Here is a 285,689-nt window from a genome sequence, read left to right on the forward strand (position 1 = left end):
AGTACTTACAAGTGTGATGAAATGATAAAGTATTTCTAAACTACTTAGAACTAAATTGGTAAGAACAAAAAACAATACAATGCATGAAAATCTTGGTCTATTCTCTAACAAGGCAAGTCTGACTGTTATGCAAGTTCTCTGATCACTTTAACAACTTTTGTATTAAAGTTTATGAACATGAATTGGCTTATGCCCCCTTCAGCCATGTGCAATACAATGTTTTTGCGGCTTTATCTGGCACTTAAAATTTTATTCTGTGTAAGCACAGCCTTTGATATCATCTGGCTCTGTTAATGCAGTAGAAGTGGATTTCAAACAGTGCTATGATTTTTGGAGAGCTATGACAGACGCTCTATGGCATAAGGACAGAGGAACCTCACAGATGGCTTCTAATGGCACTTACTCAGGAAGCGAGAAGCTTCTGCTTTCACCGTTATGGCGAGACCGTTAACTAATTATGACAATGGTGAATCACAGGTGCAGTATATGACCTCTTGTCAGTGTAAATCTCTGAAATGGCACTACACTAACCGAAATAGTGGAAAGTAGTCAGGGAAATATTGGCAATATGAAGCTTTGTGCTAATGGTAAAAACAAACATTACAGATTATATTATGGGATGGGATTTTTGTTGTTTTTATGACAGATTAAAGTCTCTTTGTGTGCTTAAAGAAACGGTTCACCTAATAAAGACAATTATGTCATCAATTACTTTCATTTACCCAGATGTTGTTGTAAACCCATAGGACTCTCTGTCTTCCATGGAACACAAAATTACTTTTAATGATTCACTCTTTTCCATGTAATTACAACGAATCACAAAGAATTCAAGCACCATAAAAGTAATACAAGTATTCCATATGATTCAGATAAATTAAAGCCATTATTCACTGAAAATCTTTTCTGCACTAAACTGAAAACTTGAACACTTTACGAAACTTGAGAGAGTTTAAATGAATAGGAGATTAATCTGTTCATTAAAAGTATTCAAATTATTCACAATGGCTCAGATATACAGTAGATGTCAATATTTTCAGTACAAAACAACTAAATCATAATCATTTTGTCTTCCTTACATTGTGATGACAAGTGCAAGAATGATTTATATGACATATAAAATCAATTACATTCGTTTCAAAGGATTCTGAAAACCACAGAAAAATCATAGCTTTATTTTCTTTCTCATCAGATAAACAGTGAGTTACAAACTGGCAACTTTTCAAAAGCTTATTGCTTTCTTCTAGACAGGTTCAGAGAGCCAAGTTGGTGGCAGGACTGTGTGCAATATTAGTTTTTATTATTTCCAGCTGTCTGAATGATGACTGAATATCAGAGATGCGCATATCTGGGAGAGTTTGACATAAATTGCATGGCTCAGAAATCATCTCCGCTTATAAACTTCAACAGCAGACTACTGCCTGCATTGCCACTCCTGGGATTTTAATTAAATTTCATTCACACCCAGTTGAAGAACCCTGTTACTGTAGACACACCCTTCTGCCTCATCCTTACACCATTGTGGATTTGAGCCCTCTTTGTGAATTAACATTATCTCTGAATGTGACTTCCTCATAACTTATGAGTAGTAGTGTGTGTGAATGGAGTCTTTCCTGCCCAGCTGGGTCCACCTGGAACAGTGTAACAGTGCCCTGTGAGGCGGCGTGTTAGAGAACGCTCAGGAGGCGTGCACACTGCAGAGCACAGATTTCAAAACCGCAAGAGCAACAATTCAAGGTTGGTGCCCATCTGTCAGATGACCTCTACTGTAAACGCTGGAGGAGAACAAAGGTGTGTGTGATGGCAAAAGGAGAGGATTGTTATTGTGTAAAGTTCAATATAAAAACATGACCTAATTTTAGGCTTTAATGACCCTGCTATCTGGTTGTGTCAACATCCAAGGGTGACCCTTATCTGCCATGCCAATTCCATGACAGCCATGCCAACCAGACCAGCATCACCTGCAGTGTTAATTTCAATTAAGCACATTTTAATACAATGAGATTTTAATTAAAAGCCTGACCTCACCACTACAAAGGACCGAAGGACATAGGCCTACTTAAAACATGCAAGAACTTAAGACTGATGAAAGATGTAGACTAACGGTGGACATACTGGTGAGTTGAAGACAGGGCAGATAAATTAGGTCAAGCCTTTGTGGTGAGCAGCCAGCACGAGTGACAGCTCCATTACCCAGAGGTGGGCAGATGCCCGCAGCATGCAGCTGGGGCAGGTGGGGGAGGGCGAGAAAGAGTAGGGCAGGGTAAGCAGGTGTTCTCCCTGTGGGCGTCGCCCTCCCCATCCTCAACCACCACCACCACCAGCCCCCCAGCTAGGCACACTCCACACCCATGACTCCCACATATGGGCTCCCCACCTGGACACTCAACCTACCACCAGGGGAGGAAAACTTCACAGTGCACACTTAACAAAAGACATGTAAAGCATTCAAAGTTTACAGTGGCGGAGACCATTAAAAAGCATGAGGATTATAATGCAAAAGTTTTGTTGAATTGTTAATATGTGTTCAGACAATGCTCCAGTTTCTTTGAGGGGAAGCCCAAAAGGCCTGAGGGGCAACCGGTGCCACATGAGTGCCTGCTTGTGCATTGGAGGTCAGAGCTGGTACAGAAAGACATTGTAGCTGCATCACAGATCCATCGCCTACGGTGAATACCACAACTATACATTATATTCTTTACTAACAGTCAGGTGTGACCTCCTCCCGTAAGTGTGAAAGTGTATTTCCACATGAGGCTCATATGACATGTATTTTAAGCTTACTGAGACCGGTCTGAGGTCAGTTCAGATGTAGTATCTAAACATTTTCTTCAACCATCCCTCCGACTCCCACCTTTGATGTTTTGGTAGTGTTCTGGGGCAGATGTGCAAACAGCACCTGTCCTGTGAAGTCACGCCTGAGGCATCTCTCAGACTAGTAGGAGTATGCAAGCGAGTGCATCCTTAGGGCATCACCATTGGCTCGATTTGATGTGGTCGATGTATAAACATGAACTCTTGCTTCTATGTAGCTAGTGCATTCTTAGACAGCAATGTGAATGTGGATAGGGGTAAACATAGATCCCAGAAGAAATCATTTATTATAACTGAGCTCTCTGAATAATAAACTGCACATAGCCGGATAAATCTGTCCAAAATTTTGACACCAATACGATATCGTCCAAACACACAAACACACTGCAGAGCCAAAATGTGAGGCCACGAGTTGATGGGAAATGCACATTTCTCTTAATACACCGGCTACAAACTGGCAAAACTGCAGGAGAACTCTGGATTGAGAAAACATGTTCTTCTGCTTACATTTCCCCGAAACAGCTGAGAAAAGAATATTATCCTGAAACTCTATTCCACTTGGCTTGTATACTTCAGTAAGAGACACAGGGAGAGCCGGGAAAGGCAAGATCTCAGTTGTGTGTGACGCTTCGAGGGATGCCGTGCCGTACATGAAGTTAGGACACATTCCTTTGTGTTGCACCAGTGTTGGTCTCTGTAGGAAAAGGTCAAAAAAGATTCGCTGCTGTGTATTTTTAAGGTATATTGTGATGGCTCACAGACGTTTCCTTTGCGTAATAAATCTGGTAAACATTTCCCACTCTACAAATATTGGAATATGTCATTTTTTACCGTAGGCTTAAAGTTGTTTTAAAGACTGCACTGCTAAAACAATGGTCGCATGTTTAGTGTCAGGCAGGGGTGACCCAGAGACTAGACAAAGTCTGCTGATCCTGCTTTATCAGGATTGTATTCCTAAGCAATGCACTTGACCCAGTGGCTTGAGCAGGGCTGGACCTGCGAAGTGTCAATTACTTTGTATGAATAGTATCTGCTAAGTAAACTTACTGATTTGTATGAGGTGACACTTAACAAAGGAACAGAGACCTAGATGGAAAAACAGGCTGCAAATGCGCACAGGCAGGAACATCGATGGAAAAGTAACAATTGTAGTTTTTAACTGGAGCAGCGCATTAGAATCTTTACATGCACATATGTCTATGGAGGTAAGCGGCCGCGCAGCGTCTGAAGTACAAGTAGGGTGGCCATACATCCGGCTTTTGGCCGGACAGTCCGGATTTTAAGAAACGTCCGACATCATTTAATCCGGAATGGACAAAAGAGCACGAATTCATATCAAAAAGCAGTAGAGATGCTTTCCATGGATTTTGTACACTATGTCGCTGTGTGAGGTATACGTTAGTAGTAAAGGGAAAGCCGCCATTGACCGACATGCCAGCACTGAAAACATCAAGTTAACCGACCAGCTGCTGGTACGTCTTCCCTTAGGTCTTAATTTCGAGAGGCAACATCACCTCAGGATGACAAAATCTCAGCTGCAGAGCTTTGTAAAGTCTATCATGCAGTCAAGCATCACCAGTCATACAGGAAGTGTCTTGAATAAATACAAATACTGTGAACAAACACTTTTTTGCCTCTTCTGTTACACATAGGTCTACATCAAGATATGTTGTTGATCAAATTGTCTGGCAATGAATAGAGTAGGCTATTTCAGAATCACCGTATCATGATACCATAGATATGATAGACAAAATTGTATTATATTTGCGATTACACCAGATGCAGTTATTCTTGCCTCACTAAATGCCGCAAAGTGTCCTCCTTTTTGGTGTTATGGAAATGCCCACCCCTAAGTACAAGCTCCGAGAGTTGCTACGATTAGATGACGTCGTGAACCTGGCGCCAGAGAGTCGCGATCTTCATCCAGGAGAGCTCGCGGTCACTTCATTATATCACTTTTTGTTTCTACGTTTGGTTTGTTGTTAGCAAAGTGCATACTAGCACGCAATCGGTATTGAAAAGCACCCAATACAATGACTTTATAAGGTCAGTTGCCATTTGAATCGGCAAACATGAGGTTATGTGTCATTTGTCTTTGCGCGCAGCTGCTCAGATTCTCCCGTGCACGAGGAAAGCAAAGGATGTGGGAGGTTCCTCACGTGCGGAAAGTTTGGCCAATGGCGATGCCCCTCTTCACAGAGTGACGTCGCTTCGTTGACCAATCCGCTTAATTCTTTATCCCTTGCAACAAACCCAGCTCGGTTGCTATATAAACGCGTTGACAACAAGCTTCAGCACACAGAGCTGTGGAGGAACTGCGTGCGGCACAATTATATGTAACATTATAGCATCCACTATGAAGGCAGTCAATCCAGTGCGGTCCATAAGGAAACCGGCTTTTCATTTAACGGAGCATGTTGCCATCTCACGGAGCAAGACCTCACTGGACGATCCTCTCAGTCTGCTGTACAACATGAATGACTGCTACAGCAGGTTGAAAGAGCTCGTGCCGAGTTTACCGCAGAACAGGAGCGTGAGTAAGATGGAGATCCTGCAGCATGTCATAGATTATATTTTGGATCTTCAGATCACACTGGACCAGAACCCGCAACAACAGCTCCGGATGGGACAGAGCACTCCAAAAAAGACGGTCAAATCACTTGGCGCCGATATCAGCATCATCTCTTTACAGGTAACGTTAACGCAAAGTTTGTGTCACGCTGTTATGCCAGGGTTACATTTTTATATTATTATTAAATAAGAATGAAAAACGTGTGAAATGCTATAACTAAAAAAAAAGTTAAAATATGTATATCATATCTCACCAAAAATGAACAATAATTGTTTTCCTTCGTTAATTAACAGCCCAGTAACCCTCAAAGAGAGATCAACTCGGATGAACTCATAGCCCTGTCTCGTTGACATGGTAAGTCGGATGCGTATACCACATGAAACCTATGGTTAAACGTAAAGTAAACAAATTTAAACTTTTGCACGTGGGACATCTGGGCTGTTTGCCAGTCGCGCGCACCTGTACATTATGAATGCTGATGCTGTACTATACCATCAAAAGATGTGCATAATTTTATAGAATTCCTAATAGAATTATCAAATACGTATTTTTAATAGAAAATCTTTTTATTAACAATACATATAGAACACGTATGTAATATAATGTTTGTTAACCTATTAATAAACGTTACAATTGCTATAATCAGATGCAGCGTACAGCAGTCCATCTGGAGCTGTATGGGGTTGCCTGGTATTTCACAAGTGTTGGAGTGTTTGGTTAAAAGTCCGAAAAAAGTGCTGCGGCTTCCTCTCTGGCGCCAGTCTGTCCGGATCTCTGTCCTTTTGCCTTCTTTAAACACGCCCCCCTCTCTCTCCCAATCTTTCGCAGGTGTTTCGGTCATGGAGCAAAAACAGGACCTTTTTGTGTTTTGTTTCCCGTGTCATTCGCCTGGACTTCGTCTTAAATGACAAGGATCTCCGACAAATGGACATGAAAATATTTAGAGTTAACTACGGACTTTCCCATTCTTTCTTCCAAAGGAAGATAAAAAAAGACTGGATAATGTAAATGAAAAGTGAACGAGAAATCTCAAAGCAGGATTTTTTGCTTATGTGTTGTCAAAATGCGCAAAATGAAGGCGCATTTTACTAATACGGTTCGTAAAGGACTGAGAACACTGTTAAAATGTATTATTGTTATATGCTGTAATTGTGATGTTTATAATATTACAGACGTTTTATAATTATGACGTTAATTGCACTTTTATAATTAAATGGAATGGCAATAGTGCTTTTTTGCAAATACATAAAGCGTATTAACTCCCTATAATGGCTGTAGAGCTGCTTGTTATGAAGTTTGTATTATAAAAAGTTCAGGGTGTGGGATCACATATAATTGTAATGCACGAGCTACTGGTGCCACCCATCTGTAATTCACGGTACTAAAATAAGTTTGTTCACAACAGTCTCTCGGGAACACATTGCTTTCCGTCTGTACAAACAGTAAAATGTTTATTTCGATCACGTTTTTTCCTTTCAAACAAAGATACAAGAAGCAGACTGTCAATGGGTTTATTTCATGCTGCAAGCAAAGGTCACAAACACGTTTCCCCTGTGCAGACAATTGTCAACAATACAGTAAACTGCTAAAGACTAATGTCACCACATGGCATGCAGTACATATTAATTCAATACTCACTGCAATCTGACCCATGCTTGTCACATACTTACTACTGTCACTACTGCACAATAAAAGTGCACGCGTGCAATAAACAATTCAATACAGCACATTTCCAAGACAAATGATTGCTGAATGAAAAATGCTAATACTTGAAATGGTCTTACACAAAGTTTTGTACTGTTTGATTTAATTATGCGTTTTTTGTTTGTGACAAAGGTACTGTGATCTTATCCTTTGGGAGATGCTATTGAAACTTTTCTCACAGCTGCGATTGCACAACACTTAATAGCAATTGTTAAGTTGGTTCATACATCTATATTTAGAAAGGCTGGCATGCATATTTAATTGAGCATTCTGGAAACAGCTCTATAAGAAACTAGTGTATAAGCTGCTGGATTGTAGAAGAAAAGTGAATGACTTACCATTTATAAGAGTCACAATTAATCACCATTACACATATTTAAGCATTCCACAAAACATGCGTAAACACCACAATAGATTATATTAACCATCTAAGACCAAACACAAACAGATCAGGACGTTGCCTACAGGATGCTCTCTCGCTCCTCTCCAAAAGTGACAGTGTCAGAGGACACTTGGAGGATCTCAGGTGGATCTCCAGGGTTGAGGCCCCTCTTCAGGTGCACCACACGGACATTCTCATTCTGGGCAGTGGTGCTGGAACCAGGAGCTATGATGACATCACTGCTGGTGGTCGTGCAGGTGGTATGGGAGCTATCTGTGGGCTGCCGAAGGATGTTTCCTTGTTGGGCGTTTGTGTTGTTATTGAGGGTGGTGTTGCTGGGTGTCCGGTTGAGGTTGTAGCTCTTGGAGGAAGGCCAGCTCTCCTCGGGGCTGCTGGCCAGAAGACTGCACTGGTCCTCGGAGCAGATGGACATGCGGGCGATAGCTGGGTCTTGGAGGCCGCTCAGACTATTAGGCAGTCCTCTCTTTGGGGCCGAATTCTCCTCATCCAACTCGATTAGGTTAGCCCTCTCAGACTGCGACAGGTCAGCCTCTTCGTCTTGCAGAGAATGGTTGGGTGAACTTTCGTTGGAACGTACACCCGAGTCAGAGGAATCCTTCTTATCTGAAAGGTAATCCTTACCCTTGCCCAACGATCGATCTCCAGCATCAGATGCTTTAGTTTCAAGTTTCTTTCCATTCTTGAGAAGTGGAGCATTGTCAGACTCCTCTGACTCTTCGTCATCACTGGTCAGTTTCTGGTAGCGTAAACCACCAGCCGCCTTGAGTTTCAGGTCAGCACTTTGGAAGAGACCCACCTTCTCACTAGACGTCTTGCGTCCCAGTAGGGACTTTGATATTCCATGATCAACCTTCTCATCCTCTTCTGTTATGGGATCTAAAGTGGCCGTGTCTACTGCAGTGTAGTCGGTGTTATCCGTTGCAGACTTGCCACTTCCTCGCTTCAAAGCGGTTTTGCGCGCATCCTGGTCGCCTCCATCTTTCCGCTTGTCTTCAGAATGAGCATTCTTGTCCATTCCACTGCCTAATTCAATTTGAGCCATTGAGGCAATGTATTCCTGGTAGGCGTTGCGATACTCAGCCTGCTGCTTGTCAGTTAGCTTGCAAATGTCATTAGAGGATTCTTGAGAGTTGAGGCTGGACATGCTAGGTGTACGGTGGGTGGTGGGCTACAAAGGGCAGGAGATATCAGATTACCTGTTCTTATAACCAAATAACTAAAATAATAAAATAAAATAAAAAAGGACGCTTGGAAAATCATCCTTACCATCCAGGGGGGGTTGGGGTACCTAGGAGGCTCATCCAAGCCCACGTTACTGAGATCCTCAAAGCTGATGTTAAAGTTGTACACGGGTGAGGTGTCCGTGTTAACGACTCCTCCGTTGGCAGGCGCTCCAGCATGCCTACTAGTCTCCACGTGCCCAACCATACTGCTGCCCGGCTCACTGGGAGCCTCCTCATGCAGGACTTGGCCCTCAATATGACGGAGCTCCATCACCTGCACATCATCATCTCCATTACACCAGTATCTGGCAGTTTGTGTTTAGCACTAGAATTATTGGAACGCTAATATAAGAAATAATATTTTGGAAGTGTGTGCAAATAGCCACTGCCAAATTATGACATCTGTTAGAAGATTCAAGTTTCAGTGGAATTCAATTTTGAAATCGAAAAGCACAAACAGCATTTTTGAACTAAATCCAAAAGCTGTGGTCCTGTAATGTCAGCTTTTTTTTCAATTTACTAAGTTACGTGAACAACTAAAAAGCTTAGAAAAGGAAAAAGTATGTGCTGACATTACTCTTGGATAAACACTTACTGTTGTTCTGAAAAGCTGCCAATCTCCAAAATTCATGTTCATTTCTTTCTTCAGCTCATCAAGGACGCATTGAGACAGAACTCGTCCGTTTATGTTAGCCTGAGAAATCACAAAATAGGAATTTAGTGCACACAATATACTTTAATAAGTTCTTTCTTGACAAACACATATGCATGTACAAATCTTACCTTCTTAATAGTGGCCGTATACTGAGGCAGCAAGCTTTGGTCAATGCCATCGATAAGTCTGACACGTTCACATACAACGTCGGTGCTCAGTGAGCTGAGAAGAATGGATGGGGTGCCTGACACCACCGAGGCAGAGCCCTGATACAAACAAGACAAAAAACTATTATGGCCACTAAACTATTATAATATAAAATTTAATAAATAAAATCAGCCTTGAGTGTGCCATCATACGGGATTTCAATTACCATGCGGATTGTTAGAAGAGAAAAACTACCCAAGATGTTGGAAAAGGCTTTGAATTAAAATTAAGGATGAACTTAATTTCATCCTTAATTTTGAACAGGAGAAGCAATTTATAGGATGAACAGGAGAAGCAATTTAGCAGCAGAAGCGTACAGAACTGTGTAAGTGTATTTAAATTGTGTCTTGTTGAGTTTTAGTACTGTGTTAAACTGAGAAATCGCTTTGTATTTGCTTCCGCTCTGTCACGTGGTGAAACCGCATGTAGTATCGTTCCTTCGTTCGTTCTTGGGCTAGTTTAATTTCTTTGCTTTGTGTGCGTGTGTCATCTGAGGGCGGGGCCTGTTGAATTTAAGTAATTAGACGCGTATTTAAAAAGGGTCTACCCACCGCGGCAGCGGTCGCGTGCAGCCCTCATCGCGTGAAGACCGAAGAGAGTAAAGACATCGACTCCACCTCCCAGGGCACTTGAGTATTGCACTTCTTTTGTACCTTTTTTGTTTTGTATCAACACTTGCACTTTTTGTCTCACTTGTTTGCAATACTTATTCCTTTATTGTTATCTTTAATGTTTCTCCCTATTTTCTTTCTGCTTCTCTTAAATATGTGTTTTAAAATCCTTTCTGTTATCACAACACGTAAATCATCTTCCGCATGCCGAAGGCGACGCAATGCTAATAATCTTCACAATGTATCACTGCTAGCAACTGCCCCTTCTACTTTCCCAATTGGATTGTGGAACTGCCAATCTGCTGTGAACAAAGCTGATTTCATTACAGCTTTTGTTAAACAATCTGGTCTTTCCATTGTAGCACTTACAGAAACATGGATCAAACCAGAGGACTCCCGCTGCCCTCTCCCATAACCACACTTTCTCCCACAGCCCTCGCATCACAGGAAGGGGTGGAGGCACCGGTCTACTCATCCCCAAAGACTGGAAATTCAATCAGCTTACACCCATGTGTGACAACAGCTCCTTCGAGTTTCATGCTGTTACTATCACCCACCCTGTTAAAAGTCATTTTGAAGTTATATATCGTCCCCCAGGTCAGCTTGGACATTTCTTGGAGGAGCTGGATGTGCTTCTTTCATCCTTCCCTGAGGATGGTCCTCCCCTGGTGGTACTAGGTGACTTCAACATCCACATTGGAAAGCCACAGGCTGCTGACTTCGTCAACCTGACTGCATCATTTCTCCTCGAGCAGGTTTCCACATCAGCAACCCACAAGTCTGGAAACCATCTAGATCTGATCTTCACAAGGTACTGCTCCACTCATCACTCTCAGGTCACCCCGCTGCACACGTCTGATCACTTCTTCATCACCCTCGACCTCACTGCTCCGGATATCGCAGATGTCTTACCGATGGTCACCTTCCGGCTCAACCTGCGGTCTCTCCCTCCCTCCTTTTTTTCCTCTGCTGCCTTCTCTGCACTCCCCCTCTCGGATGAGCTCTCTTTTGAATACAGACAATGCCACAGACACTCTGTGTTCCACGCTTTCATCCTGCTTGGACAACCTATGCCCTCTTGCATCTGGACCAGCCCGTGCATCCCCGTCGACTCCCTGGTTATCGGATGTACTGCGTGAGCATCGCGCCAGCCTCCGGTCAGCTGAGGGAAAATGGCGCAAGTCAAAAGACCCTGCAGACCTCTCTCTCTACCAATCTCTTCTCTCTTCTTTCTCTGTAGATGTCACCTCTGCAAAAACAGATTACTACCACTCGAGGATCTGCAACTCTCCGGACTCTCGAACGCTCTTCAAAACCTTCTCTGCTTTCCTCTGTCCGCCTGCTCCCGCACCTTCATCGGAGTTAACAGCTGCTGATTTTGCATCGTTCTTCGTAAAGAAAACTACTGCCATCAGCAGCCAGTTCTCTACGCCACCACCTGTCGAACCCGCCCACATCCCTGACACGTGTGTGCTCCCCACCTTTTCTCCTCTGTCTGAAGCTGATGTCTCCAAGGTCATTGGCTCCAACCACCCTACCACCTGCCCACTGGATCCCCACCCATCTCCTCCAGGCCATCTCTCCAACGGTTGTGCCTGCTCTGACCCACATCATCAGCTCTTCGCTCACCACTGGGACATTTCCTACAGCGTTCAAAGAGGCCTGCATCACAGCGCTTCTAAAGAAACCCACCCTGGACCCTACACTGCTAGAAAACTACAGGCCTGTCTCCCTTCTTCCCTTCATCGCCAAAGCCCTGGAGCGAGTTGTGTTCAACCAGCTCTTCTCCTTTCTCATGCAAAACAACCTCCTGGACCGCAATCAGTCTGGGTTCAAGACCGGTCATTCCACAGAGACTGCACTGCTCTCAGTCATCGAAGCCCTGAGACTGGCAAAAGCATCATCCATGTCATCTGTGCTCATCCTGCTGGGTCTGTCTGCTGCCTTTGACACTGTCAATCATCACATCCTCCTGGTTTCTCTCAGTGCTATGGGTGTCTCTGGAATGGCGTTGCAATGGTTTGAGTCCTACCTCTCGGGTAGGTCATTCAGAGTATCCTGGAGAGATGAGGTCTCCGCGTCCCAACAGCTCAACACGGGGGTGCCACACGGTCATTCAGAAGCATGGCTTCTCCTATCACTGCTATGCCGACGACACACAACTCTACTTGTCATTTCAACCGGACGATCCGACGGTCGCTGCTCGCATCGTGGCATGCCTAAGTGACATCTCGCTTTGGATGAAGGATCATCACCTGCAGCTAAACCTTGCAAAAACGGAACTGCTTGTGATCCCAGCCAACCCAAAGATTCACCACAACCTTGACATTCAACTAGGCTCATCAACGATTACACCGTCCAGCACAGCCAGAAACCTGGAAGTGGTAATTGATGATCGGCTTAACCTCACAAGTCATGTTGCCAGCACCACCCGGTCCTGTAGATTCATCCTCTACAACATTAGGAAAATTAGACCTTTCCTATCGGAGCACTCTACGCAAGTCCTAGTCCAGGCTCTTGTCCTGTCCAAACTGGATTATTGCAATGCGCTTCTGGCTGGACTTCCTGCTTGCACAATCAAACCTCTCTAGATGATCCAGAATGCGGCGGCTAGAGTGGTCTTCAATGAACCGAAGAGAGTGCATGTAACTCCGCTCTTCATCAGGTTACACTGGTCTCTGTTGCCGCCCGCATAAAGTTCAAAGCTCTGCTCCTGGCCTACAAGACCAACACCGGATCTGCACCATCGTATCTCCACTCGCTAATGCAGATCTATGTTCCTGCCAGATCACTGCGGTCTGCAAAGGAACAACGACTATTGGTACCATCCCAAAAAGGAAAAAAGTCACTCTCGCGTACCCTCTCTGGATCTGTTCCATCATTTGGTGGAATGATCTTCCAGCTGCTACAAGATCAGCAGACTCGGTTGTCATCTTTAAAAAAACGCCTAAAAACGCATCTCTTCCGTCAACACGTCGCTGATTGATTTTTCCTAATTCTCTTCCCTTTCCTTCTTAATAAAAAAAAAACCACTTACTAACCTCACTATTCTTAGCTTTTTATACTGTGCTGGGCTTTAATGGACTAGTTTGATGCACTTATGTATTTTGTTGCCTATGTTGTTATAATTGCTTCCAATGTTTCCTCATCTGTAAGTCGCTTTGGATAAAAGCGTCTGCTAAATGACTAAATGTAAATGTAACTCAAAGAAAGCCATGACTGCAGAAGAAAGTATGCAGTGTATTGCTACGATTTCAAAGAGGCCTATATTAGTGCAGTATCATGACATATGACTACACACTGCTAAGAAACAGTAATAAAACAGTTTGTTAGTGCTGGGGTGTTGTATCCACAACGGTTAACAAGTAACATTAAGTGTTACGTTACTAACAGACAGCTACATCTAATTATAACAAAACCAAAAATGATGACCTACACTACATGGACTATATATACAGTCCTCTATTAAGCAAAAGTGGCACCTGGGTTCTATACTTTTTAAAGTTTCTATCAGGTCTGATAGAATCTTCACAAAGTTTAGCATCCAGGCGACACTGTGTGAAAGGCTCATTATTTCAATGGATTTGCTTAAATAGGCATCATTGAAACATCGGCATCGCAACTAGGCTATAGAAACAAAGAGAAGAATCTGTAGTAGATCATAAGAAGAGAGGGGGAGGGGACAGAAATAATTCTGGGGAAGGAGCAGAAGTCAAGTTTGAGTTGTGAAATATAAATATTATTTAAAAAAATGGTAATCAATATAATAATTATTATAATATACAACTAGGTACATGATTAATAATGATTACTACATTATGCTTCATGTATGCAGATATACTTGTCTGTGCACACATAAAAGATGAAGCACACATACAAATTATAATTTATCTTCAATTAAGTAAATTTCAGCTGTAAGTACAAATCCACACAGTTAACTGGCACATATTTACCACATAACATTTACTGTTGACTTCAAAACTCCTTCCCCACAGCGTGTGTGGAAATATTTTGTCCCACTATGCATGCTCGAGTGTGAGTGTTAGGGCTTCAGATTATGTTATTGTGGGCGAAGGCGTGGAGGGGGCAGCATCAGCAGAACTTAAGCGGACTCTGAAGGATTTAGTACCTGCTTCTTTTTCAAAGACGGTACTTTACCCTGCTTGAGGAGAGAGAGGATAGGAGACAAAGGAGGTGGAAATCGTGAGGGAACCACAATTCAAGTCATGTTGATGAAAGATGGAGAAAGAGTTTATACAAGGAGCAGATGAGTCTTTCTCTGTGGCATTCGGGAACAGGTGGAAAAGCATGTATGGAAGCTGGTGACTGCAAGTTTGCTAAGTTGTCACTGTTCTCATACAAAAGGAGTTTTCAGTAAACGAACCAGAAGATGTCACATATTACACGTTACACGAAGAGAAGCATTCCATCATTAGAATGTTGATCTCTTCCAAATCCTAGTGAGCTGCCTACAGAGGAAGCATTTGGAAGGCATTGCAGGAACATTCGCAATGTTAAGACTGTTGTACCTATGGTTCTAAAGCAGCATTGGATAAAACAAGAGAAAGCAATCCCAGAATGCAATGAACCAATTTTATCCTAAAAACATTTCCTCACCCTCAGATTGTTCCAAAACTGTATAAATGTCTTTGTTTTGACAAACACAAAGAAAGATATTTGGAAAAATGTCAGTAGTCAATCAGATTTCATCCCTCGTTTACTGCCATAGCAGGGAAAATAAATATTATGGGAGTCAATGGGGGATCAAATCTGTTTGGCTATTGACATAAATGATGAATGATGACATTTAAGTGAGTAAATTATGACATAATTTTTGGGTGAACTATCCCTTTAACAAAAAACGACTTGTTTTTGTAATATGTAATACTAATATGTAATATGGATTTACTAAGTATGTTGCTGCTATCTGTGTGACAGATTTGTGATCTACTGTATGTAGAAGGTTCCCAGTCAGTCATTGTTCATAGTTAAGATGCTGACTTAGAAGACAGCTGCTTATGTAGGCAGAGAGGCAGCTCACTAGGTTGTATGTGGACCAACAATAAATAAGTAAAAACATTGGAAACATCTGCAGGGCAAAAACACAGATACATTAAGCATGAGACAAAATTGGTTCATCAGCTGAAACCTTAACAAGAATATCTAACACTAACACTAATTCTAAAACCACAGTCTAAAAACTACTACTACTACTACTACTACTACTACAACATGGCTAGTACTTACAAGTCCACTGCTAGGATCCCTGGGATAGCCGGGTTTAATGAAAGGACGTGGAAGAGCATGAGCAGCAATGGAGCTGCCAGGGTAGTGCCGTGGCAGCTGGTAAAGATGTTGGGGGAAATATGGCTGGCAGACCACGTGTGAAGGAAACAAAAATGTAAGAAACGAAAAATATGAACAAAAGCACAAACACTTAAATGCAAATCTGTGAAATAATGAGGTGTCATTCATTCACTCCTCCTTCTCTCTCTCCTTCTCTCTCTCTCTCTCTCTCACACACACACACACACACACACACACACATACGGATGCATGCTCTCTTTAACATGCAAAAAAAACTCTGAATAAATGTTCATTAGGTGGGATACAGCATGCATTGTGTAGTAATCCCACACTAACACCTTCTTTTGTTACATCAGGGGGTTTAACGCGAGAAACTAAGGCTGAACACAAATCATTAAATATGACAATAAAATTAAGAAAAACAATAACTGGAACACAAGCACAGGGAGATGAATAAAAAATAGAATGGGTGGGCATATGGAAAATGTTCGGCACCGGGGCTGGAATACTTTGGGGGGGTGTGATCAGGGGAATTCCCTCATATAATAAACAAGTCGACTTGCCTGGTAAAGCTCCCTGAGGAAAGTTCAGTCTAAACCACAGCCGAGCCATCAATCTATACTTGACACCATTTATCAGTTTAAAATGGGCCCATGTGTACCATGAGCTGCTAAATAAAGCTCTGAATAATAGAACACTGGATTAAAACAAAAACATAATTTCTGATTCTTCTTCAACCGGACAAAGAGAATTTAATAAAAATTTACAATCTAGCTATATTTTGTGCATTATTACTCACTCTGTTATAGAACGGGTGTTGCGGCCCAGCCATGCCGCTGAAATAGGCACTGTGGGGCTGAGGAGAGACGCCCGGCAGGTTATACGGGCCGTTGTAGGAGGCAGTTGGGGAGCAGGCCGATGACTGCTGGCTGTATACTGATACTGGCCGGCCCTCTTGCAAGGGCAGTGTGGGATAGGTGACACCAGCCATGTTCACCTGCTCCCTAGCAGCACGCACATCTGAGAGAGAATACAAAGAACAAAAATCGTCAAATAAATCTATGTTTTATTACAAATTACTTTGGCATTTTCAACACAAATCATTTAAAACATATAAAAATACAGACCTGCAATAATCTCTCGGAGTTTGGGATCTATATTAACAGTACAGGGGAGGAACATGCGGATGTCTCGAGCTGTTAGCACTGGTGTACGGGATGAGATGAAGACCTCAAAGCTCCGAACATCTCCATCTATCTCCAGCAATGGCTCCACATCTTTCGTAGTTGGAATATTCTTGGAGATTCTGTCAGGCAATACATGAAAGGTACAATATGAGCAACAAGAGACATTACTATATCATATTTTAAGGTTGGTGAAGGTTACAAATCTTGCAAATGTGAAGCAGACATTTTTACTCAAACAATGCATGTTTTGTGAAAATGGCTTATTTTTTACATATCCTGGCATAAAATACACTAAGCTTTGCCAGATGAAACAAAGACATAGTTTTATTCAAACTGAAAATGATGCTGATATATCTCAGCATGAGCAGCACAATATCTTCATTTCGTTTTGTGTTACTGGGCTACGGACAGCTTTAAGAGTGGACGGAACATGTGGACAGCCAGTGTCAACAAAATCCAGCAATATTACTGATGTTTTGGAGAACGAACCTCTTCATAAAACCACAAACTTCATATGTTTCCACTTAATCAGACCAGAGGGTTTTCAAAAACGCTCTATAAACCATGCTGTGAACACATTTAATCTTGATGTTTGGGAACGACAAGGACCTCACAATGAAATTGTACACGAGATGGTTCTTTACATGTGTAAAGAAGTAAACAACTTTTCTAATTGAGCTCTGATGAAATGACTATATTGAAGCAATGAGAATGTCTTGCATGAATAGCATAATCTGACTAATCACCATTGGGAAGCCTTTATAATGATCTCGGCCTGCTTTCTTTGGCTTCATTTGAAATTCTGTGGCCTCCCATTATTAGTTTCCAGGAAGTTTCCCAAAAGACGAATTTTTCTGTCCGACCCTAATGGGCTATCTAACGAACTTCACACAAAGAAATTTAACAATAAAACCAAAAAAAGTGTTTACATAACAGTTTATATTGACAAAACATTAAAAAAAAGAATCAGAAGTTTTATTTGAGATACACAATAATCTAGCAACTTAATAAACAAAACAACCGTGTAATGTTTTGCCATGGTCGAAAACTATTTATTTATTATAGAATAATATTGCATTCTCTACATTTCTAATCCACAGCATCATGTGACAGATAGCTTACCTTTCATAAATTGTTTTAAGAGTGGTCTGATCTGGGATGCCGTCGGTCTCTTCTAAATACAGTATGAGCCAGGATGTGCGATACGGCCACTGCTCAGTCAGGTTGATCCAGGATGCGAGACGGTCCCAGTTAAAACTTATCTGATTGGCCCTTAACAAGCGACCTAAACAACAGGGTGCCATTGAATGACGTTATATCTGAAACACCATATTTCATTATACTGATGAACTAATTTTGAGCACCCTTAATGATATAATGCTGACCTGTGACGGACACAATGTTAAGCAGTCGCCTCATTGTCTGGGGGCTGATGTCACTGAACCAGTCCTCAGTGACGAGAAGTTTGGTAAGGTCGAATGACATCTGACGCGTGACTGATCTCTGCATCTGTCTGCGCCGGTAAGTATCCTGAGAGGAGATGAGCTAGGTTAGATTTAAATCCAGTTTATTACTGACTGAATCAATGCCATTACCTTAATAAAAGGAAGGAAAATGTCACTGGAGAAATGTTGTGATATTACCACATCATATGGTAGAACAATATATTACATTACTGTAATATTGGGTTACAGTCAGACAAAATGAAATCCAAGATGTCTAAACTTAAGACTGAATCAAATTGGAGAATAGGATGGCCTGATAGCAGCTACATTAGAAAAAGTTGAAACTGCAGTCAGACTAAATCTTTTATTATGTTATTATAAACATGACAAATGCAGCACACTGTGTGCGATCAAATGCTTGGATTTATTGTCCTTCAGCAGACATTTGGATTTAACAGGTTCATTCAAACAAAGCAGTATTTTTTATAAGCTTACCCTGCGGTTAAGAGTAGTCTTACTGCCAAACTTAGTCTGTTCACCCAAGCTGTTCTGGGACAATTTTCTGTCCAACTCTTCATGCCAGCCTAGAACAAAAAAATGATAAGAAATGCATTTTATGTTTATCTGAAATTTTAAACATGGCACATGAAATTTGGTTGGTATTATCGCACTTATTGTGATTTTTTTCTATTAACAATGTTATCCAAAAGTGTTATTCCGAATGTGACTGACCACAATTAACTGAGGTATCTGTAAAGCCCTAAATAAGAGTTATTCTCGGTTTAACTGTCTACCAGATGGAACCTGAGCCGATCACAAATAGCACACTTATCATCAACACTGTAATATTTCCTTTTTTAGACTGCCAGACTGTGCGGTGTACTGTAGATTTCACAAACCCTCAGAGTTGCCCGTTTCTCCGTTAGCTGGAGCTAGCGCACACATTTTCTTTGCACTGCTTAGGCCACGGCTGTTGAGAAACACGGGCAGGTGGACGATGTTGCGCATGTAGTCGTGGCCGTTGATGTTGGAGTCACGCAACACACTGTTGAGGTTCTGGTTTATAGCTTTGATGATGATGTGAGGGTCACTTGCAAAGATGGAGATGAAGGGACCTTTGGAAAACAGCACCCTCACCTGATTGAAAGGGCAATTACAACAGAATTTGCATTCTAAACATCTCTTAAAGGAGACAGACACTTTCATTCATTTGTGATGTTATATAAAATGTAAATTTAGTGGACTAAAAGCAACTGAAATGGTAGACATGGGCGTCCGAAGCACATACAATATGGGTGGGTCCATCCCCATAAAAAACTTGAGTAAAAACAGCTTCAGTGGTATAGTGAAAAACCGTGTTAGTAGTAGTTTTGATGCTATTATTGAAGCGGGTTCGAATCCACCTTTTGCCAAACTCACTCTTCTTTATATTTTCACATCACATATTTAAAAAAAACAGGTGTTTAATAATAATGTGTGTGGAAAGGTTAGGGGTAGTATGGAGGTCTTTATTGTCCCAATTAGTTGGCATCCATCTTATAATCTGTAATACATTTTTATAATTTGCACTCTATTATTATTGTATGTATAATGAGGATGCAGAAGCGTAGAAGTCAAGGCTGTAGCTAAAACGTGAAATAGAGTTTCATTTATTAAGCATTCCTCAAGTGGAATGGATCTGACTGATGGTGCTCTGTCAGCGCTAAATGAGAGTGAGTGGGTCAAATATCATTGGTCTTAAAAAGAGGGTGGGTCCTGTCACACCCACATTAATTGGTTCCGATGCCCATGATGATAGATACAGGACTGTGTGTCCACTAGTGCTCACCGTGTCTAACATCTGTAACACTTTGTCCTGTTCACAAGAGTCCAGACCATCGATGATGACGACCAGACGTGTCTGATTCTGGGTGAAGCCATCTATAGCCTTTGCCATCTTAGCCATGAGCTCCACTTCGTTCTTTAAGACCTGACCAATAAATTATATGAATACTTTTATAAGTAAGTGGACTCCGAAAGTCTAAAACCACTTGTGAAAATGTGTGTACCAAAGAACATCTTCTGTTTTTCAACAAAGCCTTTCATACATAAGTTAAAATGATCAATATCTCAAATTGTATTTGTGTATTTGATAAGTATCTTAGAAATGACATAGAATTGTTTATGCATTGGGCAGACCCTTTCAAAGTTACATTCAAAATACATTTTATGTATTTTTCCCCACAATGCTTTATCAATTACGGCAACAAAATTTGACTTTAATTTTGAATCTCAGATTTTTAATCCAGACTTTTGAAACCCACTGGGGTCACCAAAAGAACGAACAAAAGTGTGAAACTAACCTTCATAAATCCTTCGCTCTTCAGTTTGTGCATCTTGTTGGCAGCACTGTGCAGCCTCTTCCTCTGAGAATTAAGCACCGAGTCTGTTACCTGCCACCAGGTTCGGCAGTTCAGCAACAGCGCTAACCCAACCACACTCGCCATGGAAATCAACACAGCGTTCACTGTCTGATTTTGCCCATCCACCTTGAAAACTGCCAGGAGGCCCAAGCCCATGATCAAGCAGGTCAGGATAAAGAGGAAGATGACAAAGGATGGGATGCAACAAGTCTTCTTCCACTTCTTTTTACCTGGAGGAAGAGTGGACCACATCATTAATGTAAATACAGGCTTATTAGCAGCCTGACTTCTAGAAAAACACACGATCAATCTAGCAACTACACTTTCTAGCTTTGGTGGCCAAGAATCGCCCACTTAGACAAAAAGAGATGCATGATGCATGAAGGAAGAGTCTTTTACCTTGACTGTCCTCAGTTTTGAAGACTCTGAAAAGTCTGGTGGCCAAGAAACCAAACTCTCTCTCACAAGCATCTGAGAGAGTAGCAATCATTTCAGCCATGGATGTCTCGCCACCCACGCTGGACAACCTGTTGTAGTCTGTGAACAGAAACCTGACGACAGAACATTTAAGATGAGAGACAGAATTGGTAACATTCAAATGAGGTCTAATATTTTTTATTTGTTTTAATAAGAAAACTAACTAGAATATAAAAACAATTTTTTTAAATAAATGGTGCCTGGATACCTGACAGGCAGAGCTCTGGTGGTCTGTTCAGGCAGTTCTGGTGGGTTGACGAACATAAGTTTAAGTAGAAGCTCAAGGTATCCAATATGTCGGGCCAGACGGGTGCTAATGACCCATGCCCAGTTCCAGTTCTCACCCTCACGCCTGCTCCCGAAGTACACAACCACTGCATGGAAATGTTTTATTATACCTTGACATGTGCAATGTTGTCTTATCTAAAGATTTATCTTTACTATAACTATAGATGCATATGCAACATTTATTTAACCGACATGAAGGAGAACGGAATATCAGGTCAGTTTCTTACCAAAGAACACATAAAGCAGCGCTAGGATGCTAAGCGACGTGGCGATAGCCAGCTTGGGATCCACAGTGAAGCCCAGCACCAGAGCTACAGAGCTGCACAGCATGAGTGATAACAACACTACCAACCAGGAAAACTGGAACAGAGGCTCCACCTGCTGCCCTGCAAATGTCTTCATCTCATCTGAGAAAGAAATATGAAGATTCGTCAAATAATGAATATTTACATTTACATTTATTCATTTGGCAGACGCTTTTATCCAAAGCGACTTACAAGTAGTTTTTACAGTGGCACATTACTGCAGAGCAATCAGGGGTAAGGTGCCTTGCTCAAGGGCACTTCAGTCATGACCTGCTGGCACTGAGATTCAAACCAGCAACCTTCTGATCACAAGCCCAACTCTCTAACCAACAGGCCACAGCTGGCCGAATATACGGTAGATGCACCGAATGGAGCTGTATTAAACATATCACGCTCCAAAATAGTTAGCTTCCTGTAAATGAGGAAACTTTAAAATAAATCTTTAAAATATCCTTTTGAGGTCACTTTCCTAGTTTAAGCTCTGTGACTCGAAATAACACTCACCCTCCAGTTTCTTGAGCAGAAAGGACTTGCCGCTGCCCCACTGTGCGTACAGACCCACGCAGATGGGCGGCTGCATGGTGGGCTCGCTCAGAATGTCTGCAAGAGCGCTGCTGTACAGGTCATAGCCAAGCATGTCCCCATCTGACTCTGTGGGGGACAGATGTCCTAAAGGGGACAATGCAGATATGGGTAAAATTACAAGGGTCATAAATTATATTAACCTAGTTAGAAGGTGTGGAAGGTGTGATGTGAGTATGTTAAAAAGTCCAAGGATTCTAAAACATATGCTTACTTATTAGGAGCAAACTTCTGATAACTTAAGATCAATGATGCAGAATTAGTAAAAAAAACTTACGGGCGCCAAAAATCTGGGTAAGGATGCTCTTTTGGTGGCTGCAGTCGATGTTGTAGGGGGTCTCACCAGCCTTATTGGGCCGGTAGAGAAGGCGGCCATCTTTAGGATTACGTAGAAGAAGCTCAGCCAGTCTGCGGCTCCGCCCACGTATGGCGATATGAAGAGGTGTGTCCCCTTTCTGGAGTCAGACAAAGTTTTCAGGTTTAATATGCAGCAGATATGCTATTCATGTGATTCCTTACATCCATGACACTACCAACTGACTAAAGACTTACTTTGTCCACTGCAGACACTTTGGCACCTTTGTCCAATAGAAGCTCCACTATTTCTATATTCCTATTCTTGGTGGCTTTGATTAGTGGAGTCTCAGAATCCTAAACACAAAAAAGTACAATAAAAGGATTGTATGTATCATAAAGTGTAAAGCCTAATATATCGTGCTGTGTTTCACAGAATAAAGGCATTCAAGTATGCAGCAACATAAAAGGCAAGTTTTTTTATTTGAACTACCCCTTTAAGTTTTGCTTTCTTTTACCTTAGTGGTGGTCTCTGTATCGGGGTTACACTGCAGTATGTCTCGAACCATAGTTGCATTGCCTTTCTCTACAGCCCAATATAGAGCAGTCTTATTTTCCTGTAACAAACAAACAGAATAGTTGAAACTTTTACACACCTCCAAGATGCTCAATATCAGCTGCTTGTCTAAAACATCTCATTTATTGATATATCATGTATGTGTTTTTGCAAGCATATTACCTGTCCTCTGATGTCGATGTCTGCATACTTATGCAGCAAGGCTCTCACAATCTCAACATGCCCCCCTCTCACAGCTCCGATCAGCACTGTATCACCACTCTACAGGTTGAAAACACACACACAAACACAGTGAAAATACTACAGAACTACTAATTTACAGGCGATTCTGAATGACCACATTTAACAAATGACACATACAGCAAACCAAAGCAAATACCAAAAGGAATGAAGACTAAGTGAGTGATGTTCATATATATGATTTCATTTAAATTGGATCACAAATGTAAATGTTTGGACACCCATGTCAGAAATGTATTATTATGCATTATAGACATCCTATGATTATCAACAAATGACCTACAGTACAGTGACATGTGTGACAGGGCTTTATACGTTGGTTTTCAGACTCAATCCTTCATTGTTTGTAATTCAACCCACCCTATCTGGGATGTTGACGTATGTGCCGGCATCCAGCAGGTCCTGTACGATCTCTGTGTAGCCCTCTTTAGCTGCGATCATCAGGGCTGTGTTGCCATCCTTATCGGTCATGTTTACATTGGGGTTTCGCTTCAGAAGCTCTTTAACCACTTCTGTATAACCTCCTCTCACAGCCACGATTAGTGCCGTCATGGAGTTCTGAGTGAGACAAATCAATAAAACAACTATTCCTGGAGCATCTGATTCGATGCTGCTAAATGATGAGTACATACCGCCCCCTCCTGGTCAACATCAGCTCCATTTTCCAACAGGTGCATCACAGACTCATAATGACCCTTTCTAGCAGCCCAGATCAGTGGAGTGGTGCCATACTAAAGATACAGAAAGACAAATTAAATATTCAAATCATTATTTCTACTATGATTTGTTATTAAATGGAAATGTATAAAAACTGAATATAAAAACATGCTCCTACTTCAGAAATCTAGCTGTCAATACATCTTATATTTAACACAAATTCAAGTAGGCACAGTTAGACAGAGTTAGTTAAGCAACAGCTGGCTCACCTTATCAGAGCAGTTGACTTTGGTTCCATGTTCCAGTAAGAGTTTGACAATCTCTGCATGGCCTCTACCGGCTGCCCAAATAATGGGGTAGACGCTGTACTGCTATGACACAAAGAAAATACATTACAATAGTTGAATATGTATTAACTCTGTATCATTTTAACAAAGTGATTATTTAATTTAGTTGTATTACTATTTTCTGCACTTTACCTGTCCAGTGGTGTTTGGGTTTGCCCCATTCTCCAGCAGGATCATGGCAACTTCAACTCTGCCTTTATATGAAGCCCATGTGAGGGCAGTCCAACCCCCCTGCATGATACAAAGGATATACAGTATAACTATGTATATATATATATATATATATATATATATATGGCCACAGAAAGATTTAACGAGACCATTCTGAATTTAAATTTATTCAGCATTACTACGTATATTGTGACCATTCCAGTGAAGTGTATGTTTAATTTCGTAATAAAAACCAAGGCTTTCACATAAAACATTTTTTTTACTTTTCCTGAATACATATGTTTTAATATTTAAGGTCTGAATATTAGAAATATATGTATTATTTGGACCTGTTTCACCTATTTTAGTTTTCAGAAAATTAATGCATATATAAACTTTTTTTGTGTGTAAGATAAATTGGTAGTAGTTCACAGAATAAAACCAAAACAATAATTTGACCAAAAACACATACGTATCAATAGTGAATTCTGAAAAACTGAGAATGGTCATTTATTTTTTCTGTGGCTGTATAGACTGTATGGATAAGGTACAAAATAATAAACAAATGGGTTTTGACACAAAAAAATTGCTTTTGTATTAATCATTGTAGACTAACTGGTGCATTGTCAGTCTCACCATGTCTCTGTGCTCAATATAAGCACTGTTTTCCAGAAGCTCTTTCACCACATCCACATGCCCCTCCTTGGCTGCAGAGATCAGAGCAGACCAGCAGTCCTATCAGGGAAAAGCACAGAGAGACAGGTCGCTATGGAAACATATTCGCTATGATGAACCACTGGCTTATGTCGCCATGGGAACAGTGATGGATCGTGCAGTAGCTGTACTGGATGAAAAACCCTAAGGCACAGCTATATTGTAGGACAGGATATTAATATTTTACAAAAATTTCTGATTAAAAATACAGTGGAATTTAAATGTCTGACCCCACACTGACTCCAAGTGCTATTTATTCACTTTTCTAGGTCACTAATTGAATGAGATTACCCACATTAAGCACCTCTGGAACATCTGCAGTGCTTGAATGGAAACCAGAGCTACTGAAAAAGATGCTTTCTCACCACATCATCCAAGTTGACATCAGCTCCCCTTCGGATGAGCTCTTGAACAATCTCAAGACTGCCCTGCTCAGAAGCCAACATCAGAGGAGTCTGTCCATTCTGTCAATAAGCATAATAGAGATTCATTTGATATGAGAAAAACATTTCAGCTGACCCTTTTAAATTTGAACATTTTATGGATGTACGTTAAATCAAACTTACATCACTTCGACCATCCACCTCTTTGAACTTGTCGAGGTGGGCTTTAACAGCAGCCAGGTTCTCTTCTTCAACATAGCTGAAGAGATTCTGGATGGCCAGAGTGGTCATCTTGATGGAGGTTGTGGTGTCCATGATTGACACTCAACACTCGGACACCCTGAGTAGAGAGGCAACAGAGTTATTAAAAGCCTGTTGGATGAAAGTTTGAATTGTATCTTTGTTGCCTGATATAAACGTTAAGAAGCACTGCAGAAATAAATTATCATATCGTTGAGTGACAGGTGATATCAGAACATTTCTTCCCAGCACAAGACGAGAAGGCACACAGCCAATGGACTTTAAATGTCAGAGATACGGTAGCTTTCAATCCCTGATAACATATCCATTCTTTTCAAGCCTTTTCACAGACACACCTAACAGCCAACTCTTACCATTCCCCCACATTCAATATAGCGAAATTCCAGAACAGTTTTATTTACGAGAACAATACACCTGCACCGCCCTGAATGGCCAAAGACAATGCATAAATCAATGCAAATTCCTTTTGAAGAGGAATACATTAAAACATTTGACCTTGCACCGGTATGTGCCATTTTATTTACCATTTAATTAAGGCCGTATAAACAAGGCTTGCCGAGAAACTGCAACAGACAAACAGACAACCACAAAGAAAATATGGCAGCTCAGTCAGTCCAAGCAGCTCTTTACTGGCCTGCCTATGATACAAAACACCAAATGTATTTTTCTAAAGAATCTGCTGTGTATTATGCTTTTCTCTTAATGCTTATAAATGCAGACTGTGATATGCTGCCTTCTCGAGACTGACATTAAATAATATTTATGGGAACCGACTGATAATTTGGTCTAATAAAAGCCACACAAATTTTGAACATTAATATATGGCAACCCAGATATACAGGTGTCTGTATGTTGTTTTAACGGTGCGTGTGATACATGTACGTTACATTATTCCTAACAACAGCAACTAGAAATAATTAAATTAGTCAGTGGAAATTCAACGTGGATAATTATAACGCACACTGATAAATGTAAAAATCGTTATTAAATGAATTTACATTATTTTAAGTTGATATTGAAGAATGTATCGCTGTAAATAAACAGAGGACAGTTTGTGTCTCATCTGCAAGGTCGACATGTCTGCGCGTCGATGTACGGACTTACTCCCATTGGAGACAAGCCAAGTAATCGCTATAAAAGCAACAACGGACAGCGTATTATCGGCATTTAATACTGTTACATTACAAGCCAAACATAATTCGCGGTAAAGGTTTACATCAACTGAGGGGTAATTACAGCTTGATGCTCGTTACTGCCGTTTAAACGGAAGTGATAAATATCGTATGAACTGTCAATCAGACGCGGCATCAACCGACATACGCGATTTAGACCCATAATACAAGCCGTACCTCTTAAATGAGAAACGTCGAAATGTTCCGTGACCTGGGGGTCCGGTTAAAGAGTCGTATTTATTTTCAGATCTCGATGTATGGCGATACTTTCTTCCTATTCACAATCTTTAACAACAGCCATTTTGAAGTGAGCTCGAGCTGTTTGCTTCTTCCCGGTGTGTCCCTGACAACACACTGCGTGACGTCACGCACATTTCTCGGGCCTCACCATTTACTTTTATTTTTCACTCTGGGCTTATTATTTTAATGTGCAGCCACCTGACTTATTATAAAGTTGAAAATAAAGATTACGATCTCCTTATAAATGGTAAATACATTTTTGATAAAAAATGTAGGCCTACTAACAAAGATATAAAACAAGTATTTAACGAACAAAAGAGAGTTACTCCAGGAGGGAAATTTTACTGGAATTCCATTTTAAGAGATGTTAATTGGAGAAAAGCATGGCTACTCCCTTACAAATTTTGTATTTCTAATAAATTAAGAGAAATTCATCTGAAGATCTTACACGAAATATATCCAACTAATATGTGGCTTTCTAATTTTATGTATATTTGGTAAGAATGTTCCTTTTGTAACAACTGTGAGGAATCTTTAAATCATTTGTTTGCTGATTGCCTAAGTGTAAAGTCATTTTGGAAAGATTGTTTTTTTACTTTTTCAGTTAAAAATAATCTAACGATGTCACTGAATGTGAAATAAATTATTTGCTACTTTGAGAATGATGATAAAAATATTCAAAATGTTGTAAATTTTATCATCTTGAATGGCAAATTTTTTATTCATAAATGTAGATTATCAAAATCTCCTCCTTTACACAAGGTTTTCTCTAACGATTCTGTTAATGAAGTCTCTTAAAATTGTTAAAAACTCAAAAGCTATGTCTATTGTAAGATATTATGAATCTGTATTTGGCGTCTTATGAATGTCTCTTTTTATTTTAATTTATTTATTTTATTATTATTTATTTTTTTCTTTAATCATCTTTGGAGTTTATGTTACTCATGCCTGTTTTTTTCTGTAATGTTATTTACATGTTATAAATAAAAAAATAAATAAAAGTAAAATAAAAAATAAAAAAATAATAATTTACTTTTATTTACTGGTAAATTTTATATTCAGAAATGTACATTTACAAAAAGTAGACCCCACTTAAACATATTTAAACGAGGATTTAATGTATATTGAAATACAATTTCAATGTCTATAAATAAGAAACGCGGTAAAAAAAATCTTTAATTTGTACTATCGACAATTATCATATTTTCCCAATTTAATTGATGTGCGGGTTTGAAGAAACGTACTTGCAAAAACCTTAAATTTCAACCTTAATTTTTACGTCACAATAAAGAACCACAGATGCAATCACAGATAGACGGTATATCTAAAGTTATTCAAAGAAAACAAATAGCATACAGTAGATAAAAAGTGTAAAAGTAACAACTCACACAGATATATTTTATGAAGTCGACTAAATTTATTGCGTAGGGCCTTGGGACGCCATGTTTTTTGTGTGGTACAATTGTAGTAACCATGATTTTTTTGTGTATTTATTTATCTATGGTTCTTAAAAAGCCATGGTTTTCATTACATGGTTATTTTGTGGTAACTATGGCTTTACTACAGCATGTTTATTTTTTGTTTTTTTTACTTGTAAAACCATAGTTAATTTTATACAGTGCACATGATCAGTAATAGGCCACCACTAAACAAATACACAAAGTACTAAAAGACCTCTTTTATTCACATAATTTGCAGGAAAAATCTTTCAGGTCCACACAGACAGAGGACCTCCAACACAATTTCAACTGATTTTAACACAGACATCAGCTTTACTTCTAACCCTTAGCAACCGAACCATGAAGCCAAAGTGTGCAATACTATACATACAGAATCACTGTCTGGTTGATTTTCAATGGTCACACAATTAACAGTACTATCAGGTATTTTTCCCAAGACTCGGCGCTCCAGTACAGGTCAAACATTATTTTCAACACTCCCTATGGAGACGACGTAATACTTTCATTTATGGGAAAATAATCGCTGGCCTTAAAGTGGAATGTATAACATATAACTTTCTTTATTTGAAGACTACATGGACAAGACGTTAATACAGACCATAACAAACATAACATGACAAAAACTCCAATGGCCCTATTTTACAGGCACCACCAAGAGAACAAAACTCGGCTTTGTGTCATTTTGTGGACAACTTAAAATTTATTTTGTTTACTCCTTTCGTATGAAAACTGTATTGTTTTCAAATTTGTTTTCAATTGGTACAGGTTTTTTCCCCTGAAAATCCTATTTACAGCCCAATACTAGACCACTAGGACACTAATACCTGCTGTGGCAAATTGGATCACAAAGGCAAGGTCAAGTAATTTTATATAACCGTATTCACTTGGCAACTCCACCTTATGCCAGTCTGATTCGATTCCATTATCTCAAATCGGGCAAAAATCCCGGTGCCACTATACTGAGCCAAGGGGCGACTCTTTTCATGTGTGGCTGGAGAATAGGTACATTTGCCCAGTCTGTGTGTATGTAGAAATGTGGTAAGATGTTGCACGACTCATGTAGTTTTTTGTTTCTGGTTGCTGTTGCTGTCTGTGGTCTCCTGGCTTGGTTGGAGGGCAGACTGTTGCTCTTTTAGCCGCAGGTGACGTGGTTTTACAGGCAGAGCGATGGCCAACAATATACAGCCTATGTGGAGGCTGAAGTACAATGACCTACAGGGTTATATAAAGAAGTAAATTAATGAATTCTGAATCACTTCATCAGAATTGTCCTCATGAGAACACAGTGGCTAAAAAGCTAGAGCAACACAGCAACAGTATATCAGCAAATGCATAATGCTAAAGGTATTATTAGAGGTCTTTCTTCCTGTTCCACCCACCTGTAAAATTTGAGGGAGGGACCCACAGAAAGCAGCACAAACGGTACCACTGTGTAACAAATGGCAATCTGTGTAGCTGCCCACGTAATGATGTCATATACAAACTTGTGCGTTGGCGAGCCCAAAAAGTGTGGTCTTACATTGTGCCTTACCTGAGGAAACAAGAGATTCGATTAAATAAACACAGAGCAGCATTTCTTATGAAAATTTATTTAGCTTAACCTGTAAGAACACAGATACACATTAAACACACCAAATCCACAAGGACTTTGATTCCTACTACAACATTGGCATTTGGATTTAAAGTCACATTGTGTATTTTCATGTTTCTCCTGTAAAAAATTATAAATAAAATTGAATTGAGGTACAGTGTGATGTTACTCACAGCTCTGGCTGCAAGTGTGATGACGATGCCGGTGAGGAAAGTGAGGTAGTAGCCTGGATAAGCCCCGTGCCACATGGCTGACAGCAGGAAGGTGGCAGCAGTGGGGTTATAAGGACAGCGTTCATAACACACCCTACACGAGACAATACACAGTTCGTGTCACACCTAATTCAACACGCTTGTGTCATTTGCATCATGTTGCACAATTTACAAAACATATTGATTTATTAGGATGGGGAAATGAATGTGTAAAATGAATCTGATATTTGAGTTCACTAATGCTTTAAAACTTTATACCATTATACTTACATCTGCTGTTAGCATTCCTTTTTGATAGATATGAATGGCCATGCATTATTTTATTAAAGCACAGAATTTGTGTATTTGTGATTGTGGGCAGATGACAGGTATTTACAAGTTGTAACACAATGATGACACAATCCACATGCTTTTGCTGTTCATACCTTTTAAGCCAATGTGCTGTTTGGATATTCCAGTTATCTAGGAAAACCTTAAAACTGGTCGCGCACTGCAAAAGAAACGGGTTGATTAAAAAATCTGATTTGTTCTGACAAAGCTCTAAAAAATTAATAGTAGCTTGACTGACCTCAATATTCATGATCCTGAGGTTGGAAATTAGATCCCACCGCGGCAGACCATCACTGTCATAACCATTAAAGCCAAATCCTGCTGCGTTGTTAATGGCATCAGCTATTCAAAATGACAGCATGATCACAGACATATTAAAAGAGATCAATGTTATGGATTTTTTATTAAAACAATCTAGGTCAGCTGAGTTTAAATGAGAAGAAATACAATTACTATAACTATTTTTATGATTATTTTAATTTTATGACTATTGGAATCCTGCTTCAAGTGATACTTTGAAGCAGGTATACTTATGCAAAGTTAAACAGGGCCGGTGACTTTCATTTTTAAAAAGGCATTGCTGAATATGATTGATATCGTTTTTAACATTAAAAATGTGTGTTTTAAGTATTACTGATTTAGAAACCATATTTTTCTTCTACGTCATAATTCATCACATGAATCAATTTCTTGCAGTTCCATCTTTAGCCTGATGGGAGCACTGCAAGACAAGTCACTAGGATGAAATCTGTGTTGTGTAACATGTTGATCCCAATTCAGATGGGTCACAACACAACCAGTCCTCAGAACATGATGATGGATGCGTCCTAATATGTAATTATTCATACCCCCGTTAAAGTATAGATGATAATGACAGAATTTGAGAGAGAAGCTATTGCTTGCCCTTAAATAAATCATTCGTATCAGAATGGTTTGTCAGACACACACAACACATTATGGGAATTAAAAAGGACATTCTGGTAATAGATAAATGATCATAGGACATGAGGGGAAAATGTTATTCAATGCAAGAACAGAGATGAAGAAGCGAGAGGAGTTGATACAAATTTTTTTTATAAAGATAAAAATGAAGGATAGAGAAGGTGAGATGGAAGGAGAGGCAGGAAGTCCACGCACCAAGAGTCCAAACAAAGTAGTATTTAGGCCGGGTGGTCAGCATGGACAAATACAGGTAGACCACCTGAGCATAGAAGGGCGTGGTGGCGATAAAATCATCATCAACATTACGCTCCACAGGAAAGACTTTGCAGACAGAAAGGAAGACCAATAAAGAGATGAAGCAGGTGGCCAGCTTTTGAATGACCGCTGTCTGTGAACAAAAACAGATAGAAAGTCACAAACTGATGTGAAGAAATCACTGACAGCAAAATCAGTTTACAGTCCTATAGAACATGATCTTCAAATCTGATTGGTTCCTTGCATCACTGCTTGAGAAAATGCTGCGGGGCAGAACAATGTTTAGATACTGGCTGTTTTATCCATTGAGATTGGACAAAGTATTTTTACAAATTTCCGATTCATCGATTGTTGTTATTTTATAGAGTCTGTTGTTGAGGTCAAGACCCCAAGTGTCATTTGAAAAGGCATTTGCGATTGCTCCAAGTGAAAAATAGTGGCAGTCTATAAAAAAATTCACATATTCAACCAAATGTAACCACATGTTTAGCACTATATGTGCTAGCAAAGCACTGGTAATTTACTGCAATTTTTACAGACTGGGGTTGTATGTTCTATTTTTTCCCCATTTGTAAAATACAGTAGTGCTTGCAATTTCCTACTATATAAAATATAGTATACTAGAATACTATACTAGAAATAATGTAACCTATAGTTTGAAGACCATATGGAAAGGAGAATTATATTCAGACTAGAGAATAAGAGAATATGACTTTGAATAAAATACAAATAATGAGTGACAGCCTTTGTTCAGCCCTTGTAGTGATTTGTGACATGACACCTAAACTGTTGTACAGTATAGATAAAAAATCCAAAAGCTGTAAAATATACACACGTTTGGTGAAGGGTCGTTCAGCCTGCTCTTTCCATTCACTTTTCCTTTGGTCTCTTGGTCTCTATGGCGACAGGGGGAGCCCTCAATGAAGGCAATGTAATCATTATAGGAGCAGGTGGGTCCAGCCAAAATACCCATGAAATTACAGTTATAACTGAAGTACTCCAATAAACTGGGCATCCGCCTGGGTAAAAAAAAACAAACAGAAAGGAAAAGATTAAATGATTTTACAGTTCTATTAGAAAAACTATAACTGACTCAAAGGTCCAGTGTATGAAACTTAGCAGCATATAGCTGTGAGGCTTCGAATAGCAAACAACGGCTCACTTCAGCCCTCCATTTCGTAGCATTATGGTGGCTCACACAAAACTAAGATGTTGTCACATTTTCACTTTTTTGCCGAAGGAGATAACGCATTTACGAAACGCGCTCTGTAGAGCAGTAGAAACAAAATGGGCGAATCCATGCAAGGGGATCTGCGGTGTATGTAGATATAAATAGCTCATTCTAAGGTGAGAAAAACATAACGCTTCATTATGTGAGGTCTTTATCTGCCTCTGAATACATAGTATATTCTATTGCATCAATAGATCTTCCAAACAAATGATACATTGGACCTTTAAGATATGTATTTGATACATTTTCTCACCATTTATAATTACCTTACAACAATATAGTGTATAAAGAGAATATATGAAGAGTTTGAATATCCAGTAAACAATGGCACTGGCTTCAATACCGTGTTATTGTTTACCATGTTGACGTAAAACAACTTAGCAAATAACAAGTTAACATATAACCTTATCGCCAGCAGTTTTTGACCTCGATTAAGCTGATCTTCCTTCCTTGCCATTCCTGCAAACAATGAAGAAAAACGAATCAATCCCACTTTTCCAACATTCAATCCAAAACCTTAATCTCTCCATCATATCTTCCCACCCCTGATGAAACAGTGGTAGATGATTTCTGGATGGTAAATGTATCATTTGTTTTCTCTTCCGTAACAGTTATGTTAAATGTAAAAACATTGTAGAAGGTCATGCAATATTTTCATCCAGGGCTTCAGAAGACTTTAAATACAGCACAGACATATGTTATATGGACCACTTTTTCATCCTTTTTGTACCTCAAAGCACAAAAAAGTACACATACACTTTTGAAATGAGTTATTATTCTGTTGTCGTTTACTCAATGACACTTTGGACCTTTAATGTGTGCACTTGGAGGAACTGTACACACTAGACTGTGCGGCCTGTGAGAAGTGCTTTGTCTAACGCTCTCAGTCCTCTGTCTGATTTACAGAGGTAATTATAGTGAGAAAGAAGGTGTTGTAAATTGACTTGGCTCAGGGTTCACGTGGTCGACTTATGAGTCTTGTCTGCTTCTGCTGTTTGTCTTCCTGCACGATAAGGCGACCCAGGGTAAGTGGCTTGAATAATTTCTTGTTGTTTCACTGCCACCCTTATGTACACAACAATACAAGGCAGTTAATATGTTTCCATTGAAGTTATGACTGACCCAGTCAGAAGTGAAGAGAATGAGCTAGTCACAAACAGAAACACAAACAAGTCCCAGAGCTAGTGATGGAGGTCATAGGAGGACTTCTTGTACTATTAGAGTCCGCAGGGAATATCAATTGCAGTTTATTCAGGGCAAAGAACGAAACCACATTTTGATTTTGATCCCCTATGAGGTGACGTGGTGCATGTAAAATCCCTCATATCACATGTAAACAGCCTTTCCACTGAGAGCTGCACAAATTAATCAAAGATGGCAAACATGACAAAAGCATACTGAAATCAACCCTGTTCAAAAGCATCTACAATCCCGTTTGCAGAACAGCAGCAGAACTCGGCAGACGAGAAAGAAATGAAATGGAGATAATGGTAATATTATGAATGCAATATGGGGTCCCACACATTATCAGAGTCATTTGTAACCCGGTGGAACAATAGCGAGGAAGAGGACGAGGCGGGGCTTGTTTTAATTTCCTTTCATTGCATCTCTCTGCCTTCCATTTCTTTAATTAGTTTCTCAAGGCCTTTGGCAGCACAATTGACAATCGTTTGAACGCCACCCCCCTGCATCGTTTCTGCATATTCTAACTCAACAAACGCACACGCTTGCATCTTACCGTCATGGATCTCAAAAGCGACACTGGTTATCTTTTGTGTGATGACCATCATGGGCCTGTTGGGGAGAAATAAAGAGACGTATTGGTTAAAGAGCAATGACAATGCAGCTCATAATGTTGAGGAACACTATACTTGTATAATCGTACCCTGTGAAATCTGCAGAGTACATTCCGTAATCGAAGACGTAAACCCGGGTGATTTGGCAGAAGCTAAGATATCCCAGTGCGACCACTAAACAGTATCTGCAATATGGACCAAAGAAAGAAATTGACATTTGTAATCATTTTAAAGACAAGCTGACCCACATATAAAAATGGTCATCATTTATTCACCCTCATGTCAGTCAAAACTTCTTTCTTCTGTGTAACAACAATAGAAGTCAATAGACAGAACATAATATCTTTGTTCATCTCACATACTGTATTTGAACGAAACAGAAGTCTTATTTGCTTTTTATACACACACTCTTGTACGGTAGTGATGACACATTCAGCCCAGGTCCCCAATGACTGCAGGTGTGAGAACAAAGATAGATCAGGTGTGTGTGTACTGCCAGTGTTTTCCATTCAGCACAACTGCGCAACTGTCTTTTGCAGATCTGCATAACTGTTTGTCCCATCGCCCCTAAAATAGCCCCAAAATATTCTCAAGCACCCCATGTTCTCCAAAACAACACAACCAATCACGTCAGTCCTGTCTACTGAACCCACCAATAGAAAACAGCTGAAAGGCAGGAAGAACTACAGCCTTAACAACTGCCCCTGAATCTTCTGAAGACTAATATCGCCTTATTTGAAACAAAATGTCCCAAAGGGCCGTTTGGCAAGAGTCTGACACAGAGACAGTTTTATATTTACAACCTAGTAAAAAGTTTTTGGCAGCTGGCAGGAGATAGCAGCAGGAAAATAATGGCTGATTTTATTACACCCGTGAGGAGAAGAGTGCCTTGTTGTCAGCAGGTGAAGGGAATGATCTCTGATGATTTCTCATTATAATTATCTCTTGGTCAGTTTTCCACTCTTTCAAAAAAAGAGTCCGCCTCTGTGAGTGGGGACAACTTCTGACAAAATATTTAGAGAAGATAAAATGGACAATTCAAGTGAAAACAGTACAATTGTAATCATGAAAAGACCAAATTAACCCTTTTATTGCAATAATTTTAAGAGATTGTTCAAAGGATAGTTCACCCAAAAATGAAAATTCTGTCACCATTTACTCACCTCAGGTTGTTTCTAGCCTGTATAAATTTATTTGTTCTAATGAACAGAAAAGAATATATGTCAGTAACATATCTCATCCACTATGTATTGCCATAGTAGGGAAAATAAATCCTATGGGATTTAGTGGGGGATGAGATCTATGTGGTGTAACAACTACAACGCCCCCCACATCTGCACCTTCTCCCGACAAATCCTGTTGCCCTTCACTTGACTTTTAAACTCACGGACTACACTTCCCATAATCCCTTGCACCCGATTATCACCATGATTTCCCAGACACTATTTATACTATGTGTTGTGCTGCTTTGTGTAGTTGTATTATTCTGTGCACTAGGTATCAAACAGTCTGTGTAGGTTACCTGTTGAATTGTTATTACCCGTGGATTTTACCTGTTATTTATACTTACCCGTGGATGTTGCCTGTCATTTAAACTTACCTGTGGATGTTTCCTGCTACCTGGATAGTATTACCTGTCTTCTTTTCATCTGTTAACCCTGCAATAAACCTAAGTCAACATCAGCTCTCCGTGTGGCATTGTCCCTCTTACTGCAACAGTTCATTTGGTTACCGACGTTCTTCTAAATATCATCCTTTGTGTTGAGCAGAACAAAGAAATTGATACAGGTTTGGAACAATCAGAGTAAATGATAATGCAGTTTTCATTTTTGCGTGAACCATCCCTTTGAGTTTTAAAAGAAAGATGTTCAACATGTACTTCCATAATGTTTATAAATGTTCCTTTTGGTGAAAATTATGAATTACAGATCTTGTACTCCGGGGTAAGTAAATGGTATTTTATGTCTGATGTAAAAAACTACTTGTTCAAACCCTCTATAGCTTTCTTTTATCTTTGGAAGCACATATTTCAGAAGTACATTACGATTTTATTGTTCTAAACCAAACCAGTTTGTATGCCTTCAAGTTACAAGTATATTGCATATGACAGTATCGTGTCCTATTTAAGCGTGAAACATCCCCCATTATATTCTCAAAACCCATAACACACACTTTTTAAAAACGCTTTGGTAATGGAAACCCATCAAGGGTTTGAACAACACAGAGTTGAGTAAATAATGACAAATGTTTCATTTTTTTGTTGAATGTAGGGTATTTTTTAACTTAAGGTTGACTATAATGCTACACAATACAATAACTAAAAGCTCTTCAGTAAAGCTCGCAATACTTGAGAAAAATACTTGACTGACTTGTGCATGTGCTCAACTCCAGTCACAATCATGATGCCATATGTAATGCCGCTCTGAAGCAGAAAATGAAGAGCATACCTACAGAAGAGAGTAAAAAAATATGCATATACTTTATATAGGAAAACTACATCACATGCTACAAATGTTATTTCATAATAAGCATTTCTGTTTCAGGATGACTACACAAGAACAACAGCATAGTGATGTCACAGTATTTTACAGCTCTGGAATTACAGTTACTCTATAAAAATATACATCACTAGACTAAATTAGTGACATCAGTGCTAATAACAAAGCTAAATCTGACATTCAGTGCATCCGGAAAGTATTCACAGTGCTTCACTTTTTTTCATGTTACAGCCTTATTCCAAAATGGATTCAATTCATTATTTTCCTCAAAATTGTTTAGTATACAAAACATTTCGAATTATGTTTCGTAAGATATTATTTGGTATGTGTATATTGTCCTCATCTGGACCGTTTCAGCATCTGTTTTAGTGTACATTTGTCCCCACGCAAACAGAAACCGAGTTACTCTAACAAGGCTTTGAAAATAGCATCTAATTAACCACGACAACAACGCAGCCAAAAATCTATCCATCCTTTATCATCATGAGTGTGGCCTATTGATCTGTTGGTCTTATTAAATGAGATGTTAATGACTTTGAGATTTTAGCCACCGCTGAGACGTCGATACTAGAGTGGAGCTAAAAATGCACACACTAATGTATCTGAAACTATGTTAATATCGAAAGAGCTTTCTCTAATGCGTTTCTATTAATAACGTCAGAATAACATTAGAATAATGGTTCTTTCCGGCAAGTTTTTTCAAAGTATACTGGAATTGAGGATCTGTTTCCCAATGATGCAAAAGCAAAAAATTGATTTAAGTGGAATAAAAAAGGGACGTTTTGCAACATAATTGCGACTGAAACTGCAGCATCAGTTTCAATCTTTCCTGCATGGTTTTAGTGGCGTCGTTTATCCTCCACAGTTTCCTCATCTGTCCCTTGATGTTTTGGAGGGAGTCCTAAAGGTATTTGTGTATTTACAACTGAAAAATACCACATAACTTAATACCTGACAGTGTACAGCAGAAATCAGCTTAACCTCCCTGTATTGGTCCACTAAACGTTTGTTTATTCTGTATCAAATGTCAATCGTCACAGATGGCTACATTTTCTATCGATCGCAGTGTTTCTTCTGTCTAGAATGTCCCTCCAGCACATATCATGCAGTCCAGAACTGGTTTTGAGAATAGAGCGAGTTACATATCAGTGTGAAGACAAAGACTCACCAGCCAAAGCAGAAGAGAGCAAAGTAGATGCCCAGCAGTGTGGCCACCACATGGCGCACAAAAGGACTGGTCTTGCTGGGGTGCAGATAGAGTCTGAACCAAACTGCCGTGAGCAGAGCACAGAGCTGACATACTACAAAGTTCACCTAAAAGAGAAAGATGGATACAAAAAGGAGGAATTAAACGATTAAATAGTGCACTTTGTGGCCAATAGGCAGATATGGTATTATGATCAAACATTCAGTGACAAAATATGTGATGCTGTCAATACAATGAACAAATTTATGTTTTTATTCAAATTTTGTAATGCTGCTAGTATCATTTTGCAATATATTCTATGTGTATATATATATATATATATATATATATATATATATAATATGCTGCATATTCAACTTAAATACTATCCTTCCATAGGCAGATAGAAAAGTTATTTTGCCCCACACTGTGTAAAGCACATTGTCCATTCAAAAAAATAAACGGCAAGATAAATACAAAACAAAACAGAACCAGAGAGTTGTTTTCCAGCGGTAAATGAACAAGTCTGAATATGGTTCCTGCGGTATCTCAGAACTCTGCATGCCTTGTGACCTACTTTGAAGAAAATGCATTGAGCTCTATTCTGACATGCTTCTCATGAACACCAAACACAGCAACAGCATGACTCCTAAAGTTGTTTCCAAACTGGACACAGCTGCGGAATTTCAGCTGAAAGCAGATTATTTATCTTCAACTTTGTTTAAAGGCCCAGCGCCTGTAAATAGCTTTTAAAGCTTTATACAAACAGCATCCAAATACATATTAAAATACAAAGGTTAGAACAAAGCAAGCCACTCCAACAGTAATAAAAGCATTCATATCCACACCATATATATAGAGAACAATTCTAACAGGGCCAAAGCCCGCATAGACATTGAGAGAGATCTGCCAACTCCCTCTGGTCAGATGCAATCCAGAAAATTGATGCGAGACAGAATTCACACGCTGTGTAAGGATGCTACAGTCACCGCTTTTATTGTCCACGTCTGCTTTCAATGCTTGCAGAGCACCACTTACTAACACCACCACAACAAGGAAGCCACTTGTTTTTGTGTCACCCAATACATTCGTCATGCAATACAGTGTGGTCTGCAGACTAGACCGGGGGATTATGAGAGATAATTGGCAGTACGCAACTGTATATTACCCACAAATTCACAGCCCCTTCATCCGAGGCTGGAAAAAAACTGAAAACAAAACAAACATGCCAAATAAAATTAGGTTTTAATAAGTGACCATTCTGATTCATCATGTTTGCAAACAATGACTTATTCTGGAACGGTATATCTGAAATCACTGATATAAAAAAGTTTGCAAAAAATATGTCCAATCATTTAGTGGTGCAGAAGTCTTTACAAACGTAGAAAATAAATAAAAAATTGCTATTTGAGGCGAAGACGCTGGGAAGCATGGAATTTTGAAGGCTAAATTCATTTTTCTCTAATTTACACCACTTTTAACAGATGACGGATGATCTGTTTGCAAGCCTCTATCAACTTCTCTGCAGACTTCCTGTTGCTGCTCTAAAAAGCATCCACATTCAGCATCAGTCCTGCACACTGGTAGCGAGCAGGAAATGCCACCACATGGTGAATCAACGAAACTGTATCATGCACATCAACATGTCATATATCTGCTGTGGTCTATGAATCTACTTAAAATATTTTGGCTACATTTATGAATTGTGAAATTAGAAAACATCAATAATTGATCCTCTGAAGAGGAAACACAAGATAAATATATCAATAGTTCATAATATTTATTATGCAATCAAAACCATTTGTTCTTAAAGGGATAGTTCAACCCTATCGGTTGACCTTGGTATCGCAGTCTAAATTCAAAATATTTGAGAGACAAGTTTAGCCAAGTAACGGTTCTTCCCGGTTTCATTTGATTGTTATCAGAAATAATCTACAGGCACCCGCAGTAACGTTTGTTTATGTTGTTAAGATACAACCGTCTTTATCCAATATCCGAGTGCCATAAGGAACTCAGATAACAGCCATGAACCTTTTCACCTCACATCAATTACTCAGCATGTCTGTTTTGTTACATGTGGACGTGCTGCTGCTTCTATGATGCAAGCTGGCCAAAAAAGTTGGATCTATTTTGCCTTCTCCCTTCTTCTTTAATTAATGATCCTTGGTGTGTCTCATTACATTCGCAGTCTCCTTGATGTCTCATCTCCTGTGTCACTGTGGCACTTGAGAAGTCGTCTTACAGTAGCCACAACAGTGCTCAGGTTGTGCAGGTAGCACCCAGCTGGAGATAAAACATGTGAGAATTTGCCAAGCCTACAGATTCTGAGAAGCAGCAGATAAATCTGATGTTTTCTAAATGGGTGACAGGAGGCAGAGCACCGTGTCTGGGGATAGGGAGTGATTAGGCCTGGCTGGAATTTCCCTGAAGATACATCAAGGTCGGCTGAGTCAGGGAAAGTAAAAGGCCGGTTCACTACATCAGGTGGTGAATGTCACCATTGAAATGTTTAATGGGGCAATTGTCAAGACAGCTAAAATACAGGAAGGGTAACACAACTTTTCACTGGGGTTCAATTCATCAACATCGTAAAACTGTATTGTCAATTTTAACTTGAAATGTTAAAAAATATTATATTTGTTGAAATGGACATGAACCATGAATAATAAATGCTGCTAAAGTTTTGATCAGTAATATATGTCACCAATAAAACACACATGATAAAACCAGAAGTCTTGAAGAAAGCAAAAGGGTGAATTTTGACTTGCTAAAATGCATTTTTAAAGATTATTTAATAGTGGTGTAACGATACACAAAATCCATGGTCCAGTACGACCGTCAGTTTTTAAGTCACGGTTCGGTTAAAGTTAGTTATTATTAACGTTTCGCAACATTAACCGTTTTTAAACAAGTTAAAATAAAATGCCTGGTTGGTTTTAATAAATATAAAATGGAAAATAAAATTAAGGTTCTCCAAAGAAAGTTATTATCAAATAAATGTAACAAAATATCAAATGTAGTAAAAAAATAAAAATGTATAAATAACTATCAATTAAAGTGCAGTATTTACATTCTTAGCTTACAGCCTGCACAGGTTTCTTTCATTCATTCATCAGTCATGAATGCGAAGGCAGATGCATTGAAAAAAGTCTTGGAGAACAGTAGCTTATACTTTTTCATAAACGGCTGTAAGAGTCTCTGACTGATATTAGGACGAGAAGGAACTTCATAACGGGGCTCAATCACCATCTTGTGTTTTCAACAACTGAATTTGGTCGTAGATCTGCCCATAAAAATACTGCAATGGCATTTGTTACTGCTTTGGCTTGATCTGAAATACCAGCGAGGGGCTGTTTAACTGAGGTAGGGAGCAGCATTTGAAATAAACTCTTTTTTTATTTTGGGAACTGCAATTTGAAATAAGTTCCACATGTGAAACCTGAAATGCACTTGGTCCTGTACAGAAACGATTACACCCCCATTATTTAATACAACCAGCATTCGTAAAAAGATGTTGTGCACTGCGCTGAACAATCTGGATGTGACGTCAAACTAACGCAAGAGTGTGCCTTTTCAGTTTGAAGATATTTGTGAATTATCAAAAAGATTAAAGGTATAGTTCAGCCAACAATGAAAATGCTGTCATGAATTATTCACCCTCAAGTTGTTCCAAACCTGTATACATTTTTGTTTGGTTGAACACAAAGATAGATATTTAGAAGAATGTTAGTGACAAAGATGTCTGGGGCACCATTGACTACCATAGTAGAAATAATTATAACATTTTTGTCATGGTGAACACAAACAGAAATATTTTGAAGAATTTAGGAAAACAAACAACAGTTATAGGGCACCTTTGATAACCATTTTACCATTTGGAACAACTTCTCCAACTTGAGGTTGAGAAATACATGACAGAATTGAAAATATTCTGTGAACTATCCAAGTACCTCTTTGTAAATTTGGCTTCGTCCAGGGGATTGTCAGTTTAAAATAATTGAAATTTTCAAGGGTTTTCCAGACATTTGCTTTTCAATGCCACTGGGAAATCCTGGAAATTTGCTTTTAATGATTTTCCATACCTGGAAACTCATTTTCAAGGGTTTTTCAGGCCTAGAAAGTTGCTTTGAATGGCCCTGGAAAGTTGCAAAAGTGTGGAAAATATTATATAAACAAGTTATGCAAGTGATTCTTAAAATGTCAGTCGTTGTAATAAATCACTTGACGATAGCAAAGAAGGCCAAACATCTCCTCACTGCATTTCCCTGCTAAATTAGAGCGTCCTTGTAACAGATTCACAGTAGGTCACAGTATGATCTTACAGCAACCATGGCATTATAATTTTTTAAATTAAAATGCATTTTCCTTTAATACTAAAAGGCATGTCCGGCAGAAGGGTTGTTTTGTATTCAACTTCTAGAGACCCTCCACTTCTAGATAACATTCCACAAGATATTTATGAACTGTATCTACAGTCAGCCCAATTTTGCAAATACCACATCATAATTATTAGGGGTGGGACAAAATCCATGGTTCGGTTCGTATTACGGTTCTGTGGTGACGGTTTTCAGTTTGATTCGGTTTACATAGTTAATGTTTTTCTAAACCAGAACAATGGCAAAGAGGTTTACTAGAACAGAAACTTTTTGAGTTTATTGTCACAAACAAACGATTACTCTGTCTCCCATTTTCTCTCTTTCTTAAGGGATGGTCAAATTTGTTTGTAAGTATATTTTGGCATACACGTGCTTGCGTGTTTGACCTCCTGTGACGCCACGCAGACCACGTGACAGTGCTGCGAGAGTGATTTATGAGTAGACGGCTCTAGGTGGCTCCCGGTGCTGTGATGTTGCAGGCCAATCGGTCTGCGCAGTGCCGCATCAAGTCCAAAAAGCCTAACTGTGAGCACAGAGTGTTCACAGAGTGCAATGTAGAAAACTGCAACCATGGATGTCAGTGTTTCCCACAAGATTTTGAGAGACTTGTGGCGCTGATGATGTCACAAACTAATTCACATATTTATGACTTCATCACGCTGTGTTTGCGATTGGACTTGAAATCTGTTCCTCTTCTACTCACTGATCTGTCAAATTATACTACAATTTAATACAACAGAATGCCATTCTCACATATTTTCTTTTCTGTCGTCAGAAATGAAACGATTAGAAAATAGTGACTGAACGCGACACAATAATGTTTAATAAAGCCAGCAGTCTCTTTAACTGCTGCTAAAATCCTGATTTATAAACTTGACATCGTTTGTCACTTATTTTTCTCATGGAGCGCACAGCCTATACTGCGGTTGCTCTTTTTCCTCAATGTGCTGCTGCATTATTATGAGTGCTTCTTTGAAAATTTGATCGCAGATACAGTCATTATTACGGATTGATAAAAAATTACCAAATGTGATGCCAAATATAGGGTGGCCATTACTATACCTGCCCAAATGAAGTCAATGTGTGGGGAACACTGCTATCCTTTCGTTAAGTCCTGATAAACTCGGTCAGCTATCTTCTCTGTCAGTAACTCTGTGACTATTGATGTTTACGTGGAAAAATGCAAGTTCGCGCAGTAACGCATATTGAAAACCGCGCCACCTTTTAATTCGTACACTGTCATGTGAGAGAGAGCGGTGTCGAGGCGCTGCACGCAACATGAGAGAAAGAGAGGCGCTGAGCATCAACACGCTGCGTGCAACTCTACAATAAATTAAGCTGTTTAAAATAAAAAATGTAAGGGGAATTGAGTCAAATCTATTCGTGGTGGCCAGCGTTGATATTGTGTCACCCGGTTAGCCCGGTTCTGTCAACCTTGCACTGGTTACCTATAAAGCATCGCATAAATTTTAAAATCTTGCTTATTACCTATAAAGCCTTGCATGGTTTAGCTCCTCACTACTTGAGAGAACTTCTTACGTATTACAGTCCATCACGTGCACTACGCTCTCAGGCGTCAGGTCAGTTGGTAATACCTAGAATTTCAAAATCAAGTGCAGGCGGCAGATCCTTTTCCTATCTAGCGCCTAAACTTTGGAACAGTCTTCCCTGCAATGTCCGGGAGGCGGACACACTCTGTCAGTTTAAATCTAGACTAAAGACGCATCTTTTTAATCTTGCATACACTAGATTATCATAATATATGTATTTCAAAGATCTAGGCTGCACTAGTTAGATCAACCGGAACCAGGGACACTTCCAATAACAACTGATGCATTTGTTGCATCAAAGAGTGCAGAACAGTACTCTACTCTCAGCCAGTCTTGTCTCATTGTTCCAAGGTTACAAGAGCGGAGCGGGCAGGGCGCAATCCATTCCTAGACCTGACAAATGCTGGACGAAGGAAGTGACGTCCCTACAAAACTTCAGCCACTATTAGATTATTAATGATAATTTTAAATCTAATTTTTTTTTATTTTCGCCTTGTTGTGCAAGCACTGTTGAGCTTGTGCAGAGGCTGCAGTTTTTGCCAGAGGGGAACTGGAATCCCCTGGTTAGGCCTGGTTTCCCTCCGAGGTTTTTTTTCTCCTCCAATGGAGTTTTGGGTTCCTCGCCACCGTTTGCATACTGTTTTGCACTGTTTTGCCTGGCCGGGGGGGCTGCTAGAATTTGATAGTCTTATTTAATTAACTCTGCATATAGTAATTTATTGTGTGTCTGATATTTGACCTGTGTTTTGAATTCCATAACCTTTTATGTTTTACTTATAGTCATTTTTTCTTGTACAGCTGCTTTGTAACAATGAAAATTGTAAAAAGCGCTATATAAATAAAGCTGACTTGACTTGACTTGACTTGACAAATAAATCAATGTATGGGAAACACTGGATGTAAAGAAACAAGGTTGCTTGTCAGATTCTCCCAAAAAGCGACCATTGTTTTAATAAGCGCTACAACCCGCAACCCGATTTTTTAATGCAACATGACAGAAAAAGAAGCCCAAAGTTGCATATTATAAAGCGGACATGGCAACAATGCTGCTTACTTTTGCCTCTGTGCCAAATGCACATGACAGGACCGAACAATACATGTGACAATTGTACACTCGAAACCATGAAAAAATTGAATTGAACGGCACCAATTTTTTCATGAAACGTTCCATACCCAAAAATAATATATCTTGTACCACATGTATGTAGGCTATGTGGATGTGGTAACGTTAATACAAATACACTATGCAATGTTCACTGTAATAATGTAATCATATTCTCAAAATCAAAAGCAACATCTTTCCTGGCATCTCATAGAGAATCACTTGAATTCACCAATGAAAAAACTGGATTCCCAGAACTATGGCTACTATGTTTTTTAATCGATAAAACGACAGTTCATCTGCTTTTTTTTGCAATCTTTGACAAGCCTGTTGCTAGGACACAGAGCACCTAAAAATAAAAGAGGACATGGAGGTGAAGAATGAAAGCTGCCTGCTGCAGCCATCAGTCTTTTCAGCTGTCACAGGCCACACGCTCGGCCTGATTGATTTTCCTTCTAGTCTGAGCACTTCTAAGCAAAGCAACCTTTATCATATACCAAGCAGTGACTGCCGCTGAAACATAATTACCTTTTAACACTCTATAAGCTATAATGTTACCTCAAGTAGTGTTTCTTAAACTGGGGGCCGAGATGGTTTCAGGGGGAGCCACGGATTTTGAGGCATTTAAAAAAATATACAGAAATTTTATATACATTTTATGCAATCTAACAATAGAAACATAAGGCCACAAACCAAAATAATTAATGTTCCAGGACTGTATACCTGAATATGTTTTTGGTGTAATTAACATTTACAGAAGTTTAAGATTATAGATCTTTATTTGGGGGACCGCAAAGTGATGCACTCTACACAAAGGGGGCCTTACAACAAAAGAGTTTGAGAACCACTGACCAAGAGAAGCATATTTTACCTTTTCAGATAGAGGCTCACGTCTTCCTCAAGGAATAGTTCGCCTTAATTTATTCACATTCAAGTCCTTGAAAAGCTGCACATAACTCAAAAGAAGATATTTTGAGAAATGTTTTGTGTGCATGCACTGGAAGTCAAGAGGCCAATGCTGTTTGGTTACCAACGTTCTTCAAAATTTTTAGTTTTGTGTTCTGCAGAAGTAAGAAAGTCACACAGGTTTGCAATGACATGGGGGTAAGTAAATATTAAATAATTTTAATTTCTGAGCTATCCCTTTAAAACGAATGTTGAAATCTACTTATTGGTTTATTATCGGTGTTTGATTCTCAGAGAACGCGTAAACTGATAAAATGTTCTGTTAACTAGAATAATTGGATAACAGTATCTGCTAAAAGTTTCATCTCTCAGCTGCCAATAACTCACCACACTGAACACATTATGGTCAACACAAACCATATAATTCCTCATTTCAAATGAACATACATTTAATGTACTCTGGAGTCATTTACTGGATCCTTTACCTTCAGTAGATTTGGTTAAAGTTAATGAGTTAATGAGGAGCATGTAATACAACCATGTCTTAAATGTAATCTATCATAACAAATTAAACATGAATTATTAAAAAATCACCTCAAAATTCAAATGGATCTTTAACATCAACAGGAAATGCTATCGCCGGTTTCATTTATAAGTTGATGTCAGGCGACCCTAAGAAAGGGCCTGAGTTTATTTGGTCACAACATGCCACTGACATGTATGAGATTTTTAAACAGAAGCTAAGCTGATGCATTAGTGAATCATGAGCCTAAATTCTACCAACATGGCTAAAGTATAAATAAATAACGAATGACTAATGTTTGACTATTCTAGCTAAGCAGGAGTCATCTGTGGCAGGGTCAGCTCTACTGTTAACCCATTAATCTCACTAACCAAACGGATTACCTTGAATATAGCATTAGAATAACATGACGAGCAGTTAGCAGATGATTAAATCGTTCTTGAACACTAGGTACTCCCTGCAAACACTGCATAAGATACTCAATTATTTATCTGTGGCGCTAATGCATGTGGTGCACTCATGCACCTGTCAACGGAGCAGGTAAAGATAAGAATTACATAAGACTAAAGCACTTGAAGTAGATGGACCACACAAATAAGAGAATAAAAACTGGAGTATGAGGGTGGAATTGGATGAGCAGAAACTGGCAAGCGGTTCTCTATGTTGTACTTAGGATCATGTAGATTGTGTTATCTTCTTATAACATGTAGACGGATTATGCAGGGCTCAATGCCGAGATCAGCAATAAAATCTTTCAGGTGAAAGAAACGCCGATAAATATTTTCACAAAATACTTCGTTCATTTTCAAAAGATTGAGATTGAAAATGAAAAAGATGAAACTGAGCCAACACCATCTCACAGCAATTCGTAACTATTTTGTGATGTGACTAAATCGATTTCATTCGTATATTTTAGTAAGATTTGCATTCGCACCAGTGACATTATGCTTATGGGTGGGGTAATGGGAGAGGCTTAAGTATCACATTTTTCTAATAAGCATACTTTTTTTGTATGATTCTCATCATACAAAATAATACAAATCAGCCACCTCGGAAAATACTTAGGAATTCCTGTGAGATCATGCTGGACAGTGGGGTTAGTGGCCCTTTTAAATATATGTTCACATGACCAACATTATATAGTTTACTAGATTAAAGAATTAGTTTACTAGAATATAAAAATGATTTGATCATTTACTCTCTGTACATGCTACGACAAAATCGGTCTGTGCTAAGAATAAATTTAATAGTGTAGTATGCATGCGTGATGCGATACAGTTTGGCAGGTGCATTACACAGAGGCTTGTTTGTTTGAAGTGTGTTTGTGGTTGTGCTTGTTAGTGTGTGAGGTTAACTAATGGTGCACCACTTTTTTATTTTTGTTATTATTTGACTTTTGCAGATATATCTTGTTTTCCGGCTGCATCGAGTCCATTGATCTAGAGCCCAAAGATCTAGAGCCCAATGATCTGCGCGATGTTGGAAAACATGGAAGGATTCATGAAAATATAATTCTACTATTTAAATGTGTCCTCTGCTTGTTCTGTGTTTCTGACTGAATGAGATACACACTTTATGACACTCATGGATTGGTCTGTATCTTACTATTCGCGGACATGAATGCAGGAACATCGTTCCAAGTTTATTTTACGATCATCTCACTGTTTGAGTGAAGCTACTGTCAAACACACTGAAACTCAAGCATCTTGAACCTGGGTTTTGGCGTGCAAGTCAACGCTCGACACACCAATGGAGATGCCAATCATTTCTGTGTTACTGTAAAATCTTTTAAATAAAAACATTCACAACTGAAAGGCTACAAATACCAATCCTTATCGCAACTGAAATTGTTATTACACTTATATTTGCCACAGTGACACAGTGGCAGTTCTCTACCATCATTTACCATCTCGGTGGTGCGGCTGGAACGGCCACCATCACAGCCCTAGTAAACACTATAGTATAATTTTATATTAACTATAGGACAGTTAAAATATACTATGGTACACAATAATTTTACTGCAGTATACTATAGTATTTTTATGGACAAAATGTATTTACTACTGTAAAGTAAAACAATTAAAATGACAGAACTCAGAAAGACTAAAAAGGAAAAAACGTACAGCCCTGTCCCATCCCACATGTATACGACTTTTTACAGGTCCAAACAACACAATAGAATAAATTTCAATTAAAATGCAACATCATATTCTGTTCTATTAATGTCTTCTAAATTGAAATGATAGTATAGTAATAAGACTACAGGCCATCATTAGGTTGCACACATAATTCTTAGATGGCCCTAATTTGTTATGTTATCTACGTGCACATTTGTTTTCCTTTAGCACATGAGCAAAACTGCTGAGTAGTCGGGTAAACCACAGCCTCTAAATACAGAACCTCACTAGGATTCCTATTGCCTGTTCCCTGGAGACGTGTGTTAAATTAATCTGCATCTTCTTGTGAGAGACTTGGCCCACAGAGAGCCCATTGTTCCACATGACTCAATAACAAAAGATGATCAAGCAGTTTCCAAATCTAGTGAGTCATTTTAGTCTTAAGAGAAACATCTGACTCACCGAACATCCCACATGCAAAATATCTGTGAATTGGTGTTTTACCTAGCAAAACCAATCGAATCTGACTATAAATCATTCCATTCATTGGTTTAAATCAATTTGAGACCCAGGGGAGTAATATTTTTTCTTGGGAAATTAGCATATAGCCCTGAGACTGCCTTCTCCTGTGAGAATCCAAAAGGTGGCCTCTCATCCCATAAAAGCTGTATTGTTTGTAAAGAATCCTGTCAGGGCTTTGAGAGTGGTCCCCCATAAAGCCATCTGTTTGAAGTAGTGCCATGAAGCATGGGAAATGAGACACAATTTAAATTGACTACCTGTTTTACTTTAGCTTTTCAGTAAACAGACCTACATGTAGCCAGCAATGGTCTGTGATCAGCACTTCATATGATTTATGAGTTTAAGCACAAAGAGGCTATAGTACCACACATGAGGTAGTATAAAATAGCTTACTAATGCATTTTTAGATCCACACAACAATACATATTGGTGAAATGTGCAGTAAGAGGAGTCTTTGTTTAGGGGTATTGTATTGTACCATATAGTAAAGTAGCAATACACATCACTCCACTTCTCTCTTACATTCAGCACAAAAACACCACAACTCACAGCCAAATGGTTAAACAGAGCATCAAATATTAAAGGGTAGGGGTGTGATAAGACCCTTATCCCATGAGACGAGACACAAGGCTGGGTTCACGAGAACAAGACAAGATTTTTTTATTTTTTAAAGAAATCCTCAACGATTAAATATATAGTGGAAAATAGTATTTTATTCGTCTTAACACAAAAAGCAAAAAAAGTATACTTTATGAAACGCATTATAAAATCAACTTGTACTTCATAAAATCAACTTCTATTTGAATTCATTATATTATGCAGTTAAAAACAATATGTAAACACTGCAAAATGTTTTGCCACAAACTCAAATTACAGGCAGTAATTGCACAAAATGCATGCTTTGTTTTCTTGACAGGCGTAGCTTTTAGTAAAGAGCTGTTTTTTGTCTATATGATTTGCATAGTGCTCGGTTTAGCAGAGTTTTATGTTTTATGCTTACATTGCACATATGTAAGAGACGGATGATCCGTTTTTGAAGAGGTTTGCCTGTGAATGTATTTAAATAACGTAATGTGAAATTGCAATTGCTATACTGTACTTGTGGTACAGTCAGCTCAGCTGCTGTTCAGCCGTGTGGTTCTCACCTTCGAGTGGTTCCAAATACATTTCTTTGTTCTGTTGAAAAGAAGACATTTTGAAGAATGTAGGACAGCAAACAGTTCTTGGGCACTTTTGACTACCACTGTAAGCTTTCCTACTATGGTTGTCAATGGAGGGCAAAATCTGTTTGGCTATAAGCATTCTTCCAAATATCATTCTCTGTGTTCATAAGAACAAAGACATTTATACAGATCTGGAACATCTCGAGGGTGACTAAATAATGACAGAATTTTCACATATTAATTTAACTAAAGGTATCAGCAAAATTCTTGATTTCTTAATCCAATAACAATGTAAGGTTTAGTCCTTTTTACAAGTTTTCTTCATACAATTTAAAGAGTATGAAAGTGTTTTTAAACCTTGTATGTACGTAAACCTTTTGTTGGACACTCAATAAACCAAAGTAGAACCTTAAAAATCACAAAATAATTCATAGGTCATTTCTGTGGTTTCAGCATGACTGAGCCGAGTTAAAAAATAACAACAGGTGTCCCAAAGACTTCGTTTATCTACCATTGGTTAAACAAATAAATAGTCCCACCCCCAAACTAAAATCATTGGTTGCCATTGGTTATATTACAGTTATCGCTGCATAATGTGCATATGAAATTAAGAAATGAGACATTATATTGAGCAATAATCAGCCTGAAGAAAAGCAACCTCATAGTGTGCATATATAATGCAATAAAACACGTTTAAAATATAAATTCTTCAAGAAAAAATCCTGTTTGAAAGCAAACCAAAATACAAACTTTAATCTATATATTCTCCTCTGTCTTGTAAGTGTATGGCGCATGTTCACGAGAGCACTTCTTCATCCTTTCTTGGAAGAGATCACTTTGACACATGGGTATTAAGTTTATGCACCGAACGGGGCTTGCCCCATTGGACGCCGAACCAAGAAGAAGTGCTCTCATGAACGAGCACCATTCAAGACAGAGGAGAAAATATCAATTAAAGTCGGTATATTGGTTTGTTTTTCGCACATAAAGCATTCTTGTTGCTTCAAAAAAATCAACTTAGCCACTATGCGCGGATGGACCAATTTAACGATGTCTTAAGTACTTTTATGGACCTTGGCAAAAACTGACCCCATGATGTCTATGAGGAGGCCTGGGAATCTCTCGTATGTCGTCTTTGAATGTCATATCTGCATTTGTGCTCCGAAGACGCCGGAAGTTCTCTAAACATGTTCAACGTCATGTGAATGAGTAAAAACTAAATCACACAAAGTTGATTGACCCTTTAAGAATGTGATAGAATGTGTACAAAACAAGACAGAAAGAGCAGAATATTTTTTCACAGAAGAAGGAAGCTGCCTTATCCACACCAACTACAAAAAGTAAAACAGAAAATAGGCATAAGAGACTTTCTCTCTTAGGTCAAAGTGTAACAGGAGTCCAGCGTCTGCCAGAGGGAGAGCAACGATAGTCGAGAACTGCTCACATTACAGTCTGTTCTCACCTAGACTTATTCTCCATCACCACAGAACACTTTAGAGGAGTTAACTGTTCTACTAACCTACCTTAGGAGTGTTTTAGGGTTCACCTGTTGACAGTTTCTTTGGTTAGTAATACTGACTGAATAATACAAATAATTAAAGGCATTTGTTTTGTCCTCTGTCTGAACAATTTTATGCTACGTTATGCCCAGTTATCGCCTTCCAAAAATATGCAAATTTAAGGCTTTAGTAAAAATACAGGCTAAGCAATAAATTATATCATAATAGATCAAAATACAAAAACCTTAAATATAACACATTACATATTATTTATGTATATTAATCAAATCCATTGTTGATTATCGTGTGTGTGTGTTTTAATAAATCGTATTATACATTAGTCGATATATATACATAGAAATTGATCACTCACTATTCTTGTTCATTTTGACATGGCTTTTATGGATTCATGTCATTAATACACGTTTATTAAACAACAAAATGTTAAATATTTGAACGAATCTCTGTAGCATAATGCCACCCTCAAATTTTCCCAGTACTATACTATATTATATTATATTCTCGATATGTGACAGCCTTCTAGTAGAGCCGGCCTAGTTCAGGCCTGGCTCTAGATACTTCGAACAATAACAGACATTTCAATTTACAGCCATCTTGATAATTCATTAATTAACCTGAAATTTGACACAGGACTTGCAAATACATAAAAACACAGAATAAAAGCACGACAATCAGAATCACTCAAGATAGCATCCTCTGTTGCAGCACCATTCAGGCCAGATGAGCAGTCAATCCAGACAGCATTTCAAGATGCCAAAAATGCTGTCTAGGTGTCGAGCTCGCTAGATTCGCAGGGGCGTCATTCGACATACATACAATATGTCCGAGATGGTGTTAACTTTACATCGAACAGTAACAACCACAACGTATCTTAAAGGCAAACACCACACAGTCAACACCACCAGTCGTTTCCTCAAGTGCATGGTGGTATTTCTCAAACACTGTAAATTCATGGTAATCTAGGCCGTGTGTGAATTTAAAATTACGTGCATAAACCTCGAAAAATCCCTCGCCGGTTTCATTATAAAAATAATTAAATATATGAGCACAACGTTAAATCGAAAATATGGCATTGCACATCACGGCAGCATCAGTTGCGAGGCAAAATGTGAATTCGGCGTCTTCACTATGATCTTACCAAATATTTTTAGGCATAGCCTGCAAAGGATTTGCAGAAGGACCTGGATGCCAATGAGAGATGTGGCGAGGGTTTTGTGCCTCCAGTACTCATTTTACAAAATGAAAAATAACAAAGAATACAGTACGTTCACATGCATGTACCTGATCTAACGGGAGGTTGGTTATCTCGCTTATGGGTTGTAGTAAACTGGATCCGGTGCACGCTGATAGCGCCTCAGTAGCCATGTTTCGCTATTGTATTAGTTCTGTGCTTTTCCCTGTGGCAGACCAATTCGCCTTGATTCAATCCCACACACATACATCCACATCCACCTCTGGAGAGACTGTTGCTGCTTGCTGCTGTCCACTGCTGGTAAAAAACGGAACAACACACCCACACCGCGCGGTCCATCAATGGGATTTACAAATCCTACTATGGGTTAACTTGGCTCATGAATATTAAGCACGTAACGTGACGTAAGGCCAATACGTTGAGCCGAATGTCTGAAATGTATATGGCTAGAAAACGTTCCTTTGGACATTTTTAACATTATATACTTGCATACACATGTACACTACTCGCATATACATGGATCGAATTGCTCAAATAAGAATATGAAATGTTATTACACAGCAATGTAGGATTTTTTTAGCAAAGCACAAGTACACTACACATTCATACATGTATATGAATATGAAATATTATTATTCAGAAATGTAGCGAAACCCATACAAATGAATGTTCACCGGTTTATATCATACAATCTTGTGTCGGTTGAACAGAATTACGATCTCGTTTGTTCTCCGATCCACTAGGTGGCAATAAAGAGCGCCCGATCAGAACTAAAACGCAACATTTTCTTATGTTTGGTCACATGACACGGCTCCTCGTTTCCTGTCGTGATGTGTGTAAACAATGCAGATGGTATAATTGAATGTAGCGATATAATCTGACAGCGTGTCGAAACGATGGTGAAGTGTATCGTCCAGAGCTGCAGAAACTACAGTGACGTGAAACCAGGAGAGCCGCCGAACCGTCCGCGCAAGAGGTTCTTCAGCTTCCCCAATGACAAGGCCCGAGTAAAAGTGTGGCTGGCCGCTTTACGCGAGTCTGGGCGCGAAATCCCAGAGCACCTTCGGATATGTGAGGATCATTTCTTGACCCATCACATTACGCCCAACGGCATCAGCTCGGACGCGATTCCCATCACGCCCCCTTTAGACGGACTGTTGCTCGACTGGAGCTCTTCCGATGTGCGCGACAAGCAGTCGACGACAACTGACGAGGTTGAAATGCTTTTGATCAAAAGTAATGTGGAGTCATTGGTGTACGCAAAATCATGGTTAGTTTAACTTCATTTGGTCTTTCAAGAGTGGTGCTGTCCCAGATGATGACGTTGATGAGGAAGACTATGACGAAGAGGAAGACGACGACGATGAGGAAGAACACACCTCTGCATATGGTGGTGCATTTACTATAAATAATGCCCAGAGAACATATCGAAAAATGTAAGCTACACAACTTTTTTTTAATAAAAAGTTTTAATTGTTGATTCGTGTTTGTCCAACAATTGCCTTCATTGTATGTAATGCTTCCTTTTAGCCTACCTCACAATGACAATATAAACGACTTACTGCAACCAACAGGTACATTCAGCAAGCAAGGTACACGATGACCGATAATCAGCACTTTTATTTGTAAATGGTGCATGGTTAATAAACAGACAACACGCATTATTCATTAAAAACGTTTCAATTGTTGCTTATTTCTGTTCCAGTCAATAATCGTGCCGGCGTCGCTCTTGGACCTCTGACCAAGCGCTTCATGCAGTTACTCATTACAGCACCTGGTGGGATTTTGGATCTCAATGAGGCTACCAAAAAACTGGGCGCAAGAAAGAGGCGGGTCTATGACATCACTAGTGTGCTTAATGGTATCCATCTGATCAAAAAGATGTCCAAAAACAAGATCCAGCTGGTGTAAGGACATTAAGATTTGATCAAATTAATTACTTGTTTAGTTACTTGTTTTATCAATTGACCTATCTTGAATTTTCAAGATGTCCAGCACCAGTCAGCTCCTCCGGTAGCAACCGGTCGTCCGATCTGAATCCTGTCTTACTTAAACTGAAGTCTACTGAGGAAGCCCTCGACTGGCTCATCAAAGACTGCGCCCAACAACTCTTTGCCCTGACCGACCTCAAGGATAATGCTGAATATCCTTCCTATTTCTAACCTTTTTTGCATTTAACAGGTGGAATTAAATGGAAGGACATTATATTTAGGTTGAAGCAAAGAACAGATGATGAAATGATTTATAAAATCAGAAATTAAACATAAGTATAATTAAATGTTGAGAATGTCTGTGATGACAATACATCATTTAAATAATGGAATCAAATGGTATGCTGGTATTAAATAGCTCATATCCATTCTGTTTCGTTTTGGCCTTAACTGACATTGAACCTCCGCTTATGTGACATATGAGGACATCTGTAAGATTGGTGTATTCCAAGATCAGACTATTATAGCCATCAGAGCCCCTGAAGAGACCAAGCTAGAGGTGCCCACTCCCACTGAGGTAAGACACAAGTCGCAAGCTATACAATTTGGATTACTGATATAATCAGATTTTTGTTTATTCTGGCAAAATGTGAGCTAATGTTTGTGTACGTATGTCATGGTCTAGAGCTCTATTCAGATTCACTTGAAGGGTTGCCGGGGCCCCATTCATATACGTACCTGTGAGACTGACGGAAAAAGTGATGCAGTGGATCCAGCAAAAAAAGAATCAAAGCTTGTGAAACCAGGTTGCTTTCTATCACTAGAGGACAGCCGGATACACACAAAACCACTTATATCAGGTAAGCCGTATGACTTTGTTTTGCTCACTTAAATGGTAATTATCAGTAATTAAACGTGATGTTATTATTTAAATCATGAAGATCTACAACACTCTTTTTTTCAGATGTTTCAAGCAGTGTAGCAGCTGTACAGAGTGCATAAGGACCACAAACACTACAAAAATCGAGACTTTGGTTTACCTCGTCTCAACAGACTTTGTTGCCCGTATTGCTGGGCACACATATTGATTTCAGATTCCATTGTTTTGTAAATACACGAGTATTTTTTATATTTTGACAGTTTTCCCTGTGAGCATTATGCTGATTCAGCCCAACCTGAAGGTCGTTTCCAAATTGGTAAATTCATGGGCCTAATGGTATTAAATCATGGCTGTGATGGTCAGAAAATATAGAAATTCTGGCACTTTTTGGACCTTATGTCCAAAGATGTCTTTGTTTATAGAAGAGTGGTTTATTCATGTAACTATTTGATGTGTAACATTACTGTGAACTGTTTCAGAACCACTGCTTTGACATATTTGTCTTAATTATTTTGTAAAATCAAATTATTTAGTGCTTGAAATAAAACCACAACATTTAAAATGTGTATATATAGACTAAAAGGTTTAATGGCTTTTTTCAGTAACAGCACTAAGAAGAAATACTTGGATGCATGTTTTTATAGTGAAGCATGTCACGTAACTTTGCGCTGCTAACTGAGTGTGATCATAAAAAAAACGGTACAGTAAGGATCCAACAATATCCATATTTATAAAATAAAAATCCCCATATAATGCATAGCATACATCACAGCTCACACACAATTTCTGTATTAAGAAAGAGGTAATTGCTCTTAAAAGAACGTTTGGATAAGAAAAATCAGAACGTTCATCTTGGTAATAGCATACAGTACAATAGCGGTCCTGAGATTATTTATCTTGTACCCTCAAGATTGTGGCCAATACACTACATCCATGTTCACCTATATAATCCATATTGCCAGCTGTAGAATACAGTTCAGTTGTAAATGGCAAGATCAGAAGGCTCTGTCACACAGGACATCAGAGCCTGTGGCTGTAGCAGGACAGTGGTGTATGACATCAATCAGTGATGAAGTGTACAAATGAGACTGGGAAAACCCCCTTCCTGTTTGGATCCCCGTCAATGTGGCCCACCTGGAAGAGTCATTAAAGGCTTACTTCTAGATCACACGTGATGTAATCCATGCGAGCGTGTGTTTGAGACTGACTGTGAACTCACCCACCAGTCCTTGTCCTCCTCTCCATCCACTATTATTACCTCTCCCTCAGTGAAGGTCAGTTCATCCAGATTATCTGCCTGACAGTTGTAAAGGGTCTTTACCCGCTTTGGTTTCTGCTTCTAAAAGGATACAATACAACGGCACCAGAAGTATAAGGATACTTAAATCAAACTGGTGATGTTTCTTAACTTTTATCTAAATACAGAGCACAACGTCATTGCATTTCCTGTCCTCTTTTGATTGACAGGGTATATCGGACCTGATCATCAGCTGTTTTAATTGGCGCTAGTGTCACAAATTGCTACAGATTGTTGAGCGATATATTAGTGCATCTCTTATTTTAAGTGTATAAATGTCAATGGATCAGAGAATGTTGACTTTTGTTTTAGAAAAATAGGTTTAGGACTTACAGGAAGGCCTGTTCTGGGTTTTGGAGCTGGAGCCGGGACTGGAGCAGCAGCACCAGATGGGCCCGAATCTGGAGAAAAAGTTATTAATAGAAACCTTTAGATTAATATCTATTTAACATTTTTAAATTAGTGGATCTATTATCTATAATATATTGCTGCCGTCTTTCCAGAATCTCCTCTTGTCAAATTCAGTGTTTTTCAGGAAACTGAAAAAACACTGCACGTTTTAAATGATTAAATAATGCGTTGTCAAAGTTTTGATACGTTTTCTTGGTTAGATATTTGCAAACAAAAAAAGACTACTAATAATAGTGATGTAAGGAAAAAGATCAAATCAGAAAATATGGATATACAAGGTTTCAGAAGGACAGCAGCGATATTTGCAAGATTGACCTGTTTTATCAATGGGCCGGGGTCTGGTGAGTGCAGCCTTATTTGCGTTTTCATCTTTACTAAATGGACCAACTGGATCTCTGTGAACAAACAAGGTACACGTGAACGCAAAAGTCTATAAACTCATTGAAATGTTAATGAATGAAGCTGAATGTTACCTCGATGGGCATTTCGTTGGCTTTGATGCAGGGGTTTTTGGCTGAGGGTCTTTTGGCGGCGTGGGCCGAGGTGGGGGTTTATATGCAAATGAAGGGGGCAACACTGGAGCAGGTGGCACTATGGGCACCGGTCTACCTGGGGGAGGTGGAATAAACGAGGGTGGAGCTGGGACCGGAGGCACCTGGGGAAGGGTGGCTTTAGGATCGGGGGGCGGTGGTCTCTTGGGTGTTGGAGGAGGCGGAGGAACAGGAGGGAGCACTAGAGGAGATACAAGACGTGTTATGCCAGTGACAAACAACTTGTGCAGTAAAATTCAGTTTGAGGTGTCACTCACCGTACACAGAGCTGTTCCTCTCTGGACTCTGAGGGTTTAAAGGGTCCGAAGATGATCTCTGCCTTCCAACCACTTCCATTGGAGGACTCCAGCCTGTGATAGAAAACACACACAAGAGTATGTTTAGTGCATGCCTTGTGTGTAAATTAATGCTTTCAGGATTCACACCCAGACAATTATTAATTCTTCTGTACAAGCATCCTCCTCATACAGTTATCAATACCCTACTCACCCCTTCCCAGAGTACGAGGGGGCAAAGAGAACCCAGGTGCTCCCGGTAACCCAAGCGACGGAAGGTTAACATCAAGCATGGTGCCGTAAGTCTCATTGCAAATCATGCTGGGCACAAAAGCCCTCTGCCTGTCTTTGACGGCGTTCACCACATCCCGTGCCAGCGCGCTCATGTTGGGCATCATAGGGCCGCTGACTGGAACAAAACAGCTAACTGGACGCTCCTCTCGTCTGATGGGAATGGGCTGAAATGCAAAATCAAAGATATGAGCAAGACTATGTATGATATTAACAAGATTCATACAGTTCTAGACTTATGAGAAAATGTATATAGTGTTCCATAACTGCTTTCATGCTTTTCAGCAACACAGCGAGACATTATGATAGACATCTCGTTCTCTCTTTCTACACTGACAGCTATTTTCAGTCGTTATGGACGGTTTCATCAGATGGATTCTGTGTTTGGTTATAATATAACAATTTATATTCAATTAATATTAATTCGTGTTCATATTTTATTGTCATACGGTCATATGAAAATATCTCTGGCCGTTGTTAAAATAGCAAACTATATAAATAGACAAAATTTGACTATGCTTCCTGAACAAATGGGTCACATTTCATTTCTTGTAAATTGACAGTGTCAAGTCAGTCTCAAAGTCTCAAAGACCGGATTTGCCAAACAAATCGAATTTGCGTGCAATGTAAACAAAGCCTGGGAAACACAATGCTTGTCTATATGAGGGTTGGTGGCTGGCTGCACAAAGGGGGTGAGTTATGTCACTTGGCTTTTGCAGTGAATGACACAAAAAACTGTTATAGTCCAATGAATGACTACCAATGACAACAGTTTTGATACCTTGCCATAAGGTATTGGTTTTACAATAAACGTATAATTCATTTATACAATGAAAAGGTAAATAAAAACTATTGTCCACTAAAAAAGACAAGGTGTATATGTGGGTCTTGAAATATATTTACATTGTCATTTAGCAGACGGTTTTATCCAAAGCGACTTACCAATGAGGTAAACAATATAAGCAATATAATACCTGTCTGGTGGGTCTCGAAAGGAAAAAGTTTGAAAACCCTGCCTTATTATTTCACCAATGCAGAAATACTGTAACTGATTTAAAACAGTACATAATAGGTGATTTTGTGTGCATGATTAAAAAAGCAGGTACCTACCTTGTCCTCCATCTCATCCTCACTCTCATCCAGATCTTCGTTGTGAAGACGCCAGTCATACTCCACATGCACATGGACGTTAAACTTTCCTGTTTGTGCTTGGGTCAACTGTCAATCACACAACACACATGATAAGGCAAATTCTAGTACAAAATATCAAACAAATTTGCAAGCTGCAACACTTCAGAACATTAAAGGGTAAGTTCATCCCAAAATCTAATTCGCAATAAATTTTATTTTGGGATGAATTTACCCTTTAAACACTGAGATGAAAACAACACTGACCAACTCTTCACACTTTGAGTGCCGGAGACGTCGGGCCAGATCCAGGGGAGTTTCTCCAGCATCATTGGCTGCAAGGAAAGAGGACACAAAAGATATACACAATGTTCATTATACACTCACAACTCAAAGCAACTGTCTCCTCAAGTTTGTATATTAATAATATATATATTGCATAATTTAATCGCTTTAACTACAGTAAAACAGCCTATTTTATGTAGCTTTTATCAGTTGCCACAAACTGTCTATCCGAGAATATGTCTTACTAATGGTTGAAGACGCCTTTCCACGCAGAAGCAGCTTCATGCATTCACTGTTGTCAGTCAAGCAGCAGTAGTGCAGGGCTGTGCTTCCTTTGGAAGTCTGCTTGTCTAAATTCCCACTGCTCGCACAAACACATTCGGAAACAAATTCCAGAGAACATGCATTTAAAAATGTCTTAAATATACATTACAGTCATCATGTTCTAACCACATAAAAAACGTTCTCACACCTGTTCTGTACTAGAAAATCTACAATATGGAGGGAGTTTCGGTCCACCATTCGTACTGCGAGGTGAAGCGCCGTCTCTCCCGGTTCCTGTCAGCAAAGGGCAGGATTATAAAAGTGTTATCGGAAATTTTCATGAACGTGATTTGAAGCATAACTAATTCACACTAGAGCTCACGTGTTCATTGGGCAGCTGAATGGTCTCCATCAGGTCCACTCCTTCGGCGTACACCTGGATCACAGAGAAAATGTCCCGGGTCTTCACCGCATCACAGAGCGCATGTAGACGGGCTGCGTTGTCTGCAAACTTCCTCTGAGCGAACCACTTCTCTGTGTATTTGGCCGTGATGAAGTCTTTCCGTACCTGCCTAAGTAGCAATTGAGAAAAAGAATGCTAAATTCAGCTTGATTCTTTTCAAAACTTTTTATATTCTTTTCAACAGTCACTCACATGTCACTAGATGGGTTGGGTTTGGGGATCTCTGCTAACATATTTGCCTCCATGATCTCATTGAAGCCTGCATTGCCCACACTGTTAGCAAGCTGGGAGAAATTTAACAGTCTTAATCTGTATGTTTGCATCTTCTCTTAAACAAGAGAAACCTAGCTTCCACAAGAGTTTACCAAGAGCTCAGACGTGCCCAAAACATCCAGTGTCAGTGACTGTATTCTGGAGAAGTGAACACCCATTTCCCGATGGATTCCAGAGCATTCGATACAAATCAACACACCAAGGTTTGTGGAGAGCCATGTTGGATCTGGAGCGATAACACATGAAAATCCATTGACATGTAATCTGAATTCCACATCCTTGATCTCAGCCATTATTCATGGATAACAATGAAACAAGTTCAGGTGGAATGACTAAATCTCATAGAATGTGCAAAGAGAAGTTGAAAGGCCAGATTAGAAACAGGAAGTGTGGGGTGTAAACATCTGAAACTGAACAATACTTGAGGGTCTCACTTGTAATTTTGTTTTAATGCTACAGGCTAATTTTGTCAAGAACATTTTGACATTTATGCAAATTCTGGTTGCATGTTCAACAAAAGTGTACTATATAATTTGCCAAACATATTCGATAAACAAATACAAAAAAGGGCAGGTCATTTGTGGAATTGAATGAATGATTTCAGTTCTGCAGTTCTGTGGGCATAGATTCTGTGTGTACTAAAATAGAATAGAAACTGTCATTCTATTTATCACACAACCTGTGCAAGCAGTTTGAAAACTGTGGTTTTTTTTTACCTTAATGTGACACAATGTCTTGTCTGATTTGAACATGCAACCTTTCAACCACCACACCACTGTCATATCGCTTACTAGAAGCTCCGCAGTCACAGCACACGTCATTGCCGCTCATTTTCTTCACTTCTCCCACGATAGCCTTGGTCAACTCCCGTACGATGTTGTTCTCGTCCTCGTTCTGGTCATCTTTAAAGGCGTTGTTCAATGCCTCCTCTTTACTGTTCTGGAGTACAGACACCCAGCTGAGAAACAGAAAAATACAGGAAATAATGAACGAGTGAGTTGATGACATAACTTAAGTTATGTAATATTCCCTCATCATATGAGCACATACTCACATCTGACATTCTGGTTCATCCTCTGCCTGGAAGTGATATGTTCGGTCATCTACAATATGTAAAAGAAAAGTAAGCAAATAAACATAATCGAACAATGGGCCATATTCTGAGAAACTCTTAGTAGTCAAAGTATATTACGAGATACGAGATCAAAGCATTTCTTCTCGTCGGGGCTTCGCTTCACTTGGCAGGTTAAGAGGTTGAGGTTCACTGGAGGTGCATTAGCCTACAAAGATAAGAGGTGGTGCAGCGAGACAGTACATAAGAGAAATGTTCTTAAGATATTCTTGATGTTTATTGCCTAGTTATGGCAGATTCCTTCAAAATAAGCTTGAATACATTGTAATACATTCTTTTTTATTAATATATAAAAAACTGAAAGTAAACAATAATTGTAATACAATAATTATAGTATTAATACAGTACAGTATAATATTATTTTCAATCAAGCACAGATCTTACAATATGAGCACATTTTGCAATTGGCAGACGCTTCTACACAACGCCACCCAAACATTTCAGGAATATGTTGTGTTTCACTTACCGTTCCATGCGAAATGGTCAATAATCCATTTTTTACAGAGCACTTCCTTTTCTGCCAGACCTTCCTTAACCTGTAAACATAAAGTGACGAAGAACCTTAAAAGGAATAGTTCACCTCCAAAATGAAAATTCAGTCGTTATTTAAATTCATTTCAAACCTGTTTGACTTTCTTTCTTCTGCAGAACACAAAAGAAGATATTTTGAAAATGTTAGTAACAGAAAACATTTGGTACCCATTGACTTGCATTGGTTTAATGTCCATACAGTAGAAGTCAATGGGAACCAACCGTATTTGGTAACCAACATTTGACAAAATATCTTCTTTTGTGTTTTGCACAGGACATCAAATCACACAGGTTTAAATGATGAAAAAAAACCTATTCCTTACTTCTCACAAACTACAACATTCATCATCTAACTTTGCACACACGTAACACTTGTGTGGTGTATGTTTTTGTTACTCAGCCAATGTTCGCGGGTTACTGGAACCATAGTGTTACTCGGCAACAGCCATTAAAATCCCAATTACAAGCAACATAGATAGCATATATGGGTATTATTTGTAATTGAATTATGTTAAATAACCTTTATTTAGTTTGTACTGAACAGAAAACCCTAATATGGGTGAACATGTTAATCTTGAATAAATACTGTAAATGTCTGAAGATGGACAAAAAATAAGACTTATGAAATATGTGCTAGATTTCATATTATTGCCCATGCAAACTCACCCCTCACTGCGTTTGAGGAGAAATCCCGAGCGTTCGGTACCGTGAGCTTTATTACCCTGCAGCTGGTGGAGACTGTAGCCTGCATTCTGCTTCGACTGACCGTCCTGTCACCACACAAAAAACACACATAATACATTTAGTTAGAATTTAATTATTTCACTGCTGCCAGAACTGAAATGTTTTTTGTAAATGAATTAACAAAGACCAAGATTACAAATTGTGGTATTGTTTATCATTAACTAGTGCTGTAAATACTTAAGTGCACCAGATTTGTAACTGTTTTGTCATACCAACATGAGCAAACAGTTGATTTTATCTGCACTTAGCCAAGTTTGAAATGAGGTTTTAATAAAGCAATTGAAATGCTTGGAGAGCATTGTCATTTTTGGCATTGGAGCATCAGAGCTTCAGAGCAGGATGACTCACGTCCTTAGACTCTGACTGCAGGGCAGATTTCAGAACATCCTTCAACTGCATCAGCTGTTTTCGCTCTGCATCTTGTGTTTGTTTGCTCTACCATTCACACACACATACATAAGATATAAGATGTAAAAACAAATACACTAATACTATGTGAGAATATGTAGATGAATGTTTAAAGTTTAAAAAAGTGGCCAGTGAAACTCACTGCTGTCAATTCTGTTGCAAGTTTTTCCATGAAGGGTTTCAGGTTGTCCACAACCTTTATCCCATCTTGAAAGAAACTGTAAAGAAAATTCCCTTTTAATGTGAAGAAAAAGTATTTTCAAAAGGTATTGTGAAAAAGTACTGTTTGTTACTGGGAGAATTTCGTAAAAAAACATACTTGCATTGAGCGTGAAAGTATTTGATGAGGTTTTGGAGAAGGTCAACCCCTTTCTTGACTTTTATTTCGTTCACTTTAATTTGATACTGGGAAACAATAGAAACCGTATAAAATACAAAAAGATTTATCACATTTTATATTTCATATAAAACTATAATACTACACCACTGACACACTGACTGCAGAGACATATAGCACATTCCTCACCTCACACATCTGAAGCTGAAAGAGACGTCTCTCCTTCTCCATCTCTTCTGCAATCTCACCTCCGCTGATCTCTGTCCTGATCAGACCATGTTGTTTGGCATGTTCACGCTTTTCTTTCTCAATCTTATTTCTGTCAAAGAATAAAAATTACTTTGACCAGAAACAATCGTTAAGCTTTTATTAAGGCCTTAGAATGCTCTGAATGCACAAATAAACTGTAAATGCCAGTGTTTATTTAAGGTAAAGCTCCCAGGAATTAGCTTAAAACATCTGAAATAACATAATTAGAGCCTCCACTTATATAGTACAACTTCTACTCCCTTATATACTTAATCCAAATGAACAAGTTTATACTGTAACTGTATGTGACAACATATTTGTATTTCAGTAATGGACAAACTTGACTTAGATTTTTCAGACAGACAGATATGACAGGGGACAATAAAACAGGTTGCATTATGTGAAGTAAATAAAGTATAAAAAGAAAATAAAGGGTGCTTACAGTTTGGTCTCATAATCCTTCCATGCTTTTTCGAAAGGCTTTTTCAAATCCTGCAAACAAACGATAGCATTAACCATCTGAGGGACATAAAGGTCAAACGTTTCAATAAACACTCACGCAAACCAACTTACAATCATTGTGTTTATAAGAAAGCACAGCTCAAAGATAACAAAGGTAACTAAAGGCAAATATTTTGTAATGAATGACTTTGTACAAAGCCATACATACAACAGTGGTGCCTGATTTACTTTTAAAATAAAAATATCGGCAGCATTCATACAGTATCTCAAAAAATGCATCACAGTGTTCCATGACACTTTAAAGGTCCAGTGTATGAAATTTAGCAGTGAGGTTGCAAATAAATGTGGAGTTGATCACTCCGCCCCTCCCTTTCAGAGCACTACGGTGGCTAATGGTGCGTTCCCACCAGACACGAATGAAGCATTAAGCGCGAGTGATTTATATGTTAAGTCAATACAAAGACAGATAATGGAGAACAAAGTCATCCTCGCTGTATGTGGATACCAGGAGCTGTACGATACATTTTCTTACTTTTATCGAAACAGGAATAAAATTGATCTTGCTTGGAAGAAAGTAAGTGAGGAGGTCGGACAATCTGGGAAGTTGTAAAAAACGCTCTTTACTCAATTTGAGCTATACACAGTATATATATAAACATATTGAAGCGCCCCCCTTGACACGAATTTGCGTCTGTTTTGTAGTGAATTTTACGTGCGAATGAACCGAATGAAGCGCGCGAATGAACAAAGTAAATTTAAAATGTTCAAGCGTCGAACTACGCATGAATAGCGTGATTTACCGCGTTTGGTGTGAACGTGTGAAGATTTCGTCTTTGCTGAAGGAGATAACATATGTACAGAGGTGGATAGTAATGCACTACATTTACTTGAGTAACATTTTGAAAAAGTGGGAACTTTTACTCTTACTTGAGTATATTTCTAATAGAACATCTGTACTTTCACTTCGTTACACTGCGTTTAAAATCAAATGCGTTGTTTATTTCAAGGTTGTCATCTCTTTTTACGGCCATTCCCGAGTGATTGATTCTTTTGAGAGCATTAATTGAACAATGGGCAAAACCGTCTGAATAGGTTCACGAATCAGTCCAAATGATTTGTCCAGTTCGCAGCGCGATCTGAATCATCTGGAGCGGCGGATTACTCACTCCTCGTAGCACGAAACTTAAGAACACGCAGAACACAAAGAGCGGATATGAAGTGGATATTAATCTATATCTATCCAATCAAAACTGCAAATGTGTCTTATTGTTTTCCAGCAATGATAACTGCTCGCCATATACCTGCTCGACCTGTTCGTCAGACGCAGCAACATGTAAGAGCTTTTCATAACACACACATGTGTGACACAAGATGAGAAAACAGGAGTTAGGTCTAAAATCAGTTTGCATTTCATATAAAAGAGCACTGCAGATGTTCTAGATCATCGTAGGAACTGCTTTGAGTGTAGTTCACTCAGCAGGTTCACTTTAGTTTGACATGGTCTATTATTCTAAATTAGTGGAAGTTGTGTAAATTTACATTGGGACTAGATTACATTTACAGAAATGCTTGTGTACATTGCAAAGATATAACATGGCGAACTAAATGCAAGGGGACCCGCAGTGTATGTAGATAGAAACAGCTCATTCTAAGGTAATAATTATGTAATAAAATGGCTTCATTATGTAAGATCTTTACACATCTCCGAAGAAAAATAGTTATATACTGTATATTATATTGCATTTCTGTCAATAGATCCTCCAAAAAATGAAACAATGGATGTTTAAGACTTCCTTTAACAGTAATAAGAATAATGTATTTCATTTCGTACCCCTTTCACTCCTTTGAGGTCACCTTTCAACAGACTGTCTAGTGGAAAAGTGATGATATTATTCATGTTCTGAAGCTGTGAAAACAAAAGGAGACACGTGTAAATAAACACTCAACATAACAGAGATAAACACAGGCCCCTGATATTCAGATATATGATAGATTGATAGCAGAGAGGTTTTACCAGGTTCTTAAAGAGACCAGTGAGCTCCTTGGTCAAACCTGCAAATTTGAGGAAGCAACTGGACATCTCAGGGTCGTCTTTGTACACAGTGTTATCTGTAAACCTCTCCAGTGCCTGAATATACTGCTCCTCATTCTCAACGTGAGCTGGAAGCACACAGAAACCATCTGTTCAATTACCCACTACAATATTATTCCGCATAAGCTTAGTATGGGGTTGATTCATTCAGACGGTGACAAAAGCTTGTTTGATGATCAAGGATATTTGTGCATTTTCCAAAAGAAAGATCATTTGTGCTTTGTGCTCCATTGAACTGTAAAAACACTTGATCTTTTTTAAGTTTACAAGGGCATAAGTCAATGGCTATCATGTGTCGCTCTGCCCTTGCAAAAGAACATACTTCTTAACAAAGTGTGCTGTAGAATCGAGCTCACTCGTCCCAAGCACCGCGCAGAAAAAAAAGCAAACAGAATGTGTAAGAGCTGGTCTACTGTAATGCAGTAACTCCAAACTGGTTTTGCCTCAGGAGGACCCACATTTCAGACTGGGTCTTCATTTTGTAGAAAGTGCCAAGTTTGCTTAGCAACATTGAATGTCCATAAGGCAACAGATAATATACAATAATAAAAGAATTGCCTTATAAGAATATTTGTCTTGAAGATTTGAATCATGCTGAGTGAGATTTAAAGAAAAAACATATGTTGATCTGCCTCTAAACACACACACATGGAGTAAAGGCTTTAGAACTTAAGAAAGAGGGAGCGGAAAATACACAAGTCCTGCTGCAACAGGAATATGTGTTGTTGGAAGAAATGAGAGGAATGTGTGAGGTTGTAAAATAAATAGTGCTTGCTACTTGAGTATCAGTGACCTTAATCCACTGGTATGTTGTTTTATATGATTAATAAATGGTGTTAATCGAAGAAATGTAGGTTTTAATTTGTTTCAAGTTATAGTTTGGATCCTATTTAGAGAAAACAAGCTTTATTCTAAACTGAGCTGTGAGCTCGATTCCTATTCGTAAAACTTACATAAGCCAGAGCTGTTTATGGCTTTGACTGACTTCTTTATTTTGTGCAATACACTGCGGTCAAGATCCAATGCCTGCAAAACATAACAAAAAATTTCAGTTGAGCATGATAAATCATTTAGTTCTACAGTCACACAACTGAAGTATATACATATATCAACATTTTCTTTGGTGTGAATTTTTGGTTTCCTCTCACACAATAAAACAGTTCAGACCCAGACAGTCTGTAATTCAGATGGCATCGCTCATGCTGAATCATGATCTGGGATTATTATACAGAAAGAACCAGGAGATGCAGACAGTCTTGTGTTCATGCAGAAGTAATGTCAAGACATCATAATATCTTAAACAAAATTTGCATTAGTGTGTATTAAACATGTTATTTGAATAAAGGCCTATGTACAAACGGATTTAAAAAACAATGTAGCTTTTTTGTATATCTAACTAATGTGTTCCAAGACATTGACAAAATTCCCATTTTGAAGATAAGCGCTCTCTCTCTCTCTTCCACAAATATGGATCAGTGATTCTTATATCATTCTGCACTTGAGCTTCTCATCAGACTTTTATGACAGATCAAATGTGAGGTGAACTTAACACAGTTGGATATTTCTGAAGGGGGAGGTCTCCGTATGTTTTGCCCCTAACTTTCTGTTGAAGTTGAAATCACATCAACAGATTGAACAAAGCTGCATATTTCAATACACTTTAGTGGTCTTAAGAAGTGAATTTGAGTTCTTAAATGTTTTGACCACTGTTCTATGTACCAGAAACAATCATTTTCTTCTAAAGGCAGTCACCCCAAAAAAACTTGCAGTGTATCTGTGTCCTATGCGGTAACATCTCAAAACAAAGACGAAGAGTGACCAAACAGGTGTGTACACAAAAAGTACACAAAATTACCATTGTTTTTTGTGATATATTCACAACCCACATCCATTTTCTCACATAGGGCTGTACCCGATGTTTTTTTGTGGTGTTTGTCAAAATTTGTTAGATTACTGACTAAACGCAACATTGCAATATAAAAATAAGTTACGTGGCCAATCAAATGAAAGGAGGCGGGAGTTACTGGTTGCAGAGCAGAGTAGTGATCAATCAAATCAAAGAAGACGGAGCTACTGTCACATCTTCAGCTGTTCAGCAAGACACTTCAGTTTAAAAGTTGGCGTGCTACACACTTAAAACATACAATATTTGACAACTGTTTAGTGTTTAACGATAGAAATGTTGAACATCCGACAGTATTCACTGATGCAAGCGACAAAATGCTGATTTAGATGAAAAATATGTGACCCTGGACAACAAAACCAGTCTTATGGGTCAATTTTTCGAAATTTTGATTTTTACATCAACTGAAGCTGTTTGTGTCAGTTTTGTCAGAAAGATTAGGAGAGACAAGTTAAGACAAGAACTGTGGCAGTCATTCCGCCTTAGCCTAGAGGAACGAGAATAGATCAAGGAAGAGAGAGAGAGAGAGAGAGAGAGAGAGAGAGAGAGAGAGAGAGAGAGAGAGAGTCGGCTGGACTCCCAGCATGGAATAAACCGGAAAGAGGGTGTACTACGTGTCAAACCCAGTGACAGTATACTTACAAACATCTTTATGGTATCTGTGGGTGTCTGAGTCCTATGTTGAAGTGATCATTTCCTGTTATGATAAAATATTTGATGGGTTGGACAATAATAACCCAATGATGTGACATCATTGAATCGCTCTTTACGTTTTCTTTTATAGATGAGAAGACCAGTTTTCACATAAACCATGACCATCTGTTTACCTCAGTTGCTATATTTAATAAGGCTAAATGCAAACAGGTCAGTGCCAAAGGGGAACTCATAAAGAGAGTTTCCCTCTGCATGTCTCTGGCTAGGGCAATGGATATGACTCAAGCCTGGTTTAAAAATCACCTTGAAAGACTCATTTAAATGGTGTTCCAGCAAACAACAAACATAACATCTTCCCTTTTGATCAACATCTTTAATGCAGGCAGAGTGAAGTTCAGGATTGCTTGCAGAAGTGAAAGTGCTATTTTTTTCAGCGATCAGTCAAGCTCAATCTTTTTGTAATAGTGGAACAAGGTCACACTTAAACTAAAATCTTTCAATTTCAGTTTAAATCCTGTAACAACAGTGTCATGCAGGTTTTAATCCCTTACAAAAATAGTATGGCAGTAAACTAAAGAAATGGTAACACTGTGGTAATATCATGGTACAGAATATGACATCTATACATTATGATATTTACGAATACCAGGTCATGTTGATACTTTTTGTATGGCACCACCATCTTTTCTTATGTCAGCTTTGTTTTTCACTGTCACACGCAATAGACAAACACTATTACGCTTATAATAGACAGGGACTGACCTATATATATCTGCCACATGCATTCATTGTTAGTGTTACATTTCACTATGGTGTTTTTTAACGTTTGTTATTGTTTTATTCAGCAGGGAAGTTACACAATATCCCTGAGAAAGTGTCTTAATCCTGAACATGGGCGAGGTTCACTTCTAACACACTTTAGGATACAGAGCCTTTAGTGCAACAAGAAGGAAGTAATTTTCCAGTCTTCGTTCGTAAAACAAACACATACTAGCATGTACTAAAAGAAACCAATATTCTCAGGCTAGACAGCGGACTAGTAGTCAAGTTTGTCTTTGGTAAAAGGTGTTTAATAATTCGTCTAATCTCTCACCTCTTCCAAAGCGGCCACTGTATTGCGACAGTGAGTCATCCGCGTGCAGAACACCGATGTCGTTGGTGCTTTATAGTCCTCATTAGTAATGTCCATAAACTCCGATACAGTTAACTGATCAGGCATGGTTATTCCCTTTAAACACAGACAAGTTCCAAGGCAAGAAACATAAAGTTTTTGATTGACGTTTTAAGACTGAACTGCACAAACACCAGACCAGACTCACTCCATGTCAGTCATTACTTTAACTATTGATCTTAAATGATGGCGCTCGAAGTCCAAACAGATCGAACTGAAAAAGAGCAAATGAAGAGTAGAATCTTTGATCAGCAGATGAGTTGGGTTAAATAACTCCATCACATGGGCCTCTGACCGGTGTAATGTACAGTACGGCCGATCGTTGCGTTCGCTCTAAACTTCTGGATTCCGCCCATCGTAACTTACCTGTCCGCTGGAACTTCACTTACATGGAATGGTTTCACACGTCAATCATTTCCAGTCCACCAATGAGAGCGAGGATTCGAACTTGCCGGCCAATGGGAAGCGAGGTAGGGTAAGGCGCAACGTAATCTTTTTAAACTTGGTGAGTTCATGTTTTTAAATACCGGATGACCTCACATATATATGTATATGTCATCCGTTTCATGTGTTTTATAGTTTTATTTTGATATTGTTTGAGAATATATTGACTTCGTTAAGCTATCCACTAAGGTGGTGTAATTTCTCAAAAGCATGTCCCGGGTTCGGTACATAATAGTTTGTTATACATAATAACTAATCAGGCAAAATTACTTAAATAATTACTTAAAAAAATAAGTAATATCAAAAAATATGACTCTACTTTATTTTTCACACCACACGGACTTTTATTTTGATGCGTGGTCACACCGGAAGTTGTTATTTCATGCTCGTAGTCCAGCACGTTGATTTTTATTATCAGAGGAATCAACTGGTATGATAAACGTTTTTCTGTATTACGTGTAAAAGGCACAACAAACATGGCTGCGAAACGTAAAGCGGATGTACCAGTGCCTGCAGAAGAGAGTGATCAACTTCTCATAAGACCCCTGTGAGTTAATTCATTATCCCGGAGATGTTTTGTTTATCTGTATTACTTAGGCCTTTATTTCTTTATTTATGTGTGCAAACACATTAACTTTACGTTACTCAGTAGCACTTAAATTACTCAAGTAATATGTTCATACGTGTTCAGTTTTTCTATAGAATTATGAAATATAATATCATTTTGTATTAACTCTGTAATTGTCTAACAGAGGAGCTGGTCAGGAGGTGGGCAGGTCATGCATTATCCTGGAGTTCAAGGGACGTAAAATTATGGTGAGCATCGTTTGGTTGGCCTTTTCTCCTTGTGTTGAACATCTTGGATGTTTTCTAACATGCTATATCTTGTAGCTCGACTGTGGCATCCACCCCGGATTGGAGGGCATGGATGCATTGCCCTACATTGATTTGATAGACCCAGCTGAGATCGACCTGCTCCTCATCAGCCAGTGAGTTCCCATTCTCTGAATGACTGATAGATTCTTGAAGCCTTTTAAAGTCTGCTCACACTTCTCTCCCCTTGTCAGTTTTCACTTGGATCATTGTGGAGCGTTACCTTGGTTTTTACAAAAGACAAGTTTCAAAGGGAGGACTTTTATGACCCATGCCACCAAAGCCATCTACCGCTGGTTACTTTCAGATTACGTGAAAGTTAGGTACGTCTAATATATGCTTCCAACCCCTTTCAAATAACATCTTGCATATGTCAGAAAGAGCCAGCAAAGTAACTATTTTCCTGTTGTTTTCTCTTTCTAAAGCAACATCTCAGCAGATGATATGCTGTATACAGAGACCGATCTAGAAGAAAGCATGGATAAGATTGAGACAATCAACTTCCATGAAGTGAAAGAGGTGGCTGGCATTAAGTTTTGGTGCTACCATGCAGGTCATGTTTTGGGTGCTGCCATGTTTATGATCGAGATTGCTGGAGTGAAGGTGGGTGTAGTTCAGAGGTCTTCAATGAAGAATATTTTAATGTCTTTGCCACGTAAGCATCACATGTCCGCACAATAATATTGTTATATACGCGCATCCTTCAGCTTCTGTATACAGGAGATTTCTCACGTCAGGAAGACAGACATCTAATGGCAGCTGAGATTCCCAGCGTCAAACCAGACATTCTCATCACAGTGAGTCTGAGCGCATGATTTCATTTATACTCCAGCTTAGTAAAAATATAAAAATCCCGCTTTCACAGATTATGTACACCTTCATATTTCTCCCTCTCTGTAGGAGTCAACGTATGGCACACACATCCATGAGAAAAGAGAAGAGAGAGAAGCTCGTTTCTGTAACACGGTCCATGACATAGTGAACCGAGAGGGACGCTGTCTGATCCCCGTGTTCGCTTTGGGTCGAGCCCAAGAGCTGCTGCTCATTCTTGGTAAAGTCCACGAGTATCAACCATGAGGAGATTGTCTGTTGGCATCATTAAACTTTAACTAATCTGAAGACCTTTTTCTGTATTTGTTTTAGATGAATATTGGCAGAATCACCCTGAACTCCATGACATTCCCATTTATTATGCCTCCTCCCTGGCGAAGAAGTGCATGGCTGTATACCAGACTTACGTGAATGCCATGAATGACAAGATTCGCAAGGCCATCAACATTAACAACCCTTTTGTCTTCAAGCATATCAGCAATCTAAAGGTGGGCATCTTTAAATTTGTAAGAACTAGTGATGTAGAAAATACATAAATCTAACACAATCTAACGTTGTGTCCTCTTTCAGAGCATGGACCATTTTGATGACATCGGCCCGAGTGTGGTGATGGCATCTCCAGGTATGATGCAGAGCGGGCTCTCCAGAGAACTTTTCGAGAGCTGGTGCACCGATAAGAGGAATGGTGTCATCATAGCAGGTTACTGTGTGGAAGGAACACTCGCCAAGGTAGGCCTAAAGCTCTACATCATACATTTTAAATGGCCAATAAATGGAATTTATGGGCACAGTTGACCTGTCTTCTTCGAATGTGTAGCATATTATGTCTGAACCAGAGGAAATCACCACTATGTCCGGCCAGAAGCTTCCACTGAAAATGTCTGTGGACTACATCTCGTTCTCCGCTCACACTGACTACCAGCAGACCAGCGAGTTCATCCGAGCTCTGAAACCCCCTCATGTGGTATTTAGTCTTATGCGAAATGCATTTTGTGCTAGTATTTATTTCAGCCATTTTTAACTTTAAAGCAGAGCATTATTGGATTTGCTCAAGATAAGGTGTTCTGGTTAAGGGCCTGATATGACTGGTGTTACTGGTGTTTAGATTTTAGTTCATGGAGAGCAGAATGAGATGGCTCGTCTGAAAGCTGCGCTGATCAGAGAGTACGAGGATAACGACGAGGTTCACATCGAGGTCCACAACCCTCGTAACACAGAGGCCGTCACACTAAACTTCCGAGGAGAGAAACTGGCAAAGGTGAGAAATAAAACGTACTTTATTTGAATGCATATGAAGAATATCTCTCGGTAGGGATGTAACGATTCGCCGTGAGCCGGTTGAAAATCAACTGTACTATATGACGATTCAAGTCAGTTGAGATGTTAAATTAATCGCTAAACATGTTTTGAAAAGCAGGGGCCGCTGTGTTTACTGCTAGCTTGGTAAACGTGGATATGCTGATACTTCTTAAGTGAAAAAAATCTAATTTAGGAAAAGCACAGACAAAATCTTAGTTTGTTTATATTAAAAATACTTTTGTATAATCATTTTTTAAATTGATTTGGAATTTGTTTTAAAATTGCAATTTAGTTTTGTTGTTTGGCATAAAATATATTTTGTTTACAAAAAATGTGCAGCATTTGAGAAACAATAATAAAATCTAATTTGTCTAAATTTATTTTGTAATAAATAAATTATTCTTGTGTGGTCTTTTAAGGTGATGGGTTCTCTTGCGGACAAGAAGTGTGCCCAGGGTCAGAGGGTCTCTGGCATTCTGGTCAAGAAGAACTTCAGTTATCACATCCTCTCCCCATCTGACCTTTCCAGTAAGTTAGTGTTTGTTGAAAACAGCTTTGATCTTTTGTGTAATTTATGCTTCTGTGTTAATAGCTTCCTTTAATTCACTTGAGGATTAAAGGTCATGCACTGAAAGATTCTATATCTTGAATTTACTGTAAGTCGCTTTGGATAAAGCGTCTGTCAAATGTATAAATGCAAGTGTAACGTGAGACCCGTTTCTTGACTCTGATCATCCAGATTACACAGATCTTGCTATGAGCACTATTAAACAGACTCAAGCCATCCCCTTCACCGGCCCTTTTCCACTGCTTTTGAGTCAGCTACGTCACTTGACAGGTGGGTGTACATGTGCATATGGGCGTTTTATATTTATTTGTGTAAAAATATATATACTGTATGTGTGCGTTATAGGTGATGTGGAGGAGATTGAGACTGCAGAGAAAAACACACTGAGGGTGTTTAACAACATCACACTGGTTTATGATTCAAACATGGTCATGCTGGAGGTAAGGCCTTTTTAGCATTGATTCATTCATGTACCATTTTAACTATACGGCAAATTCGGTGCCTTCATTTGGTTGTGCATCTCTGTGCTTTCACCAGTGGCTTGCCAACCCCTTAAATGACATGTATGCTGATGCAGTCACCACAGTGGTCTTGGAGGTCCAATCAAATCCTAAAGCACAGAAAGGTAACGCCCATTCCATTCTGACGACATACTTATGGCCAGAGGTCACCTGGTTGCTGTACTTTTGGTTGATAAATTAGTCTTCTAGAGCAAGCAAATATTAAAACTCTTTCATTTATATTAGATGTTCAGCCTCAAGAAAAGAAGGTGGATGTGAATGTTTTCCTGACCAGAATACTGAAAATGTTCCAGTAAGTCGAGCCTCGCTGCACTGTTCTGACCATAGCAGAACTGTAATGATTTTTACATTTAATTCAAAATGTTCTCCTGTGATCTGCAGAGACATGTTTGGAGAGGAATGTGTCAACATGAGCGATGATAACAATCTGTCTATAACCGTGGATGGGAAGACTGCCTGCGTTAACCTGGAAACCAGAGTAAGTATCACACTTTGAGATATTCCAGCACATCTATGTTTTAACAGTTGTGTAAAAAGTGATTCTGTTGTATTTACCATTTAGACTGTGGAGTATGACGAGACCAACGGTGAAGATGATTCTCTAAGGGAAATGGTGGAGCTGGCTGTGCAGAGACTGTATGAAGCGATGAACCCTGCAATGTGAGATGAGCTGAAGTCTACAGAAACATTTTCTGTTTAGAAGCTCCAGAAATCTCATCTGAACCACACTTACCCACACTGAAGACACCAGCAGTTGGAATATCTGAAGCACTTCAATGTATTTGGTTGATCTCTAAAATTAATCGAAAGGCAAACGGTGCAGATTTATTTTTAGATGTAACACAGATACAGATCTGGAATCATTGTCACACACATGATTGTCTTTTTATTTCACAATTTCTGTGTTTAGCATAACATCTTAAAATATGTTTATGATCGGTGTTGATTTAATAAAATGTTTTTGAGCCTGTTGAACTTGATTTTAAATACACAATCTCATATTAAGGACAATGCTTTTATTTAGAAATAAAACGTTCAACAAAAATACGATAAAAAATCTTTTCCCTTAAGTTAAGCAACTTGCTTCAACAATGAATTTATAAACTTCCTCATGTACCAACCAATACTTACAATACCTGCTGGTACAACACATAAGTAACAGTTCATATTACACTCAAACACAGTAATAAAAGTGCTCATATGCTGAACTAGACTACTTCAGAGCCTAAATATCAAATCCCCCTCAAACTAAAGTGATTGTCCTTGGCAGAGAATAAAAAGAGCACCAGATCATGGTCTATAGAGCAGTGGTTCTCAAACTTTTTTGTGAAGACCTCCAAATAAAGACTTATAATCTTATATTTAGAATTTGAATTAAAACAAATACATATTCGGTTTTACAACATCAATGCTTTTGTTGAAATCTATCAAAAATTTCTATATTTCATAAAATGCCACAAAATCTGTGGCCCCCCTGGATCCATCTTGGGGACTCCCAGTATGAGAACCACTGCTATAGAGGATACAAAACATGTGAATGTCAGAACATACAGTATCACATAACATTATGGTTTTCTGAGGAAAAACAGATCTGTAAACATCGCAGTACTGGGTTGTTCAAATCAGCATAAAATATTAAACTGTATTCAACGATGAATTTTTGACAAAACTCCACGAATTTCTACTTGTTTCTTAGATTGTGAAAAGTGGGTGTGGTATACTGTTAGGTTAAATTGGCTTAAAGAAACAAACAAATACATTTGTGAATATTTGCTAGATGTGTGTTTTTGTGAATTGGACTGGCCCACAAAACACTACAACTCTCGTAGCCAAACAGCAATAGAGGTGTATATGGGTAGTTCACAAATTAACCGTACATGTGTCTTTCGGTGTGACATAGCAAAATTAAGATTAAATCTCTCTAATGCTTTTTTATATTATAAAAATGAATAATATCAAATAATATATTATGTGTTACAAGTGTTAAGAGTGCCTCTTTTGGGTGGTGCTGTGTATTTGTATCAATTTTAAATTTCAGCAGCATTTCTCAGAAATCGCTTACTTCACCTTTAACTGCACAAAGGTCAAACTAATTTTATAATAAATAATAGGACCAGTTACATGCATTTAGAAAATAAATGGGGTAAATTTAATTTCATGCCAATCTTAAGCCTTTAACAATAAAGCTGGTATAATAACCCTGTGTGAGTGTAAAATGAACAAAATCCCACATAATAACTAGTCACTGAATAATTTGTGTTTTTTGTTGCTTCCAGCGCTCTAAAAACATTGCATTCAGAGTAGTTTCAATACTGGAACTGTTAGCATTAAACTCCCTGCTTGTTCTGCTCAGCTTTGAGCATTCCCAATAAAATAACTCTTGAGTCCATTTTCCTTTACTTCTATTTCCCTTCCTTGAGTCCATTTCCTTCTATACAATCAAGTGCTCAACATACAGTCTCCTTACTGTTAGTCTGTGGATATCTCATACCCCTGAAAGACATGGCATTCTCTCGGTTGTCAGTCAGGTCATCAAATGAGCGTGATGCAGAGCCGGAGGTAGGGAAGTCCTCTCCCAGGGTTTGTTCATACAGGTGGGAATCGTAACTGGGATCTTCTTGGATGGTGGCCATGCACTGGGTCTCTGTTGTGGGAAGAGGACACAGGAATGGCGCGGGAGCCATCTGGGAGAGTGAAACGGGTGGAGTGCTGGTCTGCAAAGGAACGGATGCAAGGAATCTTGGCGCGGTGGAGATGGCTGAAGCAGAAGGTGGTTTGAAGATCCTCACCGAAGCTGATTCAAGACTGCTCAGTAGCTCAGCGTTCTGTGCCAACATATACACAATATATCCGTTTTTCAACATAAAATGAATTTTCTTTACATTTAGTCTTTATTGATTGGTACTTACACTGGGGAAGAAGAGTGACTTGGTGTTTAATTCATACTGCTGGTCGAGCTTCTTATCCTAAAAACAAATCATTATTGGGTTTGGTTTCTTTCACTTTTTCATTTTGTTCCTGTATATACAGGAAAATACATTTCTTTATAGTTGTAAGTGCAAGATCACTGTAAGTTACTGGCAATGACTCACCACACAGTGGACCAGAATGCTGAGAGGAATCCAGAAAAGAAGTGAGAAGACCACAACTGAGCCAACAATGTTATCTGCCAAGAACTTGCCTAAGAACAGACACACACACACATTTAATATTCTAATTCTTAGACTGGATTTCAATTGAGCTGAAATATTCGTGTTCATCAATAACTCACCAAAGGTATTAATGTTCAGCTTGTCAATGAAATCCCACAATCTTTCAATAACATCCTGAACCTGTTTCATGCATTTCCCCTGGATGTAAAAATACATTTAGAATAATTCACAACAGTTGTGATGTACACAAGCAAAAAAATCATGTATATGAACACAGTATAGAACTCACAGCTCCGTCACAAAAGCCCACAGTGCAGGGTTTGCCTTTCCGCAGAAACAACAGGTTACCTCTCTTATCAACATACGGAGAACACACAGCGTTCCTATCCCTGCAGCACACCTGACAAGAGCTGATCGTCTCTGAAGAATGAGATGAAGACCACATGTCAGCGCAAGACAGTGTTTATAAGCTGTAATAACAACAGCATTTGCATGGTCTGAAATCACCAATGACACCAGGAGGTCGGTTTACCATTGCAAGCACAAGACTGCAGGTTCTTAACAGCCTCACAGAATGGGATACATTCCCCGTTCAGACATCGTCCGTTGTCAACACAGATGGTCTTATCAGTGAGGTTCTCTGGAGGAGGGCACTCGCTACTGATTCCTGTTATAGCCAGAGAAGAAAAGACTTCCAGTGAGGACAAAGAACTAGAGAGTTAAGATCACCAAAACAGCCCCAAACTTAAATTAAAATGAAACGTATAGCTAGTAGTATCTGTAATATGTCAGCTTATGACCCACCTGTACAGTTAGATCTGCCCTTACATGTGGCATCCATTGGCTCTTGGCACACCTTGCCAGGCTTCTCGAACTGGCAGCCTTTGCAGCAGGCGCTGTTTCTGTCACTAGTACCAAGAACAAAATAGAGAAAGCAGTTACCTAAATCTAAGAGGTACTTGAAAGAAATTTGAGCTTTTCCCAATTTGAAGCTAAACACCATTTCAACAATCAAAACACATAATGTATGTTATTTGTGTAGTTGTAAGCCAAGAAGTATTAAAGTATACTTATAAATTATAAATTATTCTGTCATCATTTACTCACCCTCGAGTTGATCAAAATCTGTATACATTTATTTGTTTTGGTAAACACAGAGATAGATATTTGGAAGAAAGCTTGTAACCAAACAATTCTTGGACCCCATTGACTACCACAGTAACTTTATAATTATTTTGTTTTGTTGAACACAAAAGAAGATATTTTGAAGAATGTAGGTCGGCAAACGGTTCTGGTGCACTTTTGACTACCATTGTCATATTTTCCCACTATGGTAGGAAATGGGGTCTCAACTAGAGATTGAGTAATTCATGACAGAAGTCTCATTTTTGGGTGAACTATCCCTTCAATTCAGCATGTTTGATCATGCCATTTTTCGTTAAGTCCTAAAGGAGGCGCTCTACCTGCACACTGCACCGGGCTTAAGCTTGCAGGTTGCTGTGCAGCAGTTGTCATCGTTTAGGTGCAGAAGTCCAGGATCGCATTCCTCTCCTTCCTCCACCCTTGAGTTTCCGCACACATTGCTGTTCCTCTCTCTGAAGCAGGTGGAGGCCTTGGACCTCAGTCGATTTGCTATAGAGATCTTACTGCAGTTTGAAAACAACTACAGGGAAGCGCAGAAAACAACGATTGTGACAAATGATACTGAGGTGAATTCTAACCACAGACACATCACAGAAGGACGTACTTTATTGTTAGAGTGGTCGCCGCTCACTGCAATGGGGTACATTACGTATTTTCCTCCCTCTTCCTCTCTTGGCGCGCAGTAGGGCACGTCATCCGGGTCGTGCACGGCACCAAAGTTGTGACCGAGCTCGTGAGTGGTTACCAGATCAGCTTCCTGTGTAAGCAAATCAGCTTATCACATAAAATTGATCACGAGCACACAGATAGACACGTTGTGACCTCATGAGAAATTACGGTAGCACCTTTGTTACATGATGTAACATACATTTCTAAATTCAAACCCAGGCGAACATAACAACAAAGCAACACTCTCTGGGATTTAAAAAAGAATAAAAACATGACACTTTACCTTGGTTAGAATGGTTTTTCCATAGTTTTGGGTGCTGGTTAGTCCAGTGTTCAGGTATATAGCTCGGCTGTCATTTCCTGAAGGGGACTCTTTAGAAAACATACAACCAAAAAACATCACAAGTATGATCTTTTAGAAATTTTAAGGACTAAGTTACCCATCTGGATGTGACACTCATAAAATATGGCGTTTCACTCACTCTCAGAGCAAAGACCTCCAGGAAATCCAGGCTTGGATGGAGCCACGTACGCCAGGCCTAATGTGCCTTCATCAAAATCCTGGTATGTGAAGAGATGAGCCAAGCAAACCTTTGATGCGTCCTCTGCGATGTCGATGCTGAATTGCTGCAGGGAAAAGACAAACACGACATTTTACTACATTTACATGCAAAAGCTATTCCTAAATAATACATCTCCGGAGGCTCTCTGCCAAGTAGGTCATGGGCTGAAATGGATACAGAATACCAATTTTTCAATATTGTTTGCTCTGTAAGTGTAAGTAAGCAATTTTATTTTAACAGCAAGCAGGCCACAGGCAGCACAAGTTCTCACCTACCTCCAGCAATTTCTTGACATCCCAAACATCTTTGTTCTTCACAGGAGTACCTTTCATGTTGAAGTGGGCTTCTCCCGGCTTTACTTTTGTGGGTGACTTATTAATTATTATCTAAAAAAAATAATGTTGTTGGGTATCAAACTGCATCCTCTTGGAATTCCTTAGTGTTCTTAAAGTGATAGTTCATCCAAACATGTAACTTCCGTCATCATTTACTCAACCTCTTGTCATTTCAAACATCTAAGACTTTCTCTCGGAGAACACAAAAAAATATATCTCCAAGACTGTTGGTAACCGAACAGTGCCGGCACCAATTCACTTCTATTGTATGGACAAAAATGCAATGCAAGTCAATGGTTGCGGGTTAACAACATTACTCAAAATATCTTTCTTTGTGTTTTGCGGAAGAAAGACATACAATCATAAAGATGGAATGATAAGAGGGTGAGTGAATGATGACAGAACTTTCATTTTTGGTTGAACTAACACTTTAAGGCACCAAAGAACCAAAATTACCTGTTGAATCTGAACTCCATAACCTTTATATTTCTCATCCCATGATGTGTTGCGGTAAATGTCGTCTACACGATCAATCAGCTCAATCTAAAACCCAAAAATGAATTTACTAAATGGAAAACCATTAAGTCATTAAAACAATTTTTCCTTTCCTATTTGTCAAGGCAAGCAAATTTCTGAATAATGCCTAGTGTGAATACCAGGTAGTTAAGGGTGGTACTCTCCTCCTCACGGCCAATGTGGCTGAAAAAGCGATAGTCTGCCACAAGCAGCAGAGGACAAGTATTTTTGCTGTGGTCCTGGGTTTGCCTTCTCTCTCTCATGTGCTCTGTAAAGGGGATATAACAACAAAACAGACTAAGTGTGAGAATGCGAGAGACAGACATTACACATTGGTTACTAAATAAAGCAGTGTCTCACAGTGCACCAGCTTAAAGTTTGGAAAGTGTTTACTGTAGACCAAATACAGTACATCCTTTCAAGGGCTCAAAATGGGGTGTCACTCATAAGACTACCATATGCATCATAAAATCATTTCCTAATAAGACTTACCATCCTCATCATCTTCATCTAATGCTGTGGCTCCCCGCACACTCTCTGGCATCATCTCGTTGGCTTCTGTGTTGATGTAACCACATACTTTAGGAGCTGCCAGCCGGGTCACGTTCCTAATGTCCTTTGAACGATAAACAAGCAGCCGCCCATCCCGAGGGTCTTCAGTGAACCTCCACAGTGGCTGTGAATAGGTACACAATGATTGTAGTTTTATTATTGAGTGGCATAATGTATATCAGTAGATATAGCAGATTGTGGTGATTTATATTACCTCAATGTTGTATTCAGCTTCGTCAGTGAGAATATGAGCAGAGAAATCATTGGCACTGATATGTGCCTGTACGCGAGAATTCAGCTCTCCTAGAAATGGAGGACAAACCATGTGAATAAGTGTCATTTTATCAATGGTTCATTATTAGTAATATACGCTTATATACATTTATTCTGTATATAAACGTGTTGTTCACTTTTATTAACCCACTAAATCATTCAGATTACTACAATGATGGATGTATGTGCTTTTGGACCTTATAAGAAGAAAGAATGACAGCATTTTTTATATAAAATTATTCATTTGTGTTCAACAGAGGAAGGAAGCCTTATATACATGTTTCATTTTTGGGGTGAACTAATTCTTTAATTTGTTAATGGCCCATTGGTTAATTGTTTATTTTTTTAAATAACAATATTTTATACTGGCATTAATTTGTAATGTATGTAATATTTAGTTATCCTGAACTAAAAAACAATAACACCAAAAACTATTTCCATAATAACCTTTTTTCAACTTTAAAAGAAGTACAGGTGTAGTTACCGACGACGTGACCAGTGAAGAAGTTTTCTCTTTGGACCTCATACATCTCCTTTGCGCCATCCTCTCCTATCACCACGGCATTAAAGTCGTGGGTGAAAAGGTCTGTGTTGGTTGTCAGATACAATTTGAAATGCCTGCAAAATAAATAGCCAGGTTTATTAAATGACTGACCGGTAATCTTGCTGAGGACCGGGCGCTTTGACAACTGTAGACTGTAATGGACTCCTTTGCAGGATATCACAATGACACATTAAATCAGGTTATGAGTATTCACCTGTGTAATGCAGTAAAACTAAGAAGCCTCTCTGCGTGTGTGTGGGACTGGACGTCTCTCTTGCGAACTGGATGTTTTTGAAGACTGGACAGCTGAAGAACATCGAAATCTGACAGCATTGAGCTGAGCTGGTCTGAAAAATGGAAAGCCAACAACTGAAAATTCTGTCATCATTTACACGCGATGCTTCAAATGATGTTATCCAAAGTGACAGACATATGTATGCATTTAACACATTTATTATTCTGTTATTTTCATTTTGTAGTGAACTCCTTAAAGTGACAGTTCACCCAAAAATGAAAATTTCGTCATAATTTACTCACCCTCTTGTTTTTTCAAACCTGTATGACTTTCTTTCGTCTGTAGAGCACAAAAAATGATATTTTGAAGAATGTTTGTAACCAAACAACAGTGGTACCCATTCACTTCTATTGTATGGACACAAAAGCAATGGGTTCCGTCGCTGTTCAGTTATCAACATTCTTCAAAATTTCTTCTTTTGTGTTCTCCAGAAGGTCATGCAGGTCTGAAATGACAAGAAAGCGAGTAAATGATGACAGAACTTTTATATTTTTGTTTGAACTATCCCAACAAGCTTGTGACCATAAGTTAAACACTAGCACAGTAAATAGTTGTCACCCAAAAAATCATATAATTAAACTGTGGTGACTTAGTTTTTGGCCACCACAAAAAACTAGATGAAGATCTTAAAACTTATTAAAGAAGTATCTTTTTAACTTCAAAACAAACAACTATGAATAACTGCAAATAGTACTGTAACTGTCAGCAATAGTAATGTTGCTTGAGGTTGAGCTTGGCTCATCTCTACTGTACATCAACAAGGGAAACTTTCGATAGCTGAAATACAGTAACGTGTTTAAAAAGCAGACATCGGTTCTGGTGATTTCATTGAAACGATATAATGGTTTTATTTAAACGTCCCTTTAATGTTTTCTAAGTATTCCCATTACTGTACAGTGACTGCAGAATAACTCACCGTACTCGTCGTCCAGGACATCCCTAATGTTTCTCCTTGAACACTCCGTCAAAAGTAAAGACGCCAAAAAGAAAAAAATGCGTTTCATGGCGAACACTATACAGTACTTCATACGACACACAGTGTAATCCTATGGATTACCAATCTGATTGAGATCAACATCTGGACGTGACCGACCAAATCTACACGCGCACAGCTGGCTGGATAAAACAAAGCGATGACGTTTCAATGAAGTGAATAAATAGGAATAAAATACGAGTACTTTATACGAGCTTTAAGGAACTCAAAAACAATCCATGTCGAAATCTTATTGTAGTCAAACACCCGGAAGTGTTTAATGTATGTTCAGATTCACTGCGCGCGAGTCGACGAAACCCGGGGAATTCCATTTAACGTAACTATCTACGGATCATGTTTAGGGCGAAATCAAACCAATTCTCGCGTGTGGATTTAGGCTTGTCCGCGGTATCTGTTGCCTCAAATGATGAACTTTCGAGGTATGACCCAAAAGATACTGAGCTGACTGTGGAAATAGTATTTTGAACTTCAAAAGGGGCGCGAGCGCATGACTACGTAGGTTGCTGACTAGGTTTTGAAACGCAGCCTCGGTCTTATCCGGACTCTATTTATAAACTCTTACCTCAAACTTCAGCCCGGCGTTTTAAGGTTTATTTACATAAATGAACAAGCAAATTTGTATTTTTATTTATGGCGTTGTAACTAACCAAAGTTGATCTAGTTATGTTAATGTTTATATATATATATATATATATAGTATTCATTTTTGCCAAATATGGTTAATGGGTGCCGCAAACGCCCTAATCGTTAAAAAAATATATGCGATTTCTATTAATAGTTTGTTGCGTTGTGTTATTTGCCTTTACAGAACAAAACAATCACATCACAAAATCAAAAATTTGTAATAAAAATATTTGTAACATTCAGAGAAAACAATGAAATTACACACAAAGATGTATGACTTATAAAATGATCATTTTAATTCAGGTTACATAGCTGGTATGTAAGGTTAACACATTTTCACAAGGCTTGGGGGGATTAAGGTGACAACAGTCAATGCTTTGCAAAAACACAACAGTATAACTACTGACATCGCTTGACAAATCAAACATCCTCTCAACATGTGCATAAACCTGCAACGAAAGGTACTAAACCAAAGGTATGTAATATTAGTTCATATTCCAGTGTATTTTAAAATATGGGCATGCATGGTTTTAAATATTTTGTCTTTGAGCCTTTGCAAGGTACCTGAAAACCACAACCAGGCAGGGTGGTTTTGTGACCTTAAAGACATGATTCTATAGTCTATGAAAAGTGCATACTTGGCCGTGCAATGCGTGCTGACTTGGTGCATCAGAGAACAGCGTTCCTGCAATCAATAGTAAAGCGAAAAAGGCGTTTCAAGCCAAAACTATGACAATTCCACAAGACATTATCTCTGTCAGGTGTATGTCGATCTCCCTAGAGAGATGGCAGGTGATATAGCAAGCAAAGATCTAGCCATGCTTGAGGTGAAATGCTTTGCATTTTATGACTGACACTTCCAATGCTTATACTTACTGGAATAACACGCTAGTGGCTTTGTCACAATCAAAGGACAATTGATTTTATGTAAGGCTAATACTTTTCTACAGCAGACACTGCACATAAAGAAGGCTTAAGGAGAAACCACATAACCAAGGAACTTAATATTCACTTTCATTGCAACCACAATCCAGGTGGTAAAAAAAGTAACCGAATTTCCACATTCACAGCTCATTGGTATGATCATGGGCTTACATGGCTAGAATAATCATGAGTGACACAATAAGGAATGAAGAAGTGTAAAAAGTTGTCGTTTTCCAGGATTGTTTTACTTTAATATGTTAGGAGAATATGTAGGCTTAGTTTTCACCTCCATCTCCACCTTCACCCTCATCTGCGGTGTTTTCAGAGGTCCATAACTAATGGGAAAAATGAGAAAAGGTGGCATGCTTCAACTTTGGTTATTTTAAACATAAATGTTAAATCATAAAGGTTGCAAGTAATCTTTTGTAGTCGAGTATGGCTCTGTTTGAAACTCACTGTGAGGTTATCTCGAAGCAGCTGCATGATAAGTGTGCTGTCTTTGTATGAGTCTTCATTCAATGTATCTAGCTCTGCAATGGCTTCATCAAAGGCCTACAAGAAAATGCGCACAATGAGTTAAAGGCACGTGAAGATGTGCGAGGAAACCACAACACTGAACCTTCTGGCAAGCAAACTTTAAAGCTCGAGGTGCAAATTTTCAAAGATGTTTGAGCCTAAAATTTATCAAGGTAACAACATGATTTAAAGGGATAGTTCACCCAAAAATAAAAATTCTGTGATCATTTACACACCTTCGAGTTACAAATCTGTATGAATTTGGTCTAATTGAGTCTAATGAACCCAGAGAAATATATTTGGAAGAATGCTTATAACCAAACAGATCTCGGACCAATACTAATAACCATAGTAGGAAAAATTACTTCAAAATATCTTTGTGTTCAACAGAAAAAAATATTAAATTAAAGATTGTAGGACTGTAACAAACAGTTCTGGAGCAATTTTGTCTACCATTGCAATGTTTCCTACTATGGGGTCCAAGAGCTGTTTGGTTACAAGCATTCTTCCAAATATCCTTCTATGTGTACAACCAAAAAAAAAGAAATGTATACAGGCTTGGAACAAATGGAGAGTGACTAATTCATGACATCATCTTTGGGTGATCTATCCCTTTAATTAGATTTAAAAATTAAACCAAAACCAGCTTCAATTTCCCCAAAAAATATGATTTCCCTTTACCATATCTTCCATTTTTCAGACTGCAAGTGAATTCTCTAATAAGGAGCATATTACACAAGCAAAACTCATGTTGAATGAGAAAATGGCATAAGGTTTAATATCAAACATAGAAATGTTTACAGTAATTAAAGTAATGAACTCTGTGAGCACCAATGATCCGCAACACAGTGGAAGTGTCATCTAGAAAACCCACATTTTTGGCCAGAGAACAAGCCTGCTCAGGAGTGTTGAGGATCTCATAGTAGAAGACAGAAAAGTTGAGAGCCAGTCCCAGACGGATGGGGTGCGTGGGCTGCATCTCCTTCTTACTGATGTCAAACGCATCTTGATAAGCACTTTGAGAGTTGGCTATCGTTTCTGTGCGTGGACACAAAACGTTTTTGAAGTCATATCATGATGCAATATTTTTAAGATAAGACATGTATTAAGAGAGCACAATGCAGAAATGATAACTAGCAACAATAAGTTGTGATGGATTTGGATATTAGACCTATAATAACGAAGTGGCACTTAAATGTAATAAATAAGGCAAGTAAGATGTAACTTGGACATTACATTTTTTTTGTGTGCATAACAGCAGACATTTAGATTAAGACATAAATTAAATTAAGAATTTTTGACTAAATGTCAAGTGTTAGTCCCTCGCACTTGACTTTTGTGAACACTGCACCAAGCCATAAAATACACTGGGCCTTCCTGTTTTATTCTAAGCAAGCAGCCAGAGGGGGAATAAGGCCCCATAAGATCATCACCCAGAAAGACAGGCTGCAAACTCAATAAAGGGTTAAAGACGCCCAGGCCATCTAAATACTCTCTTTGAGTTTGAGTTCCTTAAATCTAAATAATGCAACCAAATTCAGACTCCAAAATCATTCGTGCTGAATCTGTTTTAACTCCACAGACATAAGCAAAGAACAAAATGTGACACTGACATGGTCTTACAAACAAGTGCAAACATAATTCACATCGCATGCCTGGGATGGCAAATTTCTGGGGAAAATATGTGAAGTAACAAAGACAACATTACTGAGAAAAGAAACGAACATGTGCGCACACACACATACACGTCACACACACATAACCCTTTACCCGAAACAGATATGCAGTAAGACACTTACCCTTCCAGGCATCTCCTGAGGCAACCTCTGCAAGATATCTGAAGTAGTCACCCTTCATCTTTAAATAGAAGACTTTGCTCTCTGCGTTTGTAGAGTTCTCAATCAAATATTTGCCCAGAAGTCCCTTAAGGTGGAGAAGAGTGCAAAAAAGAGAGAGTGAAAGAGCTAGTTGTATTAATCTTCTTTAAACAATCCTTGTATAACACAAGCAATTTATAAAGGTTGTAAAGGCACCAGCATAGGATTGTAAAAATAATCTATTGTACATGTGTAAAACTGTAAACTGACATTCTGCATTATCACCCGTTGACCACATTTTGGTCGTTGGTGGATGAATGGGGCTCTATTAGACTAACAATGCAAATGCACATAAACAAGCGAAACCCAGAGAAGAGTGCAGACTTCCTGTGTGACAACCCAGCCCTTTAGATGTTTCTCTACGGTGTAAAAAGACAGAGAAAAGGAGAAAGAGAAGACCAGGGCTGACATAACTTGGTTTAATCCAAAGAGGGCAGCCAGGGCACTCCTGGCCACAGATAACCCTGCAAGTGCACATCACATGTGCTTCACCTGACGCCTGAATTTAACAGATCCACCAGGATAGAGAAACAGACAACAAGCCTGTGTACTGCATGATACAGACAAGGATATGTGGCTAAATATTAAAAGAACAAGATACTCAGCATAAGCTATAAACATATGTTACAACATCAATGGAGAAGAAACCATATATTTCTGGACTACAAAGCACTTTGAAACTGTGACATGAGAAGTAAAAGGAAGTTGATCAGCTTAATGGTTGGCGGCTGTGACAAAAACACATGCATGCAATCAAACAGACCACAGCAACACAACAGTGCATGCCACTGAAATCTCAATGAGAAACGGTCTCATTTACTATTCTCCAAATCATTTTAGATAAACGAAGGGCTTGTGCCATCTCATAAGGTTCCCATTTACTTAATGCACAGTTTTATGCAGAAAACCATATTATCAGATGTTATGCAATCATCTCAGCATTTATGGGAATGTTCTACAGGGCCTCCAAAGAAACGAATGCACTGCCACTATCCCCTAATGCATATTCTCTTAATATCAGTGTTCAATGTCCGCTGCTTTAACTACAATTAAAGGCCAAGTGTCAGAAAAGCACAATGACATATTCCTCTCGCTGATGATAAGCACAGTTGTAACATCTAAAATGAAAATATCTCAAGAAAACATGGATCCAGCAGTTTTTCCGTTCAGGGCTACTGTAGAAACAACATGGCAAATTCCATGCAAGGGCACCTGCGGTGTATGTAGATAGAAAAAGCTCATTCTAACCAAACGTGACACAATGCTGTGACAAGATAAAAGTTATAATTTCCATGTTAAGGGGTTTTGTCCTAACCAGCCGCGGCTGACACAACGATCTCATTCCATGTAAATTCTGCACCTCATAAATATGAATTGCAAAACATGCATGATGACAGGCTATATACATTTGATTTTATGCGTTTAGATTCTGAAATTTTAGTATAGCATCCAGTGAGGCATCACTGAAGTCATGAGAATAGCTGCAGTGCGAGAGGCTGCGTGGACAGACAAAAACCGGTTCTGATTGGCTGTTTTTGTGATCGATTGTTGTGTCCCGCCCCTTTTTTGTGTCTTAGGTATGGACAACCAAATTGCTTATTGCAGGAATCTCATCGGAAAAAACATAATGCTTCATTATGAAAGTTATTTTATACACCTCTGAAGACTTCTCTGAGGATTTCTCTCAGTAGAGCATCCAAAAATTATTTGATCTTTAACCCTGCATCCCTGTAAAGAGTTAAGCAAAATTATAATCGTGCAACCTCACCTGCTTTTCTGCATTTAAAACCAAATCCCTACCATAGAAGCGCTCTACAAACCTCTGTGTAGAAGTCACATATCTGACAGGCTTGAGAGACATGCCCTTAATATCTAACCTGAAGGGATAACCTCCCCATGTGTCAGTGGCCCCTGACCTTCTATTCTTCACAAACTGGCCTTTTCTCGTTTGACAGGAAACCAGCTCTTTTAATGCCCTTCCTCTCTTTTTCTTCAGCATTAAGATGCTGAGAAAACGGTGAGTGAGATTATGTGCACATCCATTTCCTGTCGCCTCTTGCAACACTATATGTACTCTCCCCACTCAGGATGGGCCCCTCATGTTAAGGATACGCCTCCACAAAGGATAAGATCCTCAAACTGTTCCTATTTAAGAACAGCACACTACAACAATCAGCTGTAAGAGAACGTTAACAGCAAGACAATGCACTGTTGACTGCTATTTTTAGTAGTCGAGGACACTTGTTTCTAACCAATTTATTATATTATAAATCATTTTCTTTCTGTGGCACAAGACAAGCTGCCTTTCATTAGACATGAGGAATGAATCTAAAGAAAAATTTAAGCTATAGTTCACCCAGACATCATAAATTACATAAATAATAAATGTCACATCCATAATGCTGGAATTGCCCTTTTGAAGACTTGAATATGGCACTTTTTATAGCATTGCATTCTAAATTCCTTAATCATTCAGCAAAGAACAGCTCGGGTACTCTTCCTAACATCTTATTTTGTAAATAAAACGTAAAACGAATCCCTTTGATATGGTTATGACAGAGCTACAGAACTACAGTTTATTTAAAGATGGGTTCACTGACAATTTGCGATATTAATCCCAGCTTGACTTCCAAATGCGCTCATTCATTGCATCTTTTTTTAACACTAGGCATGAATTGTCTTGTCTTTGCTGCAGCACCATTTCGGCAAGTTTGATAAGCATGACAAAAAGATGACTGGGCTATTAGGGGAGTGACAGTGGGAATCCAATACTGATGACACAGAACCCAACCGTCGCTGCCTGTGGGAGGAGAGAGAGAGAGAGAGGCTGTACTTCTGCCTGCAATACATATCGAATGTGGGAAGCTGAAGGCTTGGTTGTCTCTCTCAGCACCGCTGCACTAGGAATCAATTGTCTAATGATCCCACAAGAGTCTCTTTCAACAAGAGGACAGGGATGAGGTGCCAAACTTTACACTGGAACACTGTATGTGGTGTTTTTTCAATCCAAGTACTGCAGCTATATGCCACCGCAGCCACTTCGAGAAGAGTAAGTTGCATATTAAGCATAGCCAGTATATGAAATAACCATATAGATTGGCCACTTTATAGGCTAGCAGCAGTCTAGATTATAGAAGTATAAAGCCAGTATTGAATATAGTGAGCAGATTGAGTATATTCAGAGGCGGTATTCCCTATACGTAATATATTGCCAGGTAAGATATACCCAATATTTACCCAGAAAAGAATGTAGTCAGTACAAACAGTCATATTGAGAATGGTCAGTATATAGTACTATGAAATCTAGACAGTGTACAGAGCAGGTAGTGCAGTTAGTATATTGTCAGAATAGTATTTACTACTACAGCCTGTATAGAATATGTATCAGTACATACAATAATATTGTGCATAGTCAGAATACAGTCATATAAATTCTACAAAGTATAGCACAATACATACTCAAGAGTACAGAGTATAGTTAGGGTGCGTCCAAATACCCCCAATTGCGGTCTTAGCCACATCAGAGCGCATGCACGTGACTGGAAGTAAAAGCACAAGTCTGACCAATGTCCTAAAAGCGCCAAAGTGCGGTGCCCTTAACACACACCATCTTGAATACCGCTTCCGAGCGGTATTCAGGGATAAGTGTATCCCATCATGCATCACGTTCTGGATATATCATGAGACTTTTTGCCCGGATCTCACAAGCTTCCAGTGCAAGTTATACAACTATTTTTTAAGATTATATATTTATATTTGGTAAACAAATCATTTTAAAGTAAAACGTAGTGTTGCACAATTTATTGTTAAATGAAAACTTATTATTTTCGTTATGCATTTTGTAAAACTGCTTCTTTCACATAATTAGAAACACCACATTAATTAACCTTACATGTTTCTTCTGGTTAAGTGCATCCCAACGAATTAGAAAAATGCCCACTTGGGATCTTCACGCCCACAAACACAGGAAATACGTCATGAAAGTAGTCAAGTGCAAAGACCTCAAGTGGGGGTATTTGGACGGAACCTAACCAGTATGTTGTCAGTAGAGGGTATCATCACTATAGAAGTACATACTTTCTTTCACCGTCAACTTACCAGCACGTCGTTGCAAATATCGCGTAATTCACCCTCCACTTTCCCTCTGTATTCCTTCACCATCTGAAGCTTTTTCTCGTTGCCATCGGTCTTCTGTTCAATACTCGAGATGACCCTCCATGCCGACCTCCGTGCCCCGACCACGTTCTTGTAGGCGACAGAGAGCAGGTTTCTCTCCTCGTTGGTGAGCTCTGCTCCATGCTCCGTCACCAGCTTCATAGACGCGGCCATGTCATCATAGCGCTCCGCCTGCTCTGCCAGCTTGGCTTGCTGAATAAGCTCCGTCTTATCCATGATTTAATGACACGATAAAAGCGTTTCAACGCTGGGAAATGGCGAGTCCGACAAAGAGGGGAGTGAGAACAGAATGTGTGTACAGGGGAAGAGGAGAGGCTTGCTGGGCGACGCAGTAAGGGCTGAGGTAGTCTACGAACACCTGAGGTTGTAAAACCAAGAATGCAATGACAGATGATGCGAATCAGGCAGTTTGAATTGTTCAATGTCAGTCAAAAAAAATTACAGTTTACGAAAAAGATGACATTTTACACAAAAACGACGCACTGGCTGCTATAAATATCGTTGCGTATCACACAAAATAAAGAGAATATATGTTTAGCATCAAATAAAATATTCACTTTCAACTGATCTAACGTTAGTTACTCACGCATGTCTATTACAATACTGTCCATAAACCAGCCAATGGCTAACCTGCTACTTCTAGACCCACAATTCACAAAAACACTGTCTGTAAACATCACCAGCTGTTCGCGAATCGTGTTTCTATCATGAATAATGCGTTACATTCTTAATAAATACGCGATTGTTGCATCCCAATCGCAAATATTATCAACTTCACCTGGTAGCGCGTGCACTTGATAAGGTTAACGTTAGCTTTTGTCAGATAATGACTCCCTCCTGACAGGGCTTTTACTTTAACCCGACAGCCAAAGTAAAACCAAACATCATTCTGTTCTTTACATAACTGGAGTGTGAAATAATAAAATACAGCAAAATAAGAGAAGGTTTTTCCCACCTTGAAGAGCTGTACCAATCAGATACACGGCAAAGGCTATATCCGCTTTAGGTTGGAGGGAGAAAAGATTCGACTTCACGTCCTCAACCGAACTCAAGGAGGGGGCGTGGTCTCCCAAACACATGTCTAATCAGCGTTCAGATGCGGCGTCCCTCCTACGCGTAGCTACGGTCGGTTGACCAATAGTTGATCAACTAGGCGGGGTTGAAGGAGGTCCACTCTGAGGCCATGGGATTTACGCGAATTAGAACAAGTGAGAGGAATGTCTCATCGCAATGGACACACCCCTCTAGAATGCTTGGGCGTGGTTGGAGTTCTAACGCTAAAAATGACTTAAGTGCAGATGTATTTTTAACTGATTTATTTCATCTAAGCAGAACCCTTTGTGCAAAATGCAAATGGTTGTTAATATGAGTATTATCGTTCATTTGAGGAAAGTACTGAGCGCCTGCTTTTTGTTGCTTTCTGGGACAGTAAGTGTTTCTAATGAAAATGAACATGTTTGAATCCTTTCTAGATAGTCCTTGGTTCTGGGTACAGAATTAACAACACGGAATCTGTATTATTAGACTGTGCTGTCACCTGGGGTTTGTTAAAGACAATATTGTTAATAAAAAATACCTGGTGCAGTGAAATAAATTGGGCTAAAGTAAAAATAATGAATTGTCTAGGCCCCATGACATTCTCTGAAGCAGGAAAAACCACATATCAGTTACTGGTATAGAATGATCTCTTCCCCTGTAATCCCATCCTTTTGTTAAACGTAGTGCCTCAAGGATCCGAGGCACAAAAAATGGTGTTCACTGAATGATGCTTTTCGGTATCATGACATGACATTCCGCAACGCTATGGTGTAAACATATGAACACTTACCATTGTGCAGTAGATTATTTTCAATGAATATTTTAAACAGATTATATTTCACTTAATCACAGGAAGAAGCGATACTTAATTATGTGCCTGTATTACCCTCATTACTTTCTGTTTAATGAATAAAGGCTTATTCATCCCAAATTACAGGGCTGCCATTATTTACTCATGCAAATACACTGGGGAAAAAACTAACTGTAGAATTCTGTTCTCATGAACTGAATCTTTTCAATGAAGCTAAAGTGCTCTAATAGGAAAAGAGTCACAAGATATTAAATAATTTCATAATCCAGTCTGTATTGCTGCTTTCTAAATCGTCCTTCACTTTACATCCGGTTTTAATGGAAATATTATTTTGCTAGAGACCAGTAATAGATTTTAAGCACACATTCAGCCTGCTTGGCTTATCTGATACTTCCATTTGCTCTGGGAGCTGCGGAAAAAGTGTGAGAGCATGTAATATGCTGAGTGCTTTAGGAGTGCTGTGCATTTATGTAAGGTTTCTGACATGCTGTCCTTCTATGACCTGAGGGCCGTAAAACATTCATAGGGAACAGAAGGAGAAAGAGGGTGAGTGAAGATTTAACAGGTCTGGGACATCAAATGCAGATCATAAGAAAAGACGAAGATGTAATGGGATTCAGGCCCAGGATATGTGTAGGCACACCATCAGGTTACTCCACAGACTAAGTAAACCATTTCTTTAGAGCTGACTTTCATGGTCGTGATGAAACCAGTAAAATACGGTTGATGTTCCAGCTCTTGGAAGTAAATAGCTTATAATGCGTTTCTTAAACAGATTCATATGTAGTGCCATAAATGTGTAATTAATCCATATAGAGACAAACCCTTTTAGTTTAAAACACTTTCTCCTATCTTGCCTGTTAAGAAATCCCGTAAAAAAACAGATAAATTACCTGTACATTTTCCTTTTATTTTACGGACATTTACGTTCATGCTAAAATGTAATTAAATGCAGTGCAAAATACAGGTAAAAGAACTTTAAAAAATGAATACAAAACATTCCTGCGTATGAATACAGTATATTGTGCCCTGTTTTTTCTTCCCAGCCAGCATGCCGTCACCCATGTTTGTGAACTAGAGCAGTCAGGCTGTCGGTTCACACTTTTTGCACAGGCGAGTACTATTACATAATATTTTTTTTTCAGTAAATACGGAGGAAAATGTCTCTGTGCGTTGCCTTGTCTCCTGAAAACCTGCTTGGCAAAAAGCTTACTCAGAACTGGTATCAGCCATGTCCTTCAATGTACCGTATTCAGAAAAGGCCCAGAAACTTATCCAAATAATTATTCTGGAAATGACAGAAACAAAATAAACACATCACACAGATTTTATTTAATGTACAATGATTTTTGCTACATTGTTTAAACATAAGGTCATTGTAAATAAACAACAGACAGCAAAAACTGTGTTTTACAGCACAAAAAGGTTGCATTTAGACAGGCTGTTATGACAGGGACATGTGCTGCATATGCTGGTAATGGGCTGCAGGTTAATGTTATATACAATTTGACTAAATTAAAGGAACCGTTCACCCAAAAATAATTCCATTATCATTTACTCAGCCTCTAGTTGTTCAATATCTGTATGAATTTCTTTGTTATGTTGAACACAGAGAAAGATATTTGGAAGAATGCTTGTAACAAAACAGATCATTGACTACCATGAAAATTTGCTTTAATCTGTCTAACATGAAGATATTTGAATGAATGCAGGAAAGCAAATAATTCTGGGGCGCTTTTGACCATTGCAATTTTTTCCACTTAATGTTTTCCTACTCATTTAATCTTTCACACTTACATCTTCTCTTAGCTGCATTGCATCTGTCAAGGCTGAAAGTAAAAGAGCCATGATCAGAATCTAAACATGACTGAAGTGTTTCTGATGTTATTGAACTGTAGTCCTATTAATTTTCTGGGGGTTTCAAAGGCAAAATTCACTAGACAGATGAGGCACCATGTTGTCACCTTATTCCTGAGATGCTTTGATCTATATGTCACCCTCATTTCTGCAGCTTGTAGTCTAGGGTTAATTTGTCACTTTACAGAAGCTGTTATAGTGTTACTAAATATGGCTGTTCTGATGTTCTCCTGGTGGGCTCCTGTAAATCCTCAGAATTATGTGTAAAATAAAATCAAGATAGGATCTCTTTAAAGCAATAGCTCACAGAAATATAAAAACTCTCATAAATTATTAACCCTGATGCTTCCCCAAAGCTATTTATAACTTACTTTATATTAAATAATTTTACAATAAAAACCGCCATGTTGTCTTATAAGGATGACAACATGGCGAAGCACATGCATCCATCATCAAAGTACCCTAAATGACTCAAGTCGGTTCATGTCTGAAACAAAACTGCATGTTATTTGAGAGAAACCTATTAACATTTTGTTGAATTCTAAGTACAAATACTCTATTAAACTATAAAACATGAAGCACAGGATACCAGATAAGCTCTCAGTCCAAGAGAGAGTGAAAGAGAGCACCGCACATGGAGAACATAGACCCCGCGCCCTCAACACGTGCCTCAGCACTCAACATGATAAAATATTCATTGAGCACGCTCAAACACACGGCATGTTTGCCACATTATAAGTGTGTCATAGAAGTCGGGGCCGTCGGGTCACACTTATCATTGTTGTCAAGATGGAACACCAGCCAATTACAGCGATAGTTTCACCAATGTAATGCTTATAAATCAAACACTTAAGATTTGAAATATGTCAGTTTTCCTCCTTAGCAAATGCTCTTGTCTGCACAATAAGCCTCCTCCCTGTCATGATTCTGCCTAGTCTTGTCTTGGTTTTCTGTTCTAGGGGCAGAATCATGACAGACCCACGTGTTTTATGTGGAGAGAAACATATTATTGTCAATCAGGACATAACATGTGTTCTCTCCAGTCTCGTCATTGGCCCCGCCCCTCTCGTTCCTAGTATTGCTTTCCTCCTGTGTCTCATTACCCACACCTGCCCATTGTTATCTCCTTTGTTAGTCTCCCTATTTAATGCCCTCTTGTCTTGTGCTCGTTCGTTGTACTTGTTTCCTGTCATGTTCTTGGTCACTGTATGCAGTTTGGCAAGTTCCTTGTTTAATTATTCTTAGTTTATTTTTGGCCCCCCTTGCGGGAAGTCTTTGTTTTCAGTTTTGTATCCAGTTTTGTTAGTGTTTACCCCATCGTTGGGTGTTTGTTTTGTTATTAAAGTCTGTGTGTTAACCCCTTCATCCCCGTGTCTGCCTGCACTTGGGTTCTTCCACCACGTTCACAACACCTCCCATTGTAATTTTGATATAAATACATAAAATAACACTTTATTTCAAGATGTACTTCTATTATTCAGTCCACACAAAGCACGCTGGGTATCGATCTGACATCATTTGAAGATATGAGTTAAGTGGAACTCAAAATATCAAAAAAGTTGTACGATTAATTAACTTCACAGTTACGAGTACAGTTTAATTATTTTTAATGAGGAGATACTGTTCGGGGATAGGGTCTGACAGTCCTGTCAACACTGACACATTTAATCCATTTGGGTTGCGTTCATTGGTAATTCAGGAATGATTTTCAAGAACGGTTCCTGCACCATTAATGTGTACAAAGTGTGTTAATTACGTGATATCAGCATGTGCATCAAATAGTGTTGTGCAGTTCATTGTATTCCATAGTAGTGTATTGTAAATGGGGCTTCGAAATATTTTTTCTGCTAGTCACACTAGTGTTCCTCCCAGCCTGACGCCTAAAGTCCCCCACAAGCCCAAAGAGCTTTTCTGTTCTCAAAATCTGTGTGTGTAGTTCAGGTAAACCAATAATTTTACCTTGTGGGGACATTGTTTTATCCAACTACACATATGCAAATGTCTTGTCAACTTCATACAAATGTGTAGCCTTATTAACCACCACTCATTTGCATTTGGCAACTTTTTTAGTCTGTACATTTTCCTTTTTTTTGTCAGGTGTGTGTTGAATCCACAACCTTTGCACCACAAAAGCGATGCAGACACATTTTGTATTCTGTTATCTGTATTGTATTTTTGTTACCTCATGCAATTCAAAAATCTCTCCGTCCCACCACCTTCCAAATCACACACACACACAAGCACACACATAAACTAAACAAGTTTGTTGCTACTTGTGGAGAAGGTGAGATGCGCATTTGATAAAAGAACAAAGACACCATAAATCATGAGTGTGGGCAGGTGCAATGTCATTTTCTTTATATTTTTTATGACTAAAATTTTCTCAACTTTACATTAACATTGATGACAAATAAAATGGGTGATGCTTTGCTCTGACACTCACACAGTAAATATATGATGTGTGCATGCTTAGCAGCAGAAGATCTTCAAAATAGTGCTGTTTCTTTTCAGACTAATGCATATTGAAAACTACCTTTTTGCACTCCTAAATGTAATAAATGCATAATAAAATGTGCATAATAAAAAGTTAACGCTGAGCAAAAGACACACCATGAAGAATATACAATATAACACCATGTGATTTTGCATCTTGTTTAGTTTCCTGAAGTGTGGGTTAATATTTGGCTGGACAGCAAATATCTCTCTTTAAAGTGTGAAAGTGCCATTAAGAGTAAACAGGTCAATAACCCAGCTATAATTATAGTCTTTGGTAAAGACGGACGGGTAAAGCACATAGGTAACCAAACACTTGGCACTTTAAGGTAAAAATAACACACCTCACCGCAAAACAATGAGTATCTCATCTTTCAAGTGCACTATAACAATCTGTTCAAGGATAATAAATAATACTCAGCGCTGTCTAATAAACTGTCGAATCTTTTAAATCACAAGCAGTCACAAGATGACAGACCAGATGGTGTGATGTTCTCCATATAATGTGGTTTAAAGAATATTACATTATCATCTACACTCGCCTAAAGGATTATTAGGAACACCATACTAATACTGTGTTTGACCCCTTCAGAACTGCCTTAATTCTACTTGGTATTGATTCAACAAGGTGCTGAAAGCATTCTTTAGAAATGTTGGCCCATATTGATAGGATTAGCCTCTGTCCCCTCAGCCTCTCCCCTTCAAGGTCATAGTAAAGAACCATAATGACCCTATATAATTTGATATATTATGCTGTATATTCTTAAAGGAAAAAATTCATTTGGCAAAAGTCATCTTGCACAACCTACTTCCCTCCCTTGCATGTGGAGAAAATGTAACAGCTCCTATCTTCTCAGCTGGAGATGGAGATAACAGCATGTCATTACAGTAGATAAATAAAGCAACGGTTTATGAATGAGACACCAAAATACTCCCTACATTTGTATAACCTGGCAGACAGCTTTAACATTGCATAGTTAGCTTGTTAAGATGACGTACTCATATGACTGGCAAAATGTTCAACATTAAGTCCTTATGTCTGTGTGCACTGCCCCGCAAATCTTTTCTGCCTTACTATCAATTAAAAATATTAAGCACAATATTAATATAAGCTGTTTGAGAGGCCTGTAATTACTGCTTAAAATGTATAGAGGACATGTGATGGGTTTATTTTTAGTTGGTTTCTAGGAGTAACCATAGAATTCCTGATTTCCAGTCTCGCTCTTTTTCTCACACACCCCCTCTCTCTCACTCTCTCTCTCTCTCCGTCTCTCTCTTTTTCATTGTCATAGAGTCCATCATAGTTGCTATGGAGACAGCCCCAGTTATCCCACGCCAAGTATTGTATTCTCCACAACCCTTTAGCGGGTGGGGGTTAATGGTAGAAACCAGATCAAATTTATTTTTACAGAATTTTCCTGTCATTTTCCACGTAAAATGTTTTTTTACAGCTTTTTATGTATTTTTTAAAAAAATATAAAATTACAGATCAAGACAAGACATTTACAAGAAATTTTTTGAAAACACTATAATATATATAGGCCTACTTATATTTTATAATTTTACTGTTTATTTCAGTTTTACCAGTTTATAGAAAATTTCATTTTTTTTACAGATTTATTTTTACAGTGTATAAATAGAAGTATTTGACTTTGTCATTTTTTTAATATAGGGTGTCCAATTAACACGAAGAAACTAATTATTGGTGTATATATGAAGGTGGGCACATTTTTCAATAACAGTAATATATAGTAAAATTTTTATTTTCTCTTATAGCATCAAGCAAAACATGTCATCCCATTCTGCTCACCACAGTATATTTTAAACCTGCTGTTAAAAAGTAATCTTACTCGATTGCTGATCAAGCTCTGTTGGGCATTCCCTGAAAAACACTACATTTGCGGGAAAGTGGCATTCTTGGGCTGAAACAAATAGCCTTGTGGGTGGATTTATGCATGAAAAACAATAGTCTGAGCAGTGTGTTATGCTGGAGATCTAGGTAGTGTGTGTCAGCTTTAGTGTTCTCCAGACTGGGTTTTATGTTAGAAGCTTTAAGCTCATGCAGGTGTTGGCTATCTTGTTCGGATAGACGGTGATACAGTCAGACTGGCTTTAACACTATAAACATTTGCCTGTCCGGATGCATATTTTTAAGAGATAGGTTATATGTGAAGCTTTCCTCGCAATAGTGATGGAGGGCTGAGTAAACAGCAGGCCTGCTGACAGGGTACTACAGTGAGTAATGATGCCAGTGAGGTCATTTTTTTCCAGAGTGATGGGGAAGAACCAAAATACAGTGTGTGTGTGTATTCTCACTCATATGCAGTGTTTCTTTATGGACCCTGAAGGCGACAACTCCTCTGAGTGAAAGACAGGTGAGCCCTGATATCAAGGCACAATCAATCGCATCAGTAAAGTGGTTGTCGACTCAGAACCTGCAAAGCATCTGCTTCTATGTTGATGCATCACCAAATCTGATGCCCTCTCTTAGAGGAAAACTATTGCACATGCACACTACACATGCTTTCATCTTTGATTATGCATGAGCTACCACTGCCATTCAGTGTGCCTCTAAGAGATGTGGTTTCCATGGTAACCACCAGGACGCAGAGCTGAGGTTGGTAACAATAGGATTTTCCATGTGCGTAGTTGGTGTGAAAACAGAATGAAGATTCCACTACATCCATCTCGGCACATCAAAAGCTGTATGTCAATGCCGGAAAGAAATAAAGGTGAATGACGTTATTGATGTCATTAATATTCCTTTATTACAGTAGTTTGTACACAATAGAAAATACAATACAGGGAATTAAGCTCATAAAAACAGGGAGTTAGATGTAAATCATTATTGCTGGACTTTTAGCCTTAATGTGTGTTTTTGCATATTTGATTATTCAAAATGCCTCTCTCTTCACCCCGAGATTACCTCACCGCTGACATAAGTCACAGACATCTGGATCCTAACACCAGAGAAAGCTGCTGCCCACCAAGCAAGTGTGAGAATGTGGGTATAATTTAATCTGTGTTGAGTGTTATGTTTCATAGTAAATATTGTTTTTGGACAACCTCACCTGCCTGTGAGTAAGATAAAGCAGGGTCGTGAGCTAAAAACCAAGTGAAAAGTATAATTTTCTCTTCAGCCGAGCAGCGTATCACACCCACAGCCTCCCACAATCATATTCCTCCGCATGTGGCACCCGTGGAGGACGAGTGGGTATGAAACGTGTGTTTTAGTATGATGAATAATACCCACAACAGCACTGACTGTTCCTGATTTCCATAGATAACAATGCTAGGCTTTGCATATTGAGTAAGGCAATAAACCATGAAGTTGGCCCTGTGGTGCGACGCAGCTTCTTTAAAGGAATTTGTATGTGTGTGAGTGTGCGAAGGGGATTGCTGATGCACACACCTGAAAATAACTAAAAAAGAGATATCATTACCGCTATTGGTACTTTCATAGAACATGCATTTGTTTTACTTTTCACACAAGTCATCTGCACAAAAAAACTATTGTTGTCTTACACATTCATACATTTAATGCACTTATAGAGGGAAGGAGCTATTCAAATATATATGTACTATATGCATTAACAAATGTATGCTATTAAAATTAGGATACAAGTATAAAAGTAAAAAAAGTATTTTAAAATCATTTAACAATAGGGTAATAAAAAGGTTCATTACATCAGGTTTTACTGGTTTCGATGGCACTGTTGTTCACAGTTTTATAATAATACAAATATACACTGTGCCCACCTGCTTACCTTCACCCACACAAACTATGGGTGGCAGTCTTAGATCTGTGTGTACAGATAAAACCCGGAGGAGGCAGCTGAGTCCTCGTTCAAAGGAAATAATGGTATATGCATCTCGTTGACGAGCTTCGTGACTGTTCACGTTAAAACTCAAACAGCATCGTGGACACATACGCCATCTACTGTTTGTTGTGCAAGACAATGCGTTCCTTCATGTAGCATTACTTACATGACTACCACTGCTAACTTACCGGTATAGGTAGATTCATTTGCATTTATAAAACACCTGAGCAGAACCTTTCTGTTCTTTATAAATCGACTCTAAAAATCGCACTTAGACTCTATTTTTATGAAAACTGGATAAGGGACGATAGAAATAGTTCATATAAATTAATAGTACGATTGAATGATAAGTAATATCAAGTAATAAATAAAGAACGTTTTACTAGTAATACTCAAGCTTACAATTGCATAAAGTAAACTAGATGAGGTTAAAGTTTGTGAACAAACTTTATGTTGGCTTGAGAAAGTCTGGTGTAAAAGTTTGAATTGTGTAGAGTTGTACGCTGTGAAAAGTGGACAGTTTAAAAGACAGACAGACAGACAGATGAGTAGATAAATAGTTTTTGTTTAAAAGTTAATAATTGTAGAGAAAGAAAGATGGATGGATGGATAGATAAATAAATAGATAGAGATTAGTACATTTATCAGACACATTTTATCCATTCATTTTTTTATTCCAAAGCGACAAAATTATTATTCTTTTTTTAAAGAAAAGAGATAGAAAGGAAAAAGAGGTTAGTGTTATAGATAAAAAGATAAGTAGATAGGTAGGTAAATAGGTCTAATTTTAAAGAAATTTAATAATCAAAGTTAATAATTTTAAAGAAAGAAATATGGATAGATGGATAGATAGATACATAGATAGAAATTAGTGCATTTAGCAGACACGTTTATTCCAAAGCGATTTTTTAAGAAAAGAGATAGAAAATAAAAAGAGGTTAGTGTTTATAGACAGACAGACAGACAGATAGATGAGAAGATAAATAGTTTATGTTTAAAAGTTAATAAATGTAAAGAAAGATGGATGGTTGGATGATATTAGTGCATTTAGCAGACATGTTTATAAAAAGCGATAAAATTATAATTATTTTTTTTTAAGAAAAGAGATAGAAAGGAAAAAGAGGTCAGTGTTATAGATATAAAGATAAATAAATAATTAGATAAAAAGATAAGTAGATAAGTAGGTAGGTAGGTAGACAGACAGACAGACAGACAGACAGAAAGCTAGACAGATTTGCATTTAGTCATTAAGCAGACGCATTTATCCAAAGCAACATTTAAAAAACATTATTACAAAGCGACAAAATTATTATTTAATTTTTTTAAGAAAAGAGATAGAAAAAGAGATTAGTGTTATAGATAAAAAAGATAAAGAGATAAAAATATAAGTTGGTAGATAGGTATGTAGAGATGAATGCAGAGATTTATAGAGAGTGAGTGTATATTTGTTTCAAAGTTGGCAGTTAACATTTTTAACGTAAACATCTTCCCTGAACATTCCATCAATGTAAGTCAATGGGACTTTTTGGAGAGTTTGATCGGCATTTTTAGGAAAACCGTAAATCCAATCCATTACACTCAACTCAAGTGAGACCAGTCTGAAGATGTGTGGGAAGTTTAGTGGCTGTAGCTAGAAAGCTCTAAGAGGAGTAGCAGTCAGAAATGTTTTTATTTAGTATATCAGTATGTTGGCTCAATCAAGCCAACATAATAAATTGGCATGGCTGAGTTTCATTCTCGGTCTTTTATTATGAAATATATTTTCGCGGCCATATTGAATGTTAACTCAGCTTGATGAGAGCTAAGAGCAATATAAAACTTGTTATATACATTTTAATCGGCAGACGTACCATGGACGAATATCTCACTGTGAGTGTGAAACGTTGAGGATGATATTTTTGCCTTTTCTCTTTACGATTTGTTCTGTGAATAGAGTTGTGGCTGTTGATTTACCTGTTGGTCTGTGCATGCAGGACGGATACAGTGAGCCATGCGGTCAGTGCGATGCTGTTGACTGGGGAGTTTCAAACGAGGGACAGTTCTTCTGCAAAAACTGCCACAATGTGACCGAGGTTTGTCTATAGTCTAACATCTATATATTAATATTGTCATGAGTGTTACACCGCGGTGCTAGATGCTAACCGCATCACTGTACTTGTAGTCATATGTACACAATGACAACGTTTATTAGGTTATTTCATTTAATAACAAAACGTGTGAAACATCAAATTATAATACGAATAAATTATAATAATACGAATATAATGGCAAACTCCCTATAATAATTTATAATTCAAAGTGTGTTTTGGGAAAAGAAACTGATCGGGCCATTGCCGCGCATGCATAACACAATTCTTGCACAGATCGGACAAATCATTGTGTCTTTTTGTATCTTCACATGTGAAAAAAATGATGCGATTGATCCTAGAAAACGAGAGAGGTGACAGATGCAACCGTCCTTTACAGCGTCAACTGCAGGCTCTCAAGGGTTCCAAAACCCAAGAAATCAGAAAACAGTCAGTCAAAGGCTTTTTTCCTTTATTTGCCTGTTGTTTACCTGAGAACTTTCTGTGATGACTTCATTTTGTATTTTCAGAATGTGCACGAGAATGGATGGTCTGTGAAGGTTTTCAGTTTGTTCTGAAATGCCAGGCTGATGCTTTGGTTAGTCTTGGTGTTTGTTTGCAGTTTAAGGTCAGTTGCTTCAATTTGACAGTACAAGAGGTGCTGAGAATAGGACTCTCGATTTAATTTTTTTTTTTTATTTTGATTCATAGACTGAAGTAATGTTGAATTTCTGGAAGAGATTCCTACAGAACACCAGGCAAGCTTTCGTCAGCAATCCGATTTCCACTGTGGTACGTGTAAAAAAAAATTTAATGATAAAGAAAGTATAATAAATAATAATGTCTTCCCCGTCTTCTTCAGGATCAAAACTCTGAGTCGGAGAGTGAGACCGAGTCTGTGGTCTGTTCCGAGTATTCATTTTGGAATGGGACTCCTTCAGAGGCAGGAGAGGGGAAAGACTCAGGTAAAACCTTTCCTGCCTGGTGCATCATTTAAAGACCTGCATTTTATTCACAACTAAACATGTTATTTCCATACAGGCTGCTCCACTGGTGGACGGTCAGGCTCTTTGGATGCTTCTTCATACATTCAAAGAATAGACAGGAAAACCCATAATGTTATGACCATGCCACGGACACTGGCCCTGTGCTATCTGGCTCTGCTGTGGGTGCGAGAGGCCATTACTCTGGCTGATTTACTGAGGTGTGGAGTACGAACGCTATTTCATAAGTGTAATTATTCGGAAGATATATTGAACCTTGTTTTTGTCAGTTATTATAACAATAGCTCTACATTTTCTTTGACCTTTTTATTGAAGATATTTATATTATATAAAAGACTTATGTTATTGCAGGCTGGTGAAAGAGAGACGTGTTCCATACTTGAACATTCATGATAATTTTCCTGAAGATATGAATCTTTTGGGGAGAGATTCTCTAATCTTTCGAGTGGACGTGAGGAAAATTCCATCCATTTCTTTAGTCGTGAATGTTTTAAGGTGTTTCTGTTATGTTCTGATAACTGTGACTTCTGCTGGTTTTCTGCAGTCCATACCTTCATACTCAACGGTCCACAAAGAGGCTGTAGATCTGGCTCAGGTTATGAAATTGCCTTCCTTCCCATCGGTTTCTCAAGATTGCTTGCTCCACCCAATTCCACTTACTGTCCGCTATATGCTGGAATCCAACCTACCTGGTGAGTAGTGCAAAAGTTTAAGCTTATTTATGTGACTTTGGATAAATTTTTAAAGAATGTACACCCATCTAAACCCTCTGTTTGTTATGCTTTTTGTTATCCTTCAGATGGGCTTAATGTTTGGGTCAACAAGGTTATAGATGAAGCTGCTATGGGAACTGACTCCTTTCTGACCTTTGACCCTGTCAAGCAGAAGCCTGCTCTCATATGCTATGACATTCAGGCAGCAGCTGTCATTATTGTCACCATGAAGCTCCTTTTCAAGTTGGATGATCGGGTGGAGTGGTACGTCTCAACAAAGACCAAAAAAATATAGTTTTGTAACAAGAGCATCCATAAAATTGAGTTATGATCTTTCAAATTTACTAACTTTATTTACTTGTTGCATACATTTCTTCTTGTTGTGTTTTAAGGACTTCATCTGGGAAAACAGCCAATGAGAAGAAAAAGAAAGGTCTTAATTTGTGACATTCTGCTACAATATAAACAAAATTTACTTACTTTGATGCCTTTTAGTAGTAGTCTTTATTTACCTCACTATGTGCTCTTAACAGTGTTCAATGTAGAAAGGTGGTATAAAATAATACAGCCTGTCTTTGAGCGAGCACGACAGAAGATGGAACAAGAAGAAGCCCGGTAAGATGTGTGAAAGCTTTGACAGAGATGTTTGGCATTGTAAATGTTTCATATTGTAAACCGATGTGGTGTCCTTTTGCTTTTATAGACAACTATGGAAATCCCACAAACCTTTCATTACATCTCTGAAAGACAGGAGTTTGGCTATCAAAAAGAGACGTAAGCAAATCTGATCAGATGTACACACCTCATAAGTGATGCCATGATCTCAATATTTTGTTTAATGCTTTGTCATCTTCAGGTGTGGTTAATTATTTGCAGCACAAATTTCAGAAGTTAACTGACTCCACTTCAGAACAACAGTGTTCCACCACAACCTCTTTTTCCAGCTTTCACTTCCACTGGGGAAAAGAAGAGGGTTCGGACGGTCCCAGTTTTCATCAACACCGGCTGAACTGTACCTTCAAGAAAAAAGGGGTCAAGAGGCTTACCAACCGAAAATACTGGCACACAGTTCTAAATGTTTGCGCACCGTGAGTCATTGAGTGCTTTTCTGTTATACCAGTTTGACACCATTTCTATTAAATCTATTGGATGCTGCTTGTGGCACAGAAATTACACAACAGTGGTTTCATAAATGAGAGTCTTAGAAGTGACCATCAAAAAGCATTACAAGGCCTCTGGTTACAGCGATGAAATTATTGTGTATAAACTCTTTCTGATTCTGACTAACCTGATCTTTTGTCCTGTATAGTACTTGTAGCGATCATTTCTCCGAAATTGAGCCCAGCCTGCCCAGGATGTACGTGTGGCTCCTTGATCTCTTCTCATTTCTGTTGGGGGTCAGTCAAGCACAAGTCCACAAAGAGGTCCTCAATGTAGAACGACGCTTCACAGAGAGAGAACGTCTGTCTGTCTTTAAAGAGACTCCTTCCCCCAAAAAAAGGAAAAACAAAGAAAAAAACCTTGAAAAATCTAAGGTCTAATGTATTCTCAAATATAATTTTTTTGTACAATTTGATCTGTGGCATGATCGGTGATGTGACCTTTGTAAGGTTCAATTGTAAAGTTTTGTTTTTATTTGAAAATCGCAATGTCAGTGAGCTGTACTGTATTTGTCCATTTAGGCCACTGCCACACAATGCAAAAACAATGCAATCCTCTCCATTGACGTCCTATTGCGGGAAGCTGCCTCCTTGTCATTTCTGACTTATAACAAAAAACAGAACGATGTCTTAAAGCTGTCACAAGGTGTACAGTAACCAAGCTAAAAAACCCAGAACTACATTTAATAAGCTACCGAACCGTAAAAACCAGACTTTAAGGGTACAAAAGTGGATACACGCAATAAAAAATGAAGCATTTTTAAACACCGTTCTGTTTTTTTGGTTGGAAGTCAGAAATGACAAGGTGGCAGCATCCTGCAATAGAAAGTCAATGGGGAGGGTTGGATTGTTTCCCCCACGGTGGGTGTGTTTTTCAGATTATGACTATTCAATGATTTAAGATGAAACTGTTAAATGTTCACCTTTGCTTGCTGGTGTGAAGCATCAACCCTCCAAAATCACATTAAAGCGGAAAATTTGTTCTCAGTTTTCTTATTTCTTTCTAATAGTCTTGTTGATATTTTCAAGTGTTGTCATCATTTTTATTCCTTTTTCTGACCAAAGTAGTTGCAGAAAATGTAAAAGCTGTTAACACATTTTTTTTAAATAATTGTAACAACCTTAGGGTCATAAAATTTTGGGGGCATTAGTGTGGTATCTGATCGGATATTATGTTCTGCATATAAATGTATGTTAAATATTTAAATCGCAATCTGGTCTCAGTTTAATTTCAAACAACTGAATGTTGTATCCTTTACCTCCTTGTTAGCTAGGCGCCATATTTTGCTCCACTGGAAATCTAATAAGCCTCCAACAACCTCCCAATGGTTAGTGGATACCATGTTTTTTTCTGAAACTGGAAAAAGTAAGAGGTTCTCAGAAAAAACATTTCCTACAGTAAATAGCATCCCTTTCTAGCTTACTTTAATTCTCTTAAAACCCTACCTCCTAGTTAATACATGATTTAGTGTGTAATTGTATACATATATATGTGTATATGTATGTGTGTACGTATGTAAGTATTGCATTCTATTTACCTGTATTTCCTTTTTTCTCTCTTCTTTAATTGATGTGTGTTTTCCTGTAAAAAAAAGAAAAGTATAAATAATGTGTACTCTATTGTGTTGTAATATCGTTTGGTTTAATAAAACAGTTTGAACAAAAAATTCTTAAAATTGCACAATTCAATTATTATGTAAACAGTACACGTGGCTTTTAATTGGTCAATATGCATTATAAATAATTCAAATAAGGAATATTATTCGTGAAAACCAAAGTAAAGTTTACAAGTAACACTAAAGTTAGCATTTTTTCTCTCTATTTACATTATTGGCAGGTATGATTGAGTTCGTCTTCAGGCTTTTATTATGAAACATTTATTTTGCCGGACATATAAAAAAACCGAGAACGCTGCTTGGCGAAGCTAGCAAAACAAAAGTTGATACGTGAGCTTTATCCGGCGGATACTACCATGGACGAATATCTCACTGTGAGTGTGAAACGTTGAGCATGATATTTTCGCTTTTTCTCAGCGATGTATACGGTGAGCAGAGTTGTGGCTGTTGATTTACCTGTTGGTCTGTGCATGCAGGACGGATACAGTGAGCCATGCGGTCGGTGCGCTGCTGTTCACTGGGGACTTTCAAACGAGGGACAGTTCTTCTGCAAAAACTGTCACGATGTGACCGAGGTTTGTCTATAGTCACATGTGATTCATTGTCGTAAGGGTCACACTGCCGCGATTGTATTTTTAGGGTCTTACGCAAATCACACACATCACATAGGTGAATACAGCTAGCTTCTCTATAATATGCTGGGTAGATGCTTCGTGCATGTCATTGGATGTGGGTGGCAACGTTTTGTAAGTATACAGTAATGCAATTTAAGGACATGATCTAACGTAATGTGTGACTGAAATAATAGTACAATGCCAAACTCAAACAGGCCACTCATGTCATTCAGATTAGAATTGTGAAACTTTTTTTTAATGTTACTGATACAGACATTGACACATGAATCAAACCATTCTAGGACAGATTTAACAAATCATGTCTTATCACTAGCCTATATCTTCACATGTGGAAAAATTATGTGTTTGTTATTAGAGAACAAGATACATTGTGGATGAGAGCACCCTTTTTAGCATCAGCAGCAGAGTCTCGCAGATCGTAAAACCCAAGAATACACGAAAGGGTCAGTAAAAGTTTTATGTCCTTTACTTAAGTTTGTTTAATCTGAGAATTTACTGTGATGACTTCTTTTTGTATTTTAAGAACTTTCTCAAGAGTGGATGGTCTGTGAAGGTTTTCAGTTCGTTCTGAAACAGCAGGCTGATGCTTTGGTTAGTCTTGGTGTTTGTTTGCAGTTTAAGGTCAGTTACTTTCATATACTAGTTGAAAGTGCAGGAGGTGACGAGAAAACAGCATGTCTCATTTTGTGTTTAATTTTACAGACAGAAGTAATGTGGAATTTCTGGAAGAGATACCTGCAGAACACCAGGCAAGCTTTCGTCAAAAATCCAGTGTCCGCTGCCAGGTTTTCAGCGGTAAGTGTAAAAACATTATTAAATAAAAATATTTAATGGTTTTCGTGTAAGCCACTTCATGTTCACTAAAGTTTTCCCCATCTTCTCCAGGATCATAAATCCGAGTCTGAGAGTGAGCCAGAGTCTGTGGTCTTTTGTGAGGAGTCATTTCTGAATGGAGCTCCTTCAGAGGCAGAGAAGCCAGACTCGGGTAAAACCTTTCCTCCCTGTGTTGGCTGATACCTTTTTCAAGCAATTTGTTTTTTGTACCAACTAAACGTGTTTTTTTTCCTGCAATCTGCTCCAATAAAATAGGGTCAGGCTCTTTAGATGCTTCGTTATATTTGAAAGGAAGGAAGAGCCGTAATCTTATGACCATGCCACGGACGCTGGCCCTGTGCTATCTGGCTCTGCTGTGGGTGCGAGAGGCCATTACTCTGGCTGATTTACTGAGGTGTGGAGGACAGACTCCGTTTTAAAAGTGCTGTTTGTTGAACGTTTTGTGACGACAGAAACTTGCTGTCATGTCATTACCATCATGTAGTTCTATACATTTTAGCTGTTATTTTGAATTTGTCTTGACATTTTTTTTGTTGAGACAATTTAAAATAATTTTTTAATACTTGTTTTATTTTCTTGCAGGCTGGTGAAAGAGAGACGTGTTCCATATTTGAACATTCATGAGTATTTTCCAAAAGATATGAGACTATTCGGACAAGATTGCAAAATCTTTCGAGTAGAGGTGGGGAACAATCAATCTGTTTCTTGAGTCGTGAATCCGTGTAGCATGTTTTAACATCTCTGCTGTTTTTTTCAGTCCATACCTTCATACTCAACGGTCCACAAAGAAGCTGTAGATCTGGCTAAGTTAATGAAATTGCCTTCCTTCCCAACGGTTTCTCAAGATTGCTTGCTCCACCCAATTCCACTCACTGTCCGCTATCTGCTGGAATCCAACCTCCCTGGTGGGTTTTCTTGAAGGTTAATACTAGTGATGGGCATTTTTCAATAATTTTTGAATATTTGAGGTCCTAAAAAATGTATGTTAATTTATTTAAATTAAGGTAATAATAATGACGTAATTTGTTACCTTGAGAGGTGCCAGTCTTATGCTAAGGCCAAATTCCTTAACATTAGTTTCAGTGAAATATAAATTTTCATGTTCAAGTTGTTGAAATTAGCATTACTTCATATATTTTTCTCTCCAGTTTTGAAACATTTTAATATGGTGATGTGAGCCGAGCATAACATGCGATCTGGTGTGTAAACTTACATTTACGAATTTGGCAGACACTTTTATCCAAAGCGACTTCCATTGCATTATGCTATACTTTGTTTCTGTGTATGTGCAATCCCTGGGATCGAACTCATGTCCTTGGTGTTGCTAGCGCATTGCTCTAACCACAGAGCTACTGGAAAGCAGGAAACTTAAAATATTTAAAATAGCTTGCAATCTGACTTAATAAATAAATCAATTTAGGAACACATAAGTTATTTTTTTAATATTTTCTGTATATTTTATATATAGCATTTTAAATTTTCGTCTGGTGTGGCCTAGTGGTTAGAGCGTTGGGCTTGTGATCAGAAGGTTATTCGAATCTTAGTGCCAGCAGGTCATGACTGAAGTGTCCTTGAGCAAGGCACCTTACCCCTGATTGCTCTGCAGTAATGTGCCACTGTATAAAACTACTTGTAAGTCACTTTGGATAAGAGCGTCTGCCAAATGAATAAATGTAAATCGAATATTCAAACATTCGTGCACATCCCTAGTTAATACGACATCTTTTTATAAAGTCACCTAACATCTAAACCCTCTGTTTGTTATGTTTTCATGTTCTTTGTTATTCTTCAGATGGGCTTCTTGTTTGGGTCCATAAGGTTATAGAAGAAGCTGCTATGGGAACTGACTCCTTTCTGACCTTTGACCCTGTCAAGCAGAAGCCTGCTCTCATATGCTATGACATTCAGGCAGCAGCTGTCATCATTGTCACCATGAAGCTCCTTTTCAAGTTGGATGATCGGGTGGAGTGGTACGTCTCAACAAAGACCAAAAAGATATAGTTTTGTAACAAGAGCATCCCTAAAATTGAGTTATGATCTTTCAAATTTACTAACTTTATTTACTTGTTGCATACATTTCTTCTTGTTGTGTTTTAAGGACTTCATCTCGGAAAGCAGCCAATGAGAAGAAAAAGAAAGGTCTTAATTTGTGACATTCTGCTGCAATTTAAACAAAATTTACTTACTTTGATGCCTTTTAGTAGTAGTCTTTATTTACCTCACGATGTGCTCTTAACAGTGTTCAATGTTGAAAGGTGGTATAAAATAATACAGCCTGTCTTTGAGCGAGCACGACAGAAGATGGAACAAGAAGAAGCCCGGTAAGATGTGTGAAAGCTCTGACAGAGATGTTTGGCTGTGTAAATGTTGCATATGAAACCTGTGTTGATCTCGGATGATCCATTGGTAAATTATGATTGTAAACACTAAACAGTCTATTTTGAGAACAATTGGACCACATTCAGAGGTAGTGTTAACCTGATGTGACCACAATGCTTTGTTCTTTTAAAAAATATTCTACTATACTTTTGGTTCCTGCATTCGTGTTCTTTATTGCCACTTTTTCTACAGTTTCTTAAAACACATCTTTTGCTTTTACAGACAACTATGGAAATCCTGCGAACCCCTCATCGCATCTCTAAAAGACAGGAGTTTGGTTATCAAAAAGAGACGTAAGCAAATCTGATCAGATGTACACACCTCATAAGGGATGTCATGATCTCAATATTTTGTTTAATGCTTTGTGCTTTGTCATCTTCAGGTGTGGTTAATTATTTGCAGCACAGATTTCAGAAGTTAACTGACTCCACTTCAGAACAACAGTGTTCCACCACAACCTCTTTCTCCAGCTTTCACTTCCAATGGGGAAAAGAAGAGGGTTCGGACGGTCGCAGTATGCATCAACACCGGCTGAACTGTACCTTTAAGAAAAAAGGGGTCAAGAGGCTTACGAACCGAAAATACTGGCACACAGTTCTAAATGTTTGCCCACCGTGAGTCACCGTGTGCCATTTGGGATACCAGTTTGTGTGACACCAGTTATTTAGATTAAATCCATTAGATTCTGCTTATGTCACATACTTGAATGACTTGAAAAAGTTTCTTTTAAAAGCATTAGTAAGGCCTTTGGTTAGTGTTATTGTGCATGAATTGTTGTTCTGATTCTGACAAGCCTGATCTCTTTTCCTTGTATAGTACTTGTAGCGATCATTTCTCAGAAATTGAGCCCAGCCTGCCCAGGATGTACTTGTGGCTCCTTGATCTCTTCTCATTTCTGCTGGGGGTCAGTCAAGCACAAGTCCAGAAAGAGGTCATCAACGTAGAACGACGGTTCCTGAAGAGAAAACGTCTGCCTGTGCCTAAAAGCACTCCATGTCGGTCTGCAACTAAGAAGGCCCCATGTCGTTCTTCGACTAAAAAGACACCACGTCGGCCTGTACCAAAAGAGACTCCATGTCAGTCTGCGACTAAAAGTACCCCACGTCAGTCTGTGACTGAAAGGACTACAACTACAATGTCTCTCGTCCTCTGAAAATAACAAAAGGGATGCTAATATTTTCACATATAATAATTTCAACAATTTTATAAGTTGCCTGTAGCCAGTGACATGATGTGTGATATGACCTTTGTAAGGTCTAAATAACACAAGTTTTAATTGGCTAATGAGCATGCCATTGAACTGTACTGTATTTAATTTCAGTACAAGCATGTCCTATTTAAAGTTTTTAACTTTCACCTTTGCTTCCTGTTCTGAGCATCAATCTACAAAAAGTAACATTAAAGGGAACAAAATTACTGTTTAAAGATACCAAACTGTTTTTTAATCGATTATTTTCACAAAATGCTTTGGAGCTTCTAGTTTTCGCTTAGAAATATATATCCCATATGTGTCTCTTGTGTATGTTGAGGCATTGAGAAAGTCGTGCAAAAGCAAAGTCGAAATTTTCGCGTGTCACGTGAGATTCATGGAGGCTTCAGATTGTTCCAGGAAGTTGTTTTCTCTTTAAGTGCTTTATTTGTTTAAAGGTTTTTAATTAGATAACTTTAGTCATTAAATGGGTTACAAGTTTACCTCAGTTGCTCTGTTTAGCTGCAGTGTAATCATGTGTAACTAGTTATTTCCGGGAAATATCAAGAGCCTCCATGAAGAATTGTTCCAACGGAGTTGACGCCACTCTCTTTCTCAGTGGCTCTGGTTGTAGCTAAAGAACTGGGAAACTATTGTTGCCAGCTGTTTTTTTATGCTACCATAGAGTACATTTTATTTAAACTAAGCCAAATCGACAAAATAAATAGTAATTAAATCAATTTATTTGATTGTCCATATATTATAAGGTTATTTTACAGGGATTTGAGGAAGAAATCTTGTGTAATGCAAAATGGTGACAGTTAAATGTGTATTTTGGATATAGGAGTGGCTTTTTGGGGTATTTTTGAGGGGCTATGGTTTTTATTTGCCAACCTGGCAACCCTGTACTAGAGTTAACTCAGGATTAGGGTTTGTCTAGTTTTGTTCAGACGGTTTTCAACTAAATATGTAATATAACAAAATAGTGTTTTTGTTCTCTTGAAACATTTTTGTTTGTTTTTATCTAATAATGAACGATTTTCTGCCCTTTCCCTTTGAAAACTGTTATTTCTGTTGATATGGGCAGTAATACCGATGCCTTGACTACAGTCTTTAACCTAAATAAGAGCACAGCTAAAACAACGCGAAACTTGTAAATGTTCCCACCATGTGTTTCTTGTAACAGTCTTGGACTATGAAGTTTATGTTGGCCCCTAAGTGTACTTTGGCTGAAATTCAGCATGAATGAGCCAGAGAGAATCACACATCATCAAACAATCAAAAATAGGACATAGAGCTTGTGTGCTCTTATGGGTGTTTCTCTGGCACTATTCCCTAGCCAAACCAGCTGACTGTGTGCATGCAAACAAACACTGTCCACATGTTTCCTGCTAGAAAAGGCCTTTCCCCACTTTATACACATACATACAAACGTATTGCTTTCAGCTAAATATATCAGGGCAGATAAACAATTTACCCAGCATGGCTTTCAATTTACCCAGCATGGCTTTCAGATTCGTTTCTCCTCTCGTTTGTAGAGGGCTGTCCTCACAATTTCCTGGCATGTTTTCTGTTTATCTTGGGTTCTCCAAACTAGCCACACCTCTACACTTTGCTATGGGGCCAAATGAAAACACTCCATGAGAATTGCACTGCAAGCATTTTCATGAATGTGATATCAGCACTGGATTTAACCTTGAGTGACCGGGGTGCTGAAACACAAACCGTACATACTGTAGGTACAGCGAAGTTCAGGATCCAAAATGTAACTTTATTGGAAATAGTTATTTTAACAACAATGATAATCATCAGTTTCGCATTTTGATAATTTTATCGCCTTAGTTTGTCATCTCATGTTCTTTTTCTAACACTTTCAACACTGTACTTTTATAATGTTTTAATTTAGTGAAAAGCTCCTATTAGAGGGAAAAGTATTTTTCCTTCAGGGTTTGAATGGCCGCAGATATAATTTGGATACATGACTGTGACCCACATATTCTGTTCCCTAATATAGCCTTATATTCTTCTTTAACTCTTTTTTTACCCCATCACTTTTATATATGATATAAGAAGTATAATATATATTTAATCTATATAAGAAGTATAACACTAGTCATCTTAGATCCAGAGAAGTCTTAAACTTGTGGAAATGTTTATCATTCAGTAACATTTATAGCATTTATTTAATAATTTTTCTAGTTTTGTAAAGTTTTTTTAAAAATAAAATTCCCAAAACGGCAAAACTCAGGTATTTGATATTTACAATTTAAACAGGTGCATGCCTTTTTTTACATATTCAGACCTGTTTGAATAGCTAGAAATATTGAAACATCAACTCAACTTTTATTTATATAGCACTTTTTACGATTTTCATTGTTATAAAGCGGCTGTACATGAAAACATGTTAACTATAAGCAATACATTTCATAACATGTAAAAGCCTGTGTGAATGGCTATGTGCGGAGATGAGCTGTTTGCTTTTACAGTCTGAACCCATGTGACATTTATTAGGTCTCTGGGAATTCATGGGAGTTACGGAAATGCTGAGTAAGTGTTTGTCATATTCCAGTACAGTAATTACACACACATGCCACAGCACATTTGTTGTTAGAAATGAAAATTAAATTTATAATAATAAATAAGTCCTGAAATGTTACAACATTTTGCTTTGTCCTTTTCTAACAGCCCAGATGGAGAAGAATTGGGACGCGTAACATGGAAAGCATGTCGCGTCTTTGTGGTTAAAAGTAAGCCCGTCCTTTTTTGGATGACCTACTTTTGAGAACCCCACCTATCTGAGCACAAGTCATTCGGTTCACAAATGCTAAACCAGCACATAGTCCCCTTTCTGCAAAGTTCTGCCCATTTGGCCACAGGTTTTTTTCTCATCAGCCCAAACATATCACATCTGTCACCCACCCCTGTGCATAGCCTGTGTTTGCACACCCTGATTGGCCTCTCTTTTTTTCTTCCACACACACAGTCTTCTCTGGCCTAGAGCCTATAACCCTATACATGGCCTCACCACCCTCCCCAGATTCCTGTTTGAGTTCAAACAGACACCATCTATCAGAAGCTCTGCTTGACCGAAAACACAAGCTATGATGATGACTCTAAAATTATGTTTAGATGTCATTTCTTTTCAGATGACACATACAAGACTGCAAAATTTGGTGACGTTTTGATGTAGGTCTGTGGTTTTTAAGTCCTTTTTAGTTTTTGGTCTTTTTCCTCCATTTACACAGAACCCTTTTCCAGTCTTTGCATTGTTTTGCTCAAATAGAGAAGTGGTCCTTATTTACATCAAGAACACCCAGCTTCCACAACTTTGAACAGATGCAAGGATTTCAAAAATAGAAACATCATGCAAACAGATGATAACAATTAGAAATGAAGCTGCTTGTAAATGTTCATGAAAAAGCTTAACAGAACATTAACATACAAGCATAAACATGAAATACATAAGATTGTCCACATATGCAGGATTAAGAATTGATGATCAGGCAAAAGCTCACTTTATTATCAGGAAAATGTCTGTGCATAATCAAACATTTACTACCTTTGTTTCAATACCAGTTACCTCAAGGATCCCCCTCCTCCACACTAACACCCAAATTATTTTCCAAGGATGTTGTTCATTTTCACAAATAATACATTACACCCAGGTCTAGATTTAGAGAGGCGCGTGTCTGTTTGTGTGGTCTTTTCAAGCTATAGGACATATATTAGTCAATTATCCAATGAAAGTCTATTATTATGAATTTATTTTCTGCTTATTAAGAACATCAACTCCCTGATCAGCCTCAAATACAAAAATCGCAGACAAAGAAACTGAACCATCCAGAGTCTTTTTCCTGAATATCTGAAGAAGAGGGGGGGATTGATAAAGCCTTTTGTCTGCTCAGCCCTGCTATCCCAGACAGACGAAAACCGGCCCTCCTGTAGGGACAAACAACCAGGACATCTCTGAAATCTCCCGAACGTTAAACACCTCTTCTCATTAATCATTTTAGCTAATTACCGACCTAAGCATTGAGCATTTTGTGCTATAACACGAGAGGAACGTAAAGATCGATGCATCTACAACAAAGAGATGCAGCACACTCATAGGCTCCGCCCTGGAATTCTTTGGAGAAAGCTGTTCACTGAGGTCTCCGAGTTCATTTTAGTTCAGCGAAACCAGTGCAGGCACGTGATGTAGATGTAATGATTTCCGGACCGCTATTGTGAGAACCCAGTGCGCCCTGATGCGAATGCTCTTCTAAAAAGGGATTTGAATGACATAAAATACATTTCGTCGATATGATTATTTCTCCCCCAACGTTCGTTCGTAGAATAAGATACATGTTTCTCATCCATTTATTGTAACATTTAAAAGCAGCGTTTTTGTCACAATTTATGCAACAGTCGTTTGAGGTAAAACACGCGAAATTAACAATTCCTTAAAAACAGCAATAGTCGTGTTTATATAATATGTGCAGAGTTGTATTGCGGTAGATTTTCGCTTTGTTTTTATTTCATACAGGCGTTGGCTCACACATCTCCAGTGTGGATTCACTGTGCCGACCTTTCCCCCAGTTCTCGAGCGCCGGGTTCACCGGGTTTACTCTGACACCGCTGACTCCTCCGTAACGCCTCCCATCAGCCACGCACCCTGTTTCCGCCAATCGCTGCGCGATCACGTACCGATCACGCGCTGCCTGCGTTCCCATTGGTCGCAATCCGTTACACCTTTGTTTTTGATTGGTAACATGTTACCACCCGCCAGAGCGCTCTGAATTTTGTTTCTGTTTTTTTCTTCTGTTGTTTTTTTGCGCTTCTGATTCACTCAGCTGTGGTTGGACCTTGCTGTTAAAAAAGTGCTTAGACTTATGTGTCCAGGGTTTGCTGAGCGATCGCATCACCCCGTCTTCCCGTTTCGGCTCTGCTTTTGGGAGATTTACGCATGCTGAATTTTGACCCCAGCCGGGTAAGTTTGTGAGCTGTCAAAGTTGTTTTAATAATGGCTCATTTTTAAGTGTTTGCGCAAGTTGCGTCCTACATCACGTCCTTTTTGACTCACGGTAGTAGTTATACCTGAAATATGACAGTGCTTATTGTTAAATGCTTTTTAAACAGCGCTGTGTAAATAAAACGGGGTTTACCGAATTGTAAGTCGTGAGAAGCTTTTTGCCGCAATCTTGGTTGTTCATTACCCTCTTGTGCTCTTTGGTGTTGAGCTGCAGTGCTACTTGCGTGCAAACTGTTTCCCCTTTTTTTGTTTGCGACCTTATGTGCCCCCTGAACATACTCTCGTATGATGTTCTGCGAAACACAATTCGCCCAAGAATAAGAATAGTTTGATTGGATTGACCTATGGTCAGTCATTTGAGTGCGTAGTACATTATTATTTTATAACGTTTTGCACATTGTTTAGTGTTTGCTGACATGTGTTTCAATTATGTCAAAAAGAAACCTTACCGAAATGTCATGATGTGTTTAACTATCCACAGACTATAGTCTATGCATGGCACACACACATGGCGCTTCGGTTGGGTGCACGTCACTCTTAATTCTATATTTGGCGATGGGAGGTTTCCAGCAGCTCACAGTTAACGCTATGAGAGGGGCTTGGTGGGTGTAGTCGACCAGAATTGGGGCCCATTTCTTCGCTCAAGAGGAAAGGGAGTAGCTATTTACAGTTCAACGCTCAGCAGATGCTTGGCTAATAGTGTTAATCTGTTTATTGATATCACCTATGGTTAGGTGTCGATTGAGAAAATTGTTATTGTAGTTACAAGGACCAGCACTCGTTTAACCCGGTGGCCAAGCCCACATACATTAAGATTAAACGTGCAGGGTGTGTTTTTATGTTCTGTAGTCCGGTCTTGTGGACATCTGTGAGGTGATGATGGAGAGAAACCGGCATGACAGTGAGAAGTCTTGCTCCTCCACTCTGGAATACAATGACCTGGAGGCTGCAGAGGCTTTGGTATGCATGAGCTCCTGGGTCCAGAGGACGCACAAGCCTCGCCCACTGACGCCCACCTCAGACTCCTGTGATTCTCTCCCATTGCAGACTGAAATCATTGAGTCCCCTAAAGACCTCGTCTCCCTCTCTTCACTGGTGAGTGACTCTGAAAAATACGATTAGAAAATAATTCATAGTCTTGCATATAAATAAATAAATAAATAAATTCATCCAAAAAGATGATTTAATTGCTTTTACTTTATTAGAATCTTCAAAACGTATTTTGAACACAATGCACATCTCTTTCACCCAACAGTGCATGACCCCTCCCCATAGCCCAAGCTTCGCTGAAACTTCAGGCACAGCAGTTCTCAGTACCTCAGTGGCAGGCTTGGGTCTCAAACCCGTCCTGTCACAGTCCAGGCTTTGCTCACCCTTGACCAACAGGGCAACATGTCACGTCAGCCTGCATCCTCCTACCACAGTTATGCTCAATGCATCTCCAGACCAGCCCTTAATCCGCAGAGCCACCAGTGTTATACGACACACTGCTGACAGCTCCGTAGACCACGACATTCCAACACCGACTACGGGGAAAAAAATGCACTGTTCTACAGAAATCCCTTTACAACACGCAGAACATTGTAGCAACCCAACGGCAAATCAGCAAATCTGCAAAAGTCCACATGATCCTGCAGAAATCGAAAGGACTGCCCCCTCCCCTGACTCAACAGTCCCTGTTATCCCCACATCACTGTCTGCCTCCCACATCATCCCACAGTCCCCCATTTCTAGCCCCCCTGTGCTCTGTCAGGTGTTTCCTGTTAATGGGCAGACTGGAATCATCTCTGCATTTGTTCAGACCCCGATACAGATGCAGGCATCTGGTTCAAAGTCCATTCTTCAACAGGCTGCCCCTCTTTCTCAGCCTCTTCTGGTGGGCTCTTCTGTAGCTCAGGGCACTGTGATGTTTGTCGTCCCCCAGTCCCAGGTTTCTCAGGCCTCCACCTGTCAGCAAAGTGTAGTTACTCTTGGGAACACTAAGCTTCTGCCCCTGGCTCCTGCTCCGGTCTACATGCCATCGGGTCACAGCAGCGGAGTGACGCAGTCTGACTTCTCACGCAGACGGAACTACGTCTGCAACTTCCAAGGATGCAAGAAGACTTACTTTAAAAGTTCCCACCTGAAGGCACATCTAAGAACCCACACAGGTTTGTATTCACTGTATTCAAGTTGTATGTAAAAATATTTTTAATAAGCTTGACGGTAGGTAATATCTTTTGTGTGTGTGTTTCAGGTGAGAAACCCTTTAGTTGTCATTGGGAAGGCTGTGATAAAAAATTTGCACGCTCAGATGAACTATCCAGACACCGCCGAACACACACCGGTGAAAAAAAGTTTGTCTGTCCCGTGTGCGACCGCCGCTTCATGCGAAGCGACCACCTGACCAAACATGCACGGCGTCACATGACAACCAAGAGGTCAGCAACATGGCCTAATGAAGTTCGCGATATTAACAAAGCGTCGGCTTCCCAGGCGCCATCTTCCCTTCCCCTTAGTGTTCTTCTTCCTTCCTCAAACTAGATTGAGACTACTAACCTCAGGACAATATCCCACTGTCCATTTACAGGGGAAATACAAGAAAACCAAGGCTGCTACACATCCATGTACATAAAACAAAATGACATTGCACTGGATTTTTATTTTAATCATGGTTGTTTATAAGGAATTCTTGTTTACTTTTATATAAGTTATGTCTCCCAGTATGTATTTACTCTTTTTGCCAAAGTCTTTGCATCGGTTCATCTGTTACTTATTCTTTACTCTTGTATATTTGTATATAAATATCGCTATCTATATGAATGTAACGTGTATTCAAACTTGCATTTATTGTTGATATATGAATAAATGTTATTGATGTTACTTCTGTTATTTGGACAGTATTCCTGTATGCGAAACTACCTGCAAAATTCCATATTATTTAATAATAAACATTTCTAGTATAACTACATCATTTCTTTTATGTGTTATCTATTTGTGACCTATATATAAGAACTTCTAGATAAGAAGAAAACGGAGAAAAATAGACAATGAAATCGTTACAAAACCATGTAGGCCTACTGATGACGACACAGTTACGCAACACTAGCTCAACGTAAATTCTCAACATCGTCACCCCATAGTAACCAGTAACACGACTCCTCCAATCACATCGCGTGTTTCTGGAGCGTTTAGGGGGCGCGACCAATCAGAGAAGGTGAAAAGATGTAAATATGGCAACAGCAATCTGACTGACATCTTTTGCTATTTGCCTTAGTGACCGAAATAAACGAAACAACTCAAACTACTGTCATTGCGTTATAAACGATATAAAATCCAATATTCTGTCTTCTACCAATGCTTTCCTAAATTAAAATAAAATCAGTAACTGAAGAAATTGTCGAAAGACTGGGTGAGCACCGAACAATTGCAATGTGAACGCTTAAAGCACTTGACGATTGGATTAATAGGAACATAAATTTCACATGTATACTAACTGATGTTTTTAAAATGAAAACAATTTAAAATATTCGGAAAAAAGCCTTTGTTACGACAATAACACTGTGACGCAACACAATAGCAACCCAATTGCATTCTTGTTCGTGTCCATGGCAACATTCGACTGCCATGTTCGCGTGGTACCATTAACTGATTTTCAATAAAGTAAATAAATCGTATTTTCTGACCTTTTCGTCAACGCGGGCGATTCTGCAGAAGAGACAGGTTTATTACTGTTAAGGCGCGCCCTCCTCTGGATTCTCATTGACATTACAGCCAATTCCTTTATGCAACAATTATTTTTTATCAGTTTGGTCTTTTTCAATTTGAATGGCTGTACTTACTGCTTATGGCGAATCACAGTTTTTTTTGCTTGGTCTTTTGGTAGTGGTATTTTGTGATTAGAATTTTCTTTTTTTATAGAGTCAAATAATAATCTCTGAATCCTGTTTAGTGCTACTGAAATGTTTATAACGTTATGTGTTCTTTTTTATGCAGATACAAATAGTCTTGTTTCTACGACGATTTATGCATGCTATAAAATGTTCGACCAAAATTTTCCTGGCAGTATTGTCCTCCTGCCACTAGATATCCCACAAGTATTCAGACTATACCGTGACCTACTGTGAGCACCGGTTCTCTGTCCCGCGTCCTGTAAATGTCGTAGACAAAAGAAGCAAGTAATTCAAACATTGATGCTTATTCTGAAACACGTTTTCAACAGAATGTAAGCGATTGTTTTAATCAATGCTGGTTTAAAAATAATCTGGCTTTTAAATTAGTAATTCGTATTCGGGTTAGATGAGCAATTGGCTGATCTTTGTTGTGGTATATACGTTAAACATGGTTTATAAAAAGCATATAATCAGAATCGGCAAAAAACACGGACTCGCAAGGAGCAGTACGTACAGCCAAGAGAACTGAAAAAAGACCAAACTGATATAAAAAAACATTTGTTGCATAAAGGAAATGGCTGTAATGTCAATGGGAATCCAGAGGAGGGCGCTTTAAAAGCAAGAAACCGTGTGAACGAGAGAAACAACAACAACAAAACATTTGGAACACGTAAAATTAATGTTTTATGATAGTAGCCAGTACAAAATAAAATAAACTCCTTAGTAAGAATTATGCTCATTGTAAGAATTAAATCTCAGCTGTTTTGTATAATAGTATGGGTGGACGTTATGTTTTTTTACGATTGTTGATGAAATAATTATTTATAAGCGAGCAACAGTATTGTCCTTTTTATACATGTTATCACAAACGTACTTCATTCCGAATGGGATTATAAATTAGATAGAGATAAATAGAAAGTGGAAACCAACATCCAAAAGTGTATTGTACACGGAAATCTCATAGCAAGTAAACGTAAAAGTTTTGTGATTGTGTCTTATTGTAAACACACAAATGCATTTTGTTCAGTCTAACTTTAGTGCAAAATATCAACAATATGTTGCTTTTTGTAATTTTCGCGGTTTTAAATCATTTCGTATACTTGTTTGGCGGGACGTTGTGTAACATTTCGTCTTTGGTATGGGGGGATTGCGAAGGAACCTTGTGTAACATTTTACAACCCCCAACACTTTTAAATTTCCCTAGAGGAAATGCATACAGTCCTCACGTGACCGTCTTTTCACCTCCTGATTGGTTCAGCTGACGCAAGAATTAAAAGCACATGACAAAGCCGAAGGCTTGCCTTCTCTCCTATTGGCTGAGTTTGAGCGCCAAAGCACGAATATAAGAGTCACCGGCACTCTGGTTTCATATTCCTCCCTCCAGCTGGACTGTAGATCTGCTCTCTCGTAAACGTAATTTATTTGTATATTATAATCTTCTTTGTTTTACCTTGTCGTTGCAATTTAAGGTTTGCGCTTTTTTTCCCTGTATATTTTATCAAACACTCTAAAATTCACAATGCTGTCAACTCGCTCTCCACTTAAAACTAAGAATGAAAAATCCGTTTCTTCAAACATGAGTAGCATGTCCTTGGTGGACAAAGAAAACACGGTAAGTCGATATCTATTATCCGACGGATTGCGGTTCAAAGTGCATTTCTAAGTCTTTCTGCGATGAGATATTTTTGTTGAAAGTGTGATTTTGTTTCGTCTCCAGCCTCCAAGTCTGAACTCCACAAGAGTCCTGGCGTCCAAAACCGCGCGTAAAATCTTTGCTGATTCAGAGGTATGTTTAAATTCCCTCGTTACTTTAGGATTGATGTGAAACTACATATAGTATTTTTCTGTATGGATGAGTTATTTCTGGAATTACCTTTTGAAAGCTGCACGTAAAATTTGGCGGATTCAAAGCGCGCCAACTTCGGCTGATCCAGCCTCGTTGTGTTGGTTTATTTCATGCTAACAATGCTACCTCACTGAAAATGATCACAATTTAATCGGGGGTTCATATGTTTGTGTGGTAGCAATATAATTCAGTCTTTATTTTTTTATTACGTGTTTTGGCGGGTCAATAGCTCGAGCACAGTTGCCCAACCCAAAAACACTTTGCTGTCGATTTAATTCCCACACGGGTTTGCCATGATCCTTTTAATTGAAGTAAACCGAACTATGAGATTTATTTAGTTTATCAATGTTTCGTTGTACTTGTCATGTAACGTTGAAAGGGAGCGGTCATTGTTTGTCTTGCTGGCTAGCATGCTGCTACAGAAGTTGACAAAGAGACAAACTAACTTCATTATGGAAAATAAAATGGTATTTCCCCTTTTAAATCCAGTAAACTGAAGAGAAATCATGATCGAACCTTTATGCATTTGACAGATACTTTTATCCACAGTGACTTACATGATTTATGTGTTATAACACATTGAGAATATTTTATATTCAGAAATGCTCAAAGTTAGCATATGGAGCTGAACCATATTTAAAGTGTTTTTTTTTTCTCTTAAGGAACAACCAAAAGGCAGGAAAACAAATGTGTCGGAAGAGCCACTTCTCAAGGAGAATGCCCATCGCTTTGTCATTTTCCCAATTCAGTACCATGACATCTGGCAGATGTACAAGAAGGCTGAGGCCTCTTTCTGGACTGCTGAGGAGGTAAACTTCAAAATATCATGGTGTTTTGAAAGACATTAAAGTCTGTAATGTAAAGACATCAAATGCGTCTCCTTACAACAACTTAAACTCTTACAGTGGTTTGTGATAGTGTGATAAAGTAAATTGTGCTTTACCCAAGGTGGACCTGTCCAAAGATCTTCAGCACTGGGACTCTCTGAAAAATGAGGAGAGATATTTCATCTCCCATGTTTTGGCTTTCTTTGCTGCAAGTGATGGCATCGTCAACGAAAACTTGGTTAGTTCAGATGCAAATGCATCCAATTTGTTCACAAGCTACTATAAAATAAAAAACCCAGGTTCTCATTGCACACTTCCATTGTGCTCTAGGTGGAGCGCTTTACTCAGGAGGTCCAGGTGACCGAAGCACGTTGCTTTTACGGTTTCCAGATCGCCATGGAAAACATTCACTCAGAAATGTACAGTCTGTTGATTGATACCTACATCAAAGATCCCAAAGAAAGGTGAGTCTTTTGACATGTCTTGTGGGCGATGATGAGTGGCGCAGGGGTACGTACCTCAGCTGATTATGGGAGCTGAGTGCTGACTGCTCAAAGATCAGTGGGCATGTGGTTCGCTGGTTGTAGAGCGTCAGTACGAAACAGACGCCTTAACTGAGCCCTCTAAATGTGTACTTGCCTTTATATGAAGCCTTTCAGTTTTTTGGACACTGACTGACCTTTGAAAAATGTTTTTTTCCTGTAGAGAGTTTCTTTTCAATGCCGTTGAGACATTGCCTTGTGTAAAGAAGAAGGCTGACTGGGCACTCAACTGGATTGGAAACAAAAATGCACAATTTGGTACGTTGAAGTTGCACTTCTGAATAATTTGATCATGACAACTGGTCAAGCTAATAAGTATTACTGTTTACAGGAGAGCGAGTGGTGGCTTTTGCTGCTGTGGAGGGAATTTTCTTTTCTGGCTCTTTTGCTTCTATTTTCTGGTTAAAGAAGAGAGGACTCATGCCTGGACTCACCTTCTCCAATGAGCTTATCAGCAGAGATGAGGTAACTTTCAGAGAATCCCACCCGCACAAATTTAAATCCTTTCTGAAATGTAGAATACAATGCTAATTTGGTCAATTTGTTACTTGACCAACAGGGGCTTCACTGTGACTTTGCCTGCCTCATGTTCAAGCACTTGGTCAACAAACCATCAGAAGCAACTGTAAGGAGTATCATCGCAAACGCAGTTGAAATCGAACAGGTTTGTGATTTCTATGATACAGACATCAACTGTTCCATTAACCTAAATGGTTTAAACATAAATGTATCTGCCCTGTAGGAGTTCCTGACTGAGGCTCTACCAGTAAAGTTGATCGGCATGAACTGTGACCTGATGAAGCAATACATTGAATTTGTTGCTGACAGACTACTGCTGGAGCTGGGATTCAGCAAGGTATGTTTGTTTGGGATAAGTAATGCTGAACAAATCAGATCTAGAATCATCCCATGAACATTGCAACTGATAGTGCCAGCCAACATAAAATTGGATATTAACCTTAATTGTTTTCTAGATCTACAAAGTTGAGAACCCCTTTGACTTCATGGAGAATATTTCCTTGGAGGGCAAGACCAACTTCTTTGAGAAACGAGTGGGAGAGTACCAGAGGATGGGAGTTATGTCCGGACCTACAGATAACTCTTTCAGACTAGATGCTGATTTTTAACAACTATTCAAGTGATGAAAATGGACACTAAAGACTATTGACATGTAAAGGGACTCTGCCCTTACATTTGTACAGTATTCATGTCAGATGAACCTGAGTTGTATATTTTTTATATTAAAATAGTTTAGTTTTTGTTGTTTTAAATAGAATTCAAGCACATGGGTTTATTTTTATTTGGGCATTTTAAAATCTGTTAAAGTGGGTTCAGCGTTTTTTAAATGCACCGCTCTATTTTTCGGCTCACTTAACAATGGAGTATGTATTACCTCAAACCCAAAGGGCTGTTTTAAATTCCTTGTCTTTAAATCTATTAAATGAAGTCTTAAAATGTTGTCATTAAAGTTTCTCATCTCAACACCTTAAGTCTTTATTGCTTATGTGGCGACGATTTGCACTTTGGGACCTCTGTATTTACTGATGCTTTCCAGGTTATACATTTCTTTAATAAAAAAAATTTAATAGATGTTACAGTATTGTAATATTACAACATGAGACTATCATTGACCTCTTAAGTTGGGCATGGTGCTATTAGTACCATGAATAATTTAATGAACACCTAAATTAAAAAGCAACATTACTGACATGGAAACTTCTGAAGCGCTCACTATATTTATAGGACTCATTATCTGGGGCACTCTTGGCATGGGCTTGGTGACCAACCATTCTCTAAGTGCTTTCAGGACATTGTGAACTTTACAAGCACACTCAAACACGTTTAAAAAAAAAAGCGGGAACAAAGTTTGAGCTTTATCCATCACAAACACTTCATATTCATGTTTACATTTGGTCCGTAACCTGTTAGTTTGCTTTCTTCAGGTTTCTACTCTGATGTATAGAGCAATTGTCTTTAATTTGCCAATTAAATCTGTACTTCTGAAACTACTATAGACTTGAGAATTTCGGAATCCTCTTACCAAAGCCGTTATAATGTATTAGTGATTGACCAGACACAAGCACATTGAGTAATATTTATATGGACATTTTTATTAGTATGCTTGTCAGTGGCCCATCTTTCTAAAGGGTCCTTAGCTGACAACAGCTGCTTTTGTCCACACATCGACACACAATAGATCTTGTTAACATTATATCACTATGACAGCTCATTGTCACATCAGCACATGACAGTGGGTATGTAGAGATGGACAAACACCAAAGTAGTGCTTATGTTATACTTTGTCGTTTGTTTATATATTGATTATACATTTTTAGATAAACTATATTTTAGACATTCTGCTATATTAAAGGCCTCATGAACACTATCGCAACCATCAGAACAGTTTTAGAAGCAGACATTTTGCTCCGCAAGGTATGTCTTATTCATGAGAATGTCACAAACAGGTTGATAAACAAACCATTGTTCCTAATATAATGAATGTTTTAAAGCATTTGGGGTTAACAGTTGCCGCATTCTGTGTGGGGGCTATTGGTAAGTGCAGCTGTCTGAAACAGGCAAATCCTGTGTCCTTTGCGTGTCCTTTTAAGGAAAGAGGGCCCTGTAAATATTCTTGTGTTGGTTTCCTTTTTGTCTGACTATTATTATAGACCACCAGGCCTCAGATACAAAACAGTTTAATACTGTTAATGCTAACAGATCACAAGTGAATAAATCACATTTTTCGATGGACCCTCTCAAACTCCCTTAGTATTCTGAAGAGATGATCATTCCCATGTCTAACATTTTCAATCCAATGAATGCACATTTTTTCTTAGTGTAGTATATGTTATAGTACATACAAGTAACTTAATCATAAAGCAAAGAGCTAGCCATGACCTCATTTTAAGAACAGGTTTCTAGACATCATCATCATGGCTAAAATAAGATGCTAGTATCGCCACAGTACACAAGGGTTCAAGGAAATCCTAAAGGATTGTGTTCTGTAGATACCTATGGGTGTAGTGTGAAAAATATCTAATAATAGCACATCTAACAGTCCTGCTTGAACATTACGGTGCTGAAAAATACTAACACATAATCCAACTTTGGCACCAGCTGAAGGGTCTATAAGGAAACCCCAGGAATTCGAAAAAGAGATAACAATACGTTAAGAATATTATCACGCTGATATCACAGACAGCTTTTAGGGTCACAAATAGAACATTATCTCCACCTCTCCGAGCTGATAAAACACAAAGTTACAATGAAACACGAGGCAATTTCACCTCCAGGGCCAAATGGTCAACTACATACTAACAAGACAAATAGTTCATCGATATAAAAATGCTTGTTTTATGTGCACTATACACTACTTAACCCGACGCATCAAACTACTGTATTTTAATAAAAATGTTTTGTTTTCTAACAGTGTTGAGTGAAAGAGATGGGGGGGTGACTTATAAGGAGTTGGAGCCAGCACTGATGTGCGGCCTGGAGCACCTGTCACTCACCATGACCCTAAAAGGAAAGAAATGAGCCAATCAGAGAACAGCAATACCGGACAGCAATTGCAGAAGAGGGACACAGGCTCTTTCTCTCTCCCTTGCTAACACCCCCACACCTCTCAGCTGTCTGGCATACTTTGAGCCCAATTGCATACCAGGGTCCAGGCCATTTGACAAAGGTGGCAATGCTCATGTCTGGGTCCTGAATGTGACCCCATACATGTACATGTTGTATCTCATACCTTCTGATTCTTTATGTAGTCAAAGAGACTGAATGCGACAATGTAACTCTACATATATGGCTCATGGCTCTGTGTTTGAGAAACTCCATTTTTTTAGGCCTGTCAAACGATTAATCCCAATCAGAATAAAAGTTTGTGTCTACACATTGTATGTCTGTGTACAGTGCATATTCCTTTTGTAATCATAAAAACACACATACATGCATATATTTCAGAAAAAAATAAAACATTTATATATAATTTAAATTACTAGTAAATATAAATAAATACATCTAAATATATACATTGTACACGTTTGTGTATGTTTTTGTGTTCATATTATGCACAGTACACAGACATATATTATGTAACTTTTTCTTGATGTGATTAATCACAACAAATTGATTGACAGCTCTATTTTTTATGGTGTAAGTGATATCTAAAATCCTAAAGGTATTATTTGAATATATTATTAGAAACGTTTTGTATATGTAGTGTGTATCCACAAAAAATGTAATAGTTAGAATCTGCTGTTGTCCACTTTTGCATCAGTCGCATCTGTGTTGAGTTGAAGAATGACGATTCATGATTTAATAGAGGAAGGGTTAACATAACATTTACTTTAGCTACATCCATAGAAAGAGGGAACATGTTTATTATAATTCAATCATTTCATGATCATCTATTTATCACAAACTACTTTGTGGTCTCATCACACATAATAACATATAAAAACATTATTAAAAAAAAGACTTTATCAAATTATACACTGTGATATAATTGATCTAACCAGCTCTACCACCCAGCTCTTCAAGCACATCCATAAAATTAAGAACAATGGCAGCACATTTCTGCTGTTTATTTTCACACCAAAAAGGAACTGTCACCTTCTAAGAAACATCTGTCCATTTTTCTAATTACTTGCTATGAGCCGTTTTCTAACAGCTTATTTGGTATTGTGTGAATGCCGGAGCCCGCCCCTGAACCCCTGCGGCCTCCCCCCCAACTCAAACCCCATCCATATTTAAGGAGCATCCCTGTCCCGTGCTCTTCATCCCAGCGGAAACTCCAGTCTTGTGCTACAACTTGGTGAGTGTTTGCTACTATTATTTCAATGGACTACAGCAAGGAAGAGTGAGATTTCAAGAGCGCTTTGTGCAGCATTAGGATTTATTACATTGTCAAGATGAGAAGAAACGTTATTTGGAATTGAAGATTTTGGGGTTATGGGTGCAAGCAAAGGATCATTTTACTTAGAAGATTCCACAAAAATACTCTTCTGAGGTGGAATAGTTCATATAATGAATGACAAATGTATAATATCATATAACTTGTGAAAAGATTGTTTTTTTACCTTTAGTATGTAAGATTTTTTGTTAAAGATATGTTAAAAACAATGGTTAAAAGAGATTAGAAAAGAGTTAGCCGGAGTAACTTCTAAGTAAGTTAAAAGTTCTCAAGCGTTTGATGTTCTTTGGATTACAATGTCCTTGCCTGGGTTTTAAATGGATCACTTGAAGATCCAGTGATTAAGAAATTCATCAACAGTAATGAAAAGGCGCATGTTGTCAGCAGATCCCTTACAGTTTTGCAGACAGCTGAGGGGAAGAGCTCTGGGTCCTGCTGTCATTTGTCGTCAAGCAATTGTGAAATAGCTTCAGATAAGACACTCGGTCGGGGGGCCTCCTCTCGGAAGGACAAGAGCTGATGCTTAAAATAGTGTAAAGGGAATCTGCTGTGTCCCTTTTGGCCTTTAATTGCTGCATTTGTTACTGCAGGCCGTTGACCAGAGAAACATTGGTAAAATTTATTTGAAAGTAAACATAGATTTTACAAACTGCTGTGCTGATGCAGTTTTTTTACTATAATAAACCAAGTATGTTAAAAGTGTTTATTATGTTTAAATATAGTTGAATATGTGTGTGTGCATTTGTGTAGTGTTTTACAATGTTACAACCCCACAAAGGTTCTGAAATGATTCTTTGCAGCAATGGCAATTATTTTAATTCTCCAAAGAACCTTTCAAGTAAAAAAATAACAAAAAATAACTTTTTAAAATGCAACTGTACAGCAAAACATTCTCACAGCAAATACTCTTACACTCCACAGCTTAACTAATTTGTGTTTTTCTCCTATCAGGACCACCTACACCAGACCAATCATGTGTGACGACGACGAGACTACCGCCCTCGTGTGCGACAATGGTTCCGGTTTGGTCAAGGCTGGATTCGCCGGTGATGATGCTCCCCGTGCTGTCTTTCCCTCTATTGTTGGCAGACCCCGTCACCAGGTCAGCCAAAATATTTCACATATTTGACAATTGTATTTTTTCACAATTTTAAATTGTTTGCTGTAATGTATTAACCAGTATTGTTTTAACCCTTAAATATGGTATCATGCACACAAAAAATATTAATAATTAATATTTGAAAACACACTTAAATTGACAAAAATAAACATTAATATTATAAACAATGCTCTTATTAACCCCGGGTTTCGAAGATAATGAATTAAAAGGAAGCAAATTTGAAATTCTGAATGTTGCTTCACTTGACTCACACCCATAACGTTTTTTTCCCACAGGGTGTGATGGTGGGTATGGGTCAGAAGGACAGCTACGTCGGAGATGAGGCTCAGAGTAAGAGGGGTATCCTCACTCTGAAGTATCCCATCGAGCACGGCATCATCACAAACTGGGATGACATGGAAAAGGTAGCGATCGAAAAATCCATACATACAAACATGACGCATAGAGACCACCCACAATGATTCCAAATTAATTAAAATAAATGTATTCAATTAATTCGCAAGTAAACCTACATCATTAAGTACGTCCTATCATCTAAGGATTGGATCCCTCTATCGATTTACTATATTTGAACATTTTCTATAGATCTGGCACCACACTTTCTACAACGAGTTGCGTGTGGCCCCTGAGGAGCACCCCACTTTGCTAACTGAGGCCCCCCTTAACCCCAAAGCCAACAGAGAGAAGATGACACAGGTGAGCTGACCGTCCCATTCTTGAGTGTTTGTTCAAGGTCTACTGTAAGGTGCTGAAAACTGACCTTGAATTTTCCTGTTGCAGATCATGTTTGAGACCTTCAACGTCCCTGCCATGTACGTTGCCATTCAGGCTGTGCTGTCCCTGTACGCCTCTGGTCGTACCACAGGTTAGTATTTGTCAAATCTCTAGAAGCAGTACAAAGCACATAGGATTTAATTTCTCTCTTTCTCTCTCGATCTCGATATATACTGTACAACTGTATATATATATACAGTATATACTACGTGAGTAATATTTGACCAACTGGTCTATGTGTGACAGGTATTGTGCTGGATTCTGGTGATGGTGTGACCCACAACGTGCCAATCTACGAGGGTTATGCTCTTCCTCACGCTATCATGCGTTTGGATCTGGCCGGTCGTGACTTGACTGACTACCTGATGAAGATCCTGACCGAGCGTGGTTACTCTTTCGTGACCACAGGTGAGTTTTACGTCAAGATTTTGAGTTCTACTTTAAACATCTAGTGCATCACATTGACTTTGTACATGTTACATCAAGCTTGACAACACGAATGATATTCTCTCATCCATAGCTGAGCGTGAGATTGTGCGTGATATTAAAGAGAAGCTGTGCTACGTTGCTTTGGACTTTGAGAATGAGATGGCCACTGCTGCCTCATCCTCCTCCCTGGAGAAATCCTACGAGTTGCCCGACGGCCAGGTCATCACAATTGGCAACGAGCGTTTCCGTTGCCCTGAGACCCTCTTCCAGCCCTCTTTCATTGGTATGTTTTTATTTGTGCTTTTTGTTTGTGATTTCATCACACTTCATGAATTAATCATTAACTTGACTGTAGGTATGGAGTCTGCTGGTATCCATGAGACTGCCTACAACAGCATTATGAAGTGCGACATTGACATCCGTAAGGACCTCTATGCCAACAATGTCCTCTCCGGGGGTACCACCATGTACCCTGGTATCGCTGACCGTATGCAGAAGGAGATCACTGCTCTGGCCCCTAGTACAATGAAAATTAAGGTGAACGTCAAATTAATTTGTGAGCTGTTGTGTTACAGTCCAAAACTCCAACTAAACACTTTTGTCTACTTTGTGTACTCTAGATCATTGCTCCCCCTGAACGCAAGTACTCTGTCTGGATCGGCGGTTCCATCCTGGCTTCCTTGTCCACCTTCCAGCAGATGTGGATCAGCAAGCAGGAGTATGATGAGGCAGGTCCCTCCATTGTCCACAGGAAGTGCTTCTAAACTCTCAACAACCCCACCGTCTGAATTTATACTGTGCCTTTTGCTGTATATAGCCTACATGTACCATTGTAATAAAAGTTGTGATGTGCTCCCTGGAATTGAGATTTTGGTGTCTGAAGACAGATGTACTGTAAGGTGATTGAACTAATTAACATATGCTGTGACAATCTGGTCTCCCACATCTTTACAATAACTAAAGATACACTTTTAGGGAATAATGCCTGAAGTCAATTATAAGGACAACAATTCAGGAAAAAATATGAGAAATATGAGAATCCTGATTCTACAGAAATTCTAGAAAAAAGAATGAAGTGCACTACATATGACATTCAAACACATAATGGAGGACTTGAGAATGGAATAGACATTATAGACAAGGTATACTTATACTGTATATAAATATCCATTTTATGTGTTGTTACTTTTATTCTTCATAATATAATTTTATAACAACACCACAGAAACTCTACTGTGTTCAATGGTTATTGTATTGGTTTTAATGGAAACTATGTGGTCTCTGTGTTTTACATTCTGGAGAAAAACATGAAATCAAACTGTAAGGTTCAAAACACACTACATAAAATACGTATTTGCAATGAATGTATTCTCTGCGAGGATAAATTACGATGACGCAGGCAGAACACACAGCTCACTGGAATTAGCATGCAGGTGTTTCAATAATTTAGCCTACTGAAATATTCTCCTGAATTTATTTACTGAAATGTTAACTTTATTAAGCAATAGGATCCTATAAGTAACACCGAAACACGCATGTAAAAAACATGTTTTAGCAGTGTCACACTACGTCAGCCAATAGTCATTTGTACAGGCAGCTGATTCGGCTGCTTGGCAACAGAGCAAATGATGCGTGGAGGAGGGCGGTATCTCTGTTGAGCGAGACAACCTCGCAATCCATATTACATGGTAAGTTATCTGTTTTATACGCCGTCCTATTTTAAATGTAGTTTATATGCCATAACACGCTTGTTTTAGCTTTGCAAAAATACGACTCCGATTATCTATTTTAAATGTGCGCATTTCAAACGATGGCCTGTGTTCTTTAGGAAGCCTGTTTACCTGTGACGTACACAACAGCGATCTGTTTTTGTGAGTATGTATTCTCTGTCTTTAAATTATGCATCAGGATGCGTACGTCACATAAATAAACCAAATGTACTATAAATCACGGTCTTATATCATTTAGGCTACATCTATTATTTTCTGTTTATCGTTAATGCAGTAAACGTCAACGATGGGTTTGGCAACGAAAATGACACCCACGGTTCTTCTGAGTGTCATGATAAGCGTGTTGACCGTGGCTTCTGGTCACAGTCCACGCACGGCAGATCAGGTGTCGGAGGCTGATCTCCAGCGCCTGCTTCACGGCGTGATGGAACAGCTGGGCATCGCTCGGCCCAGGGTCGAGTATCCTGCGCACCAGGCAACCAACATAGTGGGTCCTCTTAGCATCCAAGGTACGAGCTGTGTATAAAAACCCAGTATTCTAATTATTGAACACTTTATTATAAATATATGTTTGTTATAAACGTAAATCGATGTTTTGTGTATGAAAAATGCAAAAGACTGTAGAATTTACATCATTTATCGTAACACGTAGCGGACCAACAAATATTTGCGTTTATCTTAAAAAGGGCCCTAAACTGCTTAATTGTATGTTTGTGATATCCTGTGTTCAATGGCTAAGTCGCCACAATGAGGTTGCCATCACGTTTATTATTGTACGCTTTGTCCACTAGGTGGTGCCCACGAAGGGCTTCAACATCTTGGACCATATGGGAACATCCCTAACATCGTTGCAGAGTTAACTGGAGACAATGTTCCCAAAGACTTCAGCGAGGACCATGGCTATCCCGACCCTCCCAATCCTTGCCCCCTGGGAAAGACTGGTAAGCGTCCGAAAGTGCAGAAACTGTCCGAATCCACAGATATATACTGAGTCTATAAAAGAAAAACAATCCAAAACTACAGAAAGATTGATGTTGACAGCGAGGAATGACTACGCAGATGTACCACTAAACTTCAGTGTTGATCTGAATATTCTCAGAAAATGAGAAGATTTCTCAGTTTTTAAATGTTATATTTTTCTAGCTGTTGATGGATGCATAGAGAACTCTCCAGACACTGCCGAGTTCAGTCGTGAGTTCCAGAAACATCAGCACCTCTTTGATCCAGAGCATGACTACCCTGCCCTAGCGAAGTGGGTGAGTACTTGGCACAGTGAAACAGACTGGGATTCCCTTAAAATGAACTTAAAATTTTGTTTCACTCCATAAAATGAGCTTTAAATACACAATTCAAAAAATCTATTGAATTGTATGAAATATGGGGTTATTTTAAACCAATTCATGGTCAAATTTGTTTTCTTTATAATAGGTCAAAGTATACTAACCAAAATATATTTCTGTGCATTATCATCTAATATCATTAATAATTCTACAGTACATCTGTTTAGTTTTTTTGTGTGTTCATGTCAACAATTTCTTACATCATAGTTCATTTAGAAATGTATATAATGTTTAAATACATTCTGTAATACAGTATACTGTCTTACTCTTTCAGAACAAAGGGCTGTTGTATGAAAAACTGAAGGGTGGGCCAAAAAGAAGAAAAAGGGTATGTTCTGAACATTACTAGGGATAATGTTCTGTGCCTTCTGGGTGGAATTTATGAGAGGCACATGAATTATAGATAGATCGCTGTGATATCGACGTGTAATCTATATTGAGTATATCACAAGACCTGCTACTGACTGTGTTTCAGAGCCCAAATCCATATCTGATGGGACAGCGGCTGGATAACGTGGTGGCCAAGAAATCAGTGCCACATTTTCCAGAGGATGATGAAGTTGAAACTGCTACCAGCCATATCAAAACCTGAACATCGTGTTGTTCACGAATCTGTATAATAAAAATAATTGATCAGTATCACCGTTAAGATAATGTACAACATTCAAAGGAATCATGTTATTAAAGGAGCTGAAAAGTGTGATTGTAACACAAGTAATTCTTCCCATGGCACAGACTTTGTTGTTCATTTTAATCAAATAAAAATGTATATGTATATGCACATATTTTGAGATGTTTCACTGTTATCGAAATCACAATACGCATTCATATTTATCATGACTTCTTCCTCTTGAGGCAATGTAACATCCCCGAAATGCTGTGAATGATCTTAGGTTAGGAGGCGTGGACCTCCCCTCGTATTCTGCCCCATCCTCTTAAATGTCAGAGCTCAGAACTTCCATACCTTATTTTGACTCTGAGATCTGGATCATTTGGAACAACTATATCAACATACATTGTAGTTTATATCATTTCAAGTTCCTTAAAACTACATAGCTGCAGTCCATGTGTAGAAGTAGGAACAAATATTAATCTGAGGTAAGTTTTAACATCTCATATACAATTATTAATCATGTATTAAATCTTAATTTTGCTTTTGAAGTCGTCATATAGACCGTTTACTTTAAATATCTCCAAAGGATTTTGTTTGTAAAAAAGTTATATACTTCAGAAAATATTAACATAATTATAACTTAACCATACATCGTGCTATTAAACCTATTTTTAAATTTGCCTATTCTTTAAATAACGAGTTCAATTTAGTAAAAGTTGAAGTTTTCCATCTTTCTTCATGTGAAAGGATGACTAAAGACGCATTAGCTGTCACTGTCGCGGTCTTGTGGCTGCTCTGCAATCCAGCCAGAATCAGAGGAACCGGGGGATTTCAAGGCGCCATTCCTGACCAGAAAAAATACATCCCAAACGAGTCGGAACAGTCGCCGCAGACACCGCAGGGCACTTTCAGGGGAATGGGACCGCCTTCGGTCGGGGACGAGGTGCTGGACTCCAGCCAGGAGGCTTTACACGTAACGGAGCGCCGTTATCTGAAACTCGACTGGTGCAAAACGCAACCGCTGAAGCAGACGATCAAAGAGGACGGGTGCCAACCGCGCACCATCATCAACCGCTTCTGTTACGGACAGTGCAACTCATTCTACATACCTCGACACATTTATCAAGAGGACAGCGCCTTCGAGTCGTGCTCGGTGTGCAAGCCGAAGACTTTCACGACCGTCACTTATACCCTCTTTTGTCCGGGACAGACCCCCAACACCAAGAGGAAGCGAGTGCGGCGGGTGAAACAGTGCCGCTGTACCGCTATCGAAATGGATTGATGAACGCGCTGACGTCATTGCTTTACGGGACCGCGGCTACGGCATTCTCGTTTGTGAAAGTTCCTCCTTAAAATGTGGCCTTTATGTTGGGAATTAAATGTACGCAATTAAAAAAAACGTGAACTAAATTGTAGTTCTATGAAAATAGTGACGTTTTAGAAAATGCTTATATTGTTATTATTCTCCACTGTGTGGAGCAAGATTTGCACAGTTTACTCTGCTGCTTTATTCGTAATGTGGGAGACATTGTGATGCAACCAACGTATTTTTGTTTTAAAGAGTCCGGTGCAATTTATATGGCATTTATTTTTCACGTTGCAATCATACATATATTGGAATAATGAACATAATAAAAACAAAAATGAGATGTGAAGAAGCTACATATTTTCTTCATTTAGAAAAAAGAGTGAAAGTAAATAGCACAACTTTTAATGTAACTGTATTACATGAACATTGCCTTTGGAATAAGACTTTTGTGTTTAAATATTATCCAATGTACTAAACTTTGTTACTCAACAAACAAAATAAAAGTGATTACTTTAGATTTTTTACATGTTCAAATCCTTAATTGTGTATTATGCTAGAACAGGATGTGTTTTGTTTAGTTGTAGATATTCTTTTATTTCATAAACATTTCATTTCAGAAGCCACGATTCTCATTTCGATCAACACCAGTTTAATTATTAGCATAAATGAATAATAAAAAAATCAAGTAAAAATAATTTTCTCAATTCAAAACAATTAATATTTCTAAATATAATCCATTGTGGGATTACACACAAGGCACCAATACAGTCTGAAGAAAAAATGTCTTATCCTGCCAAAGGATGGGTCAGTGCATGTTGACTATCCTGGATATAAATATACCTGGCCTTCTTTGGAAAAAGTAAAGAGAATCAGCTGCTGATCAGACTTGCTTCTTTCATGCGCAGTCTCTCTTTCTGTCATGAAAATAAAAACATGTATATCATTATAATGCATCATCCAGTTCTGTTAAGAAACACTATCCTGTTTAACAAGTCTGCTGTCAAAAAAGCTGTAAACACCTAATGAAGTTTAACAGCTAATATTGTTTGGTATGCAATGCTTGCATATCTGCCACCTATATAGTGAGAAAGGATGAAAGTAGACTGTTACCAGTCCATTTGCGTGGACCCTTTTGGTCTCAATATTCTTCTCTGCTGTGATGTTGCGCACTGACTGTTGGGCCTCTCTGAGCCTAAAGTCAAGAAGAAGTTCAGACTGAATAATGATAATAGCTCTTTGGTTTATTTGAAAGCTGAATTCAATCAAAGTTTACACGTAACAAAAATTTGTAAATGCTTGAACCCACTTCCATAATTGGATATGACAGTCTCGTATACATTTATGATTTAATATTTTGACAATTAGTACGTAGGAAAATTTATTTTATTTGCCTAACTTCAGATGTAAACAGACATAGAAAACTAAAAATCATGCAAAAATATGGACGAACATTTTTTTATTCAATACTTATTTTAGTATTCACCAAAATACGAGATCATATTCAATGGAGTTCATGTTTATTATTTATTATTTATCATCAATCATTGTTGGTCTGACTTGGTTTGGTTTACTAAATGCGTCACATGAAGCAGAAAATTACCTGATGCTAGACCCCAGACATACTGGTATGATTCGTTCTCACCTCTGTTTTGATATTGTCTTGTTCTCTCTCTTCCATCTGATCTTGAAATCATTACAGAACTCAAACCAAAGTGTGAAAACATGGGCAGGCAGAACCTCTTGGTCCCCAGAACGTGGCTTTATACTTAAGTATTCCACCAGGTAACCAAAGCTGAGGAAGAAAAGATTAATCAAAGGAGGAGGTTGATGGAAACCGTTTTTACTAACAATTTTATACAAAGGTGATGTGCCTATACCTTTTATGTGCTGATATCACTTGGTGTTCCATAGTAATCACCTCTTTTTGTGCTTTAAAATGAAAACATGCATCAACAATTAGGACATTTGCCTTTAGATTGATGATGGCCCACATGCATCCTTATAACAAGTTGTGCATTTGTGCACCCATAGTACCAATAGTGCTATTGTCCCAATTTCATAACCATGTTCCCAGGGCCTGTACAATTTATTTTCACAAAGTCTCCTTCATTGCTAAAGTCTGTCTGATTCCTATCTCTTCGTCTGCCTTCTGAACCTGACCAGCTATCTGTACAGGTAGGGAGTCACAGACACTTATCAGGCCTCCAAAAGGGCACACAACAGATAAGGAAAGCACATTTCCTGCAGTCATGAAGAAAATCAATGTTGCAATTACAAAAGCTATTTGATGCAATACATAAATTACCAACAGAAAAATGTAGGTCTAGGTCTTTATTCTCTTTATAACATTTTCTTTTGCTTGGATTGTCTCTTCCAGCCCTGTAGTAAAATAGCAGTTTACATCACAATGCTTCAGTCACTTTGATCTCCAAAACAAAGTTAAGCAAATCCAAACACTAAACAAAAACAATACATTACATATACACACCCACATAACCTAACCACAACAAACATTTGTTCTGCTGTTTATCAGTCATCTACAGAGTCCGATCATCTCACAGACAAACTAGAGCTTATATCTGAACAAGACAGAAAGGATTGGACGATGAGACAGAGAACAAAAATAGAAGACTTACAAACTCTTCTAACGGTAACTTGGGCTAATCTTCACAACATGGCTTACCATTAGCAATAAAACAGTCCATTTTCTCCTTGAAGGGATGCATGTGTTCTTCAGCAGAATTGGTACACACGGTTAGGACATCTTTCTCACAAACTGTGAAAAAAAACACAATAACACTGGGTTAGATTGATGCTTTTAAGGCCCTGGTCCCTGACCAGAAGCAAATTTCAAAAGCCGACCCAAAGTTTAGACTAGCTTTAAAACAATATTTTATCCTAAAATAAACAGTCCAGCCTTTTTCTGTTAGCTCTCCATCAGTACTTATATTTTATGAAGCTAGCATTACAGAGCGATAATTACATTTATAATATTTGCAGATGCTTTTCTTTCCAAGGCATTTACCAAAGTGTATATATGTGACTTACGGTAGTTCTCAAAAGCCTAAAAGAACATCAAAACAACAGTAAATAGTGAGCTTACACTCATGTCTCTGGTATTCTGCTATATACAGTACTAATACATAGCCAAGATGAAACTTTGCAAGAACACTGTTGATAAAGATGAGTTTCTAAAGGTCATGCTTCAACTTGTTTGTAGAAACAATGGATGAGCCAAGAAAAAAATCCCAGCAAAACATTAAAACACTATAAACTAAAGTAAAAGTTCCACAGAACTATAACAACAGCAAAACATATATTTTAATGTAACAATTTCAGTTCAATATACAAGAAACAAGTCTTTTCAATATACAAATTAACAGATTACTTTGTGATTTTTTTCTGCAGAACACAATAAGATATTTTGAAGAATGTTGGTAACCAAACAATACAGGGCCTCATTAGCTTCCATTGTTTGGACACAAAAGCACTGAAACATTCCTTTAATATATCGTGTTTTGTGTTCTACTGTAAAAAAGAGCAGTTTTTCAATTAAATAAGGGTGAATAATGACAGCATTTTTATGTTTTGATTCAACTTTCCCTTTAAAGGGACAGATTAAAATGGAATTAAAATTCATGAATTACGCAATCTCAAATAGTTCCAAACCGCTAGTCATTTCTTTGTTCTGTTAAACACAAAGAAAGATATTTAGAATTGTTTTTGCAACTGATATTTCTGGGGCACGATTGCCAACCATATTAGAAAACAATGCTAGTCAAAGATGCCCCAGAATTTGTTTTGCTAAATTCTTCAAAACATCAAATTTTGTGTTCAACAGAATAAAAAAAATTACAATAATTTATTCTACTATGGTAGTCAAGGGTGCCCCAAAAATCTCAGTTGCTAACGTTCTTCCGAATATCTTTCTTTGTGTTCAACCAAACAAAGACATGTATATACAGATGTGCTAAAATTAGTTGAATTTCTACAAAGACATTCTAAAATGGCCTGGACACATTTATTAGTACCCAGAAAATATAATATATAATTGGATCATAGTAATATTTCCAACTAATTTGTTTCTTTAATTAGTATCACACACGTAAACAAACTTGTAATCAGTCATTCTGCCATTTTAAACAGAGAAAATTAGTTGTGGTGCTGTTTGGTATCATTGGGTGCCCCACACTGAACATGTACGAAGAAAGAGAAAGCAAAGGATATACAGGAGCTCAGAATGAAAATAATAGACAAGCATGGTAATGGTATTGGTATTGGTATTGGTATTGGTAATGGTAATGGTAATGGTAATGGTAATGGATACGGGTAAGGGTAAGGGTAAGGGTAAGGGTAAGGGTGAAGGTGAAGGTGAGGGTAAAGGCTACAATACCATCTCCAAGCAGCATGAGGTTCCTGTGACAACAGTTGCAAATATTATTAAGAAGTTTAAGGTCCATGGAATTGAAGCCAACCTCCCTGGGCGCGGCCGCAAGAGCATAGTGTGAATGGTAGAAAAATGACCAAGGATAACTGACAAACAGATACAAGCTGAACTCCAAGGTGAAGGTATGTCAGGTTCTGATCATTCATTTTGCTTTTTGAGCAAAAGTGGGCTCCATAACACCCAGGAGGACTCCACTTTTTAAAGAAAAACATAGAAAAGCCAGACTGGAATTTGATAAAATTCATATTGACAAGCCACAATCCTTCTGGGAGAATGTCCTTTGGACAGATGAGTCAAAACTAGAGCTTTTTGGCAAGTCACATCGGCTCTATGTTCACAGACGAAGGAATCAAGCTGTCAAAGAAGTGAACACCATACAGTGAAACATGGAGGAGGGTTGGTTTTGTTTTTGGGCGGTTTTGCCGCATCTGGGTGCCTTGGATCTTTGTAGGGCACAATGAAATCTCAAGACCATCAAGGCATTCTGGAGCGAAACGTACTGCCCAGTGTCAGTCACGGGTCATGGGTCCTCCAACAGGATAATGACCCAAAACACACAGCCAAAATCACCCAAGAATGGATAAGAACAAAACATTAGACTATTCTGAGGTGGCCTTCTATGAGTCCTGATCTGAATCCTATGAATCCTAACATCTAAGGAAATAGCTGAACTATTTGTTACCTGTTAACGGGTGAAGAAGCCTCATTGAGAGCTACAGAAAACGTTTGCTTGCAGTGATCGCCTCTAAAGGTTGTGCAACAAAATATTAGGTTACTTGTCCCATTATTTTTGTCCATGACATTTTCATTTGTTTTATTATTGATGTAATATGTTGAATAAAAAATCGAAAGCAGTCTGATTTCTGTGAAATATGGAGTAAACAATGGTGGATGCCAATTACTTTTGTCAGTTTCAAGTTATTTCAGAGAAAATTGTGCACTCTTTGTTTTTTTATGGAAGGGTACCAACATTTTTGAGCACGTCTGTAGTTTTGGAACAATTTGAAGGGGAGTGATTCATGACAGAATTTTCATGTTTGGGTCCACTATCCCTCTAAGATCGTTTATTAATTAAGCACTGACAACATGGAAGCATTTGAGAGGATTATAATAATGTCTGGATCACACAGAGAGGCCTAAAGTACAAAGCATGTGTAAAATCTCAAATAAAAAATTATTTAGGCAAAATATAAATGCGTTTCCAGTAGTGTTTTATCATCGTCAACAAGTTTCAAAATTTAAAATGATCTTTCAATTGCTGTATATATTTGATGCTTTGTGCAAATCTAAAATTGAATGCTTTTCCGAGCGATTGGTCAATGGTGTGTGAAATATTATATGCAGGATGTCCTTTCTTGAGAATGAGAGAATGAGTTAGCACAAACATCTCAGCAATAAATAAAAGTCACAAGTTTATAAGTGCACGATTAATAACTAATAGTGACATAAAGTTTATAGACGTTTCAAACCTGTCCAAGAGCTGCACAGTCATTTCTCTCTAATTATCTTGTGAAATTGCGTCAAAGAATTTCTGGAAGGAGGGGGAGTTATTTTTGAGCTGGAAAGGTCAGTGGTTTCCAGATGTCATATCGTGGCCACAATGCAGATCTGTTCCGAACTTTCGATATGATGCGCACGTTCCAAGATAACATGAAATTCTTAACCATTGTGTTAGCTTATGTTTATAGGCAATTGCAATGTATAAATACTAAAGCATAAGAGTCAGAGGTCATGAAATGTCTTTTCTCCAGGTAAGATCTGTTTACATGCACCTCCGATATGAAACTTAGATAGCCACTGTGCCACCCGTGGACCTTGCAGTACTGTTTGTTCACCGCCAGCCCCCCGTCCAATCAGAGGAGGATCAGAGGAGCCAGTCTCCTGCCCCAGCCATAATACACCCTGATGGGAACCCAGGCCGCTTGAACACGCTCCCTCTGCATCTCATTTTAGATAAGGTTACACACACTAACGTTGTCATTGAGCATTTTGTGTAAACTGTGAAGCTGGCAATTAGGAAACAGTCAATTTAGACATCTACTGTATTTTATTTGAATAATCCTAGTTTAAAACTATTAAATTGTCAAAGATTTGGCTACATAAGTGAAAGTAGCTGAACTCAAATCGTGGCTGTATTCAGGTCTTCTCAACTGTAAACTGTGGCGAGCCAAACCACAGCCACAATGATTACAAAGAGATCTTTAAGATGTCTCAAAAGCAAACCGGATGAATCAGCAGTGGAGACTAAAGGCATAAGATGTGCTCCACAACATTGTCAATGTTGTTGTTTCATGGGGACGCACTCTTTCACGCACACAGTGACTAGATTAATTACTCCAGCACTTTCTTGCTGTTCAAACAACACTGCAGACAAACGTGGTCACCTCGAGCATCTGAAACCTCAGCGGGAAACATACCAAAGACACCAAGATCCAACAGATGCAACAAAAAAAGAACTGCCCGAACAAAAGACGTGGCTCTTTGAGACATGAGGGGAGTTCAAACTGCAAGGGAAAGGGAGAGCGTGATGGGCCAGATTTGCGAGTCTCTCCAAAATGTGATAAGAAAGGCTTGTTGAAAGGTAAAGAATCGAATCTCTGACACACATCTGTAAGGCCACACTGAACTTTGACTGATACAAGTGTAGCGGGAGAACAGAGATGCATCCATGCGGAGATAAAGCCCATCCCATTGCGATAAGCCGCTCTTCTCTCAGATTACATAAACACACTGCAGCCTTTTGGCCCTCCAACGACATGAGCAACAAAACTGAAGACGCACACAATGCCAGAAGCATCTGATGGGTAGGATTAAAGTCATATCTAAAAGGCGCCAGGGCAGAGTCGCACCGACTCCGCTTCGTCTCCAACGTCCTTGCGTGCACACGCGTACACAGACGGCGGAAAATGTCCGTAGGTATATTCTACCTGATCTAATGTGGTTTAATAAAGAGTTGTTGCTAACAGATGTTGTAAAATCTTCTGAGAAATCTGACTGTAGTTCACATGATTCACTGTGATAGTGTTACAGGCGGTCGCTGGAGGATTAAAGCCATCCATCCAAACCCATGTAATCTGGCTTGTTTGATGGTGTAGTAAATCATTCACACAGTAAAATCGTTTTTGAAGCCCTTGAGAGAGCTTTTTGCTAATTCCTACCTGCCAAATCTCTGTTTAACTTTCTGAGATCCCTTGAGAGGTCTTCAAACTTCACTTGAGAGGCCAGAAAAAGATCTTGAGGTTCAGGCAAAGGAAAGACGCTCTTTTCCGTCCCGGCATTCTGAAGAGAGAGAAACAAGCGTAGTGGATAAAGATCGGTGGTCACTGACCCACTTAAACCAGTATGATGGTCATGCTGGTTTACTGTATGCTGTGGTCTTTTTAAAGTGATAGCTCACCTAAAATTGGAAATTCTGTCAGCATTTACTCACCTTCTTGTCATTTAAAACCCGTATGACTTTCTTTCACGAAACACAAAATAAGATATTTTGAAGAATATTGTTAACTGGCCCCCATTCACTTGCATTGGTTTTTGAATGAGTGTCGGCACTGTTCGGTTACAAACCTTCTCCAAAATATCTTCTTTTGTATTCTGAAAGGAAAAGAGGGTGAGTAGATGATGACTGAATTTTCCTTATTGGGTGAACTATCCATTATCTCTAACTTCTGAAAGTTTACCTTATCAAAGTGGTGTAGATAGTAGGAAACAACGTAGTCCAACAGACTTGTTTGATTATCCTGGAGATTCATAAAGAAATGTGTTGATAATGTACATACACAATGCTGTCAAACTGATGAAATTATATCTAATGAAAGGCATACAGGTGTAAAACAGCCTCGGGAGACGTCTAACACATTGTGCGAAAGAGTATTTAGAGAGTAACTTTACCCTGCTCTTGACATCTTTAAGCTTAGGAAGAATCTCAAGCCCAAAGCCGTCCGCCTGACCTCGAGCTCTACTACCTCCATTCATATAGTTTCCAAGAGCAAGAACCAGTCCCATCACCTCCCTCACACCGTCCCCCTCGGGCAGATGCTGCAAAAATTCAGTACATAAACGACACATTTCTTTTTTCAGTCTTTATAATGAAAAGAATTTAGATTTTTCAAGCACTTAGCACACTGCTCAAAGTGATAGGGGAAGAAGACCAGCTTTGATACATTATCAAACCTTTGATAACACCTGAGATCTGACCCTAAATGTGCCGTTGTACCTTGCAGACACGGAGAATAATCTCAGCCTTGTGCTTTATGGCGGCAACGGCCTCTGTAAACTTCGACTGAAAAATGAAACAGTGAACTCGACAGGAGAATTCAGGAATCTGGGAGAGTTCATACAGGAACCTGTCAGGGCAGATCGATGAAACATCAGCCAAAAGTGAGTAAGAAATCGGCCTTAATTTGTTCTCGATAACTGAAAAAGTCGCTAGCTGTTTTCAGGACTAAATGGAAAGAAAACATGAGCTATGTTTTATGTTTCTGGAATATCTCACTGTTCAGGTTTGTCCAGTAGTTTGACCTGCTCCTCGTCCGAGGATTCATAGTGTTTCTTTATCTTCTCCAACTCTTTATGCTGGGCTCTCTAAAAGAAACAGACCAGATGAACACATACGACAACTGACCCAAATATATAGCCATACACTTACGTAAATGAAAACATTTACAAAACGATAAATTAGGAAATGTTTGTAAGTAAAACTGCTGATAAAATACGGTGATATTAACAAGAAGTGGCGAATGTCTCAGAATACTTACGTTCTCATACAGTGCTTCAATGGCATCCAGGTCAACCACTGAATTATCCAAAGTCAAAACAGCTATGAGAAAGTATTAAAAACAAGAAATTTACCATAACTGTGAACAAAGTGTATTATTTTTATTCCTAACTATATATAGAGATATGTGTAACTTTACATCTTTAGATATTTTTAAGAATTACAATTGCTTAGTAGTTTTATTCCTCTATCAGTATGTTATAAATCTTCTGGATTGAATACATTAGCTAGTGTGGCTCAATTTCCCAAAATCGTTGAAAACAGCTGGTCCTGACTTTGCAAAGCTGGGCTGTGATGAATTCAGAAATGTTTATGAGAAAGGTTTCGAACGAACGTGACACAAGTTTATTTAAAAAACATACAGTCTATTTATTCCTAATAAGAACTGGTTCCAATCCCATTGCTGAAAGCTCCGTCTCTAGAAATATGCATCATTTTTTAAACATTGTCTCTTGACTTGTCTCACGCTATCCAGACGGCACAAATATGCATCCATTTTCACATGTCTGTTTATTGTTAGCAGAGATAAAAATTAATCTGGACAGGCATATCATTGTAATGGAACAAAGAAAACCTCAGCTGACTGGATGATGGAGTACTTCTCATAATGTGTGGAGTTCTTCAAAGCAGTTTACCTTGCTGGATGTCCTTCATCTCTAGGTGGAGACTTGAGATTAAGATGCCCACTGCCTGGGAGCGCTTACCATCCAGTAATTTAATGACCTGGAAAAGTTCAACAATTTATAAAATCAACAGGCAATCATATGATTTTATTTTAAAATCAAACATGCACAAGCATTCTATACACTATGGGGTGGTTTCCCGCACAGAGATGATCTTAAATCAGGACTAGGCCTTGGTAAAATGAGGACATTCAAGTCGTTTTTACAAACATGGCATACAAAAAAAACACATTCTGTGTGCATTTAGCAGTTTTAAGGATATGTCAATGCAAGTTGTTTTCAGGTTAGACAGCTCTAACATTTACTTTAGTCAAAGGACTGGTCTTAAACCCTGTACGGGAAACCACCCCTATATAAACTAAAGATTCATTCTTATTTTATTTTTGTGTTATGCAAAAGAGACACAATAGAAACCTTGGAAAATCCCAAACGTTCTGACTGCCAAGATTAACAATGACATGGTCACATAAACAGTTGCAAATGTGCTAGAGGGAAGCTGTTTCATACATTTTCAATTATTTCCCATAGGTCAGTGTAGTTATATAGAAAATATTGGCAGTGGTAGGGGCAATTAATAGATTTGACATCTTATGTTTTAAGTTTTATTGTTATTCTGTATAAGCCTGAATGACCAAAAGAGAAAAGTAAATAGAGGTATTAATAAATAAATAAATCGTTATGTCTGTATTCCAGCCTCGCATACTGTATTTAATTGGAAAGATTGCAAACCTCTCCCTCTAGTGGACATTCCTTAAATCAGTATTTTATGAACGCAGATAAACGCTTGCTTATCTTGAAGGGGACATTCATGCCATCTCCATCTCCAATGTCTTGTCATTTTAAGCATCATCAGCTGTACCTTCCTGGCTTTGTTTTTCTTCTCGTAGGCTTCTGAGAGGGGCTTTCTTTTGGTGGTCGACGCGGCTTTCGAGAAGAGTTCCGCAAACTCATCAGTGTTTATTATCTCTGGCTCCACCAGTGAACTCCACAGCATATCGTTTCTGAGAAAAGAACATAAAGATGGAGATGAAGATGTGTTGGGATGTCTTAATGTTTTCTCTTCTTTTGAAATGAAGCGTTTGGTTCCAAAATGGACGCCGTTTTAATCGTGCATTCCAATTAATATCAATCAAACTGCAGTTGGTTTGTTTTTATTCAAGCCATAATAACTAAAACACAGCTAACTAACACAATAAAAACATGATAACATAGTCAAAAACAGGATTCTTGAAAACCTCATTTTGGAACCAAACTCTTCAAATATTGCATCATTTGACCATTTTGGCTCTCTACATTGTTCGATCATTTTACAGGCATATGAAGACTGAATCTTGAGGTACAGCACAGGCCACCAACCAAAGCACTTACTAATTGTGGCATTTGTGAAAACCAAAGAAACATTTGCTGTTGCCGGGCAACCGTGTCTTAAAGCAGGGAATGGAAAATCAGCACAAGCTCAATGTGATCTGCAACAATTTCTCTCTCATAAAAAAAATTAAGGAGCTGGGGCGATGGGTTCGGCTTTGGTTTGAATAAATGCTCAAAGAGAGAGAAGAAAGCTTTTATGGGGAGTCGAATAACATCGCAACAGCACAGAGGTGGCCGGGGAAAAGAATCCTAGAAATCCACACCGCCACTAGAGGTCCTGGAAAGACGACTGCTCAGCCTGTGGCTGGCCCCTCATGCAGACAGATGTCTGCAGCGGTCTGTCTTAAACATCCTTTGAGGGCTGATGATGTCTGCCTCACTTTTGGGATGCATGTGGAGTGTTTCTGAGGAATGTAAAAGAGTCGTTCACCCCAAAATGTCTTGTGCCCATTTAAAGACGCACCAATGACGACAGTGTCCCATGACAGCACAGATGTCAACACTTGGTGGTTCAAATACCAATTTCAGGTCTCTCTTCAAGTTTTTAAAGCATGTCTTATATTTTAAGTACATGCTTTTTCATAGTCAGGCGTGTGCCATTTTCAGTGTCACATCTATAAAGGTCCATATTCCTCATGACTGGGCACATGAAAAATAAACTAAATATTTTATGTTCTGTGAAGAGACATCCCTTCTCCATGTGTTGGGTATTATTGGTCCTGGTGGATTTCAATTCAAATAAATCCTACCCAATGTGGTGTCTCCCCAAAACCGTGTCCTTTTAAATAAAATAGAAAACGAAGACTGCTATTCTATCAACACATGGTTTAGTATATTGGTAATAAATATATTCTCTCAGAGTTCATACTGTATAACGCACATCCATCCATAACGCAAAATGTCACATATAGCTTTTAATTCCCTGTAGTGCACCTCTTCGCTCATCCGAAACTGGTCTTTTAACTATTCCATCAACTTGGTTGAGGTCTAAATTGCTTAGTACTCTCATTTAAAAAAATAATTATGGTAGCTTTGACATTTTTTGTATTTTATATATGTATGGTATATTATGTCTATAGTTCAATTTTATAATTGTGGATTGATATTTTCTGAATTTGACTTGTAAAGCACCTTGAGATGCTCTTTAAAGGCACTATAGAAAAAATTAAGATAATTATTATACATCTTATACATCTTAGACATATTATACATTATTATACATCCAAGCACCTTGAGATGCTCTTTAAAGGCGCTATAGGAAAAATTAAGATAATTATTATACATCTTATACATCTTATACATTATTATACATCCAAGCACCTTGAGATGCTCTTTAAAGGCGCTATAGGAAAAATTAAGATAATTATTATACATCCATAACGCTGGCATTGCTTAAATGTCTACATTAGAATTTAGACGATGTCACAAATTTAGCTCCGTTTTGCCTATTATTGCCATTATTATTATATATTTCAATGTGAACGCAAGCATTTCTCACAAAATTTGCCCAAATCGAGATTATTTAACCTCTACAATCTACATTTATTTGAAGCGTATGATATATGTCTGAGACAATAACAAGCACTGGCATTGTTTATATGGTATCATTAGGACATTGTTTATATTCAAGGCAAAAATACCTGTTTTCTTGGATCTGTATTCGTGTCCAGTACAGTGGTTTCATTGCACACACCGGCTCCACTGACTGTTTGCGAAGATTATTGTCTGACACTTGACTGATGAAGACAGCGCCTCCTGGAGGGGGAGGTGGGACAGAGTGCAACACTGGTGGTGGAGGTGGCAGACCCATCATGTCTGGAGGTGGTGGAGGAGGTGGAGGATGTGGAGGTATACTTCCTGGCACATCCAGAGGTTGAGCAAGAAGTGGAGATATAGTGGGAGCACAAGGGCCAGGTGGAGGTGGTGGTGGTGAAGGAGGAGGAGGTGGAGGAACCTTGCTGTCCAATTCTAACTGAAGCAATGGTGGTGGGGGAGGCGCAGGAGGAACAAAGTTCTCTTTGCCAGTGAAGTTAAGGTTTTTTGTCAAACTGAGATCTGGATTTTCTGACACACTATGTTGGGAGTCAATGATCCTGCTCTGGGCTCCTTTGACCTCACCAGACTTGATAAATGTCTCTGTGTCTGTCTGAATGCAAACAGAGTGAAAGACCCGCGATCTGTGGTGGTCTTCAGTGGACACAGCAACATCCCTGAGATCTTTGTGATGGTCTTTGTTTCTCTCTTGTTGTAAGCTTGCTCCTAGTTTAGACAGAACCTCTTCATGTTCCTCATGAATCCGGAAGAGCTGAAGTTTGTGTTCGGCCTGTGTTCATGTAAAAGTTTTAAATCTCATGCGTTATAGCATATTTCTCCCAATGGTCTTCGATTAATGACTTTTGCTTAAATTCTGTGATCATCCTAATCCAAAAGTACTTTTATTTTCAGTTTATTTCTTACTTTCTCATTTCTTAATATTCAACATAATTTAAGTACACAGATAATTACAACATTACATCTGATCTGATGAAATCCAACATGACAATCACAAAAAAATTCAACATGAATGTGAAAAAAAAAAGAAAAATGAAACAAATTAATTGAAAAATCAAAAGCATTACTAGAGGTATATTAAATGATGCTTACTAAAATACAAATAACTAATCATGTAAATACATTCTTAGTAGACACACAAGCAAGCTGCTCTCATTATGTTTTTGTCCTTTTCTGTGATTTTCACTTGTTAATTGCTGAATTAAAGAATGTAAATGTCAATGTTATTGAGATTCTCACCTCTATATTTTCTTTCTCTTCGTCAAATTCTCTTTTCTGCTGCAGAAGAGCTGCTTGATGCTCTGAGAACATTAAACATAGAGATGATTATTTCTGTACATATCTCGAAACTTGTACATGTGGAAATCCGTTTTCAAAATACATCACAAAAGGTGAATATTTCAACACTGCAGATGCGAAACATTACAACAGATGGCAGTAGTGTGTTTATTATTTTGAGAATTACAGCTGTAATATTTGCGGAACAAGGGAGAAACTTTCTGGCATCATTTGTAAGATGATTTCCTCATGTGGGAGGGTTGTAGCTGGTATGATTATATTAACATATATTATTATAACTATGCTTTTGAGTGTTTGTTTTGGCATCTGTTCACTCCACACCCTTTTAACCCTTAAGTCAACAGAATATGTGTGATGTAACGTTTTGTGCGAGGGTCACGTGTTATTATAAAACAGAAATTTGCTGCTTCAATATAGCAGGTGGGTCTTTAAAAACCTTTGCGCTCCATTGCTAGGAAAAAGAAAGAACAGTCCTGGTGTGACACATGCAAAACAAACATGATGTCGAAAAATATCTTATCATCTGCAGAACTGCCCTTTAGGAATACATTGAGGGTGGAGGTGTATTGGAATATGTTTGGAGAACATTCTGTCATAAGGTACAAAAGCAAACATTTACACACCGCTTGTTACCAGCTTCTAAGGCCTTACCAGCTTCTGTGTATTTTAGGCCTATCTTTTCCTCCTTGTCTTTGGGTTTGGGTGGAGGCCAGATGGTCTGAAGTCGCCTTGGTGTACGTTCCTCACTCACCTCAGACTTAAGGGAAGAAAAAGTTACTGTGCAATGTAAAACATATAGACATTAATATATTGGTTTCAAAATGTATAAACTGTAGGAACAAAAACTATTACGATATTCTAACTGGATATGATGATTTTAAAGCTGTTAACAATTAATAAACTACACATTTATTAATTGTACATTAATGTGCCATGTTACTTGCTTGCAAACCTAAACAGGTTTACTTAGTGGAGATGTCTACCGCTACCGTTTTTGGTTATAGTTTTGTTAATGTTTTGGGTTTTTGATGATAGTGGTACAATTAAAGACTTTCGAGTAAACTGTATTTGGAGGAGATGCTACAAAAAACGTCCTACTTTGGAATCAGTTCTTTTGTTTCCTGGTGACTTTATTGAGCTCCTGTCAAAGAAAGCTCTGAGAGCCTCTTTGTCCTTATTCATCTTCTTTTTTGCAGCGTCCACGTCAATTTGAAGCGAAGAGTCTTTTTTTATGGGTTTAACTGTAAAAAAAGCTTTAAAGGCATCCAAGGCCGTCTCTGTATTTGGAGCTTTGTTTGTTTCCTCAGATGGAGAAATTACTTTCTCCTCTTCAGTTTGTTGTTTTTCTGGCTTTTCTGCAGGCTTTTGGCTGACTGGAGACAGCGGAGGACTTGACGATGTCTCCTTCTTTCTCTTTCCTTCCCCCTTGCTGCTGTTGAAGAATTGGGTAATCTGTTCCAGGAAGTCTCCCTTCACCTCCTTGTTCGACTGATCGGGGCTTTGGGGTTGGTCTGGGGTTTCTTTTTCCTCATGTCCTTCTTTCTTTGTGCCACGCATGCTGGGGAAGAGGAAGGACAAATGGAGGGGTTTCTCTTTTACTGCAGTGGGGGACAGGACAGATTGGTTGGACTCAGATCCCGGAGGAGGTTCTTTGGTCTTCTCAGGAGATGAATCCTCTGGGCTTTCGAGCACAGAGGATATATCTGCAGGTTCTATCATTGTCTCTTCTTGTGTTGTTTCTTCATTTTTTATTTTCTCCATCTTTTCATCTTCTATTTTATCTTCTGTCTGCACAAGTTTGTCGGTTCGTTCCTGCATTTTTATATTCCTGCCTTCTTCTCTTATTCGTCTCTTGCCTTTGACATCATCTCGCATCACCTCTAGGTGGTCGGCTAAAGGTACTGGTTCCAGTGGGGCTGAGTCAGAATTTCCTGGTTTAGATAAACTGGTAGCATGTGGTTTATTGTCAGACATTTCAGAATCTTTCAAAAACTCACTTCCTCTCATATCAAATAGTGTATTCTGGACCTCAGTCTTCTGGCTTGGGGTAGAAGAATGGACCTCCACAAAACTCTCCTTCTCTTGGATCTTTCCACCTCCAATACAAGATTCATGGTTCACAGGTGAGTTTGGAGAAAGAACCTTGTGATCAATGAGATTGTGATCTTCACAATGTGTTGATGTGGTGTTAACGTCCATGTTTTTAGATGCCTGCTTATCTAGAGTATCTAATGTTGTGTGTTGGTTTAAATCAACAGTTCCAATTACATCTGGAGCAACATCTGCAATATTCTCATCTCCATTCTTTTTGCTCATAATGGAAGATCCTTCCTGCTGACTTTGCGTTGAAATGTCATTGTTGTCATTCGTGGGTGGCTTCAGAGACAAAGAAAATCGTGAAAGATAACTTCTGGTAGTGTCATTTTGCACAGTACCAAATTCACTGCTGATGCTCCCCAACCCATATCCATTATTGTCAGATATGTCCTGACTGATTCTGTATTTGCACATATTCCCATCACCGCTCGCTGATTCAAATTCTTGATCTCTCATGTTGTCAGATCCCTCTGTATAGTCATCAAAAACAGTTTTAGTATCTGCTGAACCCACTGAAAAATCTTCAAGTTGTTTGTTCAGACTGCTCATGCCGTAACCGTACAAGACTTCGCTAAGTGATTTAGACAGGCTGTCAGCTAGACCATCTGTTACCTCCTGGTAAGCTCGGCTTGTTCCTGATACTTTATTGTAATGATCTCTCGAATCCAGCTTCTCTTTCTCTGGAGCAGTGTTCATTTCATAAATCTGAATATTTGAGCTGTTTAGGTTGTCCTTAGTCTTCTTGTGTAACTGATCATTTGTATGTGGAGACGCAAAGTCATCCCACAACCGAGAATAGTCTCCCAAAGAGGAATCTTTTTCAGTCAGAGAGTGAAAAGAGGTCAAAGGCAGACTATCCTTAGTCAATGTCAGAAGTTCATGTTTTTTATTGTAAGGGAAATATTCTGAAGATTCCATTTTTTCCTACTAAGGAATTTTGTTTCTATAAACTGGTATACTCCACAAATTTATACAAACAGAAAACAAAGGTGAAATTAAAATCTAGCGTGACAACTAAAGCACATTCAAGTCGTCCGACTCTAAACAAACTAAACAAATTATAATCATGAACTATCTGCCATCAAACTATGACTTTAAATACATTACATTCCGTTTTATTGAGACAGCACCAGATGTTCATGTACTTTTGTAATGTGTTGCCCTTCAGTAATATTTCCAGCAAAAGGATGCCAGGAAAATCTGCATGTAAGATTCCCAGAGATGTTGTTCAGGTTGTTATTGCAGAGGAGCTGAAGGAATGGATGACAAACATTTCCGTGTTAAACCAGAGATCAACGGTTTTCTCCAAATAGCACCAACACCAACTCTTCCCTCCTTTAAAATCTTTAGATTTGCAATGTCCGCTCCTAATCCATAGTTCCTTTTGAGAGTGAGAGCACACCAAAATATTCTACATTCTGCCACACGATTTCTAGTCACACTCTGTTATCCAGGAGCCATAGGCATCAAGTCAGAACCACACCCAGAAGACACACACAACTCCTTCAAGGAGAACTGACCCGTCAGAAACGTACTGTGCTTATGTAGAGCTGGATATCTCCGTCTTTCCACTACACATCGGCTTAATGTCCACGATTAACCTGTTTAACTCCGACCACATGTCTGTGTTGCCAATCTGCTGTATATCCAATGATGACAACCTTGATCTGAACCTTAAAACCTTGAAACAGTCTCACGACGGCTTTGGCTAGATGTACAAGGAAACAAATGTTTTTAAAATAAAATAAATGTATTTATCATTCACCTCACATGTGGTCAACTTCTCTTCTGATGGCAACTGCCTCTCATTCTCCTCTGTGGGGAAAAACAAAATTTTCTCCCACCATTTGCTTTGGATTTGGATCAGGACAAACATATCAGTGGGGAGTAAAATGCATCTATTTATACTATTTAATCTATTATTAGCATTACAATTTAAGGATTCATTTAGATTTGAATTTGCTACCAACAGTAATATTTTGTAGCTACAGTACAGTTTAATTCCAATTTGATTGTAAGAGTTATTTCTTGACATACTGAAATATAAATATTTGAAAATCCACAAGAACCTGTTCATTCCCACTACTGTAATAAAAACTAATAGCCTATATATAAAACGTTCTGTCTATTTGAGTAATGACACACATTGGATAATGATATGTACTGCAATTCAAAGGCAAAATATCAAGCGAAAGTCAGGCCTCTGTTTATCTTCCTTTATACCATTTCTAAACTATTTTTAAAATAAGTAATCAAGTAATGAAAAATGAAATGCCAACAATTACTAGAAAAGGAAACACATCAAATCAGACAAAATGGAAAACATCTAAACAATTGTTTACATCAGAGCATAATAGCAACTTTGAAATCAATAAAATACGTTTGCATTAAATAAAAACTCAATTGAGGTTGGCAGTGTGTAACAGCAGAATAAGCACAACAATGAAAACAACAATAATAACAGGTGTCCATCAGTTGTTGTTGTATAACAACTGATGGACAACTGAAGGATACAGCAGAGCAGGAATGTTTATATAAATAGAACATTTCTGTATAAAGTGACGTTTGTTTATGTTCATTGTGATTAAAACATTAATCACAAACTCTTTAACAGCTATTAATGCAAAATGAATGTCATAAGCTCCATTGTGAGATATTTTTTCGAAAAGAGTGAGAAGCTGTAACATCCCCTCTCGTCTGTCAGCCACGCCCCCACATCATCAGCGCTTTCTCCAAACTTCGCCCGTTCCCATTCACCGGACTTTTAACATTACGGACTACACTTCCCATAATGCCTTGCACCCGATTACCACCATGATTGCACTCACACCTGTACCTCATCCCCAGAACACTGGCCTGTCTTTTGTAGTTATTTATCAAGTCTATTTGTATTATGCTTTGCATTTGTTCCCTTTTCTTGATACGTGTGGATGATTCCTATTAGATTGTATTTCATTGTTGACGTTACCTGTTATTTATACTTACCTGTGGATTTTACCTGTCGTCAGTGGTGGCCACGTGAAGCCTTTTATACCACCGAAGCTTTTAAAAAAAGGATTCGGAAAAGGTTCATTACTCGGAAGCTTTTAAAATCAGAGCTCGACTAGGACCTCTGCTGGTGAAAGTGAGGGAATGAGCTGCGTCGCAAAATGATTCACAAAAGACCTACGCAAAACGTTTAATAAGAAATTCATGACAACAATATATTCTTCCAATGCATACTTTTATGTCAAAACAATAAAGATAACGCTTTGTATTGTGGGTGTGGACATTTTCTTGTTTGTAAACTATTCCAAATAATGAATACAATAAATTAATGCAGACACAGTTTGGCCCATTCTTCTAATATAAGTTATTCACTGTAGTCTGCAAGGCCTATATGCTAGCTATTTCCAAGGTTATTACACTACTACCCAAAACAATTTATGAAAAATGAAGACATGTTAGGGTCCACTAAAACCACAACCTTTGCTGTATAATAATATAATTTCCAAAAGATAGTGATTTAAGTTATACATTTTATGATTCACATAAAAAGGCAAATACAATAAAAACCTTATTGGGAGAAAGCAAATAAAAGTGTTCCCACATCTCAGAACGCCCTCTCTTTGAAACAGGTTCCATGAGTCCCAAATTATTGCAACAATAAACTCCTTTACAGTAGGCAATAATCAAACAATTCAATTCAATGCAAAGCAATATATACCTCAAGATCTCTACACAGACCCCCTTTCGGACCTGGCCTTTGACATCACCTCTCCAGAGACCCATCTTATGCAGCTGTGCCAGGACGATATGTCTCTGGAGAGGTATGCAGAGGATTTTTTCGAGGCGGACAGACTGGTGAGTTTGAGCGACCCCCCGAAATTAACCATTTACTTCTGTCGGGACTGGATGATCAGCTACTCGCTTTCATTATGCTTCCCAGTGCAGATGAATACCCCCTAGAGGATTTTATTAACTGAGTCCTCCAGGCAGTGGGCTGTGAATTATGTGTCGGGGAAAGTGAATATGAGTACAGTAGTGATCCTCTCCCAGCCGTAAATGGCTGGGTTGTTTTGGCTCACCCAGGTTGCACGCCTCAATCCTCCGCAGTCCAGCTCTCTGAACCCGACTGTGCCTACGTTCGGCCTGGAGCCTGAGCCCCGATACTCGCCTGACTAGGTGCCGCAAAAAGCTGTTGATATGTTTATTATAACAACACAGTCTCTTTTATTAATTTGGGTTTACTGAGACCAACGTCCCTCTTTTTTTCATGTTAGTCAGCATGACGCTTTTGTCACCCACCACGATTCTCAATCTAATGTATTTTAATATGAAATATTTCATATGTATAAATACAGCGGGTAAAACGTCACCATTTTTCTCAGTAAATATATTTCTCAAGGTGCTGTTGACATGAAATTTTCACCAGATGTATACAAAGAAATTTTTTAAATCTTGAAGGTCCGTGTGCCTCTTCTATGAACTGGCAGGGCCATTCTAGCAGCTTTATTCTGTTTCTCTGAAACCATTTGAGAGTTTCCTTGGCTGTGTGTTTGGGATCATTGTCTCGCTGAAATGTCCATCCTCCGTTCATCTTCATCATTCTGGTAGATGGCAGCATATTTTTTATCAAGAATGTCTCTATACATTTGTCCATTCATCCTTCCTTCAATTATATACATTTTGCCAGTGCCGTATGCTGAAAAACAGCCCCACACCACGATGTTCCCACCTCCAAACTTCACTGTTGCTATGGTATTTTTGGGCGATGTGCAGCGCCATTTGACCTCCAAACATTGTGTGTATTATGACATCCAAAGAGTTCCATTTTGGTCTCATCTGACCAGACTTTATTCTAACAGTATTTCACAGGCTTGTTTTAATGTTTTGCAGCAAGCTTTAAACAAGCTTTAACATGTTTTTCTTCAGCAATGGAGTCTTGCGTGGTGAGCGTGCACAAAGAGCACTGTGGTTGAGTGCATTACTTATTGTTTTCTTTGAAACAATTGTACCTGTTAATTCTTTCTGAAGTTCTTCACATATGCACCTTGGCTCTTGGACCACTCTTCAGATTATTCTTTTTACTCCTCTGTCAGAAATCTTGCGAGGATTTATGGTGAAATAATGTTCTTTCCACTTCCGGATTATGGCCCAACAGTGCTCCCTGGAACATTCAAAAGTTTAGAAGTCCTTCTATAACCAATGCCATGAGTATGTTTCGCCAAAAGTATGTTTCGCCATGAGTATGTTTCACCATAAGTATGTTTCCCCATAAGTATGTTTCGCCGTAAGTATGTATCGCCATAAGTATGTATCGCCATAAGTATGCATCGCCATAAGTATGCATCGCCATAAGTATGCTTCGCCATAAGTATGCATCGCCATAAGTATGCATCGCCATAAGTATGCTTCGCCATAAGTATGTTTCGCCATAAGTATGTTTCGCCATAAGTATGTTTCGCCATAAGTATGTTTCGCCATAAGTATGTTTCGCCATAAGTATGTTTCGCCATAAGTATGTTTCGCCATAAGTATGTTTCGCCATAAGTATGTATCCCCATAAGTATGTTTCGCCATAAGTATGTTTCGCCATAAGTATGTTTCCCCATAAGTATGTTTCCCCATAAGTATGTTTCCCCATAAGTATGTTTCCCCATAAGTATTCGCCATAAGTGTGTTTCGCCATAAGTGTGTTTCGCCATAAGTATGTATCCCCATAAGTATGTTTCGCCATAAGTGTGTTTCGCCATAAGAGTGTATCGCCATAAGTGTGTGTCGCCATAAATAGGTTTCGCCATAAGTACGTTTCGCCATAAGTACGTATCGCCATAAGTACGTTTCGCCATAAGTACGTATCGCCATAAGTACATTTCGCCATAAGTACGTATCGCCATAAGTACGTTTCGCCATAAGTACGTTTCGCCATAAGTATGTATCGCCATAAGTATGTTTCGCCATAAGTATGTATCGCCATAAGTATGTATCGCCATAAGTATGTTTCGCCATAAGTATGTATCGCCATAAGTATGTATCGCCATAAGTATGTTTCGCCATAAGTATGTTTCCCCATAAGTATGTTTCCCCATAAGTATGTTTCCCCATAAGTATGTTTCCCCATAAGTATTCGCCATAAGTGTGTTTCGCCATAAGTGTGTTTCGCCATAAGTATGTATCCCCATAAGTATGTTTCGCCATAAGTGTGTTTCGCCATAAGAGTGTATCGCCATAAGTGTGTATCGCCATAAGTATGTATCGCCATAAGTATGTATCGCCATAAGTATGTTTCGCCACAATACTGCTGTGAAGGTCTTCAGAGAGCTCTTTGCTTTTACCCATTGTGAGATAACGCTTTGATAAGGAGACAGCCTATATGCCATCAGTTGGGGCTGAACCAACTGATGTTAATTTCCATTGACAAGGGGCAGGATTTCTTTCAAATTACTGATAGATTTCAGCTGGTGTCTTGGGTTTCCATGCCTTCATGTCTTGAATACTTCTTCCCTGTCTCGTTCCATTTTATTATACATAACTTAATTTGTGAACTTATATATATATATATTGTATTTATTGATTATTTGGATTGTTACCGACATCTGGTGAAAGTTTCATTTCAGAAATCACAGTCATGACAAGCCATGATCGTTGGAGCTCCGATATGATGATTCATCATGGCAATGGCACCAAAAAAAGCAACATGGCGGCAGAAAGCCGGTGAGAGCATGGCACACTTTCCATCTACATATGCATACAGTAGATTTACGTATGTGCTGAAAATTACTTAAATAGACTCTAATGTTCTCACTCGTGCATCAGTGCTCTAGTGATGAGTGTGAGATGTCATTGTGTATAGGGCACTTGTTAGGGTGTCAGACTCTCGTTTGCTACGGACAAGAGTCATTCCAACACAGTCTCACTGGAATTTGGGACATTGTCACAAACTGTAATCTATTAATTCAATCTATTGAATTTTAATACACATTATCTTTCATATGTAAAAACGTATAATTCTTATTTCCTACGATCTCATTGGTATTGTTATGATTTGATGTCATGAATCTGCCTTCATGTCATGTCTATTCTTGGTCTTGAGGCAGATTCATGACAAAGTCTTATGTTTTATGTGAGAGAGAGATGTTGGTTCGATCGGCTTTCTTGCTCTCTCTCTGGTCCGTGTCTTTGTCCCCGCCATCTTGTTTCCTTGTTAACCTTCCCTGAGTGTTTCAGTACCCGCACCTGACCCTTGTTAATTATCCTCTGTCTGTCTCCCTTTAAAACATCCTCGTGTTCATTGTCCTGTGCTCGTTCGTTGTATGTGTTACCTTGCCTGTGCATGTTACCTTCCGTGAATGTTAGAGTTCCTAGTTCCCTTGGTCTTGGTTTTGATAGTCACTGTGTTAAGTTAGTAGTATATTTTTGCCCCCCATGTGGGAAGTGTTTGTTTTCAGTTCTGTAGTCTAGTTTATTTAGTGTTTGTCCCCATTGTGGGTGTTTGTTTTGTTATTTATTATTAAAAGTCTTGTTAACCCCTTCATCCCTGCTGCCTGCGCTTGGGTTCTCCTCTGTGATTCATAACAGAACGAACGAGCCATTACTGAACCCAGCAGGCAGCAATGACCACGCGATCCCGGAAGCCTCGTCTCCTCTGCGGCATCCAGCAAGGGAACTCAAACCTGCAGGATTATTTTGGTAGATTCCTGGATGTCGCAGTTGATGTGGACATGGGAGAGGAGGAGCTGGCGGTGCTCTTTAATGCCGGTCTGAGGGACCCACTTTCGCGGGCGGAGATGAGATCATTGGGACCTCCGGAACTCGACGACCTGTGGCGGTACGTCATCACTCGCTCGGAGTCCGGGGTCTCAACTCAACCAATCTTCTCTCCGCTGGCCGCGATTCCAGAGGATCGTGCCCTGCAGATCGGGGTTATGGGCATCGCCACGCCCTCCAATCCGTCACATACATTCTCCCCTCCCGCAGTCAGCGTTGGTGGCAAGAGGGGAAGGCGGGAATTCTGGGGGTCCTCGTCCGAGGCCTCCAATCCCGAGCCGCCCGTGCCTTTCTCGTCATTCCTTCAGCCGACCACCAGGCGGGTGGCTCGGCTGAAGAAGAAGAGGCAACGGAGGGCGGCTCGAAGTCCGGTGGTCCCGTCAAGTCCGGTGGTCCCGTCAAGTCCGGTGGTCCCAAGTCCGGTGGTCTCAAGTCCGGTGGTCCAAAGTCCGGTGGTCCCAAGTCCAGTTCCCCAGCCGGCCTTCAAGCCGGCGTCAAATCAAGTTTCCCAGCCGGCCTTCCAGCCGGCGTCAAGTCAAGTTCCCCAGCCGGCCTTCCAGCCGGCCTCAAGTCAAGTTCCCCAGCCGGCGTCAAGTCAAGTTCCTCAGCCGGCCTTCCAGCCGGCGTCAAGACAAGTTCCCCAGCCGGCCTTCCAGCCGGCGTCAAGTCAAGTTCCCCAGCCGGCCTTCCAGCCGGCGTCAAGTCAAGTTCCTCAGCCGGCCTTCCAGCCGGCGTCAAGTCACGTTCCTCAGCCGGCCTTCCAGCCGGCGTCAAGTCACGTTCCTCAGCCGGCCCCTCCCCCTGCTAAGTCCCCCAGGACTCCACGCTCTCGAGCGTGTCCAGGGACTAAGACTGCCCCTCCCCGTCCCAACCCATTTGGACTTCCTCCCATGGACTCTTGTGTTCCCCCCATGAACTTTTGTTTGCCTCCACCCCCCCTCCCATGTTTGTTGTTTTTATTTTCCCACTCCAACCCATTTATTGTTCTTGCTTGTCTGCCCCTAGTTTTGTTTTCCATGCTTTGTTTGATCTTGTCTGTCACCCAGTCGGTCTTGTCTCGTTAGTCTTCCCCTTGGTGAACACCTGGGGGTGTTCATTAAAGGGGGGGCTTCTGTCATGAATCTGCCTTCATGTCATGTCTATTCTTGGTCTTGAGGCAGATTCATGACAAAGTCTTATGTTTTATGTGAGAGAGAGATGTTGGTTTGATCGGCTTTCTTGCTCTCTCTCTGGTCCGTGTCTTTGTCCCCGCCATCTCGTTTCCTTGTTAACCTTCCCTGAGTGTTTCAGTACCCGCACCTGACCCTTGTTAATTATCCTCTGTCTGTCTCCCTTTAAAACATCCTCGTGTTCATTGTCCTGTGCTCGTTCGTTGTATGTGTTACCTTGCCTGTGCATGTTACCTTCCGTGAATGTTAGAGTTCCTAGTTCCCTTGGTCTTTGTTTTGATAGTCACTGTGTTAAGTTAGTAGTTTGTTTTTGCCCCCCATGTGGGAAGTGTTTGTTTTCAGTTCTGTAGTCTAGTTTATTTAGTGTTTGTCCCCATTGTGGGTGTTTGTTTTGTTATTTATTATTAAAAGTCTTGTTAACCCCTTCATCCCTGCTGCCTGCGCTTGGGTTCTCCTCTGTGATTCATAACATTTGACTTCTGCCCTGTGACGTTTGGTTTAGGGACAGGGTTAGGGAGCCATTTATCATTGTCTTGGCACCTTTGGTGTGAAGTGAAGTCTTGGTTAGTCACATCCTAAAATATGTACGATGACTTTTTATATCAGGCTATACATTTATACATGTAAAAACAAACGAAGTCTGTGAATTGAAAGTACACGAAAAGAAAGTCGTGCTGAGTGACAAAGATCGTTTTCAATGACACGAAAAATTAGGATATTCGTGCCCATACACAAATGAATAGATTCTAAATTTTCTGTCTATGCCACGAACTGCTGTGAGCCTGGGTTGGTCATTCTGGTAAGATCGACGATGCTACAGTCAGCTAACTTTCTGCTGTAATGGGTGTCACCATGTTTGATATTAACCTTTGTCACTGTGGTAACAAGTGCTATATCACGGCTAGAACATAGGATTTGTTGCGACTTTTAATAATTATGTGGACACCATTGGTTATGGTTGTCAGTTCAAAATACTGCTTGTGTAAATAGCTTATCAACACGAAACGAGATGTTTAAATCTTGTTTGTGTCAGTCACTCATTTGAAATCCTATTTAAGTGAAAGGAATATTAGAATCGTAAACCTGTCCATAACTCTTAAATCTACATAACTTTAATTCTAACTTTACATGCTTCTGACCCCTTAAAAATCATACAGTTGTCTAGAAATACAACTATTGCAGCAGACAGGGCAAGCTGAAGGGCACAGGGTTTAGATCCCCAATACTGTGTCTCAGCTTCTCACTCGTGTTAATCTGTATCAGGACAACCATCACAAGTTTTAGGTTGTGCATTCTTGTTCAACTCAGTGAGCATGAACCGCAGGAGTCATGGGGTTCTGTATTCTTAATCCCTCATCAAAGAAGTATTTATACCACATCGCATAAGGCATTGCATAATGCTGCAAAAGTCTTGTTTTAAAAGGTTGTAGCCTACTTATGTCCTTTAGGTCCAACTTTTCTGAAGAGGTATGTGTAATGCACAAACAGGATTTATATAGCCTATGTGCACAGGATGTACAAGAAAACCTGTACACTCAGTATCTTAATCTATCTCACATGTGGTATGTGATATGTATCCGGTAGACCTCTGCAAAGAATCAGTAACTGTTGATTTATTTTTATTTAATACAATTAAATAATTAATATAAATGAAATATAAAATAAATTATTATGACTGAACACAGACTGGAAGTTAATTTTGGTTAAAATTAGTAAGCAGCAGGTGTTTGTTATAATTTTGAAAACAGACAGGTCACACACCTTTAGGGTTCCATCTGAATCTCTGCTCATTGCGAATTGACACAGATCCATTACAGGTGCTCTCGCCTGTGCTGCCCAAAATATATATTCCCTCCTGTGTTGTCCTGTTGTAGTCTTCTGCAACCTCTTCAGGCAACAGCTGTATACGAAACTGCGGCAGAGGCCTGGAGGTGCATGATAAATGGGATAATGGTTGAGACACACTACTTAGCTTTATGGCTCTTGGTGGAAATGCACAGCCAGCATCTAAAGAAGTAGAGACGTCTTTCCTCCCTGATTTAACGTTTGTTTGGCTGGTTGAAAAGATAGCGTTCAGGTAACGTTCTTGTTTGCTTTCATCTGGAAAATGAGACAGGGCTTTCATGTTTGTGTCGCACAGTACACGACAAAAGCTATTGATACACTTGTTGTATTTTTTAAATGGGCAACTCTGCACATTTTGTTCTTCACCTAATGCACAGAATTCCAAAGGGAAAACCTCATCTTGTATATTTTCCTCAGTGTCCTGTGTGGGAAAGTAATATTCTGTATGCAAAATCTCACCACTGGTTGAGTCATGCTGCGGTGATTGAATATTATCTCTCAAACAGTATGAACTGGCATGCAAAAATTTGATGGATTATGTTCTCTACCTCGATTATCTTGGCTCTCGGTCTGGATAAAGCTTCCTGATGTTCCATAACCCCAAGCCCACGCTGATATGATGGAAGCAGGTTTCTTATTTCTGGATTTTCTTGAAGAATATGTTTAGTGGCATTTATCAGGTCCTGTAGATCATTTTGCATCCCATCCAAACTGACTCCAGCATCTCTAAGGTGATATCCATAGTCATAATCTTGTCAGATGTATAACTCTTCCCTTTGTGGAATTCCTTCCGAGTGATGTCTCCAATACAGTCTGTGTCGCAAAGCATTTGTGGTTCCATTCTCCCTTTGGAGTTTTTGAATACTTCTGATGGATTGATTTAGTTTTGTTCATGGTTAGTCTCTCCTCCACATCCAGAGGGTTCACCATCCACAGTTTCTTCAGTTTCTGCCCTCATAAGGGTGCTTCAAAGCTTTTCTTAGAACTTGTGAGCTTGTGCTCCAAACTACTCTCCTCTCTGATTCTCTCTCTTTAAATCCCAGTTGTTGAGAAAATCTAAATTATTAATCTTCTAATGATTTCCCATTACAATCTTGGCTTGGCAATATGTGCACAAGGTCCTTAAGTGAATAGATCTCAAAAAGCCTTAATTTGTCTTATCAAGACCCTCACTCTCATCATTGATGGTCCCACCTCTCTAATGCCACAGCCAATCAATGCCTTTAGGAGGAGCCAAGATCACGAATTGCTAGAAAAAATATGTTTTTCCCTCACTGATTAGTTTGTATAGCTAAAGAGAACTGTAGGTGCTCATGGCAGCCTAGTTACTTATTAAATTGGAGAAAAATAACATTAGATATATAACAATAACAATTTTAATTTTATTAGTTAGTAGTTAGTTATTTTAACTATACTGTATATGGGCATGAATTTTGACTTGATTTAAATTAACGTAAGTACATTAAAAGGCTGCAAAATAAGACAACCCAACACTTTTTTTTATGGAAAAAATATATTTTTTGAATAACAACCCCAAAAATAGGAATAAAAGTTAGAGTTGAATTCAAACCATGATCCAACCGTTGCTTGTATTTATTTGACCTGCCTTATGTATCTGTTGAGTGATTTTTCTTCTGCTGACTGTGATAGACATTTAATCAGCACCGATCCTTCAGTTCAGTTCTACAACTTTATAAGTGTGAAATTATAAGATTTGTGAGACAACACTGCAACTCTACAGTATTAAAATGTATATACCCTAACCAAAGAAATAAACAATCGTGTTATAACCAGACATTGGTGTCAGTGTCTCCCAGAGCTCTGCTAAAGACATCTCTCACAACACCCCACCATAATTGGCTACTGAATATTGAAAGATAATCCCAACAAAGAAAGATACGAATTGCAAAATCTTACATCACCCATTTATAAAGATTAAAATCTCAAGGGGTCCTGATGTATTGTATCTTAAGTGAGGCAACATTTTTAAGTATATTCATATTCATTAATGATTATAACAGCGTGCCAGGGCAGGCAGTGGGGACACAAGCCGTGGGAGTTTGGCTGCTTTACAGTAACAAAATGATGAAATTGAACGACTGCTATTGAGAATTGTACGCCAGATGGCGCTGTTGCCACAACATATAAACGAAGACCCCTCACCAAGAGCCAAGGACACTTTTGCCGTCAAGTGGAATGTAACTAAAACGAATCAACGAATTAAAACGAGCTTTTCCTCTGTTTTACAGAGCATATACATAAATAGCATTAACGAATCAAAGCTCGTCATGGTCTGCAACTTCTACATCACATTTAGACAGGTCAAATGCAATTTTAGGTTGTCGAACACATTGTCCTAAAGGGTTTGTTAAATAATTTATCTTTATTTATTCGGATCCCCATTAGTGGCTATACGCTTCCTGGGGTAACAACAAGTAGGCTACAATGTGAAAATGAATGAAAAAAAAGTTTTTCAACAATTTAACATGTTTCTAAACGACAGCGCAGAATGCTTGTAGGACAGTTTGAACCCTTTATTGACTTATTTTAGCATCCTGCAAGGTGATGCATATAAGATTGTCCTCACGATGGTGCTCCACTGCACGGGGAATAGCGTGAGCGCGCTTGTGACACCGAGTGACAGGCGCGCAACAGTGGGCTTGCCCGCGCTCCCCTATATGGCTTTGGATGGAGCTCTATGCTAATATCGGCAGGACAGCAGAAGCGCCTCTCCGCTGCTCGCTGTCAGTGGTGGCTTTCGGGGTCTAGGCAGGCTCTTCTACAGCCATGGCCGAAGGTGGTGAAGGGGAAGATGAAATTCAGTTCTTGCGAACTGTAAGTATAAACATCCTTTTTTATTTCGCAAAGAAAATCTTGCGTGTCTTTTTGCGCATTCTTGAGGGGTAATTACGATCAAGACTATGCTGAGACATCAAAAATGTTTTAATGCACGATTTATTTCTCTTAGCGGTCATTATGGTTTATTTTCATTGTGATTGTGTATAATCAACGTAGCTTCCATTAAGAGTAGGCTATTATTTCCTTATTTGGAAGTTGCCTCATGCAGGTGCGAGTTTGCGCTCGCGACGCACCTGTGGTCAAAGCCCATGGGCGCAGGGTGCAGGTGCAATTTATGTATCTGTCAATGATTAGAGTTGTATGTGTATGATTTGTCTAGAACATATAAAACATGTATAATGCCTTATTGTGTTTGCCCGAGCACGCGACTACTACATGAAGTTTGCGCCCGTGCGTTATATGTCACTATAATTCGCTGGGTTTCATTCTACACAGAAGTACCCTCTGTGTACGTTCATAATATCTTGTCAGATGCGATTACATCAAATCTGACACGATCCTCTCACCTTCTTAAGGACTTTCTATTTCTGTGTTTCGACGCAGATTGGTTACATGCCGTGGCGCATGGCTGTTACCTGTGTAGACGATATGTTAGGACAGGATACCGCGGTGTGAATTACCGTCACAGCTAGTTAGGAAAATTGAGGCGACCTGTTGTGTCGTTTGGATCGCTTGCTTTATTTGAAAGGTTATTTTCTTTAATCGTTTATAATCATCACTCTTTGCTGATAATGTTGGCTGACTGGGGTGCTGCAGTGGCACACAACGTCAGATTCTCTGAGCCATGGGAATTGTGCACATTTTATTGGATGCATTTTATGTGACACATTGATGCGGGTGTATTAGTTGTGTAAAACGTTGTATTTTGTTGTATTCCCAAGTTCTTAATAAATTGAGAATCAACAGTGTATTATTTTGTCATGTATTATAGGATCTTGCATGAGGCAGGTGTGTGGCTTTTCTGTTAAAGCGTTAGACTGACAACTCTGGCAGTGAAGGTTACAGTCTGACGGAATAGCGGTGCCCAGCAGACACCACCACACCTTTTGTGTGGAAGGTGCTCTAATTCAGTCCTTGCTGGGCGGCTGCTCACTTCACATAAAAATACAGCAGTCCGATGTTTCTCCAGTTACTCTTCATGCAACTGCCTGATGTTCTGTTTTGCTCATGATGTAGCAAATACTTTCTTGTTAATGAATATGAACGAAGGTTTAAACTCACTAAAGTATATTAGGTGATATGCTTGGTAGGACATCAGTTAATGGAAGCATAAAATCTTTTATGATTTACAAAATAAGTGGAGGGGGATTATAGATACTCAAGGCAATCACAATGTGATTTACGGTTATCGGTAAAGAACAGCAACAAAACATTTAACCAGTTTCAGCTGTGGCACATTTTAGCCAAACTCAAATGCACCTGTAAATTAAAGCAGGAGCTTCTGTGATTTACGTCGTAATTGTTGATCAAATGGATCTTGAAAGTATTGTTCGTCCAAATTTCTCTAAATCCAGATGTTGAGTCGGCAGTACTAGGCTTATTTGGAGTTTATGTTTTTCTGGAAGCCTTCTGCATTCCCAGGTTTAAATTTAGCCTCTTAAAAGTTAATACTTCCACCACACATACATACGGTTCTCAGGCACCGGCTCTACACTTCATTGCGTCAGCTAGTTTAACGAGCCAGACCACTGATGTTTCAACACCATTTTTATTTGCACAGTATCATATTTTAAAGTCAACAACGCGCTAAGATATTAAAAAAATAAGCGATTACCTGGATTAGTATAACATATCCTGGCCTTGATTATCATTAGATTTACGGAAGACATGCTGTGTGAGAGCTGAACGTATGCCATTTTTTCTTAACTATATTCATCAGTACTGTTTTATAAGCCTTTTTACACCTTTTGTAATATTTTCCACGACATTTATTATTATCAGATTCATTTTGGAGGTAACACTTCAGAATAGGGGACAATTCTCACTATTAAACTAGTTACTAGTATTAACTAGTAAGGAAAAAAGTCACTCTCCCGTACCTTCTCTGGATCCGTTCCACATTGGTGGAATGATCTACCTGCTGCTACAAGATCAGCAGACTCGGTTGCCATCTTTAAAAAACGCCTAAAAACGCATCTCTTCCGTCAACACGTCTCTGATTGATTTTCCCTCTCCTTCTAAAAAAAAAAAAAAATCTTAGCGTTGTATACTGTGCTAGGCTTTAATGTACTAGTTTGATGCACTTATGTATTTTGTTGCCTATGTTGTTATAATTGCTTCCAATGTTTCCTCATCTGTAAGTCCCTTTGGATAAAAGCGTCTGCTAAATGACTAAATGTAATGTAATGTAAATGTTGTTAATAGCATGCATATTATTGGCATATTGGCCTGTTTATTAGTACTTTAAAGCACATATTCTGCATGACCATATTCTACATTCCTAATCCTACCCAATACCTAAACCTAACAACTACCTTACTAACTATTAATACGCAATAAATTAAGAGTTTACAGGCGAAAAATTTGTAGTTAATGGTTTTTGTAAAAATGATAATTACCACTATACTGAAATTGTGACCATTTTGTCTTTCAATTCTATATTCAAGTAGCAAGTTCTTTGCTACTGTATACATCATATATCATATGAGTACGCTCATAGGAGCATGTCATTTCTCATTTGAAACAAGTTTAATGACTTCTAAAAGAACACATACATAATCACATAGTTTGGCTCCTCTTTATGTAAAAGCAGCCTAAAAGGGGCTGCTGTTTACCTGTACTGAAGCCTAAGACAGGGTGGTAGTAGGAGCTGTAGGCTGACATATCACAGTACATCTTAAATTTCTTACTGAGAAACTACATTACGGGAAGCACCATGCCATGATATTGGTCATTAAAACTATGCTGACCATACATTGATTAGATACTGCTATTGCTACTGCTAGATACTAGATATTACTGCGGCAGATGTAGGTCATCCATTTATGATTCAGTACCGACATCATGTCTCATCTGTAAATGTGTAATCACTAGTTACTGTAGTAGCCATGGCTTCCATGAAATAATCATATTTCCGGTCACACTTTATTTTAAGGTCCAATTCTCGCTATTAACAAACCATTAACTACGGCTTTTGCGTCAATAAACTAATCCTAATTTGGTCCTTATTACTAATTAGTATGATAGTTGTTAGGTTTAGGTATTGGGTAGGATTAGGGATGTAGAATATTTTCATGCAGAATATGTGCTTTAGAAATACTATAAACAGCCACTGTTCTAATAATATGCATGCTAATAAGCAACTTCTTAATAGTGAGATTTGGTCCCTACACTAAATTGAAATATAGGAGCTTGCACATATCATCACTGTCCTTCCAAACCCTTGGGTGTCCAAACTTTTACATGGAATGGATAAAACACTGTACCTTTTCAATGTATAAATACTTTATCAAAAATTACAGGCACTTTTTAATACTTTTCATCCGTTGGATATTTGCAAAACCCAGTGACAAACATAAAGAACGACTAATTATAATGATCTGTGGCAAAAAATTTAAATAACAAACTATGGAGATGCAAGTTTTCATAAAACAGCAGCAATATATTTTGAAAAAAAGCAAAGTCAGAATTTAGAGTGAAGTGAATTAATTCAGCTGTTATGCTTTATGATAAATGTTTATACAGTTTTAACATTTATGCTGAAATGTAACAAACTTTTCTAAACGTCTACTAAAATGATATGACAAAAGAAATTGTGCAATATTATCAAAGCTGTTAGCCTTCCTATTAGATTGGTCTACAATAAGAACAGAAATATTAGCATTTATAATTTAGCACTTTAAGATGCATTTTACATATCACATTATTGGTCGAAATATTAAGTTTTTATACAAAACAGACTGAATTGTAGACCAATACAACAGAGAAGTTATTTAATTAGACTTGAGGCCTGGTTGTACTTTTCTGGTCCTTCTACTGTATAAGAATTAAATCATTTTTAAATGCATCAAACAGCCTTCAATTTACACTAGTACTGTAGTACAGTATATTTGCAGCCCACCTGTTTATTTTGACAGCTCTTAGGGGTCTGTATCTTTGATCTGCAATTGAGGTGGAGACAGTGGAGACTATGCCAAGGGTTGATAACTCCAGCCAATGAGTAATGAGAGGCACCCAGGTAAAATGGTAAACCACAGAGCTTTGGGCCGGAGCCGAGAATGGCGGTACATAAATCGATTGAACTGCTGATGAGTGGTGGTTTGTCCTCCCTGTGAGCTTCATGTGTCAGGTTAAGCGCAACGAGCTTCCTACAGATTAATTAAACCGACGTCTCTGTTCTCACTGCCCTCCAGCTTTGGTTTGTCCTGACAGTATACAAGCCATCTGTGGTGAATGACAGCACAACTGCTCAGATCCAAATGTGTTTGTGGAGGTGTTTACGGCACTAACGTTTGTAAAGTATGTTTAGCGTATAATTTATTGACAGGATTACATCAGAGCGGCATATATGCTGCGCTCATTAACTGCTAGAAAATTCACAAGCAATTAGCTAAACCTTGTCTCTGAACGTCACCACATAGTTTTTGTATGTCTGATATGCATAAGGCCTCCTGGCACCAAGATGGGGGGCCCTGGAGCTGACAGCTTTGTCAAGGGCACGCAGGCGTTGTTCCGAACAGGACCCTCAGTATGAAGTTAACCTGGGTCTCTCCCAGTGCTCTTTGAAAACCACAAGATGGTGAAGGCCGGAATGCAGACCGAAACTCATCAGTATTTTATTCACATTCAAAAAAATGTGTCTTCCGGGAGAATCTGTATCCCTTTTGTATTGAAAATGGAGGTCAGTCAGGCATGCACGCTGGCTATTTTCTTGCTAGAGGCATTTTTCTTTGCGGAATACGGGCAAAGTAAGTCTATACTGCAGAGTAATGCAATTTGTCATTTGGATGTAGCCTATAGTTGAAGGCACAGTACTATAGTACTATAGCTGTCTGTAAATCTCTCTCTCTCTCAAACATCCACAGCCATAAGCTTATTTCTTGACCCAAACACATTTTTAGCATTACTCCTTTTAAAACATCACAGCATTAGTTCTGTTGTGTCATTCAAGGACTCGAAAAGGACATAGCTCTTTAAGGCTGCGTGACAGCACAGGTGAAATGTCTTTTGCACTTTTAATACATTTCTGTCATGTCAGTGGGAGGACATGACCCAAACGCATGCAGCGGTGATGGAAAAACAAAGGCTTTAATTACAGAACAAGTACCATGAGGGGGTAAAACAATACAGACAGCGAAATAATAGAACATATATTCGACAGAAAAAATACACTGTACTAGACTAAACTACATAAAAATATTACAATTGACACTTACTGACTGGACTAGACTAGACTTTGACTAAGAGGAAAAGACGCACGACAAACTAGCAAAACGAACGAGCACAGGATAGAAAACACAAGGGTATTAAATAAGAAACCAAATCAAGCAGGGAACAGGTCAGGGGCATGAAACCATAACATAATAATTAATGAGGTAACAAGAGGGCGGGGACATAGACGAGACCAGGGAAAATGCACATTATGTCGTGACCCACAATAATGTGTTTCTCTCCACACAAAACAGCTGGTACTGTCATGATCCGGCCCAGGACTTGAAAAACTTGACAAGACGAGGCAGAACCATGACAGTACCCCCCACTTAAAAGGATGCCCCTGGCATCCTCTAAGGGAACACTAATAACAAGACACAACAGACTGGAAAACAGCCAAGAAACAACAGAACATTGTTAAAATCAACAAAGGCAAACTGGCAAACTGGGGGGTGAGGCTAGCTCGGCTGAGACTCGGGACTCCGCTGAAGATTGTGGCCAAACCCAAACGGTGCCCTTCCAGGGCGAATGCCCGGTCTGGAGTGTCTCCTTGCCGGAAACCCAGGAATACTTGTATGAATGATGTTGCCAACAAAGATGGTCTATATCAGCTGGAGCTCAAAGACTAGAGACCCTTACAGTTGTAGCCTTTGGAAGTCTAAAACGTCATTTATGTTAAATCCAGCCACTGTTGTTGTGTTATAATTGCTCATCCACAGACTGTGGAGCTCCAAACACTCTGGTTTTAATAAATGAATACCCTATTCAAACATCCTGAAAGAAATGTGTTTAAAGTGTAGTTAAATTACAATAGTCAGACATACATACACTTTTATATAGAACAGTTTAAGTGATTTGAATAAGGCCTCAAGCTCTCTACATCTGCATCAGCATTTCGGTGGTTTGTGTAGCCCTGGAGATCTTAAATACACTGGAGGTTTGTTTAAAATTGCTAATTGTGAACAAAAATTTAAGTGTTTTTAACACATGGTACTCTTACCTCAGCAGCTGTCTGTACAAACCCACTCACCCCAGGGCTGTATTTTAACTTTTTGCACATAGCACCGGTGCTACAGAGGTTTTAACGTTTTGTAGCACAGGCTACAGTATACTATATTGTTTACTACAGTTAATGAATTTACTATAAGTAAATATTTTGTCATTTGGTTGAAATTAACCAGATTTCCATTTTGACGGGTTGGCGCAACATGTTAAACTGCGCAACTCATTCACTCATAGACACGCAGAACAAGCAGAGGACATATTTAAATAGTAGAATTCCGCTTACATGATTCATAGGGCTCTAGATTGATGGACTTGATGCAGCCGGAAATAAAGTTTTAATTGTAAAAACAATAAATAGTGGTGCACCATTAGTTAACCTCACACACGAACAAGCACAATGACACAAACAGTCAGCTCTGTCTAATGCATCTGCCAAACTGTATCGCACATGTGCTACTTTAAATTTTTTTGTCTTAGCACTGAAATCTTTTTTATGTCGCACTGTACGGCTCTGCACCCCCATTTATGTTCTATATTACATGCCTGTCAACGCCTTCTTTTAATGGTCTGGGAAGTTCCCTTGCTTGGAATGTAAAAAATATTATCTTTGAAGAGGCTTGAACTGAAGGGGGTCAACGGTTCTTGCTCATGAATAGGGTCCTTGGTCCAGTTTTGGAAATGCTACTGTATGAAACCTCGGTTGCAAGTTCAAGGAGAACATATTTAAATTTTTGAAAAAGAAAACATTGGGGAACCTGCAGATTAACCGAATGCTGATATAGAGGTGATAAAGATGAGAGCTCATTGCATTCACACGTATCATTATGGTGTCAGATAAAGGGACAGAAGCCACCTGCTTGCTGAAGGGCAGAAGCTGGCATGGAATTTGACGTATTAAAGTGATATTTCACCCTAAAATGTCACCCATCATTTACTTATACCCTCTTGTCAGTCCAAACCTGTAGGCTTATAACTATTTTAGAACATAAAAGAAGATTTTCTGAAGAAAGTTAGTAACAGAACAGCCCTGGGCCTTGTACGCTTCTATTGTATGGATACAAAACCAATGCAAGTGAATGGTGGCCAGGTATCAACATTCTTCAAGAAGTCTTCTTTTGAGTTCTGCAGAAGAAAGAAAGTCATACTGGTTTGAAATGACAACAGGGTGAGTAAATGATGACAGAATTTTTATTTTTGGGTAAACTATCACTTGAAGAGAATAAAGGGTCAACTGAGATGAAGAAAGGACAATTGACCTCCAAAAATGCTCTGATTTGTTCAAAACGATTTGTTATGTTTTCATACTGGTCTTAAAGGGATAGTTTATCCCAAAATGAAAATATTTAATAATCTTCACCCTCATCTCATTCCAGACCTGTATGACTTTCTTTCTGCAGAACACAAATAAGATATTTTGAAGAATGTTTGTAAGCAAACAAAATTGGACCCCATTCACTTCCATTGTATGGACAAAGACATATCTCCAAAAATCTTCTGTTCTGCTCCACAGATACCACGAGTCACATATAGGTTTCAAATAACATGAGGGTATATCAATTATGACAATATATTTTGCTGAACTATCCCTTTAGTAAGCAGTATTTGTCAGCATTGATGTGCAGAACAAAAGCTAAAAACAAAAGTAGCACTTATGGAACAAGTGGAATCTGCTCATTTGAGTTGAGATGACTACACTTTTTGGTAGTAAAAAATTTAGGACATTTGTATTTGAGATTGTTGAGATTGACATTGAGATTGATGTGTATTTGAGCAACAGGAGATTGTTGCATGGCAACACAAGTTTCTGTGCAAATTACGTTTGTCCAATAGATATTACCAGTCTAGTCATGGGACACAGAGTACTAAGAAAATGGTGTTTGGAAATACATGAACATCATTTTCAAATGATTAAACAATTCTTCTGGATTTAAACGGATCATGTGCGTACATTTCAAAATAGCATTGTGGGAGGGGCGGTTTGGTATATTCACCTTTCCACCTCTCAAGTTCACGTCAGTGGAAGGGCCGGGTGAGTTGTGAGCATTTATTTGGCAGCAGAGCACATCAGGACCTCTCGAGTTACACCTTCTGGAGGCTTCAGGCTGCACACCCACACCTGTTCATGTCCTTAAAGATAGACACAGAGCATGGAGAAGGAGAGGGCAGAGGAACCCTCTTTTTGCTCTGTTGCACCTGTGTTTGAACCTGCAGGGATGATAGCTTTGATGGGAGCATGTTTGTCAGGTCTGTCCACGTGCCGCAGGTGGGGTTGGCAGTAGGTCAGGCGGTCTTGAGTCTGGAATATGGACAGATTTTGTGAGTTTGCTTGGATCTTACCCTTGAGATTTGGAGCAATACCCACCCCACCCCCCGTCGTCCTTGCACACGCAACACCCCTATAGATAGACTATGATTCTGCCCCTTAGCTGTTTTGCAGATGGCTCTGCTGCTCTGCCCTGGATCACTTTGCTGCAGATTCACCAGATTCCTTGTCAGGGACCTAGGGAGGGGAGAAAGTGAAGATCTTTTCTTTAAGATAAACAGTACTTTGCTGCATTTAGTGGATAATGCTGTACTGTAGATAGATGCGTTATGTGTAGATTGATATAAATGTGGGTACAAATAACATAGCAAATGTTTAAACTGAGAAATGTTACACTTTTATCCCCTAAATTAGCTCATTTAAAATGTAATGCCTGCTACAGGTCTCAAAAAGGTTGGGACAGGTGCATGTTTACCATGGTGTAGCATTTCCTTTTCTTTTCAAAACAGTTTGAAGACGTCTGTGCATTGAGGCTATGAGTTACTGGAGTTTTGGTGTTGGAATTTGATCCCATTCTAGCCTTGTATAGGTTTCCAGCTGCTGAAGAGTTTGTGGTCATCTTTGACATATTTTTCGTTTATGTCAGGAACGTGGTAGGAGAACCCAAGTGCAGGCAGCAATACGGTGATGAAGGGGTTAACACAGGGACTTTAATATATATATATATATATATATATATAATCAGAAAAACAAAAACCCACGATGGGGTAACAAAGGAGTACACAATAACAAACACGATAAACTGAAAACTAAAGACTCAACAAGAACTCAACTACGAACACGAACACGAACACGAACACGAACACGAACACGAACACGAACACGAACACGAACACGAACACGAACACGAACACGAACACGAACACGAACACGAACACGAACACGAACACGAACACGAACACGAACACGAACACGAATACTCAAAGACTAGACTTTAAAGTATTTGTCACGACAAGGCTTCTAGGACGGGGTAACAAGTACAACGAACCAGCACAAGACAATAGACAAGAGGGCATTAAATAGGGAGACTAACAAAGGAGATAACGTTGGGCAGGTGTGGGTAATGAGACACAGGAGGAAAGCTATACTAGGAACGAGGGGGCGGGGCCAAATGACGAGACTGGAGAGAACGCATATTATTATGTCCCGATTGACAATAATATGTTTCTCTCCACATAAAACACGTGGGTATGTCATGATTCTGCCCCTAGACCAGAAAATCAAGACAAGAGAAGGCAGAATCATGACAGTTTAATGATGCGCCAAATGTTCTCTATATGTGAAAGATCTGGACTGCAGTCAGAGCAATTCAGTACCAAGACTCTTCTACGACGAAGTCATGCTGTTGTAATAGCTGCAGTGGTTTTGCATTGTCCTGCTGAAGTATACAAGGCCTTCCCTGAAATAGACGTCGTTTGGAGGGAAGCATATGTTGCTCGAAAACCTTTATATACCTTTCAGCATTCACAGAGCCTTCCAAAACATGCAAGCTGCCCATACCATATGCACTTCTGCACCCCTGTACCATCAGAGATAATAGCTTTTGAGCTGAACGCTGATAACACGCTGGAAGGTCTCCCTCCTCGTTATCCCGGAGGACACGGCGTCCGTGATTTCCAACAAGAATGTCAAATTTGGACTCGTCTGACATGTTCCACTTTGAAATAGTCCATTTTAAATTACCCTTATTACATTTAAAGAAATAACAAACAATAGTGTTTTGTTTAAGCATGGTTATTTGACCAAAAATTAAAAACCAGGGGACCCCCAATGTTCATTATTTTAGACCTTATGAGTGGACGGGACCGCCCCAGACCTCCCAATTCGGACCCTGACTTTGGATATCCAAGATTTTGTAAGGACAGCAGCAATATATTCGAGTTATTGTTTTTTTAATAGTTGAATACAAGACAAATTATCATTGCAACAAGCATTTGAAAGATTTTCTAAACAAGTCGATATGCTATTTAAAACCTCTTTGCATCTGGTTTTGAGCCAATTTTTAGACCGCTGATGAACTGTTGGCACCACAACAGCGTGCGCAAGCCCTGCTCTACTGATTTTCCTGAGCTGTGACGTCAAAGGGCAGCAGACGAAGAAAAATTTCTCTTTCACGTGTGTAGCACTCTAAAAAGAGTTACTGAACTTGCCAACCAGCTGAAACCTAACCTCTTGGGTTATTATCAAATATATTAGGTTAAAAAGGAGTCAGGCGCAGTTAAATTGTTTGCATCTGATGCTGATTTGGCATCTGCTTTAATTGGATTGTTCACCCAAAAATTTTAATTCTGTCATCATTTACTCACCTTTACCCATCGCTTTATTCGTTCCCGGAACACAAAAGAATAGATTTAGGAAACAAAGGAAGTTTAGGAAACGACACTAATGCAAGTGAATGGGTGCAAGTTAATATTCTTAAATATATCTTCTTTTGTGATCTGTGGAAGATGTGAAAGTTTTACAGATTTGAAATGACATCAGGATGAATAAATGTTTACAGAATTTAAATTTTTAGGTGAACTATCACTTTAATTAACTCATTGTTACTGCACTTTACTGTCAAAGCAGTAAATAGTGTAACTGGAGGCCAAATATACAAATCTATACAGATTGTTATGCATTCTGCGTGTATTTAGAAAGCTCTCATCTTATTAACTGTAATGAAAAAAATGAGATCCACCACACATGATTGTGATAAAGTCCTTTAAAAAAAAAGGTTCATCAGAACCATGACAACCATCCGCTCCGATTAATGCAATACGTTAGCTAGTAAACAAGAAAAGGACTGACCAGGAAACTGCAAATGAGACAGAAATCAATACATTCCCCCAGAGAGAGAAAGAGAGAGAGAGAGAGAGAGCGAGAGAGAGAGAGAGAGAGAGAGATGCTACAGAATCTACAGAGATTAATTCTGGATTCTAGTGATATCAACATCTGCAATCTTTCTTTCTCTAAGAAATGTTAGAGATAATTGAACACTTATATTAAGATATGTTTTACCCTGACAATTGTTTTAAATTAAACATTTCACATTTCACAATTTCTTGAGGGACTTTATGTATTTAAAATATGTTTGTGCAATGTAAATGTAATCCATAGTTTTAGCTTTAAATGTTCAATTGCTTTAAACATTGTTAGGTTTAATGATGCTAATATTACTGTTTTCACAGATATGATTGTAACAGTTTTAGTTTTAAGATCAAAACATTGAGTGTGCACATCGAGCCATATATCCAGCTGTTTTACTGCTTTTTCTTTGCTTATAAAATCAAACGCTTGTTTTCGTGCTTCAGGATGATGAAGTGGTGCTGCAGTGTGTCGCTGCCATCCAGAAGGAGAATCGCAAATTCTGCCTTTCAGCAGAAGGACTCGGCAACCGCTTGTGCTATCTGGAGCCCACATCAGAGGCGAAGGTAACACTCCACGAAAAAACTAATCACAGCTTTAATGTACCTGAACCCCCACAAGAACCTCAATGCCGATCGAATTGGTTTGTGAAAAACAGCTGCATTGTAGTAGATGTGAAAGATATTAACAAATGCAGTACATGTTTGACATGTGTATCTGCTGCTTTAAGGAATATTGAGTGGGGGAGAGTTAAAAAGAGATTTGCCTTGGATATGTCAGACTCTAGAAATACAATAAAGTTAATGGGAAGAGAGTCACACAGTCAAAAAACCATGGCAACTGCAATTGATCTTTGTTCTCTGAACCATATTTTCTATGCGTCTAAGAGGCAAGGCAGAACATGATGTGTGGGCATCTCTGTGGCTAGATACACTGTCTGCTGGACCATGTAAAAATGTTGACATATTCTTGGACAGCAGACAAATTATTCTTTTTAGATTAAAATGATATATGTCAGTACATTCACTTACAATGCATGTATTTAATTGACTGACCATTCACGTTTGAATGTAAAGCTAAAAATGGAAGCACATTATTTATGAAAAACATAAATAAAGATAATGGATATAGATATTCAAGGACATTAAGTTTTCATACTCATTTGTGTAATATTCAAGGAAAGTACGTTTTCATACTCATTTGTGTAAGTCTCAGTGGTCATTAGATAAGATCTGATTTGTAAAAACAATTTCCAGTGTGAAACATACTCAGAACATGTCTTAAAGTGATCGCCCAAAATTTTTATTCTTCTTGTCATTTCAAACCTATATGAATTTCTTTCGCAGAACACAAATGTGAATTCATTTCTATTGTAGAGAGCCAAAACCAATACAAATTGGTAAATTTCTCCAAAATATCTCGTTTTGTGTTCTGCAGACGAAAGAAAGTCATACAGGTTTGAAATGACAAAAGGGTGAGTAAATGATTATCACATCACTTTTTCAAAGGTTAAAAAAAATTTCAATGCATTTGCTCGAGAACAATATATAAATATAATATAACTGAAACATTATCTGAATTATTATTCTGAATGAAGGGCTTGTAGCATGCACTATTAAACTGCTTGAGCGTTTTTATGTGTTTATAAACTGTCATCACACAACCTAACGGAGAGCTGTAACTCATAACACTTCCACAGAGTGTTGTCTTTATTTTAAAAGGCTACAGAAGACTTTCACTCCGAGGCATATGTCACACTGGTTAGCACATTCTCCCTACTCGCATTTCACATTAACCTCAGAGGTGAAAGGTCACCGTAACTCACCATTAATTTCTCCACTCAGAGGAAGATCTTAGTAAGAATGAAGCATACTGTATACTCGGTGAAACTCTGTGAGAGTGATTCCAGTGAGTGCTAGTTATTAGAAGGTGATAGAATGTTCACTTTCTCTAGATAGCTGAACCAGACAGTCAAGGGGCTTTAAATAGTGCCCTGATAAACATATGAAGGGTGGGAAATGACTTCTCAAGACCAAAGGTGGAAGCTCACCACTTGATAATGTTAATCCCCACTGGCCCTCCAAACTAATCCTAATGAATACAAATAGAAGAAACATCTACTAGGCCTAATGAAAGATGGTTTAATACCCCCACCAGTTACATGCTTTTATCCGTGATAAAAAGATAACCAAAATGTTATTTTTCTCTCCTCAGTATTTTCCTCCTGACCTATGCATCTGTAATTTTGTGCTGGAGCAATCGCTCTCGGTGAGGGCTTTGCAGGAGATGCTAGCCGGCCAGTGCGGGGAAGGGGTAAGTTCATACAGTACATCACTATGATTAAAGGGTGTTTATACTCGATATACTGTATCTCTGCCTTTATTCCTGGGCAAATGTTTTTGTTTGTTCGTAGTCACAAACCACGTCAGTTGAAAAAAATAACGGTGTTAAAATGCATTCAAGATGTTTATAAAAGCATTATTTGTCAGGGTCTTTTAAACATTCATAAGCAAATCCTTAATTCAGGTTTATGCTTTATGTTAGTGCCTTATCACAGCATTGTCTAATGGGAGAATGAATCTAAATTAATTTACTACACTACAATTTAGGTGCATGAACAGAAAAAAAACTATTCTTGGCACAGACCAAATTGTTTTTTAATGCACTTGCTTATGAGCTGCTGTCTGGCAGTATCCAACTCACGTCTATACTGTGTAGCTGGAAAGATATATTGCAATGCTATCCAATCAGCCGTAGCTCCTCTGGATTCTGTATGGCCTTCAGGGTAAGTTATCAAGAATCGTGACATAGAAAAATATTGACCATAGATCATTCATCCCATGAACTGTTATTCTCCACTCAAATTCACACTTGTAGAGTTATGGAAGGATAGCTCTGCCAAACACGAAAGTCATTATTTACTCTCCCTCATGTCAATACAAACCTTTTTGACTTTCTTTTCTCTGCGGAACAAAAGAAAGTTTGGTTTCCCAAAAAAAACTGGCTCCCATTTACAGAGATATCTTCTTTTTTTATGCAGAAGAAAGAGTCATATGCAGGTTTTGCATGACATGACGATAAATAAATGATGACAGAACTTTTTTTTTGAGTGAACTATCTCTTTAATGCAAATTCATGATCTCATGTTAATCTAAATATGTATTTACTAATGAAATACAGGCCAATTTATACAAAAGCATTCTCGTCATTGCTTATGATTTCACCTGTGGCTTTGCATAGGCTAATTACATTGCTCCATGTCACTTATGCGTAATGTTCAAGTTATTAAAATAGAAATACTGTTTATATATGCTCATGGTTTGCCTCATCCTTTGACATTACTCAGTTCATTGTTTTGTTGGCTTCACAAAGATATATTTCCAGCATTTATTTCCAGAACGAACATGGGGGATATTTTAAAACCACTCTTATTAAAAACAAGACCGTCGAAAGGGTGCTTTATAAAAATAGTATGCTTCTGCATAATTTGACATCTGTACGCCGGGAAACATAATGAACTGACTGTACTGAAGTGGCGAGGCTGTTCAAAACTGCATTCTTTAATAATATATGTATCTTTGTTTATCGTTGCAAGAATCCTGAACCTGTTCGATGGGTACGTTTACAATTTGTTCACCAATAAGTATGCATGAATACAAACTATAAAAGAAGACACAAGTTACATCTCTTGTGTAACTTTCTGTTAATGTTAATGGTTGACATTTATTTGGGATGAACTAAAGTGTGATTTTTAACTCCTGTCCTGATATAACCCAACTAAGGTTATATTTATCAAATCTAACCGTCATTTTTAGACTAGTCTCCCCCATCCGTTTTTAGAGCTTGAAAATGTTCCTGTACCCCTCAGAAGATAAATGAACTTGTAAAAGTTAGAAAGTCGTGCCCATTTTTAAGACGAATATTATTTTTGGCAAATCCAAAAATAAAGTTTACCAGCTCATGTTGTGCATTGAGCAATTATAACGCTTTGTTCACTTTCCTCTCAGCATGCGAGGTATTTCATGTTTCTTTTTTTAACTGCAGCTTTTGAAATGAGATTGTCAGCATAAATCGGATTGGCTCGCTGCTGTGTGGCTGTTGTGCTAACACTACTGTCTAGTAGAAGCATTATGCAGAGCTTGTACATATATCACTATAAAGATGCCTTTCCTAAAGATTTGTGGGGTACATTAAATGAGTGCTGTACATTTCCTGAGTGCAGTTTTTGATACACACTCATAGTCTATAAAGGAAGGACAGTTGTATTTAGCGGGCGATCACACGTTACGCGCCTTTTCTTTTTCGTTTGCTATGGAACAACCAAAACAGCTGTTCTGTCAGTCAAGGAATATAACGCAAGCTCTCTAGTTGCTGTTAACTGTCATATTAGCAGAAACTTTAAAACGGGTACAAGTAGAGGGTGCTCGCTCTGACCACCACAGCCAACACAAGTGCTCCTCCATTGTTGCAGTCTCTGGACGTTTCAAGCAACTGTAAAGTTCTGTCACCCCAACAGAAGCCCCACCTCTCCATTAATTAGATTGGACAATGGAAAAATGGCAACATGACGTCAACCGCTTAGTTTTTTAAATTGCAGGCGGTCTGTCAAAAACACGAGGCGCGTAAGGAGCGGAAAACAGCAAAAAACGCGTTCTGTCTCACTGTTGATTACTGGTCATGTGAGATGTGTGTTTCTTACACTTCTAACATCAAATTTCAGGGGTACCAGTGACGAGGAAATAATCTGGAATGCTGATTCCAGAAGGAATGTTTCTCAAATCATGTGTCTAGATTTTTTTTCTTACAGTGTTTTTTCTTCTTTGCCTCTGCTATTTGCCATTCCGCGATATTGTTTTAATCGACATTTAGAAAACTTTGCTTAAATTTTGCACAACTCTGTAATGGAGACCCGGCTACTGACACTCATTTTCGGGTGGACCAGCATGTCTGTTACCGGGTTGGTCTACTGCTAAATGCAACTTATTGAACCTGAATTGTAGTGTAGTCAAACTACAGAGCTGAAACTTTGAGGTTCTACATTATGAGTTTCATATTTATCCTCTTTTCCCAATGCTCTCAGAGGTTTAGACGGGTAAGTATTTTCCTTTTATGTTCCATCCCCCTTTATTTCTTGTGGGCTTTTTTCAGTTTTTTTTCTCTTTACCATCTACATTTCCTCATCTACGGTACAACAACGAAATTTTGTTCTCGTTCAAACATTGGAACGTGAAACTTATTTTAACATCCGTCCAGCATGCATTCTGATCTTGACATCCTGTATGTTTTCTTTTTAAAAGTCTTAGCTTTATTTTTGAGAGTTAACAGAACAGTGACCTTTCCCCCTAGCGTCTCTAAAGTCCTGCCTTAAGTTTGCTAACACCATTCCGCTCTCTGCCTCTGTAGGCAGCACAGGGCGGTGGACATCGGACACTGCTGTATGGTCACGCCATCCTCCTTAGGCATTCCTTCAGTGGAATGGTGAGAATGCACCACACAAATTGAAGCCAATGGGGAGAGGGATTAGACAGCCTGTCACTGCTTACAGCTAACACACATCAATTCTGTGATCAATGAGTATGTTGGGAACAGTTGAAGTGAAAATTCTTCAACATCATGAACGACAACATGACTCATGTTTTAGCGGGATAATTTACATGTTTAAGTTTGGGGTTTGCTGAACTGATCCTCAGTAGGCATTTACCCATAATGCAGTGCATGGAAATTACACCTGTTACTGTTTGCCTTTAGTATCTGACGTGTCTGAAGACTTCCAGGTCTTTAACAGACAAGCTGTCTTTTGATGTTGGCCTACAAGAAGAATCAACTGGTAAGAAGGAAAAAAATTCACAAAAAATACAGAGCGTGCAGTTTAATTTATAGGCATCCTTTATAGGCTGTTCCGATATGAAGGGCTCTTTCTGGTGGCTGTGATTGACATCTGAACCACAAATAACAGATGCAGTGCTAGGACTGCTTCCCAAGAGATCCAAAATGAAACCTAGATATCTTACTATTTTTGTGTATTGTGCCACCCAGTTTAGAGAAACATAAATATCTGAATCAATATCTGAGCTAGCAGAAACCTACAAAATCCTATAGGCTGTATCTTAAAGCTTAGAAAAGGGGTTTTGCGATTAATAAGGAGAATTAGCAAGACAAAATAGCACCTAGGTTTAGGAATATTTTCTTTATGGTATGTATTTGAGTTCATCACAGGTTAATCTAAAGGGATTGTTCACCCAAAAATAAAAAAAGAGTTGTTCCAAATCCGTATACATTTCGTTGTTCAGATGAACACAGGGAGAAATATTTGCACAGTTCTTAGAGCCCATTGATTACCATAGTCAATTACTTTATAGTCTCTTTTTTTAGTTCTGTTGAACACAAAATAAAATATTTTGAAGGATGTAGGACAGCAAACAGTTCTTTGGCATGTTTGATTACCATTAAATTTTTTTATACTATTGTAGTCAATGGGGTTCCAAGAATTGTTTGGTTACAAGCATTCGTCCAAATATCTTTCTCTTTGTTCAACCAAACAAAGAAATGTATACAGGTTTAGAACAACTAGAGAGGGAGAAATTCATGACAGAATTTTCATTTTTGGTGAACTATTCCTTTTATTGGAATGCTGCACATTGATTTACATCTATAGGAAATTAATGAGCTGTGACTTTTTTCCAAACTGACAGTATCCTCTAACGAACTGATCATTTGTGTAAGCACAGGTGAGGCTTGTTGGTGGACAATTCATCCCGCATCCAAGCAGAGGTCAGAAGGTGAGAAGGTCCGCATTGGAGATGACCTCATCTTGGTCAGTGTGTCCTCAGAGAGGTACCTGGTGAGTACCTGATGTATTTGAGGTTAAGATTAATGTACCTACTGTACCCTTTGTTTCTGAACTCTAATCTTACTCTACTTTAATCCATATTCTTTGATAAACTTGCACAAAAACTCATATTTAATATTCCCAGATAAAAGTATTAACCTTATGCAGTTCAAAATGTGATAGATAGATTGGTGGTCTGTGGTCTGAAGAAGTTCCTATCAGCATAGTTTCTCATTATAGTGTAATTTGTGTCTGGCAAGATGGTTTTGCCAGATGTGCTGACAGTTAATATAACTCTTGCGAACAGAGGAAGACCATCAGGTTCGATCAAGTAAGTTGTCACGGTGACATGCTCGGCGTGCCGGTGGAAGTCTGAGTTCTCTTACTGTAGATGTGCAGGGGAAAACAGAACACTCAGACAAAGAAATATGGCAAGAAAGGTTTTTATGCCCTACTAACCGTCAAGTTTGAGGATTACAATGTTGCTCTTTTGTTTTGACCAGGATAATATCATCGCATCTTTGTTCAGGTCAGTTGCGCGGTTCTCTCTCCAGCTATGGAAAGAGTCTTGAAACTGGTCTGGAAACTTAGTGTGCTGTTTGTCGCTTTTTGTGTTTTCTAGACAATAAATAATCTTTTAAAAACAGATTTGTTACTCAGCTTCCGGATAACACAGATAGGCTGGCAGATTCAAGGATGTGCCAGGGAGTTGTAGCTCTTTTCCTGCTCTTTTGCTCCATATCAATGTCTCTTTCTCCCTCTACTGTATGTCTCTTTTATTCTCTTTCGCCCTTTCAAGTCTTCAAGCTAATGCAAGCACAAGCATACAGTATATAATTAATAAATACATTTTTAACTCTTCTGTAGCACCTCTCCATCTCTAACGGAAGCACTCAGGTGGATGCTTCTTTCATGCAAACACTGTGGAATGTTCAGCCTACCTGCTCCAGAGCTAACATAGCAGTGGGTGAGTTCTCATTTAGTACCTCTAATATTAAGTTTCTCAGTAACGTATGGCTGTTATTGTTATCTTGGAGTACTAGCTTTAAAAGCACAAATACTGTTTACCTCACTATTTCATTCCCTCTCAAGGGTATCTGCTTGGTGGACAAGTGATGCGTCTGTTTCATGGGCACGATGAGAGTCTCACTATACCAGGATCTGACCAAAGTGCACAGCAACAGAGGTGAGTCTGTCTGTCTATCTATAGCCGTGGAAAAATTAAGAGACCATTCCAAATTTAACACATTTAATCAGCATTTCAAGGTGTATTGTGGCCAGTCCAGTGTCTGTTGAATTTCAACAAAAGCAAACCTCAGGAGTGATAGTGTCATCCAACAGCAATGTGAAAGACTAACATGAAAACTGTGATTAAATTGAGATTATTATTTTATTTTTTTACTTTTTCCTTAATACATGCACAAGTATTACTGTTGTATTGCTTAAAACTGAATATGAATTAGTTTTCTTTGCAGTATTTGAGGTTTGAGAAAATACAGAGCATCTTTTCTGTTATGTTGACCTGTTTCTCTGTTTAAATATTGTTAGAGGTTCACAGAATGATACAAAAATGATCATCTTACCTAAACACATAGGTACCTATAAATAGTAAATTCAGATCTATCTATCTGTCTGTCCGTCCGTCCGTCCATCCATCCATGCATCCATCCATCCATCCATCCATCCATCCATCCATCCATCCATCCATCCATCTAATCTATCTATCGTGAGGACAACTTTCTATTCTCATTTGTTCCCACAGAGTGGTAAACTATGAAGCTGGAAAAGGGGGGTCTAAGGCCAGGTCTTTATGGAGACTGGAGCCTCTTCGGATAAGGTGAAATAACACGCACACACTTACCTGCATACCCTCACACTTCCCTTTCCTTGTTTGTGCACACAAACATACATTCTGAGACGGCGATACATTTTGGATGACCCAGACTTGTTGTTCCTCCACTATCTTTTTCAATTATGCCCAACGGGGTAGTTGGACCTCTTGTCAGTATAGAACATGTCTTCTCTTTGAATGTGGATGGAAAAAACTGAAGATTTTGTTTTTCTTTTTTGTGAAAAAGCTATCAAATAATGAAGCAAAAATATGGCTAACACTTACAGTATAGCTCTGTCATTTAGCAAATATATATATATATATATATATATATATATATATATATATATATATATACTGTTTCTCAATCTAAGCCTCACAGACTCATAGGGGACACTGGGCTTTTCTTTGAATTGCAGTTGGAGCGGGAGCCACATTAGATGGGGTCAGCCCTTCCGTCTACGCCATCTCTCCACCGGTCACTACCTGGGTCAGACAGAAGATCATGGTCTGATTTTACTGGACAGAAAGAAGTCTGACACTGCTGCCACTGCCTTCTGCTTTAGGCCAAGCAAGGTCCGATTCATACATTTTAAAGTTGTCTATTGATTAATGTTGTGTAGCAATTTAAAGTGAAACGAATAAGACTGATCAATGATCTTTAAAGGAGACAGCTACAGCTAGCAGGCAAACGGGCTTTATTAAAGTATACTATAGCCTTGCAATTAAGGACAAGTAACATATCACAGTTTATAGCTTCCATAAAATCTATAAGAAACATGTCATCACACAAACAATACATACAAATTCACAGAGCCTTAAAGCTAATTCTCACGGCATTCTCATTGCATGAATTTATCATTACTGTATATTGAAGTTTCATTCGTCATGCTGTGCTTTAACAAGCGCTTTACAAAGAGGTCACTAAGCCAACTGTCTATTTCATCTCAATAAAGCTTAAACAGCCCCCAAAATGATCGACCGCGACTGTCCCGACTGAACAGATGACAATGAGTTGGCACAGAAATCTCATGACTCATGAATTTGTCTTCCCTTGGCAGGAAAAGGTTGAGTCCGGTCCAAAGCGTGATATAGATGGCATGGGAATGGCGGAGATCAAATACGGCGATTCCGTCTGTTTCGTCATGCACGTGTCTACGGGACTGTGGCTCTCCTACCAGGCACCTGATGCAAAATCCTCTCGTCTGGGACCGCTGAAGAGAAGGGTGAGCCTTATGTTTTTTTTGTAGCGAAACCACACTCACGCTCATGCTTTTTTTACAAGGCTGAAATTTCTAAGCTCCCCCTCCAGGTCACACTTACATCGTTCAACTTCAAATAACAGCCATATCTTTGTAGACATCATGTGCCGTTGGTTATGATCCCGTTAAAGATTATGGGGATCATAGAATGGGCCCAGGCTTAACCGCAGTGGCTGCCGTGTGGAGTGTAGGATATACGAGGCCGTGCTTTAAATGTGATAATGAGGTGGGCATGGCGACAGTGTGTTTTGTGGGAGGGGTCAGGATAACACAGCTCCCTAGTATGTAGCTGAACTCTGAGCTAACAGCCAAACGGACTCGGCCTTTGCTATGGTGACACTTTGTAAAATTTTTACATGGAGAATATTGAAGTGCACTAAGTCAGCCTGGACAGGTTCGTCGTCTCTGCCCTTTTCCTGTGAGGACATGGATGGAAGGTTGAAGAAACCCAAATTGTAAAAACACAGGCTGTACCGGTGACACCCGGGGTGGGGGTTTGTTGTGGGGTTGTCGAAGATGCGAATAAGAAAGCAATACGAAACGAAAAAAGTTATGTTAAATAAATAAATAAATGACAAACAAATAAGAAAGGAATACCAAATTAAAAATGTTTATGTTAAATAAATAAATAACAAACAAATAAGAAAGGAATACGAAACGAAAAACCTTTACGTTAAATAAATAAATAATGAACGAACGAATAAGAAAGGACTACGAAACGAAAAAAATGTATGTTAAATAAATGGCAAAGCACTGGCTTTTGAAAATTTAAAAGAAAAGAAAATTAATACTTAACCGGCTCTTGATGACAATGCTTTCATATTCTACTAAATGTTCTTTGCCAGAAAAGCCTCCACCATCATCTTGTCAGTCGGCATTTCACTCTCCTCAGATGGAGAGATGGAAAATCGAACTCCTGCTGCTGATTTTGCTGTAACACTTGTTCCGCTTACGCTGAATGCAGCAGCCACGTTCAGACGTGCTACTGTAGTTTGGTCTTTTACAAAATTAAAGCCCTTTTCACACAGAGATCCTGGACACCGACTATCACAACAAGCCTAATAGATATATACAGTATGTAAACATTGCAGCCATTTTTGTTGCAGTGAGTGTTTAAGTAAGTTTCGGCATGTGCGCAGGCTGTCCTCTCTCTGGAGGGTCATATGGATGATGGGCTGATTCTGCAGCTCTGTCAGCACGAGGAGTCCCGGGCAGCTCGCATCATTCGGAACACCACTCATCTCTTAACTCAGTTCATCAGGTACGGCTGCCCCAGGCTCTCGGGCTCAAACGCAGTCAAGCCTCTCCTCACAACTTTGAGTGCTGTGGAAATCAAATATAATGAGTGCATTATTGTGTTTAATTATTCAACTATATTTTAAAATATTTAAATGTTATGGCGCTCTCAGGGGTCTGGATGGTTTGACTGGAGAAAAGGGCTCTGGGGTGAATCTGCCAGTGGTGGAAGTACTGCAGACGCTCAATGACCTCATCGTTTACTTCCAGCAGCCGGATTCTGAGCTGGAGCACGAGGAAAAACAGAGGCAGCTCAGATCCATCATCAAACGACAAGATCTTTTCAAAGAGGAGGTGAACCAATGTTGATGGAATACCACTTGCATTTCATTTACTGCTTGCCTTGTTGGACTGGTGATTTATAAATGAAAGAAAAAATAGGCATACGTTATTAATATGAATCCTATTATTCATTCAAAAACTCAACCCGTCTGAACATTTTATATGACATCAGTACATTGTGTACTGAATGGCGACATTGGAAAAAACATCTTAAATTGGGGATTTAGTCGTGCCTCAGTTCATTCTGGGAAATGGGGCTAAATCACAAAAAAATACATGTACAGTATTAGGATGATTAAGGATTAAGTCTTCTGCTATGCTGACAATCGGTTTAATCTTCTGGGTATTGTTAATCATTTACTTGATCTAATAATAATAATGTTTTACACTATACTCTTCCTTGTTTGACCGTTTATACTATTATTTTAGGGAATGCTAACGCTGATCTCAATCTGCATTGATCGACTAAACCTGTACAACAGTGCTGCTGAGTTTGAGGAGTTAGCAGGCGAGGAGGCTGGAGAGGCATGGAAAGACATTCTCAACCTCCTTTATGAGCTTCTGGGTAAGAGCTTTATCATACGTCCTTAATATTCAGCTGACGGTCCATGACAGTGTCAGAGACATGACGGTTATTAGTAGCAGTTAAGTAGGAATTCATTTATCTCTTGTCAATGTGTTGTGGACTCTCAACTTGATTTATGGGGGACAAACTTATGCTTAGGAAAGGAGAACCTTGTTTCAAGTTACCAAACAATGCAGATTTTGTCATGGCTTACTCAACATCATGTTGTTCCAGATAGTTTTTTCAAAAAGATGAAACAAAATGATCGCACAAAATCAATAAAATGACTTCTGAAGCTTTTGTTTTTTCAGTCCCTTTGATTGTAGTTGAATGGAAAACAAACAGCCAGTATAGGATTAGACAGAATGTCCTGTGTGTTGTTGACAACATGAGAGTAAATATCATTGACATTTTCGTTAAAAGTCAAGTAAATGTACCAGAAATGTAATATGTAGAGTGTTTTCTTTTAAGAGCAGGCTAACACTTATTTTTCAGTTTGCTCCACAGCTCATATATTGTTCCCTTAGGTATTTTTTATATTTCTTTATTAATGAAAAGTATTTAGTTTGTTGTTAATTCAACACCATCTAAGGTTCCAGGGGCTGTGACGGTTTTCCTCATTTCACCTTTACTGACTCGACATCTATCAGAGGTGCTATCGAGACTTGCTTAGAATTTAAGTAGAGTCACTGAGGTCACTTTCTGCAGAACAGTATGCATGATACATTAGGCTGGTGACAACAGACACTTTTATGGCTCCATACAGATTAATTTAATGCCCCAGGAAGCATGTTTTCTCAGGAGGTTCGGGCTTCAAAACCAGGCAGACAAATCATAGGAGTGTCTAATCTCCTCTCAAAGCACCATTAGCTCTCAGGATGGATTTGATAAATTGCTCTCTGAGATTAAAAAAATGGTTACTTTGAGATTATTCCTATTCCTATTTAGTATTTTATTCACACTAAAGATTCAGGTAAGGATAAATTATTTTCAAAATATCACCTTCCATGGGGAACCTTCACTCAGATACGTGCATTTAGTCAAGTAACCTTTCACAGTAATTTTGCTCTCTTAATATATTTGTTTTGCAACATACAAATGATCTTTTATTATTTACTTTATTAATAACAGTAATAAGTAGTTTTGAGTTCTGCTATGATCATATCTGTTCATCTGCATAATGCATTTGAGGCGTGCCAATTTTGTTGCCCCAGGCAAGTAAAGGGTTGTAAACAATGACTGTTTTTACTGTATGTCCACTGTAAAAAACTAAAACAGGATTTTCCAAAATGTTTACAGTTCTGTCATGTGTCTTTGAAATGTTAAAATTATGGGAAAAGACTGCAAATTTACAAGAAAAACATGAACAACTGAAATATTTTTTTACAGCGTTTTATGAATTATAGTTTAAGAAAAACTTTAAATTACAGAAAAAGACTGCAAATTAACAAGAAAAACATGTAATGTTACGGTAAATGTTTTGTTTTACTGTGTTTTTCTGGTGCTCCAGCTTTTTATGAATTGTAGTGATGTTTGCACTTTTGTTTAGTCTTATCTATATTGTCTTGTCTTCAATTCTTGTGGTTTATGGTTTAAAGTCACCATTTTTAATTTAGCTTTTTTAAGCTAATGGAACCAGTTCCATTATAAACTAAACTTACGTTGTTCACTCTTGTTCAAGTTATGTTTTGAGTTGAAATTATATATTATTATTATTATTAATAATAATAATGTATTATTAATAAAATATACTAAGGTGTATACTGTAATGTACCTAATAATATTTTTCTGATAAAGATATAAATCAGTGTGTTATTGCTGTACGAAAGTTAAAAGGGAATTAGCAGTATTAGACTGTTGTAAGTAATACATGCTTTTTCATATAAAAACTGTTGTTGTAATTGATTTCTGTCTATTAGCTGCTCTGATCCGAGGAAACAGGACTAACTGCACACAGCTCTCTCGCAAGCTGGATTGGTTAGTCAGCAAGTTGGAGCGATTGGAGTCCTCATCAGGTAAACGCTGCTATTTGTCAAACGTGACACGTACATTAGCATTAATTACAGAGAGGTTATACATTAACCAGGACGTCTTACATAGCCATAAACTGTAATCTCCAATCAGCATCTACCTAGATCAGTGATTTCAGAAGCTTCACATAAATCCGTTATATGCTGTAAAGTTCATAGCTGGATGTAGTAAACTTTCATTGTAAAGTCAATAGCAATTTGCTTGTACAGCATCTTTTCTGTTATCTGATTATGGCATGGGCTTATCATTCCTTGTGTATACTGCAATACAATATTAATAATGCTCTTCTTCACAGGCATTTTGGAGGTACTTCATTGTATCCTCATCGAGAGTCCAGAATCTCTTAACATAATCCAGAAGGCCCACATCAAATCCATCATCTCCCTTCTGTACAAGCACGGACGCAACCACAAGGTCATCATTCGTGGTGCTCACAAACACACATGCACAGATGAGTGTGGAATATAAACCACTTTCTAGTGCTAAAGCCATCTAAAGCCACACATTAGCTTCCTGAGCAGGAAAACAAAGACATGCAGTCACAAATACTGTAAATAAAATATGAAGTGCTAAGAATGCAGTTTTTTTCAGAACATCAAGAAATCTGCAAGTATCTTTAAATTTTAATGTAAATTTATGCAATGCATGTACTGTATACGCGTCTCTGCAAGCGATGTCATATCTTGTATAAGTCTCAAACCATCTCCTGTTTGAGTAATAGGATTGCTACTATATCTCGAAGGTGTCATTCACATCTGGGGATCTTTGCTTGATCGTATAGTTATAACACGAAGCGAACAAGTGTAAATGCCACCATAGGTGCAACAACTGGTGCAGACTGTTGTTGACACATGTTAACAAGGTGCATGCAGCTGTCAGACTCATGCTACTGACTTGCGAATTCCTCTGTCTTATAAAATGTGGGTCATGTACACTCGTAAACACATCTTTGGGGATGCACAGCATGCTAAGGTATCAAACCCTTCAAAGTATGCACTAGAGCATACAGTATGTAGGCAGAAGTGTGCACATCTCTGCATAGTTGAATGTGCAATTAAAGCATTTAAAGAAAGCATTCTTGAAAATGTTCAATGGTATCCCAAAATCCCTTGCAGATTCTAGATGTTCTTTGTTCCCTTTGCGTCTGCAACGGTGTGGCTGTGAGAGCCAATCAGAATTTCATCTGTGACCACCTGCTTCCTAGGAGAGACCTGCTGCTCCAAACGCGATTGGTCAATGATGTTCAAAGGTAGACAAACCCACTGTGTCAATTTTAAATATCCTGAGTGGAATTGAACGTATTGGAGTTAATAAATTATTATCTTCATCTTGCTTTACAGTATGAGACCTAACATCTTCCTGGGCATGAGTGAGGGCTCAGCCCAGTATAAGAAGTGGTACTTTGAGCTGATCATTGATCAAGTAGACCACTATGTGACCAGTGAGCCCACCCACCTTCGCGTAGGCTGGGCCACCACCAAAGGCTATGCCCCCTATCCTGGGGGTGGAGAGGGTTGGGGAGGAAACGGTGTGGGTGACGATCTTTACTCCTACAGTTTTGATGGGCTTCATCTTTGGTCAGGTACGTTAGCCTGCACTCTCATGTAAGTAGTCGTTTGCACAGTTTAAAACTATAATGTTGTTAATTGCATTCCTGATAGGACGAATCCCACGAGCTGTGGCCTCTGTAAACCAGCACCTGCTAAACTCAGACGATGTGGTGAGCTGCTGTCTGGATCTCGGAGCCCCCAGTATGTCTTTCCGAATTAATGGCCAGCCAGTGCAAGGCATGTTTGAAGACTTCAACGTAGATGGCTTCTTCTTTCCTGTCGTCAGTTTTTCTGCAGGGGTCAAGTGAGTTTCTCAATATTTCGCAATGCAGTCAGGCAGAGGTACAGTTTAACATAAAGAGAAATCAAGAATATTTTTGCTTGAAAAATACAAATCATAAAAACATATAAGGATTTCCTATGTCCATCAGTTTTTATTTGGAATGTGCCAATCTGACACCTGAAATACATTTATTAGAGGTAATGTTTTATGGCTGGCACATATTGTTTATATACACCCCAAGCATTTTTTGTTCAATCAACAAAGACAGGCCAGTACTCACTTGACTACTCAACCAACTCCATACAAATTCAGTGGATTCAAGACTCTTTAGACAACTCAGTGGTGCTTATCAGATCAATCAAGAAATCGATCGTGGTGCTTATCAGATCAATCAAGAAATCGATTCATGTTAATGCCTTCTTCATGTTTTCTCTCAAGGGTTCGCTTCCTGTTGGGTGGTCGCCATGGTGACTTCAAGTTCCTGCCTCCAGCAGGATACGCACCATGTTACGAAGCCCTGCTCCCTAAAGAAAAGATGCGTGTGGAGCCTGTCAAGGAGTATAAGAGAGATCTGGAAGGAGTGAGAGATCTTTTGGGCACTACAGAGTTCCTCTCTCAGGCTTCGTTCATTCCTGTTCCTGTTGACACCAGTCAGGTGAGATGTTATGACTTGAATGTGTCTAAATTTTTATTCATAATCTATCCATCATCTATTTCTGCAATTGACTTGATTAATCCTTCTCAAACCTTGCATTGTAAATAATGCATAAATGTTGTTTGTTTATGATCCAGATTGTCCTGCCTCCACATCTTGAAAACGTGAGGGACAAGTTAGCCGAGAACATCCATGAGCTGTGGGGGATGAACAAAATAGAGCTTGGATGGACGTACGGCAAGGTAAATAAACCTTTTAGCAAAGGTCACTTGAAAAAATACAGAATCGTAAATGATTCGAATTCCTTGGTCAATGCAAGATCATCTCTGTATGACGTGTTTTATACGCTCTGATATCATGATGATTTCTGCCGTCCAAGTTTAAAGAAGCCGTCACTAAGATTTTCTGCATATCTCATGTTTATCTTGAGTACTTACAGAATAGTATCTTACCCTTCAAATATCTGTACAGTCTTTAGTTTGATCACATTTAAAGAAAACAGACACAGCTGTACGATTATCCGAAAACATATGACGCAGGCGGGGGGGGGGTTGGGGGGGGGCTTGGTTGTGTGAATGTAGTGATAGTGGTGGTTGACCCAGACATATGACTCAGTTTCATTTACAGCGTGCTGTCCATGTCCAGCATCTTTTCACGTTGGGACCGCACCATCCATCAGTTTCAAACAATCTCCAAATCCAGCGTTATATCCACCGTTTATAAAACATTCGTCGCCAAAATGCAGTGATCAAACAAACACAGCTGAACTTCGTGAATGTAGTGTCAACCTGAATTAAGAATCCTTGACTGCAGTTTACAAAAAAACTTAAGCATCCTGGCACAGGAGATGCAGATTTTATTTTTAGATAGAAGCTGCTTTTTTAATCTGATTTTTGTCCCTTCATTGTTCACTGCAGGAGAGCGAATCAAGAATTGCAGGGCATGGTGTAAAAGCACACGGTGTCCGAGCTTTGCAGTATTATAGTACAATCTCAATGAGCAGCGTGTCGTCCAAGAGCGGGACAGACTAAATTAATTATGGTTCAGCGCAGTCATTACTCTAGAGGCCAGATCTTATAATTTATTACAGATAAATATTTCACAGGTTCAGCTGTTCACAGATTAATCTGCTTTTAATAACTTTGTTGGCTCAGATGTGCCATTTTAGCGAGCAGGGAGGGCTTGCAGAAAATTAAGATTAATGCTTAATTTGCGTATAAACGTTATACATGGCAGTGTCCACCTGCACCCACAGGTGTAATTTAAGTTTAACGTTAAACCTCTGAATTCTACACAAATGTTGAGGGCAGTGTTGTATTTGTTTACATGCACAAATTAACAACATCATCTTTAAGACAACAAACCATAACCTTAAAGGGATACTCCTCCCAATAATGAAAATCTGCCATGAATGACTCACCCTGTAGTTCAGGGGTATTCAATTAAAGTAAAGAAAGGATTGGGCATCAGGCAGGGCAAAATGAGGCAAGGAAAAAACAAGGTACATACCACAATAAACTAGGATGTCAGCACAAGAACAAGGAAACTAATACATGAACAAAGAATTGGGTACAGATACATGTACAAGTACAACGAACGAGCACAAGACAATTGACACAAGGCCATTAAATAGGGAAACAAACAAAGGATAATTAACAAGGAACAGGTGTGTGTCATGAAACACTGAGGGGGAGCTAACAAGAAACAAGAGGGGGCGGGTCAGAGACGAGACCAGAGAGAATGCACATTATATCAAGACTGACAATAATATGTTTCTCTCCACACGAAACACGTGGCCCTGTCATGATCCTGCCACTAGACTAGAAAATCAAGACATGATAAGGCAGAATCATGACAGGACCCCCCCCCTTAATGAACGCCCCCAGCACTCACTGACTGAGTTTCCGGCTGAGCAGCCGGTAGAGTCCCCGGCTGAGACACTGGCTGGAAGGCTGGCAGAGTCTCCGGCAGAGTCACCGGCAGGAGGGCCGGCTGAGTCACCGGTTGGGCAGGACTGGACGCCTGAGCAGGACTGGACGCCTGCTGGAACGCCGGATGGGCAGGACTGGGTGCAGGACTGGACACTGGCTGGAACGCCTGGGCAGGACACGGCACCTGCTGCTGTACAGGACTGGGCGCCTGCGGCTGTGCAGGACTGGTCAGTGGCCCCCTCCGAGGTTTCTTCTTCTTTGACCGGCCCACAGGATGTGTGGCCGGCTGCAGAGAAGCTGTGGAGGGCCCAACCAGCTCCGCAGAGTAAGAGTCGGACGGGGAGTCCCACGACTCCCTCCATCCGCGCCTACCATGGAGGCTAGGAAATCAAGACATGAGAAGGCAGAATCATGACACAGCCATCGTAGTGCTTTAAACGGGAGGGGTGGAGTGAGCCGTTGGTTGCATTTCTCAATCTCACCACTAGATGCCGCTTAATGTCATACACTGGACCTTTAAAAAATTATTTTTATCTTGATAGCATTATTTATGCTAAAATTATTTATCTTGATAGCATTCCAAGACTTTCTTTCCAAGTAGACTGATAAAAGCCCCTTGTGCCCATACAAACAAAAAGGTTGAAGTTAGCCAGTCAGATGAAATAAACAAGATTAAAATAAATAAATAAATAAAATTGACGAGCAGATATTGACAAGAAAATTATATTATAAAATATAAACTATTGCATTGAAATATAAGCACAAACAACTCTTTCTATACAGAGTTTTAAATTTTGTGTAAACAATCTGTTTTGTGTTTTTAAGGTTCGAGATGACAACAAAAGGCAGCACCCTTGCCTTGTTGACTTCCCTAAATTACCAGAAACAGAAAAGAATTATAACCTGCAAATGTCAACAGAAACTTTGAAGTAAGTTTTTTTGCATGCTGGTTGAAGCTCCAAGGTGTAGACCTGCATTTTAATTGGTCACATGTTGTAGTTTGGTCTTTGCTTATTAAAATGTGTACGATAGGTAAGTGTGGTGTGTGCCAGTAAATGTCGATAGACTGCGGCTGTAAATTAATTTTTATTTCACAGTCTCTACACTCAGCAGCACAAGTGCATTTAGATCAGAAACAATAACCTGTTGTGCTGACATGTTGAACAGATTTCGTTTTTGATAAATCTTGTTGTAACATGGTTCAATGTAAGGGAGGAAGGAGGCGGGAACTGGCGAACGTGATAACAAACTTTTGCTTTCGTTTTGTTGTATGTCTATTTTATTAAAAGGCAGACAGCTCCCTCATGGTTGACTGCTGGCTACACAAACATATAAAAACATGACATAAAGTCCAGGCCCGGTCCCTCTCTCGCCCTTCACAGTTGTCGCTCCTCCTTTTATGCTTCTGGGGCTCCTCCGGAAGAGATGCTAGACCGGTGCACCGCGCTGTTCCCTCAGGGCTCTCGTCCCGCCCTGCTCGTCACACTTGTGCTGCATTATTTATTCTTGAGAGTTTGATTTGCGTCTTTAAAAATGTATAGCTTTTATTGATTTGATATGTTGATTTGTCTTTTTTCAGGACCCTGCTTGCATTGGGCTGTCATGTCGCCCAAGTCAACTTAAATGCTGAAGATGACTTAAAAAGACTCAAGCTCCCTAAGAAGTAAAACAAAAATTCATGTTGCATCTCATAGTGTGTCTGTTTAGATGAATCTATTTTATGACAGCAGTTTAACATAGTAAGATATTTAGGCAAAATGAGTTCTTGTCGTTATAATTTTTTTATCATTAATCATTATAGCTACATTATGACAAATGGATATAAACCTGCACCACTCGATCTTTCTGATGTGAGACTCACACCTGATCAGGAGATTCTAGTTGATAAACTGGCTGAAAATGCTCATAATGTCTGGGCTAAAGATCGCATCAAACAAGGTTGGACCTATGGTATCCAGCAGGTAAGAATTGCCCTCCTCATCATTCATTCAAATCATATTGGATATGTCTGTTTGCCTGAGGCATGTCCATTAAACTGTATGATTAAACATTTAGATTAAACTACAGTTACCTTTTGAACATCAATTTGCAAACTTGTTCTAATCTTTTTTCTTTTGCCTTAAAAGGATTTGAAAAATCGTCGTAATCCACGGCTGGTGCCATATGCTTTATTAGATGAACGAACTAAGAAATCGAACAGAGACAGCCTTCGGGAGGCCATCCGAACTCTGGTTGGATACGGATATTACATAGACCCACCAGATCAAGAGAGTGAGTTATACAAAGCAAATATATATATATATATATATATATATATATATATATATATATATATATATACACACGTACGGTATATGATTAATATAATTATCAGCATTAATAATAATTATTAATATTGTTATTAATATAGTATTAATAATAATCAGCATTTCATTTTACATTTCCTGCTGAAGTCACTGTAACAAATACATTATCTTAAATACCATCATTTGAACTTAAAGTCCCAGTGAAATAAAAAATTACTATGCGTATTATTTCATAAAATATTGCTGCGTTTATTGTAAATAGTTGATCAATGTGGCTCAATCTCTTTTTAAAAATTGTGTGCCCTCATAATCTATAGTTAAATCTGAAAATGCACTTCCGTCCTGTAATGACTATCCATCTTAGATGACGTATGTTAGACACCTCTTCAACTGTCAGTCTGATGCCAGTTCCAATTAAAAATGCAACGGCTGATTTTAAATATCCAATCAAATTTCGAGAAAGGCGAAAGTCACACTATTTTTCTCATTCAAAATTCCATTTCACTCTGAAATGTCAAAATAAATAAATAAAATGATCTCAACTTCTGGTTCACAGGGACTTTAGGATCATCTCTGTATGATGCTTTTATCTTAAATTTTTAGATGATTCTGTCATGCCAGTTAAATTGTTTGCTAGTAAAAATATCCAAAATAAATCTACTACTAAAATTACTTGATCCTGTTTTTATCTTGAATCTAAATATTTTTAGCTGCACACAAAGTAGATGAGGGCATTGAGTCCATCCGTCTGTTCCGCGTGGAAAAGACGTATGCCGTGAAGACAGGAAAGTGGTATTTTGAGTTTGAGGCTTTGACTGGAGGTGACATGAAAGTGGGATGGGCCCGGCCTGGCTGCAGACCTGATGTGGAACTGGGAATAGATGACCAGGCATTTGTCTTTGATGGCTACAGGGTGATTATTTGCTGTTTTCACATTAATCTGTTTCATGTTTGATTGACGTGGTACTTTATAAGAAGATATTGAGGACAAATATTATAGTAAAGTGGGGTCCAAAAGGGTTAAAGTTTGGAGACTACTAATATTAATGTAAAGCGCTTTGAGTACCCAGAAAATGTAATCGTAATGTATTAATATCAATATTTTTTGTTGATATGTTTATAATTTGTTTTGGATCTTTCATCACAACATGCATTAAGCTGGCATGGACATTAGTATGTGCAACTTTTTTGTACCCGTACATCTGACTTTTTGAATTTGATTAGATCCTATTCATCCTGACATAGATTTGTAGTTTTAAATGACATAAAATCCCAGATGCTCAATGTCAATAAAAAATAACCCTTATTTACTAGTAGCATATGACTGGTAAAAGAAAGGTGCATCATTTTATTGCTTTTGTTCTATTCCATGAATGGCTCCCAGGGTCGTCGAGTGCATATGGGCAGTCATTTCTTTGGAAGGACATGGAGTAAAGGAGATGTGGTGGGCTGTATGATCAATATGGAGGACAAGTCCATGATTTTCACCCTAAATGGAGAGATCGTGATCACCAATAAGGGTTCTGAGCTCTGCTTTGCTGATTTTGAAACCGAAGATGGTAAACGCACATTCAATAAACACGTCGCATCTGTAAAATAGACATGATTAAAAAAGTAAATCTGATCTTTCATGCCTTTAAATATTGTTACAAACTGCCTTTTATTCTCCAAAGGGTTCATCCCAGTATGCAGCCTAGGTCTTTCCCAAATTGGTCGCATGAACTTGGGAAAGGACGCTAGTACTTTTAAGTATTACACTATGTGTGGCCTTCAGGAGGGCTTTGAACCCTTCGCCGTCAACATGAATCGAGAAGTCACCATGTGGTTCAGCAAACGCCTGCCTACGTTTGTTAATGCGCCAGAGGACCATCCCCATATTGAGGTATAGTTTAGTGTTGAAGATGATACCAAGCTTATCACACCCTTTTGTAGGCCAAATAAATTCCAGCTAAAAAATATAATTTAAACTAAATTGTGTTCAGGTTACTAGAATAGATGGCACTGTGGACACTCCTCCATGTCTAAAAGTGACCCACAAGACATTCGGCACGCAGACCAGCAACGACGACATGATTTTCTGTCGTCTGAGCATGCCCGTTGAATTCTATCCTGGTCCCCGGAAAATGGACATCAATGAGGTGATTGAGCAAAGACCAAAGGACGATGGAGGAAAGATTGATAATGGGAGCATTACGAAGGTATAAGAAAGGAAAAAACACAGTATTGAAGTACTTGAGTGACCTTGAAAACACTGATTTTTGTCCTTGTTTGTGTTGTAGTACTTCTACTCTGTTAAAATATTTGCCGGACAGGACCCAGCATCAGTGTGGGTGGGCTGGGTAACACCGGACTATCATTACTACAGCAAACACTTTAACCCCAATAAAGTTCGAACTGTCACCGTCACACTGGGAGACGAACGTGGACGTGTTCACGAGAGGTTCATACGATATATTGCGACATTTACACATTGCTCATTTTTCTTAATCAACTTTTTTTCACATCATGTACATTAGAAGTGAGAATATTAATGCCCACTTTGTTCATTCAATTTCTTGTCTCTTGTTGTTTCACCTCATTTAGTGTGAGGAGAAGTAATTGTTACATACTGTGTGCTGGTGATGTTGCCACCTGCTCCACAGGCCGTAGTAACACTGATCTGGAAATCGGATGCCTCATAGATCTGGCCTCAGGACTGGTTTTATTTTTCGCAAATGGTAGAGAGTTACCTAATGCATACCAGGTAACAAAACAGAAGATCTATTTTAACTTTATCTTTCTATATTGTATCTTTCAGAAAATGCTAGTTTGGTTGAAAAATATTCACTGAAATCACTTTTCAGAATAAGAATACAATAGACTAAGCTTCATAAACTTAATCTTCGTATGCTTTATCTTGCCCTCTCTTTTAGGTCGAACCTAACACAAAACTATTCCCTGCTGTGTTTGTTCGTCCCACTAGTCCCAATCTCTTCCAGTTTGAGTTTCACAAAATCCCAGTAAGTCAACACAATTCACATATAATGTATTAAAGTATGTACAGTTTATTACACTGACCATGATCCACATTAATACATGAACAGGAAGCCATGCCTCTGTCTTCAGCCATCTTTAAGAGTTTACAGAGGAACCCAGAACCGCAGTGTCCCCCACGGCTGAATGTGCAGACCATTGTGTCTGTGCTGTGGAGCAGGATGCCCAACACCTTCCTGTCGGTGGAGACAGCGCGGGTCAGCGAGAGGCATGGCTGGGTGGTTCAGTGTCTGGAAACTCTACAGATGATGGCCGTCCATATCCCAGAGGAGAACAGGTAACACTCACTACTCATAAAAACAGATGACTACATGTATACAATGACCAACAATTTAATAATACATTGTATAACCTTTCTCTAAAATGAAACCCCTCAAAAAACATTTTCCATTTGTCATGCTAGGTGTATAGACATCATGGAGTTGTCAGAAAACGAGGATCTCCGCCAGTTCCACTATCACACATTAAAGCTATTCTGCGCCCTGTGCGCCCTAGGCAACACCCGTGTTGCTCATGCCCTCTGCAGCCATCTCGACCAATCGCAGCTCCTGTACACCATCGACAACCAATACCTGACCGGACAGCTCCGTGAAGGGTTCTACGACGTCCTGATCAGCATTCACTTGGAGACAGCTAAAGAGGCCCATCTCATGATGAAGAATGAGTATATCATCCCTGTGACGGAGGAGACGCGCAGCATTCGTCTCTTCTCTGACGACTCCAAGTGCCACTCTCTCCCCGGAGTGGGTCTGAGCACCTCGATCACTCCTCGCCTCAACTTTACCCCTCCGTGTTTCATTAACACAAAACGGGAGCAGCCTCTCTTCAGCCCACAGATCCCTCTGGGTATTCTTAAAGAGAAAGCCATCAGCATGCTCACGGAAGCAGTGCATGGCGGTGGTACCCATGTAAGAGACCCCGTGGGTGGAAGCGTTAAGTATCAGTTTGTTCCGATTCTTAAGGTGATTGGCACTCTGCTTATCATGGGTGCCATGACCCGTGAGGAGGTGAGGACCATCTTGCTCCTCATCGACCCCAGTGTGTTCGGAGACAGAAAGGAGGAGGAGGAACAGTTGGCAGTAGCGGAGCATGGAGCTGTAAAAGAGCACGCCAGCAGTAACGAAGAGAAGGCCGTGGAGGCCGGAGAAGAGGAGGGTAAGGAATCGAAACAGCTCCCCAAAGGTCTTCTAGAGAAGAGCTTGCCTGAATCAGTCAAGCGGCAGGTGAGTGATGCTCTCCAAGTTTGGCAAAGATAGTTTAGCTTGAGTTATTATGTATGTTTTTTTCTGTTGTACAGATGTGTGAGCTACTCCACTATTTCTGTGACTGTGAGTTGAAGCAGCGCATTGAGGCTATCGTGGCCTTCTCCGATGATTTCGTGTCCAAGTTGCAGTACAATCAAAAGTTTCGCTACAATGAGCTGATGCAAGCCCTCAACATGTCGGCTGCTGTCACTGCCAAGAAGACAAGAGAGTTCCGCTCACCCCCTCAAGAACAGGTAAACCTTCTTACGTCCAGAAAAGACCTTTGACTTGCATTTGCATTTGTGACCCTATCAGTAAAATCAAGGCTAAAGTTTCATAATTATGACATCAAAGTAGTCATAAGCAAAAGAAGAATTGCTGTAAATGATATATTATATGATTTCCACACACAGTCTGGAATACTAAAATAAATAAATATAAATACTCAAATTAATTATTTTATTGATGCCACATTTTTGCACAAAAACCTCAGGATTGACAAGAAGTCATCCAACAGCACTGTGAAAGACTGACAGCTTGACTGATTTCTGGTATTTTATCTGCAGATAAATGCAAAGAAAAACAATATTTTCATTTGACATTTGGGAGAAATTCTGTTTGTAATTCACAGAATGAAACCAAAATTATAATTTTACCTAAACACATACCTATAGATAGTAAATTCAGGCAAACTGAAAGTGGTCTGGGAAATGGTCTCTAAATTTTTTCCAAGGCTGAATTTTCACAGAATGTTTATTAAATGAAACTTCAGAAATGTTTTTCACAGACAGGGAACATTACATTACATTTTTTAATATATGCAGGTAAATAAAAACAGCTACTTGTATGTATTTAGTGTTATACAACATGAAGATGTAATATGTCAAATCGTTGGCAGATTTATTGGTAATTACAAAAATGTTTGTGAAACATAAGATCAGCCAATAGTTTAGGAGATTCATTATTTCACCAATCCCATTAGCAAACATCTTCCCTTGATACTGTATGCCTCTTTCCATCAAATAAAACAGTTCCCCAAGGGTTTTACCAATATTGCTGCAGAGATGTCAGACTTGCTTTTAAAGGTCTTTGCTGTAATCTGATTAGTGCTTAGTAAGGCTGCAACACTGAGTCAGACTGGACTTTACCCAGAATTCTTCATGTCTACTTTTTTAATTGTACTTCTCTTGTGAGAAGATTAATCTTCTGTGCCCACTCAATTATTCTCAGAGCCACTTGTCAAAATCTTCCACACTGTTTAAAATGCATACCACATTACACTAAGTAAAAGAAGCTTGAGCATATGTGCTCATTTTGAGCTGATAATAAACTTTGCTCTCTCCGTAACTAGGGCAACAGAATGGTCTCTTATAGATACAGCCAATTTCCATTAGAATGTTGCATAGGTCCAGTAAAAGGTTATGCTTGTGAAATCTATATTTCATTGTTAGTCATTTGAGATCCTGGACCACAAAACCAGTCATAACTAACATGGTAGATATTAAGTAAAGATCATGTTCAATGAAGATATTTTGTATATGTCGTACCATAAATATATCAAAGCTTGCAGCAAAACCAGGAACAACAATACCCGGAAACACTCCTACAAACATTGTTCGCTGATGCATGCTCTTTGGGAATTCTCAAGTTTGGTATCTCCTGTATGTAAAGCTTAGAATTTCAACTTTTGGTTTATACTCTCAACAACGTTATTACAGCGGTAAGCCAATAGAGAGCGTTAAAACAACGGCCTGCTACAGCGTCTCTGATGGTCAACTTTAAAGGCGATTTTCTCCGTATTTAGATTTTTTTGCACTCTCCGATTCGAGATTCTTTCCTTTTGAATGGAAACACATTGACTTTGTCCCTGCAGATAAACATGCTGCTTAACTTCAGTGCTGGAGATGACTGCACCTGTCCCGAGGAGCTGCAAGATGAGCTTCAAGGCTTTCATGATGATCTGCGGCTACATTGTGGTACACTTATCCATCCTTACCACTCCCTTCATACTGAGAAAAAAATTTATTATTACAAATCCACACTGACATTCTGTTCAGGTTCAGAATTTAAATCAGATTGTAAAAAGCAATTAAATTCTGAATGGTGCACAAACTCGATTGGTTCACACCAAGAAATGCCAGTGGCAGCACAAAAAACTTTAAAGAGGCAGATGAACCGTTTTCATCTTTGTGTATGTGTGTGTGCAGGCATCCCTATGGAAGAAGAGGAGGAAGAGCAGGAGACTTCTCTTAAAGGCCGTCTGATGGCCATCATATACAAGATCAAGGGTCGTCCTCAAAAAACAGAAGAACCAACTGAGAAAGAACAAGCTGCTCCTAGTAAGACTCTTCTAATCACCACATGCTTTAAACATTTTCTTCAAGACATATTGCTCATTTATGTCTTCTTTGCTAATAAGCGAGATGTTTCTGAAAATATTCTTAGGCAACTAGAATAATTTGGTTGGTCCGTAATTTTCTTAAAGATAGATTTCAGAGATGTATTCTGAAATAAGAAATGCAATAAAAAATGTTTGAACGACTTAATGTGGCACATGATGTGTGGCACATGATGTAGATATTTCTATTAGCCTATTCAGAAAAAACAATCTCATGACTCAAAAATTCTATACACTGTGTGTTTTTATGCTTCTAAAACTAAATGTAGCCCAAACTAAGTGTCAACCAGTTTTTAAAGGTAATATCTCCAGCATGCCGGGGATTACCACAGGAAATTACATTAGCGGTGATGGGTAGGCAGGTACACATTAAAATGAATGTAATTTGCAGATGTTGGATAAAAGGGGCAATGTGGCGGGCGCTCTTGCCTGATGAGGAGTATGTGATTAGAGCTGCTATTCTGAGAACCGCACGCAGGAGCAATATGTGAACAGAAAATATTAATAGACGTAACCACAGACACTTATGTTTTTAACATACCGAGCACAGGCTACAGTATAGCTTTTATATGACTCCATGTAAGATGAGTTAGCTATTTTTGAACCCATGTCTGGGAGCTTTATGATGGATTTATAATATGATAATAATCTCAGTCTCAGATCAACTAAACAGCTCTATATTTTATGCTGCCATATTTTCTGTTTTTTGCAGCAAATCTGAAGGAGCTGATATCTCAGAGCATGGTCAGCTGGGCACAGGAATGCAAAATCCAAGACCCGGCGCTGGTTCGCAGCATGTTCAGTCTTTTGAGGAGACAGTACGATGGGGTTGGTGAGCTGCTTAGGGCTTTGAGGAAGAGCTACACCATCAGTGCCAAGTCTGTAGGGGACGCCATCAACCTGCTGGCCTCGCTGGGCCAGATTCGGTCGCTGCTCAGTGTCCGCATGGGAGAAGAGGAGGGCCAGCTCATGATTGACGGCCTGGGGTAAGTCACAGCCATAATGAGGTTCAAGAGTCATATTTTAATGGTAATTTTGCATTAGTAAATCTTCAAATTCTTTCTTTTAGCAGCATTAAACATTTATTTAAACCAGGAATAAACAGAAAGTGAGCGTAAAAACATCTCTGAAACTGACTTCTGTTATAATGAATGAAGCTGACAGCATGAAGCCCCCGTTTTAACAAAGCTGTGTTACGCGGCTGAATCATTTAAGATTCTGATTGGTCATTACGTTTGTGCACTGTCTATGATTGGTTGTAATGCTCAGCGCTGTAAGTAACACATGAAAATATCTAAAGCAACTTGATCAGACGTGAATGTATTAATGCTGTAACAAACAGGTTCGTTCATCTTCATATTTTATTTGCCTCGCCTATGAATTGTATACAGTGGGACAAGTTGTCCCTTTACTTCTCAGCGTGAGAAAAACTAGGTGTAGCGTGTGAACATTCTGAAATGCGCGTGTCTCACAGGGAATGCGTGTGACTTGAGAGCCCTGATTCTACATACTATTAGGTTTTATTTAATTCACTCTCACTGTGTCACCCAGGGACATCATGAACAACAAAGTGTTTTACCAGCATCCAAATTTGATGCGTGTTCTGGGCATGCACGAGACAGTGATGGAGGTCATGGTCAATGTGCTTGGAGGAGACAAGAATAAGGTATGTTGTCATCAGGACAAAATGTTATGTGGGATCTAGGGCTGCACGATAAATCAATATTAACTTTGCAATAAATATCGACCTATCTAGAGCGATTATGACAAAGTCTGGGGTTCTTTTTCTAACTTCGCTCTGTGTTTCACTATGGGAATCGTTTTTGGCTTGACCAACTGCGGAAGCTCTTATGATAACACGTCTGTCTCTAACAGACAGGTCGCCTATATCACTCAGGTCAACCCCACCTTACGTCCTTCTTCCCGTGGGAGACTGCAGCAAGCTCTCTCAGCATGCCCATATTTTGCTGATTTCACTAAACTGTTCAACACGGTGGCCGTAATAGGAACCCGCCACAGAATGCGACTTCAGTGAACAGGATTGTGTTGAGCAGACATTGTTAAGGGTTGGAATAGCGTCCGCATCGAGGTGAGCTATTCCGATCGACCTATTGCGTATTGATTTACAGCGATAGGAGACTTCAAGTGTAATTAAGGTTCACGATTCAAGGCGAACTTTCTATGGGTTAAATAACCATTTATCTACAGCAGGCTACTGTGTTGTGACGAGTCTGTGATCGCACTATGTTGACACCTGTTTCCCCCGCCAAAGGGAAATAGTCAAAGGCAAGGGAGGTAGCATCCCGCCCGTGTCCATTCTCATGTGGAGCTACCATCTCGGGCAGTAACCCTCACCCCATATGCATCACGTGTATGGGCCGGAAGCACGCTCAAACGTGGCTAGCGGACCCACAACCTTGCGCTTACTGTGAGTCAATGCCTGGTGAAAGTTCAGGAAAGAAGATTGAGAGTGGCGGTGGCTAACAAGCAGGACCCATGCCTGTCTGGAACTGCCACGCAATCGGCTGTGTTTTACCATCTCCCGCGAGCTACTACGCCTTGGGCGGACATGATGGAAGCCAAATCCCACGATATGCCACCACTGTTTGTTGGCCTGCTCGAGCAGGAGTAAGGCGAGCCGGGAGATGAGGACGCAGAGGGCGATGCTTACTCTGAGAGACGAGACAGCTCAGTTTTATGTTCAGTGTCACCAAGCATTTACATGTTGTCAGTCGCATTTACGTTCAGGGGATCTAAGAATAAGCAGCCCACTCCACATGGGGTATGGCTATGTCCTTACTCAGGGGGGATTCTGCTGGTGATATTTGCTCGGCAGCATGTTGGGCCACACCACATACTTGCGTGCGGTTCTATAGACTGGACCCTTGGCAAACAAAGTGCTGGAAGCCTGGGCATCTGTGCCCATTGAGAGCTTGGAGGAATAGCAGGGATATGGGTGCAATCCGATTTCAGGAAGAAATCTCGTAGGACAGGGTCGACCTGACTGATATAGGCAGGGCTGAGCCTGGTCACACTGTTAGAGACAGACACGGTGTCATAGGAGCATCTGCAGTTGGTCACACCCAAAGTGATTCCCGTAGTGAAACTCTCACTCTTTTATCAAGATCCTGGGTTATGTTAAGGAACATCATTATGTTTCATGCACAGTTTGTGATTGGTAGGAAATGCTGATCGATTACATAACAACATAACATACATTTAAAAAAACAACACCCGTCAAACATCATCAACTTTATTGTCATGAAAATACCAGAGGAGGCTTGAAGAACAGGGAAATTATGATGCCATAGGCATTTCCTGGAACTATATGGTACTTCTTCTGCAGCGTATATTTCCGTGCGAAAGCACTATTTGACTTTCCTATGCATCAGCATTTAACCATACTTGACTGACAAGCTGTGAGAGAAAAAATTGCAGACAAATGTGAAATTGTGTGTGCATTATTTTCTATTTATAGTACAACATTAACTCTTGTTTCAAGCAGATAGCCCCGCCATAAACTCATTCTTTGAACCAATGTGGTTGTGTATCTGAATATTACAGTGGGACGTGACAAGGTATTATATTAGAATAACACAATTTAAATTTAAATTGAAGACGAACAACAGTAAATCTCATGACCATGACACACTTGGACTTGTCAACATCCAAGTCAACATCCAAGTCATCATCCAAGTCATCATAAAGACCAGATCACCTTAACAGGATATCTTACTGGAATTCTAACTGGTAGCACTCAGGTAGATAGCCTACAGCTCTCACAGTATGTTTCCCCATGTACAGACCCAAACAGATCCGTAAATCATGCATTCAAATATGTCAAACATGGTTAAAAGGAATAATGAATAATTAACAAAGCCTGTTGCTAAAAGAATAATCAAATTATCCCAAAATGGTTTTTAAATGAGCACACGGTGTGGAAATGTCTGCAACGTTGTGAATGACGTGCGTCTGAATTCTGCGGACACCTGCAGAGCTTTCTGGGTAATTCTGCGGGTGCAGATTTAGTGTGAGGCTTTGCACGTCTAACAGCTTAATACCTCATTATGCCACCGGGGTGGCAATAAGGCCAAAGCTAAGACAAGAAGACGTGGAACGTGTTGCCTCTCATGCCAGTCCTTTTTGGGGTTTGTAAGGAGTCTGGACTGTGAATCAATACCACTGACTACGCCAAACACAACCGTTCAGATGGTGGGGTTAAGGGGGGATATCCCAGGGTACACCACATCGTCTCTCATTTCTGCTTGGCAGCCTCATTATGGAGCTATCGTGTCAGGGGGCAGAGGTCCCAGACATTTATGGCGACCAGTCATTTGTCCTGTTTAAATGAAGTCAAAACATATTTGCTTGTATTTGAGTCTAGCATCTCACATTTCAGCCTGGATTGGCAGTGATGTTTTGAGGTCTCAAGTGTGATACATAACATGCAGGACACACAAGCAAAAAGATTAATTTGCAGTGTGAAGGAAATGATCTCCATCTGCTCAGAGAGGTGAAATGAAGGCTGTTTTTAAATCTCAGGAGATCGCCTTTCCCAAAATGGTGGCCAGCTGTTGCCGTTTCCTCTGCTACTTCTGTCGCATCAGCCGTCAGAACCAGAAGGCTATGTTTGACCACTTGAGCTACCTTCTTGAGAACAGCAGCGTGGGACTGGGTAACCACTCACACACACACACACACACGTACACAGTGTTCTTCAGGAATGCAGGTCAGGCAGAGCTGAATCACAGCAAGCTGTTTTGACTGTGAATAATAGCCCACACAGCTGAAAGCACCAGACGCCGCAAGAGACGTTTCCTATAACTGCACATTAATGAGCGACAGAGCGCCTTCGTATCCCTTTAAAGATATCAACCTCAGATCAATGTCAGATGAAGATAAGGCCTGTGTACCACATTGTCTCTTGGGCTTTGCATTCATATATGTTAGTTTAAAGCAGCAATTTCACAGCTGTGCAGTTTTATATTACCTTGCCTTGTTTTTATGTTGTTTATATAATAGATTTAATAGATGTCATTTTTTTCCAAGTTGTAATGAAATATGCAGAACATTTGCGAAAATTATTGTTGTAAACAGTATGGAGATAATTATTTATAGTACATACCACATACAGATAAAATATAATTTGTTATAAGTCATATGGGCAATGTTAGCAATAATAAATATATAAATAACCAAATTTGATTTATCTGAATATAAAATTATTATTCGGTTTAATGGTATCAAATCTATCTGCTCTTAAAGGAATATTTCACCAAAAATAAAAGTTCTCTCATTATTTACTCACCCTCAAGTTGTTCCAAATCTGTATATATGTCTTTGTTCTTATGAACACAGAGAAAGATACATGGAAGAACAAAACAGTTCTTGGCCACCATTGACTACAATATAGGAAAAATAGCTTAATACATTTCTTTGTTCTGTTGAACACAAAATAATATATTTTTAAGAATGTAGGGAATCAAACAGTTCTGGGACACTTTTGACCACCATTGTCATTTGTTCTACAATGGTAGTCAATATTGGCCAAATACTGAATGGTTCCAAGCATTCTTCCAAATATCTTTCTCTGTGTTCATCGGAACAAAGACATTTATACAGTTTTCTAACAACTCGAGGGTGAGTAAATGAAGACAGAAACATAATTTTTGGGTGAACTGTCCCTTTAAATATGCTTACATTACTTTTAAAAGCTGTATTTAGAAATACTTTACAATGAGCTTGGATTTGATGAAACTAACATGAAGCTAACATGAACTAGCAATGCACAATACTCGTACCGCAATGATTAATCTATAAGAATATACATAAATATTCAGCATTAATGAATAATTTTACTAATGATTTATCAATCCACTTGTTAATTTCACCAATTTCTGATACTTATCAAACGAAGTACAAACTAAGTTGTTAACATTAGTTAAAGGTATAGTTCACCCAAAAATAAAAAAATGTGTCATCATTTACTCATCCACAGGTTGTTCCAAACCTGTATACATTTATTTGTTCTGTTAAATGCAAAGGAAGATATTCGGAAGAATGAGAGTAGCCAAAACAAATCTCACCCCCACTTAACTGCCATAATAGGGAAAGAAAATACTGTGGGAGACAATGAGGGATATGATTTGTTTGGTTACCGATATTCTTCCAAATACCTTACTTTGCGTCTAGCAGAACAAATACATTTACACAGGTTTGAAATTACAAGAGGGTGAGTAAATTATTTTGGGGTAAACTATTTCTGTAATGCACAGTAAACTAACACGGACAATTGTGTTGACATTAACACAGTAAACTAACACGTACAATTGTGTTGACAATAACACAGTAAACTAACACGGACAATTGTGTTGACATTAACACAGTAAACTAACACGGACAATTGTGTTGACATTAACACAGTAAACTAACACGGACAATTGTGTTGACATTAACACAGTTAACTAACACGGACAATTGTGTTGACAATAACAAAGATTATAAATGTTGAAAAATGAAATTCTTTATTGTTATTTTGTGTTAGCTAATGCACTTACTAATGTTAAGAAATATACTTTATACTTAAATAAACTTAGAGACTGCAACTACTTCGCTGGTTGTGGAAACACTGCCATCTGATGGTGATTGTGTGTCTCTTTTGGCTACAGTGTATCTTAAGTAATATCATTTTTCCTCATATCTCCCCAGCCTGCCCGACCATGAGGGGCTCCACACCATTGGATGTGGCCGCTTCCTCTGTGATGGACAACAACAGCCTTGCGTTGGCACTGGAAGAACCTGATCTTGAAAAGGTTATATTTTATGTTACAAAAGAAAATAATGACATGATAGTGTTAAAAGGATCGTTTACCCAAAACGTCTGTAATTTACTCACCCTCAAACTAAATGGTTTTGGTGCATCTTTGATTACCATAATACAGTAGGTAGTCAACCGAAACCCCCATAGTATTTCCATAATATTTTTACAACTATGGTACCCAATAGTTCCCAAGAACTGGTTGGTTACAAACACTCTTCCAAATATCTTTCTTTGTGTTCATAAAAAACTAAATTTATACAGATGTGTAACTGCTTGGGTGAGTAAATGATGATGACAGAATTGTTATTTTTGGGTGAACTGTTCTATCAATAAAAACGAATCTGAAATACAGCATTACTGTAAAATTGTCGGTTTGTTTAAATTGTTTCTAAGATCTGTTTTCCCATGTGCATGTTGTCAGGTGGTGACATATCTAGCTGGCTGTGGGTTGCAGAATTGCCCGATGCTCATAGCCAGAGGATACCCAGACATTGGCTGGAACCCAATAGAGGGAGAACGCTATTTGTCTTTCCTCCGCTTTGCTGTCTTTGTCAATGGTTGGTGGAGGCACAATTTCTTTTCAATAACAATTTTGTATGGCTTATTTATTCCCTTGGTGTCTTATTGCTTAAGAACGGTTTTCCTCTGTCATTATCCAAAGACTTCTGATGTATGCTGCCGTTTTTCTTTGTTTTTGCACGCTCTGAACTTCTCAGGTGAAAGTGTTGAGGAGAACGCTAACGTAGTCGTGAAGCTGTTAATCAGACACCCGGAGTGCTTTGGACCTGCTCTTAGAGGAGAGGGAGGACAAGGTTTGCTTGCTGCCATGAAGGAAGCCATTAAGATCTCAGAAGATCCTGCCTTAGACCTGCCCAAATTACCTGAGGGGGTCACACCAACGTAAGACGTTCATTAGAAAGTTAGCCAGAACCCTACATATGGAAATGTTCTACCACTGTGCTTTGACCTCATGAATGAAGCATGATTTGAATAAGCGAGTACTCTGTTTTGTTTTGACAGGGTAGGGCAAGATGAAGAGGAGGAGGTCGCACATATGGGCAACTCTATTATGTCCTTCTATTCAGCCCTTATTGATCTTCTGGGCCGCTGTGCACCTGAGATGCGCGTGAGTGCTTCTCTACTGCTGGATTTTATCGATTTACTAAAACTGTGACAAAGCTGAATACAAACATACTGCTTCTTTGAGTTATAACCTACTGATAAAACAGCAAAACTATTTTCAGCAGGGTGGTGTTTGTATATAAAGTTATGCAAATGACTTGCTTTAATGTTTATGGGTGCTTATTTACAGCTTATAAACAAAGGCAAAGGTGAAGCATTGCGTATCCGTGCCATTCTGCGTTCTTTGGTGCCCATTAAAGATTTGGTTGGAATCATCAGTATTCCCCTCAAAATGCCAGTCGTGAATAAAGGTTTGTGTACTTCATGTTTTTTAAGCAGTCTTAAAAGGATAGTTCACCCAAAATTGAGAATTGATAACAAATTTTATTTACAAACTATGCACATAGGCTATGTGACATAGCTTGATTTTAAAGTGATCATGTTGTACATAGTATAAACACAAAGGCTTTGTTCGCCTGGTCTGCTTTAGTTAATTGAGAATGAAAAACTTCCTGTATAAATACATATTCCTGTAAATGTATAACTGTATAAATTAGGCTTTAGGAATCATTTCCGAAATCCACTGCAATGCCCACATGATTGATTGGTACTAACCAGTTCAGTGTCATCTTTATTGTACAGCACATGTCTCATCTTCTTGCCTTCTTGTTCATTTTTTCTTTTTGTTTAACGCTTTCGTCCACTTAGACGGGAGCGTAACCGAACCGGACATGAATGCTAGCTTCTGTCCAGAGCACAAGGGACCCATGGTGCTTTTCCTGGACCGTGTTTATGGTATTAATGACCAAAGCTTCTTGCTGCACCTGCTAGAGGTGGGCTTCCTGCCAGACCTTCGAGCATCAGCCTCCTTGGACTCGGTAGGGAGCACTGCAGAGTAAAAAAGAAATCGCAGACATACATTTATTATGCTTTGTTTTAATATTTGAGAGTATTCATTCGTCATCTAGGAGGATGGTTTCTCCCAGATTTCCCCAGATATTTACTATAACCATATGTCTGTAAATTTAACATGTTAATTTAGTGTGAGGTTTTTTTATGGGCAAAAAAATATATAATAATAAAAATTATAATTAATGAAATAAACCTTAACATTTTTGTAACTAAATGAATAGATTTCATGCCATCTGTTTCTGACCATTTTAAGCTTTTTTTAAATGAGATTCAAATTCTTCAACACTGAATTCTTGCAAAAGCACACACAGCAAAAGGAAAATCAAAATGAACTAATTTAACATCTTTTATTGAAAATAATCAATTATCAGTTAATTTCTTTCATGTTTTTGTGTCCACCAGGAGGTGCTCCGAACCACAGAGACAGCGCTGGCCATGAATAGATACATAGGGTCTGCAGTGCTTCCTCTTTTAACGCGCTGTGCTGATCTGTTCGCTCACACAGAGCACTACGCACCTCTCATTGACTCTATGCTGCACACCATCTATCGTCTCTCCAAGGGCCGCTCGCTCACCAAGGCCCAGAGAGATGCTATTGAGGAATGTCTGCTGGCCATCTGCGAGTAAGAACCAACGATGTACACCTTTGAAAACCGAGAACCTAGAAACGTTTAAGACGGATGACAACTCAGACTATACAAGTTTATGGTTAATCGTGATTAATTGCGTCTAGAATAAAAGTTTGTGTTTACATAATCATTTAAAGTCATTTGCGTTTTGTGTAGGCATCTTAGGCCATCAATGCTGCAGCAGCTGTTGCGTCGTCTCGTGTTTGATGTCCCACAGCTTACAGAGTACTGCCAGATGCCCATTAAGGTGTGTAAACTGCAAGAGTGACATCATCATCATTATAGATGTTCAACACCAGAATGAACATCAAATACACATGCACATGGTAGGGTTGTGCAACGATTAATCGCATCCAGAATTCAAGTTTGTGTTTACATAAAATATCTGTCTACTGTGCATATTCATTTTTTATTTATAAAGATATCCTATACATGTATATACAGTATTTAAGAAAAAAACAAAACAATAAATGTTATACATAATTTAAATTCTATTTAAATATAAATAAATACATGGAAAATATTTCCTAAATGTATATCTGTATGTGTACGTGTATGTGTTTATAAACAAATGTAATATGCACAATACACAGACATATATTATGTAAACACAGACTTATAATCTGGATGCGATTAATCACGTTAAATTTATATGGACATTTTTTATGCCACAATTTATGGCAAAAATCAGATGTGGCTCTTTTGTTTCGAACACTTTTTTGTTAGTAGAAAATATACACCGAATGTATAATGATAATAAGTGGTACATCATATTTTTTTACCCAGAGGTTATGCATTTTTAAAAGACACTTTTAGTTTAATTACATTGAGATAATTTATCTAACATTTTATAACCTTTTTTGTCAACTTTATACACACACATGCACAAACACACGCACACACAGCATCTGGCTTACACATTACATGATGCAACTTTCACCATGGGTCAACACAGATCTGCATACCCATGATGTGTGACCAAGTCATACCTTCTTCACGCTTTCAGCACCATGTCTCCCTGCTGACAGCTGACTCACTCTATCATAATCACTCTAGAGCAGGTCAATCAGCCGATGGCTTGGCAGGGGATCCGCTGCACACTTCTGAAATATTTATTAGAACAGTGAGATGTCTTAGATAACCATGGAAAGTACCAAAATCAAATCTTGCACTATCCAAGTTTCATAAAAATTACTTACGAAGCGATGCAGAATGAATTCCTTGTATGGATGTATTACCGTGCTTGTTTGTTATTCTTGCAGCTTTTGACCAATCACTACGAGCAGAATTGGAAATACTACTGTCTGCCAACAGGCCTGGGCAGCTCTGGTTTGGCATCAGAGGAGGAACTTCACCTTACTAAGAAACTCTTCTGGGGACTTTTTGACGCTCTTTCTCAGAAGGTAAAACAGAGGTCAAAAATACTGTAGAATACCAAATCCTCAGAGTTTGATTCTATGTATTATATACAGTAATAATTTTTACTGGTCCAGAATATTCTTTCTGGGAAATTTGCTGTTTGACTCCGTTGTCTATTTTGCAGAAATACGATGCAGAGCTTTTCAAAATGGCCATGCCGTGTTTGAACGCCATAGCTGGGGCCATTCCGCCCGACTATGTAGATTCCAGCCCAGGTTCGACGTTGGTCAAGCAAGCCTCTGTTGATGCCCAAGGCAACTTTGACCCCCAGGCAATTAACACGGCAAAGTAAGTACCACTAGCCAGTGAACTTTCGTCCCTTAAGTCTTTTATCTTTTATATGGAGCTCATGATACTGCTGTGATTTATTTTTTCAGCATCTCCCTACCTGAAAAATTAGATTATATCGCAAACAAGTTTGCAGAGCATTCCCATGAGAAATGGTCCTCTGAGAAGGTTGGAAGATGTTAAAGCTCCTCTCATTAATCTTTTATAGTGGTACTAGAGTTCAACATTTCCACCTCTTTTTCTGTTGAAAAAGACAAAGGGTGACTGCTTGTTTTATCTTGTGTGGTGATAGATCGCTCTTGGCTGGACTGCGGGAGATAAAGTAGATGACAAAGCTAAAACTCACCCACTTTTAAAACCCTACAAAGCACTGAGTGAAAAGGTAACGTCTTCTATACACATTTGCTCTTTTGTCTTTTACACGTATGCAAGACTTAGCGGTTGAAATGTAATGAATACAAATCTGTCACTTTATATAGGAACGGGAAACATATCGCTACCCTGTGAAAGAGACACTGAAGAGCATGTTAGCGATGGGATGGAACATTGAGAGGACCAAAGAAGGGGAAGCCATGCTTAAGCAAAGAGAAACCGAAAAACAACGCAATATATCAGAATCCTCCCAGGTAACATATATCTAGGTTTGAAGTTTTGATCAAATAAGACCTGAATTCGATTTCGATTTATTTAGCACAGTGCTGGCTTTTCCTTTAACAGGGTGAATTTAAACCAACCCCACAGGATCTGGAGAATGTCATTCTGTCAAGAGAACTACAGGCAAGTGGGAATTAAATCGTGACGTATTGTGCATATCTCATATGTTGTCTCCTAAACTCTTTTCTCTTTGCGATCATTCAACAGGCGATGGTTGAAGCAGTCGCAGAAAATTATCACAACATTTGGGCGAAGAAGAAGAAAATTGAACTTAACAGTAAAGGTGACACTTATCTCGTGGAAAATGTCTGTTTGACCAAATCTTTTTTTACAAGAAGCATGGGCATTAGATCAAAGTGTGTTTTCATTGACAGGAGGTGGAAGTCATCCACTGTTAGTACCGTATGACACTCTGACGGCTAAGGAGAAGTACAGAGACAGAGAGAAAGCCCAGGAACTCTTCAGGTTCCTTCAGATCAATGGGTATGCCATCAGCAGGTCAGTGCGCTCTCCAACTCATTTCATGCTGTCGCTCACTCCCTCAAAATGATTACCTATGACGCATATGGACATGCAGGCAGTTTGTGATCAGTATATATGATGTTTTCCGCCATGCAGAGGTCTGAAGGACATGGAGCAAGATTCATCCTCTATGGAGAAGAGGATCGCCTACAAGTTCCTTAAGAGGCTCCTGAGCTATGTTGATTCTGCACAGGAGTTCATTGCTCATCTTGGTGGGTAGAAACACGTTTGAATGTTAACAATTACATATTTAGATGTACATTAAAACGCTCAATATGTCATGAATGTTATTCGCTTGAAATGTGCGTATTAATGTTCTCTGATGTCCAAAAGCTAAAAAAGTGGGTGAAGCTACAGAGACAGTGACGTACAGTAGAAGTACTAGGCAATGATCTTCTGTAGTCTTTTGTTGCACTATGACATCATACTGAGACAAAATCTTACATGGGTACTGGCAGCTTGGTCTTAATAAGAGGCAGTTTTTGGACTAAGAAATGATGTGTTGAATAGAAACTCCTCTTTACATTCCATATGCAGAGGCTATGGCCAGCAGTGGAAAGACTGACAAATCACCCCACGATCAAGAGATCAAGTTCTTTGCTAAGGTAAAATTGAGTTAAAAGCAGAGATTTTTCGTGTGATATGTAGTTATTAAATGTCTGATCTCTTTCACCATAGATTCTGCTGCCCCTCATAGACCAGTACTTCAAGAACCACTGCTTGTACTTCATGTCGTCCCCCAGCATCAACCTGAGCAGCAGTGGTTATGCCGCCAACAAAGAGAAGGAGATGATCACCAGGTGCTGCCCCTTATTGAAATCCACACGCTGTCACTTTAAATATGATGTTATCGTTTGTGTTATGCTAATTTGTTTGCATATTTGTACAAGTCATACTAACTTGACCAATCTATTCGTAGTCTATTCTATAAACTGGCAGCCCTGGTCAGACACAGGATTTCACTTTTTGGTGAGAATTTCTTTGTGTATTTAGAATCATTTAGTCTGTGGGGCATCTCGGCTCACTGACATATAATAATCTCTGCTTTCACAGGAAGTGACTCTTCCAACATGGTGAACTGCTTACACATCCTGTCCCGCTCATTGGACTTCAGGTAACTGTGGGAAATCTCAGCCAGAGTCATTCGGTTTTTAAAAGAACAGTTCAGCAAAAAATGTGTTGTTGTAACGGTAGGACTGTGATGAAATCTGGCTCCGAGCTGGTGAAGGCTGGTGTCAGGACATTCTTTGAGAACGCAGCAGAGGACCTGGAGAAGACTCTGGAGAACCTGAAGCTTGGGAAGATGGGTCAATCCCGCACTCAGATGAAGGGCGTCAGTCAGATCATCAGCTACACGTCAGTGGCTCTGCTGCCCATCCTGACGGTTCTCTTCCAGCATATCACCCAGCATCAGTTTGGAGCCGAACTGCTGTGTGAGTGAGCTGCTTGCTTCGGTTTAGCTGAAGTCAACATGAATTAAAAATCTTATCATTTCTATCAAAAGTTTTGTTTAAACTATAGCTGAGTTTGATATTATCTGCATTTTTGTGATTGCCAAAATAAAAATTCTGAAAACATTGAAATTGTGGGGTGAAATAAACTGTATATATAGTATATTATAAAATAATACATTAAACATTAAACAATAAGCACTTTTTTATATTTTACTAAAACATCATACAATTGACAATTTAGCTTATTACATATGGGAAGGAAACTTACAGTGAATTTATTCTGAATAGCCCATAGTCTTAAATGTTACATTTATCGATGCGTTGATGTTTTATTTGAGACTTTTCGAGTATGCAGAATATTCGCTCTGAATGATTGAATTAAATGCAATTGCATGTATGTTTCAGTGGATGACATTCAGCTATCCTGTTATCGGATCCTGACCAGCCTCTACTCTCTGGGCACTGGCAAAAACATTTATGTGGAGAAGTAAAGCACTCTTGCTAAGAAAACATTTTTGATCGTCAGACATTGTTGCTGTTCGTTTTGAACTTAGCTTGCTATTCTGCCTTTTCACAGACAGCTTCCAGTACTAGGTGAATGTTTGTCTACTTTAGTTGGAGCCATGCCTGTGGCCTTCCTGGAACCTCAATTAAATATGCACAACCCCCAATCTGTTTTCAACAGCAAAACACCAAGAGAAAGAGCAAGTGAGTGTATTTTCCAGAATTTGAGACCATTAAAATAATCGTTAGAAATTGAAGGTCCAGTGTATGAAATTTTGCGGCATCTAGTGGTATGGTTGCCAATTGAAACCAACGTTTTACTCCACCTCTCCCTTTTGAAGCACTACGGTGTCTGACACAAAACTAAGATGTCGTCACGTTTTCGCTTCTTTGTCGAAGGCGATGTATTCACGAAACGCATTCTGTAGAGCAGTTTTTCTGTTAAGGGCTACTGTAGAATTGACATGCCGAATTCCATGCAAGGGGACCCGCTGTATATGTGAATAGAAATAGCTCAATCTAAGGTGATAAAAACATAATGCTTCATTATGTAATGTCTTTTTACACTGCTGTCAAAAGATCCTCCCAAAAATGACACACTAGACCATGAATATAATAAAATGGTCCACATTCTGAAAATGTATTTGCTATCTTAATATTGAATGATTTACAGTTTTAAGCATGCCAGAGACTGTGGAGGAGATGTGTCCTGAGATGCCCGAGCTAGACGGCCTAATGAAGGACATTGGTGAGATATCAGAATCGGGTGCACGATACACAGAGATGCCACATGTCATCGAGGTCATCCTACCCATGCTGTGCAACTACCTGTCATACTGGTGGTCAAAGGGGCCGGATAACACCCCGGATGATGTTCCATGCTGCACGACTGTCACATCTGAGCATCTCAGCCTCATCCTGGGCAACATCCTCAAGATTCTAAACAACAATCTAGGGATCGATAATGCACCCTGGATGAAAAGACTCGCAGGTGAGGATGTTTTCTGGTAATGATGTAAGTTCTTGAACACAGAGTTAATGAAATGACCTCAAATCTCTTTGCATTCTGCCTGCATGTAGTTTACACCCAGCCTATCATTAGCAAGGCTGGTGCCGATCTGCTGAGGGCACACTTCCTGCCGACGCTTGAGAAGCTGAAGAAAAAGACTGTGAAAGTGGTGGCTGAGGAAGAGTTGCTTCGGGCTGAAAGCAGAGGAGAGACACAGGAAGCTGAACTACAGATTCTGGACGAGTTTGCTGTTCTCTGCAGGGATCTTTATGCTTTCTATCCTATGCTCATTCGATACGTGGACAACAACAGGTATTGCTGTGAACTATTTCAGAAACTATTTAAAGTAACATCTAAGCATATTAGACATTTTCTGGAATGCACATATCAACATCAGAACAGACAAGCTTTCCACCACAGCTGTCTATCTCATCACATCTTTCTTTTCATTGTCTAGATCCAAATGGCTGAAGAAACCGGTTTCCGATTCAACTGAACTTTTCAAGATGGTGTCTGAGATTTTCATCCTTTGGTGTAAATCTCATGTACGTTTTTAACATTTCCAAAATTATTTCAAGGCGTTTTCAAAAAATTCTTCAAGATTTCCTAAAGTTCTCTGTGTGTTTGTTCACAGAACTTTAAAAGGGAAGAGCAAAATTTTGTAGTGCAAAATGAAATCAACAACCTGGCGTTTCTCACTTCGGACAGCAAGACTAAAATGTCAAAGGTAATTGCACCATTAAAAAATCCCCAGCTGTCCGAAACCCGTACACACTTGTTACCCAATGATTCCAGACATTAAGTTAATCCTCTGGGGTTGGAACCACCTGTCATAACCCATTTTTCCTTTTTATTGTACATTCATGTTTTGGCCACTGTTTTTACTGGATTATTCCTTGTCTTATTCATAAATATAGAATCAGTGTAGCACAATGTTGCTTTGGCCCGGTTTCACAAACAGGGTTTATCTTAAGTCAGGACTAGGCCTTAGTTAAATTAGGTTGCCTTATACTTTGCCTTAGTAAAAACTATGCTAGTGTGAATCTTGAGACAAAACTCACGCATTGACATGTTTTAGGATCCGTCATTGCAAGTTATTTTCAGTAAAAATAGCTCAAACTAGCATTTTAGTCTGGGACTAGATGTAAAGATGTATTTCTGTATTAAACCAGTCTGGAGGTCAGGACCAAGAAAGAAGAGGAAAAAGGAGAAAAGGAGAGTTATACTCCATCCAGACTTCCCTCATAGTAGCGGCTCACAAGAAGATGCTGCCCATTGGCCTGAACATGTGCACTCCGGGAGACCAGGAGCTCATTTCACTTGCCAAGACCCGTTACAGTCTGGTGAGTACCTTTCTTGTTCCATGTACCATGCCTTGTTTGCTCCCCCATTTTATTATAAACCTTTAACAAGTTTTTCAGCAGTGTACAAAATATCTAAATTAACAGAATGTCAACAAAAAAGAGACATGGTCGTTACTAACTTTCATTCTGTAAACGGATATCTATTTAATTCACGTGTTAACATGCATATCAATAAACCAGCTACGCAGAAAACTGCATTTACAGGGAAATTTGAGACTTGTCAGGTTTTTCACGTGTAGTGACATCACAACGATAATCTGTTTGGTAATTAAAAAAAATGCTGCAGGAAATGGTTCAGAAGCTGTATTTTTACATCTCTTCTCATGTCTGCAGTACCTGCATACATTTACATTACTTACATTGCATTATCCTATACATTTATACATAGGTATCTGCAATCCCCTGAGATCGAACCCACAAACCTTGTGTTGTTAAGGCAATGCTCTTACCACTAAGCTACAGGAAAGCATATGCAACAATAGTTTTTCATTTGGCGTTTCCTCATCAACATGATTCGAGGGCGGACTTTTATGCGTTATTAAACTGTTAGTTCCGTTTGGGACTTTTTCTATTGCTCTGTCAGACATGCGCACATAAACAAAACTGAGATAAAACCGGTAAAGACGTTTACATGCAACGCAAAATCGGAGTAATGGGCAAAAAACGACCTCTACCGAGCAGGTTTTTCTTACGCTGTTTATGAGCGTTCCCCCGATCAACGAAAACCGTTTTACGCGTTTACATGCCCTTACACATTATCATCTTATTAAGCAGAATCGGAGTAAGACTGTGCATGTACACGCACTCATTAAAACTCTAGAAATGATCTCTAATAAGCTTCTCTCTTCAACAGAAAGACACAGATGAGGAGGTCAAAGAGCACCTGACAAAGAACCTCCATCTTCTGGAGAAGGTCTGAACAAATCATAATCTAACAAACATGCTGAGATATTAACATTGATTCAATGGTGTTTCTCGTGGCATCACAGTCAGAAGATCCAGCGGTTCAGTGGCAGTTAAACCTTTACAAAGAGATTGTGGTGAAGAATGAGGGACCTTCAGAAGAACAGCAACCTGTGGATAGAATTCAAACCATCTCTGCTGCTGTCTACCACCTCGATCAGGTCAAAAAAGGCACTTTTATAATATTGCTAATCTGTGTACACTTGTCCCGGATGCTGTTTTGATCTCATTAAGTCATTTTCCAGTTTCTGCTTTTATCTTTTACAGATCTGAACATGCATGTTTAAAACTAGCATTCAGTCACCCACACTTAGCACATTTATTTCACTGGCAGGTGGAGCTGCCTCTAAGGAACAAGAAAATGGTGTTTGAAAAGTTGCTTTCAAAGCAACGCAAGCGTGCCGTCGTGGCTTGTTTCCGCATGGCACCACTTTACAATTTACCAAGGTACGTCCTTAGAAGCCTATGCATTGTTTTATTTGCAATATTGAGCTTTAACATTTACTTTCTTTAAGGACATTTGGTTGGCTTACCAACACCTTCACACGCTTCCTGTACTTACCCACGTATACTTGAAATGATCTTATCTAGTCTTTTTTCTTCCAAACGCAGCTCAGTGCATTCTTTACTCTGTTCCCTGTTGTGTCAATATGTTTATATGTAACTCAAAGTGTGCTTATTGATTTTTTTGGGAATATCAAACTGGTTTTTCCGTGCTCCTTTCTTCTTCCTCCTAAAACCTTTCCCTTTTTGTTGTCTCCATAACACACTTCAGATACAAAAATAATAATTACTTCCTGAATGGCTATCGGTACGTTTGGCTGGAAAAGGTGTACCATACCTCCAGCTTTGATCGACTGTTCTCCATGCTAACGGTAATGTGAGACTAAGAGAAGTCATGTTCCAAACCTCCTCCTTCATTCTCCAAGCTATAGGCTGAGCACAAGCACACCGTAGTGCCGCCATTCTGAATGGTCACCTTCCGTTCTTCACTTTAAGGAGTTTCAGGGTGAGCAGAAACGTTTGTCACCACTACAATGGCCCCAAAAAGTATTTGGAACCTTGAGCCACACTTTAAGCTGTATGGATGTCTTTACATTATGTAACAAAATATACAACCATGTGTCATTAGATATAATGGACTATAGAATAAACAGGCTTTTCAAGCAACACAAGTTATTGTTTTTGTTTTATTGTAGTAATATTTTGAATTAGCTTGAATTGTCTTGTAATTCTGTGCTTTTGTCGTTGTATTATTTATTTGTATATTTTTGCCGAATTTTATTATTTTAGTTAAAATGTTTTATTTATTTTCAGTTAATAATTTTGTAGAGAGTTTTTTCTGTTTATTTTCGCTTTGTTCAAGTTTTTCAAATAACATTGATTTAAATGAGCAGAAATGTTTTAATCGTTGTAGTCTGACTAAATAATAACAACATGGCAACACATAAACAAAACTTTGTTAGTTATTTTTAGTATAGTGGTGACCAGAAGTAATGTCCAGGGGCATCTTTATATATCTAAACATCACTTTTGGCCACAACTGAATGTGAAGATATATTTCTCAAAATAAGGATAAAAGGACACTTTCTGGTTGTCACGCATGGTTTCACAAAAGGATGCATTTGCCACTTGGTTTGATGATTTTGTTACACAATGTAATTCAATTCATACAGTATTAAGAACGACTTGAGTGTCCAAAATACTTTTTGTGACCGCTGTACTGTACTTTGAGCACATTGTAAGGTAAGATGAATGTAGGGTGTTGAGAATCTGGTCATCAAAACATCCTCTTCCAGATTGTACCTCATTAAGGTGACCAGTCAGATAAGGGCCCGGACTGTACATCTTCCTGTCACTCCACAGAATGCACCTCCTTCCTTCATCTACCTCCTCTCCCTCCTCTCCTCTTAACCTCCCTCTCCCCCCCACTCCTCAGGCATCGCTCAATTAATCTCTTCCTCAATGGCTATCAGAGACTATGGATAGAGACAGAAGAGTACTCTTTTGAGGAGAAGCTAGTGCAGGACCTGGCAGTAAGTACTGGGCTGGCATCAGCGCTGCCCCGTGTGCTGTGTGTGCCCGCTGGTGCCCTCTCGGCAGCCGAATGCTCTGCGGCCAGCACCTTGCCCGCTCAAGGGCGGGAGCACGTCTCTGCCCGTCTCATGTACTCATCGTGGCCTGTGTTCAGCTCGGCCAGTTGCGTGGCGCGCTGCAAACCGAAGCGTGGCAGCCAAGGCATGCATGAGTTTCGGCTGAGCCTCAGTCCTCGTCGTCACGCTAGAAAAGCGGTCTGTTTCAGCGTGGTAAGAGGGGCGGACGTTCCCTGCGACGCTCCGCTTTTTTCTTTGGGTGTCGTCTCTTTTCGTTAGTCTCGTATGTTGTGAAAGTCGGTGGCATGTTCACCTCATCTAAAGATCATGTCTCGGTGTAGCTTCATGTCGAGCGGCTGGTATGTGAACTTAGAGAGACTTCTTTTTAATTAATCCATATGAGCAGGAAATATTTTTAGCACCAGTCAGAAATATGAGCAGACACTAATTTTGACATTAAAATGTAGAGTAACTGATAATTATTGGTTAATAATTGGGCGCTCATCGTAAAAACCATGTGAAGACACCCTTCGACGGAGATTTATGTAAAGATGGGGTAACATGCTATTTTATAAATTCTGACTTTTTGCACTGTTAAACATGAAGGCTTCTCATGCTTAACTTGGCCAACTTGCTAAAAACCGAGTTGGACGTAGTATTTCTGTGGTTGATACAATATCCCAGCACTCCAACTTGTTTCGGAATGTTTTTTATAAGTCTGGATCCCTGTTTCGTAAAATTTGTGGAGGTTATATAAACGTTGGATATAACACTGGATTTTTAGAAAACAGTGCTTAAAGATGCCAGACATGAACTGTCCGCGGTAAATCAAACTAAGTCATACGTCTGTGTGTTGTTGCCAGTACGTGCATAATGTAAAAAACACGAAGGAATTAATGCGATGTAGTATTGTGTGCTCGTGCTGTAGTTCTGTCTTTTCTGCAGTTCTGTAGCTCGTCTTTTGCCAGAAATAATCGTACAGCTAGATCTCTCTTTTATACATTTGATCAGACTAAATACTCTTCGAAATACGACATATGCAATACTACTGTATAGGTACTCAATATGAATATGAGATTGGCAGAAACTGCGTGTGTTACCCCATCTTTAATCATTTGCGTTACTGTACAACAATCTACGCACACTGCTACAAAGCCATATCCATTGCTGTATCTCCATGTGAATTTGCATGTTGACCCTGAGCTGGTCATTGGTCCCTAAACATCTCATGTGTGTAATACATCACACCAGATCCCAGTGACCATGCTCAGAACATTCAAAGTGTTTCTCAGCTCAGGCCCAGTGGTCATAAAGGATCGAACTTCCTCCTTCAACATTTCAATTTATGCTTTTACTCAAAGCCACTTAAAATACAAAATCTAAATAATCAGTAAGTGATGGGAACCCATGAATCTGGCTTGAACTGAGTCATATTGCAATAGTTTTTTTTCTGTACAAGTGAGTTTTTAAAAGTAGACACACGACCTGAACAGAGAGACACTGGCCTTGAGTACATTTAAGTGTGTCTTCGTGTGAAAAACGTGCATGTTTCAATAACAAAAAGCAGAGTATTGGAGTATAATGCTAAATGACTGGAATGATATGATTCTGCATAGCATCATGTTAATTCTATAACAGCGTGAACAAAAGCAAGGTTATGTGATGAGTGTGAATCAAAGCAAGGTTATGTGATGAGTGTAATGTCTTGGTTTGTGACTCTGTAAACGGCTGTACATTATTCAGAATTTTATTCGGAATGTTTTTACTAAATTCTTGAATTTGAATTGAATTTGCATTGAGGTTGCAAACAGGTTGGTGAATTACACCACATCCTAACCAAATCTGATGCAATTCCTGCGATTTCCCTGCAATTTATGCCGTGCTTTTGCCGTTATTTGAGCATGTGAAATTTGTTCGGACGGTGGTACGAAAATGGGCGGGATTTTTCCCCATTTTCTACATTTCTGTAGCGAGATGTCATGCTGTGACGTCTTGATCTTCTATTGGTCTCACGTGATGCGAATACGTCGTGCAGCGCTGTCGTGACTGGTTAGGACACAACCTCTGATTAACATGGAAAAGATACCTTTTATCGAGTGTCACACCAGATGCAGCTTGATGCGACACGCCAAAAGACAATCGAACGCATTATAATCCATTATAATTGTACATTTTGTCCTCACTGGATGTGGATCCGGTGTAGACATGATGTTACAGATCAAATTTATGGAATCTAGTTCAAATTTTAATAAAAATTGTGAATGTATACTGAATTATCCTTAAGCATGTGATCATATCAATTTTTTTAAAACATTAAGGCTGTAATTCTTATTTTTTCTTGGTTAAAAAAAGGACTGAGCTAGTAGGCTACATAAATAATCCGTGTTCTAAACCGTCTCCTTATCTTATGTTATTCACAATTGTATTGTATAATTTTATAGGAGTTGTTTTTTGCCTTTGAAGGGCAATATGTTTTATTATATTTAAAAAAATATTTTGCTTGAATGTCCTTATTCATCTCAAATAATAGAACCAAAAACATGAATATGGCTTACAAAATAGAAACAGAACTAATACGGGTAGTTGATAAATAAACCGTAAATGTGACCTATGGTGTGGCAACACAAATTTTGTAAAAACTAACAATAAAGATAAATCTCTCTGAAGAAATACAATATTAACAGTTTTGCAAATGTTTGCTGTCACACCATAGGACACATGTACGGTTTGTCAACCACCCATATGTTCTTCTCTATTTTGTTGCTCTGAAGACAGAAGTACCTTGTTTGAAAAAGGCTTTATTCTTCCAAATGCGACATCCTGTTGGCCTCGCCAAATTCAATTCAAATTCATGAAATTGTCAGTTCTTTAATTCTGAATTTTGCCCTATAGTGGTAATAAGATCTGTGAGCATGGGTTTGTCAATCAAAGTGTGTTTGTACATAAGAAAATGTTCAAAGTAAATACTTTTTGGTGAAAACAGACAGTTTGGGAGAAAACTGGAGGTCTTTTGTAACGTTTGCTGTATTTATAACTTCTGTTGCTCTTCCTACAGAAAACTCCCATGATTGTGGCAGAGGAAGAGGAGGAAGAGGTCGCTGAAGTTCAGCCTGATCCTCTCCATCAGCTCATCCTTCACTTCAGTCACAATGCTCTGACTGAGAGGAGGTGAGATATATTCACACACATCTGCTGTAAAGTGCATAGAAACCCGTCTTTGTTCATTTTATGATAATGGCCGACTGTTTCATTACATATGTATTGTTGTAGTTTCATTACATGTGTTTTGTTGTAGTTTCCTAGAGGAGGATCCTCTGTATATTGCTTATGCTGATATGATGGCAAAGGTCAGTGTGGTATTTACCAAATCTTGTATTGTAAAGGTATTCACAAATAGCCACAAATTATCAAAATGACAGAAAATACACGTCTTACATTACAGAGCTGTGCTGAGAATGAAGAAGAGGAAGAAGAGGGGAAAGAAAAAACGTTTGAGGTATGACTGTAGCTCAACATTTTAGTCAGTATCAGATGTGTCGAGGTTATGCATCTGATGAAAACTACAAATATCCACTAATATTAAGATGCTACTGTATATCAACGCTGGTGTTTTCCTCTTTCACAGGAAAAGGAAATGGAGAAGCAGAAGATTCTGTACCAGCAGGCAAGACTTCACGCCCGTGGTGCGGCTGAAATGGTCCTACAGATGATCAGTGCCAGTAAATGTAAATATCAGGTCCTTTTAAGGCTGTGTTTGGCTTGTTAATAAATGTGGGTGGAGTATAGCTAGATTTTTTGGTCATTCTCGCTATTAACAAACCATTAACTACGACTTTCCCCCCATTAAACTCTTTATTTGTTGCTTTTTTAATACAGTTGTTAGTAAGGTAGTTGTTTAGGTTTAGGTATTGGGTAGGATTAGGGTAATAGAATATGGTCATGCAGAACAAGTGTTTTATAAGTACTAATAAACAGCCAATAATAGGCATGCTAATGACAACTAGTTAATAGTGAGAATTGTCCCCTATTCTGAGGTGTTACCGATTTTTTTTTATTGAAGGTCGACTTGGTCCAATGGTGACTGGTACCCTTAAACTGGGCATTTCAATTCTGAATGGAGGCAACGTACTTGTACAGCAGGTAAAGAACTTGACCGGAGATCGACATGTCTGTGGTGTTTCATTGAAGATACTGACTTACTTTAATGCTTTGAATCTCTTAAGAAAATGCTGGATTATTTGAAAGAAAAGCGAGATGCTGGATTCTTTAAAAGTTTATCTGGATTGATGCAGTCTTGCAGGTGAGTGTGAGCACAGTTCTGCACCAATGATCTATATTGGCCAACAATTTGAACAGAATTGTGTATATTTCTCTTTGTCTCTGGCAGTGTGCTGGATTTGAATGCATTTGAAAGGCAAAATAAAGCAGAGAGTCTTGGAATGGTGACTGAAGAGGGCTCAGGTAAGCGAAAGGTTTTTCTGTTTGTTTTATGATGATTTGTTTAGATTAGATTCAACTTTATTGTCATTGCACATATACAAGTACAGTGTAACTAAATGTAGTTTAGGGCTAACCAGAAGTACAGGATATACAGTTTGAATAAATACAGAATACAATATTGAGAAAATATTCTACAGTGGGCATGGATTATGAAAATATTTGACTATAGGTTTGTACTATGAACAATATGTACAGATGGCTATATGAACACTAACACTATGAACATTAATGTACAGTTGGCTATGAACAGATAATAATTTAGGATCGTTTATACAGTGTATTTGAATAATTTTGCCGCAATAAAGTTTCCCTGAGATTATGTAAATAAGAGAAATTTTAAAGTTGTCCCATGGAAACGTTTTGAGATGCACTTTATTTCACTCTGACAGTAGAATAATGCAGAATCATCATATCATTCTGTCTGTGTTCAATGTGATGTCTGTAACATTTTGGTTTATCATCATGTCATTAAAGAGCTTCATCTTGAAAGGTGAAATCAGGTGGCCACAGCGATGCAATGATCCTATGCCAAGAAAATAATGAAACGTTTTTATAAATATAAAAGATTAAAATAAAATATGCTAGGGTATGTGAGTGTCGTTTGTGTGTGAAGGCTATTTCTTATATGGCATCTATATAGTTGTGAATCATCTGCACAACCCTTGTTATTAAAATTAGCATTAAAATATATTTAACTTTATATTCAAATTACATATGTATAGTGTTGGGTATAACTAGTTACTAAGTAAAAAGTTACTGTAATTTAATTACTTTTCCCTTGAAAAGTACATTTGATTACAGTAACTTCTGATGTTATTGAACTAAATACTGTGTAATATATTCAATAGTGGAAATGACATCAAAATGATAGGTCTTACTTTAAAATGTAAGCTTTAATGTATCCTTCTAACATTTGTATACTTTGGTCGGTTAATAAGAATAATTTATGTAGTTATTCATGATGTATTTGAATTAATTAAATACGCCATTTTATGTCTTTTCTTGAATCAGTTCTTATCAAGGTGCACGTAGGATATAGAAAATAACTAGGAATACGTAATTACACTTATAGAGAAGAGAGTGTGGTGGGTGCTTAAAATTTATGAAAATATTGTCAAAAGTTGGTTATCTTAATGTTTTCACACTGCATTTGAAATACAGACATTGCAGGATTATACTCACGACTTCAAAAATAGATTCCAGTCTCAATTAATAATATGCTGTATATGCCCTGCACAGTATGCTTCTCAGCATCAAATATTTGTTCATACAGCAGATTGAATCTTATTATTAAACCTTATTAAAACAGACACACTTATTTCTTGGAATGTAAGATTTATGTAAACACTTGTGACTGCATGTCCTCTCACTTAAAGCTGAATGACTTAATTCTTTCTCAAATTCATTTGCCTTTGTCTGCTCTCTTTGTTTGTCCTCCATCATTTTATACTGGATTGCAGTCAACTCGGGCGAGCAGGGTAAATACAGTTTAGCTATTCGTCGATTCGCAACGCTATCCAGTGGCATGTCTCCGTTCTTGAAAACTGCCCGTTCTCCTGCTAGAATCAATGCACTGTTCACTGGTGCTGGCTTGTAGAGACACAGAACTGCATGCTAAAACACAAAAGAAAGACAGAACTAAACCAGGCTCATTCCTTTACTAAACTTAATCTGGGAAATTTTGTCTTCCATGTGAAACTGTGTTGAAATACATTGAAATACATCAAGTAGCCTTAAGTGTAGGCTATTGTACGTTCAGCTAAGGATCAAAACACAGCTACAAAATAAGCTATGCTGTGGATCTGGGGCTATTTCACAAGGCTGGTTCCTTACATGACTAACTTTCACAAGCGTGATGTTGTGTACAACAGATCTCTCACTCTTTATTACTTTTGGTATGAAATGGTTAATACGGCACCAGTATTTTCTTTCGGGATATGATACAATCGTATCTCCAGCACACGGTCCTTGTGAAAGTTACTTTGCTAACCCAGCTTCATGAAATCTCTGTCGTTTCTGTGGATTAATCTACAAGCTTTTCTTTTTCCAGTCAGCTCTTGGGATGCGGTTGCGAGCCTGCATTCTAAAGCTCCTCATCCTAAATCAATTATGCTCCTAAAATACGTGCTAGTCAAACGCTTGCTTGAGACCGATGAAGGTCTGTTGACGTTCTTCACCTTTAAAGAAAGTAACTACATTTTTCTGTCATGTTTTAAGGTTCGAAAGTACTGCAAAATGATGAGTTTACAAAGGATCTATTCAGGTTTTTGCAACTCCTGTGCGAGGGCCACAATAATGGTGAGACTTTGAACATTGTGCTTTTTCGTTAAATCAAACTCAGAACGCAGTGTATAAACTTTTACTTGGTTTCATTTCATTGAAATGATTTCTTTTAAGACTGTTAGAACATTACACTAGGAAAGCCAAAGTCAAGCAGGTGTAACGTGAATGCACAGTGTCTGACCAATGCATGTACTGTATGTGTAATAAATGAAAAGTTTGCAATTTAAATTTATTTTACTTGAAAAATGATTGATTGTACTTCAAAATGTAAGGAAGCATTTTTTTCTACAGTGTTCTGTACTATTTCTTTACATTTGCAACATTAACACTGAATAAAATACAGTTGACCCTTTTACAACCATTTTACTACTTTGCAATTGATTATCTTCTCTTATCATTTAACATTTCTTATTTTAATGCCCTCAACAGATTTCCAAAACTTCCTCCGGACCCAGACAGGAAATACTACTACCGTCAACATCATCATTAGCACCGTGGACTACCTCTTACGTCTACAAGTAACACATGCACTAAACATATGTGTGGATGTATTTATGGTGAATTGACCAAAATACTGAATCATGAGTTTACTACAGTCTGAGGTAAATATAATTTGTTTTTGTCACCAGGAATCCATAAGCGATTTCTACTGGTATTACTCTGGGAAAGAAGTCATGGACGAGGCTGGACAACATAACTTCTCCAAAGCGTTGGCAGTAGCCAAACAGATCTTTAACTCACTCACAGAGTACATCCAGGTACAGTCATGCATGTGCTCTACACTCCTGCTGTACTGTGCATTAGACTTTTATAATACTTGGATTATTTTCAGGGCCCATGTATTGGGAATCAGCAGAGTTTGGCACACAGCAGGTTGTGGGATGCAGTGGTGGGATTCCTGCATGTTTTCGCCAACATGCAAATGAAACTATCACAGGTAACAACCTAATAACTCTTGAGACATTAAAGGCTATAAAATGCATTATGTGCCCATAGTCCGTTCACTTTTCTTCACACAGGATTCTAGTCAAATCGAGCTACTAAAGGAACTGATGGATTTGCAGAAGGATATGATAGTCATGTTGTTATCTCTTCTTGAAGGTAAGTGTTTTTGATCTTCTCCCCTTCTCAGCTGAAGAATATTAGATTCATGAGCGTTTCGTTACACAGGTAATGTGGTCAACGGAACAATCGGCAAGCAGATGGTCGACACTTTAGTGGAGTCCTCCAGCAACGTGGAAATGATCCTCAAATTCTTTGACATGTTCCTCAAACTGAAGGACCTAACCACATCAGATAACTTCAAGGACTACGACCCAGACTGCAAAGGCGTCATATCCAAAAGGGAGTTCCATAAATCAATGGAAAGCCAAAAGCAATACACGCAGTCGGAGATCGAGTTCCTTCTGTCCTGCGTGGAGGCGGATGAGAATGACATGTTCCACTACGAAGAGTTTGTGGAACGTTTCCATGAACCAGCCAAGGACATCGGCTTTAATGTGGCGGTGCTGCTCACAAATCTTTCCGAGCACATGCCTCACGACTCACGCCTGTCCACCTTCTTACACCTGGCTGAAAGTGTGCTCAGCTACTTTGAGCCCTACCTTGGCCGTATCGAGATCATGGGGGGCGCCAAGAGGATCGAAAGGGTTTACTTTGAGATCAGTGAGTCCAGCAGAACCCAGTGGGAGAAGCCTCAGGTCAAAGAGTCTAAACGACAGTTCATCTTCGACGTGGTGAATGAAGGCGGTGAGAGCGAGAAGATGGAGCTCTTCGTAAACTTCTGCGAGGACACCATCTTTGAGATGCAGTTGGCGTCTCAGATTTCCGAGCCGGATGCTGCCGAGCGTCCTGAGGAGGATGAAGAAGAGGAGTTGCACAGTCTTCTCGAGGGGTTATCTGAGGAGGAAGATGCCTCGCTCGAGTCTGCCTCCGCCTTCACCGCGGCATGTGCGTCTGTGAAGAAGAGCATGTCTAATTTCCGTCAAATGCTGACTTTGAAGAGCATGCGCAAACAGTTCAAGAAATTCAGGAAGCTGACCATCAGAGAGATGATTACAGGCTTCTTCTCTTTCTTCTGGATGCTCTTCACCGGGTTTTTCAAAGGCATTTTTGGCATTGTCTTTGGGTTCTTCCATATTATTTGGTCGTCTATGTTTGGAGGGGGGCTTGTAGAGGGGGCTAAAAACATGAAAGTGACTGATATCTTAGGTAACATGCCTGATCCTACACAGTTTGGAATCCATGGTGATGTTTTAGAAGCAGAAAAGATTGAAAGCAATGAGCTAGTGGTGTCGGCAGATATGGTACAAATGACAGGCGCTGGTGCAGAGAAGCTGGAGGCTGATATGGTCATGGATCTCCTGTCTCCGGGAGGAAAGAAAGAGGGGAAACATGGAGCAGAACCTGGTCTGGGTGATGTCTGTGATATACTTACTGAGGCCAGCGCTCCTGTCGAGAAGAAGAAAACTCAGGTTTGTATCTATTCTGATAAGACTGAGGAAAAATGCAAATTATTTCATAAAGTTTGTTGTTTTTATTACACAGAAGGTAGCTGCAGACAAGCCTGAATCAGAACCGGAGAAAGCAGAGTAAGTTTCACCTTCAGTTGTTTTGAGATATTGTCTTTGATCATGTCCAGATTTTGACATTGAGATGTTTTTAGCACTGAGAACCAGGAGAAAGAGGACAAGGCTAAAGAGGAAACAACAGAGGAAACAGCAGCAGCCAAACCAACTCCAAGACCCAAACGTGGCTCAACAAAAGATGCATCTCCAGCGTTTATGGCCTGCTTCGTTGCAGGGCTTGAAGTCTACAAAACCAAAATGCTGGTACAATACTTACATTTTATTTTCCTGCAGGACGAACCCGAACCAAGGGTGAATATAAAAGTTTTGATTAAATTTGTTTAACACTAAATGTGTGGTTATTTTCCTTTGTAGAATTACCTGGCTCGTAACTTCTACAACCTACGTTTTCTGGCTCTTTTCGTGGCCTTTGCCATCAACTTCATCCTGCTCTTCTATAAGGTTTCTATATAAATATACCAATAAATATATTAATTTCAATTAATAGTGATTTAATTTATAATACATTATAAACTCAAAAGCAATTTTTTTTTCTTGTTTTAGCTTCTATAAATTTTTTTCGTGTTAATTGTGGTAAAAAATGTTATGCGTGTTTGTCATTATATTTTTTATTTTTTTGTATTGTTATAAGTTTCATTTATTTTTATTCTAGTTTAGTTTTGATATTCTGTTAATAATTTAGTGACTCAAACTTATTTCAGTTTATTGCTAACATTTAGTTTTAATAATAATATTTTGGCCGATATTTTTAGTTCAATTAACAGAAATGTTTTAACAAACGATACTGTAATAACCTCAATAATAAGTCCTCTGACTAGTTTTGTTTTTGCATACTAAGGTGACTGGAGATTTTGATGATGAGGAAGAGGAAGGATCCTGGGGTGATGCAGAAGATGAAGGCGATGAAGATGATGAAGGAGTGGAATACTTCATTCTTCAGGAGAGCACTGGTTATATGGCGCCCACTTTGACTTTTTTGGCTGTGTTTCACACGGTCATCTCCTTACTTTGCGTCGTTGGTTATTATTACCTAAAGGTTTACACCCATTACACCTGTAGTTTGTATAAATATATCAAAGCTGTACAACATTTAACTTTCTTCTCTGCTCGCTGTAGGTTCCCTTAGTTGTTTTTAAGCGTGAGAAAGAGATTGCCAGAAAGCTGGAGTTTGATGGTTTATATATCACCGAGCAGCCGTCTGATGATGATATCAAAGGACAGTGGGATCGTTTGGTTATTGCAACTCCGTAAGAAAACTTTCAGGCATTCATTTTCATTTCTCTTGTATTCATGTAATTCTAGCACTGACGCAAAAACTGTCTTTCAGGTCATTCCCTAACAATTACTGGGACAAGTTTGTTAAGAGAAAGGTAAGTGAAGGCACAGTAAACATGACATGTTATGAAGTGATGGTGCGTCTTTTCATTGGGCTTTCTTTAGGTTATCAATAAATATGGTGACTTGTATGGAGCCGAGCGCATAGCTGAACTTCTGGGTCTGGATAAGAGCGCACTGGACTTCGACCCGACTGAAGAGGCTGTAGTGAAGGAGGCGTCTCTACTGTCCTGGTGAGCTATTGTCACATGAAAGAGCCTGAATTTATCGAAAGGGTTATAATACAAAACACCCTTTCAAGAATCTGTTTAAGGACAAGTAAATGTCACAGTTTTTAACCATAAAGTGTTTGTCAGCAGGGGCAGCTTAAAACTTCAACACTTTTACCTTGGTTTAGTTTATATAGGTATTTGTAGAAATAGCATTAATAGCATTAAAATGTCTTTCTAATCGACACGTTTAAGTTACATGAACTTGAGTAGGTTTCTATTTTAAATGAAACATACTTGTTGATAACAGGGTTGACAATTTTACTATCACAAAATGTCTTCAACACTTGCGATTAAAGGCTGAAAAGAATCTCTTTCAAACTATAGAATCAGATCATGCGGTCATGACTTTGCTTTCAATTACAGGTTGAGCTCTATTGATACCAAGTATCACATCTGGAAGATGGGAGTAGTGCTAACTGACAATGTGAGTATTATGACATTGTCCTACATCACAATGATGTGTTTGACACTAACATGTTGTGCTTTTATGTCCAGTCTTTCCTCTATCTGATCTGGTACACCACCATGTCTATTCTGGGACATTACAATAACTTCTTCTTCGCCGCTCATTTGCTGGACATCGCCATGGGCTTCAAGACCTTAAGGACTATTTTGTCTTCTGTGACTCACAATGGCAAACAGGCATGTCTCGTCCACCGGAGGGCAACCGTAGTTCAGTTTTACCACAAAGCATCATGGCATTTCATTTTAATGAAATACTATCTTTGAACAGTTGGTGTTGACTGTGGGGCTTCTGGCAGTCGTGGTCTATCTGTACACCGTGGTGGCCTTCAACTTCTTCCGCAAGTTCTACAACAAGAGCGAGGATGAGGACCAGCCTGACATGAAGTGTGATGATATGATGACTGTGAGTTTGTGACATGTTAATGTTACTTTTTCAAAAATGTTTTGTAGGCTATTCAGTTGTAAAAAGAAACTAAAATACTTTAATACAAGAAAAAACGATTCCATGTGTTTTCCAGTGTTACCTGTTCCACATGTATGTTGGTGTGAGGGCCGGTGGAGGCATCGGTGACGAAATCGTAGACCCGGCGGGTGACCCTTACGAGCTCTACCGTATTCTGTTTGACATCACTTTCTTTTTCTTCGTCATCGTCATTCTGCTGGCCATCATTCAGGGTACTGCGAATTAAACTCATTATATCAACAAGAGCACCCAACCCTCCAGTGGTGTAACGTTAAAGTATTGGAGTAATGGAATTAGTTACTGTAGTCAAGTATCTTTTTGGCTTCTTTGTAGTAGTACTGAGTATTAAAGATATTAGCAACTTTTACGCTCTACTTGACTATATTTTTGAATAAGTATATGTACTCTTTACTCCACTACATTTGTAATGACTAATGCAATCACACATTACATTTTGCATGTCACCTAACGTTTTCTTTAAATTGCTACAGAAGAAGCACTATTGCCATTTATAGGGCATTGTCTTAAGCATTTTGCCCTTACTTACTGAAACTTGTCAACAGGGATTCTTTATGCGGGTGCATTATGAGGTAATGAATGCTTTCATTTGCAAACCAGGTTTGATCATTGACGCCTTCGGTGAGTTGAGAGACCAGCAGGAGCAGGTGAACGAAGACATGGAGGTGAGCGTTTGCAGCAACATGTTCTGCTTAATAACACGCAACTATAAATACAACTATAGGATGTAAATTGTAGGCTGATGTCCTCCAGAAGTGTAAACACTGTCAAAACATCGCTATGTTTGGGTGTCATGACATGGCAACTGGCTCAACCAAATTTGGATGAGGGTGAATAGTGTTTGTGAAATCTGATCCTAGAAAATACATAAAGGTAATGATAAGCAAGACGTAATGTTTTTATCTAGACAAAATGCTTCATCTGTGGAATCGGGAATGACTACTTCGACAGAACTCCGCATGGCTTTGAAACCCACACCTTACAAGAGCACAATCTGGCGAACTACCTGTGAGTACACACAGTACAGTACTGATATAAACATCTAAAATGTTGCTTTAAGGCCCGTTCACACATAAATTACAACTTTAAGATAATGATAAATATATCAGCATATACAGTATATATGGAGAATAATATTATTTATAATGTTTGTAAAACAGATTTTGTTTGGTGGTCAAAGTTTTTCATTCGTATAGTGATGATGTGGTCATTAGTTTAAAAAATATGTTCTAAATTTAAGATACAGTTATCGTCTTTGGTGTAAACAGGTTTTAAATATATAAATTATGACATTCTTTGAATTCCTGGAATGTTTCCTTTGAGAACAAAACTGCAATTCTAAATGTTCCAATACTATTTAACAGATTTTTCTTGATGTATCTGATCAACAAAGATGAGACTGAACACACTGGTCAGGTAATCCACAAAATCTAAATTAAAAGATGATAAAAAAATAGCTTTGTGGGTGAAAATGCTTTTGGAATTTTCTCAAATATCCTCCGTTGTATTTTAGGAATCGTACGTTTGGAAGATGTATCAGGAAAGATGCTGGGATTTCTTCCCAGCCGGAGACTGTTTCCGGAAGCAATATGAGGACCAGCTGGGCTAGAGGACATGATGCCCTCAGTCCCTATATGAGAGGAATTACAACCGGCACAATATCCACATCATTTTAAGATCTTGTGTTGGTTGGACACAACAACCTCAACTAGCTCTCATCAAATGCTGCTTTCACAATTTATCCTATCAATCAAAACCTCAGCTGCTTCTAACACCAGACATGACAGCAACTCATTGCGATCAAGCCAAAAAACGTGAACTGAAATTACACAAACAACTGTGCTGACACACATTTCCCAATTTGGAACACATCATGTTTATCCTTAAATTGACGTTGTCGCCTCACATATGCATAAGTTGTGAGATGAGATGTTGCCATATGTTTCTGATGTGTTGAATGAATGTCTTGGAAATATGCACAAGAATACCTTCTGGGCTATTCAATGAGTGCCAAACAAGACTTATGCCTGTTTGATCTTAAGAAAAGTAATAAGACTATAATGAATGCGCAATGCCTTCAGTGATGGTAGTCTGACTGGTGGAATGAGAAATATTTAAGATCATCTACTAGAGCCTACTAGATATTTCTCATACATAAAAGTGCCTTATGACAAGAAACTATGCAAACATTTGCTCCTGCTCGTATATTTTGTTATTTAGCATTTAGTTGCTCATTTTAGTTAGTTCTTTTGTAGCTTAGGCTATGTTGGTTCATAAAGTAGAATAGACAAGAACATTGTTGCTTTTTTAATGTTAAGTTACAAGTTAAATAACTGTTAAGTCATGTCTGCCTGATCCTATGTGCAGCACAATTATTAGACAAAATGGGAATCTACATTGAAGGACAAAAAATGTATTGAACAAGTCTGTAAACTGCTATTGTATGGCCATTTGTATGTATGTAGAAGCTTTGGTGATTTGCATTTCTTTTGTCAGGGGAAGAAAATAAAGCCAATGCAATAAATCCCAGCTGTCAATAGCATTTAATTTGACTGCAAATAAATCAGATGAGGACTGCGTCTGCATTTGATGGGATCCTTTATAGAGTTGGTATGAAAACTTGCACAACAACCACGTGTAGGCCAACACAAAAACGAAACATTTATTATTACAGATGACTGATATAGTCTTGTGTCATTAGCCATCATGTAACATGATTGTGTCATATAGTCTTGTGCCATCTCTTAACATGATGTAAAACATTTTTACATGGTTAAAAACACGTCAGCGTTATGTCAGCATTAGCACACCTGCTTGTTTTTTCCACGACAGTGTCAGTCAGCATTGATACACTTGTCTCTTTATATCACTGGAACGAGACAAGTCAGGAGATCATGCTGTCTAACCAGTCCTCCAGATCTTTCTCTGTCAATTCCGGTCTTGTGGATTTAGCTTCTATCTCCACTTCAAGCTTTGTGTCCTTCACGTCAACTGTTTCTTCCTTTTTCTCTTCCTTCACGGAAACTGTTGAAGAGATAAAATAACTTTTTTTGTCATGTCAACCTACCTTTTTAAAAACCTACATGGCATTCTACGTACATAGCACGCACAAATAGCAACACCGATGCTACTTAAATGGACAATATATTATAAACAATTGTAGAATTTATTTGCAAACACCGTTTATTTTTATTTAAAAAAAATAATAATACAATGTACTTTGTTACTATTAGAAGATATTTATTTTTGTAACAAGATAGTTAATTTTACAACAATAATGAACAAAACCAAAGATATGAATATTAACAAGATGCGTCACTGCCCTTTTAATGAATGGGGCAGAACGCCACGCTCAATATGGCCACCCTAGCGAAGCTTTGCCCATGACATAATTTTTTTATGGGCAAAACAAACTTTAATGAACCCATTAGCTTAAATGAATCTTCCTAACATTATGTATGAGAGAGAGGACAGAGCATTATGAGCACATTTATAATGAATGCTAATACCTGTCACTGGGTTGTTTGGAGTCTCATCCATCACAGTTCTGGATTCAACTGAAGCAAGTACTGTAACAGGATTCTGCAAGCTGAGGAGCAGGTCGAGCTCCATGTCGCCCTCATCTGTGGAAGGCTGGATTGTAGTCGAGACTGGGGGAGACGGTGTTGTACCCGGAAGAGACTTTACAGTGCAGTTAACGTCCAGTCCTTTGATGCCGCCCACCTGAGGAGCCTTCAGTCTACCTGCTAGCGCCGAGTCTGTTCTGTGAGGCGCTTTCACAGATGGAAGTTGAACAGGAGTCCCCTGGAACATTAAAAAAAAATATCACTTGTCTACATACGTATATCATAAAAACAGTGACCGAAAAGTAAAGAAAACTCCACATTTATTGGAACTGACTGACTCTTAACTACCTGAACAAGCTCAGCCTCCAGGTTCAGTCGTGTGTGCAGTGGAAGCTCTTCGAGCGACTGGGACAGAGCCGGCAGATCTATAAACAGAGCTGGAATCTGAAGTCGGAATCAATCATGAGAATCCATCAGTGGCAGAGATTTCCTCAAACAAGTCACTATTCGGCTTAAAGCGGTCTATACTTGACCTCTCACTTCTGAAATGACTGATGATGTACCTGTTCTTTTGCCAGCGAGTCCATCTCCCAGTCCTTCTCATCAGAGAACCTGAACTGTGCGTAAGAGTCGCCTAAAACAGATAGAACGACTGTAGATATAATAGAGAATAGAAAACTCCCCCGGAGTCACCAAACACGCTGTTGTATTCTAGAAACAAGTTCTCAGTGGAACATTAATTGACTAAATAAACTGTACTACCAGAAATAAAATGATTTCCAGGAAATGTATTGTTAGAGCTTGCTGTGACATCTTATTATAGTGGAAATCATAGATGTGTGCCATTTTTGGTAAAATCACTTGAATTCTGCTTACGTTATGAGTTCATACATCTTACACACATTTTTACAACTACAGACAATGGACAGTTTTAAAATGACACGCTTCAAATTCCCATTATCACTAAAACTTTAAGGACTAATAAATAAGAATATAAAACAGTATATATATACTATATATAATAGTATATATATATATATATATATATATATATATATATATAAATATATTAAATTTGGTTCAAATAAAGAGATTTTACAACACAAGTTATAAATAATATGAAAATGAAATTGTATATAAAAGTTAAATTAAATTGTGTTAAATAAGAGACTTGACGAGTCATAAATACTACAAAAATAAAAATTTATATTTATTTCATGATATTTATTTTTTTATTTTTATACAAAGACTACAAAAGAACAATGCAATATAAGCAGATGTTGCTATATAATACATTTTTAAGGAAATTAACAAATGTTTATATTATCCAAGAAAAACTTTTGTTTTGATTGTTGTATATTATCAGTATAAATCTACAAATGTATTTACAAATGTCATATTGTATCATTATGTATAAAACTTTTGGCTATTACAGACTCGCCAAAAAAGCATTAATTCCAGTTGCTGCAAGAAGGTCATTACTTTACAAATAACAAAAAAGCAAGAACAAATTTATATTATATTTATTCTTTACACTTTGTGAAGTGGAACATATTGGCATTGGCAAGAAAACTACATGATCTTGAAGCTCTTGGCACACCTCAATGGCAGCAGCTGATCATGTGTTTGAAGTTGTTCCTCATTGGCACTGATATCAGCGTGAATTCTGGGGCGACAGCAGCGAGTTCAGACAGCTGAAGAAAGCAAGTGTGGCTCTGTCACGCACATCTGATCAGGCCAGCGTGAGGCCTCATACTCGCTGCCCTCAACATCATTAAACCCCTTTCAAGTCAATACAAACTTGCCAACTGCAGTTGGCCACATTGCGTATGATTATATAGGGCAGGGTCACAAGGTCAAGTGGATGGATCTGTCTCTGAATAATTTTGGCTCCGATGATGTATATGTAAAGTGTATTAAAGGAACAGTTCACCTAAATATGAAAGTAAGATATTAAGACAAAAATCTACCGTTTGTGATTTTATGGGTCTGAAAACGATGTCTTATATGGATCTGAAGCAATATGACAGAACGTTTCATTTTTGGAACATAAAAAAAAACAGCCATTCCAATATGTAAAATGAACATTTAAGTCGCTGTAGTTATCAGTTTGGTCTATAAACTAAGACGACCTGCCTACTAGCTGATAAATGAAATGACATCACACCACAGGAAACAAGATTCCTCTTAAGACTGAACAGACCCCCAAGTACACAACGGCTGATGTCATCAGTGTGGAAAACACGGTCATGAGTGGGCTGTGGACAGGACATGCCATCCAACCAATTTGATCATGTTTCCTTCACTGGCAGTGACAGTGTCATGGAAACAGCTGCCATAACAATGAGAGAAGGTCCTGTCAGCATCTGAGGCAAGAGCCAGCACCGCATTATTGAGCTAGTAGAGATGCTAATATAAGAAAGCAGGTGCATGTGATGTGCTACTGCATTGTGTTGTTCCAATTACAATATAGAACAGTACAAAGATAAAGTGAATGGAGAAAGATGATGTTCATCATTGACTTGAAAAAATAGAACCAAAGAACAGAAATAGTCTTACAACTGCTTGAATTTTAGGAATATTACTAAATGTATTTATGCTAAAAAAATGACTTAAAAAATAAGTGAACTATAATATAATTACAAATACTATTTTATTCAGTAAAACATCGACAGTGCATGGGTCAAATTACTTTTTTCTTGCAGTTTTACTACAAGAGCCATATATTGAAACCATTCATATGCACACATGACAATGTATTTATAGAGTTTACGTAGTATTTATTATTATACAGTTGGCAGTGACTATGCAAAAAACCTGACCACAGAAAGCCATCATTGACAATTCAGAATTCCAGAGAAATGATAGTGATCACTAGATACGCAAGCGATACTTCATCCTCAGATTGTTACAGACCTGTATAATTTCTTTGTTTTGCTGAACACACAGGAAGATATTAAGCCGAATATCAGATAAAAATGTCTTCGTGTGTTCTGCAAACTAAAAGACATCTAAACAGGTTTGGAAAAATCTGAGGGTGAGTAAATGATGACAGAATTTTCATTTTTGGGTGTAGTAACCCATTAAGGTATCACGGAGGAGATCAGGACCGTCAGTGAGAGAGGACCAGGCCTGGAATTCATGTTGTGTTTTATTGTGTTTGTATGGCCGGCAGTCGACCAAATGAGAGCATTTTTTATTAAATGTCTTGTTGCGTTCACCCGGGAGGAAGGAGAGACATGCTGTCGGAGTCGTTGCCGCCGAGTGGCCTCGCGGTGCCGGAGAGTTCGGGCAGCGCGGACAAGAGACGTCTGCAGTCGACCATATGGGAGCTGCCGGAATTTTACTATGTTTGTTATTTTATTAAAAGTCTTGTTACGTTTGCCGGTTCCCGCCTCCTTCCTTCCTCTTATTGAATTTTGTTGCAGTTACCAACATTCTTTAAAATATCTCCTCTGTGTTCTGTAGGAGAACAAAAGTCTTACAGGTTTGGAATGATATGAGGGTGAGTAAATGATGAATGCATTTTCAGTGAACTTTCCAATCTGCAGCACAGCGTCACACTGTTGCAGTGCTGCTGGCACAATGTGAATGTGGCAGATGTCTCTCTTTCTCTCTGCAGGCTGCATCATTTGACATGTCCTCTCAATGACTGAGGTCATTCACTCCTCTACTTAGCAAAGATCTGTGGGCACTTGAGTTTCTCAGGCTATTTTAGAGGCCCTACGAAGCACTGATGAAATGTTGTGAACTTACAAGTCCAACCTGTTACACACTGGGCCAATTTCCGATTACCACCTGAATTTGTCATAACCGATTGTAAGGGGGGAATAGACTTATTTTGTAGAAAACTACTTTACAAAAAAAGATTATGTAGCATTTGCAGCTAATGCTGGGATGCAGTTATTAGCGTAGATATTCAATGTATGTGTTGTTTGTTTACAAATATCAATTCCATACATCATAATTCATACGACTTTCATTCGATGGACTTGAGATCTATATTCTGTAGAATAAGAACTATCATTTGATATAAAACTTGAACATGTTGGACATATTTGAGCATTATTAAAAATGTTCACGATCATAAATGACATGGGGATATGATGAATTTCAGTTATAAGTTATTTTCTGTACGATAAATGGCAAAATTATGAAGAGCAAAATTATAGAGACTAGAGTTAGTTACAGAAAAACATGGTAATATCTTTGGGATGTTGTTTTGGACGGGCTCTGTGGGTCCGCAGAGTTTAACGGAGCAAAAGTCATTCAGTGTCATTTGATTGCACTTTTTTCAGGGAGGTTACAGTCCTTAGGAAGAAGCTGATGATTTATCACAGCTCTTGAGCCAATTAACACTGTAGCGAACCGAACCATCAAAAGAAATCAGCCGGCAATGACTGCAATTAAACATTTCAAGCCCAACATGCAAAACAATGAGCACATTAATCAGTAAGAATTAATACAAGCACCCAAAGCAGCTGCCACAGGGCATGGCAACAGTCTCCCAATTAGCATCTGGACTTGAGAAGGACAACCTTTAAAATGTAGTTTCTGAAATGCACAAAGACATTTTGAAAAGTTGTTTTCTATCTGCCAGTGGATATGTAAAAAAAAAAAATCGAGAAGGTCTGTCAGCACAGCAGGTCATTAAAAGTCTAAACTTTGCAAGATAGTAAACAAACAGGACAAATCAGAAATGCATAAACACTCTCACTTTCTCTCTCTCTCTCTCTGTGTGTGTGTGTGTGTGTGTGTGTACAGATAATCTGCCATACTGTATTCTCTCATTAGGGCCAAATAACATTGTTGTTTTTCCCATTGAGTAAAATAATGATTTGGATTTGTCAGTGGACCCCACACTTCACTACCATAGAAGGCAATCGGTTCAATTACTGATTCTAATATTTTCAGCCAAATTCTAATTGGGATTTCTATAGGACATTGTCGTTTGATGGCATTGAAGGCCCTGCATGCTTTATCTCTCAGTTCATTCACTGTAGGATTAAAGTTTCCTGTGGATGTGATTTTTGAATTGTAGTGTGATGTGTGTGTGTGTTATGGGGTTTAATGTAAATGTGTGTTGTGATAGTTGGGATGTGGATCTTTTCTGAAAGGTGATCATTTTAGTTTTAGTGAGTTTAACTGTCAGGGCGCAGGTCTGACAGTGTTGCTCTAGCAGGTTCAGGTTCTGTTGTAAGCCGTGTTGAGTGCGACAACAGAACCAGATCATCTCCATAGAGCAGACATTTGATTTGTGAGTCGTGTAGAGTGAGACTCCCTCTCTCTCTCTCTCTCTCTCTCTACTTGAAAACATGCTTTAAAATCTGTGAATGATTTGGCAAACGGTATTATCGTCGCCTAAATGTACGTGTCAATGTTTTTCTTTCAATGTTTAAAACAGGGAAAGACATTTCAATTAAATGATGGGTGAGATAAACAAGTGTTTGTTGCGTTCTGATAAACAACTCATGAAAGTGCAGCATCTCTGACAGATATCTTGGGGCTTGGTTGTGTAAAGACTTGTAAACCAATAATATAATTTTAAAACAATTCTGGATTGAATGGGCAACCTCTGCAGCAATGCTGGCAGCACTCACATGTCTATTTCCCAAAGAGAACCTCTGGATACGACACTAGGCACATGCACTCAATTGCTTTGGTCGACCATGGCGAGGCCTGTTCTGAGTGGAAACTGTCCTGTTAAACCAGTGTACGGTCTTGGCCACCATGCTTCCATTGCACACGTGCTATAGCCTAGGCAAACTAAGTAGAGCAAGAATTCCTTTTTTCAGATCCTCAGAGAGTTCTTTGCCACGAGGTGCCATGTTGAACTTCCAGTGACCAGTATGAGAGAGAGCAATAACACCAAATTGAACAAACCTGCTCCCCATTCACACCGCAGACCATCTAAAACTAATGAATCACGTGACACCAGGGAGGTGAAATGGCTAATTGGGCCCAATTTGGACATTTTCACTTAGAACCATATGTACTCACTTTGGTTGCCAGCGGTTTGGACATTAATAGCGGAGTTGAATTTTATTGAGGGGACAGCAAATTTAAACGGTTAAACAAGCTGTACACTCGCTAGGTGCCATTGTAGAAAAGCGTCATTCCTTCAGTGTTGTCATATGAAAAGATATAATAAAATATTTACAAATATCCCTTCTGTGAAATATATACATATATATGAATGTTACAGTTCTTAGAATGTTTTACAGCCCAGTTCAGGAAATTAGGCGGGTGGCCTGGACATGCCCAGCTGTTTCTTTTCAGATTGGAGATATGAAAGGCTCAATCAAGCAGAAAAATGTGACATGGCTCTTATCTGCAGTGCACTGCAGTTGAGATGCTGGGCTGAACTGATCTTCATGTGAACATACAGCTGTGGCGAATCTTAAGTGATTTAGCAGAGTCATTTATTTCCATAAAGATGTGCTACTCAATGTGCTACTTTTCATCAAAGGAGATGGCTGGCCAATGATTAACACATTTCAGGAAGGAGTGTACACACAGACAACTATGGGGAATAGCATGTCAACATTTACAAGAGGAGGAGAAAAACCCATTATACTAATTTTAAGTTTGATAAACGCCTGTGATGTAATAGTACATGCTATGGTGTTAATAGATGTTACACTTAATATCGAATTGATTTAATTTAGACATGACAAGCCTAAAGTGTTTGGAAGATCTGTCAATAATACATTCTTCCTCAATATCCACCCCTAAAAACTATGAATTTACACGAACAGAACTGCAGTAACCAAAACAAATTCTAGTTGTTGATAGCACTGGCAAAATGTGTTGAGACCGCATTTAATTTTTATGCAGACCTCTAAATTAAACTTCTGTATGAAATTAAAAAGCACAATAACATGCCTAGGTAGAGAAAAAACCACACCTTACTGATGTTAAAAGAGTTTAAAGATAATTTCCCTGTTAACTTAAATGACAGGCTTCACAATCACACAGAGAAATAAACAGCTCTGAATTAATTTCAGAATTCAATGCCAATACACAGAAACAATACATCAATTTCCAACCAAATACCAAAGGACTTCATGCCCTGAATATCAACACTGCCCCAAATAATGCATCTCTGGGCATGAATAAACTCGACAGCTCCATCAGGGTCCATTTCTAGCAGCATTATAAAACGGGTTCAATGGGAACATATTACATTATTCACATCATAATTAAAAGGTATCAATATACAACCTTATTATAAAAATGAGACTGTAACCCATACAACAAAAGTTTACAATAAAATCTGCCTCTACAATAAACTCAGAAAAAGTAAGTTATGCAGTTAGTTAAATATGGTACAAAAATACACATAAAGCCAATATTACACTCAATAAAAAAAGCTGTCTCTGTTATTCCCTATAGTTACATTTTTTAAAGTGCACGAACAGAAAAAAAACAGCCGCATGCAAATCGCACAGGTGTTTACGATAACAAAAGCAGAGAGTAAAGGAGAGTGTGAGAGCGAAGACTTAACACTGCAGTTGTTTCTCTAACACATTATAACAGTGTGTCAGAGATGACATTGCGACACTGTGTGTGGGTGAAACAACATACCACCCCCGCATCATAATTACTGTCTGCCTTTCATGCAGGAATTCAACACACTTCAACACATACACAGTATATGTGCACGATCACAAAACAAACCAATACAGCAGATGGTGAGCGTTTATACACAAGATAGCTGTAGAGTTCTTCTACAAATATCAAAGCATGCTGAAAAACATCTGATTCGTGAGCTGCAAGTCAACTTTCTTTTTATAAGACTCGATTTCTAGTCACTTAATGATAAAGGTTTGGTGCAAGCAAAAATTAAATAATATTTCATCATTTATTCACCCGCATGTTGTTCCAAACATGCATGACTTTCTTTCATCTGCAGAAAACAAAAGAAGATATTTTGAAGAAAGTTGGTAAACCAAACAACACTGGGCCCCACTCATTCCCATTATATGGACACAAAACCAGTCTAATGGGTCAGTTTTTTACATCAATGGAAAGCTGAATAATTAAGATTTCTTACGTATGGGTTGTAAGGATAGGACGATATCTGGCGGAGATACAGCCATTTAAGTCTCTGGAATCTGAGGGTGCAAATAAATCCAAATATTGAGATATTGCACTGTAGCAGGCCATCCACTCGAAAAAAATAAAGTTATGTACTCAGGGTAGGAAATTAAAAAAATATCTTCATGGAATATGATCTTTACTTTAAATCCTAATGATTTTTGCCATACAAGAAAAATCAATCATTGTGACCCATACAATGTATTTTTGGTTTTAACAAAAAGAATTCCTGTGCTACTTACAACACGAATTCCGGAAAAGATGGGACGCTTTATAAATTTGAATAAAATGAAAACTAAAGGAATTTCAAATCACATGAGCCAATATTTTATCCACTATAGAACATACTGTAGATAACATATAACATGTTCAAACTGAGACATGTTACACTTTTATCCCCTAAATTAGCTCATTTAAAATGTAATGCCTGCTACAGGTCTCAAAACAATTGGGACGGTTGCATGTTTACCATGGTGTAGCATTTCCTTTTCTTTTCAAAACAGTTTGAAGACGTCTGGGCATTGAGGCTATGAGTTACGGGAGTTTTGGTGTTGGAATTTGGTCCCATTCTTGCCCTGTATAGGTTTCCAGCTGCTGAACAGTTTGTGGTCGTCTTTGACGTATTTTTCGTTTAATGATGCGACAAATGTTCTCTATATGTGAAAGATCTGGACTGCAGTCAGGCCAATTCAGTACCAAGACTCTCCTACGACGAAGTCATGCTGTTGTAATAGCTGCAGTGGTTTTGCATTGTCCTGCTGAAGTATACAAGGCCTTCCCTGAAATAGACGTCGTTTGGTGGGAAGCATATGTTGCTCGAAAACCTTTATATACCTTTCAGCATTCACAGAGCCTTCCAAAACATGCAAGCTGCCCATACCCTATGCACTTCTGCACCCCCATACAATCAGAGATGCTTGCTTTTGAACTGAACGCTGATAACACGCTGGAAGGTCTCCCCCCTCTTTAGCCCGGAGAACACAGCGTCCGTGATTTCCAACAAGAATTTCAAATTTGGACTCGTCTGACCTGTTCCACTTTGAAATAGTCCATTTTAAATGTGCTTTGGCCCACAGGACACGACGGCGCTTCTGGACCATGTTCACATATGGTTTCCTTTTTGCATAATAGAGCTTTAGTTGGCATCTGCTGATGGCACGGCGGATCGTGTTTACCGACAGTGGTTTCTGGAAGTATTCCTGGGCCCATTTAGCAATGTCATTGACACAATCATGCCGTTGAGTGATGCAGTCTGAGGGCCCGAAGACCACGGGCATTCAATAAAGGTCTCCGGCCTTGTCTTCAGTTTCTTTGAATCTTTTGATGATGTTATGCACTGTAGATGATGAGATTTGCAAAGACAATTTGACGTTGAGGAAGATTGTTTTTAAAGTATCTTTTTACGCAGTCTATCACAGATTGGAGAGCCTCTGCCCATCTTTACTTCTGAGGGACACTCCCTTTTAAAGGTAATCATGTTATCATAACATATCAATAAACTTAGTCACTAGATTATCTCCCAGCTGAATCTTTTCCAAACTGCTTGCTTTTTTAGCCATTTGTTGCCCCGTCCCAACATTTTTGAGACCTGTAGCAGGCATTCAATTTTAAATGAGCTAATTTAGTGGATAAGTGTAAGATTTCTCAGTTTAAACATTTGTTATGTTATCTATGTTCTATTGTGAATAAAATATTGGCTCATGTGATTTGAAATTCCTTTAGTTTTAATTTTATTCTATTTTAAAAAACATCCCAACTTTTCCGGAATTCGGGTTGTAAGACTGGCTTTGTGATCCAGGGTCACATTTATCAAAATATCATCTATTGTTTTCCAAAGAAGAAAGAATCATACACAGGTTTTGAACAACGAGGGTGAATACATTTAATTCATGGATTAACTCTGCCTTTAAAAAACAAATAAAGAAATCATTAAAATACAGTGTTTCCGTTATCTCGCTGAAATGTGCAGAGATGGCTCGCCAATTGATTTTAAGCAGTTTGAAAAGCTGGTGAAAATGAAAGAATCAGGACCACAGGTGAAGAATCAAGGAACTGAGAGGAAGTGGTGTGTGTGGAATGAGAAGTGCCCTGCAGGTGCAATGTCATTCAGAATCAATTACAGCAGGTTTCCATCTGTGCATGAGCAGAGAATCTCCAAATTTCGGCCAACAACTAAACAATAACGTTTTAATTTACTGCTCTCACGTTGAAGAGTAACCAGAGTATACAGATGCAATTCTAATACAAGTCTGTGTCTGCTGGTCATCTGAGACCCAGAGGAGACATACTGTGTTAGGTCAGACGCACAGATGTAGTCCAACACCGCAGAGCTGTCACTCTATATCGATGCCCTTGGTTATTAGTCCTCCAGGGTACATGGTTATATGGCTCATATCCTCCGTTATGATCTCATTAAGATCAATAAACTCAGAGATCTGGAAATCTCACCCAACATGGGAAAGGCTTACAAAAGCCATTTCCAGAAAACCATTCGGTATAACATAAACATGTTATTTGGTCTACAACTAGGTGACCTGTGATTTTAGAGGTAAGTGTGAGGAAAAATGACCTAAAGTATATCAGAATGTCACAAACACACCTGGACACTACAAACAGATAATCCGGGTTGATAGTGTCGTCGCAGAGCTCAAGACTACACCGATGCACTTTCATGTTTGTACTGTCTATTAAATCTGTGTGCATTGAATGAGTTTCTTTTCACAGATCATTCAGGCTTCCTCTTTGATGGCCTGTAATTACACTTGTCGCAGCTGTGAGCGCAGTATGAGAAAGATCAAACCACACTTTGGTGGGGATCATCCAAACTTCTTTTATATGAAAATGAAGTGTGTCCTCCAGTCTACCTCGAGCTAGAGTAAGTGCAAACTTGCCTAGAGCAAGATAAAGGCTGAAGTGTGTCATTTTGTCAGTGGTACAGAGAAATATTTTCTCATATCCAAACGTAATGTGCACACATATCTACAAAGCATCTAGGCATATTTTCACAATTGTAAACACGGTTGCACTGATACAGAAACATTAGATTAACCATTGACCTCTGAGTTTTGGACGGGATTACCTAGTATAGAGAAGGTAGAAAAGCTGTCACCAGGACGGAACTAGTGTTCTCAAAAATATCGAGATTTCGACACCTCTCACAGACTTGACTCATTTGCGGCAGATAAATAGTGTTCATGTTAGAAAAGATGGCCAGTGTCTCAGTAACACATCTTACGTTTAAAGTTTGCGTTTCTGTCTATAGGTGCGCTGATCAATAATTATGTGTGAATAAAAGCCAAATCAAAATTTGTTAATCATATAAATGTATTAATTAACATTAACAAACAATTCATTCGTTCAAGTATTTATTAATCTCTTTTAAATGTTAGTTAAAAAATACAACTATGTATGTATGTAAGCTCTGGTCCATCAATACTGAGAAATACCACTTTGATTTTAAATAGTAAAGGTATTAGTCAAATTTACATTAGATTAACAATTAATAAATAATGTAAAAATATACAGTACCTCATTGTCTAGTCTTGTTCAATTTTACTTTTAATAAAGTAAAAAGAATTTAGGGCCATATTGTTATGCCAGTTTTTTCCTGTACATAAATATTAGGAACTTCTGAGAGTGTATTTTGCTCTTCTGTTTGGTGGAACAGATCCAGTAAAAAGGTAATGTTTTGGCAGCTGGGGCACCAGCAAAAAACGTCAAATAGTTTTCTGTAAAGTAAAATGACATGTTTTTATGTTATTTTACTGTCAAATTTTTATTTATTTTATTTTTTATTTCTGTAATTTAACATGTGAAAATTCTGTCAGTTTTTTTTTTACAGTGAAGCTTGGAATAAAATAGGACAAATGAGACAGTATAGACGTTTCACCGGACGCACACACTAACCCAAAGTACACTTCCACTCTGTGTTTTGTTATTACCACTTATTTTACATTTATATATTTTAGTGTATATTAATTGTATTAATATAATTATGTATTATCAATTTAAAACACTCAACAGTTTGATTATTGATTATTTGCGGAGGTCTACAGAAAGTTACGTTTGGGCCACATAACGTTATTTGTTACCAACGATATAGTTAACCTTCATCTAACGTTAATAACCAAAATGTTACAGAGCCTAATATTTATTTTGATATCCACATTAAAAAACAACTGAAACAGTAACAGGAAATAGAAAAAAAACATACACCGGCACCCTAGCAAAATCATTATTACTTTTATTTCTAAGTAAATCTCCAAATTGTTCTCAGCATTAAAACAATAACTATACACATAACCGACCCACTCACCCAGCTATGTATTCACAGCTATCGGTGTCAAAAGACAGCAATTAATGCCTTCATTATCCTTCAGTCGCATCGTACCGCTTTTTACACCCCCACTGACTACAGCATGAGTAACCTTCACCCCTTCGTTTCTGCTTTAGCTCCTCTTTCTCCTCCCATTCTCAACGTCTGTCTGTTCACTGCCCCAAATCATGACGATCATCCCAACCCAGTGGGAATGACCTCCTCCCAGCCATTCAGATCGGTGTTTGTCAGAGACTCCACACGCAGGAGCACATATTCATCCAGAGAGAAAGAGAGATTCAGCATCATCTGCCATCATCTCCCATTATGCTCCACTACTGCTGAGGAACACTGACTTCTACACATGAGAGATTATCTGTTTGTCCTCTCCAGGACCATCTAAGATATCACGACAAATGATCTGGACTTTCGTGTGGTTTTTACGACTAGAGACAAAGCTTTGGACTCTTCTGTGAGTCCTAGACAACCAACTCATGACAGTGGAAAGAGTGTTTACGTTAAAGATTACATAATTTAAGATGAATAGACTCCGTGACTGGGGATGGTGACAGTTTCCTAGACGAGAAGGTTTGGGATGTGTTCGATGTGACAGTCTGACAAAGGCGGATCTGGATTGAGTTCAAGGCTGGGTGAGGAAAACTGTGAGGATTGCATCGATCCTCTCTCTAAGGTAATTAGGGTAATTGCTAACGGATTATTTAGTTAACTACTTTGTCAACATTTTTAAGAAAAACATCATCATTAAACTAATATTCTGTAATGATTTGTTACTGTACAGAACACCTTGTTTCTATTTAAACAGCAAAAATGAAACACTACAATAAAAAACGGATATTATTTATGGTGAAGTTATTCCAAAGTGAACTCATTTGTGTGGAAAGTAAACAGCAGCGTTGAATGATAGAGATGATCAAGTAAACCAGAAAAAAAATCTCATTAAAACACTCAAGATTAATAATCATCATTATTTTAGATGCAACACATAAATGCACTGTTACTTATTTTCTTGCCCCTTAAATGCCTTGGATTTTTTCAATACTAAACCTACAACCGAAATCAGAAGCCAATGCAAAGCTAATGTGTTTTTGTTTGAAACTGTTAAAATACTCAACCATCTTAAAGGGACAGTTCACCCAAAGATAAACACGGTAGTCAATGGTGTCCAAGAACTGTTTGGTCACAAGCATTCTTCCCAATATCTAGCCCTGTTTTCATCGGAACAAAGAAATGTATACAAATTTGAAACAATTCAAGGGTGAGTAAATTAAGACTAAGAATATTTATGCTGAGCCACATGTGAAAAATCTGGGCGTGGTGTTGGATATGAGAAGATATTTCTCCGTACCACTGACAAAATGACACATTTCAGCCTTGCTCTAGGCAATTTTGCACTTACTCTAGCTCGAGATAGACTGGAGGACACCCAAAGCTTGATAGGCAGGTAAACTAATTCGTTAAATCAAGCTTTTACCAGCTGCGAACACTGGTCAACATGAAATCATTTCTTTCATTGACAAATTTTAATAGAGTAATCCATGGTTTTATCACCACGTGGCTCGATTATTACAACTCTCTCTATTTGGAGATAAGTCAATCTTTCATAAATCGCCTTCAGAATGCTGTTGCCAGAGCCCTGACAGGAGTTTGTAAACGAGAGCATATTACTCATGTTCTTCAGTCACTTCATTGGCTACCTGTGCGTTATAAGGTACATTTTTAAGTCCCTTTATTTAGCTTTCCTGTCGTATAAGGTACATTTTTAAGTCCCTTTATTTAGCTTTCCTGTCGTTCAGTGGTTAGAGCATGGCACCAGCAACACCAAGGTTAAGGGTTTGATCCCAGGAGTTGCATATACTCAAAAAACAAATGAATAGTATATTGAAATGTAAGTCGCTTTGGGTAAAAGCGTCTGCCAAACGCATAAATGTAAAAGTAGTTTTTCAGTTGTTAAATGGGTTTGCACCGTCTTACCTATCTGATCTGTTGACAGTCCATCAACCTGCAAGAGCTCTTAGGTCCGCCAATCCTATGGTCTTAGTGGCTCCTAGATCTAGGCTCAAGACTCGAGAGATCGAGCATTATCCATAGCTGCTCCAAGACTTTGGAACAGTCTGCCTACGGAGCCGTCTGCATATTAGAACTGCTCCTACATAGACTATTATTAATCCAGATTAAGAACTTTTTTATTTGATTTGTCTTAAAATACATGATTGTTGATGGAGTTGTCTCGTCTTGATGTTCTGTAGTTTTATCTGTCACTTCGTTGTTGTTTTTATTTTGTACAGCACATTGGTCAACGTGGTAATTGTGTTTAATCGTGCTTTATGAATAAATGTAAATAGTTTTTGGGTGAACTGTCCCTTTAACTGAATAATTGTATGCATTTTCAAGTGATATTAAAAGTATCCTTCAAACTACCTTCCTCTAAAGGAGATCATAACATTCTCTCATCAACGTTTTTTCTAAATAATATGAGTTTCACGTAATGTTCTGTTCACACTGCTGTTATTAAGCAGAGGCATTGTCATATGTCACTGGCTCTAGCAACAAGTTCATTGCTACACTTTTATGCATTAAATATTGCAAAATATCGTAAAAGAGAGTTTAATAGAAATCTTGGAAAGGCTCATCCAAATCCATATGCCGTTGCTACTAAACGTCAATGATCCACAATTCCACACTGGTTTATGTGTGTGTTTGTGTGTGTGAGAGAGAGACATGAACAGGAAAGAGACAAATGAGGTTGCAATGAACTAATGAGGACTTCTTCAATCAAACACTGATATATTGAGAACACATCAAATCTAGTCTACCCTGAATGTGGCTGAAGGATTATGCACCTCTTCCTCTTGTCACTTGTATGAGATCATTAATATGCAGGTGTAACTGCAAGATACAGGATCCCGAACAGTGGATAAGGCTACTGAAGGATTGAAAAGGTTAATAGGTCTGAAATGAGTATGAAACACTGATGTGAAGGAATGATGTTGAAGTTGTGGATTTGGTCAGGGTGAGAAAGCTCAAGGGTAAGAGAAGGGTGTAACTCCACTTTGTTTCACTCCCTGGTGAAAGCTGAATGACTCTCATCAGTGTGTTAACACCACACACGCTAATCAGCGTCTGCTGGCAGAATCCTAATGAGATAAAGAACGGTGTGCTGGGTGACAGAGGGGAGGTCATGCAACTCTGAAAGACGCTTGTGGGGCCGAGGCCAAGAGAAAGAGCGATTTTATGTAGATGACCTTTAAACTAAATGACGAACTTCCTGCCAAATCAAACAAAACATGTGAAGATAATTTCTCATGTTTAAAATAGCAGTCGGCTGCTGGTGTAATATAGACGCCAAAATATAACAACGTCCATTAAGGACCAGCAGTCATTAATTTTGATGTTAGCGTAATGTACCAAACTATCTTTTTGATGGAAAAGCTGTCATACACAATTCCTGAACTCATGGATACAATAAAAACACCCACATACACAGCAGCGGTCAGAAAGTGCAAACCTGACGACTAATAATAAATGTGTGGGGAACAAAACAGAAAAATTAAATAAAAGAGAGCAAAAACAAAACAATTTAAGCACTACCATTTTGTTTGGAGTACACCTTATTTATCACAACAAAACAAAAACATATTTATATGGGATCATCCGGTAAATATGTTTGCAAAGAACTGCATTTGTGCTTATTAATATTTAAATATAAATAAATAAAATATTTCACTGCCACCAAATACACATAGATTTACCAATACACCAAAAGAGGCAGCATAACTCTGATCTACTTCACAGCCATAAAACTAGAGGACACAAAAAGGTCTAAGGAATATCAATGCAGCTTTAGCGGAAACAGATTAGGGAAATGAGAGGCAAATGAAGCAAAGATAAATCCCTCAAGAGAAAAACGTAATGGAACCTTACTTTGAGGTTACACAGGATTTAGGCTTATTAAGTTCAATGAACAAATACATCTGCAATGGTTTCTTTTGATTAATTAGTAGGTTGTGTTATGGACCCACCCATGGACAACATGTACACTTTCTGAATTCATTCACTGACATAATTCTTTGTACGTCCCAATTCTTATGTATAAGACATTTTCGATTACATGTGCCAACTTAACTCACATAGACCAAGTGACCCAATTCACAGTAGTGACTTAACTTAATTTAATGTAATAGTCTGCAATATTTTCCGGTACGACAAAGTTTTCAATTACGTCTATATGTATCATTTACAACTTGATAAACCTTAAGACTTGGTGGTGGAATTTGTCCCATTTACTATATTGTACAATTAACACCTCTATAATTAATATTTCTACTTTACGAGAGTAAGAGTATATAAAAATACATCTGATAAGATGAGTCCCCCATAAATCAGATCCAACCGTGTAACAGAAATACAGCTATGCCCTTATACTTTGCCATTTGTATTTTAATAGCTCACAACACCATCATCGTCCTACATTAATTCTGGTTTTGGTCTCCTGCCTTACCTGTATCAGAGGCACAGTGGGGGAATATGACACAGATTCAGAGCAGGTAGTAATGTGCAAAATCTTACCGGCTGAACTGAGCAGGACATGATAGTCTGTTCCTCTCTGTCTGGGAACATCTTCATTGGTTTCTTGCCTCTCTGATTCCTCATAACGGTCCCAATTGGACTCCAGCTTTCTCCTAGAGAAGACGACGTTGTTCTCCTCTTCCTCGGGCTTGTTTTCGTCAGCATGATCTTCATCTTGATTCTGAAGACAAAACAATAATATAAAAACAATAAGACGAATACTGCACTTTTTTATATTCATGCAAGGCATATATGTAAATAAAATTATATGCAAGATAAACATATTTTAGATTATATTCTATATTGTTCCTGTAGTTAACGGAGCAAATCCTTAAAGCACAATCGTATGATAGGTTTCAACTAAAATACAATCACGACCGCTATGTTATTAGGTAAAACTATAGATTGCTATATATCATTTAATATAGACGGTTTTAATTCACTTGATTTACTTATTCTACACTATAATGAGTTTGCTATCACAGTAGTGGATAATACCAAGTAACTACATCTTTTTGTAACTAGTGACGGTAATTGTGGTAACTAAGTATATAGCTGGAAACTATGGTTAGAATGGTAAGGTACATGTAAATGTCATCATCACTCACCCGTCTGAAGTCTGCAGCGGGACCATGATATTGCCCTCTTCCTCTGCGATGGTCTCTCTTGCCTCTTCCGCGATGCTGGCCGCCTCTTCCGCGACCCCTATGTTCTACCGAGCTCCCGGTATCACTTTCATCTCTTCCGCGACCCCTATGTTCTACCGAGCTCCCGGTATCACTTTCACCTCTTCCTCCTCCTCTTTTCCAATGTCCGCCACGTCCCCGACTGGGTCTGTTGTCCATAGCTGACAAGCAAATGAATAACTAAAGTCGAGAGCATTATAGTGTAACACCACTATGAGTGTTACATTTTAATCTGCCCCCCCTTTCGGAGAAACGTTCCGTGCAGTAAAGTTCCGCCTGTGGTGAAGGCTGCTCACAGTGACGGGAGCAGTAACCCACAGTTATTGCAAAAAGCTTTTAATGTTCGTAAATGAAAAGAAAGATTTACCAACTTTAAACAATTTTTAATTCACAATTGTTTTAATAGTTAAGTCTTAAAAATATTTGTGTTTATTAATGTTTACTGATATTCCCAATGTTTTTTGATGACCTCACCAAAATAATCACAGCTTTATTGTAATAGTTGTTAGAATTCACATTCATTAAATAAATATTAAATAACCGACACAAGTCTTAGGAAAGATTACCATGGTTGTATTATAGTTCAAATTAATTAATAAAATATTTTGGCTGCTCGATGTCCATGTTTTTCTACAAATGTAACTACAGTGAGACAATGGTAAATGTGAGGTAATTTTATTAGAAATACCATAGTTAAACTATGGCCACTGCAGTAAACCTTTGCTATTCTTATAAGCGAAGAGATGCTGCGGTAGATAAACCAACTTACCTTGGTAAAAAATTGCAATGTTTAAATGCTTGGTTTACACGTCACATACACGTTTACAATTATTAATTTAGCAGACGCTTCTATCCAGTTAAACAAGTGTATACAGTTGACATTTTCTCTTCTCTTCAATTCTTTTATTCTTTCTTTTCAGAGTATCCCTTTTCAACTGATCATGAAGAACACAGTGAAACTTTCATAAAGAGTTTGCTACTAATGTGTTCACACTGACAGGATGGATAATATTGTAAATTCAACTGCAGGTGGAAATGTTTCAGCCATGCTGCCAGCCCCGTACAGCCTGCTGGAGGTCATTACTATTGCAACCGTATCAGCTGTAGTGAGCCTCATCACAATAGTGGGCAATGTTTTAGTGATGCTCTCTTTCAAGGTGAACAGCCAACTTAAGACCGTAAACAACTATTATCTACTCAGTTTAGCTTTTGCAGACCTAATCATTGGCGTGTTCTCCATGAACCTGTACACATGCTACATTCTCATGGGATACTGGTCTTTGGGTAACATAGCATGCGATCTGTGGTTGGCACTTGATTACGTTGCAAGTAACGCATCGGTGATGAACTTGCTGGTCATCAGCTTCGATAGGTACTTCTCAATAACAAGACCGCTTACCTATAGGGCTAAACGGACCCCGAAACGTGCGGGCCTCATGATTGGCTTGGCATGGTTGATATCTTTCATATTGTGGGCACCACCTATTCTGTGCTGGCAGTATTTTGTCGGTGAGAGGACTGTTTCTCCTGACCAATGCCAAATACAGTTTTTCTCAGAACCCATAATTACATTCGGGACGGCCATAGCAGCTTTTTATATCCCAGTGTCCATCATGACAATTTTGTATTGCAAAATCTACAAAGAAACAGAGAAGCGCACAAAGAATTTGGCAGAACTGCAAGGATACCCATCTTTAGACAGTCACGAAGGACCTAAAGAACGGAAGCCAATACTACGATGCTTCAGCTTTAAAAACAACAGGGATGGGACTCAAGCATCATGGTCTTCATCCAACCAGAGTTATGTTACAAGGACAACGATGCAATCTGAGGATCTGTGGACAAAGTCACACCAGGTGACCAGCTTTAACAGTTATACATCATCAGAGGATGAGCGCTCCGTCTCGGATGCAACTCCACGAGAATCTTTCAAGAACCAAGAATCTAGAGGAAATAAGAATGGACAGCTGGATTGTCATGAAGACAACGTAAGTGACACTGCAAAGCAGTGCTTACAAACAAACAGTAAAAAATGTTTGGCATACAAGTTTAGGCCAATTCTCAGCAATATTACCACTTTTCCATCCAACAATCAGCCTGAGAGAACAAACGCAGATCACAGATACACATCAGAGACACAGGTTCCATCATCCACATCCACATCAACCCAACCAGAAGATCCAAACTTGAAAATCCAGATGACAAAACGGAAAAGAATGGTCCTTGTCAAGGAGAAAAAGGCGGCTCAGACGCTAAGTGCGATTCTCCTAGCATTTATCCTCACGTGGACCCCATACAACATTATGGTTCTCATCTCTACCTTTTGTTCTAACTGCATCCCCGTCTCTCTCTGGCATCTGGGCTACTGGCTCTGCTACGTCAACAGCACGATCAACCCCATGTGCTACGCCCTATGCAACAAGACCTTCCAGAAGACATTTTGGATGCTGATCCTCTGCAAATGGAAAAAGAACAGAGGAGAGGAAAAGCTATACTATCAAAGCCATTAAATACATATGAATGTAATAATGCCTGGATGTTAAATCAGTTGATGTAATACACTAGTTTTTTATTAAAATCAAATTTTAGCTATGGATATAAAAGAGCAGCTCTTAGAATATTGTTATGCATATTCCTGCTTATTTTCTAGGCTATACTTGTTTAGGTACGGTTTATGTATTCTTCATGTTGCCTGTTTGAAATATGTTATAACTTATTAGTAATTTAAACTGAAATTGTAAAATGCCACAATATTAGGATGCCGGTGACAATAAAAAGATTGACGGTGAAATTGGTTTTGCCTGAAGAAACAAACATCCAAAAATCATGCAACGATTTTGTACACTGCACGCATAAAAACATACTGAAAATTTCAGACTGTTGCAAAATAAACATGTAACGATCAAAGTATCCCAGCTATGTAAAACAAGTTGCTTTGGATTTGGCAAGGGTTCCACTTTAAACAGATGTGTGCTAAAGTTGTTTTAACTAATGTCTCCTGTCAAACCACATCCACTGCATAGTCCTTCATTGGCATATTATTATATTAAATGTTTATCTCTCCATCTCGCAATATAGCCGTGATGCCAAGAACAACAGACAAACAAGACATTAATGATACAGCTCACCACAATTTATTTTCATCCAGTTAAATAAAGAGTATACTTCATGGCTTAAATCTTATGTATTCATCTTCATTCACAGTCTTGTACAAACATGATATAGTAAATATTTAACCTAGAAGCTTTGTTTCAAGTAATTGTGAAACAGAATTGGGGTCAATGTCACTGAGTTAGTTTGACAATACACATGGCATCATTGTGAAGATGGCCCCTTATTATATATTTGCTGCCCATTCTTCAGTGAGCTTGACTTGAAAAATCCAAGAACGCCTGAGCACAAAACTACACATATTGCATCGAACCACAGGCATCTTTAAAAACCAAACAACGGCATCAATGTACCCCGTAAGTTTATATTTCCATTTTCCTCTTATTATCGCTTCCATTGTTGCTTATATTTAAGTGGAGGTGAAACTGCATTGACCTCAATTCTGGGAAGGAATCATATATCGGTTTGATGAATCTTACAGCAGCAGTAAAAGCATAGACTACCATCATAATGTTAACTGCATTAATATCTGTTATGCATAACAAGATATTGAAATGTTTAGCAAAACTGAAAATCCATCTAACGGTCCCCACTTGGAATGGGATTCTTGACCAAACAAGGGTAACATTAGTAGTTTATTTTCCACTTATTCTACATTTTACGTTAAAAGAACCATGTAAATTCTAATTTAAAAAGATCACGAATTCATGCTGTACTTTTCCTAACCATTATTTAGCATTGGTGTACAGTTTTCAGTGTATCATTATAATGAGCAAAACAATCTGACTATCAAAATGCATCCACACATGACAAATAAGCATGGAAAAATAGGACAGCGCAAACCCAGTTCTGCTTTGTCAAGCGTATCGGTTGAAAAATAAACCATTCATATAAAAAACAAAAACCAGTAAAACAGTGTTTATATAAAACTGTCAGATCCTAAGCACTACCTCCTTTTGGGGGCAACACTTCTGCTAGCTTTGTTACTTGCCCCAGTTTTACTTGAGCCCTTGGAGAACAATTTTGTCATGAATTCAGATACATCTGGCAATTCTGGGTTAGGATTCAACATATTCATAGACTGCTCCATTTCCTGAAAAGGACAGAAACAAACATGAAATTGCATCAAGTTCAATCCAGTGGATGAAGCTGTATGTACAATATGACGCGCAGATGTGTTTTGTTTTACCTTTCTCATTTCAGGGTCATTAGTATTCAGAACCTTTGGTAGCAGGACGATGATAAGTAAGGGAAGAACCATCATCATAACCTACAACCAAGGAGATTATAGTGTTTTAATACCATTATCAAGACATAATTTCATGAATGAATCAGACTAAACATCCAACATCGTGACACACTTGGTTGTTGTACAAGTATGCTGAATAGGGGAAAGCATTCTCAGACAGTTGCACAACATTGTTATGGTTTGTAAAAGGCAGTGAAATGCTTCTCATGCAAGTCAACGAAACTTTGCATTTGTAATATTTAATTGGATTCGAGTCGATTATATTTGAACTAACAAAAAGATGAAGAACAAACAAACATTATAAGAAAACATGTTCCAGAAACAAAAGACCGGATCCTTTGTGTACATACAAATATAAGACAGCGGACATGACCTTACCATTGGATTCATCAGAAAGTCACTCCACCCCCAGGTCTCCCGTTTCATGAAGAATGTGTGTGGACCATTTGCTCTGATCTGAAGAGGATATGGCTGTCGAACAACTTCTGAGGTTTTGATGTAATTCACCATGCGTGCCCTGTGTTACAACAACACATCATGTTGATATAACTTGTATGCACACGGGAAAAAAACAGTTTTGTAAGAAAGACCTACCTCATTTTTCCTTTTGACGTAATGTCTACCCGAACGGGTTCAAATCTGAAGGATGGTGAAACGACTTCAACCACGTAAGATCCAGAGGGAACATCGTTCACAGCAAAACTCCCATCAGTCCTGCGGGTAAATGACAACATGTTACGAATGAGTTTATAACCTTGACCGTCCAAAATGATGTATTTACATTGACCTACAACGATACCTTAAGATGACATTTAACACAAAATCTTCCTAACTAAACCAGTGCATCATTGCGGCCATTTTGTTAGAATCAAGCACTAACGCATAACGCGTAACTTGCATGCAAATTGACATTTAACGTTACATCAGCTAGCACTGCTGTTCAACCCTACAACGGACTGGTGTGGATGTTATAAAAGCAACTCACTTCAGAAAGCCAACGTAGTCCTCCCCTTCCACCAGGACCCGGGCCGTTGAGATCCAGTCCTGCGTTTTAATACCTGGGACGATCGCCCGTCCTTCGATTTTAAACCGATCTCCATTAGATTGAGAGGCTACTACAGGCCCCGAGTCCGACTCGGAAAAACACCACGACAGCGCAAACACAGCCTGTAACGCCACATATACGTCTAGTAAACTGTTAATGTACCGCATCGTGCTTTACCACACGATATATATGACGTGAAATATATCACTGAGCGTCGATCTTCACCATAGAAATATAACCAAGCGGAGTAAATGAAAACCGGAAATCGACGTCAGGAACCGGAACACCGTCATATAAAGCACGTGACGCAGCGCTTTTCTATGGGCAGGGCTTTGTATTGTAATTTTGTCTACTTGCGCTTAATTTATAAACAATGTTTCGGTAACATTTTAATTAAACGTCTCTTTAAACAGCTGGTATTAGGTTTATAACATTCGCATTTTCTATTGTGAGACGGAGTAAAACTGAAATAGTTCACCCTAATATGAAGATTCTGTCATAATTTATCCAGCCTTTTGTCATTTCAAAACTGTATGACTTTCTTCTGTACAACACAAACGACGATATTTATATACCTAAGTTTGTAACTAAACAGCATCGGCCCACATTCACTGGTATTGGTTTTGTGTCCATACAATAGAAGTCGTGCTGTTCAGTTACCAACTTTCTTCTAAATATCTTCTTTTGTGTCCCGAGGAAGAAAGAAAGTCATAAAGGATTAAGGTGTGTAAATGAATTTTCATATTTGGGTGAACTATCCCTTTAGGTATTACTCATCTCACAATTGAATTTTTTTACTTTTCATTGATGACATATGTGCCTTTTGGGGTTAAAACTGAAAATTACAACATGCATACTTATACATACATAAAGTAGAATAGAGGACGACAGATGGCGATTATGTAAATTTATTTGAAAGTTGATTAAAAGAAACAAATCGCTATGTACATTACACTCAAAATATCGCATTCATGATCAGGCAATGGACAACACAATTCTAATAACTTAAAACTCTTGCAATTCAAGTGCATGACTGGAATAACATCTGAAAAAGGAACGCATACACAGTCACATCCACACCATGACACAACAAGTGCAACAGCTAAAAGCTCTGCTTGGCACTTTAGTGAGTTGCCTGATTCCAGAGTCTCATGGAGTTGATTATGTGCCCTTAAGTAAGTCCACTTCAATATGAAGCAGTGATTCAGTGCCTGCGGGAAGACCTCCTCCTCCAGTGCTGAGATCAGGAGTGTCTGAATTGCTCAGTCCATCTATCCTCAATTTAGGCCTACAACACAGCCTATTGCATTTCAGATCCACTAGCAAAGCTGCTCAACAGAACAGCTTAAAAGAATGCTGTACCAAGAGTATATAGTGGTTATCTCCAAAGAGTGCTGCACTGATACATCAGCGCATTTGTGACAGGTGTGAATCTATTACCTGGGAATAAAAAACATAGGAAAAAAGAAAAGAAACGTTAAGACTGAATTTTTAAAAGCATCTGCAATGGAAGAAAACAAAACAAGCCCACCTTTGCCGTTTCTCCTACTGTTCCAGGGACTGAGCTTAAGTGATTCTTTCCCACCCACAGTTCAAGCAGCAATGCTTTCATCGCCTGAACATTCCTGCTGAATACAAAACATTTTCAGTTATTTAACTGTAAAGCTGTCAACAAAAATGTATTCAAATATTAAGTCTGGAAAAAAAAATCTTAAGCACCTTTCATTTGAATTGATATCATGCACGCTTTTGTTGTTTGTGGAGAGCTCAGTCCACCACTTTTTAATAACGGATTGAACCCAGTGTAAAGCTACAATGAGGTGTCTGAAAAAGGTTTAAAAGATAACATTAACCTATTGCAATAAGTAGAAAATAAATAAGAAAGAAAAACTGGACAAACCACTTACTCTTCATATTTAGTGTTGAGAATCATTTTCACCTGTGGTAAAAGGTCAACACAACAGCCAATAGAAATGCACGACTTCTCTTCCTGAAGACTAGAAAGCAAGAAATTAATGTAAACAACGCATCTGCCAGCTTATAGTCAACACATTTGACCATTTATGGTAAACACATCTTACCTTTTAGTAAGTACAGGCAAACAGTCAACAAGCACACCCATGTCTTGTATTCTGGAAAAAAGATTGTAAAAATAAATTCAAATCGTATACTTATTAGGTGCAACTACACGATTTACTTTCAAAGGCTTTAATATGTCCACATTGTTAGACAAAAGGGGCTACATTCACATAGATACATATACTTGAACTATTTACGGGTCTTAAAAAAAATTCTAACCTGTTCAAGTATGCCACTAGTTCACTTGCGTTTTTTCGCCAAAGAGTCAAAGCAACATTAAGTCTGAGATTCCTTCCAAAGAGCACATGGGTCATTGCTTCATGGTCCTTTGATAACTATTCAAAAAATTAAACAAAAAGAGTACTTTAGACAACATCCATTTTCTCTTAGACTGCATTGGTCATATCAGGCGATTTATAGAACATGCTTTAAAAGCTCCATGTGCTTCCACTTCAAGGGAGAGTTTACCCAATAATGAACATTCTATCATAAATTACTCACCCTCCAGTTCTTCCCAACCTTTATACATTACTTTGTTTGGTTGAACACTTTGGTTGAAGTTATTTGGAGTAATGTTAGCAACAGAGACTCTGGGGCACCATTGACTACCATAGTAAAAAGAAGTAGTATTGTAATTGTAATTATGTTGAACAGAAGATTAATAGAACTTAGGAAAACAAACAGTTCTGGGCCACATTTGACAGCCATTTTAATGCTTGTCAATGGTGTCCCAGAAATCTCAGTTGCTAGCATTCTTTCAAATATGTTTTTTTGTGTTCAACAAAAGGAAGATCTTTAAATAGCTTTGGAACAACTTGAGGGTGAATTATTTATGACAGAACTTTCATTTTTGGGTGAACTGTTCCATTCAGGTGACTCACCTCAGTAAAGCAGTCACTGTATTTGGAGCCAGCTCCTGCCATTTTTGAGGTCTCTGTTGAGTTCACAGTGAACCCACAGTTATCACTGAAAGGAATAGCCTGCACGTCACTAGAGCACGTCAGTTCATTCTCTTTGTTTGCCATGTCAGATGTCCTGCCCGTGGTGGGTGATCTCCGACATGCTCCTAATACCACCCCGCAGTGACGCGTTTTCTTTTTGCTAACCACCACTCGTTTCGCTTTACTGTATTTGTGAACACAACGGCCCACTGGAAATCTGTGGAGTGGAAGGTGTGACACACGTTGAAGATCGAGGAAATATAAATAAATAACCTACAAACGAGCTTGTTACAGCATATGCCTTGTCAATAGGATTGCAACGCCATCTAATATCCCGTTCATACCTCTCTTGATCAGTTTCGTCCTTAAGTAAATAATCCACCTAAACAAAACATAAAAATCATTCCTTAAATATTGAAAACTGTGTTTGATTTGATCACACCATCCCTAGGCATACATATGACAATATAACGGGTTTAAAATAGCTTCCTCTCATCGTGGACTTTCACCCCACTCACCTCCCTCATGTTCTTCTCATCTCCAGAATAAACCATATGTTTGAAAATATCATGAGGCTGGGCCTGTTTGAGCCCGTGGATATCTGCATTACTTCCAACATGACTTCCAGTGGCCATAGTAAGAGAATCTAGAAAACAACAGCAAACAAACATTAGCTGACACATGATCTCATCTTTAAGCAAACAACAAGGCTCTCTCGTTTGATATATACAATGATTGTGATGCTTATATATCTTCTACACAAATTCTTGATCAACTTGAGTAAACAGATCATCGTGAAAACCTTGAAATATTTCACGTTTCGAGCATTGACGCGTCAGATTCGTAAAGAAAGATGTTATAAATAAATAAACAAACAAACAGATGATGTTACACGTGGACGTATTAATGCCACATACCCCGGTTACGTCGTTACCAACCAGTGACATTTTATAGCTCTACTTTCTAGGGTACTTTACATGTTATTCATAACTTAAGGCACTTAATGTCGGCGTATATCATAGAAAAAAAGACAAACACACACTCCCCAGACACACAATGCAGTCACACACACAAAGCACTTTGCAAATATCAAACCGACATCTTACCGCAAAACACGTCACGCCGAATGAGGAAAAGCACGTATAAAGCGTTAAAATAAAAGCTAACTAACTTTGAGAATATTTGCTCAAATGTCCAGACATATGTCATGCGGAGCTTTAGGCCTCCAATGATGTGACGTTGCGGTTAAGGTTCGGCACTGTTAGCACTCGCGAGCTACTGAAGTAAACTACACTTTTGCGAACAATCAATCATTTATCTTTGACTAAATTGCAAAAGCCAAGTCTAGAGATTAGCCTTCAGTTCGACCGTCCCTTACGTATCAACCCAAGTGATAAACACACAAGAGATAGCTAGTCGCAAACAAGTTAGGCTAATCACCTGCTAGCAAACACAGACTTAGCACGTACAAAACATAATGTATCCCAGCGTCGTAGATCTCGAGTGTTTTTAAAGCACGTACCATAACATTTTGGAAAGTTGTCTACGCATCCTATGGCACGTTATACATCCAACGGTATGGTATGCAAACCAGGAAGAAATGGAATTTGAGTGGGATTCAGATGGGAGGAAGGACCATTCAAATAAATACAAGTTGAAATGCAGGGACAGTGGCATTGATGAAGCGTATTGAGCGACACCCGGTGGCTAATAGTGATCTGCACTCCGCATTCATATAAAACGACTCTCCGTGATTCTATCTTGCATTTTGGATTTCTTGGATTTGTTAAAAAGGGGAAAACACCACAAACATGGCATGTAACTTTGCTGTTTTTAGAATCATACATTCACTTTGTAATAGGACTTTCTGCAAATTGTTGTCCTAAGGCTAAAATTAGCAAACAAAAGTGATGACAGGCACAGCAGAATACAATTACAAATAGTGCTGATGTAATCATTCCACATCAAAACATTCCTTTTTGGTCAATTTTTTTGATGATGTATGATTTATCTTTGAATTACTATTCCCCTTAGCTAAAAGCAACTGAACGTTCATTAAATGATTGTTTTCTTGGTCCATCACATTACACAAATTCGTATTTAATCCTGGGCTGCAATATAAATGCTGAAGAAGAAGTGTGGTCTTTCATTAGAGCATTAGAAGGTAATTTAGTTGTTTGTTTTATTTGAATGATTATATAATTTACAGCACCACCACAAGGGGTCTATCTTGCACAGTACCCCGACAAAGACATCAGTCGTAACTGTTCAGTTTGGACAAAACAAAGGCCTATCAAATCATCACTAATCAGCAAATGTGGTTTTGTGGTTTGATTGCACAATTTGCGGGGCTACTAGTGTAGACATAATGCACAAATATGTTTCCACTATTCTGTGACAAGTGAAATACTGTATATTTGGTGAAAAACAACATCAGTGTTCGTCTGTGTTCTACAACAATCTCTATGTTAATTAAAAAACAATGCCATTTTATTGAAGAAAGTGACAAACGTTAAAATAATCAGTGCAAAGCTGCAAACTGAATAGGAAAATTGAATAAAATAACTGACATTACACTTCATATTGAGACAGCCACAAAAATGTGCAAACCATTCCACCAGTCATTTGGCTTACTCAGACATTTGTTAATAATAAGTATAATAGTAGTTACTCTATGCAAGATGTATAAAAATAGTCTCTCTAAAAATCTAAAAATAAATATACTAAATTTGCTTTATTGTTTTCACTGGGATGAAAATAGCAGACACTGAGAAACTAAAATACATCCTTTACTGCAAAACACATTTTAAAATAGCATTTGACGGATTTAAGCATATGAGATGAATTTGATGTTCCATTTGTTTATACATTTAGCACCACAGATTTTTGAAGTATAGGCCCACATTTTTACGACCTTTTACAACTTTTACCTTTATTTGAAGTCTGCAAAAAAAGTCCTTTGTAAACACTGATACAGACTTCTGGATCTGCCTTTTCAGATGTTTTTTAAGCGTTTAACAGATGTTAGCCACTTATTACATTTGCAGATGTTGACACAATATATTGTTGAAATCTTTGAAGAATGCAATAACATTTTCCGTCTTTTTCTTTTTGCAAAGTTTGCGGTAAGTTGAAAACCTAGCAAGTTAAATTTCAACCTACATTTGATATATCATCTATTCAGGCTTGCAATGGGCAAAATCTAACCTTAGGAAAACATACTAGCATGACCGCAGCCCTCCATATGTAAAGTAATACCCGAGCACAATAAGTAGTAAAAAGGTGAATGTGTTTGATACACAAGGTTAACATATATGCTTCTGAATCTGTCTTTTCCTGTATTCATCTGCTCTCCTCTTCAGAAGACTGCTGAGATCACCGAGGTTTTTCTATGATGGCTCTCATTTAGCTTCTGATGACAAAACCTGAAATCAGGCACATGGGCCTACTTATCCTTTGATATATATTAAAAATATAAAAGACAGACTGCACCATAACTTTTATCATACATTTACAGGAAACCAAACTAAAGCCAAGAAAAGCAAATAAAAAGCTAACCCTTATTATGTCTTGGGGGGACAACAAAGAGGTCCATAGTAATGATTAATCTAAATGCATAAAACACAAGACATCTATTTTTAACATACAAGACTATCCCCTGTGTTGGACTGACATGTATCAGTACATTTATCAACTGCCCTTTTTTCTTGTCGCCGTGGGAAGGACATTTTTCTGGATAGCACAGAGGACTTACAAAAAGTTGATTTAGGATCATATTTTTAAATCTCTGTTGGACAATTTCCAGAACAGCACATACCCTATAACCACTGGATGGCGATGTAAAGCTGTGGAAGGAGAAAGTGTATGAAGGCGCTGAAGTCTACTACTAAACAACATTGAATGAATAATCTGTAACATTGTTATGAGGAGAAAAAATATTTATCTGTACAATATATATGTTTAAAGGGGCCATCTTAAAAGGGGCACGATGTCCCTATTGATCTCAGAATTGTGCATATATTGATTTTTAGAGTGCCCACTTATTAAAATCCTGTCTATGCATCATCCATTTTAGCATGAACTAGGTATAACTAGGTACAACTATTTATTTCTCAGCAAACCCTCTGAATATATTGTACGTTCCTAACCCCAAAATACACTTTGACCTCTGAACTTGGTAACCTTGTTTGGTTAACCTGACGTCTGACTAAGAATGAACGCACTTGTGAGATTATGGTCATTTTTCAACCTCAACTGAACCTCACAACTAACAAAAAATATGCACATGCAAAGAAATCATACAGTATCCCTGTGGCATAATGGATAGATCATGACATTAGCAACACCAAGGTCATGGGTTTCATTTCCAGGGAACACAAATACTGTATGCCACTGAATTAGCTGTACGTTACTTTTGATAAACTGTCGGCCAAATGCATAAATGTAAACATTGGAATGCATTTCTGACACTTTGGTGTTCACACATCAAGCACGTAATTGGTGAGCGGAAAAGGCAATATTTACTTCTGCTGGCATCCTGTCTGGTTCAGTTTTTAATCTCTGGTAGACCCTTTGATGCAGTCGTTTTCTTTGGATGTTCATTCGAATATAGGATTTATGAAGAGTTTATTCAGTGCATATCAGCCCAAAGGGGCAATTGCATGGGTTATCTACTGTATATCCTTATAGCCTGGAGCACCTTTAGACCTCAGGTTTCCAGACAGGAACCCACTTAGTAATGAATAGACTTAATACACATTTTAGAGTACTTTAAAATATTTAGATATACTGTTAGATTCAAATCTTAGCTGTCTTTCCGAAGCCTCAAATTCGCCTTTTCTGGAAATGGACAAACATAAAGGGTGACTAATAATAATGATAAAATCACAAAATACGGAGATACAAGCTTTCGGAAAGACAGCAGTGATATGTGAGTTTATATGCTCTGTTATGTAAATGTCCGTTAAAAGTTATCATCATTTCAACTTTTGACAACATCATAACTTACAATTTTTCTTTCAGCCATTTAAGGTGACCAAAATGGTCAAGAAAGTTTCATTAACATCACATTGCATGTTGTGGCAACTTTGCATTGCATGTGACTACTTTGATTTGATTAAATCTGTTTGAAAACATTTGATTTGGTTTAAGAAATGAGAATGTTAGATCTCATAGATGGATTGTCTATATAAACATTTAGGGGGTAAAACAAAGTCATTAAGGAACAAAATATTTCAGATGTATAATCCATGATATGTTATGATTTTGACTTATTATAGAGAATGTGGTCTGAAAATATGTTTGAAAGCTAAAGTGCAGAACTCTAAATGAAAATCACTGTTCACTCCAAAACCATGCAACTCACTGCATGTTAGAATAAATACATTCTACAAGTGTTTCCTCCCCAAATATATAGTGGTTACAACTGGACAATACAACTCTGTGTAATGAAATTAAAAGAGGAAGTGCTGGAAAAACAGCGCTGAAGTTAGAAAAACACTCAGTTGTTGTGTTTCAGCCAGTATTTACTCTGCGTAACATAGCATGAAAAAAGTGACAAGGTTGAGATTCCACATCCTGACAGGCTGGCTGGACTCTCTCCTCTTTACAGGTAAGATGATAGCTAGCGTGTGAGACCAGACTGCAAATTTAGCACTCTTCTGCCAACTTGAAGAGGGGATACTGATGTATTCATCGTGGTGGCCGTGGATGGAAATCTGCAGACATATAACACATTATTATTTAGAAATAATACATTGCTTTGAATAAAGCATCTGGTATTAAATGATATATATTCAAACTGTGATTTAATTGTATGACACGTCAGTAGAATTAAGTTTACAGTCCAATGTATTAATCATTTTTACTCACCTTCTTTCAGTAGCCTAATGATATAAGAAAAGATCTGTTTCTGTTTTATATTCCCTTTACACTCTGAACGGCAGCAAAAATACAAAATAGGCCTTCTTTACATACATTTATTTCACCAATCTAAACAATGAAGTCCAGCCAAACAGCACATATGTCAGCACTTTGAATCCCGCGCACATGTGCATGTCTTTTACTCAAGCTGTCCTGTTTTATGTACGGTTTCCCACGTGTATTGAATCGATAATGTACTGTAGATTTACACAAGATGGGTTAAACACTTCCTGACGCTGGCAAAAGTCCTCTGAGCATTCTGACATCAAACAGCTTGCCGTTTTCATGCGGCCGAGCAAGAGTGCGCTTTTTAATAACAAATTGCATACCACAAACTTAGGGAAAATAGTTTCCAATTTGATTTTTTTTCTTTGCACACTTTGTCTTATTGTTTTTTAGATGAGTCCATAGCAGTGTAATATCAGATGGGAAAATAATGCTAATCTTTGCAAATGCATTACATTTGTGCATTTTATGCAAAACAACATACAGGGCTCTTGAGAAAATGTATGCAATTAAAAGAAAATACTTTTTGTTTTACTTATTTATTTTTACCAATTTTCTCAAGCAGTGGTTCAGTGTGTTCAGAACATGATTGACAATACCAATAGCCTACTAATGCATTACTTTCAATAATCCATGTTAAATGCACACAAACCTTCACCACATGGATTTAGAAATTTTTGACAGACACACACTCATCTATAAAGGATTATTCATTAGGAACTGCATACACATTCAGACCAGTAAACCCACAGCAGATTTATAAAGGTCCACCAAAACATCAACAAATCCAGAGGCCACAGGCTAAGCAATGAGAATCTATCCCTTTTGCATCATCACTTCGTTCTTATATGAGGATCCAGGTTCTGATTCACTCTTTGGCACGATGCTGATAACAAATGGGAGACAGTGACATCACTGTCATATTTCATACAAAAACCAAACTGACAGAGAGGAAAGAAATCCTCAAGTTTATACCTCAATAGATCCAGAGGTTCAGAGTCACAGCTTTGCCGTTTCTTTCAAAGTTCTAGTCTGGCAGACAAACTATGAAAATTGAATGTGTCATGCTATCTAAGAAACAGCTAATATTTCAAGCATGAGATTTAACTCTTGGTCATCACAATTCACAATTGCATTATAAAAAAATAAAACAAATGTGTTAGTGTAAACACATTTGTTGTAGTCTTCATGCACAGACTTTCATTTCTGCCAGATGCAATTGATATAAAAAAGACCACAGCCCTGTTTGGGTGACCTCCACACAAGCGCCACCACGTGATATACCAGACCTATGATCTTTGATATGGATATGATGTTTTTCAAAAATATTGTCCTTAAATAAATTTAGGAACAGGTCCAAAGCAAATGACCCAGATGTTTAAGAATTATGTTGCATAAGCTCATTTTAATTGCTGACTTTATTGATATAATTGATCTGTATTGACAGCCAGTTAAAGGTCCATTGTATGAATATTTTGGCAACTTGCAGTGAGGGTGCGAATTGCAACCAACGGCTCACCCCCCTCCCCGTCCCTTTTGAAGCACTGCGGTGGCTGACAAAGAACTAAGATGTGACGTTTACGATTACCGAAACGCAGTAATAAAAACATAACACTTCATTATGTAAGGTCTTAATACACCCCCAAAGACATTTCTGTCAATAGATCATCCACAAAATAACAAATTGGACATTAATACCACGGCCTAAATGCAAGCAAGCTTCATCAGTTTGGCTTGTGTGAACTATGTTTACTCTGTTCTTGTGTGTAAAACCTGTTCTGTGAGAAAGTCCACACTACTGTGAAGGTCAAACAAGAACACAGACCAAGCAACGTGATTGTTTGACAGATGAAGAGCTAGTGTTGATGCTGATTACTCGATTTTCCATGAAAGATTCAGTCGAGTGTGGATGAGTGGATGAATTCACATAGGGCTCCTCACTGGAATGTTCTCAACCGATCCATCTGAAAACAGCAACAAAATCTGCCATTGCGAATGTTTCCCCTGCTTTCAGTCCAAATACATTCAAAGATACGTTAGAGGGCCAGCCTCCACCTTGCAATGAGACGAATCTTCTTTAGACCTCAAATTATCTTCAACCGATGATTCAATCAAGGCATTTTCCTAAATGTCTGTCATTGAGGTTACGGTGATGGAGTAGGATAGACAGACGGGCTGATGGGAAAATACTACAATAACATGATGTCTGAGGCTACTTTGGCAATGTAAACACAGCAACACGAGTAACGTCATACACCGGGACAAATATTGACAAACACCAAGCTCTCACGTACTTTCACACATGCTGACTGGGCCGAACAGGAAGCTACCGACTGCTGGCTGTGTATGATTAAATTCTACAACAAACTTGACTTTGACTAACACGCTCACACGCATCAACACTGGTTCCATCTTGAGCCTTCCATCCACCTGCACATTCGTCGCATCCATCGTTGAGCTCTGGGTTTAAAAGCTTGTCATGTATTTATTTCTAGAGAATAATGCCACAGATATGCAGAGGGATGCTAAAGAGAGGATATAAAAGAAGTATTGTTTACAGTGAAACCATAGACTGCAGGGTGTACTTGCATGGTTGTTTTAAACAGAACAGGTTTTGTTTTGACAGATTCAGTCTTGCAATCACTGTGTAATATTAAAACAGATGCTACTGCTAACAGGCGGGGTTTTGATCTAGACTTCAAGAGCATATTTATATTAATATTATTACACGGCTCCGGATAACTTGACTTTGATTGGTCAGTTATGACATTCAGAGGTATTTTACCTTTCGCAATCATCCACTAAAACAGAGAACACACTGCTCATCCGGGTCCTGCAAGTCATATTGACTGGTATTTCTACAGTATATGATTAATGTATGTCTCCGCCATCACTTTCAAAGGTCAGGTTTGAATTTATGATAAATGAGCTACAAAAATATTTCAAATCAATAGTTTTTGTCCAATTATTTATGAATGTGGCATGTAATAAGCAGGATAATACACATCCAGATGGATACAAAAACAAGATCTGCTCACTCGTCTGGGTTCATTTTCCTTTCAAAAAACAATAAAGATAATAATTTTGCGCTTAACTGTTTATTGAGAGCAATTTAAAAATAAGTATGTTATTAGAAATGTAACATTACAAGTTAATGCGCTACACAAAATGTTTAAGGGTAACTTTGGTAAAATGTAGCAGTGATATTTTTGTAATAATTCAGTCACGTTCATGCAGAATCTGCCAAGCTTTACGTCTGCACTACACAGCAGTTCCTATGAATTTAATTCACTAAGTACGTATGAGCTATGATGTCATCATTACTGCAACCTAAAATGACGTAAGAAGTTGGCGTGAACAGAGTTTATATCTGTCAATCAAAATGAAGGGCCCTTAATGACATGGAACAGTGTCAAGTAGACCTAAACACAAACATTGTTGTGTAGGAACAGTGATGGGAATGATTGCTGCACTACGTCCTGATGGCCTGAACCTCAAAGGCCTTTTTGTTTCCCATAACAGTTCGGCATGGCCACAAACCCCTGTGGAGTTGCAACCATCTAATGTGGAAAATGTAGAGCGAGCTTCTGAACATTGGAATGAATGAAAGAAACAGTTAACTTACCTAAAGCAAAGACATTAGACGTAGCTGGTATTTAGATGTAGATAAAAGTATTGTTCTGAATATAAATGTGTCACGACCTGAGAAAATCCAACACATATTTTCAGATTTTGATACCATGAAAGCTGGGTTCCAGCCCTTTCCAACACTGTTTTTATTTTGTTCTGGTTTTAAAAATTCTGGTTATCCGAAGTCGGCTGACCACTACGATTTTCAGAAACGTAAATGTGAGAAAAAGTTTAAAGTTGGCGATAAAAAAGCAATGAAAATAAGAGCACAACAGTCAAGTAGGCCTTTCACAAGTACAAGTAATTAACAATTTAATATAAAAACATTCCCTAGTGTTGAAAAATGTAAAACACACCGTTTGAAAACCATAAAAAAAGTGAAAATAATCCTTGTCAATATGAAAATGGTGAGTACACATTAAGAATGAGAGCTCTGTCAGGTCCCCTTAAAGCACAGCATCACTACACAAGGAGACAAGCTAACTTTACCCTGGAGAGAACGGAAGTAAGTACACAGTAAAATCACCAGTGTTAAAAAAGGTCAAATTAACACTCACTTGCCAATACCGATGCCTACCGATGCCTGTACCTTTTCACAACACAATAGCTCCATAATTACTACAACTTCAACACATTATGAAAAAATGTATGTGCTTTCCACAAATCTTTCTGTCGTCTCATGAGGTATCGGTGCATTTTTACGAGTACGAGTACATTAGCTTAGTATTGGGCTCGAAACTGATACTGGTATAGGTGCATCCCTAAAACCCATCTCTTCTGTGAATACCTGACAGGCAAATTATATGATATAAAAAAATTATAAATGATGATATAAAAAATGGACTTATCGTCGCTCTTTCTCTTAACAGGTACTGTTCTGGCTTTTGTTGAAACTAGTAACTTGGTAAAAGCACCTATTGTATTATTGCTCCTGTATCACATATTGTTAGTTTCCTCCCTAAATTCTCTGTAAGTGGCTTTGGATAAAAGCATCTGCTAAATGAATAAATGTAAAGCTGTGGGCAACTACTTCACCTCCGCCCGCATTTTGCAAACATCATCTTGCCACTATATATTTTTCAGAAATAATCAAGCGATTTTAGCCAAGATATTTTCAGAGATGACAGAAAAGATGTTATAGAATAATAATTTAACGAAACCCAATTTTGATCAAAAATTTACTCTCGACCCATTTTTTATATTGCTGATAAGACCTAGTGTGACATCCGACAGGTTTTCCCAGATTGCATCACAAAAAAACGCCTCTCCTTGCATTCATTAGCACGGTTAGACAACCGAGCCGAGAACATTTTAGAGTTGTGTCATGTCAAACTAGGCTCACGTGGAAACATAAATGTAACCGTTTTAGACTGTGCTCTTAGAGGGAAACTGCCATGGACAGTAGACTTGAGGTTGATGAGGTTTTTCCACAAATAGTATACAATGCATATAAACAATGATTTGACAAATCTAGAAAAGTGTTCATGTAGCTCAGTTGGTAGAGCATTCCATTAGCAGTGTAAAAAGGTCATGGGTTTTATTCCCAAGGAACAGATATCTTTAAGAAAACAGTATAGACTGAATACATTCTAAGTCCATTTGCATAAGAGCATCTGCCAAATGCATGATATAAAGTATAATGTAAGGACATTAACCAATAAATACTTCCCTATATCTTGTCAAATTATCATTGTTGCACCTTTTTGCTATGTCATATACTGAGAATAGCTTCTTATTCCATAACTGCATGCCACATGCCACATGCACTGCTTGTGTCTTATTAGAAGCAAAGCCCAAGTTTTTATTACTACAAGTCATGAAACTTAAACACCAATAAATCCTTGACCCCTTTCCTGCTGTATATTAACACTGAGAATTTTGAAAACATTCAAAACACGAGTGGAATGGAGGGAATCCTCTTGGTGGCCAGAATGAGGGTTCCTGGCAGTAATGCATATGTCCGATGACAAGCTTGCCAAAAGAACAATAAAGTATCAGGATTGATAGGAAGCTGGTACAAAACCAGTGAATGAAGATTTTGACGAACTGTCTTTTATCAAAAAGTGTAGTCTTTTATACAAAGAATTACAGCTGAATTTTAGTTTATGATTTGTGTATAAGAGACATACTTGAATTTCTGCAGGGGATTCCAGTGGATTTTATAGAGACGCAAAGGTAAAACAAGTACAAACAGTCTGAAGCAGTATCCAGTTCACCTTTATGAAGGTCAGATTCCAAATTCCTCCTGAAGCAGACATTTCACCCCCACTCCCTGCATTGCAATGATTCGAGCAGATCACATTCACACAATAACACAAAACGTGTTAAGTGTAATTTTTCCTGTGGATCATCACTGCCCATGCTTTAACATCTGAATATGTCATTTCCCCCATACTGACTGAAATTAAACTCCTTGTTTGTTTCCTTTTGCTTGTGAGGTTGAGAGGCCTTTAGCAGATGAGGTCACTATGGAGGGGATTAGGTTAGACCCCCTGATAAATGGAAAGGACTCAAAAAAACAATTTGCAAACATTACCATATAATTTCTATGAAGGTCAACAGCAAAACTTGAGAGCATGTAGATTTGAAATTGTGAACTGGTAAAGTAAGTATCTGTACTTATACACTAAAATGTACATCACAGCCCCATTGTCAAAGCTTGTAAAATAAAATCTGAAGTTGAATGTTGAGATTTGCACTTCTGAATTTGAAGTTACAGAAAAATAGTCACAAAAGTGTAAACTGGCATTTACAAAATACATTGGCAGATTGCACATTTATCATTAAATGCCGCTCCTTCTCTCGCCTCTGAGCTTTCAAGTGCACAAGTAAGTTTTGCAACAGGTTTATCGCGAAAGTAGTAGCAAAAGTCAAGGCGGGAAGATTTAAAACTGCAGTGACAGGTTTGAGAGGTTGTAGATGCCTATTTGTGGTTGTAATTCAAATCTGAATCTAGGAAAACGTGTAAATATGAGCAATGCATTTGTAACTGCCAATGTATTTTGTAAATTTGTGACCATTTTTCTGCAACTTCAAATTCAGAAGACAGATTTGTGAGTTTTGTCCACGAGTGTAAAGCTCAAAGTTCAACTTCAGTTTTTTATTTTACAAGTTAATTTCAGTGTACAGGTACAAATACTTATTTTATAAATTCAGAAATTAAAATCTACATGCTCTCAAGTTTTGCTACTGATTTACCTTCACAATTTTCAAGAGAAGCTTGCGATCTTTCAAAAGAATCAAACAACACGTAAAGGCTCGGGAGTCAAATATTTCACGCTAGTATATAAATCTTAATGTGCAATATTGCTAACGCAGAAGGAATAGGATGTGATGTTTGTTGTTATAAAGAGATGTTACCATAAAACACTTTGGCCATCCAGGATCTTTGATTTAAAATGTTTTTCTTTCCAATTATTTTTGTATTATAAAGGAATAAAATACCTTTAGAAAGAAACAACGTTATACTATATAATAAATTATACTATCTTGTAATCTATTTTTTTTAGAAAATGTTTACAAAGTTTGCACACGAACTGGAATCTTGTGAAATCTCACACAATTATGTCTAAAAATTAAATAAAACTCTTTGGTTTTCATCAATGGCAAAACATCTGTGAGTGAATGCAATTTAGCTGCATCTAGCAGTGAGGTTGCGAACTGCGACCAACACCTCAATACCTCTCCCTTTGTGAAGCACTACGGTGGCTGACACAGGACAAAGCTGTTGGCTTCTTTCGCTTCTTTGCCGAAGTAGAAAACGTATTTACGAAACGCACTCTGTAGAGCAGTTCGTCCGTTCAGGTAAAAACCGTGGGGAACCGTGGTATATGTAGACAGAAGTTCTAATGTAATGAAAACATAACACTTCATTATGTGAGGTCTTTATACACCTCTGAAGACAAAGTTGTGTATATAATGTAGCATTTCTGTCAATATATTATACAAAAAAATTACACACAGCACATTTAAAAAACAAACATCACAAGCCATTGCAACACACAAACACAGTTTCAAATAGGATTGCCTCCGTGTGGATAAAAAAAAACTGATAACACATGTTACTTGGAGATGAGAGAGACGTGTTTTTTTGGGTCGTCTTGGAAAACATAAACACCTCTACTCAAACGCTTGGCCAGAAACAACAATGTCATCAAAAGAAATTCCAGAGCTTTACTTCAGAGACAGTAGGAAAGATCTACACGTCAAACCCACACTGTTTATAATCGTACTTATCTTTCACCACACGTCCGAAACTCTGAATTCTCACCAGCTGGAAAACTCCCCTGAGATGCCCGCAATGCGTGTTGTTTGGATCAAGGAAACTATATTGAGAAACAAACAGTCTTCCATAAACTTGTTCTTCCTGGAAGCTCGGGCAGTCTTAATGGGTTGGCTTTGTTAAAAAGGAAACGTGTCGCTTGAAGTCATTGTTCTCTTTCAAGTTGCTTTGGAATCCCATCAATCTATGAACTCATCATCGTGGTCCTCGTGTCACAGCGCCGAGGAGATTCCACTACAAAGAGTTCCTGCAGGCATCTATGGAGATTCTCAGTAATTCCATTGCATGAGTTCTCAGTTCAATTGTCTCACCGGCTGTGATCGCAATGGAATATCAGGATGACCACTGTGAAAACATTGACCTTTATCATAAATCCAAGACAAAAACAATAGAGTGAGCGCCAGTTTATAATGTGCCGAAGGAACAAACCAGGAAATGCAGGTTCACCATTCAAAATATCAATCCTTCAAAATGAACAACAATAATTTTTTATCCAATATTATCATTTCAATACAGTTATGAAACAGTAACACAATATTATACTTTTTCTCCTGTTTGATCAGGCATGAAGGAATAGGGTGTTGGGAAGCGTAATTTGTTGAGCTCTCTGCTTAGACTGGCTAGGATTCCCTGCACAATACCTCTCTCTGTTGGCCCCGGCTCTCCAAAAACAAGCCATGTCCAGGAGATATGCACTGGGGCCCATCCTGAGTTGCTATATGTTTTTCTTTGATTTTCTTTCGGCACGACACAGGTCCACAGATACACCACTAACCTTCTCCACTAATAAATTAACATTTAAATATATCGCCTTTACTGCCAGCAGGGTGGATCAATAGATCTCCAGGAGTGACCCTGAGAACCGAGGGACCCACGGGGCCGAAACCTGAATGTGCAGCAGTTGGCAGTATTATTTTAGCTGCCGGTTGACTTATGTGGCCAAGGCTAGACTTGTTAGCCTACAGATAGTGTCCTTGTGTCAATGATGTGACCTATCCGTGTTAGTTTTGAGAAATAATATCGTAGTACAGAATGTTACCCACCTGAAGTGATTTGCGAAGGAGAGCATCTGATTCCACTCCGAGGTAAAACGTTTGAACTTGGGGCTTGGTTCACATTAATCTCGCTTTTTAGATTGAGCAGCATGGAAATGTTTTTGACTAAGCAAATGCAGATGGCTCGGTCTGTTTCTAGGGGTTCACGGTGTACAGAGAAGCACGATGAGACTCATAGTGTGCATCAATTCAGGCCACAGTTATATAACAGACAATTAGCTGGTGGTTTCACTTGGCCACAGCTTTCACAGGACATCTCTCTCTCTCTCTCTCTCTCTCTCTCTCTCTCTCTCTCTCTCTCTCTCTCTCTTTCACTCTCGTCATGAGGCCCTATCTGTGTTCATATCTCACCAATAACATTCTGGAATCTGTGTCTTTCTTGAATCCATATCAGTCTTTTAAAGAGCTCCTTGAGATGGAAATATTTTTTGCTGTTGATGCTAACTGTTGAAGTGCGAACACTGAAAGGGGCAGATTTGACATGAGACAACCAGATATTGGTCACATGGCTGTTCATGGGTAGTTGACACATACACCGTACATGTGTCCTGTTGTGACAGGAAAAGAAAAACTGTTAATAATGTATTATTATATATTATCAACATTTATACCTTTGTTAGTTTTTTTCTAAAATGTTGATGTAACACAATAGGACACATTTACACATTTATTTGTCAACTACCCATATACAGATGGGTAACAACAGAACATGTTTACTGTTTACTTCATAATGAAGATGGATGTACTGTTCCATCTCCTTATGCATTTCTTCTTGGACCTACCTTGACATAATTGTGCACATTCAGTGTGTAACATGGTAGTTAAATACAGAGGTTTACATAAATAAATAAAATAAAGTGTCTTTAGTACTGCAAAGATTTAGGCCTTGTGAGCCATACCATGTATGACATTAAGTAATGTGTGAATCAACACTGAGAGTTTGACCTCAGACAAAACAAGTCAGAGTGCTTCCATTTTGGGAACTCCCACTAAGGTACTACATTTTTGTACTTTCCTCTGTTGCCCTCACTCATGCAACTGTGGATTTGTAAAATCGGAAGATAAGCAAGGTGCTGCACACACAGATTGGAGTTCATAACTTAAATCTATAAATCTAGACAAATAATCCAGAAGATTCGGATCAACACACAATTACGACATCACAGGTTGAGTATTACAAAAGATCCCTGAAGCACACTATTCAATTGATGAATTACAAAACATAGAGGATGGTGGTATTCAACTGCATACAAACTGCCAGCAGAAATGAAACTAATGATTTTGTTAGAAGCTCAAAAATATTATAAAGAGGGTCCCTACTCAGGTGGCTTTTGGCATCAACTCACAATATTTATCAAAAATTACAGCATTACAAAATAAAAATACCATTAATTAACAATTTCGCACATGAACATTTGTCAAAAAGCCATCAATTAATCCAATTTACCTCTGAAAATGTGCATTTCTAAGAAGCAAAAACTTGTACAATTTAAAAACTACAATAA

At 38.6% G+C, this 285,689-nt stretch overlaps 21 protein-coding genes across 46 annotated transcripts; 12 read left to right on the forward strand and 9 right to left on the reverse strand.

Annotated features, from left to right (window-relative positions):
• The first annotated feature begins 4,685 nt into the window (after window positions 1-4,685).
• On the forward strand, window positions 4,686-7,428 carry id2b (inhibitor of DNA binding 2b). Of its 2 annotated transcripts, none has more exons than XM_079473977.1 (3): window positions 4,686-5,503; window positions 5,677-5,737; window positions 6,212-7,428. In XM_079473977.1, the coding sequence occupies exons 1-2, from the start codon at window positions 5,168-5,170 to the stop codon at window positions 5,731-5,733; spliced, it is 393 nt and encodes a 130-aa protein (XP_079330103.1). In that variant the 5' UTR covers window positions 4,686-5,167; the 3' UTR covers window positions 5,734-5,737; window positions 6,212-7,428. The 2 variants fall into 2 exon arrangements, with proteins under 2 accessions (XP_079330103.1, XP_079330104.1); XM_079473978.1 differs by having other exon boundaries at window positions 5,113-5,503; window positions 6,030-7,155.
• Window positions 6,881-27,319, reverse strand: kidins220b (kinase D-interacting substrate 220b). Of its 7 annotated transcripts, none has more exons than XM_079473973.1 (30): window positions 27,152-27,319; window positions 25,725-25,881; window positions 25,524-25,622; window positions 25,081-25,179; window positions 24,427-24,525; window positions 24,217-24,315; window positions 23,923-24,021; window positions 23,651-23,848; window positions 23,213-23,311; window positions 22,992-23,090; window positions 22,732-22,830; window positions 22,457-22,634; window positions 22,102-22,266; window positions 21,520-21,699; window positions 21,213-21,378; window positions 20,927-21,078; window positions 20,468-20,757; window positions 19,954-20,094; window positions 19,025-19,262; window positions 18,621-18,709; window positions 18,066-18,210; window positions 17,803-17,965; window positions 16,621-16,799; window positions 16,293-16,513; window positions 15,434-15,556; window positions 14,316-14,345; window positions 9,497-9,634; window positions 9,309-9,407; window positions 8,757-8,987; window positions 6,881-8,658 (listed from the first exon to the last, which is right to left on the reverse strand). In XM_079473973.1, exons 2-30 carry the CDS (start codon window positions 25,854-25,856, stop codon window positions 7,549-7,551), a joined length of 5,160 nt encoding a protein of 1,719 aa, XP_079330099.1. In that variant the 5' UTR covers window positions 25,857-25,881; window positions 27,152-27,319; the 3' UTR covers window positions 6,881-7,548. The 7 variants fall into 7 exon arrangements, with proteins under 7 accessions (XP_079330099.1, XP_079330097.1, XP_079330098.1 ...); XM_079473971.1 differs by having other exon boundaries at window positions 14,316-14,348; XM_079473972.1 differs by having other exon boundaries at window positions 24,217-24,318; window positions 27,152-27,316.
• A 1,296-nt stretch (window positions 27,320-28,615) lies between these two features.
• Window positions 28,616-54,026, reverse strand: mboat2b (membrane bound O-acyltransferase domain containing 2b). Of its 3 annotated transcripts, none has more exons than XM_079475275.1 (13): window positions 53,776-54,026; window positions 38,698-38,843; window positions 37,401-37,478; window positions 35,121-35,216; window positions 34,974-35,029; window positions 33,640-33,694; window positions 32,840-33,023; window positions 31,945-32,137; window positions 31,046-31,149; window positions 30,903-30,967; window positions 30,439-30,571; window positions 30,054-30,205; window positions 28,616-29,886 (listed from the first exon to the last, which is right to left on the reverse strand). In XM_079475275.1, exons 1-13 carry the CDS (start codon window positions 53,857-53,859, stop codon window positions 29,730-29,732), a joined length of 1,503 nt encoding a protein of 500 aa, XP_079331401.1. In that variant the 5' UTR covers window positions 53,860-54,026; the 3' UTR covers window positions 28,616-29,729. The 3 variants fall into 3 exon arrangements, with proteins under 3 accessions (XP_079331401.1, XP_079331403.1, XP_079331402.1); XM_079475277.1 differs by having other exon boundaries at window positions 28,622-29,886; window positions 53,633-53,832; XM_079475276.1 differs by lacking the exon at window positions 53,776-54,026 and adding an exon at window positions 39,564-39,724 and having other exon boundaries at window positions 28,622-29,886.
• Window positions 54,027-54,431: 405 nt separating this feature from the next.
• e2f6 (E2F transcription factor 6) lies at window positions 54,432-57,320 on the forward strand. 2 transcript variants are annotated; one of them, XM_079475613.1, is made up of 8 exons: window positions 54,432-54,900; window positions 54,986-55,122; window positions 55,217-55,260; window positions 55,392-55,593; window positions 55,674-55,829; window positions 56,080-56,194; window positions 56,303-56,477; window positions 56,582-57,075. In XM_079475613.1, exons 1-8 carry the CDS (start codon window positions 54,583-54,585, stop codon window positions 56,617-56,619), a joined length of 1,185 nt encoding a protein of 394 aa, XP_079331739.1. In that variant the 5' UTR covers window positions 54,432-54,582; the 3' UTR covers window positions 56,620-57,075. The 2 variants fall into 2 exon arrangements, with proteins under 2 accessions (XP_079331739.1, XP_079331738.1); XM_079475612.1 differs by having other exon boundaries at window positions 54,453-54,900; window positions 55,217-55,278; window positions 56,582-57,320.
• asap2b (ArfGAP with SH3 domain, ankyrin repeat and PH domain 2b) lies at window positions 57,056-71,814 on the reverse strand. 3 transcript variants are annotated; one of them, XM_079475610.1, is made up of 29 exons: window positions 71,567-71,590; window positions 71,341-71,475; window positions 68,644-68,716; window positions 67,613-67,758; window positions 67,430-67,504; window positions 65,579-65,628; window positions 65,077-65,206; window positions 64,870-64,955; window positions 64,693-64,768; window positions 64,491-64,577; window positions 64,065-64,168; window positions 63,334-63,403; window positions 62,928-63,015; window positions 62,790-62,838; window positions 62,527-62,693; window positions 61,828-61,961; window positions 61,655-61,746; window positions 61,382-61,571; window positions 61,208-61,293; window positions 60,981-61,096; window positions 60,718-60,785; window positions 60,433-60,540; window positions 59,246-59,489; window positions 59,014-59,106; window positions 58,679-58,937; window positions 58,521-58,600; window positions 58,128-58,195; window positions 57,717-57,836; window positions 57,057-57,631 (listed from the first exon to the last, which is right to left on the reverse strand). In XM_079475610.1, the coding sequence occupies exons 2-29, from the start codon at window positions 71,464-71,466 to the stop codon at window positions 57,557-57,559; spliced, it is 3,060 nt and encodes a 1,019-aa protein (XP_079331736.1). In that variant the 5' UTR covers window positions 71,467-71,475; window positions 71,567-71,590; the 3' UTR covers window positions 57,057-57,556. The 3 variants fall into 3 exon arrangements, with proteins under 3 accessions (XP_079331735.1, XP_079331736.1, XP_079331737.1); XM_079475609.1 differs by having other exon boundaries at window positions 57,056-57,631; window positions 71,341-71,814; XM_079475611.1 differs by lacking the exons at window positions 67,613-67,758; window positions 71,341-71,475; window positions 71,567-71,590 and having other exon boundaries at window positions 68,644-68,671.
• Window positions 71,815-72,198: 384 nt separating this feature from the next.
• cpsf3 (cleavage and polyadenylation specific factor 3) lies at window positions 72,199-76,991 on the forward strand. Its single transcript, XM_079474732.1, has 18 exons — window positions 72,199-72,409; window positions 72,615-72,678; window positions 72,754-72,851; window positions 72,930-73,058; window positions 73,161-73,338; window positions 73,443-73,532; window positions 73,636-73,786; window positions 73,879-74,054; window positions 74,137-74,295; window positions 74,384-74,530; window positions 74,672-74,824; window positions 75,285-75,393; window positions 75,605-75,703; window positions 75,779-75,873; window positions 75,971-76,058; window positions 76,180-76,246; window positions 76,336-76,432; window positions 76,517-76,991. Exons 1-18 carry the CDS (start codon window positions 72,339-72,341, stop codon window positions 76,616-76,618), a joined length of 2,073 nt encoding a protein of 690 aa, XP_079330858.1. The 5' UTR covers window positions 72,199-72,338; the 3' UTR covers window positions 76,619-76,991.
• Window positions 76,815-85,513, reverse strand: adam17b (ADAM metallopeptidase domain 17b). The gene is made up of 19 exons (XM_079474731.1): window positions 84,913-85,513; window positions 83,916-84,048; window positions 83,642-83,775; window positions 83,099-83,187; window positions 82,825-83,008; window positions 82,473-82,600; window positions 82,273-82,359; window positions 81,757-81,867; window positions 81,401-81,545; window positions 81,202-81,290; window positions 80,854-81,006; window positions 80,570-80,769; window positions 79,911-80,014; window positions 79,639-79,773; window positions 79,396-79,526; window positions 79,226-79,304; window positions 79,047-79,135; window positions 78,864-78,920; window positions 76,815-78,779 (listed from the first exon to the last, which is right to left on the reverse strand). Exons 1-19 carry the CDS (start codon window positions 85,022-85,024, stop codon window positions 78,402-78,404), a joined length of 2,538 nt encoding a protein of 845 aa, XP_079330857.1. The 5' UTR covers window positions 85,025-85,513; the 3' UTR covers window positions 76,815-78,401.
• A 367-nt stretch (window positions 85,514-85,880) lies between these two features.
• Window positions 85,881-94,018, reverse strand: ywhaqa (tyrosine 3-monooxygenase/tryptophan 5-monooxygenase activation protein, theta polypeptide a). 3 transcript variants are annotated; one of them, XM_079474366.1, is made up of 7 exons: window positions 93,886-94,013; window positions 93,030-93,465; window positions 88,854-88,977; window positions 87,929-88,092; window positions 86,995-87,090; window positions 86,825-86,873; window positions 85,881-86,299 (listed from the first exon to the last, which is right to left on the reverse strand). In XM_079474366.1, exons 2-7 carry the CDS (start codon window positions 93,321-93,323, stop codon window positions 86,229-86,231), a joined length of 798 nt encoding a protein of 265 aa, XP_079330492.1. In that variant the 5' UTR covers window positions 93,324-93,465; window positions 93,886-94,013; the 3' UTR covers window positions 85,881-86,228. The 3 variants fall into 3 exon arrangements, with proteins under 3 accessions (XP_079330492.1, XP_079330493.1, XP_079330494.1); XM_079474367.1 differs by lacking the exon at window positions 93,886-94,013 and adding an exon at window positions 93,694-93,814; XM_079474368.1 differs by lacking the exon at window positions 85,881-86,299 and having other exon boundaries at window positions 86,679-86,873; window positions 93,846-94,018.
• Window positions 94,019-104,738: 10,720 nt separating this feature from the next.
• On the forward strand, window positions 104,739-109,728 carry LOC306904776 (TATA box-binding protein-associated factor RNA polymerase I subunit B-like). Of its 2 annotated transcripts, XR_013787665.1 has the most exons (16): window positions 104,739-104,996; window positions 105,101-105,199; window positions 105,556-105,643; window positions 105,724-105,821; window positions 105,905-105,985; window positions 106,056-106,158; window positions 106,235-106,397; window positions 106,549-106,648; window positions 106,742-106,889; window positions 106,997-107,174; window positions 107,303-107,343; window positions 107,444-107,525; window positions 107,614-107,684; window positions 107,767-107,998; window positions 108,220-108,637; window positions 108,883-109,075. XR_013787665.1 is itself a non-coding variant. In XM_079474868.1 (15 exons), the coding sequence occupies exons 1-15, from the start codon at window positions 104,922-104,924 to the stop codon at window positions 108,449-108,451; spliced, it is 1,791 nt and encodes a 596-aa protein (XP_079330994.1). In that variant the 5' UTR covers window positions 104,739-104,921; the 3' UTR covers window positions 108,452-109,728. The 2 variants fall into 2 exon arrangements, 1 of the variants encoding a protein (XP_079330994.1); XM_079474868.1 differs by having other exon boundaries at window positions 108,220-109,728.
• LOC306904775 (TATA box-binding protein-associated factor RNA polymerase I subunit B-like) lies at window positions 109,700-115,831 on the forward strand. Its single transcript, XM_079474867.1, has 15 exons — window positions 109,700-110,060; window positions 110,163-110,261; window positions 110,677-110,764; window positions 110,845-110,942; window positions 111,024-111,116; window positions 111,207-111,306; window positions 111,411-111,549; window positions 111,738-111,837; window positions 111,913-112,060; window positions 112,948-113,125; window positions 113,254-113,294; window positions 113,395-113,476; window positions 113,757-113,827; window positions 113,917-114,148; window positions 114,351-115,831. The coding sequence occupies exons 1-15, from the start codon at window positions 110,043-110,045 to the stop codon at window positions 114,685-114,687; spliced, it is 1,824 nt and encodes a 607-aa protein (XP_079330993.1). The 5' UTR covers window positions 109,700-110,042; the 3' UTR covers window positions 114,688-115,831.
• A 3,082-nt stretch (window positions 115,832-118,913) lies between these two features.
• klf11a (Kruppel like factor 11a) lies at window positions 118,914-122,682 on the forward strand. The gene is made up of 4 exons (XM_079475407.1): window positions 118,914-119,692; window positions 120,584-120,829; window positions 120,990-121,884; window positions 121,971-122,682. Exons 1-4 carry the CDS (start codon window positions 119,669-119,671, stop codon window positions 122,255-122,257), a joined length of 1,452 nt encoding a protein of 483 aa, XP_079331533.1. The 5' UTR covers window positions 118,914-119,668; the 3' UTR covers window positions 122,258-122,682.
• Window positions 122,683-123,816: 1,134 nt separating this feature from the next.
• Window positions 123,817-128,534, forward strand: rrm2 (ribonucleotide reductase M2 polypeptide). Of its 5 annotated transcripts, none has more exons than XM_079475182.1 (11): window positions 123,817-123,938; window positions 125,191-125,218; window positions 125,324-125,392; window positions 126,115-126,261; window positions 126,401-126,517; window positions 126,610-126,743; window positions 126,985-127,079; window positions 127,153-127,286; window positions 127,381-127,485; window positions 127,564-127,677; window positions 127,796-128,534. In XM_079475182.1, exons 1-11 carry the CDS (start codon window positions 123,907-123,909, stop codon window positions 127,946-127,948), a joined length of 1,128 nt encoding a protein of 375 aa, XP_079331308.1. In that variant the 5' UTR covers window positions 123,817-123,906; the 3' UTR covers window positions 127,949-128,534. The 5 variants fall into 5 exon arrangements, with proteins under 5 accessions (XP_079331308.1, XP_079331307.1, XP_079331306.1 ...); XM_079475181.1 differs by having other exon boundaries at window positions 123,829-125,019; XM_079475180.1 differs by having other exon boundaries at window positions 123,829-123,938; window positions 125,159-125,218.
• Window positions 128,535-131,607: 3,073 nt separating this feature from the next.
• Window positions 131,608-135,747, forward strand: actc1a (actin alpha cardiac muscle 1a). The gene is made up of 9 exons (XM_079474432.1): window positions 131,608-131,637; window positions 132,688-132,838; window positions 133,132-133,260; window positions 133,442-133,552; window positions 133,637-133,721; window positions 133,877-134,038; window positions 134,151-134,342; window positions 134,415-134,596; window positions 134,680-135,747. Exons 2-9 carry the CDS (start codon window positions 132,710-132,712, stop codon window positions 134,821-134,823), a joined length of 1,134 nt encoding a protein of 377 aa, XP_079330558.1. The 5' UTR covers window positions 131,608-131,637; window positions 132,688-132,709; the 3' UTR covers window positions 134,824-135,747.
• scg5 (secretogranin V) lies at window positions 135,622-138,288 on the forward strand. Of its 2 annotated transcripts, none has more exons than XM_079474434.1 (7): window positions 135,622-135,747; window positions 135,888-135,934; window positions 136,064-136,298; window positions 136,581-136,730; window positions 136,933-137,045; window positions 137,404-137,457; window positions 137,605-137,912. In XM_079474434.1, the coding sequence occupies exons 3-7, from the start codon at window positions 136,076-136,078 to the stop codon at window positions 137,719-137,721; spliced, it is 657 nt and encodes a 218-aa protein (XP_079330560.1). In that variant the 5' UTR covers window positions 135,622-135,747; window positions 135,888-135,934; window positions 136,064-136,075; the 3' UTR covers window positions 137,722-137,912. The 2 variants fall into 2 exon arrangements, with proteins under 2 accessions (XP_079330560.1, XP_079330559.1); XM_079474433.1 differs by having other exon boundaries at window positions 135,659-135,747; window positions 135,888-135,930; window positions 137,605-138,288.
• Window positions 137,987-139,713, forward strand: grem1a (gremlin 1a, DAN family BMP antagonist). The gene is made up of 2 exons (XM_079474435.1): window positions 137,987-138,227; window positions 138,490-139,713. Exon 2 carries the CDS (start codon window positions 138,491-138,493, stop codon window positions 139,022-139,024), a length of 534 nt encoding a protein of 177 aa, XP_079330561.1. The 5' UTR covers window positions 137,987-138,227; window position 138,490; the 3' UTR covers window positions 139,025-139,713.
• fmn1 (formin 1) lies at window positions 139,300-156,813 on the reverse strand. Its single transcript, XM_079474431.1, has 17 exons — window positions 154,272-156,813; window positions 153,825-153,930; window positions 153,114-153,175; window positions 151,964-152,646; window positions 149,815-149,956; window positions 148,908-148,995; window positions 148,253-148,314; window positions 147,991-148,079; window positions 147,712-147,841; window positions 147,387-147,533; window positions 147,176-147,235; window positions 146,657-146,777; window positions 141,735-141,827; window positions 140,929-140,980; window positions 140,694-140,843; window positions 140,162-140,243; window positions 139,300-139,965 (listed from the first exon to the last, which is right to left on the reverse strand). Exons 1-17 carry the CDS (start codon window positions 156,186-156,188, stop codon window positions 139,921-139,923), a joined length of 4,029 nt encoding a protein of 1,342 aa, XP_079330557.1. The 5' UTR covers window positions 156,189-156,813; the 3' UTR covers window positions 139,300-139,920.
• A 12,007-nt stretch (window positions 156,814-168,820) lies between these two features.
• ryr3 (ryanodine receptor 3) lies at window positions 168,821-242,128 on the forward strand (the record flags this gene model as incomplete). Its single annotated transcript, XM_079474811.1, has 101 exons — window positions 168,821-168,868; window positions 180,884-181,003; window positions 182,652-182,750; window positions 185,841-185,915; window positions 186,186-186,264; window positions 187,166-187,278; window positions 188,134-188,233; window positions 188,359-188,452; window positions 189,029-189,103; window positions 189,517-189,694; window positions 190,159-190,323; window positions 191,499-191,620; window positions 191,769-191,949; window positions 192,367-192,502; window positions 194,422-194,517; window positions 194,829-194,947; window positions 195,649-195,782; window positions 195,874-196,115; window positions 196,195-196,387; window positions 196,805-197,021; window positions 197,159-197,263; window positions 199,778-199,881; window positions 200,532-200,615; window positions 200,754-200,913; window positions 201,079-201,223; window positions 201,969-202,171; window positions 202,643-202,817; window positions 202,932-203,140; window positions 203,241-203,456; window positions 203,538-203,698; window positions 203,842-204,001; window positions 204,171-204,257; window positions 204,342-204,568; window positions 204,695-205,514; window positions 205,589-205,789; window positions 207,409-207,511; window positions 207,743-207,874; window positions 208,646-208,919; window positions 209,485-209,599; window positions 212,479-212,608; window positions 214,642-214,745; window positions 215,175-215,310; window positions 215,470-215,653; window positions 215,774-215,879; window positions 216,066-216,186; window positions 216,584-216,753; window positions 217,190-217,410; window positions 217,573-217,663; window positions 218,679-218,819; window positions 218,960-219,123; window positions 219,213-219,291; window positions 219,416-219,505; window positions 219,603-219,749; window positions 219,841-219,900; window positions 219,985-220,060; window positions 220,152-220,275; window positions 220,396-220,511; window positions 220,837-220,904; window positions 220,978-221,099; window positions 221,219-221,268; window positions 221,353-221,413; window positions 221,494-221,732; window positions 222,159-222,240; window positions 222,331-222,461; window positions 222,931-223,248; window positions 223,338-223,578; window positions 223,724-223,811; window positions 223,901-223,993; window positions 224,439-224,609; window positions 225,484-225,543; window positions 225,620-225,754; window positions 225,928-226,040; window positions 227,533-227,629; window positions 230,742-230,854; window positions 230,982-231,033; window positions 231,129-231,182; window positions 231,312-231,411; window positions 231,747-231,826; window positions 231,910-231,986; window positions 232,074-232,147; window positions 234,404-234,484; window positions 234,899-234,987; window positions 235,099-235,227; window positions 235,302-235,406; window positions 235,489-235,570; window positions 235,640-236,947; window positions 237,030-237,060; window positions 237,135-237,300; window positions 237,412-237,498; window positions 237,896-238,093; window positions 238,174-238,304; window positions 238,385-238,427; window positions 238,498-238,625; window positions 239,028-239,088; window positions 239,160-239,306; window positions 239,398-239,532; window positions 239,648-239,804; window positions 240,211-240,275; window positions 240,518-240,618; window positions 240,975-241,026; window positions 241,124-242,128. 101 exons carry the CDS (start codon window positions 168,821-168,823, stop codon window positions 241,217-241,219), a joined length of 14,538 nt encoding a protein of 4,845 aa, XP_079330937.1. The 3' UTR covers window positions 241,220-242,128.
• Window positions 241,236-261,158, reverse strand: aven (apoptosis, caspase activation inhibitor). The gene is made up of 6 exons (XM_079474809.1): window positions 260,787-261,158; window positions 260,179-260,359; window positions 243,740-243,810; window positions 243,525-243,620; window positions 243,120-243,414; window positions 241,236-242,634 (listed from the first exon to the last, which is right to left on the reverse strand). The coding sequence occupies exons 1-6, from the start codon at window positions 261,021-261,023 to the stop codon at window positions 242,495-242,497; spliced, it is 1,020 nt and encodes a 339-aa protein (XP_079330935.1). The 5' UTR covers window positions 261,024-261,158; the 3' UTR covers window positions 241,236-242,494.
• On the forward strand, window positions 255,856-263,659 carry chrm5b (cholinergic receptor, muscarinic 5b). Its single transcript, XM_079474808.1, has 2 exons — window positions 255,856-256,282; window positions 261,785-263,659. Exon 2 carries the CDS (start codon window positions 261,866-261,868, stop codon window positions 263,372-263,374), a length of 1,509 nt encoding a protein of 502 aa, XP_079330934.1. The 5' UTR covers window positions 255,856-256,282; window positions 261,785-261,865; the 3' UTR covers window positions 263,375-263,659.
• Window positions 263,660-263,833: 174 nt separating this feature from the next.
• emc7b (ER membrane protein complex subunit 7b) lies at window positions 263,834-266,578 on the reverse strand. The gene is made up of 5 exons (XM_079474810.1): window positions 266,210-266,578; window positions 265,819-265,938; window positions 265,603-265,741; window positions 265,165-265,245; window positions 263,834-265,068 (listed from the first exon to the last, which is right to left on the reverse strand). Exons 1-5 carry the CDS (start codon window positions 266,434-266,436, stop codon window positions 264,922-264,924), a joined length of 714 nt encoding a protein of 237 aa, XP_079330936.1. The 5' UTR covers window positions 266,437-266,578; the 3' UTR covers window positions 263,834-264,921.
• Window positions 266,579-267,144: 566 nt separating this feature from the next.
• katnbl1 (katanin p80 subunit B-like 1) lies at window positions 267,145-270,997 on the reverse strand. 6 transcript variants are annotated; one of them, XM_079474075.1, is made up of 10 exons: window positions 270,812-270,997; window positions 269,808-269,935; window positions 269,634-269,671; window positions 269,230-269,506; window positions 268,568-268,683; window positions 268,351-268,401; window positions 268,177-268,266; window positions 267,989-268,093; window positions 267,801-267,897; window positions 267,145-267,709 (listed from the first exon to the last, which is right to left on the reverse strand). In XM_079474075.1, the coding sequence occupies exons 2-10, from the start codon at window positions 269,922-269,924 to the stop codon at window positions 267,677-267,679; spliced, it is 924 nt and encodes a 307-aa protein (XP_079330201.1). In that variant the 5' UTR covers window positions 269,925-269,935; window positions 270,812-270,997; the 3' UTR covers window positions 267,145-267,676. The 6 variants fall into 6 exon arrangements, with proteins under 6 accessions (XP_079330201.1, XP_079330202.1, XP_079330198.1 ...); XM_079474076.1 differs by having other exon boundaries at window positions 267,163-267,709; window positions 267,801-267,894; XM_079474072.1 differs by lacking the exon at window positions 270,812-270,997 and adding an exon at window positions 270,396-270,773 and having other exon boundaries at window positions 267,163-267,709; window positions 267,801-267,894.
• Between the last annotated feature and the right edge of the window lie 14,692 nt (window positions 270,998-285,689).

The sequence above is a fragment of the Barbatula barbatula genome (genome assembly GCF_947034865.1).
Source record: "Barbatula barbatula genome assembly, chromosome: 15".
In the NCBI taxonomy this organism is placed as follows: domain Eukaryota; kingdom Metazoa; phylum Chordata; class Actinopteri; order Cypriniformes; family Nemacheilidae; genus Barbatula; species Barbatula barbatula.

Coding starts and splice junctions, on each gene's coding strand:
- id2b (XM_079473977.1), top strand. CDS start 5,168: ATGAAGGCAGTCAATCCAGTGCGGTCCATAAGGAAACCGGCTTTTCAT. Junction 5,504..5,676: donor TCAGCATCATCTCTTTACAG/GTAACGTTAACG, acceptor GTTAATTAACAG/CCCAGTAACCCTCAAAGAGA.
- kidins220b (XM_079473970.1), bottom strand. CDS start 25,856: ATGGACACCACAACCTCCATCAAGATGACCACTCTGGCCATCCAGAAT. Junction 21,079..21,212: donor ACCAGAGCTCTGCCTGTCAG/GTATCCAGGCAC, acceptor TTCTGTCGTCAG/GTTTCTGTTCACAGACTACA. Junction 17,966..18,065: donor TAACATTGTGTCCGTCACAG/GTCAGCATTATA, acceptor CCTGTTGTTTAG/GTCGCTTGTTAAGGGCCAAT.
- mboat2b (XM_079475275.1), bottom strand. CDS start 53,859: ATGGCTACTGAGGCGCTATCAGCGTGCACCGGATCCAGTTTACTACAA. Junction 33,695..34,973: donor CGCTTTTGAGATCCATGACG/GTAAGATGCAAG, acceptor CATTGTTTGCAG/GAATGGCAAGGAAGGAAGAT. Junction 31,150..31,944: donor CTACTTTGTTTGGACTCTTG/GTGCGTGGACTT, acceptor CATTTTGAATAG/CTGATGCCATTAACAACGCA.
- e2f6 (XM_079475612.1), top strand. CDS start 54,583: ATGGTGAAGTGTATCGTCCAGAGCTGCAGAAACTACAGTGACGTGAAA. Junction 55,123..55,216: donor CAGAGAACATATCGAAAAAT/GTAAGCTACACA, acceptor GCTTCCTTTTAG/CCTACCTCACAATGACAATA. Junction 56,195..56,302: donor AGGTGCCCACTCCCACTGAG/GTAAGACACAAG, acceptor GTCATGGTCTAG/AGCTCTATTCAGATTCACTT.
- asap2b (XM_079475609.1), bottom strand. CDS start 71,466: ATGCCTGATCAGTTAACTGTATCGGAGTTTATGGACATTACTAATGAG. Junction 60,541..60,717: donor ACTCAAAGTGTGAAGAGTTG/GTCAGTGTTGTT, acceptor TGTGATTGACAG/TTGACCCAAGCACAAACAGG. Junction 58,601..58,678: donor CCAACGAAATGCCCATCGAG/GTAACATTCAGC, acceptor GTTTGTTCACAG/AGATCCAGTTGGTCCATTTA.
- cpsf3 (XM_079474732.1), top strand. CDS start 72,339: ATGGCTGCGAAACGTAAAGCGGATGTACCAGTGCCTGCAGAAGAGAGT. Junction 74,531..74,671: donor CTCTGAAACCCCCTCATGTG/GTATTTAGTCTT, acceptor ACTGGTGTTTAG/ATTTTAGTTCATGGAGAGCA. Junction 76,433..76,516: donor GCGTTAACCTGGAAACCAGA/GTAAGTATCACA, acceptor TTTACCATTTAG/ACTGTGGAGTATGACGAGAC.
- adam17b (XM_079474731.1), bottom strand. CDS start 85,024: ATGAAGTACTGTATAGTGTTCGCCATGAAACGCATTTTTTTCTTTTTG. Junction 83,188..83,641: donor CTTCACTGGTCACGTCGTCG/GTAACTACACCT, acceptor CTCCATTTCTAG/GAGAGCTGAATTCTCGCGTA. Junction 80,015..80,569: donor AAGCCCGGTGCAGTGTGCAG/GTAGAGCGCCTC, acceptor TCTTGGTACTAG/TGACAGAAACAGCGCCTGCT.
- ywhaqa (XM_079474366.1), bottom strand. CDS start 93,323: ATGGATAAGACGGAGCTTATTCAGCAAGCCAAGCTGGCAGAGCAGGCG. Junction 88,978..93,029: donor ATATTTGCAACGACGTGCTG/GTAAGTTGACGG, acceptor CTCCACCTTAAG/GGACTTCTGGGCAAATATTT. Junction 86,874..86,994: donor TGCTTCGAGATAACCTCACA/GTGAGTTTCAAA, acceptor TTTTCCCATTAG/TTATGGACCTCTGAAAACAC.
- LOC306904776 (XM_079474868.1), top strand. CDS start 104,922: ATGAGAGCTAAGAGCAATATAAAACTTGTTATATACATTTTAATCGGC. Junction 105,644..105,723: donor ACCCAAGAAATCAGAAAACA/GTCAGTCAAAGG, acceptor TTGTATTTTCAG/AATGTGCACGAGAATGGATG. Junction 105,822..105,904: donor GTGTTTGTTTGCAGTTTAAG/GTCAGTTGCTTC, acceptor TTTGATTCATAG/ACTGAAGTAATGTTGAATTT.
- LOC306904775 (XM_079474867.1), top strand. Junction 111,550..111,737: donor ACTCTGGCTGATTTACTGAG/GTGTGGAGGACA, acceptor ATTTTCTTGCAG/GCTGGTGAAAGAGAGACGTG. Junction 114,149..114,350: donor GTTCTAAATGTTTGCCCACC/GTGAGTCACCGT, acceptor TTCCTTGTATAG/TACTTGTAGCGATCATTTCT.
- klf11a (XM_079475407.1), top strand. CDS start 119,669: ATGCTGAATTTTGACCCCAGCCGG. Junction 119,693..120,583: donor TGAATTTTGACCCCAGCCGG/GTAAGTTTGTGA, acceptor TATGTTCTGTAG/TCCGGTCTTGTGGACATCTG. Junction 121,885..121,970: donor ACATCTAAGAACCCACACAG/GTTTGTATTCAC, acceptor TGTGTGTTTCAG/GTGAGAAACCCTTTAGTTGT.
- rrm2 (XM_079475178.1), top strand. CDS start 125,126: ATGCTGTCAACTCGCTCTCCACTTAAAACTAAGAATGAAAAATCCGTT. Junction 126,518..126,609: donor GCATCGTCAACGAAAACTTG/GTTAGTTCAGAT, acceptor ATTGTGCTCTAG/GTGGAGCGCTTTACTCAGGA. Junction 127,486..127,563: donor ACGCAGTTGAAATCGAACAG/GTTTGTGATTTC, acceptor TCTGCCCTGTAG/GAGTTCCTGACTGAGGCTCT.
- actc1a (XM_079474432.1), top strand. CDS start 132,710: ATGTGTGACGACGACGAGACTACCGCCCTCGTGTGCGACAATGGTTCC. Junction 132,839..133,131: donor TTGGCAGACCCCGTCACCAG/GTCAGCCAAAAT, acceptor TTTTTCCCACAG/GGTGTGATGGTGGGTATGGG. Junction 134,343..134,414: donor CTTCCAGCCCTCTTTCATTG/GTATGTTTTTAT, acceptor ACTTGACTGTAG/GTATGGAGTCTGCTGGTATC.
- scg5 (XM_079474434.1), top strand. CDS start 136,076: ATGGGTTTGGCAACGAAAATGACACCCACGGTTCTTCTGAGTGTCATG. Junction 136,299..136,580: donor GGGTCCTCTTAGCATCCAAG/GTACGAGCTGTG, acceptor TTTGTCCACTAG/GTGGTGCCCACGAAGGGCTT. Junction 137,046..137,403: donor ACCCTGCCCTAGCGAAGTGG/GTGAGTACTTGG, acceptor TTACTCTTTCAG/AACAAAGGGCTGTTGTATGA.
- grem1a (XM_079474435.1), top strand. CDS start 138,491: ATGACTAAAGACGCATTAGCTGTCACTGTCGCGGTCTTGTGGCTGCTC.
- fmn1 (XM_079474431.1), bottom strand. CDS start 156,188: ATGGAATCTTCAGAATATTTCCCTTACAATAAAAAACATGAACTTCTG. Junction 148,315..148,907: donor GATGAAGGACATCCAGCAAG/GTAAACTGCTTT, acceptor ACTTTCTCATAG/CTGTTTTGACTTTGGATAAT. Junction 141,828..146,656: donor GTTAAACAGAGATTTGGCAG/GTAGGAATTAGC, acceptor TTTTTTTCACAG/TTTGTGAGAAAGATGTCCTA.
- aven (XM_079474809.1), bottom strand. CDS start 261,023: ATGGACAACAGACCCAGTCGGGGACGTGGCGGACATTGGAAAAGAGGA. Junction 260,360..260,786: donor CCGCTGCAGACTTCAGACGG/GTGAGTGATGAT, acceptor TTTTGTCTTCAG/AATCAAGATGAAGATCATGC. Junction 243,811..260,178: donor TGTCCTGCTCAGTTCAGCCG/GTAAGATTTTGC, acceptor TATCTGTTTTAG/GCGACTCTTACGCACAGTTC.
- chrm5b (XM_079474808.1), top strand. CDS start 261,866: ATGGATAATATTGTAAATTCAACTGCAGGTGGAAATGTTTCAGCCATG.
- emc7b (XM_079474810.1), bottom strand. CDS start 266,436: ATGCGGTACATTAACAGTTTACTAGACGTATATGTGGCGTTACAGGCT. Junction 265,742..265,818: donor ACGTCAAAAGGAAAAATGAG/GTAGGTCTTTCT, acceptor GTTGTAACACAG/GGCACGCATGGTGAATTACA. Junction 265,069..265,164: donor ATGACCCTGAAATGAGAAAG/GTAAAACAAAAC, acceptor TGTCCTTTTCAG/GAAATGGAGCAGTCTATGAA.
- katnbl1 (XM_079474071.1), bottom strand. CDS start 270,498: ATGACATATGTCTGGACATTTGAGCAAATATTCTCAAAGTTAGTTAGC. Junction 268,094..268,176: donor CTCAACACTAAATATGAAGA/GTAAGTGGTTTG, acceptor AACCTTTTTCAG/ACACCTCATTGTAGCTTTAC. Junction 267,898..267,988: donor GATATCAATTCAAATGAAAG/GTGCTTAAGATT, acceptor TTTTGTATTCAG/CAGGAATGTTCAGGCGATGA.